Here is a 288358-nt window from a genome sequence, read left to right on the forward strand (position 1 = left end):
ACAGACTAATGGTTCACACAACAGTTTTGTATATACACACAGCCTACTTTCACTTTCACATTTGTCTGCGAACGTCACATGTCGTTCAGTTCATTAAACTTTCGAGCGCCCGATCCTCTACTTATAGAAAAAAAAGAACACTTCATCAAAGCATGTTAGTCACTGGAAATTGGTATTAGTACAATGTCTCCTGCCGTTACGCAACACAAAGGAAAAACTACACACTATTTTTCGTATTCGAGGTGATGACGTACGTTGAAATTGAGCACGCTATTGCTAGGCTATTCAGGCAAAAAAAAGTATTTTTGATACACCGTAGGAACTCTTTTCGTTGTTCGAAAAAACACTCCAACATAATGCATTCTACAGATATTGCCACAGTTACGCCGAGTTTCGAATACAATAAACTGTGGTTTTAACAAGTCATAGACAGTACTTCATTTCGCTACAAAGGTACAGTCTACAGGCAATTTGTTGGGTTCGTCAATACAATAGTGACAACATTCAGAAAATATGTGTGCATTTATGTGTTCGTGATTTATGGCATAGTAATAGAGCCACATTTATTTAGCGTATTAATTTCACTCCAGACTAGATTAAATTTGCCTATGTATATATATTTTATCTTTTTAGAGTGTTCAGTGGTCGTTCACATAACACCATCCTTTATCGGGTTGCAAATGATTGCGTTACCACTTATTCTTGTTTATAAGTAACAGGCTCAGGGTATTCAAGGATGTATCAAGAGCTTTGCAGTCCATCAACGTGAAGAAGATGTACATGTGCTCAATTAAAATTTTTCTACTTCATGAACACGATAAATAATTGTGACTCTAGTAATAAATATTCAGTTCCTCGCTACAGCATACAACATTGATATTTTCTATAATGTGAAGGATATACAAGAATGGTGGGATACAGGATACACGTTAACACTCAAGAAAACAGATAATCTGTTACAAACCAAAAACAAATAAAAAAAACTGTCAGTACGTATGATTTTACAAGCAATTTCCTTAAAAAAAACTGTATCTTTGAAAATTAATCGGGTAAAACAACTGAGTTCATATCTTAATAAGTGTAGGTCACAACAATAATTAATATCAGCTTGATTTTTTGACACAGTAACTCACCTTAATTACTTCATTGGGATTTATTTATTCCTTCATGCTGCCAAGCACTAATTAATTGCATCTGGGTACAAAAATAAAAAAATAAAATATTATTTTTAAATTCTTGTAAATGAGAATATCTGCATTAAAATGCAGTTACAAAATTATTTTTCAGTTTTGATATGAGTTTTTACCTTAATACTCATTGGGTACTAACACAAAAATGAGCACATACATGCGAAATATCCCTTTGTAAATTTACATAAATACAGACGCATGTGTACATAACCAAAACATATACGACAGCTGTACATGCGATTTTTAATTTATCGCACAAACATCACAAGACATGAGAAATTTTAGCAATTTTTCTAGTATTTATTAAAAATAAAACAAGTTTTGATGTTTATACATAAAAATTGATTTAATCATTTGGAATGACATTGGTACGTAACCATTTATTGGTTTGCATTAACTCTTGGTATCGGCATCAGGCAATGTCCGTACAATGTAGACGTAGGAAGTAAGCAAAAGGAGTATACAGTGAACCAAACGCTCTTAAAACAGGCCTGGTATGTTATTTTCTTAGAATATAATCGTGATTACAAAACTTTGTGAGAAATAAGAACGAAATATTATTTAACTCATGGAAGAGATGTCTCATTTGATGTACACACACTGGTTTCACTCATTATTTTGTACTTAATTATCAATATTATCTATTAAATATCAAAAGTAATATATAATTTTAATTCAAACGCTTTATTATGTAAATCATTTTTATTAATACTGTAGACATAAAATACCACAAATGTTATTTTCCGAACGGTCTCTGCGTTGTATAGAAGTACTTATATTGGGACAGTATGTTTAGAGTATGACTGTTTATAGGCGTTGTTAGTTTGTATGCCATCTTCACTTTAGCCGTGCCGAACCAAAATAGCAAAATAATATCTTCTAAAATAAATTATATTTTTTTCTAGGCAACTGTGTTAACTTAAAACAATATTAATTGAGTCTTTCTTGAATATTCTTGGCTCGTCAAAATTAAGCGAAAACCCATAAACAACTTCTACGCAAAAAAATTGCAAGCAAGTTGTCTAAATTGAAACAAGTGACCTTGTATTGTAATAGTGTCGTTTACATGCATTATCATTTGGTATTTCTATGGTTTGATGATAAATGATTTATCCATCATGTAAAAACTTAGGTATCTAATATATTTCTTAAGTACAGGCAGTGCATAGAATCATTGACACTGGTGCGTCTTTTATTACCACTTGGTACGGATATTTATGGTATTTGAATGTTGGTACAAATCTAAAAGTGAAACCATAGGAATTTTCTTCGAGATTAAAAGTTACTGCTTTTTTCATAACAGTTGATTGATTAAAATTGTTTTAAATAAGAGGTTTTTAAAGTGTAAAATTTAATTCTCTAGTTTCAATTTTTAATTTATCATAAAATCGTAGGGTTACATATGCCATAATTGTTGCGTTGTAATGCATTATTTTGTGCACGAAACAGAATGTGTAGTCAGACATTTTGAAAACCAAGAGAAAAATGCAATGGCTCCTTTGCCGCAATGTCTTACCATTTTTGGCCATTATTATGTGCCAAGTGACAACCTATTATTAAAGAGTATATTAGTCACTAATTTATTGTAATATTTTAAGATGTGAATGTCGACATCACTCCTAAGTCCGAGTTAAGATTTGTTTTGGACATATTCAATTGATGGTTAAACTGTTTTGTTATAAGTGGTCTCTTATGGCATACAGTCTAACCAAAAATGATCTATGTCCAAAATATTCTTAAAACGAACTTCACAAGTGCAAGAACCATTCAAAGAACGTATCCCAGTCTGAGCCGAGCGTACGAAAATGATCCAAAAAACTAAATAATCATCCCTACACAGATGAAAAGGAGCCTAATTAAACTTAACAACTTTAATTGTTTGCTTTACAATCAATGCTTGTTTGGAGCCATGTTTTATATACATTTCCAGTTTAGTGAATTTACCCCAGTCGCCTGTCAAAACTAACACCAACTTATCTACCGCCACTATGTTCCCAGAACATGGAAATTGTTTCATAACTTGACATTACTAGGTAGATTCTTAAACTTAATTTCATAAAAATGGAATAAACTATTTCATTTGACATTAAATTTAACTTTTTTCTTTTTATGAGGCTTTTTTAATCAAACTTAAAAAAAAATTATGTAACTGTTTTGTTATCTCAATGAAATGCATTATATGCCTTCAGTTTTTGTACGAATGATAAATTAGCTTTTAAAAGAACAAAGTTTTGTGGGCACAATCAGTACTTAGAAAAATCAATATTTTAGATAAAATAAATTACTTAATAAAAATACCAACATCAAATTGAATACAAGAATTTTCAAAAGAATGCCCCTCTTTAAAAAAATCTAGTTAGTTCTTACATAACAATTTTAAAAATATATATATATCGAAACCAAAATTTTAATTTTGTGCATTTTTCGATCGAGTTTTGTGTATCTGTATGGATTTCTCCCTAGGGTAATTTTTTTTAAATAGTATGTGCAGTTATTATACAAATAAGACTACACGTCTGCGCAATGCAAAATATGTGGTATAAATAAAAAAAAACGTAATTAACATAGGTACAGTAGTGGAGTTTTATGCAAAAATTTACGTAGCTTTCACTGTATATAAGCCGCGAAAATAAAATTAAAATCTGGATGTAAACTAGACTGCGTGTTTATTAGTCATTTAGAATCCACGGTCACTCACTGCCAGCCACCTGCGAGGCTGCCAGCGTCCGAAGAGTTGAGATCAACTGTCACGAGCTGTCCTGACAAGGGTCCCGACCCATCTCTTCCAGGATTAAAAAAAAAAAAAATAAATAAACTAGTGAAGAGAGAATAAGTAAGTCATAGCACTTTAGCTACTTACAGAATATTTCGAAAGAATTCGTGGGATACGAAAATATTATTCCTCCCCATTATAGACCGACGTGCCTCATACACCGAAGCGGCAAGAATCGTATTTCCAAGTAGTTTAAATTAAATTCCGGTTCGCACACGTGTTACTGTAAGCATATCTTTAATACAAACGTGACATGCGTGTTTCATGTATTTGATAGCATAAGTATAAGTATATTTATGAATTGTTTTAAAGATAGATTTTCAAATAATTGACTTAAGAAAAAATTATTAAAAACAATTCAATAAAACCCTAAATACAAACTGTTCTGCTTCTTCGAGCAAAACCATCGCTTTAATTTGTACCTGTAAATAATGGAATTTCTAAAAAAAAAAAAAAAATTAGCTATTCCCTGAGACTTTTATTTAGGCGTGACCGTGAATTTTCTTTTGAAATTCAGCTATAGAGAAAAAATATTTTAAAAAATGTTGCAATGGTTATAGTGGACCCAGTGGCGTAGCCAGGATTTGTGTATGGGGGGTGTTAAGAAGCATGCCGCCCCCCCCCCCCCGTATTAAAGCGGGGGGGGTCCGGGGGTTCTCCCCCGGGAAAATTTGTATTTTAAGGTGTAAAATAGTGCTATTTTAGCAGTTTTCGGTTCTTAAATTTTAATATTGTATTGGTAAAATTTTTATTAATTTTAATATGAAATTTGTTTGAGTGATGAATAAGAAATTAATTAAAGATTTGGTGCTAAGGTGGGGGGGGGGGGGGAGGTTCAAAACCCTAACCCCCCCCCTGGTTACGCCCCTGAGTGGACCCCCTCCTTCACAATATCCTGGCTGCGGCATTGAGCTGGACACATGCCTGTTCTCGCAGTCTGTGCGCTGCCGCGTCGCTCGCTACGGAGACGGTCTGCGAGTCAGCGTCGTACACTTACGAGCATTTTTTAACTTTACCTGCGAGAACTCATGTACTCGCGTTACCAGTTGAGCTTACTTGGCGTGATTCAAAAAAAAGTATCTTTAATTTTGCATGCGAATAATTAATATAAATAAAATAATGAAAGGCCTGAAGTTATACGGTTGGTATTGTATAAATTCAATCAAACTAAAAAGAAATTAAACAGACTGTATTCAATATTAATATAAACACGTGTATAAATTGCCTTTTTTTTAATTTAGTAAAATAATCAAGATGAATATTAATAATAAAAATAAATAAATATGCTCAATGTTTATTCTGACTTATTACTTCCCGCTAAATAAGAATAACTTCAATAATATAAACAACTCATAAAAATGAAACAAGATGTTTGGAGCTCAATGTAATCTCGGAGGTCATAAGCCTTAAGGAGGAGGGATATAAATGGAAAAAATCACTGTTTGTGGTCATCGCAATTTGTTTATTGTTCGCTGTTTGAAAATCTACCTTCGTTGGGCAGAGCACACTTGTAAGAGAGCGAATATAGATAAATTAATTTAAAAGTTGCTGTAATGTTTTATTAAATTGTGAAACCTCAAAGATCTCACGATAAATGGTTGTTACATGAACTACTATATCCAGGATTTCAGCTTTACCACGTAGTATTTTTTACTTTGTGATTCAGAGAATACTTCTAGTGAGTTAACCGTAGCGACTAATTGCTGATTTTTTACAAAATGTATGTACCTAATTTACAATGCTAGAAAATATAACTGCTGATGATCAGATTTCTCTGATATGTAGGTAGGTTTTTTTTTCCTTCACTGAAAGCTTGTGCAGATTTATGTACCTACTAATTGTAATAGTAAATTTGATAAATTTATAATCAAAGAATTGCTTGACGTACACAAACATAACTCGCACGTAAGCTACAAAAATTTTCTTTCTTCTAATATACAAATACATACTGTAAGTAATTTGAAATAAAAATTCATTTGTTTCAATATTCTTAAAGCAATGTAGGTAGTTATCTGGAATGATCTGAAACCGAGAGATTTTTCTGTGCATATTATCACATTGAAGGTAAGTGTGATGTAATCAAGGTGAAGCATATATTCAAATGAATTAAAATGGGAACTATAAAATCAATGTATTTATTATATGTTAAAAATAATTTTCTTGCGCAACAGCACTTTGCAATTTCAACTTTAAACGATTTTGATATAAATGAAATCTTATTTACACATCACATATTTTTGTCCATTTTGAAGAAAAATCGTTTGGAAATATTTACGTACTCTCTCACAATAGTACAATGTAAGCAATATTTTTAACTTGTCATGAGCGAAAGCCATGTGTTATCATCTAGTTGGTAGTATAAAAAGGTAGCATGTCGCAGCTTAAGTATTAAAACAATTTTATACGGGGTTCGAATTCAAAGTGTTAGACATTCAGACATTGAACAAACAGGCGTTATATCACTCGAGTGCTAAATGTTCGCTCCTCGATGTATTGAATCTGTTTGTGAACAAGGATTACAAGACAACTGCGCGGAGGGCGGTTAGCCTGGAGCGTAGCGCGCGACGCGCAGTGCGGCCAGCCGTAGCGCGCACTCGCCCCTGCAGGCAGGCATGGGCGTCGCAACCGGGAGGGGGGGGGGACACGTCCCCCCCCCCCCAATAATAAAAGTCTTCAATTTCGTCCCCTCCAATAATATATTTAGTTTCGTAGTTTCGTAGTTTCTCCTGATGTTTAAATTAATGATTTTGTGTGGATATAGCACAAGCAGATATGTTAACTGTGTTTTTTACAAATTTGTTCTCTGAAAATATTTTTTTATAAAAAATAAATTATATAGTGCAACCAACTATAATTAGAATATTTAGGAAAGAAAAATGCCTAAAACCCGCCCTTTTGCACCTTCAACCCCCAAATTTTCCCGGACCCCCCGCTTTTTTTCTTCTTCCAGGGGATGGATATTCCTCAAACAACTAAATCAATTGAAGTCCACCCCAAAAAATATATCCTTGCGACGCCCATGCAGTCAGGTGCTTACGGGTGCAAGACGGTCTCAGGGTGGCATTCAGATACATACACCAAAAAAAAGCCGTGGAACAAAATAGTGCTGTTTTCTTTAGTACAAATATCATATACATAATGCACTGCCCCGTTAAATCATATAATATCGCGACAAACTAACATTTTATAGTTGAAATTAACTATTTGCTGTCCTGCTATGGCCCGTGCGTAAGATTTTAAAATGCGTCGTTGGCTTGTTTTCGGGTGGTGGGGGAGGGGGATAATGTAAACTTTTAATACTACTGTTCCAGCCTTTTCAGGTGCCTGCATGGGCACACACGTGGTGCGCAGTGGAAACGACGCTATTTCAAAACTGCTCAACATATCCGAGTGGAGCCTGTTTACGACTTAGCTGAGGGCGGAAAAGTACTTCTGATTTCGGATTAGGTTTTTAAACTGTGTTTTTACAAGAGTGAAAATTGCTATTAGGCGTGTTTTCGGAGTAATTTTTAGACTTGAAATAACCGGTTCATAGGTTCTTGAAAGCACTTAATGGACTTGTATTACTCCTTTGCTCCGCAATATAATGTTAAAGTCACCGCTCAAATTCCACAGTTGGCCTGTGCACGACTGGTATACTGCGCGCCAGTTCAGAGCAGACACCGCACTAGAAGCAGCAGTTAGGGTCGCGTTTATCGTCCCGCCTCACCAACACACACACACACATCGACCAGACGGGCCCCTTAAGTTTGAAGTAAAATTATTGTAAATAGTACCTGCAATATAAATATGGCGACTTAAATTTTGTGTTGTGCTTTATTAGTGTAGCCGAGACTTGATTTCAAGGAGAGACATCCTTGATTCTGATGTCGCCACCCTACTGTTTACTTGATACTAGCTGCAACTTGAGCCTGTGGTTCTTCAGAGATGCATATGAATATGGCTTAGCCGAAGTTGTTTTCAAACAGGTAGGGTGTTTAATGTCGGTAAGTTACGGCCAGGGGAAAGAATTTTTGGTTTCCTAATCAGAGTAAATATTTTCTTTTAATATAGGCTATACCTCCTAAATTCAGGTAAATGTGCGTACCCGAGCGGATCATCTCGGGTACCGGATGCATGTACCCGTATCAAGGTACGTCTGGCAACACTGGCGGCGCAGCAGGGACAGCGAGGCGCGAGGCGGCATGAATGGACGGTCGTCGCCGTCGTACGACGACGCGACCTTCGCAGGGAGATCCTGACAGAGAGAGAGGCAATGGGGAGAGACGGAACAGACAGAGGGAGCAACAGTTAAGATTAATAAAAGAAAAAAAATATGGGGGGGGCGTTGTACAGTCGACCCCGCGCGATAACACCCACAGCGACGTCACAGATAGAGCGGCTGGACGCGCTGACCTAGCGGTCCCGTTTATCAGTTGGGGGCTTCTGCTCTGCTCGTCCCTGCCACAGTGTTGCCGCCACTCCGGCACTGCGTTGCCAAACACCACTCTGGACGAACACAGCGACGCCTGCATTACAGTCAGGGCCGCAGCCAGGGTCCCTCCCTTCCGGAATTCAAAAAAATATATATATAATATATATAATGCGAAATAGAATTACAAAATAACAGCACTTTAGCTTCATAAGGTTACAATCAAATACTTTTGGAAATATGATTACAACCCTTAAAGGCTAACATTTGTATATTTCCTCTGTATTACAGTCTTCTCGCACAGAAACGCACGAATTGTGTTTCCAAGTACAGTCCTTATCTCATGCCCGTTTGTCTTTCACATGAACTTGACATGTGTGTTTCATGTATTAAATAACATTAAAGTTTATGTCTAAAAAAATAAAACTATTGACTTAAGAACAAAGTTTTAAAACATTTAAATAAAAATAAAAATTATCAAATATCAAATATTCTTTCAACAAGCAAAATCTTTACTTAAAAATTATACGTGTAAATGTTGGAGATTTTAATGTGACAATTTTATTTTTAAAATTCCAAAATTTCTTTAATAAAAATTCTTACTTCTAAAAACACATGCAATGGTTATAGTGGATCCTGCCTACGGCCCTGATTCCAGCTTATACGGACATTCTATAATAGACCTACAGACGTCAGTCATCCTTGTCAACAACTGCTTGGCCTGTGTTACAACAGTACCGAATGAATTTACATCCGAATACGAAGATTCATTTTTTAACGGCCTCTGATGTGGAAGAAAACACTTAGCAAGCATTCATTACTTAGTGTTCAGATACATGGGATGCTCGCACACATTTATCCTCCCTCTGGAAACAGGCAAGATGTTTACGGACTTATAAAATTTTGCCTAGCGTTTTTGCAAGTGTATTGGGAGCAATTTGGCTTGTTTTGTTTTGAATGGCGTGTGGTGCACCAATGAAGCCATCTTTAACGTATTCCCAGTAGTTCTCTAGAGTTCCGTGCGCCTGCATTTAGTTTGCATGAACGGGCATTTAGTGAACGAGTTACGCTCCTAATAAAAGAATCAGTGGTTTACGCCGGTATTGCTGTACCGTCGTCTGAAGTTCTGGACGGGGGAAGGCCCATACATAAATGTATGTGTAGGTGTGTGTGTGTGTGTGTATATATATATATATATATATAATAGCGTTGGGTAGACCTAGGTGTATACGGGTAAACGGCGAATTCAAATTTGTTTTAGTCATTATTCAGACTTAACCCAACCAACTTGGATAATGAAACCAAGGTAAACCTAGGTTTAGGCTACTTATTATTCTAGCACTACCCTTAACATATACTTATATATATACGCGTGCACATACATATGTTGGCTTGCGAAATGTGTTTGTTGAAGACTGAAGCATCCGCTTGACGAGTGACAGTATAGTGACGTCAGCACGGGATGTCCTTGTCGCTGGACCACTCATTGTCACGCGCACAGCGGCCAAGACGAAGGCACCTGACTTCACTGCAATACTTTCCTGCCGACACAGAGTAGCTTGCAGTCGTCCATGCAGCGACTCTACATTGCGAACATTTCTCGGTAAGTTCGTAATAAAATGCAACATAAATCACTTACCTTGCAACATTATGGCAAATTAACAAAATTAAATTTAAAACTGTCCAACATTAAAAAAATAAAACGAAAAATTACAAAAAAAAAAAAAAACCAATTCGGATTCGTGGAAAACATATTTACAATTGGTAAATAAGTACAATAAGTACAAAGCGCAAGCAGTTTGTTCGTGATCTGGATTTAATTTAGCGCGATGGTGGTCAAGTAGTTTTTTTTTTTTTAATTCACAGCACCGGACCAATATTTTCCGAATCATGATTTGTGCTTTTCTAAAATGGCTGGCTCGAAAGGTATTTTCCAGCGTAGTTTTAGTTCAATTACGTATAATATTTTCACAAGATTATAGCATTTTCGTATCTAAATTTTAGGGGAATTTCTACAGATAGTATTGTATAACCATTGTACTTATGATTTGTTGCAATTATAGTCGCCAGATACATGTCGCTCTTACGGTAAAAAGCCACACGTGTGTTCAAATTTTCGTTTGACTGATTGCGTCATGGTACATTCACAAGACTTGGTAACGTACACAGTTTAAGGGTAGGGCTACATGCCATGTTGGTTATTGCTTTTTCTAGTCATTGCTATAGCTCTTACACGTTAAAACTGTCTCAAATTTACCTAAATGATTTTTACACATACTATCTAACACGTCACGCAAGGGTTTATAATTATGATCTCTTGCGTGACATTTTAGTTTGTAAATAACTTTTAGTAAATATTTGGTGAGTATATTTGTCACCCAATAACAAATGCAAGAGCGCAATCGCAATAAATGTACAAGAAAAAAAAAAAATAAAATTAAACAACTTGCTCGGCGTGGGACCCAGTGCCATTTACTAAATACCTCTTCACGTATAACGAATAGTAAAACAAGCCACACATTTAAGGGGCCCGTCTAGTCAGGGCTGTATCTGTGTTGGTGAGGCGCGGGATAAGCGCGACGCTCGCTGGTGCTTCTAGCGCGGTATACCCTCTGAACTGGCGCGCAGTCTTCTCGTCGTGCTTAGGCCATCTGTGGAATTTTAAGATAAAGGTGTGATGCAAGTCCCTTTAGTGCTTTCAAGAATCTTTACCGGTTGTTTTACGCCTACAAATTACACTGAAAACACTCCATTTTAACTCTTCTAAAAAATGCAGTTTGAAAACTTATTCCGAAAAACACAACTACTTATCGGCCCTCACGGAACTCACAAATGCTTTCCGTAAACAAGGTCCCGCTGGGATATGTTGAGCAGTTTCTAAAGCGCGTTGCTCTCCATGGCCATTGTTCTCGCAGACCACGCGCGTGCCCGGCAGGCGTATCTTGCGGGAGGATGTAGAGTTGGAGGGGGTTGGGGGGGGGGGGGGGGGGGCGAGCGGGAAGCTGCAGGCCCGAGCGACGCCAGGACCAAGGACGATTTCCCTCCCGGCAGGAAGCGCAGGACCCCGCGGCGATATTTTTAGACGCTCGTCAGATCTGGACGCCTCCGGGGGCGAGCAAGGAGCGGCAGGCGGCAGCACAGCTCTTGAGACACGGCAGTCGTAAACACACTGCGCGCGAGATGCACCCAAGTACACTCCAACAGGTTCCGCCATCACGGTTTTTTTTTTTTTGCGTTCTGCACTTCGACCAATGAACGCACAAATTTTAGGGGCCGAAATTATTGCTGCTGGCTTTTTTTTTTTTGTGAAACTTTGTCAGTAGCTACTCTCTAAAACACGTAAATGTTAACAACTGCCACAAATCAGTGTAATTTTACAGAAAAATTGTTAAAATTAACCAAAGTAGAACAGTTTTAACGGAGTTTTCCGTGAAATTTCACTGATTCAAATTTTAGTGCCGTGAAAGTACACTTAAAGAAAACTTGAAGACTTGTTTACGTCTTTTCTTGCCTCTTTTTCCCTCAGTAATGCAATAGCATCGCTACGTTCCTTATATCGTTACTCTAAATGATATAATTGTGATTAATTTAGAAATCATTTGGCCATTTGGAGTACAACGTAGTTGCTAGTTTCACTGGGAGCAGAGAGTATTAGGTATACACACATTGTAAACCTGACAGAATAAAAAAAAGAATCATCAAAATCAGTTCACCCAGTCGAAATTTCTGAGGTAACAAACATAAAAAAAAGACAGTCTAATTGAGAACTTCCTCCTTTTTTGAAATCGGTTAAAAGTACGTTTATCTAACCAATTTGCTGATTAGATATGCAATTAATATTTTTTCTCGGTCTAATATGCATTATACTTTAATCGAAATGTAAAAATAACATTATCCATTCACATATAGTTGCCTATCTGTAAAACCTTTAATGGTATAACGAGCGAGCTACCGACAACGCTGATAAGTAAGTGTAATTTAATGTGTCAGCTGTATATAATATTTATTGTAAAAATTTGTCTGTCATGACATAAGAGCAGAAGCGAATTTGCCTGGTTTTTTTCAAGTTATTATTTGCCCTCTAAACAACATTTTTAATGTCTAAAACAATCAGCAGTGTATACAACGACTAACGAAATGCAAAACGCTACCACCAATATTGAAACAGCTTGTCATTATAGATAAACCCCGCAGAACGGAAACCAACTTGTTGAGAAAATGGTTCGGAATAAAAAATATTGGCAATTTCCGTAGAAATCAGACATTATTTTGTGGAAAATCGCATTTGGCTTGCAAAGGTACAGTTTCCCCATGCAATTAACACAGTGATAGCGAAACTAAATTCGTTAAAAAAACTACTCACTTAGCACTAAAGTTTTGTAAAATACTTGACACCATGTTTTAGACTTCGTGGCTTGAGGTTTAGGTCACTTTGCTATTATATTTATTAATACTTAAATGAGTAAATTGTTTAAGCATATGTTGAGATAAAAAAGGATTTTGTATACCCTATATCCTATACTGGCATCTTCAGACTATCATTCCTAGCTTGTTACCACCCTATTTCAGAAAAAAAAAATAGACGCAACTGTTTAAAGGCTTAAATTGACGCTCGGTTTTACATTACTTTTTGGGAGAAAACGGAAGTAAGCACACAAAAAATTATCCTTCAGGGCTTATATTTGAAAAAAAATATTGCAAGCCCACAGTAGCTATTGGGTAAATTACGCTCATAGTTATCCAGCACTGCAGAAAACAAATAATACACGAATGTTGACGGTAAACGTCGCCGTAGTGCTAATGAACGTATAAACGCCAAACCCTACCACACAAAAAATCAATAACGTTAATATAACATGTTTCATCGCATTTTTGTTGTCACTTACGAAACGATTTTATCCGCAGTTCAAAATATGAAATGGCATAGAGTAAAGTAACGCACAGATAACGCTGTTGCTTTGCGAACCATAAAGTCTTTTAACATGAACCTTTCACTGCACTGAAATTTAAAATGTGTCATTGCAAAAATTAACTCTTTGCTTTGGGAGCTAAGCAGGTCGTGTAACAATGTGTACCCTCGGGGTATTCGATTAAAATATTCACAAAGACATCGGCATTCCATTCTCTCCGTATTTCTTAGAAATAAACAAAAGGATTGAGATTCCTGGTTTTCAATATTTATATTACAAGAGTACGCCAACCAACTGTTTAACCAAACAAAATATGTAACTATATACAGCGAATCTAACGAAAACATTCAACTTTAATAATGATAAAATCAGTTTAACATTTCTGAACACCTTTTTAACACAAATTAATCCTTGATCTCAGTACGTTGACTTGCATCAGAATTTAAAAAAGTGTATATTTGCAGCAGAAGAGATAAACCCATTCCAATCTACACGAGGAAGCGATGCCATATTCAAGAACGTTATGTTCACGAAGAAAATTCCAATCTGGAATAAGTTAAACTTCTTCACTGCCGATGCCAGTAGGGTTAAGTTGAGCGTTGACGTCATTACAGGGAGTGTAGGTAACGGAGTTAACGGATATTTGTCGATGACGAAGAATTTAAGTAGAAGGCTGCTGGAAATGGCGGGTGGGGGTGGAGAAAAACGAATAATGTAAATAGTATGACAAAAGCAGATTTTTGGTTAAAATTGTTAACCTCCATTGTGCCATTATTGTGTAGTTTTAATGTTAAAAGGGTTTTTTTAAATATATTTTGAAGAAATATTGGGTAATGTTTCGCACCCAGTTATTTAACACAGTGAGGGGGCAAAAAATACTGTTTCAAACCAATTAATTTGAAAACTCTTAAGACAAAACTTTTTTTTAACCTTACGAGCGAAAAAGAGTAACTTTTATTATGCACTGCTGTGGAATACATAATACTTTTTTTAAGCAAGAAAGTGCTGTAAAGTGTCTGTGTTTATGATTAATGCGGGGATATGGCAAACATACTGTATGTTACACAGAATATATTTTGTCAAATGTTTCCCAACGTGATCCGTATTTTTTAACTAACAAATGTGTGCCACTGTGCTACGGTGCCTCTAGCAAGTCACCTCAACAGCGAGACTCAATGGCATTCACCTGCCACCAAATGAACGCAATCATTCACGAAAACTTGGAAACTCGGGTTCCGATCAAAGGTGAATATTAGACTGTAAGAACTGGGGGGTTCATTTCGCCACAGGTTTGATTCCTGATATTGACTCACAGTTACCTCAAGGACTTTAAGCCGATGAGACCCTCAGCCAAATAAGTACAGTGTAACATGCGTCCTAGTTGATACTTTTCATTTGTCACCAGCGAACGTACAGCCCACACTGGCAGAGGAAAGTGGAAAATGTCTTAAAAGTCATTAAACTCAAGATTTTTTTACGTGATCTAGTAAAACGTATTTTGTAAAAAGCTTCATTCTAAAAACGTTACAACTGTTCAGTTTCCGTAACCAAACGACTAAAATGTGCCACTTTTTTTAGGCGCCTAAAAGCGAATCATGTTGTAGATTATTTCATAGAGATGGAAAAATAGCCGCTAAATTATGCTAATCACAGATATGGTAAAAAAATTCGCTGGTTCCATGACTTATAGGATAGACTACAGTTTAGCATACTCTGATTAATGTCAATAGTTCATTTCTCGCTGACTTACGAGACGTTCAAAAGTGTATTGCATGTGAGTCGGTACTTTATGTAACTGAGGGTCTTTCATTAGGTCAGAGTCCTCAGATAAACTGTGGGCCAACAGCATGAGTCACGTGTTGCAAATACTACTCATCGCATCTATTCACTAGGGACTGCCACAAAATTCCCATCACTTGCACTGAGCTGCACAGGGATCGGTTAGGCATAAACTTTAGACTTTAGAACCTTCCTATCAAAACGGACAATTGGAATGAACTCTGACAACCTGATGCCTCTCTTCAACTACGCACAATTACACGTACATCCTTACCAGTTGCTGTTGGGACAACCAGGTTACCCTTTAAATGTCTTGAAAACAGAATGGAATTTTAACTATCTGGAATGAACTCTAGTTATCAGGGTGTATCGTTGGCTCAGGGTCGTCTAGAGCGTATGAAATAAACTATAACTTATATAAGCTCCAAGCCTTCCTTGATACGAAGCGATTACGTGGAATCCTTGAAAGATACCGTCATTTCTCGTTACATTCGACTAAGAGACTAGACTTCATAGATTTACACAATTTAGAGAACCAGTCAACTGCCATAGCCGCTTCTGAGGTTTCAGATAATACCCAGGTTTGCCTTGGCCATCTTGTACCCTGTCAGGCAAAACACTTATTTATATGACCGACGGGGAAATTTGCTTTAAGTATATCTTATAAAACACGTTCATTTGAGAGATAAGGGAGATAATCACCACCATCCTAAACGTATAAAATAGTTTAAGATTTAAGTCAATTTTCCGTGTTATTAAAGTGTCTTGCCAGGGAATGGAATTAAGCTTGTACGTGCTTGAGGACTGATGTAAGACACTTGTCTTAAAGTCGCCTGCGTGAAACAATCTGCCGTTTACTTCCGACGGTAGCATTGCCTGTTGCTAACATGATACTAAAGCAACACAAAGAAACTCGGGAAGGTATTTTTATGCCTTACTAAGCAAAAACATTTCAAGAATAATAAAATATTTGTATTATAACTAAAAATTAAAAAAAAAAAAAAACAAATTAGATATTGGGACGTAATTCCCTTGAGAAGAGATATACAGAAACCGAAGGAAACAATATTAGTTTCAAAGGATTTTTTAAAATTAAATAACTTTTTTTTTAGTTTAATACTGGAAATTTGCCTTCGTTTAGGCAGACATCAAACATTCAGATATTTAGAAAGCCCATATTATAGAGTCATAGTTAAAGTTAGAGAACAAAAAATTCGCAGGTTCATTTTGTGATAGGCTAGAATCCAAATACATTTGCCTTTTTGCTGCTTCAGTGATTGGGCCACAGTTTATATGAAGGACACTAGGCCAATGAAAAAACTTTCAACAAAAAATATCGTTTCGCGAGCATTCCAGTTATGATGTCATGAGTCAGTAAGCCAATGGGCAGAGGTAACTAGCCCGAGTGCATAGAGGATCATATAGGTAATTGAAATCACGAATTGTTTCCGGTCTCTAGTTATAGTCGTTCCCAAACAACAATAAATAACAAATTCCAATGACTTCACATGTGAAACCATTTGCTTTAAATATGCTTTAGCGAAGCAAAAATTTGAAAAGTCAAACGATGGGAAACTGCTGTGGCCTAAAAATAACTGTTGAAACCAAGATGGCGTCTTTCGGTTCGTATCTCTCCTAACCATAGATTAGGGAAACATACAGATGGAGCATAATGTCCGATTCCCGATGAGGGGGGTGAAGCCAAAAGTTGAGGGGATTTCCATGTACTACACGTACCAGTATGGCGGTCGTTTGTTTACATTTGTATCAGCTGTAACTGTATTGGAAGTTAAATTGGAGACAAAATTCAACTCATATCAATACACTTGTTAGTAAAAGCAGACTATAACAGCTCATACAATTATGAACGAACGTCCGCCATACAGGTATGTGAAATAAGAAAGACAAGGAGGAATAAACGGCCTCATGTCTGACGGGTGATGCTCCACTTGTATACTTCCCTAATGTGTGCTCCTCACAAGGTACGAGCCACCTACAGGCGTGACGTGGCAGGCGAGGTGCGAGGTCTCTACTAGCAACAACAGAGCCGTGTGTCCGCAGGTCGGGTCCACGCGCTAGACGGGCTCACTGGCCGTACCCGTAGCCCGACACCCACTGTCACAAGCTGTGGTAGTCGTGCAGCAGCGCCGCGTCGTGGTGGTGCGCCGGGTGGTGGTGGTGCGCCGGGTGGTGCGGGTGGTGCGGGTGGTGGTGCTCGCCGCCCGGGGGCCGGGAGGCGGCCGCCCCCAGCTGGTAGGCGGCCAGCGTCGCCGTCGCCTGCAGGCTCGCCACGCTGGGCTTCAGCTCGCCCGCGAACACGGCGTCCGCGGCGGCGTGGCGGGGCTGCTCCTGGGGGCAGGCCACGCGCACTCCAGCTACAGCAGCTTTACTACAGCAGATGCAACAGCTACAACAGCTACAGCAGCTGTAACAGCTGTAATAGCTACAACTGTAGCTGTTGTAGCAGCTACAACAGCTGCAATAGGTAGGTACAACAACTAAAGCAACCACAACAGCTGCTGCAACAGCTACAGCAGTTGCAATAGCTACAGAAGCTGCAACAGCTACAGCAGCTGCAATAGTTCCAACTGCTACAACAGCTGCAACTGCTACAGCAGTTTAATAGCTGCAACAGCTACAACCAGGGCCGTCGAGAGGTGAGGTCATGAGGAGGGGGGGAGAGGGGCTAAATTCCCCCGGACCGAGCCACCAGGAAAAGGGGGGGGGGGGGGGGCTGTTACATTTCAAGACTTTTAAATGCCTCACCGCATACCGTCCATACGTCATCTCACACTTCACCTACGCATGCCAAGTTTAAGTCCATTCGTCTCCCTTCAACCTCCGCACAATCAAGCAATCATACTTCCTTCGCACCAGACTGTTACTAGGACTACCCTACACAACCCTAAGACAAAACGAACCTGGAGAGGACTGGATTACCCCACTCTGTAAAACCATCGGCAAATCCATGCGACGGTGCCGAAAGAGCGCAAAGCCACATATCCGACGGCTCAGTGAACCACTACCTGAAACCACACACCCAAGACGACCGCTCTTCAGCACAGACCACGACAACTACGATGACATGACGACATCCTGGAGGGTGAGGAGGGCGATCACCACTTGTGCCGGTAGCTGCGGGACCATCACAGACTTCGCCGTCAAACAACACCGCCATCGTCGAAACCTCTGTGGAGCCCACATCAGCTGCACAGCGCCGCCATCGCAGCCCCAGAAAACCAACACCACCACAGCAAGCAGCTGATCATCAGGAACCTTTGGCTGGAGATGCTCCGACCATTGTACAAACGTATACTTCGTCGCCTGAGAATTGGAGTGTTCTATGTCCATTGAAGTAGGAACTGAGATATAAGCATTTGAAAGTTCAAATAACTATGAATAGCATGACATAGAACAAAATAATATTGGTCTTAAATTAAGAACAAACATTTATATGTACGTAGACGTGTGTGGATATAGTACAAATGAATACTAATATTAATTTCGTGTCCATAGCATAAAAAACCTAAAAAGTGGACATAGAACTCTCCAATACTCAGGCGGCAACTTGTCACCATGCAGCCCTTGTGGCCTTGTACATAGTGTAGTACATGTTCCATGTAATCCTTATTAATAAAGATAAATTTCTGGATGGGGAACCCGAATGATTACTCCAATTACAATTATATATTTAAAAAAATGCTTAAATCTACCATGATGGAAAGACGAAAAATACATGTCCGGATACCTTAAATTATGTGATATGCTCATATCACGTTTACATTCGAGACAAAGGTAACATTACACGAGCAATAATATGCCTGGAAAAAAGTTATGGATAACAGACAACAAAGATACAAAAAATATATACATACAGGAATTTTTGTTTCATCTTAAATGAGGAAGCATGTTTATAGCTTGGCGGCAGAATGTAAAAAAAAAAAACCCTGATAAGGTAATGAAAAAATATGTTAGCCACGACAGGTGGATGCATACAAGGAAGATGTTATTTCAAGATAAGGAGCAGGACAGCTTATGTTGCACCTAAAAAAAAAAACCTAAAATTAAAAAAACTGACTGATCTAGGAACATTACGCACTGAATCAAGACTTGCACAGCATTAAATTATGATTCTATTATTGAAAGCGTGAAAAACTAACTATAAGTGTTGATTAGTTTTTGAGTTGTTCGATACTAAGTATGTTTTATACATTAAGTTGTTCAGTATTACGTACATTTTTTAGGTTTTAAAAAGAAAGAAAAAAACGTGTTTTATTTTTTAAAAGGTATAAAGGAGAAAAAAAAATTATGTTTCATTGAAAGAAACATTTAAACTCTTTTTCTTAAATTGCTGTTAAAATCACTTAGTTACCTCTTTATACAACATTATAATCTCTTAATGGTCTGCCTTCATTTAATTTTTTTATTAGTGTCTGGTTTGATTAGTTGAGTATTCAGTAACACGGAGTGGGCCCGACGCAATTATTTGCTCCCGGGCCTTAATTTCTCTAGAAGGCCCTGGCTACAACAGCTACAAGAGATGCGTGGCGACAAGGAGGAGGAAGGGATGGGAAAGGAAGGGTAAAGAAGAAGAGGGGATGTGAAGGGGAAGGGACGATTGACAAGGGGGGAAGGGACGGCTGACAAGGGGAGAAGGGGAGGGAGTTCACACCCTGGCTGGCCGCCAGCCGCCCAGAACAACACGAACTCGTCTCTTGAGGTCTGAGCGGCTGCCAAGCAGACATCACTGCACACACTATCGTGCTATCCAGTCAAGCCGAGCACTTGAATTTTCGCCAACTGTTTTCTTTCTACACGAAGCGATCAAATTCGGAACTGACTGTTGGAGCTACGGTCAATTCAGTGTTGTGTCCGTTATAAAGTTAGCACTTATTACGGTTAAGAATTGTTTAGAAAAACAAACCGTAGCAATATAATTGTTTTTAACAGCTAGAAAGGAAATTCTATGGATGATAGTATAAATGTCATCATAAAGCGAAAAAGTTTACACAAAGACGTTAACAACACATCAACAAGTAATTAGCGTTAAATTGCAGTGCAACAAAAAAAAGTTTTTCCTTTCCAAAATGGAGGGTCGTTCTCATTTTGACTTCATTTATTAACATTGAAATTATTCGACACGCCCACTCCCTACTTCTTACCGCCATGGTCAAAACAGGTGTTAGACAAGATAATATGTTAGTTGTATTTGCGGTTCTTGGTGTAACAGTAGTGACTGTCAATAATCCATTCGAAATCATTTAGATTTGGTTCTTTGCAGCTAGATTAGAATGCGTTGACACCAAACTACCAGAGACTTCGTGACGCTGTTGGTTGAAATCCTCGAAATAATTTCATTTATAATCATAGCCCTATATTTGCTGATACTTCCTACTGTGTTAGCGTCGAAAGGACTAGGATATACTTTCACAGCTAGTTTATCACTGTATGCAGTCTTTGGTTATGGCTGCATCAGTAAAAAAAGAAAGCATCTTGACTATATTCAGAATCAGCGGTTGTCTTACTTAAGCGATAGTCAACATATACTAGTTTACCGTTACTTCAGTATGTATTCAGTAGGTTCAGAAAATCACGTTTCATGTTATGAATCTCAAAGTTTCAGGCAGTCGCTTGTTAATTCGTACGAAGGTATTATTATTCGGTGCACGTCTGTTGCGAAAGTTCCTTTGATAAAAGCGCACTGCTTCTGTGCAATTAATCTCGCCTCACCGTACACCATTGGCGTATCACGTAGGGGCTGGAATTTTTCGCGAAAAGCTCTAACGCCTATTAGATTGCAACAAGGTACAACCGCACCTGTGGTTTCTTCCTTATGATTGACGACAGTCTGCGAGAGAAGTCGTTGCCTTGTTTGGCCGAGCCATTCAGGACGAACTTGCTTCCGCTCTGAATTAATGTGATTGGTGTTGTTACAGTGGACATGGAACTGAAATAAACTCACCCAACCACGAAACATAAACGATGTTACAGTGTTTTAACTCTCAGCTAGTCGCGGAATCTTTTAGAGAAAGATAAATGCCCCTACGTATCAGCCATTTCTGCGAATTTTAAGTCTGCATGCACCGCACTCATTAAACCGTCAACACTGACCGCCCAAAAGCCAAACGTTCGAACACTGGTTGTCAATGAGCACGGCACAAACTCCCAAACTCTAACAAACGCCTGCACTCGACTCGTCGCCTGCTTCCCGCGAGGTGTTTCGACGATCGAGTCGTCGTCCTCTTTAAGCCAATGAAATCGCGCCTGCATCGCGCGAAATTCAAAATTACGCGCTAAACTTTTGCAGGGCTGAGTTTCCGCGGCATTTGTGTTTTCCGTTACCCATCAAGTTTACGCCCATAAATATTTTCTTAAACCCCCCATAGCTGAGTCTAGACTGGTAGTGAAATGTGTACAGAATGGTAGGGTCTGTGAAAATGGGCGTAGATCCAGGAGGGGGGGGGGAGGATCCCCCCCCCCACCCGGGATTAAGAAGCCCTGCTTGCGCTTGCAAAATGCGTGGCTGTGAAACTTTTTTTATGTCTTATGGAAAAACTTTGTGTATATTTTAAAGTTGTCAGCTCATGGGATGCACGTAGGCCTAGATGCGCGCAGTGCGGTCGTCCGCAGACGACGTGCCGGTTATCCCCGGGCCGCGGTGGGCGGGTGACGGCGGGAGACGGCGGGAGACGGCGGGAGACGGCGGGAGACGGCGGGAGACGGCGGGCGAGGCACCGACCTGCGCGAGGAGGCCGTGCGAGTCCAGGCTGCCAGGCTTGTGGTCGCCGTCCACCGAGTCGGAGCTGGAGTCCAGGGCCGAGCTGGGCCCCGCCGCCGCCTTGTCCTCCCCCGCGGAGCTGCGCCCCGTCCTGCGACACACCCACTCAGCATCACTCGCTGCTTGCCACTGGCCTCCGGTAAACAAGGCGTCCAGTCTCAATGGTATCTCACAGCTAGAGACCTGTAAAATTCGCGGATTCATTTCGCGATAGGATAGAGTACAAATACGTTTGACATAGTTTTGCTTCAGTGATTGGGCCACAGTTTATCTGAAGGACTCTGGGCCAATGAAAAATCTCTTTAACAGAAGAATTAGCGAATCACGATCATTCCAGTCAACAGGTGTTACGAGTCGGTAACCAATCAGCAGATGTGATTTGGTCGAGTGCATAGAAGATCATGGAGTCTATCTTTTAGGGATTTGAAATCGCGAATTTTACAGGTCTCTACTTATAGCTAGAGACTCGGAAAATTCGCGGGTTCATTTCGTGTTATGCTAAAATTCAAGTAATTACACCTTAGTGCTTGCTTCTGTCATTGGGTTCACTGTTAATCTGGAGGACTGAGGGCCAATTAGAGACCCTCACTCATAGAAGTGTCGAATCACACAGGCCACACAGTCGAGAAACGACGACTCACAAGTCAGCAGCCAATCAACAGTTGGCATTTGCCCGAGTGCGTAGAGGATATTGGAAGTCTATCCTGGAGGTCATTGAACCCGCGAATTTTCCGGGTCTCTACTTATAGCAGTTTAATATAGATATTAACAAGGGTAAACTAACCTAGGTTATTTTACAAGTGTTCGAATTGTGCAGATTTAACTGCACATCCATCCTCAAGTTCAATTCTTACCCACACTTTGGTTAACACGTCCGAAGTTACGGAAGCAACAGCCTCTTCAATTATGTGTCTCAACTCTGTCACATCATTAGGTAACGGCGCAACGTAGACACGATCTTTTTATAAAGCCCTGAAGGAAAAAATCGCATGGCGTCATGTCAGGTAAAAGTAGAGGCCAGCGAAAAAGAGCTATATCGTCTCGACCAAAACGGCCAATCAAACGGTCAGGGACTTCGACTTTCGACCACTCTCATACAAAGAAATTCCAATGGGGAGGGACTCAATCCTGTTGCCAAAAAAAAAGAGTTTTCAGGTTCGCCCTCTAATAATTGGGGAAAGAGCAATTCTTTCCCCCTGCAAGCGAGAAAACAATCAGTAAGCACGAGCTTATCTAAAACTGTTTTGAGTTCTCTTAAATCGTGACCTTGAACCATCACTACAACGCTTACAGTTGATATATACTATTAAATTTTATAACTTGGACATTCTTTTATGGACATAATGTATTTGCTAATTGTGAAATTTAAATTTTTTTACAAGTATAAATTTAACTCACAATAATTTTAATTACATAAAAAAATAAATGTTCAGTGATTACTTCATATTTATGGAAACATAATCTCATCACACATAAAATGTTTTCGTACGACATTCATATTAATATTATTTTAGTAATTTAACTTTTATAAACTTTTTAATCACACCTATGCTCTTCGCCAGTTTAAAGAATCGATGAGACCAAAACGGATGTCATTTCCGTTTTCGCTAGGCACTATTTAGATTGGCCGAATGCACCCAATATCCGACATGTTTTAGAACCTGTCCTAATGAAAAAATATTTGATGGAAACTCAACTAATCCAACTTGTCAAACAAACATGGCTGCGCTAGTGATGTTTCGGTGACGTCATAACCCACCAACTTTATTTAACATAACATACTGGAAGGTGTTGGAAGCGATAATTTGACAGTGCAGTGTGACAGGGCCTTTACTGGCACTGACTCTTGTCGGCGATAGACGCTCGTTCCGCGCTCAACTCAGCCAATTGGGGGGGAGGGGGGAGGGGGACGCAATCTGCAATACAGAATGTTCCTAAAATAAACCAACCACCTTAAGGCCCCCGCACACCCGGGCACACGCGCGGTGCTCAGAGCTTCAGGAAAAATAACACAAATCAAAACTACTCTAGACCTACAAGTAGGGTTTGTTTACGAAAAGCATTTAAGAATTCGTTGAGGGCCGAAAAGTTTTAAGTTTAAGTCAAGGATTAAGTTTTCAAACTGTATTTTTAGAAGAGCTAAAATAGCTGATAGGCGTGTTTTCAGGATAAATTTAGGGGTAAAACAACCGGTACAGATTCTTGAAAGCACTTAAGGGACTTGCATTACACCTTTACCTTCATTTATATGCCCTATAAGGTTAGGTCACCGCTCACATTTCACGGTTGTCCTATGGACGCTATTGTTGAGAGCCTTGCGCTTAGAGGCGGTAACGCACTAGAAGCACCAGCGAGCGACACACGTATTATCCCGCTTCACGAACACACACACACCCCTGAAGAGGCGGGGCACCTTTACAATAATATTAATAATACCTCTTCCATAACCGTAATAGTAAGATTATGTTACACTTGATTGCTGACTATCTTAACGCAAAACACATTTTCCGCGATTTCAGTGGCGTAGCTAGGTGACTGGCGCCCCTCGCCAGACTTGAAAATGGCGCCCCCTCTTGGATTAAAACAGGGGGGGGGGGGAGAGCGTCAGTAACCGCGAAACCGTCGCCCCCCCCCCCCCCCCACCGGCGCCACTGGCGGAGGCCATCCCTGCCACCCGCCTGCTATGCCACTGCCGCGATAAACCATCATTTCTAATAATCAGAGTGTATAACAGTATGCATTTCAGCCTCTCCTTCCAAATGATATCGTGAAATGAACACGTCCCTAATTAAAAGTCGAAAATAATTTTTCAAATGGATTGTGTTGTAATTTCATGCGTAGCTATCGAAGTCAAAACTTGATTTTTTAGTATGGATGTTACTAAAAATAGAAACAAAACTTAAACATTTTAACGTGAACTACGATCATTCGCTGACTATTTTTTTTTAAAACTGTTTTGAATTTATTACGAACTTTTAATAATGTGCATAAATACTTAACTAAGTAGCCTAAGCGTGATTCATATTTACGCCTTGGTACATTTTTTTACCAAACGAATTAAAAGTATCTTTAAATTTATCATAATTAAAACTCGTCACTATTATTGTTTCAAATCAGTGTGAGCTTCGGCTTGAATGTTTGCACAACACAATATTCCAGAAAATAGTGATTTATGTTGGTGACAAAGCATAAATCAAAAAACACGCCTTATCTTATTTTTTTGGTTGTTTTTGTTGCAGTCAAATTGTAAAATGTCCACTAATGTAAGAACGTTAGATGAAAATATAAACGAACAAGAGAAATGGTATCCAACGCCGTATGAAATGTAGTTCATAGTACAAACTTTCGTCAGCATTTCAACTAAATACAAAAATACGTGAGGGATTTTGTAAGAGGGTAGGTAGGTAGGAAATGTTGGATACTGGTTTCTTGAAAATGTTTCATGTACAGTACAAAAAATGGTTGCTAATAAGCAGGACCCAGTAAACAATGAACACGATAATCAATGATTTATATATATATATATATCAATAAAACAAGTTTATATTTTGTATATATTTCTGAAGAAAAAATAGTTAACACAGATCCAACAAGTTACAGGTTTTGCATTGTATTGCACTGTCAACATTTGATTTTGCAGTAGCTTGTGCTAAAGCAACACTCAAATACAAAGCTCCTTGTGCATATCTACACGGGAACAATCCGAAAATGGTGTTGTGAGACAACATTCCGTTTAACCTTTTTGCAAACATTCCGCTTCTAAAGCCTAAATTACATTTTGCGCAAGGCCAGTATCGAACTAATGACTGTTATTAATCAAATAACAATGCATTTTTAATAAATACAGTAGAGTCTCGCTAATCCGGACTTGTCCGGACTGGACCCTGTCCGGATCACCAAAAGTCCGGATTAACCGTAATCAACTTTAAAATGTATCAAAAACAAGTGTTATAGGCTAAAGAAAAAATCTTTATGCTTAAAAATCAACTGTGTTTTATTATAAAGTACTTAAAAAACTAAGTACATATATGTAACTTATGAATAACACAATACATTAAATTTAAAATTAATTTACATTTAATTTTTCGTTGAGTTTGAGCGCGAACGCTTGTAATGTTACGCCCGACAGCGGAACGCCTTGTTCACGTTGTTGGCAAAACCAAATGTACAAAGCCTCGTCTAAAGTTTCATTTTTTTTAACGTGCTTCTTTTACCCAGACTGTCCTTACTCACCATTTTGGCACAAAAATCTTCAATTTCTTCCCGATTTTTTTTCCAATTAGAAACAGTTTGTTTTCCCGCTCCTAAATCTTGCGCGATTCTAGTTAATGATTCACCCGCATCAATACGAAATAAGACTTGGTGTTTTTGCTCCATTGTTACAGTCACTTTCTTACGTTTAGTAGCCATTACGTTGCTCTTAATAAGTGCACACAATACAACACTCGCACTGAATAAAAATAACTGTCACGGGCACCTATCACCAGCACGAGTAACCATCGACTGAAGGGAACAAAATAAAACAACTCGCAGATATAGAGTGAGTCACTTCTTGGAAAACAGACGATGAGCAGAAAACTAGCGGTAAGACTCCCGGCAACTGAGGGCAAGAGGACTTTCTCTTAGAAATGTATTTTCTTATTTTCTTTTGTCACAACATTCTTTTTCTTCATTTTTTTTAGATCCGTCCGGACTAACCGGACGTCCGGACTAGCGGGGTCCGGATTAACGAGACTCTACTAAGTGATTTACAAATTTGTTGGAATTTTTTTTAAGTATTTTAATTCTTAATATTTACACGAGCAGAAAAGTATTCCGGAAAATTGATTTCTAGTTTCACTAAATTATTTAAATTTTTATTTTGTTCCGAATTTTCGATTGATTTATTTTTTATATTTTCAATATGGTGACCAGATAGCCGACAACATGGCGGTCGGTAAGGTGTCCGTTGATCTGGTGACTGACACCAGCGCGCTATAGCGGATAAGTGAACACTAGCGTAATTCACGAGACGAAATATACGGCAGTATGGCCATCATGTCACGACTACGATAGTTAGTACATATGTGTTTACATGTCTTGATAATATGGTGGGAACTTAGTCCGCTCGTGGTCATAGTAAAGGAAGGATGTGTTGTTATTTATTTACAAATGCATTCATTCGATTGTAACAAATTTGGAAGTATTAAATGTAAGTTCTGTTAAAATATTAATTAGATTTTTTGTTATTTTATATTAAATAAGTTATTAATTCGTTGGGTTCGCACAAAGTTCTCCGAAGTCAAAGATGTAAACCAGGTTTTATTTTTTTAATTCTTTATAAATTTAATAATATTAGTAAAGTAATAATAAACATTTAAAAAATCCCAGATTGCATTCAAAACAGCGGCCTATAAAATTTTCAAAATTTAAATGTCAGAATTAAATTTATTTTTATCATTCTAGATGCGGATCCATGATGACTGCCAAGATTTAAGTCACACAAGTCAGCGGCTGTGACATCTTTCAGCATGACGGGTGGCTCCACACAGCCGGACGCAGTTGGCAGTGGTTACAAAACTTCTTAGAAATCTATAAGTTAAAGTTTCATTTCAGTGAGCGTCTTTAATTCACTGTTAAGGCATGTAAATAGGTTCTGTGTCAAAACACTGTTTTACTTTATCTATAAATTTTGAACAATGACTCGCTATTGTGAGTAAGGTACGTAAACGAACGCACGTGGCAATGCTTACATCAGCTCTACTAACCCGTTCTGCTGACAAAACATAAGGGCATGTGTTTAACCCGTGCGCAGAACACAATAATACATGTTTGTAGTTCATTACACTTAATACGGAGACCTCGTAATCCATTTTTAAGTGGTTTTTATAAATGAAAATGAATTTAAATATAAAACCTATTGTCCTAATGAAATATCAGTTAGTGAATATGTAACACAAGCTATACATATAAATTGAATTTTGAAAAGGATGGCCGTCAAAAGACCAATCCAAACACGCTGAGATCAGCTGTGATGCATTGTATGGGCGTAGCTTCCGAGGGGGCAGGGGGCGTCACCCCCTCCAGGTCCGCCCCCCTGGAATTAAGAAGGCTCTCGCTGATAGGACCCGCTTGCGCTTGCAAATCATAACTGTGAAACGGGATTGATAAACTTAAACATCAAAAATATGTTTCATGGGAAACTTTTTGTATGTTTTATTTTGAAGTTTTCGGCTTATCATATGGGCAGTATAAAACATACAAGCACCCTATCCAGAATAACTTGCGTCGTTTAAAACCCACGCGCCAAATCCTCGGACCGCACCCCCCCCCCCCCCCCCCAAATCCTATTCCAAATCAAAGATTAGCGCCACTGCTCTCTGTATCACTACTAATATTATAAATGAGAAAGTGTGTTTGTTTGTTTGGCCTTCTTTTACGCAGCAACTGAGCAACTGATCGACATGATTTTTTTTTGCATATAGATATTTTCTGGTCCGGAGAGTTACTTAGACTACAAGCAATTATGAAATTCCATCCCTAAGGGAGCTTTGTAATAGAAAATCATTAGGAGGTAGGTCACAGCCACACACAACAGTGAGTTTGTATCCTTTCTCTATGTCCGCCACACGGCCATATAGTAAGGACTGGAAACTTCCTATCCTTCTCCTTTGCGAAACCCATTGAAAGCTCGCGGATGCTAGCGAAATAAAAAAAAACCCAAATAACAGTTTAGTTGAAAACTTCTTCATTAGATGGCGTTGCCTTGAATTTGTAACGCGCCATCGTTTGGTGCGTCCGTTACGTCTTGTCTATGGGGTTACCTGCCTTCCCACGAAATGAAGCTGAAGACTAGCGTCCCAATTTTGCTGATGATGCCCTGAGATTGTGCAATCAATAGGACTTTAAAATAGAAATATCCCGTTTTTTTTTTTTTTTTTTCAATAGTTATGTCCTACAGACTTGGAACTCAGCAGTGGTGTTCCTTGGATCATGAAGTGCTCGGCCCGGGTACTTCGGCTAGAGACAGGCTACCGCGGAGGTAGACCACCGCGTGCGAGGACCGGCGGAAGCTGAGGCGGACTGTACACCACCCCTCCTCCCGGGCTGTTGCGGAGTTTGCTCTTGGGTAACCCGACACCGCCTCCCATTACCCCCGCGCGGCCCGGCCCGCCCTGTCTGCCCCCCCACCCTGCTCCGGGCCGCGCTAGGCCCTTTGTTTCCGCGCGAGTCCCGGCCGCATCCGCCCCTGCGCAGCCCTAGCGCGCCCCTGCGCAGCCCTAGCGCGCACCGCGCCGCACCGCGGCACTCGCACGAACAGACGCCATGTTGCTTCCACGACTCCCCGCGCCGTGAACACATTTTTTAAAAGCTTTAATGCTGGAAATTTGACTCGTTACGGCCTCAGATCACTTTAAATTGTATAGAAAATTAACGCAGAATTATTACTGCTGCAGTCATTCAAAAAAATTAATTACCAAATGCCAATGGCTAGGTACATGGGATTAACTGTAGCAGCTAGTCATTATATTATTCAGGCATTCCATTGAATTATATAATCAACTTTACGAAATATACTTTTGAAAAAAAAATAGTCAAGGCCTTAAACCTGTGGCATCCTTCGGTTTTATTTATCCCTCTCCCTTATGCCTGTAGTGCATTCCAGCTTCTCCGGAGACTTTAGGATGCATTGTTTTCTAAGCGGAATTTGAGATAAAATATAAAATTCTTGTTTTAGTTAAATTTCAGTTCTATTTTATGAATTTCGACCAAAATGACTATCAGCGGACCATTCCACAACCCATCCTAATTGGATTATTCACATTTAAGAAGTTTTCCATGCTGAAGCTTTTGTATTTTTTTTTGTTCCAGTTTGTATGAGTAAAATATTTCATAAACGAGATCGTAGAAAATGTTTTGTGTGCGTTACTCAGATGCAGAAATCTAGAAAAAAAAGTATTTTCTAGTGAGTGGCCTCAACGCAATAAGGTAAGGCCAACATTCTAGTAATAAATATGTACTTGACTTTTTGAAAAATACCGTGATACAGTGAAAGGCTTATGATTGTATTATTTGTTCCTGTAAATCGGTCAGAATATCAGAAAATTCAAACAACTGTCACTTCTACAATTTGTTTGTAGTTTTCTTGACACCCCACAAGATACGCTAGCCAATAGAAAATTATCAGACGAATCACATTCAAAGAGTCAAGAGTAGAAATAGACTTTCGAAAGCACAGTTGCCAATAAACAAGGCTGATTAAAAAAAAAACACCTTAAGTCTGACAGTTCGTTGAACCCGCAAAATTTTAAGGCGTGCGTTTAAACCACGCCGCACCAAAACATAAATAATATTTCAAAAATTACTTCAAAAGTTGTCATATTGAGCTGCAGTATAGGTATTTCATAATTTATGTCACTATAGTTTAAAAATCACAAATCCCCACCCTTTTTTATCTTACATGATAAAACAAATATAATTTCCTTCAATCAGTAACAATAGTATGAATGAAACATCTCAGATGGATTTTATTCGTTTTCCTCAAAAATATCTATCAATAATCACTCAAATAAATACAAATCTGGCGATTATCCGTGTACACCTAAGTCTACCAACGCTGGTTGAGCAATGTTAGGAGTTGCGTCATTTTTGAGCACGTTAGGTTAGGTAAGGTAAGTTAGTTAAGGTATCAACGAAACTGAAGAAATAATCATTTGGTATTTTTTTCTAACATTACCCAATAAGCGTTGGATAGACCTAAATTTACACGGGTAATCACCGAATTCAAATTTATTTTAGGTTATTATTCGAAATTTACCCAACAAACTTAGATAACGCTAAGTCAAACTGGGTAAACCTAAGTTTACTTTTTCTTAGAGCATTACCCGTAACAAACAAGTGTTCAGTGATTTAGTATTCAGTGATTATTTTCGTTCAAATAAAATAACGGTAGAAACTATAGCGCGCCATTATGGCTTCATCGTGGCGCATGGCCACATGACCACGAGAATCCCGTCAGGGTGTGCGCGCGGGACCCCGAACAGGCGCGCGGGACCGCGAACAGGCGCGCGGGACCGCGAACAGGCGCGCGGGACCGCGAACAGGCGCGCGGGACCGCGAACAGGCGCGCGGGACCGCGAACAGGCGCGCGGGACCCCGAACAGGCGCGCGGGACCGCGAACAGGCGCGCGGGACCCCGAACAGGCGCGCGGGACCGCGAACAGGCGCGCGGGACCGCGAACAGGCGCGCGGGACCGCGAACAGGCGCGCGGGACCGCGAACAGGCGCGCGGGACCGCGAACAGGCGCGCGGGACCGCGAACAGGCGCGCGGGACCCCGAACAGGCCCGCGGGACTGCGAACAGGCCCGCGGGACGCCGCATAAACCGGTGTGGGTTCTTGTTATGAGGGCGGCCCCAACCACCCCACGCCAACATCTTACACACACCTAAGTTACATGTCCATGTGTAACATCTTAGCTTCCCGCATTTGGTAGGAGTAATTCCGTGAATTAAACGGAAGTCGCATTTAACGGAAATGTGCAACCACGGTGCTGCCATCTGTGACGGATGTCGCGAACCAAAGTTCACAATACCCAAGAAAACTCCGTAGTTTTAGTTAGTTGTAAAGCACTGAGGCGCCCGTTGAAAAATTATGAATACAACAAAAACTTTACTTTAATATACATGAAATATTTATTAAAAATTCAATATATTTTAATATTGTGCACATGTAAATTATTTCTGATATATTTTGCTATATATAATTATGAAAAAAATATATTTAACAAAACATTGTTTTTAATAAAGATCCTCTTGAAAAACCACATTGAGTTTTGTCTCTGGTCATTCAATAATCTTCCTTGCTATGGATTCAATTCAATATACACCAGGATGGCAACCATATTGGCAGTGCAATTCGTATGGAGGTGCTCAATTTAATATAGTTCGCAACAACATTAACATGCTGCAATTAAAATGTGCCTTAGCATCTATTCGCGATCAATTTAATCATATTAGCGCTGGAAAATTGACACAATAGTGGTTGGTAGATTCGGTAGATATATTTGCAAGTGGAGGCCAACAACCTGAATTATATTAAATGGACATAAGCAGCCAAAACGTGGCAAACGTTCCTACGGCTCGCTACTTATCACTGATAAATGCTGAAAATATCGGCCTCGTCAAAATATTGCACTATGCCACCACGCATATTTTCTTTGCTCCACGGACTCGACAAGCAATGCTAGGAGGAACAGGTCAGCAAAGAGCAATGGAAATTTTACACTGTAAGCGCGTGAAAACAGAATTCAATCAGTGTTACAGAGTCAGTCAGTGAATCAGTTATGAGCGAATTTACTTTATATATTAACTATTTAATGAATTTTAACGATATGAGCAGTATTTTAAGAAAATTCATTGCCGAAAATCAGGTCCAAAGTCAGTGTTTAGTATTTTTTTCAAGTCTTTTTCGCTTTTATCGGAGTCGTTTCAAAACACAGTTTAACCTTTCGCTCTGCAAATCGTCTGTTTCTATAGTCGACGCAGCTTCTCCGGCAACGAATTCTAGCGGCGGGTGCGGAAACTACGTGTGATTCTCGTCTTAAAATGTAGTTAAAAACACTATTTGCGTATTTTATCACGCCCGGCATTATTTTAAAGAAATTTACGTTAAATTTCGTGTCCAAGTTTGGTATTATAAGTGTATTTGCAATACGAGAACAAATGAGTTTGCTCATTACCGAGATGAGATGTTACATATCTCTGACGAGTACTGAAAGACAAGCTCATATTCTTATTTTTATTTTAATCCATTAAAGTACAGTTTCTTTGTCGCTGCCAGTAACAACTAAATACACAACACGCATAACACAGCCAGCTAGACACCCTGTCAAGTTGGCAGCAAATAAAGCAAAGTATTTTCCAAGGGCGTTATCAAGCTTAAAATGGAAATTTAGAAGGGGAGGATGCCATACAATAACTAACAATATAAAAGAACATTATTTAATTTTGAAAAGTTAAACAAAGTTTGTGAGGATTAGTTATAAATGTGCTAACTTCAGATCTATTTTATTTCCTTTCCTCACTAGCCCCCCCCCCCCCTTCCTTTTATAAAAAAATTAAAAAAAACACAACCATCGCATGTATTTTTCGCAAAAATATTTCCAAACTAGTTGTGAGTTAAAACACTGTAGCATTGTCTGTGTATTGTTCCTTTCAGACACACAAATCAAAGCAACATTGTTTGGAAGCAAACGTATTCTAAATGGCCCGGCAAATTAACGCTATGGCTTTTCTTGCAGACGCACGCCACTTGCAAGGTAGAAACTGCATGCGTGAGAATACATTATTGCTGTCTAATGAGCGTTTAGATATTTTCTAGAAAAAAAAACCACTGCCCGTAATAGTTGCTTTATTTCAGATATGCGTTAAAAAGAATGATCGTTTTTAGTTTCTGAACATTAGGCATGGGTAGGTGTCAAAGAAACATATTTATACTATGTGTAAAGGTCACACACGCTTTATAACACCTCACTGCACGTGGTTCCTGTAGTATTCACCGTGATGTCCGCAGCCAATTCTGAAATGCTTTTCGTAAACAGACCTCACTCATATATCTTGAGCAGTTTTAGATACGCGTTGTTTTCCCTGAAGCTCTGCAGACCGTGTGTGCGCCCCGGTGGGCAGGGGCCTTAAAAACTTTGCGCATGGCATAGTATGGGTATATTTCTGCCAGTGTCGCCAAAGGTGTTAGTACACAAGTGAACGTGGCAGTTGGGCGCCACTCGTGCTGGTCTTGCGGACTGCTCGGGACGAGTCGCGCAGACACAGCGACACAGCGAGCCCTCGGTGTCCTCCGGCGTGTCCTGCGACACGAGGTCTCGCAGGACCGAGCAGGACGACCGCCGGGCCGGCGAGGGAGTCGAGTGATCGCAGGAAGGACCTCAAGGTCACGCAGCCAAAACAATGTCTCTTCCCTGCCCGGGCGCCTTTCGCAGGGACCGCCAGGGGTGCACAGCTCGCCCGCCCGCACGCAGGGGTTGGAGACCGACCCGGCCGTTTCCCCGGCTTAGCTAACGGGGAATTAGGCCCCGCCATCTTGGATTTTATCTACTGTTCCACTATTATTCTAATTTCTAGCTATTTATCCCAATTTTTGACATGTCAAGTAATAACTCATATCTCCCAGACCTACTATACCTAGTTACAGCCACATATTTGCTACAGGCTATAGCCTGTTACCGCTGCGAGGAAGTAACTTTTTTTTTTTTCACGCGGGTGACTTGACTACAGCTGTCAGGATAATCACACCAGTTCACAAGGGTTGACTTTGATAAGTAGCCAAAGCTAAGTTCTATGCCACGCCGACCTAAAGTTTTTTTTAGCACGAAAGCTTTATTGCAAGTGGTATCAAATATATAAGAAATTGCAAGATAGCGAGGCTTAATCCCACCTTAAAAAATGAAAAAAAAAATTATTGTCTTACTGATTGGGCCACAGTGGTCTAGTTATGAGCCATATGGGGTTTATGTTAGCCTTAGGTGGTTTATTAGCTCTACTTTCGGTGATCTAGTTATCAGACTTACATAGTTTATGTGTTAGCTTTCGGTGACTTAGTTCTATACTCCTGGTGCTATAGATATGAACCCTCTGTGGTTTATGGGTAAGCCAACGGTAGTTTTGTTGTCTATCGGTTTAGATAAAGCCCTCCTGAATTTAGGTGTTAGCCCTCTGTGGTTTAGTTACCTACTTTCTGTGCTCTTGTTGTCTGCCCTCCATAGTTTAAGGGTAAGCCAATGGTGGTTTTGTTTTCTACTATGGGTTAACTAGTTTCCAGCCCTCTGTGGTTTATGGTTTAGCCCTTGTTGGAATAGAAGGGTGCGGTAAGAGACGAAAAGTAGAGAGAGTCAATGTAGTCAAGCTCCCGTGGGAATACTAAACTGTGATTGAAATGACTGATTTATTAATGGACAGACATTTTAAGTATTGTAATTTAATTAACAGTGTAAAGAGTAGCTCAGAAATAAAACTCTAGTTAACTAACTCGGATATCTTTTTTGCCTCGCCGGTTTCGAAATGAGGACATCATGACTTAAGTGCGTTTTTAAAATAAAATTGTATTAAGTAAATTTTGAAATGAATTTTAAAATTTTTCTCAAATTTCTAGAATAAAAAAATACGGATTTCCAAAACGGCGACCATAAGGGATCGTCCATTAATCACGTGAGGCTCGAAAGGGGAGTGGGAGGGTTCGGGAAAAATCACGAAATATCACAAGGGGGAGAGGAGGGGTGTAGAGATATATCACGTGTATTTAATTTTTCGCGCGATTCTACTAAACCGAAAAGCGACGCGTGACCTTGACTCGCCGTAGCCAGGCAACAACATCCCCGCCCGCCGCAACATGAACCACCCGGCTCGGCTTGCCAGTCGCCAGTAAGACTGTGATTTTGGCGCCAAATACATGCTGTGCTTAATTTTCCAGAATTAAATTAGATTATATCTATATTTAAATATATAATTCTGAATTTTTTAAAAGTATTTTGTAACAAAAAAACACACGTGATTTAATGGGGTGGGGGGTAAGTCTAAAACCTCACCACAAATCACTAGGGGGGAGAGGGGTTAAAAATTTGCTAAAAAAACATCACGTGATTAATGGACGACCCCTAATACAAACTACAACGTTCTGGAATCCAAGATGGCGGTCATAACGAAAAGTGCAACGTTGACGTCATACACATACAATATGGCGACAGTAACGTAAAGTGTAACGTTCTAGAATCCAAGATGGCGGGTGTAACGGAAAGTGCAACTGTGACGGCCGAGATTAAGGTCAAGGTCAATGCTCCCCTCCAGAGGCTTATTGGAGACTTGCCCATGGGGAACTAAGCCTCAATTGGGACATTTCAAATATTTGAATTTTTCTGCAATAAAAAAGGGAAATTTAAAAGAAAAAAAAGGGGAAAAAGTGGAATTTCTAGGAATTCTAAGTCATTTTAGAGGAATTTTGAGTCAAGATGACGCCATGACGTCACAATCAGAGATGGCGGACATCGGCACCACGCCCCAGTGCTCGGACAAGCCAATACATACTACTGTAATGCATTTATATTACTAGTCATTACTATGAAATAAATTTTCAGATGTTGTCAATAGAAATATTTATTGCACAAATATGCTCAAAAAATTCAACAAATCCGTAATCTTATAAGATACTAGCTGCAGAAACCGGCGTTGCCCGGACTGAACACAAGGTGATATATTGTCCGCGAGTTAAAGCAAAATGGATAGCGCTATAAGTATGATAGTGTGGTGGACACAGAGAAATGACACACAATTGCTGTTTGTATGCCTATGATATTCTGTTTACCCATGGCGATTGGTTGAACGGTTTAGAAGTTGATGTGCTGCAGCGCCATCTAGAGGCGAGGTACAAAAATGGATAGCATTAAACCTTCTACATGAAAAAAACACTTCTATATGCCAACTTTCATGGCTTTCGGTCAAATGGTGTCGGAGTTTATCGACTTCATACATACCAACATTCATACATACAACCAACATACAGATTAAAATTTAATACAAACTAAGATAGCATAATAAATTTAATTAAAGTGAATATAAATGCGTCCATTAATTATGTCGTGTAACAGCATAAGTCTGCCAACAGTGCGTGTGTTCTATTTTGTACTGCAAACTGAACTTGAGACGCTTTTTAAAATATACATACCTAATTGTTTAAGTGGAAACCAACTTATGCAAGCAGTTTTTTTAATTAACATATTTTATAGATTTGGTGAAATTCTAGCTGCTTCCTAGTTTAAAATATTTCGAAGGGAGTCAATTTATAAATCTATTCCAGATCCAACTATTCTGAGCGAAGTCTAGCGAAAACTCTGTGAAAATACCATGAATTATGCATTGTATCCTAAGGGCGTGTTTCTATTGAATGCCTGATAATTCCAAAATTTATTCCCCTAATTTGCATGTTTTCATAGAATAGCGTTTCGAAAATCATATTTGTAACGAAAAAAGTAAATTTTGAATGAATAAGCTTACAAATACTATTGGTGATGGGGCCATAATTTAGTATGAAGATGAATAAAAATATCGTAAAAATATCTTGTTTCAAAAAAATGGGACACCGCAGAGAGTACAAGCTCGCGGGAATGCAACGGTGAGTGACTAGTATTCCGCCGTGGTTCTTGCGGTTTCAGGCGCACGTCTCGATATGATTGGTCAACGCCTTTACTGAAGAGGAGTTCGCCTTCATCTCCGGAACTACCCTTCCTCCCCCGAGCTTTTATTCCTCCCCTGAAGCTTCTCTGGTTGTTGTCTCAAGAAGTCGGCCCGGCACCCCCTCGCAATACTGCGCCCCGCGGCCAAAGTTGTTTGCGCAGGCGGGTCGCACACTGAGCGACCCCGTGGCCGGTCGCACCTTCGTCACGCGCTCCTGAGACTACCAAGAAATCCTGACACTTACTGCAGACACGATCACTTCGCAACCATGCTACACATATTGATACCACCTTAGTGCACTCATTGTCCGATACCAATGTCAGAGACTTCCCATTTACACACGACTGGTTTAACAGTTCTGCTCCTTGTTTATCTCTGTCCAATGTCGTCCAAGACCTGTCAGTGAACACGAAAATACTTGCACCTATGTATTTGTGACGTCTGCAATCGTAACACAGTTGATTTTTATATATACCTTATGTAGTTAAAACCCATTTCAAAAACCCAGCAACTTTCATATGCTTAGAGTTATCACTTATAGCCAGTTTGTTTACTTTATTTACACTTTGAATTATATTTCTCTAAGCATATGAAAGTTTTTCCCGCTTTTCTTATGTTACGAAATTGGTACCAAGGTTTTGCTAACAATCTCTCGTGTACTTCAAAACAACAGAACTCTAGAGAAGACTTATCATTATACCTCCGTGCTGTTGGTGGCTCGCTTCTTAGCGACGAGAAGCGTTATAAAAATAACGGAAATTGTGGTCCGAAAAATGGCTGCAGAGCTTGACGAGAACGATTTTCGTAATTTCTTTTTTCCGAACGGAAGAGTCGTGTTCGACATGATTATTGACCACGGTGAAACCTCGCATCGAGAGCCACCTAGTAGGTTGAGAAGCTCTCGCACTATCTGTGGTTCGGGAGACAAGCCTACACAAACTAAAATCTCTATAATTGGGTTGTGCACCCAGCCGACGATTGTAATAGACAGAAACTCGGGACAACCCAGATAAGAAATGTTGGGGAAGGGTCTGACCATGGTGTTTAGTCAGTAAGAAACACCCTCAGCAATTGGCATGCAGTGGTTTCGGAACGGGAAACATGACACAGGGATGCCCCTACGGTATCCAGTGAACACTTGTCACAAACGGTTGCCTTCCATTAAAAAAAAAATGTACAAGTGGAAAGTATATACATAGTGGCACGCTCACGTGATACAAGTTGACGGTTTGTATGTCAAAATGTTTGTATGTATGAACGCAAAGATACACTTTAAATTTATATATATATATATATTAGCAGCTTAAGCGATATGCCAGTAATTTGTTCGTAATTAGTTACAATGTTTGAAAACTAGAGCTCAACCATTTTAACAGAATGTTATCGTATCTGAGCAGTTATCACCGAATCACTAATAAAAAAAGCGAATCTTTCAGTACTTGCAAGTGATGCGTAAACTTCTAACCATGGTAACGAGGAGACTAATGTGTTCTCATGTTGAAAATAAACATGTAATACGAAACTCATAGACGAAATTTAACGTAGAATTCTTAACAAATAATGGCGAGTGTGTTAAATACACGAAAAATATCAATTTTAGAGAAAAAAAGGTAAACATATATCACCTTCTTAAAACTTAAAAACCCAACCCATATTAGGTTAGGCTATTTTTCTTATTTCCTACAAGTTTTCTTGAAGTCGATGCATTTGATGCGCTACAGTAGTTTCGGAACAGTTACGATGCAGTTCATGCGATGTTGTAGGCAGGGTGGCATAAATAAATCAAAAATAAAGTTAAATGACTAGACGAAATTCAATTTTTTTCGAGATATTATTTTATTCATACGTTCATAATACTATTGTATTTCTTGATTTCATGGTGACCTAGCGGGTAAAGGTGTATGCATTAGTCTGAACTATTATCAAAGTTAAGCACCATCGAGCGTGGTTGGTACTTTGATGTATGACTATGATTTTTATAAAAGTATAAAAATTATACATATTACATCGAATGAATCTCATGGGTCCGCAATATTTCTGAGACTTCCACGCAGACGCAGCATCGTGGTTACGCATTTCCGTTTCATATTCACGAAATCACTCCTATCAAATGCCGTATACCGAGAGCTATGAATTTTACACATCATAAAGCAGAGCGAGGTGGCGCAGTGGTAAGACACGGAACCAGCATTCCAGGGACCCGCATTATAATTCCGGTCCAGCCATCGCGATCTCGGTTTGCAGCGGTTTCCCGAGATCACTCGAGGCAATTTTGGGATCCTTGGATCCTTGTATTCTTGCAGTCGAAGCCAATTCCTTACCCTGTTTCTTAAACTATGTTGTAGAGTAAATCCGTCTCTATGCGCACCAGAGCCGGCTGGTGCCAGAGCAGCGGTACAAACGACACTGTTTACCAATCATCCACGGATATCCGTAAACATTACATACAGAAACCTGTTGTAACCACAGCAAATACACTCTTCTCTTTCTACGTGCGTTCTCACATTGTTCACAACGGAATACATCATTAAATCATCTGAAACTACGAAATACTCACCGAGTTGCATTATTCTTTAAATTGTCTTTAAATTTACCGTTGCTTTAAACAGTGTACTTATGCTACACTGGGATATAATTACATTTAGTTAATTTAATTTTTAATGCTAGGAAAATTCACACCATTATGAATGTTTTAATAGTTATCTCTTTTTTTGATAGAATATTATATTTTGATTTGTTGATAAATACACGTAATGAGATCACTAGTACAGTGAGTATGGCAGAATAGGCTCTCATAACTGGAGATACGCCTAAAAAACTCGCTAAATTCGTGTTTATATTAATGCATTTCCTTTGCATTTAAAGCGCTAAAAATGAAAGCAGCATAAGCTTAAACACATTAAAATTTTTGTTAAGGTGCATCCTACATTAATTTATGGGTAAACTTTGCCTCTGAACAGGTTCAAAAACTAGTCTCGGCACAGAAAAAAAATTACGTGAAAATTTATTCTAGCCGATGTGAAATAATTTGACGTTTAATTTTAAAACAAATCAAAAGACAACATTCCGGCCAATAAATGAAAGGTACAATTACCATTAGTTATGAACAACACTGTAACTTCCGCGAGAATAATGGCGTTGTTCTGTTCCGCCGGGCATCACAAACAACTGCGTGGCGGGCGATCACATCGGCTGCGACAGCCACCGCGCGGGCTGGTTTCGTAAAGTCGTTATCCCCAGGCGCGCATATTAAAGTTAATGGCATACGAGAGCATCGGAGTCATTACGGTCGTGATATGTCTTCTCCTTTTTGTCGGCACGAAAAAAAAATCATATAAAATTAGCGCAACGCCTAATCAGGTAGGAGCGTAACGAGAGACTGTAAATTTCGATGTAATAAGCGGGAAACACAGGTTCGCGGGACGTGTTAAAAACCCAAAACCCTCTAATAACACGTACGGGCGCCCGGGGCGACTTTGTCACGAGCGAGGCAATTTGTTCGCTAACAGGCGCGTTCAGGCATCCAGGCGGCGATAGTGGACCCGCAGCGCGCTTCACGAGGGTGCGCCTCGGAGCTGCGTTCACACGGGCGACTTTGTCACGAGCAAGGCAATTTGTGCGCTAACAGGCGTGTTCAGGCATCCAGGCGGCGATAGTGGACCCGCAGCGCGCTTCACGAGGGTGCGCCTCGGAGCTGCGTTCACACGGGCGACTTTGTCACGAGCGAGGCAATTTGTGCGCTAACAGGCGTGTTCAGGCATCCAGGCGGCGATAGTGGACCAGCAGCGCGCTTCACGAGGGTGCGCCTCGGAGCTGCGTTCACACGGGCGACTTTGTCACGAGCGAGGCAATTTGTGCGCTAACAGGCGTGTTCAGGCATCCAGGCGGCGATAGTGGACCAGCAGCGCGCTTCACGAGGGTGCGCCTCGGAGCTGCGTTCACACGGGCGACTTTGTCACGAGCGAGGCAATTTGTGCGCTAACAGGCGTGTTCAGGCATCCAGGCGGCGATAGTGGACCAGCAGCGCGCTTCACGAGGGTGCGCCTCGGAGCTGCGTTCACACGGGCGACTTTGTCACGAGCGAGGCAATTTGTGCGCTAACAGGCGTGTTCAGGCATCCAGGCGGCGATAGTGGACCAGCCGCGCGCTTCACGAGGGTGCGCCTCGGAGCTGCGTTCACACGGGCGACTTTGTTACGAGCGAGGCAATTTGTGCGCTAACAGGCGTGTTCAGGCATCCAGGCGGCGATAGTGGACCAGCAGCGCGCTTCACGAGGGTGCGCCTCGGAGCTGCGTTCACACGGGCGACTTTGTCACGAGCGAGGCAATTTGTGCGCTAACAGGCGTGTTCAGGCATCCAGGCGGCGATAGTGGACCAGCCGCGCGCTTCACGAGGGTGCGCCTCGGAGCTGCGTTCACACGGGCGACTTTGTCACGAGCGAGGCAATTTGTGCGCTAACAGGCGTGTTCAGGCATCCAGGCGGCGATAGTGGACCAGCCGCGCGCTTCACGAGGGTGCGCCTCGGAGCTGCGTTCACACGGGCGACTTTGTCACGAGCGAGGCAATTTGTGCGCTAACAGGCGTGTTCAGGCATCCAGGCGGCGATAGTGGACCAGCAGCGCGCTTCACGAGGGTGCGCCTCGGAGCTGCGTTCACACGGGCGACTTTGTTACGAGCGAGGCAATTTGTGCGCTAACAGGCGTGTTCAGGCATCCAGGCGGCGATAGTGGACCCGCAGCGCGCTTCACGAGGGTGCGCCTCGGAGCTGCGTTCACACGGGCGACTTTGTCACGAGCGAGGCAATTTGTGCGCTAACAGGCGTGTTCAGGCATCCAGGCGGCGATAGTGGACCAGCAGCGCGCTTCACGAGGGTGCGCCTCGGAGCTGCGTTCACACGGGCGACTTTGTCACGAGCGAGGCAATTTGTGCGCTAACAGGCGTGTTCAGGCATCCAGGCGGCGATAGTGGACCAGCAGCGCGCTTCACGAGGGTGCGCCTCGGAGCTGCGTTCACACGGGCGACTTTGTCACGAGCGAGGCAATTTGTGCGCTAACAGGCGTGTTCAGGCATCCAGGCGGCGATAGTGGACCAGCCGCGCGCTTCACGAGGGTGCGCCTCGGAGCTGCGTTCACACGGGCGACTTTGTCACGAGCGAGGCAATTTGTGCGCTAACAGGCGTGTTCAGGCATCCAGGCGGCGATAGTGGACCAGCCGCGCGCTTCACGAGGGTGCGCCTCGGAGCTGCGTTCACACGGGCGACTTTGTTACGAGCGAGGCAATTTGTGCGCTAACAGGCGTGTTCAGGCATCCAGGCGGCGATAGTGGACCCGCAGCGCGCTTCACGAGGGTGCGCCTCGGAGCTGCGTTCACACGGGCGACTTTGTTACGAGCGAGGCAATTTGTGCGCTAACAGGCGTGTTCAGGCATCCAGGCGGCGATAGTGGACCAGCCGCGCGCTTCACGAGGGTGCGCCTCGGAGCTGCGTTCACACGGGCGACTTTGTCACGAGCGAGGCAATTTGTGCGCTAACAGGCGTGTTCAGGCATCCAGGCGGCGATAGTGGACCCGCAGCGCGCTTCACGAGGGTGCGCCTCGGAGCTGCGTTCACACGGGCGACTTTGTTACGAGCGAGGCAATTTGTGCGCTAACAGGCGTGTTCAGGCATCCAGGCGGCGATAGTGGACCCGCAGCGCGCTTCACGAGGGTGCGCCTCGGAGCTGCGTTCACACGGGCGACTTTGTCACGAGCGAGGCAATTTGTGCGCTAACAGGCGTGTTCAGGCATCCAGGCGGCGATAGTGGACCAGCCGCGCGCTTCACGAGGGTGCGCCTCGGAGCTGCGTTCACACGGGCGACTTTGTCACGAGCGAGGCAATTTGTGCGCTAACAGGCGTGTTCAGGCATCCAGGCGGCGATAGTGGACCAGCCGCGCGCTTCACGAGGGTGCGCCTCGGAGCTGCGTTCACACGGGCGACTTTGTTACGAGCGAGGCAATTTGTGCGCTAACAGGCGTGTTCAGGCATCCAGGCGGCGATAGTGGACCAGCCGCGCGCTTCACGAGGGTGCGCCTCGGAGCTGCGTTCACACGGGCGACTTTGTCACGAGCGAGGCAATTTGTGCGCTAACAGGCGTGTTCAGGCATCCAGGCGGCGATAGTGGACCCGCAGCGCGCTTCACGAGGGTGCGCCTCGGAGCTGCGTTCACACGGGCGACTTTGTTACGAGCGAGGCAATTTGTGCGCTAACAGGCGTGTTCAGGCATCCAGGCGGCGATAGTGGACCCGCAGCGCGCTTCACGAGGGTGCGCCTCGGAGCTGCGTTCACACGGGCGACTTTGTCACGAGCGAGGCAATTTGTGCGCTAACAGGCGTGTTCAGGCATCCAGGCGGCGATAGTGGACCAGCCGCGCGCTTCACGAGGGTGCGCCTCGGAGCTGCGTTCACACGGGCGACTTTGTCACGAGCGAGGCAATTTGTGCGCTAACAGGCGTGTTCAGGCATCCAGGCGGCGATAGTGGACCAGCCGCGCGCTTCACGAGGGTGCGCCTCGGAGCTGCGTTCACACGGGCGACTTTGTTACGAGCGAGGCAATTTGTGCGCTAACAGGCGTGTTCAGGCATCCAGGCGGCGATAGTGGACCAGCAGCGCGCTTCACGAGGGTGCGCCTCGGAGCTGCGTTCACACGGGCGACTTTGTCACGAGCGAGGCAATTTGTGCGCTAACAGGCGTGTTCAGGCATCCAGGCGGCGATAGTGGACCAGCCGCGCGCTTCACGAGGGTGCGCCTCGGAGCTGCGTTCACACGGGCGACTTTGTCACGAGCGAGGCAATTTGTGCGCTAACAGGCGTGTTCAGGCATCCAGGCGGCGATAGTGGACCAGCCGCGCGCTTCACGAGGGTGCGCCTCGGAGCTGCGTTCACACGGGCGACTTTGTTACGAGCGAGGCAATTTGTGCGCTAACAGGCGTGTTCAGGCATCCAGGCGGCGATAGTGGACCAGCCGCGCGCTTCACGAGGGTGCGCCTCGGCGCTGCGTTCACACGGGCGACTTTGTCACGAGCGAGGCAATTTGTGCCCTAACAGGCGCGTTCAGGCATCCAGGCGGCGATAGTGGACCCGCAGCGCTTCACGAGGGTGCGCCTTGAGCTGCGTTCACACGGGCGACTTTGTCACGAGCGAGGCAATTTGTGCGCTAACAGGCGTGTTCAGGCATCCAGGCGGCGATAGTGGACCAGCCGCGCGCTTCACGAGGGTGCGCCTCGGAGCTGCGTTCACACGGGCGACTTTGTCACGAGCGAGGCAATTTGTGCGCTAACAGGCGTGTTCAGGCATCCAGGCGGCGATAGTGGACCAGCAGCGCGCTTCACGAGGGTGCGCCTCGGAGCTGCGTTCACACGGGCGACTTTGTCACGAGCGAGGCAATTTGTGCGCTAACAGGCGTGTTCAGGCATCCAGGCGGCGATAGTGGACCAGCCGCGCGCTTCACGAGGGTGCGCCTCGGAGCTGCGTTCACACGGGCGACTTTGTCACGAGCGAGGCAATTTGTGCGCTAACAGGCGTGTTCAGGCATCCAGGCGGCGATAGTGGACCAGCCGCGCGCTTCACGAGGGTGCGCCTCGGAGCTGCGTTCACACGGGCGACTTTGTTACGAGCGAGGCAATTTGTGCGCTAACAGGCGTGTTCAGGCATCCAGGCGGCGATAGTGGACCAGCCGCGCGCTTCACGAGGGTGCGCCTCGGAGCTGCGTTCACACGGGCGACTTTGTCACGAGCGAGGCAATTTGTGCGCTAACAGGCGTGTTCAGGCATCCAGGCGGCGATAGTGGACCCGCAGCGCTTCACGAGGGTGCGCCTCGGAGCTGCGTTCACACGGGCGACTTTGTCACGAGCGAGGCAATTTGTGCGCTAACAGGCGTGTTCAGGCATCCAGGCGGCGATAGTGGACCAGCCGCGCGCTTCACGAGGGTGCGCCTCGGAGCTGCGTTCACACGGGCGACTTTGTCACGAGCGAGGCAATTTGTGCGCTAACAGGCGTGTTCAGGCATCCAGGCGGCGATAGTGGACCAGCAGCGCGCTTCACGAGGGTGCGCCTCGGAGCTGCGTTCACACGGGCGACTTTGTTACGAGCGAGGCAATTTGTGCGCTAACAGGCGTGTTCAGGCATCCAGGCGGCGATAGTGGACCAGCCGCGCGCTTCACGAGGGTGCGCCTCGGAGCTGCGTTCACACGGGCGACTTTGTCACGAGCGAGGCAATTTGTGCGCTAACAGGCGTGTTCAGGCATCCAGGCGGCGATAGTGGACCAGCAGCGCGCTTCACGAGGGTGCGCCTCGGAGCTGCGTTCACACGTGTGACTTTGTCACGAGTGAGACAATTTGTGCGCTAACAGGCGTGTTCAGGCATCCAGGCGGCGATAGTGGACCAGCCGCGCGCTTCACGAGGGTGCGCCTCGGAGCTGCGTTCACACGGGCGACTTTGTCACGAGCGAGGCAATTTGTGCGCTAACAGGCGTGTTCAGGCATCCAGGCGGCGATAGTGGACCAGCCGCGCGCTTCACGAGGGTGCGCCTCGGAGCTGCGTTCACACGGGCGACTTTGTCACGAGCGAGGCAATTTGTGCGCTAACAGGCGTGTTCAGGCATCCAGGCGGCGATAGTGGACCAGCCGCGCGCTTCACGAGGGTGCGCCTCGGAGCTGCGTTCACACGGGCGACTTTGTTACGAGCGAGGCAATTTGTGCGCTAACAGGCGTGTTCAGGCATCCAGGCGGCGATAGTGGACCAGCCGCGCGCTTCACGAGGGTGCGCCTCGGAGCTGCGTTCACACGGGCGACTTTGTTACGAGCGAGGCAATTTGTGCGCTAACAGGCGTGTTCAGGCATCCAGGCGGCGATAGTGGACCAGCAGCGCGCTTCACGAGGTTGCGCCTCGGAGCTGCGTTCACACGGGCGACTTTGTTACGAGCGAGGCAATTTGTGCGCTAACAGGCGTGTTCAGGCATCCAGGCGGCGATAGTGGACCAGCAGCGCGCTTCACGAGGGTGCGCCTCGGAGCTGCGTTCACACGGGCGACTTTGTCACGAGCGAGGCAATTTGTGCGCTAACAGGCGTGTTCAGGCATCCAGGCGGCGATAGTGGACCAGCAGCGCGCTTCACGAGGGTGCGCCTCGGAGCTGCGTTCACACGGGCGACTTTGTCACGAGCGAGGCAATTTGTGCGCTAACAGGCGTGTTCAGGCATCCAGGCGGCGATAGTGGACCAGCCGCGCGCTTCACGAGGGTGCGCCTCGGAGCTGCGTTCACACGGGCGACTTTGTCACGAGCGAGGCAATTTGTGCGCTAACAGGCGTGTTCAGGCATCCAGGCGGCGATAGTGGACCAGCCGCGCGCTTCACGAGGGTGCGCCTCGGAGCTGCGTTCACACGGGCGACTTTGTCACGAGCGAGGCAATTTGTGCGCTAACAGGCGTGTTCAGGCATCCAGGCGGCGATAGTGGACCAGCAGCGCGCTTCACGAGGGTGCGCCTCGGAGCTGCGTTCACACGGGCGACTTTGTCACGAGCGAGGCAATTTGTGCGCTAACAGGCGTGTTCAGGCATCCAGGCGGCGATAGTGGACCAGCAGCGCGCTTCACGAGGGTGCGCCTCGGAGCTGCGTTCACACGGGCGACTTTGTCACGAGCGAGGCAATTTGTGCGCTAACAGGCGTGTTCAGGCATCCAGGCGGCGATAGTGGACCAGCCGCGCGCTTCACGAGGGTGCGCCTCGGAGCTGCGTTCACACGGGCGACTTTGTCACGAGCGAGGCAATTTGTGCGCTAACAGGCGTGTTCAGGCATCCAGGCGGCGATAGTGGACCAGCCGCGCGCTTCACGAGGGTGCGCCTCGGAGCTGCGTTCACACGGGCGACTTTGTCACGAGCGAGGCAATTTGTGCGCTAACAGGCGTGTTCAGGCATCCAGGCGGCGATAGTGGACCCGCAGCGCGCTTCACGAGGGTGCGCCTCGGAGCTGCGTTCACACGGGCGACTTTGTTACGAGCGAGGCAATTTGTGCGCTAACAGGCGTGTTCAGGCATCCAGGCGGCGATAGTGGACCAGCCGCGCGCTTCACGAGGGTGCGCCTCGGAGCTGCGTTCACACGGGCGACTTTGTCACGAGCGAGGCAATTTGTGCGCTAACAGGCGTGTTCAGGCATCCAGGCGGCGATAGTGGACCCGCAGCGCGCTTCACGAGGGTGCGCCTCGGAGCTGCGTTCACACGGGCGACTTTGTCACGAGCAAGGCAATTTGTGCGCTAACAGGCGTGTTCAGGCATCCAGGCGGCGATAGTGGACCAGCCGCGCGCTTCACGAGGGTGCGCCTCGGAGCTGCGTTCACACGGGCGACTTTGTTACGAGCGAGGCAATTTGTGCGCTAACAGGCGTGTTCAGGCATCCAGGCGGCGATAGTGGACCAGCCGCGCGCTTCACGAGGGTGCGCCTCGGAGCTGCGTTCACACGGGCGACTTTGTCACGAGCGAGGCAATTTGTGCGCTAACAGGCGTGTTCAGGCATCCAGGCGGCGATAGTGGACCAGCCGCGCGCTTCACGAGGGTGCGCCTCGGAGCTGCGTTCACACGGGCGACTTTGTTACGAGCGAGGCAATTTGTAAGGGACCTTTCCTGCTAATCCATCTTTCTTGAAATTTTCTATCTAGGTATGTCCGTAGCTGCAGACCCAAGTGACGAGATGGGCACCATTTTGTTGCGAATTGAATTTAGGCTGAATGTTCTTAGTTTGTGGTACAGCATATAGTTGCAACATGCCCAGGTAGTTATCCATACTCACTGTCTGCCCTTCAATAAAGAAGGGTCCAATAACCACGTTATGCATAACCCCACACCACACATTCACTTTCCGACTATCTCGTAGTTATGGGCTCCATACGCACATGCGTGCATTATGCCAATGGACTTAACATGGTCTGTGGAAAAAAAAAAATTATTTCAAGAACGCTACACCAAAGTCGACGTGGTCCAGAATTTTTGATGCAAATTTTGTTAACGAGCAATGCGGTCCCCAGGCTTCATTTGTTGCACCTACATTAATTTTTATGCACACGATCTCAAATTCTTAAGCATAAGTCTGTGTACCGTCGCACGTGAAATTGCCAGTTCTTGCGAAGCTCTGCATGTGGATTGAATAGGACGTTGAGTAAATTTCTCACAGATTGTTTCGACACATCACTAACACCCTGTCGGCCGCTTCTTTTGCGATCATGGACAACACTAGTTTCTAGATAACGTCGTTGGCAGTATCTACGCATAGTCACTATTAGATTGCTTATTAACCTGTTTGATTAAGTTTAGTTCCGCATTTCAATACGGACAGCATTTCCGTGTAGTTACAGAACATCTCTGCAAAACATTACCATTAAATACATACCCATGTTTTTAGAGCACTGAAAAAGGAATCAGTGAAACGCACAGTAAAAGTAGGCTCGAAAAAAATAAATTAAAAACCACTATATCTGTGAGAATGAATAGCTTTAATTTAGGCCTACATAAGCATAACAAATGGAGCATAAAATTGATGCTAATCTTCTAAGAATTTTCTAGTATTATCATTTATCCCAAAAGTTTTAATTGCATCGGGAAATATTTTATGTTAAAATCTATGTAAACATATGAAAAATACAAGTGTAATAAAAGATTTGTTAGATATAAGAAAAATTTGCTTTAATTCTTTGGTAACATGCTTTTCTCTAAATCAAATTAATTTAAATCAGAGATTTGATAATATATGTACTAAACACTGTGGAATTCTGAGTTCAAGTGAGTTATGTGAACTTGCCTCATATTTATTAGAACTGAAATGTAGTACCAGTGTTGTACCATTTCCCATACCTATATCAATTGCTAAGCAAAACATTGTTTACAAACAATAGTGACGGAATAAAAGAGGCAGAAGGCTACATTTACCGGTTGTACTAAATCTCACAATATTGTCAAATAAGAAAGGTGACTGTAAACTGGTTTTCGTACTTCAACAAGGAAAATCCTTGGAAACTCATTTCCCAAACACTGTCTTGCAGTTTTATAAGTGATATCGTTTGCAACTTAGTTTCCAAAGAATTTCCTTATACAAGTACAATTATTTTTTAGTGTACGTGACAGGCTATAATAACATAACACTATTTAAAACACAACAATGCACAGGCCAAATGTAGATGAAAAACGATCTGCTCACAGGTTATATATAGGGGAAGATCGTAAAGTACTGACCGTCTTACAGTACCGACCATTTCTAGTTCCCTCTTCTGACACTACGTAGCAGTACTTTGCAGGAGTTCGTTACTTGCATAGTTCATATTTTTTTGGCGACTACCGTCTTTGTTCAGAGTTGTGGGAACCGTGTGAGCCGGTGAAGGTGTTCGTTTACATTTCATGCGTGATAAGTTGTTTTGACGAAGGTGTATATCCTTTCTGGGATAAGTTGTTTCTTTTTTTAGCATCCACTTAATCTCTTGAGTACTATGTCAAATTACATAGTATTAAATTCACGATATTACTCGACAGGGCAGCAACTAGAGTCTCTGGCACCCGGGGCATGAATTGATTCATGCCCCCCCCCCCCCTCTTTTTGGCACATAACACACTAATAAAGCGGGGGGTCTGGGGGCTCTCCCACGGAAAAATAGTGCTATTTAAGCATTTTCCATACCTACATGTAACAGTTTCTGTGCTACTGTAACTTCCATGCATGAACCCACTAGTAGGAATTACAATGCAAGCGATTTCGGCGCCCCCACAGCTTTGCGCCCGGGGCGTATGCCCCGCTTGCCCCCCCCCCCCCCCCCTAGTTGCGGCCCTGTTACTCGAGATAAATGTGCAGCTCACATTAATGTTGCCACGTTGCTGTCATACAGTACCGACCACCCAATTGTTGTACAGTATCAACCAACCAATTCACCCAATTGTCATACAGTAAGTTCACCCAATTGTCGTGCAGTACGACAAAGAAATATATCAATAGAATAAACACATTTAACTTTTTTTTTTCTTTTCAGAGAATGGCTGAATAAGAAAGAAAGGAAATTGGAAAGAGGACGATATGAGATCGGCATTATAAGATGTTTCGCACAAAATGACACGTCAAGCAGCTGAGATGTTTTCTATTTCAAAAACTAAGTTAGGAGACAGCTGAGAGCCATTACATCTGGTGAAACCGTTAATTTAAACCCTCAGATGTGCAGATTTTAAAATGACTTTTGATAGTGTGATGGAAAAACAGCTTTATATATGCACGATCAGGACGACAGATTCATGCCCCTAAGTAGGAGAGAATTTATGAAATTAGCATTCGATTTGGCTGAGCATCTAAAGTTCCCTCACCAGTTTAAAACCTTATAAAGGAGGAAAAAAAATTGACTGAAGTAAAAATGATAAAAGCAGAGAAGAGAATGTCTGAAAGAAATGAAATGAGAGGTGAAATAAATGAAGTTTGGAGCCATTGGAAAAATGGAAAGGAAGAAAGACGAGAAGATCACTAGAAAACATATAAAGAAATTAGGCTTTTGTGAAAATTCTAACAGGAAAAACCTTACAGAAGACAAAAAAAATTGTATCATTTGTCGTGAATAATTTGAAGAAGACTGGGTGCAATGTGTCGAATGTAAAGGTTGGACACGTGTGGAATGCACATATCAAGAAGGTAAATTATATTGTTATGATTTACCGCGGGTTCGTAAAGGATAGCCCAATTAAAGATTTTATTACACTACAAAGTTTTATTTACTGCCACTACTTATGTCACTAACAAAAATCTTCTCAAATGGCAAATAATTAATTACACATAAAGAAAGGTCTATTCCCCAGTCGCTCGTTCCACACACCTCGCTGGGCCGCACCTCTGGCGCAACTCTCGCCGCAGCACCCCTCGTGGGTCTCCGCCGCGGGACTCCGTCGCCACACTCCGCCGCCGCCGACGCACTTCCCCTTCGCCGAGGATCTGCTCGATTCCTCGCTCGAAACTTCGCTCGGGACTCCGCCGCGCCCGCGACTCTATCGCCCGGAAACTCTGCCGCGGGAAAACTCCCGACTCCACTGAACTCACTCACTCCCTGCCCTGGAACCTTCGTCCAAGGACTTCGCCACTGCTGCACCCGCGGCACTATCGCCCCGGCAGCTCCGCCGCGAGAGAACTCCCGACTGAACACTCTGAACTGACTCTCCGGCCGGCGTCCTCGGGCATATATTTAGGCCCCGGCGCAATTCCAGAACTCACAAGAGCGGCCGGGGCCAGTCGCGTCACTCCGAGCCGTCCCGACGGCAGAAATCTCTCGAAAACACGTGTTAGCGCCTCGCGCAACTCCCAGCTGTCCGGTGTCAGATACGTGTCAAAGGCAGGGCGCCGCGCGGGGAGTGGTGGGAAGGAGGGGGGAAAGCGACAATCCTTGTTATCTTACAGGCGCGCGCGGCGCTTATCACGCAGCAGTCGCCAGCCAGCTCTGCACCTGCACGTGTCCCGGCCTTGCTCTAGTTCGTAACAATATTTTTAATGTGACCTTTGTAGAAAGTGAACTTATCCTTGAGCTAGTGTTATGGAATTTTGTCATGTTACGATGTTTTTCTTATGAAAAATATTATGATTACTATACCGATTTCGTTAGAGAGATATTAAACTCAAATAAAGTTTTTTCTTTGTTTCTTTGATTAAAATGTTAGTATAATTAAAATATTAGTCGTTAAGACCATAACACTTCTGAAATAATGGCTGGACGGTACTGGACAACAAATTTTTGCACTCTTCAAAATAAAGCCTTTTTATATTTAGAAATAAAAAGATTTATAATTTAATTCAAGAAACAGTTTTTAATTAAAAAAACTAGTTAAGATAACAGATTAATGTATTAAAAGGCGATATTTAAATACATTATTATAATAACTTTAAAAAACTTAAGGTGGCCGGTACTGTAAGACTCTCTCCTATTTGCCAAATCCGTGCATGGTTCAACTGTTGTGTAATTATAGTCTCACATACACTAATATATATATATATATATATATATATATATGAGAGAGAGAGACTACACACTTACTTCACTTGTATATAGACGAAAACCAACGAAGTATTTTTTTTTCTGGACTACACGTACTATAGACATATAATTTAATATTCGGGGCAAAGGATAGAAATGAATTCTTGTGTATAATTTGAAAAACTAAGATCGAGAACAATTGGGTGATATTTTCAAACCATATTTTATTTTAGAGAGTATTCTAGGTTAGCTGAGGACAGTAAAGTAGATTAAGAAACTTTCACAAGTGCTCCAACACGTAGAAATTTCAATCAATATTAAAGTATAGGTATACTAAAACAAAAATGGTTTAAAATGAATAGAAGTAAAAATGTGATGTATGACCCAATGACAAGGAAAAACTTACCAATTTCATCGTCGCGTCGCGTCGTCAGAAACAGGGGACGGTGGCGGGTTCTTGGAGACCGCCGGGCGAGCCGCAGATAATCCCCACTCCGCCCTCCAGCCGCGGGGAAGAGGGTGGAACTGTTACGCCCCCCAGGGGAGGTAGAAGGGAACATCCCTTCCGGTAGCAGGGTGAGGGGGCAGTCCTATTTAGTCCACTTCACACGAGCAGGGGAGGAAGGGGTGCACAAAGCAGAACCAAACAAGGGGGGTTGAGTGGAGGGGGGAGGCCGGTTCCAATTAATCAGGCCGCTGAGTTACTGCCGAAACATGGCAATTACATCAACGCCTACCTTTTTAATGGCCTCGGGAGGTGAGAGAGGGTGGGAGGTATCCGGGCGATGCACTGTAATTTACGCCCCTTCCCCCCCTCCTCAACACACGCGAGGAACCCCTGTTGTTCCCTACATGCACTCCCTACAACCACAACTCCCCTCCGCTAGATTGCCAGGACATGATAGGCGCGGTAAACAAGGTGTGCGACATGCGCCCCCCGTTCCTTTCCGTTCTCGCGGCCTTATATGACTTACAAGAATACAGAGTGTCTTTTTCACTCCGCGGTACCTACTGTGACTACATATGGCTGCTTCTGATATGAACAACAACAGTTACATTACTAGCCACTCGGCCTCCCTTAAACAAGTCATTTTTCAGGGTTTTTATTAATTGTTTAAAAAATTAATTTCTAATACCAGGTTTTGTATAGGCTGCATATTGCGAGAAATTTGTATTTGCAACTGACTCAGCATCCGCTAGATTGCTGCGAACCTGGAAACTGTGTAGTGTATCACATGAGACCGCACACAATCTTTCCAGCCAGCATCGAGGAAGTATGTTGCTTCTTTCTGCACGTGCAACACCAAATTGGACAGGTCAGGACTAAAGTATATGATTTAAAAGCACAAATCTATTTTTTTTTGTATGTAGCCTTTTTTCATCCCGTTAATTTTTTTCGCACGCTGGGCGCACACCATGAAAATTCATTCTTAGCTTTCTTTTTTTTCATAACGCACCTAAAGAAGTATTACTTAAACTCTCTAATATAAGTACCCTTAAGAAAGTTTATAAACAATGTCCATCACCAATATTCACAATAAACAAATGTTTTTAATGAAATGGACTAGTATTTAATATGTCACTAAAGTATAACATTTAATAGCACATGTATAATATTTATTTGTTTGTAACTTTTTTTATCCTGTGAAAATTGTTGCACGATGCGCGTGCATTGTAAAAACATTAATACATTTTAGGTAGATTTCAAAGAAATACTACCTATTGTAGCCTTTACCGTGGTGCGACTTCCGGAAATATTTTATAGTGTTTTTTTCATGATCCATAGACCCCAAAACAACTGTCAATTCAAAAGATTATATTAACACACACACACACACATATATTTTTATCTTTATATATATATTTCTTGTGTGCGTGTGTATGTCACTAAACTCCTCCTAGACGGCTGGACCGATTTTGATGAAATTTTGTGTGTGAGTTCACGGGGATTCGAGGATGGTTTAGATTCACAATTGGATATTTTATCTCGATTCTGAGTTAAGAAAAACTAAAAAAAAAAACACGCTTTAAAAGCAAAAACGGCAACGCATTATAAGAAGCCATTAAGTTTTGCTATTGTAAGGAACTAAGTAGAGAGTAAGAAAAAAATAAAGATCCTGACAGTTTATAGTGTCGCCATATTTGTTTCAATTTTCAATACCCTTTTTGTATATTACAATTTAAATTGCAGAAAAAAAATCATGTTTCATAGCCACACAAATAGTGAGGATGGTTTAGATTCACAATTGGATATTTTATCTCGATTCTGAGTTAATAAAAACTAAAAAAACACGCTTTAAAAGTAAAAATTGCAAAGCATTATTAGAAGCCATTATGTTTTTTTATTGTAAGGAACTAAGTAGAGAGTAAGAAAAAAATAAAGATCCTGACAGTTTATAGTGTCGCCATATTTGTTTCAATTTTCAATACCCTTTTTGTATATTGCAATTTACATTGCAGAAAAAAATCATGTTTCATAGCCACACAAATAGTGAGTGTGTGTCATTTCTCTATGTCCACGGGGTTTCGCCGCGTCAATTTTCTCCTTGGAGCGAACCCGTCCGCTTAATTAAATAAACAGCTTTTATTGTTGAATGATTTCATGATTTATTTAATGAAAATATGCTTAATAAAAAAATTAGTCAGATAGACATTCAATAGGTGTCTTTCACTCTCTCTCTCTCTCTTGAAATGTATGTAGCTTGCTCGCGGGTCAGTAATGCAGACAATCTTTACATTCTAGCTCAAGACGGAAAAAACAGTAAATGTGGTTTACAAAGACATTTTATGAAGTGTCTTCCCGTCATTACATTTGAAAGTAGAAACATATTTACTCAAAATTTAGGTAGTAACATATTTTTATTGCAAAGACTGAAATAGAGGTGAGAAAAATTATCATTTGTGAACATAAGAAAACTACTACAACTGTATCAACTGTTATGTTATAATGTTTAAATTTCTAAATGGTGCAAGATAATACAAAATTCCATGCGGAAAAAGTCGTGGGCAGCAGATACGTATAGTTATAGGTGTGGGGCTATGCATGCTGATTTTTCAAATACTGCATGGATGCGAACATGTAAGAATAATCTATCTATCTTACTATAATAAAACAGTACTTTTTCTGTCTGTCTGTTTGTACGCGATTTTGATGAAATTTTGTGTGTGAGTTCACGGGGATTCGAGGATGGTTTAGATTCACAATTGGATATTTTATCTCGATTCTGAGTTAAGAAAAACTAAAAAAAAAAAAACACGCTTTAAAAGCAAAAATTGCAACGAATTATTAGAAGCCATTAAGTTTTGCTATTGTAAGGAACTAAGTAGAGAGTAAGAAAAAAATAAAGATCCTGACAGTTTATAGTGTCGCCATATTTGTTTCAATTTTCAATACCCTTTTTGTATATTACAATTTAAATTGCAGAAAAAAATCATGTTTCATAGCCACACAAATAGTGAGTGTGTGTCATTTCTCTATGTCCACGAGGTCTCGCCGCGTCAATTTTCTCCTTGTAGCGAACCCGTCCGCTTAATTAAATAAACAGCTTTTATCGTTGAATGATTTCATGATTTATTTAATGAAAATATGCTCTCATAAAAAAATTAGTTAGATAGACATTCAATAGGTGTCTTTCTCTCTCTCTCTCTCTCTCTCTCTCTCTCTGAAATGTATGTAGCTTGCTCGCGGGTCAGTAATGCAGACAATCTTTACATTCTAGCTCAAGACGGAAAAAACAGTAAATGTGGTTTACAAAGACATTTTATGAAGTGTCTTCCCGTCATTACATTTGAAAGTAGAAACATATTTACTCAAAATTTAGGTAGTAACATATTTTTATTGCTAAGACTGAAATAGAGGTGAGAAAAATTATCATTTGTGAACATAAGAAAACTACTAGAACTGTATCAACTGTTATGTTATAATGTTTAAATTTCTAAATGGTGCAAGATAATACAAAATTCCATGCGGAAAAAGTCGTGGGCAGCAGATACGTATAGTTATAGGTGTGGGGCTATGCATGCTGATTTTTCATATACTGCATGGATGCGAACATGTAAGAATAATCTATCTATCTTACTATAATAAAACAGTACTTTTTCTGTCTGTCTGTACGCGATTTTGATGAAATTTTGTGTGTGACTTCACGGGGATTCGAGGATGGTTTAGATTCACAATTGGATATTTTATCTCGATTCTGAGTTAAGAAAAACTAAAAATACCCGCTTTAAAAGCAAAAAAAACTAAGCATTGTTGATAATTAGCCTCCATGGCAACGGGATTTTGCATTGTTGTTGCCTTCTGCGTAACCATGGGAAAGGTTTTTGGTAACGGCAGTGGCGTGCCCAAGAGGAGGGGTATGTGTAATGAGAAGATACAAAATGTCCAGCGTAGAAATACTTACCGCCATATCCATATCTCACAAAAAGTACATTTGGGCAGGACAATGTCTGTCGGGTCCGCTAGAAAGATATATAGAGAGATAGAGATATAAATAGAAAGATAGAGAGAGTTATAGAGATATACATAGAGAGATAGAGAATTAGAGAGATGAAGAGAGATGCTTAGTATACGTTTAAAAAATTACAAAAAAAAAAAGCTGATTGAGGCATTGCAACGCATGCCGGGCATTATCTAGTGTGTATATATATATATATATATCCCTTCCAAACTGATACTTAAAATAAAGTAATGGAAAATCTCGATCGAGTTCGTTAATGGGCAACATCCGATCACAAGGTAGAAATATGGTATGTTTTTTTTAAAACATAAAAATCGCTCAAACTCCCATAATATGGAAAATATCACATATATTTTAACATATTATAATTTCTAGGAGAAATAACCAAATATTTTGTCTGAATAAATTTTTGATACGAACAACCATAGCTGCGAGGGGTTGAAAAACCAAGGGTTGGATGACAAAAAAAATCTTATCTTCCTTCGTAGGTAAAACATTAAATTCGTTAAAATTTTTTTATTAATCTTATAACTTTTATATAAAACTTTTGAATGAAACCTTATTTGATTAGACGAACTATTGCTGCAAGGGGTTGATAAATAGAGGGGTAACATTAAAAAATATCACAACTCCTTTAATAGGAACACTATAAATCCGTTCGAATTATTTGTAAATTCTATAATTTTTATCTAAAAAATTTGTCTGTAACTATTTTTGATAATACAAACAATTACTGCAGGGGGTTGAAAAACCTTGAAATAAGAAAATAAATAAAACTTTCCTACCATTTATTCTATCGAATTAATGTTAATTTTTGTTTAACTTGTTAAATATTGCTAAAAACTTTTTTAGATAGTAATTTTCATGTTAGAAACCATTATTCCTAGGGGTGGAAATAACAATTGTAGAAATACAAAAAAGTCATTACTTGTTTTAAAAAATATACCATCAAATCCGTTATAATTTATTCTGTAACTACTAAACGTTATCTAAACCCTTTGGCTGAAACAATTTTTGATGAAACGAACTATTACCGTAAAAAAGGTGGATGAAATTAAAAAAAATTCGTTAGTATTAAATTTGTCAGATATTATTTTTAACCATCTTAATAACACCTTAACCCTTGTTTAAAAAAAATTACACAACTACGTATGCAAGGGAATTATTGTATAACTATCTTAGTATGCCTAATATGAAATTCGTTATGAATTGAGTTAAAAAAAAAAATCAAAATTTTTTCGTTGCATGGAATATGAGAAAATGTTTAATCGATATTTTTTTAAAATACTGGATAACATATAGAATCATATGTAGGTACATTAGGTTCTTAAAATGTTCCAGGAGTTTATAAAAGTTTCCAAAACATTTCCAGAAGAAATAGACACTTCGAAATGTTATCTACGCCTATAAGGCTGTGCCGAAAGGTATTTCTTTCATTACGCGCCTAAAGAAATATAACATCAGAAATATTAGTTATCTAATATTGTAAATAATTTGTGAATGATGTATGTTCTACGTGCGCGCCACGTCGCGGGCACAGCTAGTCAGGGAGTCAGGTAGTCAGGGGGTTCAATGGTATAACGCAAGCCGGTGACGACACGGCGCTGGGCCCGGATGTAAGGCGCTTGTTTGCCTCTGAGCGGGCGCGGCTCGCAGGTAGGCCGTGCAGAAAGCGAGTCGAGTAGCCTCGAGTAGCGTGGAGTAGCGTGGAGTAGCGTGGAGTAGCGTGGAGTAGCGCCGGCCCGCGCTGCTGTGCCAACACTCGCCGTGGGGACGCCTTTCAAGTCGCCGCCGTGGCTGTGCTCGCGTGGGAATAAAGTACTCCCCCTCCCTTCATCGCGGTCCAACACCAGGCATACCCCCCCCCCCCCTTCCACAACGACCAAGGCTCGGCGTGTGAGCACCAGCAGTGCACGACTAGTCCTGCTAGTGGTGGCCGGAACGCTTCATTTTACCGAATCGATTCATTTTAATCGTTTCCATGTGATGATTCGTTCAAAAGATTCGTTATTTTCGTTCTTCTCGTTCTTCTAGACTCTAGAGGATTTGGCTCTTATCAAGAACCATAAATCGTTTACCCTTTGGAGTATTAGTTACGTCTTTGCGCCTGGCTGCTTATCGTAATCTACAATTCCAGACGTCTAGCTGTATACAGACTACATATTAGCTGATGACAATTTTATATTATAATTTTGTCTAAAATAAAAAGCACTATTAAATAAACTTTTTTTCATGTGTTTTTTTTGTTCATTTTTACATGATATATATCACAATCTGGTTTTAGGACCGCTCTAATAAGCCAGTGCAAGCAATGTGAAGTAATTAACCCAAAAATGGTTAAGTGTGGTGGGTGCATTATTTTGTTGTTACTTTCTCTGTTATTTTTAGTTCGCATGGTTTGTTAGTTTCTTATTTCCAAAGTTTGTGTTCGTGAATGTGAAAAATGAATTTTAAACTACTACTTAACCATTGACATTGCCAGGTGTAGATCCTTTTCATATTACCCTATTTTATTTTATCAAGTATCGTTTGCTCTTGAGAATACACACGCTCACGCAGCGATTACTGATTACTCTTGACTACCGACGTCATGATTCATTTCACGAACGAATCCAAGGAATGAATCAGAAAGGCCGCGTGGCCGTTTCTCGTCTCATTCTTTCGCCGCGCCGTTTCGTTGTTCTGACTCGTGTTCAGATTTCAAAGGATCGACTCTCGAAGAACCGAATATTTGCATCGCAAACGAATCACATGATTTCGTTCGCTAAAAGATTCGTTCGTTTTGAACGAATCGTTCACGAACGACACGTCACTACTACAGTCCTGTCGGTCTGCGTGATGGCGTCGAGGTGGTGTCGCAGCTTGCTGTTCGAAGACATCCTGTTCCTTGTTCTTTTTAAAGATTTGGACTGTTAGAATAACTGGACATCACGCAGATTTGCTGGGACCCGGTCTGAATCCTTCTTGCAGGCGGGAGAAGGTGACCGTCGTCTGAAGTGTCGCAGCTGTTTCCGGCTCCAGTTATACGAGACACGATCGACCCACGGGAAGGGTGCCTCTGTGCACTCATGTCAGTGTCCTCCGCCTCCTGGTGGCACCGATGGGTGACACCGGACATATCCCTGCCTCGGGCATCCTCAGCTTGTCTGATGGATGGGAACCCGAAATTGTGAAAGCGCTGAATCTTCGGAAACAGCAGATGCGACCGAAAGCTTTCTGGGGAGGTTCGACTCCTGAACCCTGGTGGTGAATCCCTTGGGTCTATCTCACCGCGAAGAGGACCAAGGCCGGTAGAATGGAGTCCAGTGTGCGGTTAGCGGGACCAGGTGCGCCCGGGCCTAAACGGCGGTGAGCTCCCTGGCATTGGCACGAGGTGGCCGGGGAGACACCGAGAGATAGCTTCGAGGTCCTCCAGCGCGTGTGGCGACGGCACTAAATGCTAGCCTAGACACCGTCTAAGTTTGTAGCTTGTATGAGTGCGGGATGATGCTTTTTGGAAAAGAATGCCTGCTGAGGTTTCCTTTGTCGGCCCAGGATCAGCTTGGGCAGGTCTCACACTTGGTGGTGGTTCTCCTATCGCTTGGAGCAAGCTTGGAGGGTTCCTGGCCCTGTGAAGAGCTGACGCGGTGAGCAGCGAATACAGCTTCGGGTACTAGCATGGACAGCTGGGAGAGGTTGGATAGGCATCCACCGGACCACAGTTACTGGGTGACTGAGGGGTCCCAGTGTAGATAGGGGTAGATAGGGGTAGGCACCAGCAGCGCTGATAAGGTCTAAGGTCACATTCAACTGTCTGGTTATATGAGTGAGGCAGGGGGCTGAGGTGGTTGCGATGCTGGGGTGGGTAGTCTCAACCTCTCGTCGTAGCCGGAGCTCTAACGGCTTTCCCGATTGCGTAAACGGCGTATTCCGTATCCACGCCCGTGCGGGCTCCAGGACGGAAAGCCCTTAAGGCTAATCTAGCCGGGCTCAAAAATAAAAACTTGGAAAGGGGAGGAACCCCTATAGAATTTTGTACTGTATTCTTCGAAGTCAGCGACGATGATTCAAATAATATAAGAAAGAAGCCCGAGCAGGAGAGAAACGCGTGGCGATTTTTATTATCCATATCCTCAACTAGGGTATGGATATATGGTATAAAGTCGGGAACAATGAAGACCGGCTCACATAATAGCTATGCGGCTGACATTACATTATGCAGTGATGAGTAACCAACGCTCATGACATAGGTCTTTCACAAGTGATAATGGGCGACAGGAAAGGTCGAAAATGTTGTATGAATAGGACCATACGTCCGGAAACGAAAAACCTGTAACGTTAAAGATACAGGCGCAAAAAGAAGCGCAAATTTAAGTTTGGCTTCATGGGGCTACTCCACTTTTTAAACTTTTCAAATAGTGTTAACAGGTACTTAGAATGAAGAGTTTTTTCTATGGAATTGCCTAGGTTTTTTTAAGGATTTTTAAAAATAATTTTGACATAGTTTGTGAGAGTTAATGTTTCAAGTAAGTAAGCTCAATACCCATAAATGAGCGAATATAACTTAATAGTTTAAAATCATTGATCGTGAATTGAGGATGAAAATAAATAAAAAGATAGGTCAATCGGATATTAATTAGGGCCCAGGTAGAACCTGCATATACAGGGAAAACCCTGTCGCATTCATGCTGGATGCAAGGGCATTAAAGGCCCCGCCACAGGGTGTGTCTGTGTTAGTGAGACGGAGTGATAAGCGCGACGCTCGCTGGTGCTTCTAGAGTGAATGTCCCTTGAGGTGTCGGAGCTGTTGCCGGCTCTAGTATGCGAGACATGATCCAACAGGTTCTCGGAATGGATGCATGGATGCGAATATACTTATAGCCTCTCCGCACCAAGTGGCAATCCTCTGCTTCCACGTAGGCACCGCTGTTGGCGAATCGTGGTGACCATGTTGGGATGGGTAGCCTCAACCTCTGGTCATAGCATCGCCTTAACTGAAGAGGAGAATGCCGAGCGTAACCCTGCCGCAATGCATCCTCAATTGCATGTATGGGACCAGAAATTGTGGATTGGCTGAATCTGCGGGCAAAAGCAGATGCGTTTGAAACCTTTCTGGGGGGTTCGACAGCCAAGCCTCGGCGTTTTGGCCCCAAAGGGCCCCATAGTGAATGGATCAGGCCTATGGTAATGGTAGGACCTTGAAAGACGCCACTGTGTTCGGGTGCACCCGGGCTTAAAAAAGAGCTGTAAACAGCTCGACTAGGTGTGATACATTCCCCTAGTTCAGTGGTCGGGGGAGGTACCGAGGCAACCCCGAGACCCTCCAGCGCACGCACTGTGGTTGTCATTTCTAGCCAGGGCTTCCTGCGATCGCCACCGGATGAGTTCAGGCACTTCCGGGCCTTAATCGGCTGTAAATCTGCCGGGCCGAGGTACGGCAGGTCGGAGGGTCATCCGAGGAGACGAGAACATCCAGTGGAGTAACTCTGAAGAGTGGCAGTCGGTTAGCAGCTGGCGAACAGTCTGCCGAATCAACGCCAAATTGGTAGTAGTACGGGAAGAATCCATGAAAGATTGAACGGTGTCCCGCTGAGGCCCTGGATTCTGATTGGGTAGGACTCGTACTTGGTATGGTGCTCCGATCGCTTGGAGCAGGCTCCAAGGGTTCCCTAGCCCGATGCGGAGTCGACGTAGCGACGACACATCTCCAGTACTAGCCTGGATAGCTACAGAGGTTGGATAGGCCTCCACCGGACCACGGGTTCACTGGGTGTTTTGAGGGGTCCCAGTGTGATGTGGGAGATCGGGGAAGGCGCCAGCAGTGCTGATAACGTCTTAGGGCATAGGACACAGCCAACTTTCTGGTTAGCTGAGTGTGGTGGAGGGGATGAGGAGGCGACTATGTTGGGTTGGTGACCCCGGCCTCTGGTCGGTACCGAAGCTCCAATACCCTCCCAATCAACAACAGGGAGGGATCCCTAACAGTTCTGTGATTTAAAAAGCTCTGGAATGTTTTAAAACAGAACAGGAAGATACTCCCACACTACCCTTCAAGGGCGCATATTGGGAGGGGAACGTTGAGAAATGCCCGCCGCAAGGTCGGAATATATCTGGTGGTTCTAGAGCGGGGTTACAGCCTCTCAACTGGTGCGCTTTCTTCTTGTCGTGCATACAACTATGAAATCTGCGCTGTGACCGCAACATTATATGGCGGATAAATGAAGATAATAATCTGTACCGGTTTTTCTATGCCTAGAAATTACTCTGAAAACACGCCTTTTAGAAATTTTAACTCTTCTAAACTATAAAAACTTAATCCTGAAACCTAACTACTTATTGACCATCATCGAACTCTTAAATGCTTCAAAAAAACAGACCCCACTCGGATATCTAGAGTAGTTTCCAAATCGCGTTGTTTCTCCTGAAGCTCTGAGCACTGTGTGTGTGGCCGGGTGGGCGGGGGCCTCTGAGGCGCGAGGTGGTATCGTTTGAATCCTATCTCATCGCGAATTGAATCCGCGTATTGTTTCTGTTTCACCCCGCGGCGCGGCGCTGCTGCACTGCGAGACGTGTAGCGAGGCTGCGGCAGCGACCCACGTGACCTCAGTGGAGGGCCCGCGGGTTTATTTATACACGAGGACCCTGCTCATCCTCCCCCACCGCCCTCTGCCAACCGGCTTTGATCACGCCTCGCACTACCCTCGCTTTCATAAGAAACTACAACTGCTTCTTACCCTGTTCTCACGTTCACGTACGCTAGCCGTTCCTTTCTAGTGATAAATCAGCGGCACGAGTTAGTTAGCGTTTACTTTTACAAAGGCACTCTACAAATACCTCGTTAATTAATTGAAGATTTTTTTTCTGGACCATTAAATAAAAAAATACGTCTTATTTCATTTCACATGGCTACTTTTTATAAAGAAGAAAAATTTAACTTCATACAAAACAGTAATACACTGTTAGAAATTAAAGTAAATTTACGGACTTTCCAACGAAGAATCTAACTCAAACAAACGAAGAGTTCTTCGTTATTTCAAAAAACGGAATCTTCGTACAAACTACGCCGTATTTCAACTTCCGAGTTTTATGTTTAGTTCTAAACAAAGGTAAACACACACATGGACAGAATAAGAGTATTATTGCCATGGACTTAGCCAGTTTTTTTAAGTTTTGTTATTACACGAAAAAATATTTGTTTGGATTCATGTTAAAAGTAAGTGTTAAATTTACGAAGAAAGCAGTAAAATTACGAAGATCCCTGAATAAATTGTAACAAAGAGTTCTTCGTAAATTAAAGATGAAAATTTGTTAACAGCAGAAACTTATCGAGATTATTTCCACGCGTATTAACTGGACAGTCTCGAAGTATTTAAATCTAATCTTCGACTATGCGCAAAACTGATGTGTATAAAATACAAATTATAAAAAATCTGCGGGAAATAAAAGTTTCTTGACTTCCAGCACCTTTACAGTGTAGTTCGGGGCTTTTACGTGAATTTCATAACCAGTTCTAAAGTTAATTTACTTTTTCTTTACTATAGCGAATTTCGCGACGTTTTCGGTCCGGGTTGCACTGCAGTTTCCTGTACTTACTCGATCCACATGAGTATGCTGGTTGACCCGTAGCGTAGGGCCACGTCTACCTCGGCACACATACGGTGTGCAGCTTCAGGAAAAACATCGCGATTTGAAATTTACTCAAGATATCCCAGTGGGATATGTTTACGAAAAACATTTAAGAATTCGCTGAGGGCCGAAATGTAGTTTTGTTTCCGGATTAAGTTATCCAACTGTGTTTTTAGAAAAGTGAAAATAGTTAAAATGCGTGTTTTCATGCATATAAAAGGTACAGATTCTTGAAAGCACTTAAGGGACTTACATTACGTCTTTATTTTTATTTCTCCGCCATATAATGTTACGGTGACCGCTCATATTTCATATTAGCCCTATCGAAGGCGAGAAGACAGCGCGCCAGTTCAGAGCCTTGTGCTTAGAGGCGATACCGCGCTAGAAGCACCAGCGAGCGTAGCACTTATCATCGCGCCGCACTTACACAGATACAACCCTGAATAGACGGGTCCCTTACAACTGGGATGCACGTCATTCTGTCAGACTGGTTGTCTTTAATTTATTATTGGTTTAGAGTTGTTCGAGGCATGTCAAAAGAAGTGTAGCCAAGCAACCAGTAGTCAATTAAAGCAGAAGCACTTGCTCATTAAGACTTTGCTGCCATCAAATTGATATTGAAATTATCGTGTCTCCAGGTATTAATAAAAGTAACATGTAAATAAAGGCTTGCGTTTCGTTTCAACACATTATTTTTTCAAGTTAAACAATGTTAAACTAGTAATTTTTTTGAGTGACTTAACTTTCACAAAATTACATATATATGTTATATATTGTGTACGTTTTCTCATAATGAACATGTAATATATTTTTTTATTGTTTTGATGACATTCAAATGAATAACAGAACTGAAACTACGAGGTTTTTTTTTTCAACCTCCGATCGGCTGTAATAAAAAAACGGGAATGAATTGGGAAATTATTTTAATGTCAAAAGAAACGTACATCTTTACTCTATTTTTCCACATAATCACCGTGCAGATTGGGGCATTTGTAGTACCGATGCACCAGCTTTCCAATACCCTCTGCATAAAATGATGCCTCCTGCCTATTCAGCCACGTTTTAACAGTGCTCTGCAGTTCATCATTGGTGTTGAAGCGTCGTCCTCCAAGCCACTTTTTCAACGTGGGGAAAAGGTGATAGTCACTCGGTGCCAAATCCGGACTGTAAGGAGGGTGATCAAACACAACTGAGGTGTGAGTTGGCCGCTCCACATGGTTGGTGGAAGGGGGTAAACACTACGAGACGTGTCGATTCGTGTACGAGCGATTAGGGTACCGATTAATGGGCATGCCATGGAGAAATGAAACTGTAATCACACTGCAGGACACTGTTAAAACGTGGCTGAATAGGCAGGAGGCATCATTTTATGCAGAGGGTATTGGAAAGCTGGTGCATCGGTACGACAAATGCCTCAATCTGCACGGTGATTATGTGGAAAAATAGAGTAAAGATGTACGTTTCTTTTGACATTAAAATAATTTCCCAATTCATTCCCGTTTTTTTATTACAGCCGATCGGAGGTTGAAAAAAACACCTCGTTTATAGGTTTATGAGGCTACATAATGATACAGTTTAGAAATCTTTCAGAAAAACTAATTTGATTTTACTTAGCTGTCGAAATTCTCTCACAATATTGTACGAAAATAAGTCGTGAGTTTTGCGGACAATGGTCAGACAGCTAGGTTAGGCAGGTGGAGGAAGAACTGTTCTACCAACCCCACTACAAACAATTGCAAGACCTAATATAGACAATTTCAGGCACTGCTTTGGGGGGGGGGGAAAGCCCAATATACATATAGAAGCCAGCTATACTACAGACAAGTGCAGACCTCAAAATAGACAAGTGCAGGGCGGAAGGATAAAAAAGTACGAGTGCAAATATAGACATGTGCAAACCACACTATAGACAAGTATAGGACAAAATATAGACTAGTGCAGGCCCTGCTATAAACAAGTGAACGCACATCTATAGACAATCGAAATCCCCTGTACAGAGAAGTACGGGTTCCAAGATAGACAATATAAAGTACAGGCCCATTATAGACAAGTATAGGCCGCGCTATAAACAAGTACAGGCCCCAATATAGACAAGTTCAGGTCCTAATATAGTCTAGTACACGTCCCGCTATAGACAATCACAGACCCCGCTATAGAGAAGTACAGGTCCTAATATAGGTAAGTACAGGTCCGGCTACAGACAAATACAGGCCCCAATAAAGACGAGTACAAGCCCTAATATATAGTCAAGTTCAGGTGCTGCGACTATTCTCGAGATTAGATATGTGTGAGCGGTGCGGCAGACTCTCTCTCTCTCTCTCTCTCTCTCTCTCTCTCTCTCTCTCTCTCGGCAGTTTTAAACCGGTTCCAACATCAGCGAGGAGAAAAACGACATTGTTTTAAAGCTCGCTCTCACACGGAAAGTTGATTATTTTGTTTTAAGGTCAGTAGTTTGGTCTAAGCGCAATTTCTGTAAATTTTAACATAATGCACTCTTGGATTAGAGTTTCTGTTACAAATATCTTTACTATGTATTAACTAATGTAATTTTATAAATAGTAAAAAGAGTTGCGCAAGTGCGTAATTATTATAAGGAGCAATAATATCACGACTCATTCTAGTAGGCCGTTATATATGTTATATTTGACTACCAGATATGACTGCACAGACCAAAAATACTTGAGGAATGTTAAACTGTTCATAGGTTTCAATTTTTGTTTGTTTGCTGGTTTATAAACGGCGAATCTAAATATCAGTTGTGCAATCGTTGGTTAAAGAACGCTCATATGCCTGAAGGACAGTATGGTGGTAAAAAAATACCTATTATTCAATATACGATTAAGGCACGCGTAGGTTCATGTTGTTTTTGTTTTCAATAAATAACCATAAAAGCTCCATTCCCGTCCCTCTTCATTAGCAGATCGCAGCTGCTAAATTCTATTTTTAATTTTCGTAGGTAATTATACCTGACTCGGACTTCTACTGGGAAGAAACCTCTGATCGAATCACAAATAAACAACGAGATCATTTCCGCCTCTTCGCATTCGCAGAGGCAAAGAACGGTTTAAGTATTAACTATCTCCTACATGAGCTGCAGAAGATGTTCGGAGCCCATTATGACCAGGGTTAAATGGTTGGGTTTTGGGCATAAAACTACGTGCAAAGAAAATACGGAAATTCGAACAGCCGGCGAGCTATAATATCGCAACGAGCTCTATGGGAAACGACTTTCGCCGAATTGGAAGCGATAACGACGATAATTGTTAAATTACGACGCCCAGACGCCCCTCTGGACGTCACCGAAGCCAGAACCACAGTTAAAAGAATGAAAGAATGATCGCAGGAGGTGGGTAAGGGGAAGGAGGGGGGGGGGGCGGTTAACACGCGACAGGCACGCCAATGCACCATCCGTCTGTGCAGTGTCAATAAACAATTTCCCTCCGCCCCTGCACAACCGCACCCTTCTTACGAGGGACACGCCCACCGCGACACTCTCACTTATCCCCGGACACGACAAAGCTCGGCGCGCGGCTCCGGGTCGCACCATGCGCATGGGAGGAAACACCATGGACTAATTATCACGCAGACGGGTTCTTGTCGTCAGCGCACGACGCCGTCACTGGCTGACGCTTCGCCTGAACAACTGTCGGAACCAGCCGGTTTCGATAGTAATGAAGGAGATGTTGAGTCATCGAGGGATAATTGGACCATTTTGAATGGTTTCTGAACACCCTGTCCACATTTGCGTCCTTCGTTGCTCTGATCAGCGAAATACGTCCTTGCCGATTGTAATAACTCAGCCAGCGAGGAAACACGTACTACTGAAAAATGCTGAAACGATGGGCCTCGTCAGAATATGACGCAATGTACACTATCTTTGCACCACGGAATCGGCAGCAATGCTATGAAAAACAGGTTAGCAAATAGCAATGAAAACAAATACATACAGTGATACAGAGTCAGTCAATGAGTCAGTGATAAGCATATTTATACTATTTATTCTTAATAATTAAGCTACTAATTGGACTATTAAATACGGCTTGACTTAATCAAACTGAACTGTATATCAAACACGTATAACGCCAATAGATCGAAGCTTACTAAAAGCTCTTAATAATTTTGTTCAGACCCTCTTAAAAATATATATAAATAAAAGTTGTGCTTAGAGATTGTACATTAAAAATTACACTGCACACTGCAGTTTGTATTGAAACATGTTTTCAGAGCAAATAACATGAACTACAGGTACATGTCTGTGGTAAATAACTCCACAGTACTTCGAATTTTAAAACAATACGTATATCGTTAGGTTTTCAACGGCACTGAACCTAACCCATTCCCAAAATATAATAAACATGCAACATATTTTTTTCTCTTAGCGGAGATAAGGATATTTAAAAGTCTACAGGTTGATAGTGATTTATATAAATGTTAAATAATGCGCTTAGATAGCACCGAACATTTCTAACGACCGGCTTACGTGGAATAAATATTTGGTAGAGAAGCAAGGCAGTAAGGTTGACAAAGGCACTTTCTTTAGGAATCGGCTAAGATTTCTCCTTTATGTACACTCGAGACACTATCGCATTAAAGGTAACTAGCAGCCTAAACTGAAAAAAAAAGTTAATTCTTTCTAATCTGCGACTGTATTAATCATTTGACGACCCGCGTGAGTTACGTCCATGAAAAATATTTATTTCTCGAGCGACCGTATGCTGCATGGTTGCTTCTAGGTGAAGTCAACGGAAGCGAAAGGCACTATATTGGTTTCAAAATTTTATGAAGTGAAAATTCTTTGGGAGCGATGAGAGTAACATTACAGGGCCAAATTTTAATGAAACGTTTTCGTGAAACATTGTAGTGAAACTTTTCTGACGCGAAAAGGACAGAGAATAGGTACCTGCCCAAAGAGATATAAAGAGCGCAAGCACTATGCCATATACGTTGCTAGGCTTGTTTTCTTTCTCCTCTTTGTGCGATGATTCGTCTCCAGCCCAAAATAAAACAAAATAGAACGAAGAGAGATATTTGAACGAAAGGATAAGACAGAGAGTGTGCGCATGCGCTTGTTTCAGAAAATATATATAGGTATACATACAGTCAGTCGTAAATGCTTTGCATTTTATATTTGCTACCAGTGCGCTCGCGTTTCTCCTTGTTCAAACAACAGCGTAGAGAACATTGTGAAGTCAGTACCTGCATTTTTCCCATATATAGCGCTACCTGATATAAATTTCATGTTTTTTCCCCGCAGATTTAGCTTGTTACAAACGGCTGAATTGTTTTAAGAAACAGTAAAACGCACAGTTTTTCTTTATGCAGTTATTATTTCAACAGTGAGTATTATCTATTGTTTATTAATTATTATTTATTGATATCCCGAGCAGTTATTTTGAAGTGAGAAATAATTTTATTTCATGTTTATGTAGAAAACTGCCTTCTTTATATTTCTCTCTCTCTTTCTGCAGTTTTAGTTCTTACGATATTCTTACGAATCGAGGTTTAAATTACCGAAGAAGTTTCACTTCAATCACGTTGTACTGCGTTACACGCACTCTTTTTATGCCATTGCAATCATTTATCATTTATTAATGGAAATGTTCCTTCATTACGGCAGAAATCACACATAACGACATTTACAAAAACAATAACATGTCATCTATTAGTTTACTTCACTCCCTCTTAACAAGTGACGTATAACAGGAAACGAAGTCGGCAAATACATAAATGCACAGTTAACTGAACTGTGAGGGCTAGCATGCTGGTAAAACATAACCACGAAAAAATGTATATACGTGTAAGCAGCGAGAATAAATCACGCAAATATGAGGAGCAAAAAAAAATATAAAAAAATTGTCAGTGACGTGGACTTTAAAAGATTCGCAAAAAACGGTTGCACTAAATTCCATTTATTGCGTACGTATTACACGTAAAAAAACAGTAGGCGAATCGTGTAAATTGGGCCAGAGAGTCTCGAGAACCACTATGTATTATTAAGAACTGTAGATGAGAAGGCTATCCGGGTCGTATAGATAGAGACCGGCAAAATTCGCACAACATGCTAGAATGTACATGCATTGTTAATAATTTACAATACCAATTTAACTACCGATAATAGATAATATTTTTTAATGATTTATAAAACGGGGAAGGTTGATTTAATACAATTTTTGGGCAAAGGCCATTGCAATTTTGCAATTGTTTGTCATGGAAAAATTCCAAGAATTCAAAATAAGAAATAAAAATTAGAAAAAAAAAATTAAACCCACAGATAACAAGGCTAAATCAGCTGATTTCGAAAATATGAACCCAAAGGTAAAACTATAACAGAGTATTATGTACAATACAATGACAATATCACAGACGAACACATTCAAACTTAAAATAAGTGACAGGCAGCGCAAGAATTCCGTGAAAGGAATTTAGACATGAATTTAGTGTATGTTGTTATTTTCCGTCCAAACGCGCCATCTTGGTTTCAAGAGTTTCCAGGCCATAACAATGTTTATGTTGATTAATATTAACAGTTTGTTTTCGTTATGGCCTAGCTAGGAACTTGCAGAATGGGCGGGTTCGATGACCTTGAAGACATCAACCACAGTCCTCTCTACACAATGACGAAATATATCCAGTTTATTGACTACTCACATCAAAGCTGCTTCGATACTTATTTGGTTGACGGTTTTTTTTGGCTTAGATTCCTCGACGTTTCCGGAAAATATATGGGCCGGAAGAAGCCTATCGCAAAATGAACCTGCTAACTGTTACTAACCAGGCAATACTTAATGAAATACTGGCGAAGACAAATAAATTGTACTGTGAAATAATTGACCTTTAGTATTTAATATTTTCTTGGAATTGTTACAACTAAACTGCCAACAGAGACTAGGTATGTTGCAGTCTCACAGAATCCACAATGGACAGGAGAAGGCGGTGCTACTATCCACACCTACTGCAGGAAGAGTCCTCCGGACAGTACCGGCAGCACAGACCGCGGTCGTGTAACCCGGACCGCGCCTGAGAGGGGTTTCGGGTGTCGGGGTTATTTCTAGCTAGCTGGCGCAGTGTTTTGTCTGTGACGTCACGGCGGCCCTACCACCACCACCCCTCCTCCTCTAGAGCAGCTGACACCGCGCATCCCGGCGGCACATGTGCGCCTCGCAGCATCCCTGCTCCCGGCCTCGGCGGTGTTGCCAGACAGCGACCCGGCGATGCTGATGCCTCTCGTGGTACCCCGGTACCAGGGCACACCCGTCACACGCAGAGTTTACTCGACTCTACTAAATACTTTCCGTAAGGTAAACAGATAATCCACTGGATATTTGACATGTTTGGTGTGCCGCTCCATTATTCTGAAAGATAAAATAAATTTCAGGATTTATATTTATTTACGTTAAGTACTGAAAACAATGTATACCTTTTTGAATGCTTAAATATCCTTGAGAGAAAAAAGGACGGGAAGAGTGAATTTGGTTTTTACTAACCTCATTAGATATACCCAAAGTTGCTAGCTTTTGACAAATATGTTCAAATTCACAAAAAATAGATGCAATTAGATTGGCAATTGGTACAGGGAACTAAGGCATGAGCCTTTTTTTTTTATGTAGAAATCTGTACTGTTTGGCTGTTTTTGACTATCGAAATAATTACCTCGCACATAGAGAATCGTCACGAAAACTAGGTGAAATTCCTGTAACAGACGTGTCCTTTGTTGAACAAAATAGTTTTTATGTCACAAAAGCATTAAGTCGAGCGGCGGTAATGTCTCGGGTTTGACGACCGTAGGCCGGACTTGATAGCGCTGAGTTTATAAGTAGAGCCACGGAATTTTCGCGCATTCATTTAGTCGCAAGCTAGAATGCAAACCTCCACACTGTCACACTGTGTTCATGATTGGCCCGCAGTTGTTTGGACACGCCCCTCTACGACCGTGAGCAAACGATGTCCAGCTAGGAGAGAAGTAAGCGAATCAGGTAGTGCCAAATAACAAGGTTAAAAATGTTCTCACTAAGAAATCAACCAATGGGAAAGTAAACATGGGTCGAGCACACCTATAACTTTGAATTCTATCCTGAGGCCAGAGGAATCCGCGAAATTTCCGGGACTCTATTTATAAGCAGCCATTTATAGTGGTGAATGGGCCGGAAGTGATTCGACCATTAATTTATTTGTTTTGGTTTGTTATTGGCTCAGCGGTATTTAGGGAGTGTAAAAGAATCGGGTATGGGGTAGTGGACATGGTTTCCGAGAAAACCCTCTCGTTGGCCAATCAACAAACACGTGCTGCAGTCTGTCACTGCGACGTGTGTCGCTAGTTGCCATCATGTCCGGCGTAACGCTCACGTTCAAGTTCAGACGAATCAACACACCGTTGAAGACGACAGGAAAACATTTAACGGCATATTCTGGTCACCGGAGGTTACATCGAGACATTGATCTCCATTCCGCGGTGCTACGCTACAATGCTACTAGCAAAGGGCTTCGAAGTCTATCTCATCGAAAGAACCTGCGGATTCCCTTGCGTCCACATATAAGTTACGACAAATGAAAAGGTGTGTGTACTTACGGTCGCGCGTTAGAAATTATAGTTCTTTTTTTATTTGTCACTGAACAATTTGACAAATATATTGTAACAAAAATTAATTAAATATAAACTCTGTATTCAATATTAACATAAAAATGTATATAAAATATTATTGCAATAAGAAAAACAAATAAAATGTATTAATATATATTTGCATAAAGCATAATTTGTATAATCCAGTAATCTGTAATTTAAAAAATTATACTTTTTTTTCATTGCCGAGAAATGAACCATGGTCCTTGAGCTTATTAACTGCGCAATATAAACACTGGGCTACAGAGGCCAATATGTATTATAAATATTTTAACTCCCGTTATCTTGTTTTTTTTTTTAAACTTGAGATTACTGTTTACTATGACTATTTTAGTTTACCAAACATATTCTAAGGTAGTTTCACTATCGTAAAGTTTCACTTAGTACACCAATACGTTTGGAATTTCCCCAAATGTTTTACGAATAATTTATATATATACACATACACACATATATATATAATGTGTGTATATGGGTTTATGATCATAGACATGAGTCCGCCATCTTCCTGTGTAAAATTTCATTGCATTGTGCGCGCGCATCGTAAAAATTCTATTTTTTTCTTCATAACCTCACCTAGAGATTTGTAACTTCAAAAAATTGAAGTGTGCCTAATTTCATTTTCACTCAGTACAAAAATTAAAAGAACCAATAATTTTTAGTGATAACTTTCACCATGAAAGCTAAATTTGAGCGAGACACAATGAAAGGGTATTTTCGCGTATGAAACGATATAAGCGCGGTACGAGGACTGTGCGTGTGGCACGCCTGGCCGCGGCGTGGGGCCGTTTGGCGACCCTCCTCGGCTTCCACGCGCTGTCACTGGCGCTGCCGCAGTTCAGGCCCCGCCCACAGAGCACACACGTACACGGGGATTCCACTCCCCCCCCCCCCCCCCCTTCTCTCTCTCTCTCTCTCAAATCTGTTACTACCAACCACACAGCATAAAAACCAAACAAATTTAATTCTGTCACGAATGACATCAGTATCTAGGTCTCTTTCAGAATATCTCGGGTTCAGGATCTAGGTCTTCTCAAATCCTTTTTTATTTACGTTTTAATATTTATGCATTTCAATAAAATATCGTCTACTTTGTATTTCCGCGTCTTGATATTCATGAAAAAAATTTAAGGATTTTTCATATGATTTTAATATAAAGACTGACGCAGACGATGCTGCAGAGTTTTAATTGACAGTCTCTCAATCGTTTCCCGAAAATTACATGCACTCAACCTTAACTAACAGTGCGCATCACGTTGTACCAGTGAACTTCCCGTCAGTTCCTGGGCCCAGCTTGCACATACTTGATAACTTCATTTTCGCAAGTTCACTGGCTGTTCCCACATTTCACCTCGCGTCAAGATCTAGGGATCGAATATAGCACGACCACGCAATTTCCGCCAAGTATGCTGTTGGCTTCCGAGACTTTCAAGGCGTGTCAAATTACCTTCAAGCCAATGTTAGTGCCCTTGCAAATGTAAATACAAAAGGTTTGCAAGCGTGCATTTTCCCAAACAGCAAGACAAGTTTTTCCGAACCGTAGTGACTATGGTTCGGCTTCTCACGCTATGTTGTCTAGTTGTTTTTTTTTGTCCGGGGAATAACTATAATAAAATATTTCACTTCATAGTAACGGCATGATATTAGCGCCGCGGTTATTTAGTGTATTCATTGGGTAGCAAAGTGGAATTGAAGCCCCTATACATGTGCTTCACATTGATGATTGTTCTAGAGTGTCATTTACGACCCTGAGACAGTTATAACCCAGGAGAAGAAGTCGTTGCCCAATCATCTGTACCCGATAACCCACGTGACCTTGTCATAGACCAATGGGCACTCTAAAGAGACTTGATTACCTACACGTCATTAAGTTAAGTCTATACTGAAATGAAGTGAGTCCACGTTAAGTTTTGTTGCAAATTTTTCGCCAGACGTAGGGAACGTTAATATATATTTATTAAAAAGTTAAGTTAAGCAATAGTTTATGATCAAAACATTTTGCCTTGCGATTGCGTCATAGTCACTTAATGAGATGACCATTATCTGTGTTTATAGAACTGGTGCCTACAACTATGACATCTTAGATCTGGAATCGCGAACAAACCAAAAAAAAAACTGATATGGTGGGTGATGCTGCCTTAAAGGCCCCTACATACGATCAGTCCGAACTAATCAGTTGAAACTGAACAGTCAGAACTGTCGTGTGTGAGCAAGGACGGTGGACTGATCAGTCGGAACTCATGGGCTGAAGAACTGATGGCTTTCCATCAAATCGGACTGTGAGCTCGAGAACCCTCAGTCCGAACTAGTGTGTGTGTGTGTGTGTGAACAGCGTCTCGCCAGTCCAAAGTGCCAGTCAAAACAATCAAACAATCAGTCAATCAGTCCATCAGTCCATCAGCTGAGTGTCGTGGCAGACAGCTTTGATTATACTATTTTGTTGCTTTTCTGTTTCGTTTTCCCTTTTTTTCTGACAAAAAGTGCAACTGCAATTGAAACCAGGCCCGTCGAGAGGGGGGGGGGGGGGGGGAAGCAGGGGTAAAATCCCCGGGGCCCGACTCCCTTCAGGGGGCCCGAGGCCCGAGCATAGTATGTCAACATTTTCGTTTGAAAAGGCGATGGTAGATTTAAATGACTATTAAATGTATGTATACTTTGCACTGCAATCATATGTTATTGTCTGAGACCTTTATAAAAAATGTTATTGGATATTATTACCGTAGTGATGGTTTTAAAAAGCGCTTACTTGCCATAAAAAAACCGGGTAAATTATGTACTGTCTAGCAAGCAGCGAGCCAGCGACACTTGACTGACTGGACTGCTAGTACCTGGTGCTGATAAAATGAAGTTACATTTACATGTAGGCATGTAGCATCGGTCGCTGTGTGAGTGTGTTAGTGCTATACAAAATGTAGTATATTATAACTCATGCAACGTGACTTTTACGATTGTGCGAACAATTCCAAGAATTCAATAGTTGGCCTTGGTAAGTCAATTGCATCTAGTTATCTGCTCTGCAGTTTAAGCACATGTAACGTTGTTCATAACGTCTGTGCATGTGCCTGTTTCCATGTTAAAATTAGTCTCTGCAGTTTACACTATACCACGTCTGCAGTCTACAATCAATCAATTATATATTAAATTAATTTAGGGTTGTGCGAATGGTTGGTAAGTTACTTCGAAATCGAATTTCGCCACTTTAATTTCGATTTCAAATAGAATTTCAGTTATCTTAATTCGTAAATAATTGAAATATTTCAATCCAAACAAATGTTTCATAGTTTAACAAAGTTCGTTTCTTTTTAATTGATTCAGGAAAAAAATATTCTTTGTATTTTAAACACATTCACATATGCAAGTAATGCAAACAATATACTATATATTTGAAAAGATTTATATTAAGATTTATTTACATGCTATTTAAATAGTGTGCGTGTTTATTTTTGCTCTTCAGTCAAATCGCAATAAAGTGTAAACAAACATGGCCAACAATGTGAATAGCCAGGTACTATTCAGTTAGACGCTGACAAAAATAGTATTGTACTCACGTTGTGGCATTGTAACAAAATCATGTAACATTTGAAAAAAAAATACCTGATTCATTTGTGCTATCAAACAGCAGAGTACATATTTACTTCTGAATGTACAATTTTTAAATGTACAGAGTGGTCAACTTTATTCATATTTTACGCACTTTTTCTCTGCGTATTAAAATGTTTATAATATAGGTAGTGTCAATAAATAAAGGCTGGATTCATCTAACAAGAACTTTCGTTTTCGTTTCACTTTCGCGAAACTTCATAAATTTTCCTTCGCTTTCGTTTCGTGGGGGAAAGGTTACAATCACACAATCCTATAAATATATAAGTTTTAAATAGATGCAAAAAAATAACCCTTTACTATAACCAACCTAGTAAAATCTGTTAAAACTGATAATTGTGTTAGCATTAAGTAAACTGTTTTTTAGGTATGATTATTTTTAAGTGGTAACTATCATGTAATACCATCATAAATCTGGGGCACAGAAAAGAAAAGAAAAGGCTGCTCGGGACAAGATTTTTAGTCGTGGCCAGAGATATATTACAGGCTTTGTAGTTACAGTTAAATCGGAGGAAAACAGATCAGACTTGGAAAAAGTTAATGATATAGAAGCAATCAAACTGATGATATTACTCATGGGTTAGATGACAATGTCATGACATGCAGCGTTATCTCCACTGTACACTCTGATAAAACTGAAAATGCTCTTAGCAGTTTCACAGAGAGTTCACGTGACGACCTTGTAACAAGTGCTAACACAAATGGTGGTAACTTGGAGAAAGAAGTACCCTGCAGTTCTCATGATTTGATGCATAGAGCAGGAGGATTTTGCAGATGGCCACATCTTGATAGATTCAATTGGTAACTCATCTTCAAATCAAACAAACAAAGAAGACCCAATCCGTGGGGGAAAACTGCTGGATTTTCTTCAAATGATGTTGAAGATGCTGTTCGGCGAGGGCCGAAAGCAAACCCTAAGACACTGCCTACTGACGCAGGAGACCATGCATTCCCTGTCAATATTCTGTACTGCAAATTGAAAAATGGGGAAGTTTTGCCACATGACTGGCTTGTATGGAGTGGTGCCAAACAAGCTTCATTCTGTTTTCCTTGCAGTTTGTTTAGTAAGTTGCCACCATCAAGTTGTTCTGTTCTGTCGACTTCCATTGGTTGGGGACCCTGTAAAAACTGGAAAAGGCTTTATGGCAAACTTCCAGAGCATGAAAGCAGCATCAATCACAAAAGCTGCTATGTAGAATGGCGCAGTTTGGAAATGAAGCTGGGTAAAGAAGTTACTGTTAACAAATTACTACTGCGCAATATTCAGTCTCAAGTTGAAGTTTGGAAACAATTACTCTGTAGGTTTCTCGATGTTATCATATTCCTTGGAGAACGTGGCTTAGCTTTTCGTGGGGAAAGTAATTTGATTGGCGATCCCAGAAATGGAAACTTTTTGGGAATATTAGAGTTGATAAGCCACTATGATCCATTACTTTCAGAACACTTAAAAAATGTAAAGGAATCCCAAATGGAACATAGACGACTTCAGGTGCATTATTTGTCAGTAGAAATTCAAAATGAATTCATTGAGTGCTGCGCTAACCATGTTATAGGCTGTATTTTAAAACAGAGAGAAGCTGCGAAGTACTATTCTATCATAGTCGATAAACACCTGAATCAGCTCATGTAGAACAAACAGTCTTCATAATACATTATGTCTACTTGTGTGATGAGAGTAACAAGTATGTCATCTTCGAGAGATTTTTAGCTTTCGTCAATTGCAACCAAAAGACTGGTGCCTCCATTGCGGATCTAATAATTCAGACATTAGCTCATCATCGTATACCCATTGGTGATTGTCGTGGTCAAGGATACGATAATGGCAGCAACATGAGTGGCATTTACAAGGGTGCTCAAGCTCACATTAAGAAGGAAAATCCACTTGCCATCTTCTCACCTTGTGCATGCCATAGCTTGAATTTGTGTGGAGTTCATGCAGCCGAGAGTTGTGTTGAAGTTATAAAATTTTTCGGGGTGTTACAGAAGTTGTTCACTGTTTTTTCTGCAAGCCCTCAGAGATGGCAAATACTGAAGGAAAATACTGGCTGCTCTCTGCATAGCATGTCTACTACTCGCTGGTCTGCAAGAGTTGAATGTGTTAAGCCTTTTGCAACATACTTACTAGGAATCAAGAAGGCAATTGATCAGGCTCTTGACTTGAACCTTACTGTGGAAGTTCGAGCTGATTTAAATGGTACCCAGAGCTACCTGGAAAATTTTGAGTGCATTTTAATAGGTTCAATTTGGTTTAAAGTCCTGACTTCTATAAATGATACCAGTTTGGTTTTGCAAGCAAGAGATGTTACACTGGACGTAGAAGTAGAAAATATATAGCATTTGATTGAAAACATTGCGGCCATAAGATATAGCTGGGATTCGATTTGGGCTGAATGTAAATGTGTTGCAGAATGTCTAAATATACTACCAGAGTTATCAAAGGAGCAATCAAAAAGAAAACGGTGCAGGAAACAGTTTGCAGATGAGATTATTTCTGCAGATGCTTTCGAACAAGCAAACCCAGAAGAACATTTTCACTGGCAAGTATTTAATGTACTGTTGGATGCTGTTATTGGAAATTTGACGAAGCGTTTTGAAGCAGCTAAAACTTGTGAATCATTTTCAGAATCTTGTGGAAATGTCCTGAGATAGAACAGGATCAAGTTCGTGAATGTGGAAGGCAAATTTATGAGAAATATAGTGTGGACATAAGTGAGGAAATATGTGAGGAACTGTTACATCTCAAAGCAATTCATCTTCCCAATCTAGGACAGAAAATTCTTCCACCTATTGATTTGCTGAATGAACTGCATGAAATGAAACTGGACAGTTTATTTCCTAACATTATTGTTGCTCTGCGATTATTTTGCACATATCCAGTGACTGTAGCACAAGGTGAACGATCTTTCAGTACTCTGTCTAGGATCAAGAATGTACTGCGATCTACAATGTGCCAGGACCGTCTGACCAACCTAGGAACATTAGCAGTGGAAGGCAGGCTTTGCGAAAAAATTAGACTTTAATCAGGTCATTGAGATATTTGCTAATCGCAAAGCTCGCAAAGCTCGCAAAGCCCCTTAAAAATAATTTTGAATTTGGAACTCTGTGTTCAGGCTGTGATAAGAGTGCTGTTACTTGTACTGTGTACTTTTTTGTAGGTCCTATGTAAAATTGTAATGTTAAATTTTCATCATCTGTTATCTGTGGCCCAGTATAATTTTTACCTCATATTTTTTTAAGTAATTTATTTACATTATGTGGAATTTGCAAGACATGTGATCAGACTGTGGCAGACTACAGGCTATCATTTAAATGATTGTTAAATTTGTAACATCTCTTATCTTACTGTGGCCTAGTTTTCGAGTATAATTTACTGTACTCCAAGTTTTATGTAATTTAATTATGTGGAATTCGTAGTGTTTTTGATGCTTATCTCATTGTGTTCGACTTAATTTGCATGCCATTTTTCATGTAAATTATTAATGTAGAATTAGTGACTTCCTTGACCAGACTTTGACAGAGTTTATTTTGTACCCCATAATTTTATTAAAATTATTAATGTTATCATAAATAATTTTCTGACTTTCAATAACATAAGTACATGCCATTTCTTATTTTAAATGTTGTATTTTAATAAGAGAATAAAAATTTTCCTTTCACTGTTGATAACATTAGGTATTTTTAACAGTGATGGAAGGGGGCCCCACTGTTAGTATCCCCTGGGTCCCGGCCTGCTCTCGACGGCCCTGATTGAAACACCCAAAGTTGTTTTCCATATTCTTCGATGAAACGATACATCCAACAGCAAAAACTAACTACAAGATCGATTGTGTGTGGGGAAGGTTTCAGTTCAGTCCAAACGGTCAGTCCGGACTGTTCGTTAGGAACCGAGCACCTGGATTGATCGTGTGTGCAGAGCACCTCAGTTCAGTCCAAACTGCCAGTCCGAACTGGGAGCTGGACTATTCGTGTGTGGGGGCTTGAAGACGACGGACATTAAGAGGAAGCCGGGAGCACAGTTTGGTGCGGTAACAAAAGAGGAACAAACGAGGGAAGTGGCCCGGGCGGGCGTGGAGGGGGGAAAGAGAGCGAGGGTGGTGTGTTTACGACTGCGTGCTTGTAAACCCAGCAGGCAGTATTTCCCCAGCGCGGCGTGGCACGGTGGCGAGCTCTAGCGGGTTGTTTACAGTAGTTTACCGCGCCGAGCAGCTTGGCTTTGTGACGTCCCGCAGTTTCGAAAAGAACACGAGTTATATAATCAAGCTAATGTATCGTCGGTCTGATAAGCAATCTGTTGAGATGATAAACACACACCATATGACAGCTTGCTGTAACACAATACCCACAGAAAACGTTTGTTTTAACAACACAAACCATTGCCAATTCAAATGTTTTACTTTTACTAAAATTGGAATTGTGTCTCATTCAAACATCTGTTGTTGGGTTTGAATAAGAGAACATGAAAAACGTAAATATGTGGAAGTAAAAACTTACATCGTATTGCACGGTTGAAAGATCGGAGTTTATAAGCCATGTTGATAACTCGGCATGCTAACACGTGAGTGCACGTTGTCGCAATCAATGGCATTTCCAATCCGTCGTGAGTATCGACATGCCACGTCGCGTTGTAACTTTAAGAATCATGTAATGAGTGAATAAACGATGAATGAGTGGATATCCAGCTTGTACGTAACTGTTGTAGCCACGCTTCCAAGCCGCCATGTTTGAAAGCGAATTGCTGATCGTGAAGTCAGGTTCAGACAGTTCAGTAGCAGTCGGGCTCTCCCGATGGCTGCCAGCGAGAACCGAGACGTCACACGTTAACTTAAAATACCAGACACGTGAAATCTTCCGATAATCTTCTTTTTACGATCGGGAACTCATTTCCGAGTGACTTGGAATACACCGCCTTGCACGACTTAAGACTCCACGCACTAGCACGTTAACCAGTCTGTTTGTTTCGTTCATTGTACATTGTCACATTTTACTCTTTTCCCTGGCTATATTTCAGAGTCATATGAACTTTACACTTAGAGAACTGAAAATTTGCGCTATTTTCAGGCTCCTGGTTATCCATATAAATAAAAATGTAAACGTTCGTTCATTCAAAATCTTAAATCCCCGAAACTTCTTCGCCGATTACTTTGAAATTTTGACACAACTTTGCATTCGAATACGCGTGTGTTTTTACATACCTAAGTCACACCTGTGACAGGTAAACATATAGATGGGTAAAAGAAAATTAATGTTTGTGTGTTCGTCTTATGTTTTGATTAGATATAGAAAAATATAGACACAGGAAGATATAGAGATATAGAGAGAGCGTGCGAAATATATAGATGTAGAGAGATATAGATAGGGGGATAGATTGAGATAGATGGAAACATAGATACATAGAGCTAATGATATGGAGAGATACGGATATATATACATAGGGGAGAGTTGGGTAAAACAGGGTAGTTGGGTAGAACGGGGTACCACTGTTATTTTCCGTACACGTGGTGCTATCTGTGTGTACGTTTGGTAAGTTACTCCTCTATACGTCGTCACTAGAGTGAGGTAGTATGAAGTGTCGCACAGTATTCTTTCGTGCGTAATAATGGAAATTACAAATTTATGAAGTTTCACTAAAATGTTTAGCGTGTATTGGCTATACAATATTTAATCAGTGTTTGCAGATATATTTTATGGTAAGTTGTATTCAAGTAAAGTATTATATTTGCTATGTTGTGCCATAGTAACCGATGTAATTGACGGGTGTTAAGATTTTCTGTTGTCTTTTTGCTTGAGAACCTGCATGTAGGGTAAAACAGGGTACACAGGTAATGGGTAAAACGGGGTAGTACCTCGTTCTGTCCAACCAGTTTCCTGTTTTAATCATCTTTTCGATCAATTGTGCAAATGACTTTTAAAATTAAAAACAGTTTTGTTATGCATACTAAATGTTATACAGAGTTACCTACAGTACATTTATACAGTCAACCAAAAGTCTTGTATCGGTGAGGAAAAAAATTGGAAACGTAAAAATGTTGTAGGCCCATGTAATTAAATTGTAATTTGACTTTATCTTTTTTTCTATTTTTAAAAATAAAAACCATGCTCGAAAAAACCATGTCGTCCTATTGTGTTTTCCCCCACACTGCACCCATAGGTTGCAGCCCTTAGATGTTTCCTTCATGTCCCCATTGATGCAGTATTATAGTGATGAAGCAAGGAAATGGGTTCGTTTACATCCTGGACGTCCCATTACAATTAACCAGATCGGGAAACTCTATGGCGCTGCATTTATGAAGGCCGCTTCTATGGAAACTGCGGTAAATGGTTTCAGAAGAACTGGAATATTTCCCCTTGATGCAAGTATCTTCCCAGATTGGATGTTTTAGCCAGCGGCAACAACTGACCGAGCTAACTCCAGGCCTTCAGAACCGAGTGGAAATGACACTGTCGGTGATATTCCACTGACTGCTGCAACAACTGACCGAGCTAACTCCAGGCCTTCAAAACCGAGTGGAAATTACAGTGTAGGTGATATTCCAGTGACTGCTGCAACAACTGATCGAGCTTACACAATGCCTTCAGAGTCCCATGGAAATGTCAGTGTTGGTAATATTCCTGGGACATCTGGTTTGGTATCTTCACCAACTTAATCTCGTTTAGGCCTATCTGATAAAAACAATCGAAATGCTTCATCAAACAGTAGCTTCACAATTCCACCGACTACAGTGATGCCGATTTCCCATGTCAAAAGGAATCCTGCAGAAGGAAGAGGACGACGACGTGGCAAGGCAGCTGTGCTGACCGACTCGCCATATAAGAACGAACTAATTATTATTCAGTCAGCTTCACCAAAATCTTTAAAAAGGAAAAATTCTGGTGTGTCTAAATCTCAAAACAGTTCTAAAACACATAAGAATAAAGAAGACAGCAACAAATCCATACCAACAGTAACTTTGCGTGTGTCTGATGATGATGACGTTCCTTGCATTTATTGCGCTGAACAGTTCTCCACTTCAAAATCAGCCGAAAGTTGGGTGCAATGATTAAAGTGTCATTCTTGGAGCCATGAAGGATGTGCTGGTGTAGACACAGATGACTGTAGGCCATTTGAATGTGATTTCTGCCAGTTTGGAATAAAGACTCTGGCCTTATTTTGTGTTCTGATGGGCCTACTATGCCATATTAGGCTAATTAAACAATCATATGTTTTGTCAGATATTTGGGTTCACCGCATATGCAAGTTTGTATTATACATAGTAAGATTATGCTTTTAGACTAACCACTTCCTCAAAATTAACAGTGTTGTGTTATTGTTGTTCAAACAATGTTTGTGATTTTCCGCAAACCAATGTTTTTGTGAAGTTTTACTGCAAATACAGAGGAAAATGTAAGGTGAAGGCTTATAATTGATTTTTTTTTAAATTCTCATATTTTTACTGACATTTGTATTTATTTGTCATACTACATGTTGTTCAGAATTTTTTATAGTGCACATGTAAAATCATTTTAAAAATCTGCTTTCTGTACCCCGTTTTACCCAACCAGTTGGGTAAAACAGGGTAGTGTGCATACATTCAAATAAATAAATATCTCTGCAAGAATAATATTTCAGAAGACACGGTACTAGTTGCAGAATTAAACTCACATTCTAATCTACGCATGCTGATGTTTTCAGACAGATACAGCAATATTAAAACAATAAATTAAAGCGATTTATACTAAGTACCCCGTTATACCCTACTCTCCCCTATATATGTTTTTATACATAGAGAAATAGAGATTTCTAGAAGGAAAAAAGAGAGAGATGTTTTGTAAATGTGTACCTACTTGAAAGAAATGACAAAAAAAATTGCAAGAGGCATAGGAAAGTTTGCCGGTCATTAGCTAGTAAACAATAAGTCTGTACATACTGTCCATTAGCTGCTGATACATTTTAACCTTTGGTCGGATTGCATGCGATTGTAATTTTGATATTGGTTTCTTGTGTTTCTTGACGTGTCAAAACTCTACGGTCCGACGAGAACGCAGGTCCAAACCGTTATGGCATGCAGTCCATCCTATTCCCGAAATAGAACGCGAATGCTGTAAGGTGCCGAGTCGCGAGACCTATACTTCCCTCGGTGCATGTTGCCAGCGGGTTTGTAATTAACAGTACGGTACAGACTAAGAAAGTATCGTTAAATCTTCTTTTTGACGTTATACTTATTTAAGCGCGCTATATAAAAAAGATGAGTAAATCTTTTTGATGGACGCGCACCGTGCAACGAAATTTTCACAGGATGAAAAAAAAAAGACTACATACCAATAAAAAGAATTTATATGCTTTAAAATCATATAATTTAGTGGTTGATATTGAACACATTTGATTACGTTTATATATTGCGAATACTAATGATGAAAATTTTTTTTAACTTTATTTTTAAGTGAATTTATATAAGTGAGGTTATGTTATAGTATGTATAATTTATTTGTATTATAAATTATAAATTATGTTATTATTACTTAATAAAAAATTACATATGATAAATTAAAATAAACAATAAGAATATTTATTTATTTTCACCTTCAATTGAAATGTACCTTGATTATTTAACAAAATTCAATAATTAATTTTATACATGTGTTTGTATTAATATTGAATACTCAGTATTTATTTATTTAAAATTTTTAATTATATTCAATGTATACTTTACCAACCGTAGTTATAGTATCACTCCAGCCCTGTATTATTTTTTCTAACGCGCGCACATTAAGTACACGCACCAATTTTTTCTTTAAAACTTGGCCACGAGAACTCGCCGAGAAAAAGATGACGCGGTCATCGAAGCGAAACGAAATCGGACGCCAAGAAGCCGAGCAGCTCCCAGCTTGGCAAAGGTCGGGGGGGCCAATTACTTGGTAAAACTGTAGAGGAGAGTACTGTGATGACATAGGTGCCGCTGCCCTCGTGGGGCGCAGCGAAGCCTTCCCGTGTTGACTCAGGTGAGTCGCTGGAGACCATCGCACCCCTTCCCCTCCACAACCCCCCTTGATGAGCTCCTTCCCCCCCGCCCCGCGCCCACACGCCTCGCCCCGCTTGCGCGCGCAGCGACGCCACGAAGCGGCTAACCGACGCTTTGCAAAGTCGCGGCGAGTCCACGCGGACTAGTCTACGAGGCACGCGCCTCGGGTGAAGTGCCGAGAGCGTTCATCACAGCAGACAGTTCTCGGAAACCCACAGACAGGGGCGTAGCCAGGGGGGGGGGGGGTTAGGGGTTCAAACCCCCCCCCCCCCCACCTTAGCACCAAATCTTTAATTAATTTCTTATTCATCACTCAAACAAATTTCATATTAAAATTAATACATTTTTTTACCATTACAATATTTAAATTTAAGTACCGAAAAGTGCTAAAATAGCACTATTTTACACCTTAAAATCCAAATTTTCCCGGGGGAGGACCCCCGGATGGACCCCCCCCCCCTTTTATATGGGGGGGGGGGGCATGCTTCTTAACACACCCCATACACAAATCCTGGTTACGCCACTGCCCACAGAGAACAAGCTTAAATCAGCTGATGTCAAACACAACCACCCAACGATGAACATAAAAAAAGTTATTCTGGTCAACACAACGAAGACAGCACAGATGAACTCATTAGAACTTAATTATCAGACAGCACAAGACATTCGTGGAAGGAAATAATAACAGCACAGACGAACACAGTGGTCTAAAACACGTTAGACATTTTTCAATAAAAAATTTAAATGCAGACAGACAACAAAAAAACTGTACAACGCAGCAAATATACGAATACGATACCGAATAACACAGTAGGTTTCCTATTACTTTTTATTTCTTATTTTGCATTTGTGTGTGTGAGAGAGAAAGATGTATAGAGAGAGAGAGAGACAGCGAAGATAGCAACAGGAGGGGGAAAAAATATGTTGTTTATCGCGCTCGCACGGTCTTCTCCACACTATTCGTGAGATGTTATCTTTCGTTCCTCCACCTTGCCGGCCCCTTGTAAGGCTAAACCTCCCCAAGGCCACGGACTAGTCGATAACCGACTTGTTGATGTGAATCATTATTTCGAACGTACGCTAAGGCTTTGTTTGAAATGCGTGTTAATGCTCAAACAAACAAAAATTCAAGCCAAAATCGGCCAATGTCAAATATTAAATGTAAAAAGAGCCCAGAGAATTCCGTCGAAAGAATTACAGTTTACTGACGACGAGACAATTGCAGCAAAATCAGTAAAAACAGCAAACAACACTGGAAACAGTAGCGAGACAGGTACCCAACGATGAATATAAACGTATCACATGGACAAAATACCGACAATAAAGCGACAAAAATGTGAACCCAGCGATTAAATTATCCGATGTACGAAAAGGTTTATTGACTGTTGAAAAAAAGGCGTAACTATGCATAAAAGTTTAGGTGGGTGTTACATTTAAGGACTAAATCCTTAAAAAACAATTAAGGGTAATTAATTTAAAGCCACAAGCAGTGCCCTGTAGTTCTTTTGCGAGCTGCCAGATAGCTACACCAGTCTCTTCCATAAGCCCCCTTGTTTTAGCAGTGCACTCGTTTGAGCTGCACAAAGTCGATTTGTGTTCTGTTTCTGCCACCACCCAAGAGATGGCGCTCCGCTCGGGCCGCTGACAATATCGATATATCGATGCAGGTGTTTCTTTGCCATCCACTCGGAAATATTCGGAACCTTTCGGCCCGGAAGCCGAACCCCCCTCCCCCCTTTTCTTCAGAAATCAAGCTCGTGTTTTAATTAAGCGTCGTTCCCGCTACGAGGGGACTCCGCGCCGTGGTAGCAGACTGACCACCTCAGATTCTTGGCCAGCACACGGCAAGACTTCAGTCGGTCGTCGTACGAAAATGTAGTCGGTTAGTCAAGGGATGTTTTCCCTAATTTTTATCTTAACCAGTATTTAGTTAGTCTGTGTGCCTAGTAGAAATTGTTATACTTTGCTAAATTCCTAATTATCCTAATTTATGGAAGCGTCCGCGCTTGTCTTCGCCTCGCATCCTGGCGGGCTACCTTCCTGAGCGCTACGAGCTACTCCCTGTTTGGTGAGTTTTTGCCAACCTTTTTATTCCCTGACCATCACCGTTTTTGGTGGACATTTTTGCCCATTTACTGACTGACTGAGAACCAGTTCTGACCATGTTGGATTTTGGGCTTGTTCACAGACAGGGTTCAATATCCTGGAACGGGCATGACGACCGCATCCTCGTTCCCTTCCTCGGGGACGCAGGACGGCTAAGGCGCCCTGGTACCATGCAACACGTCACCTTCGGCCAGCTAATTTCAAATCTCATACCTCCAAATTATCAGTGATGTCTACAGCGTGACAATTAGATAACTTTTTTGAAGAGACTGGAACATCCGAAACTATTACTTACGGGACTTTAATAACTCTAAGCACTAAGAATTAAAACTCTGGGATTGTTTATTTTGTCCTTCTATTGTTTCTTATTCAGTTTAACTATGTCAAAGGAAACCTAATAATAATATTATAATTAAGGCCGGCCCATACATCAAATGTTATAGTTTTAATATACATATTTGCCAACCCATATAGCAAATATATAATTTTACTATATTTGGCAAAACATATATCTAAGTTAGGTTACTTTTTAACCTGTTTACTGATATGATGTTTTTTTGGTTTATGTTCACTTAATTAAAAGTAAAATAAATATAGAGGCACAGATACATAGATTATATCGCTTTTTTTTTGTATTTGAAACTAAAAGATCCACCAGGCTCCCAAAGTTTTGTTTTTAAGGGGACATTTACGTTACACCAGGAGAAGATGACGGAATACAAGATGGCGGCATCTAGCAGAATGTAAAAAACCAAGATGACGACAATGACATCATCCATGATGGCGGCCTCCAGCAGACAACAAAATAGCAGCTGTGTCGTCAGAATCTAAAAAAGTGACTGAGACATCAGATTTAAGATGGCGGACATGTTATTATAAATCAAAGGTTACCATACGATAAATGTAATGTTCGTGGATTGGGTCACTCGATGACAAGGTGGCGAAATAAAAGATGACACTGAGGTCAAAGGTTAAGTTAAGTTCAAGGTTTTTAGGTCAAGTTCAAGGTCAAGTTCAAAGTCAAAGTTCAAGCAAAGTTCCCCTCACAGAGGCTTATTGGAAGCTTGCCCATGAGGAATTTAAGTTACAAATGGGGACAATTCGAATTTTTGAATTTTTCTGAAATATGTGAAATTTTCCCCTAAAAACAGGAATATTTCCCGGAAATTGGGACATTTCTAGGATTTTGAGTCTTTTTTAAGAATTTTGATGACATTTTACACCAAATATGGCCGCCGTGACGTCAGAGTTCGGTCGCTTATTGACCCCACCACACACCTCAACCTATAACCTGTGCCATACCAGCCAATACATACTACTAATCGCGCCTTTATGGCTCCTAAGCTTCGTTTTACATGCTATATTTGAAATAACGAAAACTGCTCAGAATAACTGGAATCTACAGTCGAATATGTCGAAACAGCTTCATCTGACTCATTGAGTTACTACTAATTACTTCAGTGACTGAGAGCATTTATATCACCTAAGTCTTGCGGTGAATTCAACTGATATTGCATTAAAATTTATAGCCCCCGGCAATGATTCTCAGTTAAGTCCCCACTAGGTTTAGTATGTATCCCTCCACTGCTTAGTATTAGTTTTTAAAATTAGAATGTGTCCTCTTATTGTATCAGCGGTTAAAGATCCCGAATGTTGAGCTAAAGGCTGCGCCGAAGATATTGCATTTTTGGAAGAATTTACTTTGAATTTAAGACCTGGTGATGAGTCATCCCTCTAACCTCACAAAGCGGAAGGCATTTAAAAACCTGCCATGACCGCCTCATAAATGATTAAATATCAGAACTCATCATCATCATCAATAATGTACAGTGTACACCTACAGACAGTGAGTATGTTAGGTCCATATAAATTTCCTTTTAGCCTGGAAAATCTTGCAGATTAAAGCCACAGCTAAGAGTATCACATCGATTAAATGCACGCAGATTCAAGAGTGTACGTGGAACAGCTGGCGCTTGGGCGCTTTCTGCCCACGGCCCAAACGCCTCGCTCGGTGTTGAATTCAATTACAGACACCGGCGGCCCCGTCAAATAGAGAACGAGAAAGCGGGCGAAAGAGAGGAGGGAGATCGCCCATTTCGCGGCCGGCGCATCCGACAACAAAATGGAGTCAGCCATTAATCAAGGGGAAAAGGTGGGTAGGGGCGAAGGGGGACGGGAGGGGTTGTCTTCCGGCCCGGAATGCGAACAGGAAGCACAACCCCCTCCCTCGTCTAGAGCCATAGGCGCGGAACCGCCACCCGGAGTTTCGTTTTGTTACGTCGCCGGTGAGCGCTCGGCGCGTAGGAAGCCGTTCTCCTGGGTTTGGGGGAAGGGGGAGCGCTCATAATACAGCCCGGGGTTGGGCTCTCCCTCCACGCCCTTGCGCCTTCTTTATGTTCCCGGACTGGTTGCAGCCCTCGTTCAACATAAAAACAACCACCCTAAATGCACACAAACTACAGTGTGTCCATAAAACAATGTCCCAGTTATAAATTTCAATAGCATCAACTGTAAGCACTGTGGAGTATTGGTCCAAGGCCACAATTGAAGAGTAACTCAAACAGTTTTAGATAAGTGAATGCAAGAGTACTGCTTTGTTGTTTTCTCGCTTGCAGCGCCACCTACGCAAAATGGCGACTCCTGAGCGTACATCAGTTTGTGTTCTGCAAATTTTCTAAGAGTTAAGACTTTAATTTCAGTACAACGTGCGTTTCCCATTGGAATCTCTTTGTACGAGAGTGGTTGAACGTCGAAGTCCCTGACCGTTGGATTGGTTGTAATGGTCGCGACCACAGAGCTCTTTGTTCGCTGGTCTCTACATTCACCTGACATAGTGCCATGCGATTTTTTTTTTCCTTTGGGGCTTTACTAAAGATCTTGTCTACGTTCCACCGCTAACTAATGATTTACCAGAGTTGACACACAGAATTGAAGAGGCTATTGCTTCTATTACTGCGGACGTTTTAATAACCAAAGTGTGGGAAGATTTGGACTTTTGGTTGAATGTGTGCCGTATAAAGAAAGGTGCACATATTGAAAATCCGTAAGAAAGACTAGGTTAGTTTACCTTCAATTTAATGTGTGATTTGTTGTAAACAGTAAAAATTAAACTGTTATTTTATACCATTAGAACTGGTACATTGTTATGAACATGCTGCATAAGATAGCCTAGAAATTTTATGAACTCGTCTATAGATGCTCTTATATTGAATTAACGCCTTTAAATGCCCATATGGCAAACATTTATAGTAATGTTCCTACGCATGTAATATAAAAAAAATAAAAATTTACCATACAAGTGTAATTTATTTCCCATGAATTTAATAGGACATTTTTGTACAAGCATTATTTAAAAAGTGTTCGTTTAAGTGAGAACGCTCTGCATTAAAAAAAATGGTTAAAATTTCTGCAAAATCATTTTAATTTCACTGGAAAACAGTTTAAATTACTACATTTTTTATCTGAAGCATTCAACAGTTTTTCAGTAAAATTAAAATGCATTAGTAGTGCATATCACGTTACAAATGAACACAATATTAATTAATGCGCTCTGAAAAAATTAAAGAAACGCGCGCAATGTTTGTAAAAAATATTTAAAAGTCCCGATTTAAATCTAGCCTATACTGTTTACATTCATTAGAAAGAAAAGTAGATTCGCAATTACAAGGGTATAAAACTAATTTCAAACCAATTACAAAATATATTGATTTATTTTGAAACATAGAAAGTGTTATAATCTTCTCTAATAGCCTTGTGCGTGGAGTATAGGCCTATATGAATAATACACCTCAAATGAATCTCGATTTCATTCGTTCATTCACTTTGCTAAACTTAATTAGAACTCACGCCATATTAAAATTGGGAACATAGAAATTATGTACCACAATAGCATCTAACAAAATGGAGCGAAGTAGCGCAATAGTACTAGGAACAGAGTTGTGATCACTGTCTGGCTATCCTGATTTAGGTTTCCCGAAATCATACCAAATAAATGCTGAAATCGTTCATTACCTTAAACCATGGCCGGTTCTTTGCTTATTAATTTTAGTCTGTGAGACGTGTTTACTGTCCTTAATGAACTTTCGGTCGATTAGCCTATGAACCGCACAGGTTTACGTTCCCGACCTCCGTCAACGAGAGTATGGTGGTACCGAACCACTACGACCCCTCTACTTACAACGGAAACAATGCCACCCGCGTCTTTGCAACGCAACGGCCAAGTAACACGGGGATCTATGTAGTACGCCTGACGTGGGAAGCTCAGAACCACTTGGTACACAACTACCCGTTTATAATTAAATATGAGTCAAAATGGAGGTTTTTACCGCCCGTCGACAACAGCCACATGTGCTCAGCGTTGTAGCGACGATGATAGCCAATAATCTAGCTCAAAGTACAACTAGTACATTTATTAGTGTTAGCTTTAAGAGTGGCTTTACGTAAGGAGCTATTGCCGTTGATGAATTTCACACAAAAGCAAGAGATAGTTTGGTGCGAACAAAAGAGTACGAGTGATGTAATCTATGGTTTTAAATAATGATGATATCAGATATTATCTTTCAATTGAAGTGGCTTACGTAAATATGAAACTACTTTTGAAGTTTGGAGTGGATCAAACAGATACATATGTATGTGCCAGATGCTACGTTACAGTACATAAAATCACTAAATAAATGAATTTAAAAATATATTGTAGAGCTCCTTCTAGGCCCCACTTTGGTACGCCAGTTTTAATATGTGCGGCTATCTATAAGCTAACTGCTATTGCACCACAGTTGTGCGCCAGTTTAATATGTACCCTACCTACTAGGTCTCACTATTGTTAGTCAGTTTATTATGTGCAGCTACTAGCTTAACTGCTATTGCTATTTACTTGTATTGACACATAGATAGATATACACATATATTTATACGTAGGTGAACATTTGATAATAGGTATATTACAATGTTATAAAAACACAATAGTAATTTTAATCATTTATTAATGAAATTCAAAATATCTCAGGGTTATACCAAAGGTAAAAATATTATTGCTTTCAAATTTTAACAATTGTTGACACTGCAGAACAAACACACACACACACACACACACACACACACACACACACACACATATATATATATATATATATATATATATATATATATATATACACATATAGGAAAATTTCTGGAGGGACGATGCGCACATTTACTAAATAATCAAATGTCTCTTTTGTTCGGGTTCGAAATCTTATACACAGGTTCAGAATATAATTAGGATTTAAATATGTCTTTAACTCGGCTAGATAAAAATAATTCAAGTCGGTAGAGCTTTGATGCTCTCTCTCCCAGACCACTGGGTAGTTAAGGCTGTGTGTTAAATTGAGTGTCAAATTAGATTCACGTAATTAATGTTACAATATTTCAGTTTCTCAATGTCTTCTTGAAATTAGACCGCAAAAATAACTAAGTATGGATGTGATACGTGTTTCGTACTAACGAAATGGAGTAACAGACAGAGTCATTTCTTACTCACGTATTTATACACTCCTAGAATCTTTATCCTTTTGGATAACGCCCTGTTAATATTCACTGACACTTAAACAATCCGTTTATTTCATCCTTTTGTGCGGATGCCTATTTCTAATTAGCTATTCTTCAGGATAAATTTCCGACGATGTCATATGCGTGTCCATTCATTAATAGGCCATTACATTCTTTTTTAAAACCTTCTTAATTTAAGTAATTTAACAATGCGTGCAACATTTAAACTACGGCTCCCGATTGGCCGAGAACTAATGATAGTTACATTATTTTAAATAAAACACATCAATTTGGCGCGCAACAATAGCGCGGAACACACAATATCACATTAAATTTGTATTAAATACATGTAGTAATAAAATTTTACATTAATAAACACGGTGTCAAATTAGCAATTTACGGTTTAAATTTCAATTGCTCCAGAGGGGTCCGTGCAATTGCCAGTTCTCAAACGTTCGTTTTAGTCATAGAGTTTCAATTACATAGATATACGTTTAAATTTATTACATAGATATACTTATCAATTCCAAAGAGTTTTCAAATAATAAAATATATACATGGAACGAAAAAAATATAATTTAAAATAAATTATTAGCTTATCTGGGCTGGAAATACACATAGTTGCAGTACAATATATATAATAACACGTCTTCAATTTAAAGACATTATTCTGACTTTCGTTCAAATTAATTTTTATGTACGTGTAAGATTATGTTCATAAATAAGAAGGTAATTTATTTAAGAGTTTGATTAGCGGTTGCGCAGGAATTAAATGTTACGTCTTCTTGCTACTCTAGAAAACTGACTGTAGATATTTCAAAGACATTTTTATGACTATCGGCCAAATTGCGTTTCGCGACGGACCGCGAATTGCACCTGTAATTTTCAGCTACTGTGAATGAACGCTTGCTTCCAGCAACAAGTATGTCATATTGGTTCCAGTTTTTGCTGTTTGACCATGACTAAAACAATACTACACAAACCACGTTGACGAGCGAAGAAAAACGTAATTTTGGTGATCAGTAGGGCGTAAGAATTTTCCGTGAAAACATTTCGAGACATTAACCAAAATATTTTCGCTTCGTCTGTTTTTCGTGACTGGTTCAGTTTCATTGAGTCACATGCCTATTGAAGTGCACGAATCACATCAATTCGGTGCGAAAGGAAAAGCGTCTTAATGGAATCGGCTGAATGAAGGCAATGGCTTCTCTTGCAGACGGCCGCCAATTGCAAGGAAAAACCTTTGGCGCGAGGATACTTTGTCAATAAAACTAAAAATTTATTTGTGTTCTTGTCATAATCTTGAGAGAGCTGTAATATAATATTTTTTCAAACCATTTTAATATATATTTTTAGCTTGATTTTGTTGCAATATCTTTTTTAACTGTCATAATTTAGGAAACGCTGTAAAAATGGGGGAAAAAAGCTGTTATTAACGTTTTACACATCTATGTGTCTGTGTTTTGTTGTTGTGTGTATTGTCTCTTTATGTATATCTTAAATTGTATGTTTTTTGTGCAATTATGTGTGTTACATGTTAATGTATGTTTTACATCTTTGATTTTCGTGTATTTTATAAATGGCGTCCAGCTGTAGGATGTCACATTAAACCAAACCAAATAAAATAAATAAATAATATGTTCTTGAAAAGCATGCCAGCTTTTAGTAATTTTAAAAAAAAATCTTGATTAAAAGACAGCAAGTGAGTTTATTCACTGCCTTGCGCACAGCACACGCTTGATAAAGACCTATACGCCTATCAACTGCCATGAGCTGAGTGATAAACGGAAGTTTCCCCTGCAGCGACAGCTGTTTGCTGCACGCACTACTCGTGTGTCGCGGTTGTCACATAAGCGAGCTCCCAGGGGCCAGCTTAGAGCTACAAGTGAGGCCATCAGAGCGACACGAGTCGTACACGTGTGTTCGCCATCGCAGAACACAGGTGTGGCGCCTCAAACCGTCAGGTCTTCCAACCTAATTTTGACAATTACGCGGTCCATTTAAAATTGTTGACGACAAAATATTTTGACGAGCTTATGTGAAGAAAGGTTTAACTGTTTGTTAAACCTGGCCAATTCCGCGAATTAATTATTACTGGTTGAAAAAAAAGTACTAGTTCCATTCGGTTACTCTTGAAAATGGGTTACTAAATTGTTATTGAAATCCATTTACATATTGTCATCAGCTATGGTTTGGATTGTTTCTTTGTAAACTTTCCAGGATTAGAACTGTTTGAAAAGTATTTTTGAAGTTATACTTATTTAGGTGCGTTATGAAAAAAAATGAGTATGATTTTTTTACGAAGCGCACGCATCATTCAACAAAAATTAGCAGGATGAGAAAAGGCTACATACAAATAAAAATTATACGTGTGTTTATAAACCTGATACTCTAGTGATTTATATTGAACTAGCTGCAGTACCCGGCGTTGCCCGGGCTGAACACAGGGTGAGGGGAACCTTTTTCGAAATCAGATGTAGTTAGTAATTGTCTTCTTAATTTGAATGTCAAGTGTGCAAAATAATTTATATCACTTTCAGATCCCGACAGACGTTGTTCTGCCAGTGTATAGTTATTTACCAGTGTATATATATATATATATATATATATATATATATATATATAAATTGGTGGTCTGTATGTAATCTAGACTATATAAAGTACTACAGAAAAAATCTGAAAAATAAGACATTACTAATATTGAAAAGATTCCATTATCTAGCTAATGCTCGGCATGCGTTGCAATGCCTAATTAAGTTTTGGTTTGTAATGTTTGAAGTAGTTACACATATACAAATCATCTATCCATCTCTCTAAATATATATATTTATCTCTATCTACATCTATATACTGTATATCTATGTATCTCTCTATCTCTATTTATTTTATCTCTCGAAAGAGAACAGATATTCAAAATTTCTGAAATTTTCGAAATTTTGGGGCTTTGTCCCTAGAGGAGGGGGTATGTTGATGACCCTGAACGGCTCGGAAACACTCAAAATCTAAAGAGAATAGATTTTAGAAATTATTGAAACTTCAAAATTTTGGGGCTTTGACTCCTTGTGGGGGGAGGTTAGTTTGAGAACCCCGAATGCCTAGGAAACACTCCAAATGGAAGAAAAGTATACATTAAAAAAAAATTGTAATTTTTCGAAATTTTGGGTTTTTGCATTTTCGTCCCCCCCCCCCCCCCCCCCCCCTTTTCCACCAATTTTGATGGAGAAGATGTCTTTGGGTAAATTTCCCACCATGCCCCAGACACTTTAGTTTATAATGACTTAATTTTAATACAATTTCCTCCAATTTTTCGAAATTTTGGGGCTTTCACTTTTGTGGAAGGGGAAGGGGGGGAGGTTCAGGACCTCCCATGGTTCGGAACACTCCATCTCGAAAGAATAGATATTTGAAATTCCTGAAATTTTTGAAATTTTGGTGCTTTGTCCCGAGAGGGGAAGGGGTGATTTTGAGGACCCTGAATGGCTGGGAAACACTAAAAATCAAAAGAGAATGATTTTTGAAATTGTCTTAATTTTTGGGCTTTGACCCCTAAGGGAGGGGGGGGGGGGTGATGTTGAGGACCCCGAATGGCTCGTAAACACTCCAAATCAAAAGAGAATAGATTTTAGAAATTTTTGAATTATTGGGTCTTTGATACCTTGTGGGGGGAGGGTAGTTTGAGGACCCCGAATGGCTCGGAAACAATCCAAATAATAAAAAAATATACTAAAATTTAAGAAATTTTTGAAATTTTTCGAAATTTTGGGGTTTTTCATCTCCGCCCCAAACCCCCCCTTAAATTTGATGGGGAAGTCGACTTTGGGTAAAAGTTCCACCATGCCCCGGACACTTTAGTTCGTAATGACTTAATTTTAATACAATTTTCTACAATTTTTCGAAATTTTTGGGGCTTTCTGAATTTTTCGAAACTCCAACCCCTTGCAAATAAACTCCTTGCAAATAAGTAGGTACTGTAAAAAAATAACAACATTGACAAATAGAAAAAAAATTATTAGGCTCTACCAACCTATGAATAAATTTCGAAGAAATTTATAAGTTTAAGAATTTATGTACCTACATAATATTAAACTTGAAACTATCCACACAATAAAAACCTAAGAATGTTAGTGAAACGAATTTTTTTATTTGTCATAATACCTAAAAAAAAACGTAGTTTCCAAAATGAAACAGAAAGTATAAATAATGCCCAATTTGACAAAAATAATTGTACTACTCGAATGACGTTGAAAACATACACGTGAAATTTAAAATAATTATGGGTGCCCTAGGTACGGAAAAAATATATATAAGAGAAATTAAATAAAAAAAACATATAAATAAATTTTCCTTGCGATCAACCAAACAAAATGTAACAATAGAAAATTACGTATTTTTAGAGGTATTTACAAAATTCCATTGGAACCGTACATAAAAATGAGCCTATGTCACTCTCCAGCCCATAAATTATCTTTATGCAAAATTTCATGGCGTAGCAAACAAACACTCGCTTTTATAATATTAGTTAGGATGTGCAAACTATAAAACAATTAATAAAAAAATTAACAGTGACATCTACTGGTGTATTGAGGTACTACGATGCAGAGCTTTAATTTTTCTTACTCTCTACTCAATTCCTTAGAATAGCAAAACGTAAGCTATTGCTCGGCAGACATAGAGGAATGACACTTACAGTTTGTATATCTATGACACACATTACATATAATTAATATATATTTTTTTAACCCGTTTAAAGATTATTTGTTTAGACAACTATAGCCTATGTCCTTCTCCAGGATATAATCTATCTCCTTGCCAAATTTCATTAAGATCCGTTCAGCCGTTCAGCCGGGAAAAGGTAACAAACAAACAGACATACAGACAGACAGACAGACAGAGTTACTTTCGCATTTATAATATTAGTATTGATACTGATCCATTTACATAATTAAAAACATTTAGTGGGAATATTTGGATTATAAATTGGGTTTATAAACATTTTCAAGTGTATTTATATAAATGAGGTTTGGTTTCCGAATGTTTAGTTTATTTTAATTATAAATTACAACATTAATTAATAAATAATTGAAATTATTAAATTCCAATAAACACTGTGCTTATTTATTATTTTCATTACTAATTAAAATTTATCTAGATTATTTTAATAAATTAAATAATAAATGTTATACATGTGTTTATATTATGTTTAATACTGAGTATTTATTTCATTTTTAAATTTGATTATTTATATACTTTACCAACAGTATTTATATCATCACTACAGTCATTTCATATTTTATTTCTATTTATTATTTTATTGCAAAATTAAAGTTAGTTTATTTAAACGCCATGTAAATATAACTTCTAACGAGCGTACGTAAGTACAAGCATCCAGTTTTTTATTCTGATAATAAACTTAAAAATATAGTTTAGTTATAACATTCGTCGTCCTCTTTCAACTGACTGGCTACACAAAGAGCAGTGAACGCAGCGGTCACACGCTTCTGACAGCACAATTGTAATCGATACGACTGACTTATCAATCTACTCATCAATCGACTTTACACCGCGGTCCTGAACGTGGGGTACTGTGCTGTTTGATGGTAGGTAATGGAGAGAATAGATTTAAAACTCTCTTTGTTTACGGCAAAACACCACTGCGTAAAGCTTATCAAAAGTGGAGGCCTTAACTGAGAGAAGTTTTAACTCAAAAAAATATATATTTATGTAAAATCAAACAAATATAAAGCCACGATTGGAAGAAATATGTCGTTTAAACGTTGCGTTTACAGCAAAACAACTTTTTTTTAAATGTAACCAACAATTAAGAGGCCATGTCAGTAAATGTTTATTTCCAATATTCTGCTCTAGAAGTTCTCTCTTTGAACAGTGAGATTTAGTGGCTTATTCAACCTAAGTAACTGTAGCCGCAGCGCGTGATAAAGCTACGAAAAATGTATCTGGTTCCTCGACAATCTGAGAGGATGACAATCTGACCGGCGGCTCACTAGGAAATTGCGGATGCAGGGATTCAGAATCAAGAAATCTCACATTTACAACTGTAGTATGAGTCGTATCTAAAAATTTTAATACTTTAAACGTATCGGAATACAATTAATCTTCAAACATGTGGTAATTATTCTTTATCTGGATGTAATATTCCGTGAAAAATAATGTTAATTGACATTAAAAAGTATACGAAATTCATCATGTAACGTTTTAAAAGGATAATAACATAAATTCATATGCTTAGAAATTGCATATGCATTACACACAATCTAAATACAATCTCACTTAAGTCAGTCTACCTAATTTTTTACAATGCACCATCATGCATTTTAACAGAGGTAGGAGAAACTTTTATCGACGTTGTTTCAAAGAATTTAAATTTACAAATATTACTATTTATCTTATTACGATATGTATCTTTATGAATACGAATTTACAAAAAAAAAATATTGAATTGATTACATTACACTTTAACATTACACAAGACTAAAACACTAACAAAACTTAATTTTATATATTGCTGTAGCATATTAGAAGACGAAATAACTCACAAGACTAACATTAAGAGGGCTGCATTACAAATTTACTTTACAGAGGAGAAAATATCCTTTTAAGATATTTCATTACCTCATTGATTACATAATACTGCCGTTGATGTGATCGTAGATATAAAGTATTGAAAAAATATATTCCATTATGATTATGTAAATATTTAGAAAACATTATTGCTTATAGTTGTTCATTATTTAAATAATAAAGAATCTTTTACTTTTATGTACTGAACAAACAAAATACTTATAAGTTAATAAGAATAAGCTTAGTTGAGTAACATCTTCAATTTGTATTGAATTCAATGTACATATCGAAAATCATGTACAATGAACGCAACTGATAGAATTCAATAAATATTTGATCTTGTGAAACGGCCATAATGGTGATGTCGATAATTAGAGATGCTCACATGCATTTTGAGAGTCCGTATAAATCCTATTACAATTCTATAAGTATACAATAAATTCCTTTTAAAATAGACATGTGTAATATAATTAAAATTTGTTTAAGTGAGATCATCACAAAAAAAATGAAAATCCTTCAACAGTAAGTTATGTTTTATAAGATTTTAACAAAACACACATACCATAAGATAAAATTAATCATGCCACATAATTCAACACAAAATACTCATTCCAGTAGGCGCTACGTAAAAATAACTTCTATTTTTATGCTGATAACTTTGCATTGTTATATATTTATATCATTATTTATAACTTTTAATATTCCTACACATTAACTGAAATTAATTATCTACAGAGTCTTAGTAAATGTTGGTCTGTACCACATACAGTTCGTACGATATCTACGTGAAACACATACACTTCATTATTAGTAATTTCAATTATATTTCCATGAACATAATGAAATTAGTATAGGGCCTAGGTTGTTCACTGTTAATTGAGTACTTCTGAAGTATTTTCATTGTGAGTTAACATACATACCAAATGCCATTCTTCCAGTAAAGTTACAAAGAAGACAACAAGATAATATAAGTATGTATGTAGTACCATATTTTAAACCCCTATTAAATGAATAAAAACTCAATCTCTTTTCTGGACTATTAAGTAATAATTTTTTATTATTGTTATTTGTAACTTAAATAAAATGACAACTAACAAATTAGTAAAGTATATAATTACGTGCGATATAGTGTGACATTTTTACTTGGACGGCAAACGAATATAATAAAATGTCTATGACAATGTTAACTTTACTCATTATTATGGAAAGAAACAAAATGGGCAGATAAGCATATTCTACGCTGACATTTAAAAATTCTCAATTCAAAACGAACATTTCTTCCCGATGACAAACAAAAAAGTTGTATGGTCGCGAATAATACATTCGTATGGCGTCACATCAGCGGAATATTCCCTTGGCATAAATGTGTGAAGTCTGTGGCACTTGTGGAGAAGTAAACCTTCGCTCGAACACAAAAACAAATGAACGAACAGCTTTTTTTTTGATGGGATGTGCAATCGGAGACCCCTGGGGTGGTTGAAGAGTGTCAGGTCGGTCGCCAGACCAGATAGTAAAAGCTCAGGGGCTGAGGATAGAAAAGGCCTATCTCCAAATTATTAAGTATAAATGTTGTCATGTAATAGTTAAAGACTTGATTACACCCAGATTTTTAAACCCATCATGATCATAAAGACACTAATCGGAAGGTAATGTGCAATACATTTCAATGGCCTTTTCAGTTTTTGGTAAATAATTATAAATATAAGCAAAATTTCACTGTTTCTGTACAAATCAAAATATTGATAATATTATTTTCATCACAGAAATAATATATGATATGATAACGAAATTTGAAAAAAGCGGTTATGTTAAATGTATTGTGTACTTTCAGTAGGCAAAATTTCCGGCCCCTACCTCTTATAGACTTTGAGAAAAACTGTCTTTTAAAATAACATTGATATAGATAGGAGCGCAAATTTGTGACACGGCCTCTTAAATATTTGTTCCTGCTTGTACAATCACTTATTCAGTATACGCTCATACATTTCATTTTTTGTGTGTATAGAATGCTCTATAATAGATTGCTGTAGGGTACCTGTTCCAGAATTAAGACTAGGTCTTAAGACATCATTGTCATTTTTGTAATTTTGTCATTAGTTATTTAAAGGATATTGCTGTACATTTTAACACGATATCGATCTTGCGCTATTCGGACACACAAACCTTTAAAAGATAATTACTAAATGAAACATAATGGGTGTAAATTGTAGCACACGTAATAATTATTACGAAAATTTGCACGACATTTTACAGCTAGAGAAAATATATTTAAATCAACGATAAAATTACTTAACCAACATGGCGTGTGATACAGAGCCGTAACTTATTTCAACTCCGCCAAGGCTTGCTGGAAACATTGACAGTTAGAAGCTCGCTGATGCGTCTCACGCACAGACCGGACAGATGGCATCAATGTCGCCACGGTACAGGCTCGCTTATTATTGGTACTCAATATCACTTATTATGCTTTATTAAATTTGGAGATATAATTATTAATATTAATCACATCATAAAGATGGAATTTCGCAAAATATAAAACTTGGTGTTAGTAGTTTCCGTATGTTTATTAATGTACCCAAGGTCATTTACTACGCTTAATTAAGTTATGAGATACATAAACATACTTCTTTTTAAAACCTTAGGGGTAAAATTTCGCAAAGTATAGACATTGTGGTTGTGAATATCGTAAGTTCATTATTGGTATTTCTTACACTTAATTAAATTCAAAAATATAATTAATAATCTTTAAACCATACATATCCCTTTTTCACTCCTTGGGGTTTGAAGTTCGAATAATATAAATATTGTTGTGGGTAGTTTTCGAATGTAATTATTAGTACCCATTATCTTTTCTTAAGCTTTATTAGTTTCAGAAATATAATTAATTATTGTTAAACCATTGTTACCCCCTTTTTCACCCCGTTAGGAGTGTAGACATGGCCTAGTTAGCCAAAGAGATTTCTATTTTAAAAAATAAATATCAAAATCCGTCCATTAGTTTTCGATTGATACTTGAACAAACAAATAGACAAAAATTTTAAAAACTCTATTTTTGAGTTCTCAACAATATAAATAGCCATTTGGAATAGAATTTTCATAATTTCATCCAATTTACAGACTTTTCGCTTCAAACAGTTTTATTATTAGGGTAGATTAGGTATAGGAACCAAAATTCTCTTTGGCTGAGGCCGGAGATCAAAAAATATATATATATATGAAAGTATGAGGGCGCTAATTATGCTATTGCGCAAGTATGCAAATGTACAAGTGTCCAAGCATGCGTGTTTGCAAGCATGTCAGTGTGCAAGCATGAAGCGTCATTTTTTCCTCTCCCCTGCCGTCTCCTCCTCTACCGGTTATCCCTCATGCAGTAGGAATTTTCGTAACGCTCGATAATTCTAGCCCCACTCAGCAAAGAAGTTTCAATTCAAAAGTTAAATCTTTCACTGTTACAGTAAACCAATGGGACATTTGAATACCATGCCTCTGACAATGGTACACAGTAGCACGCAGGTACCGTAGTGGTGGCTAGAGACCCCGCTATCTGGGGCAGGCGGATGGCGGATGGCGTGGCGCCACGAGAGGCGGGTAGGGGTGAAGGTGGGGGTGGTGGGGGTGGTGGGATAGTGGGGAGAGGGGGAGGGAAGTCACCACGACGCGGTGTCGGGTGTCGCAGGCAGTGTCTAGTTGCGCGGGTCCCACGCCAGCAGCGAGCAGCACCAGGCACCTGCTGGCTCTCGGGCGGCGCCGCAGTGCTGCCAACACGGCGACCACAGGCCCAGGACAGGACAAGCCGGGCAATCGCCAGAGACTCGGAAAAATTCGCGGGATTCATTGCGCGTTATGCTAGAATCCAAACAAATACTACCTTTAGATTGCTTCTGTGATTAGCTCGCAGTTTGCCTAAAGAAATTTTGAGCCAATCAAAAAACCTTCAATAAAAAAAAAGTATCAAATCGCAAGCATCCCAGTTTACAGGGCTTACGAGTCAATGGCCAATAAGCAGGTGGTATTTGCCTGAGTATATAGAGGATTGTGTAGTCTCTCTTAGAGGTCATTGAATGTGATAATTTTTCCAGTCTAACAATCGTCCAATCGGCGCCCCGCGCCTGTGCTTTTAATGATTTTTTGAAGTCGTGCTTCCTTAGGCGCGTCATAAACAAACAATGAAAGTGAATTTTCACGATGAGCGCGCACCATGCAACGAAATGTTTACATCATGAAAAAATGGCTACATGCAAAAAAATAGCTTCATACAAATGAAAATTATATATGTTCATTTAATCTTATATTAAGAGATTCATGTTGAATAATCATCCATATAATTAAAGACATTTATTTATTGTATCATATTAGTGAGAGAAAATGTTTATAACCTTTTTCAATGTGTTTTTCAAGTGTATTTATATAAGTGAGGTTATATCCCGTATGTATAATGTATTTTATATCATAAAATGTAAATTATTACAATATTACTTGGTAAATAATTAAAATCAATAAGTTAGTATAAACATTCAGAACCTTTGACTCACCAGCTGCGTCAGGCAAATTTCGTTTAATTATTGGCTCTTGATAATTTTTCATTACCAACGAATCAACCATCTCCTAACTAAAGACTTACTAGTAACTTGGTTGACGAATTATTGCCGCATATTCGTGGACGTTTCGACGGATGTTTTGAAATGTTTGCCTTTCACGAAACCAGATCTAGGCAACCATTTCAAACTTCACACCCGGCCTGGATTAATTTTCCATAAAATTTGATTCGTAAATGGCTTTAAATTAAATATGACTTAAGAACTACCAATAATTCTGGGGAAAAAATCGTCTAAACGCGTTAAATCAGAGCTTCAAAGAAAATAAGGACTGGTTATAGGGCATACGAATTCAGAAAAGAATCTGAGAGCAACTAAGTATTTTAACCTAATAAAGAATACACAGCGATTATAATACACGCGATTATAATACACAGCATAGCCTCAACTTGATTTCATTACAACCAACTAAGACCTTAAAAATTACAGTAGTTGACCGTTTGCGTGTAAGACTTGCCAAATGCACAAAGCACGCAATGACGCTAGATGGCTGCAAAACCCGCAGTACTGCCAATGAAGCTGAAAAACTTTGATCGTACTTCAATCTCCAAATTATCGCAAAAATCAACAAAAGCTCCAACATAAAACTGTCGTACCTCATGTCTTAATCGCAAATGTGCTTCCCATGATTAAAACTATTTTACTAAAATAAATGCTAGTCACTTAAAATGTATTACAGCGTTTAATAAAAGTTCGTAACATAATTCAAAAAGGATTAAAATAAATGCCTTTATTAAACTATGCCTGGATGAAACACCATATAAATATTATAAAACATTACTTAAATTAACTATAAACTGCAGTATTAAAAACTCCGATAAAAGTTTTATGTGGCGCAATCGTGGAATGATGTACAGAGCTCAGACTTGGTTACTGGAACACTGCTGAAGATACTATGACCGGTTTAAACACATACGTATTTCTTGCCTTCAGAATCATAAAATTTTCGTAAACTTGTGAAAACCTTTTACGTAATTAAGTAATATGACAGTTACTCTTACATTAACAGGTTCCGTGTACTAACTTGTCAAATAGGGAGCAACACTATCCTGTGTCAGTTCATTTCCCACAAAACAATGTAAACTCTGCATACACAGGCAGTGACTAATCGTGTGTGTGTGTGCGTGTGTGTGTGTGTGTGTATATATATATATATATATATATATATATATACATATTTATAAACTCGGAACTGTAGCAGACGAAAACGTAAATAGCAAAGTCCCAGTTTCCAATAATACAAAATTATTTCCCAGTTCTTGGTTCCTACTTCAAATATAGCTTGACAAAGCCAACTACTGGGCAAAATTAAATCGGAGCTGAGTTGGTCGAAGGGTTGCCTTCGGAGCTGCATTACCAGTGCGAAACACAAACGTATCGTTTTCGTACAACGGTGGTTAGATGCCCCAGTGCGATTCTTCAGCTGCATCGTTAAGGCCCGTGTATGTGTGTTAGTGAGGCGGGATGATAAGCGCGACGCTCGCTGGTGCTTCTAGTGCAGTATAGCCTCTAAGCGGAAGGCTTTTGAACTGGCGCGCAGTCTTCTCGTCGTGCACAGTTCAAATGTGATATTTGAGCGGTGACTGTAACATTATATGGCGGAGAAATGAAGGTAAAGGTGTATTGCAAGTCCCTTAAGTGCTTTTAAGAATCTTTACTCGCTTTTTAGCCATTTAACTCTTCTAAAAATTACATTTTAAAAACTTAATCCGAAATCAAAAGTACTTTTCGGACCAGAGCCAATTCTAAAATGCTTTTCGTAAACAGACCTCACGCGGATATCTTGAGCAGTTTTCAAATCGCGTTGTTTTATTATGAAGCAATGCGCACCATGTGTGTGCCTGGGTGGGCGTACATCTTCACACTCCGGGAAATATTCAGGTCCGAGTTTCACCGCACATGTCAGAAATTGTCCACGCCGCTTCACGAAACACCACCGAGCTCGACATTATTCTTGGACATAGCGCCTCACAGTGGTGTAGTCCGTAACTAGTTCGTTATCGCCAGTAAATAAAAATCGTTGCACCCAGGGAAACTAAAACCTTTAAAAAATATTGGTGAATTCAACTTCAATAAAATGAAAATTAAATTTAAACCAAAACGAAAACTTTACAAAAGAAAAGAGTGCGTGTAACTCAGTACTTTTGATAGAAGTGAATCTACTTTGGCAATTCAAACCTCGACTCGTAAGTGTATCGTAAGGGATAAAACGGCAGATATATAGAGAAAGAAAGAAAGGATGGCAATTTTCTAAATAAAATTGAATTAACCATTTTATTACTCAGTTAAATATCACTGCTCAGAATATCAATAACTAATGATCAATCAATAATTATTAATTAACGATAAATATTACTCACTGTTGAAATACACTATTAGATAAACTGTGCGTGTTACTGTTAGTTTCCTCAAACAATTCTGCCATTTGGAACACGCCAAATATCTGAACGAAATATGAAATTCATATCAGGTGAATGCATAGGATATATATATATATATATATTCTCTGAAACCAGTAAATGTGCACTCTCTCTGACTTATTAGTTCTTACGAGAGATTTTCTTTGGGGGGGGGGGGGGGGGCAGGGGACTAATTTATATACAAAGAGGAGATCTAAAACGAGTCCAGAAACTACGTTATACATCTTTGGCCAAGTTCCTATTCTTTGTCCTTTTCGCGTCAGAAAAGTTTCACAAAAATGTTTCACGAAAACGTTACATTAAAATTCCGCCTTGAAATTTTACTCTCATCATGTCCAAAGAATTTTCACTTTAAAATATTAAAATCTAAAGTTAAAATCACAAGATAAAATCAATAGACAAAAGTTATAGATAAAAAGTTACCAAATTTACCAACGTTACCAAATTTACCAAAGTTACCAAAAGTCACTAAATCTTGTGACTTACAAAAATGCAGTTTTCTTAAAGATTTAAAAACTGGTACAAAGGTAATCAAACTAGAACTAAACTTAAGTACAGGGTGAGATGGTGGAACCCGTCACATCTGACATATGAGGACCAATGCAAATGATCACCCATGCCCTACCTGGGACACGAAACCGCACCAGAAGCTAGCATGCGTCCAACCAGGCCATGCAGGTGGCACTCTGACCAAAACACCAGACTTCCCTCTCCACTCGTACACCATACCGTACTTCCCTCTCAACTCGTACACCATACCGCACTTCCCACTCCACTCGTACACCATACCGTACTCCCCTCTCTACTCGTACACCATACCGGACTTCCCTCTCCACTCGTACACTATACCGGACTTCCCTCTCCACTCGTACACCATACCGTATTTCCCTCTCTATTCGTACACTATACCGGACTTCCCTCTCCACTCGTACACCATACCGTATTTCCCTCTACTTGTACACCGTACCAGTATTTGACCGTACCTACTGGACTTCCCTCTCCTCACGAACACAACCGTGTCTAGCGGCCCGCACGCTCTCTCGCCATCTCCTACAAGACGGTAGCTTATAAGTAGAGACTGGAAAAATTCAAGGTTCATTTCACGTTCTGCTAGAATCCAAACACATGTACATTCATAATGCTTCTGTGATTGGCTCAAATTTTATCTGAAGAGATTCGAGCCTGTGAAAAATCTTTAACCAAAGACGTATCGAATCAGAAGCATCCTGGTAGACAGGTATCACAAGTCAGTAACCAAGGAGCACGTGGCATTTTCCCAAGTACGTAGGGGATTTTTAAGTCTATCCTAGAGGTCATTGCAACCGTAAAATTTTCCAGTCCCTACTTATAAATAGGGAAACGATTTTACGGTTTTATTTTTAGGACAATTTTGTGCCTAAAACAAGTGATTTTGGTGATGTTTTATTATTATACATTTCTCTATTAATTAAAAAAAAAAGTTTATTATCCAACAAATATGAAGAAAAAATCCCATTTACTTATTTCACAAAAAAGAGTCTAGTTTATATTGACACCTGATGCGCACATACAGTAAAATCATTAAATAAACATGACTAGATCAGAACTAATCAGAAAAATAAAAACATATCGGCAAATTTGTGTGTGTTTAAAACGCGTTCCATCATTAACGTAAAAACGCGTTACGTAAGAGATTCTAGATCAAACAATAAAATATTACATTTTTTTCCAATCCATTTAGGTATGGCATTCTGGTACCAAATCATGTTACATAAATTACTTTGTATTTTGAGTTAAGATTTGTGAATTTTCTGATTGGATTCGTGATTTGAATTACATTTCGGTGTTAAATGTTGTATTGGTATGCTTCACGGTGTTATTTCAGTTGTATCGCACTTCGTTATATTATATTATCCCTACTTAATGACAACCAACGAGTACAGACCTGCACACTTCACGGTATTTCCCGGCACAGGATGGATCTCACGTACTGGCACATCGACAAGTCGGTTACTAACGTCCACCAGCTTCTGCCACACCTTGACTTCCCGCCGCATTGCGCGTAATCTGGTCATATGAATTTTAGAACAGTTGTTATTGGTTTACTGTCCGGGTCGCGTAAAAACCGCCTGAAGTCAGATGAGAAAAAAAAACAGTTCGAGTGTATAATGGTATGCATTCCAGCCCAAATATAATAACGCGAATTTTGTATATCTCCATCTTCAAGGAAGCGCAGAAGTCACGCAGATCGTTTACGTATTTGCGAGGAAGAATACTTTTAATTTTGTGGAAAAGGGTTTCTATATTGTTAAACCAATTTTTTTTTTATTATTACTGAAATTTCCTACAATTCCTTTTGGGAAACATTCATTCAATTTTACCATAATCAAGTTATCCCAAGACAATTCAAAATGATGAATAAAAAACTAAAATGTGTCTCCGTGCGGCACAAAATGAACAATGTGCGCTCTGTTCTGAAACCGTATTTTAAAATATTTTTTTCCTGGTTTAATTTAATGCTAGTTTTAGAGGAAAAAAGGTAGTGTAATTTTTGCTTCATCCATCCCTCCCATTTTTCTTTGCCAAGGCGGTTTAATGCTAGGACGCTGTTTCAGCGTCAATGAACGCGTAAAGAACCATCTCCGGCAGTAAAGTGTTGAAAGCGTGCATTCCGTCACGATCGCTCGACCCAAGGCCAACGCACTTCACTCCGACACAATTGCGAGGTGTTGGTTTATCTCGGCGACAGGTGAAAGTTTAGCTCAGATGTGGCAACAGCGTCTGCCACTCGACAGCGGTTAGTCCCCGAGATGCTTCAGGGTAATCAACAAACATCTTCGGGAGCAGATAACTACGCACTTCAGCAAACAAGGCAACTGACGTGATACGAGATAGCAGTTAGTCATCACTTTTATATAGATTTCGAATGAAGACTACGTATTACAGTTGTTACAGGGAGCGACTTGCGTAATAGTTCTAAAAAAAATTTTTAAAATTTTAGTTTCATAGTTCATAGACCCCTAAATCTCAACAAATATTTACAAATTTTTTCCAGACCACTACACAAAATATAGAGATGGAAAATATAGAGATGGGCAAAATCGGAACAATGGGATAGGAATTACTTTAACATTTTAAATCCTTAGTATAAATACATTACACTCTCGCTTAAAATCATTACTTTATCATATAAGAGAACTAAGTGCCAAAACCTTGTAGTTCAAAAGGTAAAAAAAAAAGGGGGGGGGGGGTTGAAGGAAGAAAAAATTGTTTATCTTCCTTAGAATGCACAGATTGAAATTCATTAAGATTTACTGCGTAAAACTTCTAAGTATTATTTAAACCTTTTAAAAGAAACAATTTTCAAAGCGATCGACCTTTACTGCAAGGAAGGACTTTATGTTAAAATGAAATCCTTGTTCTAAGAAACACAAATATGAACTTAAACATCTGTCTGCACTTGTAGTCCGAGCCGATAGCCGATGTGTCCCCTCGCACTCGCGCGAAGAGCCCGGCGTTCTCTGCGTGCGATACTTGTCTGGGGAAGGATGATTTAAAACTTTCATAGACACAGGGCATTGTTGGATTACACTGTACGGCATTGAGAAGTCTCAATACAGGACAACAAAAATCAATACATAAACGAAAGGATAATAAACCAAACACACAGAGAAATTGAACTGTAGAAGAAAACTAAAAAAACACAAAAAAAAACACAAATTAAGCAAAAAATTGCTATTGTCAACAGGATATAAACAGTAGTTTTCTTCTACAGACATCAGGCATGTGCGAAGCTTCGATAGTACAAACGAATTTGAAGTTTTTTTAATATTCGATAATACTTCGAAACAATATGAACTATTCGCATTAAACGAAGCTTCGTATCATTCAAGTATTTACGTCGCACGTACGATTTATTTTCTGTTAACTTTGGAAGATCGACCTCTCGCACAAGTGTGACTTCATAATCGATAAATCTAAAGAGTTACCTAACCTATTGCAGCACTGTGTCGCCTACCGGGCTTATTAATTTCGTCTAACGAAATTATAAATGGATAAAGGCGCAGAGGGATGATCACAATCTAGAGAAATACCGTCAAAAGGAAAAAAAACGTAGTGCAATATGGAATTCTTTTCACATATGTTGGCGATTGTTCCGCACAATTCGATAAATGCAAACAATTGTTCAAATGCCCGCGTGGTAGGTTATGTTACAATGATAATTGTATTGTTTTGATAAATTTGTAGGTTGTATACAGCGATATAAAATATTATATGCGTGGTAATAACTGTTCTCCGATTGTAATGCAATATCCAGCGGTAAAAAAGACAAAGTAAAACGCAATTATGTCACGTTGCAACCACTCTAGAAATGTATTTTTTTTATTATTTTTCTTATGCCTTCAAACTAATAACGTTTCATGTTGACTACTTTTAGACAAGATTTTCGTCGTAACGTTCATAATAACGGTTTTGCGGGGACGTTTGAAGCCATGATGAAGTAATTTGCTATAAAAGAGTGTTAATGTTTGTGTAATAGATTGATATTGTTTAGATAGCGAATTTGGAAATTTTACTATCTTTCTACAATATGAATTTCCCCTAAAACACGTATCACAATTATCGGTAGTTTTTTTTTTTGTGTAGTATTTTGATGTGGATGAAAAAATAGCAAATATTATTAGACTTTAGTGATCTGTGAAATTACTAATTATTCTAATTTTGGTGTTTTTCTAATACGGTTAGAGCTAATCCAAAAAATTAAAAAATACAGAAAATGGTGTTTTTGAGTAGACTACTACTTGTCCTAAAAACCACAAATAAGTATTTTTAATGTTGCTAACCTAATCTAACAATCAATGGATGCCAACTGACAGTATTTTAATTTGTAGTTAAGCTTACCTAACCAATGGTTCAAGCATTTAAACAATAGGGCCTATTTTATATGTAGGTAACACCCTAACCACCCATTCAAATGATTTAGAATAACTTAAATGTATCTAAGCTAGCCTAGCCTAACCTAACCTAATCAACTGTTAAAACTGCAAACGATTGACTAACAACTTGAAATACTGCAATGCAGTTGACCAGAGTCATCAACTGAAATGAGAGAAACTCAAAAATAAAATTTCTATAATGTTGTTTTTCAGAAGAATAACTATTTTAGAGTATTGCACTATTTTTAATTGCCATCTGAGGGCAGTTTCATTATTACAGATAATTGCCATTTAAAACGTGAGAACAGTTGAATGTCCTGTGTTTAAATATTTAAAATATCACTTTATATTTTTAAAACACATCTAGTACATTTTATATGTTATACTGATTGTACAAAATAAATCATTTTCTCAAGAAAATGAGTAAGACATACAAAAAAAATATTTCTTGCAGGCACTACAACGACACTCCAGAACCATTTGGGGACCAAACACACTTTCACAAACTTCTGCAAATAAAAACCACAATTTCTACAGTCTACTTTATCGACTATGTTCAGAAGTACACAGAAGATGTCACCAACCGATCCTAAAGCACAAAGTATTACAAAACAAAATGCCAAAATGTTGGCAACAGAACTTTTGCCTTATGAGTTTGCAGAAGGGCGTGGGTTTCAAGATTTAATGGGACACAAAAATGTTGCACCTACATGTACAGTACCATGCAAAACTACTTTCTCTGAACATTACATCGCAGCACTTTATGAGAGAAAAAAAACCTCAAGGAAATGCTTGTACAAGATTTACATCTGATAGCTGGACTTCATGTTCATCGTACAGTTACATCAGACTTACCTGCAATTATCTCCGACACCCGACTTTACTTCTGTTACATTTACAATGATCAACACTGTTGTAAATGAATCCCATACAAGTGTTCATGTGGCTGCTACCCTACAAAATGTTCTCATTGACTGGGGAATCGACCCAGCAGTGTCCCCTATACCATTAATTTGTATCACTGACGATGCTCATAATTCCAGACAGGCTTCAGCATAATTATTTAAAGATGGTTCAAGATCATGTTTTGCTCATACCCTTCAAATTTCAATTGAAAACAGCAAGAATGATTGCCCAGGTACAAACACACTTCTTAGTAAGGCCAGGAGTATAGTTGGTCATTACCGAAGAAGCACTCGTGCTAGGAAAAGACTACACACACTCCAGGAGCAGTTGAACATGCCTAAACTAGAGGTAATTCAGCATGTTGATACACGTTGGTGCTCAGAGTACCCAATGTTCAAGAGACTGCTGGAAATGAAACCTGCTCTTGATCCCGACCACGTGAACTCTGGTGATACAGACATGCTGATCGCAGTGGAATGGAAACTTGCTGAGAACTTTGTTCAAGTTTTACCACTACTTGCAGAGGCCACAGAAGAAATGAGTGGTAACACTTACCCAGCATTGTCTATGATCATTCCAGTACTTCACTGTCTTCTTTGTAACCTCGAATCGCACATCGCTGCCAAAAAAGATGGAGTGACACTTGCAAGAGCATTGCATAAAAACGCAAGTCGAGGTTTCCAAACTACATGCAAGAGCCCCTACAGCGTGCTGCAATGATGGTAGATCCCAGATTTAAAGGTGTTCTTCTATCAACAATGGAATCACAAGCCATTGTTTTGTCGGAAATTAAAAGTATAAAAACGATTTCCATTCATGCAGTTAAAGAAGTTAAATATAACATTTCAAACTCTGCACCAACGTCTTCTTTATGGGCTATCTTGGACAGTATTCCAGCGCAAGACAATAAAGATTATGATGAAGGAGAAGAAGAGGTACGACAGTACTTAAAAGAACCCCGCATCAGCAGACATTAGAATCCATTGTAATGGTGGCAAAATGAAGGCACAAAGTACCGATATTTATCCTAAGTAGCGCTAAAGTATCCGGAGGTTCCTGCCACACAAGTAAATTCAGAGCGTCTCTTTTCAGCATCTTGGAATGCTGTTTCAGCACGAAGAGAAAACTTTCTTCCTCAGCATGTAGAGCAATTGGTGTTTTTACATGCCAACTTAAAATAAAAGCTAAACTGCTGAGATGCTATAACTAGAAATTGTGTTTAAATATTTTATATACTAAAAGATTTAAATGGGGTTTTGTGTGTATATTTTTAAATAGTTTTAGTTTTTTCTTTTTTGTTCTTGCCCCAAATGGACATGGGAGTTCAATAATTTTTCCCGGTTTAGTAAAAAGTTCATTATACTTAAACAATGGACATTTTTTGAAGGCTCAAAAGAACAGTAGTTCAATTTATGTTGTGTTTATAAAACTATAATTAAATTTTACATATAAGATTTTTTTTTTCAAAATAAACGGTTTCATGTTTTTAAATAAAACAAATTAAAACTGCAATTTTTTTTATGTGGGAAACTTTATTAATGGGTTTGGGAAGTTGAGATAAAAAAAAAAAATGCAACTATTCGCATTCGATTCGACTTCGCACAAATAGTTACTATTCGCTTCGCAATTCGATTCGCAACGAAAATTTAACATTCGCACATGCCTAAGTCAGACATACATGTGCTTTAGCAACGGCGTATGTCCAAAAGCTCACATCAAGCCATGCACTCCCATTGCACAAATCCTTCAAAGATAATTCACAGAGGAAATTAGACACAATATAAAAAATATATTTGACTGACAGCACAGACGAACACAGTGAGCTGAGAGCGACCTTTGAATATATATACTGTATAGAAGTCGCCAGCCCAGGTTAAAATTTCTAATACGGTTTTGAGGTAGTTGGTTAATTCACCGCCGCAATCGCCACCATCTCTAGGGCATCGACTTGTGGTGGTCCCTAGCGGACAAGTCTCGAACTCTTCAAACACCCCTTCCCCCTCCTGTGGAACGACGTTGAGCTGCAGTGAATGATGGATGAGGGGAGCGGGGAATGACAGCGGGCGACAGCGCTGCGCTCTAACGTGTAAATAACAATTAAGACGATACAGGGCGTTACGGCAGCGCACTGCAGCGGTGAAGTTCCCAAGCTGCTCATCATAAGCTTCTGAAAAACGTAGAGTAAATCCTATCCACTCGCGACTTCTATACAGTATATATATTCAAAGGAGCGACTGTACAGTTGCACGACCTGGGGCAACACAGCGACGACCCGACTCCGTGGATACTGGAAGGAGGATGGAGGGGGGGGGGGGGGGTATGCACAAACCAGGCCGAGTCGGGTTGTGTTCGCTGTGTGGTGTACGGCAGCACCGCAGCGTGTTCGAGACGTCCTGAGCTGCGTACGTCAGTACGCCGTCGGGAGTAGTGATCGCGAAACCATCCTTCACTACTGCATCATTAAAAAGTTATCACTCCTGATTCCATCGTTCACTTTTCAAATGAAACGCATGACCAGTAGCAATGACTAGTGATAGATAAACTGACTTATCTAACCAAGACATATATTTTCTTTTTTGTTATTTTTATAAAGGCAACATCCATCTTAGAATTTTCTTTTTAGTTTTATATCATTGTGTTCACTAACACCCTCTCATTTATGCCGTTATCCCAATCGGGGGTGGCTTACAAACTTAACTATTTTATACCTATCATGTTAAAGCCATACACACATCCATCCCTTACCCAGGATTCAAAAACACAACCCCTAGAACCGAAGTTTATGCTTCAATCATATGTGCTAAGGTCAGCCCGTGGGCCGAAAAAAAGCCATATAGTTGGGGTCGCATAGAAGACAAGTAACTATAACTTTGGATTGCAACTAGAGTGTTTTCCCGTCGAAACTGTACAGGTTACACTGGTAGGACGGATTGTTCGTGTCAATCAAATGCAGTTTTAAATTTCAATTGTGTTAAATATATTGTTTAGAGAACCAAATCTAATATGAACATAAAACGGTTTTTTTTTTAATCAAATGCGGTTCAAACGGGTTGTTAATGAAGCAAACACTGATTACCAAAACATTTTAACTGATTGAAACCACTTGCGATAATGAAAGTATTTGAACAAATAAGTCCACACAAACATAAACCGAATAAGATATAGGTATATCACGTTGATAAATACTGCAGGTTTTTTTTTTGTTCTTTTAAAGATTAGCGTAGTTATTTTTAGAGACACTACGGACTTTCCTAAGTATGAATAACCATATCCGCATTGGCCAATACAGTGTCACAGCCTTTTTAAACAAAGTGCGCAAAACATAAATACGGTGTGCGAACTCTTAGAGCCCTCGTAATATAGGAGTGTTTACCAACGAACATACCGACAGCTTAAACTCCCAGACTGCACAACAAGGAAATCATAAATTGCCCGTTGTACAATGTCAAGGGAAGGAGATACATATGTAAGGAAACAGTATCTACAATGACACGCATGCGGCCACGCGTAAGGATTACACGGAACGAAGATGGGCAATGGCCATGTGTTTCGCTTACGTGACTGCGAACGGTCCTGACACACCAAATGTTAGGTGCAGGCATTTTTCGCGAATAGATCGGAATGCTCATTAGACTGAAATGAAGTATGTCCAAGGCAGCGTTTTTTTCCTTGTGACTGGCGTCCGTCTGTAAGAGAAGACATTCAGGAAACGTTTGCTTCGGCACTGAATTGCTGTGATACGTGCGCTGACAGTAGACACTTACCTGAAAGACACACAGCCAATCACAGAACACAGACGATGCTACAGTGTTTTAGCACACGGCTTTTTCGAAGTATTTTCGCGAAAAATATATTCCCCAATACCAATAGGAGCAGAGTATTTGCCCGCGTTGGTAGCCATTTATCAACAATTATTTTACACGCAAGAATATTTGATCACAAGCAGTGCTCTGTCATTACTTTGTGTTTTATTTTCACTATGTTAATTATGATGGGCAGTGATTTCATGTCGCAAAAAAAAATTAGGCTTTTCGATTAAAACCAAGTTTAGTAAACGTGATAAACGAGATATTCTTATAATCTCAGAAAAAAATCCTTGGCTTTTAAATATTTAATTTACCACTTAGCTAACTACGCAAATATACTTTAATTTGTGTAGGTAAAAGAAATTTCCCATTGCCTACCATTTGTTAGGTTTGCGTGAACTTTGAAATCGGCTAACGGATAGCTAACCGTTAATATCGCGTGATTCCGTTATCCGTGTCCATGTTTAACGGAGCGTCATTTTGTACAGGACCTGATACTGAAGCGTAGTTATTTGATCGTGAGTGGCGTGTCCGGCCTGCATTCAAGTTGAACCCGGGCGCCTGCATTGCTCTGGGAAAAGGGGACTGTACCCCGATTAGTTTTTTTACACCATTAAATATTTTCACCTTCAATTTACGAAGAACGCTGGTTACGAATTATTCAGGGAGCTTCGCAAATTTACTGCTATCTTCGTAACTTTTACGTACACTGAGTCCAATTCCTTTGGCCATGAATAGAAAATAATATTCTTTTTTCTGCGCGTGTAGTCTACCCTTGTTTAGGACGAAAATTATAAGAAAATTAAGTTATTTTACATAAGAAAGAACTATTCGTTTATTCAATTAAATACTTCAGTGAAGAGTCCGTATATTTACTGTAATTTCGAACTGTATAACCTCCTTCAGACGATAATGCTGGTGCGGTTCTGTAATATGAACCTCCGCCTTACAAATCAAGTTTCTGGGCAGTGATTGGCATTTAGGTAACCGTTGACCAACAACTTAACAGGAAATCAAAACCATCATACAACAAACTTAACACCCCAATAGTAATTAAACTTTTAAAATCAATATCTATTTTTTATTATTTTTATTATACTATTATTATAGTTAAATGATGAATTACCAATTATTAGATATTGTAATGTATTTTATTATAATAATATTTTATATTACTATACATGTTTTAACTAATAAAAATAACAAACTTATTAATTGACACGTAAGTAATTATATGTGATACTAATGCGATTTCTACAAAACATAATAATAAATGATAGTACGCGATGTTTACAAAACTAATAATAAATTATAGTACGCGATGTTTACAAGAAAAGTAATGTTGAATGATCTACAGAGCGAATTCAAAATGGAAAAGTTTAACAATCGTACATTAAAGTTTCTAGTAAATACAACGCACATATAAAACATATGTTAACTTTTTTACACACCCACCAACCGTAAGTTTTAACCTGTTTTACAGAATCTATTAGGGCATATGTAATTTTTTATGAACTGTCATGTTAATACGATAAAAAAAAAATATGTATGCTACTAAATACGTTTTACAGAATTCTGCAAACTCTGCAGGCATTGCGAATGGTATAGTGACTTTTAAGTAACGGTGTACACGACGATACAACCTCCTTAGTGAAATCTTGTACTGATAAGAAATTCACTGGCACACCTTAGCTAACTATTTGTAATGCAAACTTATGAGTGTAATAATTTTAAGGTATGTTAATTTTATGATCTTACATGTTACTTGTTATTTATATCAAAGTTTTTTATTATTTGTTTATGATTTTTATGCACAATTGTACAGACATTAATACATACACAGGTTGATTCTGAGTACGACCGACAAGCTTCGGCTGCACATACGGATAAGAAGAACATGGCTGAAAGAAATACCATTTTGAAGAGCGATGAGAAAAATGATGAAACCAAAGAGATAAAAACTGCGAACGAAATACTACAACCGAAAGAAAAAAACATTTGAGTCGAACGTGATAAATTCTGAGACGAAAAGTAAGAAGGCAGAGGTCAAAGAGAAAATTGACGTGAAAAGAAATAAGGAAGAGAAAGATATCAGTGACACATTATGAATCGCCCAGTACATCATCTCAGAAGAAGAAAAAACTAGTCTGAAGAATCATGGTACGCCCTTTATGCAAGATTGACAGAGTTGAAGATATTAATTAGACTTTGCTATTACTGTTTGCGGTATGTGCATGAAGCCTGTGAAGGTAAGCTGGTAACGACATAATACCGAATTTTAAATGTTTTGTTGAGATTCAGACGAAATATGGGTTCTTCAGATTCGTATCACTTATTCATAATGCATACCTTCTGTAGACAATAAGTTAAAAAAAAAAAAAATCTTGATTTATCTTTTAAGTAATTATGAATACATATCAATACCTATCGATTATAATTTATAAGAACAAAGAACCATTTATTACGTATTTTGTTGTGGTATTACATTGCTTTTAATATTAAATGTCTGAAACGAGTACGGATTACCTTCGGTAACTCATGGTGGGCCACCTTTCGTATCCGTGTTCAAAAAGTGCCTGACCCATTTACTGGTTCTGAAATTTTGAATACTTACTCAGCTGTATTTTTTGTACAGAATGAACAATAATAAAATATTTTAGAAGTGTTTAATCATTTAAGAAAATAAAATTATTGAAAGCTTAGTTATAGCCATCTTTGGGCCACCTTCCTTTTCTCGGCTTCCGAGACTGTCGAAGTGGTAGATTGTACCGACGTCTTGCTCTGGATAGCAGCTGGCATATTCACAGTTGAGAATCAACCGCCTACTTCCCAACCCTGATGATGCCTGCTGTAACGCGGAGCGAAACGTCGGTACTTCTAAGAGTCTCAACCTCGAAAGCCAAGATAGTTTAGTTCGACAACGGCCGCGGAAGCCTGCGGTAGGTACATGTTATGTTTGATAATGTTGTGTGTTACGGGTGATTGGACGGTGGTGAAAGCCACTGGTGCCTTGCGAACCTGTTGCAGAACTGTTCTGTCGTCGTTTCTCGTCGGTGCACGAAGGTAAGCTCGGCCATTTGTAGTGGCGGCGGGCGCGCAGGGTGGGCTAGGGAGCAGTCGGCGGCAGACTAACTGCTCGTCCTCACGCTCTGCACTCTGCTGCCGTCTGCCAGGGCGCCGTCTGGTCGGGGTGCATCTGTGTTGGTGAGGCGCGACGATAGGCGCGACGCTCGCTGGTGCTTCTAGCGCGGTGTCTGCTCTGGCCTGGCGCGCAGTCTTCTCGTCGTCGTCATAGGATAACTGTGAAATCTGAGCGGTGACCGTGACATTATATGGCGGAGAAATGGATGTAATGCAAGGCCCTTTTGAGTGCTTTCAAGAATCTGTACCCGATGTTTTAAGTCTAAGAATTACTCTGAAAACACGCGTTTTAGTAATTATAACTATTCTAAAAATACAGTTTAAAAACTTAATCCGAAATAAAAAGTAGTTTTCGGCCCTCGGAGAAGTCTTAAATGCTTTTCGTAAGCAGATCCCACTCGGATATGTTGAGTAATTTTGAAATCGCGTTGTTTTTGCTGAAGCTCTGCGCACCGTATGCGTGCCCAGGTAGGCGGGGCCCTTCAAGGCCCGTCTAAAACTGCAATGCACTAAACTGTGTTCGACCTGATTGGCTCGCGTGACCCGCTGACGTCATGCGTGGTGGGCCATGGTCCGAATGCATTGGTCAACTTAAAAGTTTTTGTCCCAATCTGTGTGCTTTTGGTAGCATAGAACATCAGAATACTCAAGATATTTGAATTTTCGGTTCTCGTTTCAAAATAATAATAATAATAATAATAATAATAATAATAATGGACATAATAAATAAATAAATATTATTGAACTCTCGTAAATTTCACAAATGAACTAAGTATTCAAAACTTAGCTGCGTACACATTTAAAAAGCATAAAAATAGTAAACAAAAACAATCTAAAAACAATTATTTCGGTGCTCTACATTTACTGCGCTCTGGTGACTATTTGGAAAATCAGTAGATTCGGACACCGGACATCGTAATTGTAGAATGGGCTGTTTTACGCGCGACAATGTGACGTCATTCACAGTAGGATAAGAACATTGACTGCCCACATGTTTGGACTTTATTCGGACAGAGAACAGGGCGCGCCCAGCAACACCGACGTGCATAAGCGATGCTTATAGAGCAGACACGCCGGGAAGTGAACGACCAGGTTCAATGCATCGGCGATTTAGTAGACATTGAGAGACAAGGTTTGGAGATTCAACAGTGTAAGTGTCCATTTGAAGTGTTTTAAAAGACTCAGGTTCTTTAATCCGGCACGCTTGGCACCTGATCAGCGACTTGCCGGATTATCAAACGAAAATATCGTCTTAACGGGAATCTATATAAATAAAAAAATGTTTGTTTGCACAGAATCTTAAATCTCAGAAAGTTCTCGACCAATTGCTTTCAAATTTTGATACAACGTTGCATTCGTATACGCGCGTGTCACACCTGTGACAGATAAAATATATATGTAAAAATATATATGTAAAAATACATATAAATGAATTTTGTGTGTTCGTAATGTTTTGTAAAGATAAATATATCGATAAAAAAGATATAGACACAGAGAGAAAGATATAGAGAGGTATAGAAGAGATACAATTATATAGAGATCGAGCGAGGGATATATATATAGATGTAGATATGGATAGGGAGATAGATTGAGATGTATACAGAAACATTGATACATAGAGAGATAGAGTAATATAGAGAGATTATATAGAGATTTTATACAGAGAGAAATATTGGGAGATTTATAGAGCACATACTTATATGGAGATAAAGAGACATGATTTGTATAATACGTGTACATACTTCAAACAAATTCCAAAAAAAAAAAAAAATTGAAAGAGGTCTATAGCAACGCATGCCGAAAAATAGCTAGACCAAATAAAAATTAATATGCAGTGTGCACTGATATTTAAAACAAGTTGTAATAGGCTGCTCTCTGGCAATGAACGTGAGCGGTTCGATTAGTACTGGATTACAGACTGTGCCGACCCGAAGAATAACGGATTGCAGAACCACGAACTGAATAAATAATTAACAAACGTTAAACGCCTTGAAAGCCGGCGTCCTGCTCATTTGTTTTCTTTCTGCGAAGGAAACCGGATCATAAATACGGTCTGCAGTTTCTGGTATAAACGTGTTTCAACTTCTCACAGTAGGTGCCACCCCCCCCCCCCCCCCCCAAACATCTTCCGCTTAATGCTGTTCAATAATGCAAAAAAAATTTCTATTCCACGACCGTAGTTTGTCATTCTAAGTGTGGTACTGAGGTTTAACAAGGCAAAGTGAAAAATTACATTACCATTAAAAAAAATTCATTTAAATTTTAGAAAATGAGTGCGTATACTAACTTATGTACGCGCATTAGGATGTTTACATAATTGGCGTAATAAAAAACAAACATTAAATTTGCATGCAAATAATAAAAATAAAATAATAAACAAAACGAATGGAATGGAATGATTTAAATAGGTTGGTAGAGTATAAAAACAATGATCTTAAAAAATTTAACTAAGTAAAATTATTGCAATAAATTTTAATTAATAGTGAAAATCAATAAGTATATTAAATTGTAATTATAGTTTATTAATTTTAATTTATTAAATAATATTAAATGACATAATATAAACAAATTTTACATACGGGACCATAACCTCACAAACACTCATATGAAAACGGCCAGGAGTCAACTAAACCTTATACAGACAGACACTCCCTGCCAGCGACAATGGATGTTTTACAAGTTACGTAACTACACTATACATATTGAAACATAACCTCACTTATATTAATACACATGATAAAGTTTATAAACGCAATTTATATGACAAATATTCCCAATAAATGGACCAGTATTCAATATCAATCACTAAACTAATATATTTAAGAAACATATATACTTTGTATTTGTATGTAGCCTTTTTTTCGTCCTGTGAAAATTTCGTTACATGGTACGCGCACATCGTAAATATTGACTCTCAGAATTTTTTCATAACGCACCTCAAGAAACTTATTTCTACTTAATTACTTGTTCATGAGAATTTTAGTAGTTTTACGCATAATAAGCTCAATTATGGCTTAAAATCATACTTAGTTTTCCCAGAATATACATAGCTAAAAAAATCTATGTCTTGGTTTAGGATAAGTACATGAGCTTCTGTTTTAACATAAAACTTAAATGTTAAACACATAAAAGTCAGGATCTAAATACAGACAAGACAGGTATTTAATTCCAATGAAATTTTTTTCATTCCTATCCTTTTATTTCGAAAGACATTCTCCTTGAAAATGTTTGATATAATTTTTTTTTAAGTTCATGTGATGTAGTATTTTAAGGGAATATAAATGCTAAATGTTTTTCTTGGTAGGCTAAATATTTTTCTTGGTAGGCTAAATATTTTAACAAGAATATTCCAAAGAACTCTATCTCTTGTGGATGTTGGGTTCGTTAATTTTTTCCTATAATGAAAATTTGAAGATATTTTTTACAAATATTTCGCATGACATGACAAAAATTATATTATTTAAAGCTTCCATGACTATTGCTATCCAAAAATTATTAGCAGGCTCCAGTCGGTGGCCGCTGGGAGGATATACCTGATTATAACTATCATATTTTAGACTTCCAACAAATGCCTAAATCTTGGTTCTATGCCCGTCGACCCATACAACGTAGCACCAAAGGTTTAGGTGCAAGTAGTGGTTATACATATGGAAAACCCAAGCTGGCTACTAACAGTGCAACTGCAAGCACTTTAACGCTAACACCTACCAGCCGCGGTACGAGGGGGCGACGCTACGAGATAAGTGCTAATAGCCGCTGTCAGAGAGCATCTCCGTCGCAGACACAGCGCGACATTGTTGCGACAGGCACCCGCGCCAGTCCGCGCTGGCGGCACTTACAGCAGTCTTGTGGAAAACGAATACATGGCGCGGGGCGAACCAGTGAAACGTTCTCCTGCAACTCCGCAGGAGATGTATTATTTTTTTTTTTAAGTTTTATTTCTTTAGGCAAATTATGAAATAAAATTATTAGAGTGAATTTGTACGATGCGCGCACAGCATGCAACAATATTTCACAGGATGAAAAAAGGCCATATACAAAAAAAAAGATATGTATTTATGTGCTTTTAAATCATATACTTTAGTTATTGATATTGAATACAGGTCCATATACTTAAAAACATGTATTTATTGTGAATATTGGTAATAGAAATTGAGTTAATAAACTTCTTCAATTTTATTTTAAAGTGTATTTATAAAAGTGTTGTTATGTTCTCTTATGTATAGTTTATATAAATTATTACATTATTATTTAATAAATAATAAAAAAATTACAAATTAGAATACTCAGCATATTTATTCATTTTCATTATTATTAAAATTTGTCTTTTTTTAGTAAATTAAATAATTAATTTTATACGTGTTTATATTACTATTGAATAATGAGCATTTATTGATTTTTGTTTTTAAATTTACTTGAATTTATACTTTGTCACCGTATTTATAATATTACTACATTCTTTTTATTATTCTATTTGTATTAATTAGTTACATATTAAAATAAAGTTTTTTAACTACGCTAATTAAATATAACTTTCAACGCGCGTACATAAGTACACGCACCTTTTTTTTTAAGTCTCGTCGATGGAAAGGTAATTAGAGCAAAGGAAATTGTGGAAGGAAACGCCCGGCCGAAAGTAAGAAGAAATGTCAGCATTGGCTGGAGTGATGGATGGATTGATGGGTAACTGGATGGATTGATGGGTAACTAACTGATGGGTAGTTGGCGACTGGTGTCTTGGTCCTGCCGGTTGCCAGTCGACGCGCCATCTCACTTACCTCGGTGAGTGTTTTATTTTGATTCTTTATTTTGACTTTAGTTTGGCGCAGTTAAGGCATGTGCGCCTTCTCTTACACTTAACCATGAGACATAAACACAGTATAATAAATTATAACTTAGAATTAATGATAAAATTACATTCTAACAAATTACAGTAATTACTGGATAATCATCTACCAATTTAGTACTAACATAAACCATACAAAATAACGTAATATATAAAATAATCAAAATATATTAAAATAAAAACTTGAAAAATATTACATATGGTTTTAAATACAACTTATTAAAATATAATTAAATACTAACATAACATATTAAATACGATTTCAAAAAGGAAAGAAATAACTTAAACTATAATTAAAACTCTTAGTGTTTATGTCATTCTTACACATTCACATACACACACACATTCATTCATTCATTCATTCAATATTCCCTTGGTTATGTGTCTGTGAATTTAGAGAGCCAAATTTTTTTAATAATAGGTTTTTTAATATATTGGAAGACCGTTGGTGTCAAGGCTGTTCCAGAGGTGAGTTGCAGTAAATGTGAAGGATTTCGACATTGTTTTGGTTTTATGCACGGGCATTAAAAGTTCACGATTTGATTTTGATCGGGTCTCTAGACTGTGAGGCGAGTTTAAAAATTTAATTCTACGGGATAAATACTGAGGAGTATCTGCTTTAAGTATTTAGTGATCGTTTATGGTGAAGTTTAAGCCTCACAGAGAAGGCGAGGTATAGTCACACCCGATAGATGATGTCGCAACTTATTAACTTCTGAGCCCTCGCTACACATCACTCTCACGCTCTCGTGACAGTTCTCTCGGTATATCAAGCACATCTAGATGGTCGATAGTTGGCCTTCTTTTACGGGAATGCTCTGCGCCGGTATTTACAGTACCTACTTAAATGTACGGACTCTTTTCAATAATTCCCCTGAACTGAACGAAAGGTGGTTCCAAATAGCCGGATATGCCGAGGAAACCACGCTGGATTGCAACTTCCCAGTTCTGCGCTCCGTAGTAGCGCGGAAGACCTGTGCGTGGAAGGAAGAAGTGTGTTATGTTGTATGTTTAATATATTTTCAAAAATTATATTAATACTTCACGATAATTCTTATGCGTTAAACTGAGCATACGTAACATATCAGAAAAATCACTAATATCCCTAGATATTTTTCAAAAAGTTTCTTCGTAAAGTTAAGGTCAAAATGTTTGATAGTGTATATTTCATCCCCCTCTGCTCCAGTACCCAAATTGATTGAAACAATTTTCGGATGATTGTACGTATTTCATCTCAACCTATCCTGTTTTTTTATTGTTTTTGCACACATGCAAAAGAATAAACTATCGCAGCAATAACCATCGTAGTCGTAGACACTCACTATTCAGGAAGAGAATTATAATCTTTTCAAACCTGGCTAAAAGACTAGGTCTCTTGCTTGTGATTCAAAATTCCACTGTCATCTTCATATCAAGATCCTTTCTTTTTTTTGAAACATTATGAAACATTTTTTTATGACTTTCGAAAATGTTTACTATTTACTTATAATTTTATGTAAGCAATTATTATTAACTTCTAATAGCCTACGTTTAAGATGTTATTTTCAATTCCAATCCTTACTATTCTATAATACGGTCCTGGGTCTATAATAGATAAAAACACATATTCACGAAGTAAAATTGGGATTTACTGACCACAATCTCTTATTAAATGTTATCGATTTCCAACACGTACCTACTTATGGGTCAAAAAAATCTAAGGCGTTGTTACAAACAAATCAACATCAGATCATTCTACGATCAGATACAAAATACTTATTGGGACGGTACTTTTACACTTAGTAATGTTGACGATAAAATAGAAGCACTAAATCCTGATCTTGTAAAGATATTTAACAAGCAAGATCCACTTAAAATGAGAGGAAATAAGAAATAAAGTAAAAATTGTATTGCACAGGAAGTTATAGAAAAATTTAAAGAGATGGATGATTAAAAGAAATTATACCAAAATAAACAGTTACAAAGATCACTTCAAAAATATAAAACACTGCTAAATCATACAAAACACTTAATACAACGTGCAAAGTTAGAATATTTCACACTATCAACCGAAATACATAAAAGTGATACTAAAAAACTCAGGAAGAATCTTTGCCTCTTCAATGTTCAAACTTCTGAAAACTACACAATCCCATCATTTTTACAGAAACCTAATAAAATTAATGACTTATTTGTAAAAATATACAGCAATCCTTTTTAGACCATCAATAAATACAAAATCTACCTATAACAAAAACTGGCTTTTCTGTTTAAAGTAATATCTGGAAAAGAAGTTTACAAAATAATTAACTTGGTAAGCACACCCTACTGCTATCCATGCCATACCTGACATAACTAATACGTCAATAGGTGAGTTAACATTTCCCGACAAATGGAAATTAGCGAAAGTAAAACAATTGTGAAACTTAAAAAAAAAAAAGAAACAAGTCTACAAACACCTTAGACCGATAATCTCTAGATTTTTAGAAATCGTGATTCACAATCATTTGGTCCAGTACCTAAAAACAAATTATTAACAATCGGGTATTCGACCCTACCATTACACAAGTACTACTCTTTCAAACACATGATATTTACAATGCAATGGATACGTCTCAAATTAACATTAATTATTCTGTTAAGACTTTTACAGAGATTATGACACCAAACAGCACATACAAAACGTTTAGCATATTTTTCCCACCAATTTTAAACTGAAAACCCGGTCTTTTTCCCCTTTAACTATTCTGCAGGAATATTAATAGGAATAGAAAAATTTCTTCAATATAAAATTTAGAAACCTCAGAACGTATGCCTACGATATTTATACAACTTGAATAGAAGACAGCATAACACAAAATATTTTCAACGTTATAAAAGGCTAAGCACTGAAAATAGGCGATTGCTCCATCTAACTAGGGCAAATAGCAATTGACACCTCATCACGGTAATCTCACCAGTCACAAAAACAACTGAGTTCCACAGAAATACTGTTTACAGAAAATCCTTTACATTACCAGGCAGGAAAATATGCAATAACTTATCAAAAATTAAGTCCAAACAAAACTTCCATTCAACGTATTGTTCCAGAAATCCAATGTAAATTAAATTTATTTTAACCATTGTAATGCAATTATAGTTATTGTAAATATTTAGTGTTCGTTTATAAAGGATTTGAATTTCGCAAAATGGTAAAATTGTGGTTGGTAGTTTTCGTATAGGCTATTTATTATTGATGCCCAAACTTTAAACCAATTTAAAAAAAATTGGTTTTCTGTAAAGTCGGTTTACGGACAATAGTTTAACGTGACGTCATAACAAAACATCGATGAAATGATTGCATACTTTTATGAATAAAATTGAATCATTTTTATTTTAATAATAAAAGAATTAATACTTGAAATTATACAAGTAATCAGATTTATAAAATGCAAGAATAATCAACCTTTACTGCCGAAATTCTTGTTGTAATAAACAATGAAAACCACATTTTTTCACTTCACTTTATAAACAGTCGACGAAACAGTTCACGTGTAGATGACTTGTAATTAATTTTAAAAACTGGCGTTTAGCTATAAAGTTTATATATAATTATGAATAAGTTTTCATATAAATAAACTATAATCAAATATCTAACATAACCTATTATTACTGCACTCGCCGACAGATGCTACTTTTTTTAATAATAAAAGAATAAATACTTGAAATTATACTAGTTATCAGATTTTTAAAATGCAAGAATAATTAACCTTTATTGCCGAAATTGTTGCTGTAATAAGCAATGATAACCACATTAACTTTTCACTTCACTTTATAAACAGTCGACGAAACAGTTAACGTGTAGATGACTTGTAATTAATTTTAAAAACTGGTGTTTAGCTATAAAGTTTAAATATAATTATGAACAAGTTTTCATATAAATAAACTGTAATCAAATATCTATCATAAACTATATGAATCACCATAATTCTTTAGTCAATTGTAACATAACCTATTATTACTGCACTCGCGGTGCCTGGTTCCTGCGATAGCGGATATATATCGCATTTCATTCGGTTCGCGTCCGGCACCGTATATTGCAGCACGGTAGGGGAATAATATTATTTCGGTTTTATAACACGATTTAATAACAAATACGCATCCCAAATACACCAAACTTATTTATAATGTGTTACAATATTTTTTAAAACATTGTGCAAAAGATCCCGGGTGTAATTTGAATTATTATGTGTAACTGTAAAACACCATTGTTCGTTAAAAAAATGTTATTCTTTGAGGAAGTATTTTTTTTTAAATTTTTCTATCTTTTGTATGATAAAATCTACCTCTGCATACTTTTATGAATAAAATTGAATAATTTTTTTTTATAGAATTATCACTATTTTGTATGAATACAAAGAAGGAGTGAAATGAAATCTACAATTTAATTGATAAATTTACTTTTATTTGCACTCATTAATTCAAATATGTTTATTACTTTTGTAGTGTCGCATGCGCCGTATTTATTTTTACAAGTACAAAAATGAAAGTATAGCAGCGGCGGGAATTCGATCCGTCAACCTTTGGATTGGTAGTCAGCGATGCTAACAGCATGGACACGAGGCCATATTTCAAATATAAGTTTCAGATGTTATATATAAAAATTTATAAAAAAAAATTCACGGTAGGGGAATAATATTATTTCGTTTTTATAACACGATTTTATAACAAATACGCATCCCAAATACACCAAACTTATTTATGTGTTACAATATTTTTTAAAACATTGTGCAAAATATCCCGCGTGTAATTTGAATTATTATGTGTAACTGTAAAACACCATTGTTCGTTAAAAACTTATTTGAATATTCAACCTTACTTTTAAATAACCGTACCGATTGTGCTGAAAATCGGTGGACGATCGTTAAATTACATAATATTAATAATTCAAACTACGAAAATATGATTGAAAAGTCAAATCGATGGTTGTTCCAATTGAGTGGAAGAGAGATGCCACGCATGCGTACAATGAGCATAACAGGACACATCCGTAGTGGTACATCCCTAGTGGGACAATGTGCGTTACGGGACAATTTTTCCGTGCGTGCAGCCGGCGTTCATCGATTTATTAGACGTCACGTCAAAAAAGAGGAAGATCTCAATTTGTCTGTGTTTGTATGTGCATATATGGGAGTTGACCAAAATAAGGCCACCTTATAAGTTGATTTTTTTTTAAGTTTTAAAATTAACTATAGTAGCTACATGATTTTATCAAAACTTTCTCGATCCATTCTACTCATGTTGAAAATATCTTAACTCCAATACGTTCATAGTTAGCCATATATTAATTTTTTCCCAAATAAGTGTCAAGAGAGAAGTGCTTCAAATAAGGCCACGCAATAATATTTAAATGGACAAGATTTTAAAAATTTCGAAATATGTTAGAATGGAACTAAATTATTAAAATAGAGCATAATATAAGTTCAATTACCTCTGAGGTTTTAAATTGAAAAAGAAATTATAATATCAAGAGAAAAACAAAAAAAAAATGCACATGTGGGCAATACAAAATCTATTTAATTAGACAGTCCATCACACACATCGCATGTGACACATTTATCGAAATATATCACATTAGAAGCTTAATAACCTATTAGTTACTATAAACGTATAAACATAGGAATAGCTTTGTGTCCGTGGCACAAAAACCTTTTCAAGCAATACAAGTACAATATAAGATCTCTTTGTCTGAGTTTGACACCCCAACACACTCCTCGTGCACACACAACTGGCAACTTGCACAGAGTCGCATATAGGCAAGACGACTATCTTGGTCGCAAATGATGTAGTACCAGCTCTCAGATGTCTTGAATTTTCTGCTGTGCAGAGTTCCGCTGGTTCTTGGCCGGCACAGAGTTCCTCTGGTGCTTGGCTGTGAATAATCTCTTCAAGTCAGCCTACCTACCTGGTTGCGTGGATTATTAAACACTAGGAGCTGTAGTCATGTTTCTTGAATTTCTTTCTTGAAATGAAGATTTAACGACTTTTTTAGCCTTCGAATTGATGGAATTATGTCACTAGGTCTTTGGAGTTTTCAACTTTGTTGTGGCCAGGATTTCTCAAAGTGTTCGACCAGAAGTGTTGACAGAATCGACGGTATTCTGGGCGAGAGTGTTTGTTGGAGTAGAAGTAAAAGCTTCAGTCGGTGCACGAACTGCAGAACACACATTTTAAACAGGAAGTTCTGACACAATTTTCGGGGGGGGGGGGGGGGGGGGGTGGGGGGGGGGACATTCTGCAAAAGCACATTTTATGTGGGAATTGAAGGTTCATATTCTGTTTCTGAGTTTGATGATGCAAGAGAAGGTATGTTTTCCAATAAGCTAAATACATCACAACCTACATACGTTCTTTTACGCTACCCAAAAGTTAAAAAATGTAAATAGTTTGGATGTTATTAATAAGAACACACTAACTCTAACAAGGCAACAGAAGTCCCTCATAAGGCCACACGTGACCTAATTTGTGGCTACTAACTGCTAATTTATTATATTTTACAGCATTATGTTATTACATTTATGAAATACTATACAATTTGCTTGGAGAGCCTTAATTATAATGTAAGAACACATAAAAATAAGTATTTTTAAATTATACTTACCGTTAATTTTCACACAGACGACGATACTTACTATTATAACAGACATGCCTAATTATCATCGCATTGAAGATGATGTACAAGGAGAAATAGCAAGAAGTTTAAAATAAAGCCAACAAGTACTGCTCTATTGCAGATCAAGTAAGTGCTGCAATTTCTGCTTTGTCAATTTACATTTCAAGATATCGATAGGTGGCCTTATTAAAAGCATATCCTTATTTGGGTCAATTAGTATATAGTACTATATAATATACTATATATATACACACTAGCTGCAGTACCCAACGTTGCCCGGGCTGAACACAGGCTGAAGGGGATTTTTTTCACAATGTACACAGTAATTGTCTTCTTAATTTGAATGTCAAGTGAGCAAAATAATTTCTATCACTGGCAGAACCCGGCAGACGTTGATCTGCCAGTGTATAGTTATTTACCTCTATATATCCAAAAACGGATGGTCTGTATGTAATCGTAACTATAAAGCACCATAGAAAAAAGTGGAAAAATGAAAGATAAGTGATATTGAAAAGATTCCATTATCTAGCTAATGCTCGGCATGCATTGCAATGCCTCATTCATTTTTGTTTTGTAATTTGTTTCAAGTAGGTACACATATACAAAGCCTCTCTCTATCTCTCTAAATATATATGTATATCGCTCTTTATCTCTATCTACATCTATATTACTTATATCTATTTATCTCGCTAACTCTACATCTATATCACCCACTATCTCATTCTCCTCTACATACTCTATACATTTCTATATATGCCTTTATTTAGCTCTATATATCTATATATCTCTTTATCTAAATCCAATTTATTCTATATACCTCGCTCTATCTCCCTCTATCTCTCTGTCTCACTCTATATCTATCACTCTATCACTCTTTTATAATTAATTCAATTTAATTGTTATGCGTGCACACTCATACAATGAAAACAGACGAAGTGCCGCTATTAAATATGAAATAAAACATTTGTTGTAACTAATCTCGGGATACCTATTGTTTATATCACACACGAGCTGAAATGTCGCTCTTTTTATTTTATTCAATTGAATTGTGTGAATTATCACTGTTTCAATTTAATTTATTTAAATTCTGTAATGTGTGTGCACTCATACACCGAAAAAAAAAACACGAACTGCTGCTAAACTATATGAAATACACACATTTGCTGAAACGATTCGTGCGCCACCTATTGTAAAATAGTTGCACTAACTCAGAAACCTTCGCGGGCATGCGCATTACAACTCACCTAAATTCATCGCAATCGGATGAATAGTAGGTATATGAACGCATACGGGACAAACGAACGAAAATTCAAGACGTGACGAACGCCCCAAACGAGAGCGCGTTTAAATTCAGGGCAACGCCATCTATGGACGAAGTTCAAAACTCAACTGTTATTAGCGCCGTTAGTTCGCTAGACGCTGTGAGCTCCACTAAGCGGACGGGTCTCACCAAAGAGAAGGATAGGAAGTTGCCAGACCTTACTATATGACCGTCTGGAAAACACAGAGAAATGACACACTCACTGTTTGTATGTATACATGACCTGATTTTCTGTTACAAAAATTAATTTACCCCTTTTTCATCCCATTAGGGATGGAAGTTCATAGTAATGTGTGGCTTATGTGTTAATCCAGGTTACGTACGAGCTAGGTGTATGCCAAATCTAATCCAAATCCATTCAGCGGTTCGGGCGTAAAGGAGTAACAAGCATACACACAAACTTTCGCTTTGATAATACTAGTAGGATATATGTATGTGTGTGTGTTCAGGCACAACTTCTTTGTTTATGAACAGATTTTAACGATTCCTTTTGCGATGGGTTCAATATAGCTCCAAAGTGGTCCCATTTTAATTTCGTTGCTATTGGACCTTGTATTTTAAAGATATACCAGGGAACTCCTCAAAATCAAATATAAAACGTACAGCGATTGAAGTATTGTTCGGTTTATGGCAATCCCAAAACAAGGTGGGTACCTAACTATGGCCAAGGACGTGCTAGACTGGACTAGGAAGGTTAACGACAAACAGCACAAATGTCGATAGTTGTTATTATTATTAATATTGTGTTTTCGAATCTCAAAATGAATGCTAACAAAATACTTTTCCTCATACCACTAGGAGTAGCAGAAAAAACCTCGTCACAACTAAATTTGAAAGACTACTTGGCGTAACCGTAATTTTTCATAACTGCAATATCATTTATGTGGTCCTTTTATACTACGTATATTCACACCATTTCAAAGCTTTGATGAACTACTAATTTCAGGCTACCGACGTTTACTTTTTCTACATGTAAACTCTGTAATGTGACTATGTGGCAACTGTCGAAGATTGGCGTGATTTTCTTTTGGAAAACAAGATAGTTTAGGTTTACCCTAGCTGCAATCTGCTTGAAGACAATTGCGTGTTTCGAGTAATAACGTGGCTGTTTCTGGAGACCAAATTTAGCTGATTTATTTAAAAAGTTTAATTCCAAACACATAGGTATATATTTTTGCGACTTCTTCAGTTAAGCCACAGTTGTATTGACATTACCCAAGGTTATCTAAACTAATACAAAAGTCGTTATAAAATTTTTTTTGCACACCATATTGTTGCGCTAAATGAGCAGTAAAAATTAGATATGGCTATAAAAAGTGGTATGTGGTGGCCCAAGATGACTCTCTGAAATGGAATACGTGTTAATAATCATTTGGCAGATGACAATGTGAAAGTGTTTATAGGAACTTACACAAAACACATATCTTAAAAAAAGTAGTTCAATACTTTTTTTTTAATTCACAGGATGGTCAATTTGAATACACGTAAGGGTTTTAACATCCTATAGTTTAGGTTCACAAAAGTTATTTTACGACAGCATTGATTTACATTTAGATTTACTCGCTTGTTGAAAAATAAAATAAACACATTACGATAAATAAAATGCTTACGTTATATACCGCAAACTAAAGTACATTTTTATAAGTTGAGAGACATATCTAACTCTTTCCAAGTATGTTAAATACCTAGTGTAACATGTATTTTTGTTGGTTATACAATTCACTGGTAATACTTATTATTAAACCAGAAAGTCTCAATTAAACATAATACATTCCCCATTTTAAACTTTGATTCAAGATTAAGCTGCAAGCAAAAAAAAAATACGCATTCCAAATGAATTTTATTTGAAAACAATTACCTTTAAATAATATAAGCGTATAGTACGGTGTTTCGTTTCTTTACTGTATTATTAAAACAGTAGGGCCTAAAAGATATGATAAACTATTTATAAAGTTTCTAAATTTGTAAAACGGTAAACGTAAATCAAAATTGTATGTAACTTTGCCGAGCTTTTTAACGGCACCCGCCTACCCGGGCACACACACACGGTGTGCAGAGCTTCAGGAAAAACAACGCGATTTATTAACTATTCTAGATATCCGAGTGGGGTCAGTTTTTAAACGCATTTAAGAGTTCGCTGACCAATAAGTAGTTAGGTTTCAGGATTTAGTTTTTAAAGTGTATTTTTAGAAGAGTTGGAATTGCTAAAAGGCGTGTTTTCAGAGTACTTTTTAGGCAAAAAAAAAACCAGTACAGATACTTGAGAGCACTTAAAGGACTTGCATTATACCTTCCTCCGCCATGCAGTGTTACTGTCACTACTCAAATTTCATAGTTGTCTTATGGACGACTAGATGATTGCGCCACAGTTCAGAGCCTTGCGCTTAGGCGATACCGTGCTAGAAATACCAGCAAGCGTCGCACTTATCACCCCGCGTCACTAACGCAGATACAGCCCTGACAAGGCGGGCCTCTAATGGGCAGCATCGCTGTCAGCAGGTCCACCCTGGTGGAAGGAAGGGGGGGGGGGAGGCCTGCAGGATGTTGTGTAAATATCCTTCCTCGCGCCGCGACACGACAGTAATGCGTCATGGAGGAGACAAGCGCCGAAGTGTTCGTCTGGTGAGTGACGACGCAGTTGAGATTCCTGACGCAGTCACCTTCTTGGCAGCAGGTATCTGCGTGTCTTTTTCAGTGGATATTTGATGGAATAAATCTGGAACACTCGAAATTTGTCACTAGTACATCAATTAGTTTGAGTGTTACATATATCTCACCGATGTGTGATATGTAGCAAACGATTCTGTACTACTTGGTATGTGTATCAGTTGTGTGAGCCGTCAGGTAACACTCACGCCCAGCTTAAAGAGCGACAGTCCAGAACCCTGCACTCGTCGGGAGTGAAAACTGGCAGTAATTCACTCCACATCGTTGAGCATTGCCAGATATCGCAGACACATGTTGGTAATGCAATTATTCCGTGTCATATCATGGTTCAATTATCACGTTTTTTTAATCATCAGTTATTTTTCTAGAAGACTGCACCTTGACGCTAAACAGGGGGTTAGGTTTTAATTATTTTAAATAAAAACTATTGCACTTGTGACAGTAAAACTTTATCTAGATACAATATACGTGTTTATATAAATTAAAAATCAAATACCTCAATTAAATGAAAGGGGGACGTACAATATTTCACACAGGCAACTAAAATGACTTTTGTACAAAATTTCATTAAAATCGGCCATTATTTTAATTGGAGCTCATTCCTAAAGTGATGTTATACCAACATATGGTCGTACCACGAATTTTTTACTTAAAGTCGAAATAATTTAATTCGTTGCACAATTTACAGATGAGGGAAAAGGCCATTTTAGTTATATAACACGTTAAAAACATCATTATCTTAAATGAGCAATTTTTCACAGTTTTCAAGGAAATTACTTTTTGACAGAGTGGCAGCTGCTAATATTACTACACCTGTCATCATGCAAATGCTCTCTCTATATATATCTATATATACATATGTATACATATATATGCTCTTTTAGAGGGAAGGGGAAGGGGGCTGTTTACGAACACATTTTTTTCTCAATTATTGTCTAAGTATGGCATATAGACAGATGAGTTGCTTTCAACAAAATATAGTAAACATAGACAAATGTTTTATCATTGTTTATCGATTCTTTATTTAAAAGCTTATGGCCTCATATAATTTACTGTGAAGAAAAAGTAAATCAAATTTTGTTAGTGCAACAGGCCATGTATAACAAGGAGCTTTTTAAGTAACTTCATTTCCTTCAAAAATTGCACGTACAACCTAGAAAATGTAAACTTTTCTTATTCACACGAATCAAGAAATGTTTAAAAGACGCTTATATAAGTATTTAATGATTTTATATCAACATACTAAAATGCACATATTTTCTGACATTTAACAGCGTGGGCCCGGCCAGCACATTGTAGCTTCACGGAGGTTCGCACGAAACTAAACATTCGAGCTTTTGTTTTGCTCCTACGTGCTGTTATTTTATATTATTTATATGTCGACATCTAGGTCATATGGGACGAAATCGTGTGAAGTGATGGGTGGGGATACGGGAGCCAAACGCTCATGGCAACGTCCGCTACTTTTACTACTAGTGAACATGTTGGGGTTAATTCTTATTATATAAACATGGTACTTTTAAAAACAGGAAGTTGTGAAAAACATGCCATCTGTAGAGACCTGTAAAATTTGCTGATTCATTTCGCGATAGGATAGAATCCAAATACTTTTGACATTATTTTGCTTCAGTGATTGGGCCACAGTTTATCTGAAGGACTCTGGGCTAATGAAAAATCTTTAACAGAAGAATTAGCGAATCACGATCATTCCAGTCAACAGGTGTTACGAGTCGGTAACCAATCAGCAGATGTAATTTGTACGAGTGCATATAGGATCATGGAGTCTATCCTTTAGGGATTTGAAATCGCGAATTTTACAGGTCTCTAGCCATCTGTTGTATAGTCGAATAGACTATCTCTGATACCAGTTTAAGCTAGTAAAGAAGAAACTAACTTTCTACGTGCCAAATTTATGAGGAACAAAAAAAATCCTAAATAGACTAAACGGCAACTAATCCCAACTATTAGAGCTCGAGCAAGAAAGTAAAATTTTTACTCCGTTCTGACTAAAATTGCGTAGTATAGTACCCACCCATTACTAAATAATTAACTCAGTCCATAACTAAATAATTACCTGAAAGTATTCAAACAATACATTTCCATTATATTTATATAAACTGTTGTACTAATTTAATTATGTGTAATTTGTCATGTGTTATAAACACAGGCATGCAAGTCCACTGAAGCTGATTCTCTGTACTTGGAAGGCCTACTACATTTGCTGTGTGATTATTTACAGTTTTGTTTATTTCAGTGGTTTTTATTGGAGAAAGGGTTAAATATTTGGGTTTCTTATTAGTATGCTTATTTTAGTTGCGTAGTTTCAATGTTATTTTTTTGTACTTTTTACAAGGAAAATCCTTGGAAACCCTGTTGCCAAAGATATAACTTGTAAAACTATAATGCAGAGCTTTGTAAAATTGCATATAGTACAAAGCCTTGCAATTTGACAAGTTATGTCGTTTGCAACAGGACTATCCTTGTAAAATTACGAATAATAGTTTAGAGTGTGTACATTATCATCAACCTAAATATAAAGTAAATATTAATAAAACAATAAAATAACTCTGTTTATCATAATATTTTGCAACAATGTGTAAAATAACACTTGTGGTAAGTAAGACATTTAGTAGCCTACTTAGCAAAACATGAAACTGAAAGCGGTTAAGTGGCTGTGATATCTGAGACTTCACGCATAAGCGAAGAGGGTCGTGGGTTCGGAACTACCTCTCTGCATGACTGCTTAGGCCAGGAAAACACAGAATTTGACACGACACGACAAAACGCGACATTTTGTCTGATAGCAGTGGGCTTCACAAGCAATGCACACGGAATCAGACGCGGCACGACGCCCCCAACTATCAGGGACAGACACGAGGCGACAACATCGAATGACTGCTTCGACTTCATCGCCGAACTGTCTGACGACTGCAGTGTTCTGCGCATGCGCGACCATAAAAAAATATTTGTAAACAAAGTTTTTTTTGCCTTAGTGTGTTTACAACTGACTAGTTACATACGGTTATTAATTGTTAATTTAATTGACCAAATATTAAATTGTTAAGTATTTTAATTGAATTTTCCTCAATGTTGAGCTGGAAGCAGATTGATCAGTTTGTTTAGTACAGGACATACCTATTTTATATAATCCATCTGTGACGGATCATTAAAATGTATGTGGGAAGGAAAAACAAAACGTAACGAAAATACGTCGCGAAAAGACGATGTTAAGCTGGCGCGGGGCATCGTGTGGTGTCGTGTCGCGTCTCATTCTGTCGTTTATCACACGAGGTTGGCAGGCCTCCATGATCACGAAAGTACCTTTTGTGCGCTAACTGTGGGAAGTGGTTGTTCCTACTATTGCCGTCAGAGCTTTGCGGGTGACGTCATTGGTACTAAAAAACATCGTCCGAGAGAGAGAGAGAGAGAGAGAGAGAGAGAGAGAGAGAGAGAGAGAGAGAGAGAAGGTAGTGGCGTAGCGTTGGCTGGCAAAAAGAAGGCAGATCATCAACTCGCTCAGACCACCAGTGACTCGCTTTTCAGAAAATCATGTGTACATCTGCGTACATTACGATAACGGAACACACGTTTCAATAAGGCGATAGCACATGAAGAGCGTTTAGCAGTTTGTGCTTGAGTAGGTGCATGCACACCTACTTGAGTAGCCAGATTTAGGTGAGGTGTATCTGAAAATTTTATAATAGAGATACTAATCATTTTCAATAGGCACTAATTTACTTATTTTAAAATAATTAAAATCAGAGCACAGCCTACTTTGACAATATTAAACTTTCGGTGGAAGTCACACGCACTGGACTCATAACAATTGCCAGCCGCATTTCACTTTTGTAAAGTAAAATGTTGCAAAAAATATGACAAATTGCAACTGCAACACGCGACCTATAACAACCGTATGACTGACAGCTGACAGTTGTTAAGAGTTGCAGAAAGTTCTAAGCCATGAAATTTAGTACGATTCAATCCCACGGTGAAACAATTCGTCCATAAGTAGGTACTTAACAACACTGACTGTCACGTCATCAACAACATTGTAAAAAAAAGTGTGTAAATTTACACACAGTATGTAGCAGACCTACTGTCAGAGTATGTTTACGTCTACGTGTTCATGTTTTTGTGAACTGCTTTTAAGCAAAAATACTACAAAAGTGAAAGTGCCTAAAATTGTTATCAGGTAATTTTGCATTAATCTTATTTTTACAGTGTACACATACATACGGATTACCGCTTTGGATTTCAAATTTCGAGACCGCTTTGGCTTTGAAAACACTCCCATTACATTGGCTGCTTCCGAGAATATTCTATAGCTTGGAATTAGCAAAGGGAAAATAACGAGAGATCAATCCTAGAAAAAATTATAATCTTACAGTAAAAACTGACCACTTTTACGAGACTAATTAAACGCCCAATAATTTCGTAACACATTTTGATGCTTCAGTTGACAGAACTTTGTTTGACAGATAAGTATTTCTAATCACGGGAGTTCAATATTGCGCCATTATAATAAACGGAATTTTCCTTCACGATATCTCGACCTAATTTTAAATCTACGCTAAGTAGGAGCACGATTGTTTCGGAGATTCATTTTTTTCTGTGCTAAACTCAAATGGCTCACATATATTCAAGCTTATTTGGAGCGCTCATTGGTAGAGACCGGAAAAATTCGTGGATTCCTTTCGAGACAGGCTGGAATCCAAACTCGTTTAGCTTAATGCTGCGTCAGTGATTGGACCGCAATTTACCTGAAGGACTCTGAGCCAATGGCAAACATTCAACAAAAGAAGTATCGAATCATAAGAATCGCAGTAAACAGGTGTCCCGAGTCGGTAGCCAATGACCAGGTGATAGTTGCCCGAGTACATAGAGAATCGTGGAGTCTATCCTAGTTGTCATTGAAACCGCGAATGTTTCCAGTCCCTACTCATTGGTCAATAAATAACACGGTCACATACTTTGTCGGGTTACAAGTGTTGAGAAGCCACTTTTTCTCTTTGTTTATAACTGGCTCAGGGTCGTCAAGTGTTTTGTCAAGAGCACTATAGTCCGGTCATCAACACGAAGTTGATGTGTGTGCTCCACGTTTACTTTCGCAAAATATCTAGCTATCACCTATCAGCAATATACATTTAAACCTCTAATACGTTACTCGTGTTAACAGCAGAGCTAAGTTTCCACGTGAACGCGTTAATGATTTCATACTGATTTGTAACATTTGCTAAAAAAAAAAAAATAGTATCTATCACAGCATGCATATTGATTTTTCATCAAACTAAAAACGTACTGTCTCGTATTCGAGTGGATATAGTCTAAGTGATTTATCTGCTTACAAATAAATTTAATTTTTATCTATAAATATTTAGCATCTTTTAAAGCTTCTAAGATAAAATATGATTAACAAATTCCATAACTTTAAAAATATTAGGTTTAAGTAATTTATACATATGAATCAGCATTTACAAAATTACAAAAAAAAAAAAACGTGGTTCCAATAAAATGCTCGTCTCTTCATCATAATACATTTTGCCGTTAGCAATGCTTTGCTCATCCTACCAATATTATAAATGCTTAATAAGTTTGTTTGTTCTTCTTTCATGCAAAAATGGACCAACGGAACGGACATGATTTTTTGCATATAGATAGTTTATGGGCCAGAGTATGACACAGACAACATACATACATATATAAAATTCCGTTTTTAAGTGAGTGGAAGAGAGGTAAATTCAGTTTTATAGCATAAAAATCATAGGACGTTGGTACGTAGTGAGTTCGTGTCATTTCTCTATGTCCGCCACACGGTCATATAGTCAGGTCTGGCAAACTTCCTATCTTTCTCCTTGGCGAAACCCATCCGTTTCGTAAAGCTCGCTGCTGCTAGTGAACTAAAGGTGCTAATAAGTGTTTAGTTTTGAACTTCATCAATAGATGGCGTTGCCTTGAATTTGTAACGCGCTATCGTTTGGTGCGTCCGTCACGTATTGCTTAGGGGTTACCTTTCTTCCCACAAAATGAAGCTGAAGATTGGCGTCCCGTCCCAGTTTTGCTGATGCGTAGTCTTGATGCACCGAGATTGTGCAATCAATGGGACTTTAAAATCAAAATTTCCCGTTTTTAAAGTCTATGTCATACAGACTTTGCAGCAGTAGCTGCGCTCAGTCGCCGTCAGTCGCGATGCAGCGCCACCTCCTTTCATTTCCCCTACTCCCACTCTAGGTGTCTTGTTCCCCCTCCACCGCCTCTCATCCTTCCCCTTTTTTCCCTCTAGATTCAACACTAGCGACATCTGTGATTTTAGTTCTTTTTAGAGTATTTAAGCGGGCTCTCAGCTCGCTATAGTTGCTGTCTGCCCAGTAGGTCTAAGGGGACAGTCCGCCGGTTAGCGCTAACGAGTTACGTCTACACTCAGCGTCGTCATGCTGCCCGAATACGTTCTGACCGTCCTGAACCTAGATTCGTGTTACGTAGATCCTGAAACCGTAAATCCGCGGCATAACATTTTGCAAAGTAAATGCTGGTAATAGTGACGGCGATCGCTGAGTGTTGGGCCCGCCATTATTTGTATGCAATTTATATTGTTAGTTCGGCTCTCTACAACTGCGTGTTGTGCGCCAGCACTATTTAATTTAGCTTGCGATTTCGTTATTACTCAGACGTTAGCGCATAGCCGGTGTAGGTAAAATATACGCTTACATATTTACGAGAACACTGTAACCAATCCCTATGTACGTTAGGAACGTTTCCGCAACATGTTACGTAAAATCATAAGGCAATATGCATATAGCATTGGTTCTACACATAGGCGGACATAGTTTTGCTTATGCTTGTTGTAAAGGAAGACATTAAAGAGCAGTTACTATTACCTTGTGCCGTAAAAGTAAATCAAATATGTACAACATTCGTACTTAGTAAATGCACAGCATATAAAGAGATATATATATATAGGTTATACCCAAATTGTAAAGATTCGTATGTAAAGAAATGATGCTGATAATGGTTGTAAATATAAATAAACTTATATTGATAATAGACGCATGTATTATTGAAGCACCATATAAACAAGATTTAATTATACACACAACAATTGGCCCATGCTAAGGGATTTTAATATCTCATTATTGTTCTTTGTAATCGAGGCACTAGTAGTCAAACTGCAGTTTTCTGGCGTTTGGCTGCAACTCGGTAGTGATGTTCCATAAATTGTTACTATGTGTTTAGCATAGGCAACACCGGGTACTTAAGCTATTATTGATATAAATTAGCACCGAAAATCACTCAATACTATCGATGTTACAGTTTATAAAATTAAAATGGGTTTTTCAGCGATCATGTTCCATATGCAAGTAAAGGGCCTACAAGAGAAATACTTTGTGCATGTCTGCATGAATACACAGGCTAACTTTATATGTGTAAAAATGACTCGTATACAATAACTAACAGTTAGGATGTTACAAAAAATTACGTTCCAGTTTTTCAAACTTAGCCTATATTTACCATTACTTCGTGAGAGAGTAATCACAAAAACTATTTTCAAAAATATAACTAAAAAAAAAATCACACCACGGAAGTCCGCCCTAATAGGAGTAAAAACGTACAAATTTAAACGTAGTAAAAGTTCGATTGTTCATGAATATACAAATTACAAATGTAGGTACTTATTAATCCCACACTCATTCATTACCTAACTAATAATGGCTTAATGTCTGTCTCATCGACATCGGAATCATTGAAGACGTCGAGCATTGACGGAATAAATGAAGGTGTAAAGAGAGTACCCACAGAAACCCCACAGGATCCCGGCAAAGTCCGCCACGTTTCACACTCGTCTTGGCGGAGACCCTGGTAGACCCCGGGTATCGAGCCCGGGTCGTCTTGGCGGAGACGGGCGACCAATCACCGCGCGTAGCCGGACCTCTCTGGTGCGGCTTGCTGCTCGCTTCTTAACCCTGGCCGACCCTTGGTTTATGTATCTTTCTTATCGCCCACAGTTCCGATAATGTTCCTCGCTACCCCAGTACGTACTTACAATGTAGTATAGTCGGGTGCACAATCCGATACGACCTTATACATTGAAGGCTCTTACAGTCAGTTGTGCGCAATAATTGGTTTCGCTGTTTATCTGCATATTTTAACTCAATGAATATGTTGTGTAAGTCAAATGAGATTATACTAGAGGCCACTACAGTGTAGCCAAACGACATAACAGTGAACTTGGAACAGTAGGTCTACATTAATGAATTGGGACGCTAACAAAGCAATCAATTTCTACAGGCTACTGAGAGAAAAAATTTGGAAATAGCTTAGAAAATTATTCCGTACATCTACAAGTACAGCACGGTAAGTTATTATATATTCATAAAATTAGGCTACTGATAATTACACTGATTATTTTTTTATTGTATATAAAAAATTAGAAATTAGTTAGCAAATTATTTTCTAGAAACTAAATAAATACTTACACTGCAGAGTAGAATTGTAAACTACTATCTATACTAATATTATAAAGCTGAAGAGTTTGTTTGTTTGTTTGTTTGAACGCGCTAATCTCAGGAACTACTGGTCCGATTTGAAAAATTCTTTCAGTGTTGGATAGTACATTTATCTAGGAAGGCTATAGGCTATATTATATTATCAACAACATTAGGGATCCTTACTAAAAGTCCAATTTAGAATAAAATGCGTTGGAGGGGGTTGATACAACATGCAGTACACGTACGAAGTGTGTGTTGACCACGCCGCAGGCGCTAGAAGTTTATTTCCTATTGCCTATTAACATTGTTGCCACGCACTAGATGCCTTATCATTCTTAATTTTCCCATACAAGTAGAAAACACCCGTGTAATATTAACAACGAAGCAATCAGTACCCTCATAAGAGTTCAATTAGTATTTAAATACTTTTTATCACTTTAAATCGCAAACCTAAACTATTGTTTTTTTTCCCTCTCTGTGTTTAATTTGTTTTTTTTTCTTTTACTAGACTTATTTTTTATTAATTTTCATTTTCCGGACCATCAATAATTTTCCTCTCCCGTTACAATTCTGACAAGGACTTGTTTATGATAAAAATGAACAGCATATATTTAGAACTGTATGTATGACCCACAGCAACGTGTTCGAAATTGTACAATAAACGTTTTACAGCTAGTTCCAAAGGCATTGTTTTTTTTTAAACGTAAGAAATATTTTACTGCAATTTATCTTAAAATACAAATGTATTATTTAATATTTAATTTTTTGGTAGAATTGAATATTTAACACAAATGATTTTTCGTAAGTGCTTAAAGAAGTACGATCATTTATTTGCTGAGTAAATCAACTGTCACTTAAATTTGTTTGTTGTTTTATGTTCAGTGGAACAGCTGGCTTTGTTGTGGAAAACCTAGTTTAATCTATCACTGTTATTACAAGTTGTTGGAGCATAGGAACGTGTCTCTAGTCAACAGAAGAGCTTATACTAAATATATACACTTACCCGAGTTTAGTGAAAACTGCTTGTGTCGCGATGTTTCTTAAGACACCGTACTTTATATGTGACTGTTGTGGGTTGAAGGATATGTTTAACACGGTGTGCTAGTTTTAAGAAAATCACCGACGTTAAATGGTGCCAATTACAGCACTCGTTGGCTTAGGAGTCTGTCTGTAAAAGCACCTCTTGCCGTTCATGAATAACCAATGATAAAAAATGTTGTACAAAACACTAACAAGGACTCACAGTGAAATTTCCCCGGGGAGTACAAGTATCCCAAATTATGACGTGTAGCCATGTGCAAAGATATCCTACCTTAAACAAGGATCTTGGTTTGTCAGACTTTTCGAATACCACGCATTGCTGACGAAATCACACGTTCTTCTCTGAATGCGCAACAACTATAAACTTAATATTTTTATATATACAACCCTCATGAGGCACACGAATCCACTAAAAAAAAAAATTTCATAGTTTTTCAAAATATAAAATCACAATTTTTACTTATTTCCGATTCAAATCTCACCTAGTTACGTCGTAAAAACCTAAATGTAAAAAAAAAACACGTAGTATACAGTATATAGTTTTAATTATTTAAATGATATATCATGAAATTTGATGAAAAGGAATAAAATAATAAAAATGAGTAATGTGGTATCACGATATTTACATTAAAATACTAGTTACAAAAATAAAACATTGAAATATCATATTGGCTAAACGAGGCAGAGTGGTCCAAGGTATTATTTATTTATTTTCAGGCATTATTTCGCAGATTTATTTTGGTTGAAAATGAATCGAAGTAAAGATATAAATTTGCTCAAGATTGATGATCTGCAAGACGTAGGTATATAGTTTACTAACACGGACCACAAGATAGCCAAAATGTCGCATGTTTCTTAACCACCATCCTGTAGGCGTGTCGTTTTATCTTTCAGATAACTTAGGTAATAACTTGCACTGAAACATATTACAATACGCTCCAAGTTAAAGATAAAAATTTTGCTGATAGATCTGCAACATATTTCGAGAAAATTAGAACAATTACAAACTGAATTCCCGTTGTACCTAAACTGTAAAGACGTGAAAGGAATTTGATTGGTTTTGCCTGAAATTAGTTTATGAATCCAGTTTCCTTAGTGATATTCCGAAACCATCTAAAATTTTCCACTCCTCGCATACACAAATTTACAACTTCTTATTCACATTTTGGGTTCGATAACCCATCATCCAAACAAGATTTACAAGTCTGTGACGGCCTTTCAAACACATCTTTCGCAGCAGTTGATAAGGGACAAACATACCGTCATCCGGTGTTTATCTATGAAAACGTTGCGTGAAAGTTATCTGCTGATAAAAAAGACCACACTGTGCTTCCGTTGTGTAAATAAGCAGGGAGACTCAGTTTCCATCCATCTTGACTGTACTAGGTACTACCCATCGTGACCGCGCTAGAACTCACACTAGCAGAATGTGCACGGATAGTTCTTGTACTTGGAGCGCTGAATGAGGCTGACCAATGGTCCTTAGTAGCGAAGAGCCGTGCTATGAATATTCCGAGCAGTTTGTCTTTCGCAAGCCAAGAAACTCGATCGTATGTGATTCCTTGACATTCCAAAGCACTATCGGTCAGCAGCGTTAGTACCAAACTCTTATTTAATCGTAAAGAACAAAATATCCATCTAGCAAATAAACACAGTAACAGTAAAAACGTGATAATATGGCCACATTCAGCGTTAGAGCATTTCTACATTTTTGTAGTGTTCTTTGGAAAAATGAAAACAGTAAGTGTTTTATACACTTATCTTATGCAAAATTACAACTACATCGTGTAACTTCACACTTAATGTACGTTACCAAATGTACGTTGATATTCTAAACATTCAAGATTGGGATGAAACTAGAGATAGTTTCCATGCAAATTAACGATTATTTAATGAAAGTTTATTTACAATGAACAAGAAACATCAAAAATACTATTTGTTTTACTATTCATCCTGACATATACCATTTAAATCACATTAGGTTACATAAGTCATATTCCCACTTCTTCATCATTGTAATGAGGTAAGTGAGGTTAAGATGCTTTGAAGTCACCTGAAGGTTGTAGGTTCGGTTCTCCGCTAGGTTACTGAGAACTTGGGCATAATAAAGGAGATAAAATCAATATTAAATCAAAAATACACTTTGTTCAATAACAAGACATGAGCTACAAAAGTTGAAATACTTTTGAAAGTAGTGCAAATTTACGTGTTCAGTGGGAGAATAATTTTTAGTAAATTATGCCGAAAAATTAATTAACGTTTGTAATAAATTTACATATGTACGTATTTGTGTGTCAAAATATTCCAACAGCTATGCCTTTTTTTTTTACCAACCCAAAACAATTGTAATTTTACACTAAATGTATGTGTTTAAGTAAAACTACAACACGTGTTCTGTACATGACACATTTTTTTACAGTGTAGGATGTAATTACAATTTCTTAACGGTCGTGAATACCTGTTACGTCTAAATTTGATTCGTAGAAGTAACTTACATAGCTATGAAATGTTTTATTGAACGTATCCTACAAGTTATTCTTAAAAAAAGTTTAATGTACATTACTGACGACATCCTCTTCGTGAAACGAAGTTCATCACTGCCTACGAGCATGAAGCATTGCATCAGTGTCGGGCTGGGGGCCAGGGGAATGCTACTGATATGGTCTAACATAAATTCCTTTTCAAAATTATTACTTTGCGAATACACTGTGACGTAACCACGTCACGAAAATAAAACCTTTTCTTTGAAAACGGTATATTTCCGGAAGTAATAAAATTTTGAAACTTTTCTTCAGGTGAACATACAGATTATCTGTAACTTATGAAAAGTATGTTGATGAGAAAACTAAAGATCTGATATTATACTAATGAACACTTCTGACTGCACCTTCTTGACACGGGGTAATTTTTTTTATATTGGAATACATGTCTACTAAGGACACAGCTAATAAGATACATTTAAGAGAGAAAAAGTGACTCAACACTACTGGAGTTTCATAATGTTTCTGCAACATTGCAGAAGGCCTATATATACGAGTACATATATTTAACCTTCCCTGCCAAGTGGGAGCGGAATAATTCTGACGTTGGACACGGCCAGGAACCAGGAAGGTGTTCGTAATTAGGCTACTGGAAAAGTTATTTCAACAAAACAGACATTCGGCCAGATTTAAAATACCAATTAACAATATCATATTCATCCCAAATTAGTTTGTAAAAATCAAATATTAAAACGTGTTAGTGTTACTTCCTTAGGTAGTGCCTATTGGAATAATTTCCTATTTGTGGAGCCCCAATGAATTATTCATTATTAAACTGTAATAATACACAATAACTAGCTGAGGCCCCTATAAAATTGTTAAAAAAAGTCAATAAAATTAATTTAATTTAATATTATTGTGTGTATAGTAGGTATGTAAGAAGTTGCTTTTTCACTAAAAACCTTGATGTAACTTACTTTACATATAATTTTGAAATGTTTAATCAGGGCTGCTACAAGCTTTAAATTCTAAAGTTCATTGACGTTTTAAGTTTTTCCAGATGTGAATCGACAAGTTTCCCTGAACTTCCAGACATAAACTATCCCGCGGATCACTCGGCATTGCCTTTTAACTAAAAAACGCATGTGCTTTCAAATGTGTCACCATAGCAAATTTAACGCCATTTTAGATAGATACACGGGATTGTATATGTTTACAATAAAAAGACCAGGGTTTTAGGAAAAGGAAATTCACCTAAATTTCGTGATTAGTAAACGTTTGAGCAATTTTTGATGTTCCTGAACTATGGCGGAAAGAGTATTTTCGTTAAAAATGTTGCTGTTATAAGAAATATTTACAGAAATATTTGGTAATTTCCCTGACTTTTACATTTATTTCCTGACCATTTTAATTTCCCAGAATTTTCCCAATTTTCTATTCCTGTAGCAACCCTGTTAATGATTACCAAAACTGAGTATTAAAGAGTACGAAATAAATGACAAATGCGTGTACAAGTGGACATGGGTAAAGGGTATTGAGCTGTTTATTTGCGGTAACACCAGTTTAAGAGGTTGAACTTATTTATTGATTTTTGGTTTGCTTTAATACGTAATTGAACTTAAAATTGACGTCATTTGTTTTATTTTCAATGTAATAGTGACGTCATCTCTAGGGGCAAGATAATATGGTGAATTGCGATAAAACCTAAATAACACTGAAAAGCATGTCAAACCCGCTTAAAATCGAAAAGTTAACACATCATACAGCACCGAAATGCAAGTTAAATAATGTAAATAAGTATCATTCAACCAAAACTTAATCCACATAATAAAAAAAGGGCATCTTTTAACTATTAAAACTCAAGGAATGTAATTTCCGGACAAAAAAAATTAAACCATAGTGCATTAATCAGACAAATTAAATTTTTGTTTTAGTGTGCATATTGTTTAATCAAATGTATAATATAGAAGCTTGATAATTTATTTTGCTTGTTCTGAATGTTGTTTATTTTAGACCAATTTATTAAAAATTAATTTACCATAAAAATGCAGTGATTAAGTAGGTAATGAGTAAGTTCGGTGGAGCAAGTTACAAAAATGAAAACAATAACGCCGGAACCCTCTGTTTTAATAACTGAATTGAGCTAAAGTTAAGCCACGCAGTGACGAACTCACCCGTCCTTCTGCTCGGCGGCGCGGTCCCGCTGGCGCCGGTTCTTGAACCAGTTGGACACCTGCGTGGTCGTCAGCCCCGTCGCCTCGGCCAGCTCGCGCTTCTCGCGCGGGCTCGGGTACGGGTTGTGCGCGTACCAGTCGCGCAGCACGGAGCGCGACTTCTCCTTGAAGCAGTAGCTGGTCTCCTCGCCGTCCCAGATGGTGCGCGGCAGCGGGAACTTGCGCCGCACGCGGTACTTGCCCACGGCGCCCAGGGGCCGCCCGCGCAGCTTCTCCGCCTCCACGTAGTGCGCCTTCAGCCACAGCGCCTGAAGCTTGGAGTGGTTGTGCGGCGAGAACTGGTGCGACTCCAGCAGGCGGTACAGCTCCTTGAAGTTCCCCCGGTGGAACGCCACGATGGCCTTGGCCTTCAGCACGCTCTCGTTCTTGTGCAGCTTGTCGCAGGCGGGCAGCGACCACAGGAAGCGGCCCAGGCGCTCGATGTTGCCCGACTGCTGCAGCACCTCGCACACGCACGCCACCTGCTCCTGCGTGAAGCCGAAGCTCGGCAGCAGCGGCGACATGGCGGCCGGGTGCGCGACGGGCGGCGGCGCCTGGTGCGGCGGCGGCGGCTGCGGCGCGAAGTGCGCGTGCGACAGCATCGGGAGCTCTGGCTGGCCCGCCAGCATCCTGCCTTGCCCTGGCCTCGCCGCGGTATTCTTAGCGCATCCCCCCCTGCCCTGCCCTGCCCGCACACGCACGTCCACTCTCCGCGGGCGCCCGCACACGTCTGAGCTCCGGGTCCGAGCCGCGCCGCTCCCCTCCGCGCGCCGAGCCGCGCGCCATTGGCCCGCGCCGTTGCCATGGCAGCGCGCGCCCCGCCCCCTCGAGGCGGGCCGCGGGGCGGGGCTTCCCCGCGCGAGCACGTGGCGCGCGCGCCTGCTTGCCAACTTTGTACATTATTACCATCATTTTTGCATAATTAGGCATCGAATATTAATGTTCCCATGTAGTAAAAATGCAGAAACAAACATTCTCACGATACAGAGGACACAATTTTCCACGTTCTTACTCACTAAAACCATGTAATATTATTAACGTTGTCGGAAACATTTGAGTTGTATGGGATTATAGTCCAATTTATTGAAGTTTGCTATAGCAAGACATAGTGTTTCTCACGAAGAACTTAAATAAGTTTCTTAGGTTGAGGATCGTAACTGTCTAGGAATTATAAACTATGACTTAACTTCAAAATTTGGCTAAACGTTCTTATTTTTTTCATAATAACATTCTGTATTAATTTAATTTCCACAAGTGCTAATGTGGGTTTTTTCTCCTATTACTAAGCTTTACAGTTACTATAAAATCGCGAATTTGATTTGAACCAAGCAGAAACTACATGAAACGTTAGGTTGAGGTACATCGTCGTATACGGTTGTTCAGCAATTCCTATAGTTTCCTCACGCTACATGTTCAATTTTAAAAAAAAATTATCGCAAAATTATTAACTACTAGTCTTCTGCTATCTGATAAGGGTCCATAATGTGTTTCTACTTAGTTAAAATTTCATATCAACAGCATCACCCATTATCTGTGCTAGCACATAATGATTGTTATATTCACAGAGATAATTATTTGTGTTCTCAGTTTCGCAATACTTCTTCATAAAAATATCAAATATCAGGTACACCTGTATGGAGGTCGAGAATAAGTAATAATTCATCTTAATGGACGAAAATGTCTTAGGCCCTACATTTAGGCCTATATATAAATTTAACAATTTATTTCACTTTAGATCATGTTCCATTTACCCATTCTGCAGTTATAAATTACAGTGGAATTACGGACTTTTCAACAAAGAATTTTATTCAAATAAGCGAAGAGTTCTTCATAATTTCGAATAACCGAATCTTCGTAGAAACTACGGCGTATTTAAATTTCTCCGTTGTATATTTCATTCTAAACAACGGTAAACACACAAGTGGGCAAAGGAAGAGTGATCTTGCTGTAGACTTAGGTAATCATTCTCTTATTAATTTGCTGACATACCAAGAATATACCTTTGGATTCATGTTCAAAATAAATGAACTCATTATCCATAAATTTACTAAGATAGCTGTAAATTTACGAAGATCCCCGGGTAATTTGTAACCAGCGTTCGTAAATTGAAGGTGAAAATTTAAACAGTGTAGTAGTTTTCAGAAAAATAAACCTTTTTAGGCAAAATGCGAGCATCTCTAACAGGTAGGCCTATCAATATTTAAAATCCGCTTAGCATAAGGAAATACTTATGTTCATGGGCTTAGATCCCAGGGGAAAAGGAAGGGGGTTGTCAGCCCATGGACGTATATCCCATGGGTCGGAGGGGGGGGAAGCCCCCCTGGCTATAAAAAAACCCTCTCTAAGGAGGCCTAATTGCGCTTGCAAAATCCTAACTGTGAAACGCGTTTCAACGCCGCCACCTACCCCCCCCCCCCCCCCCCCCCGGGGAATAGGCTACCTACTACTTATTTTCACCCATGCTTATGTTAACGTTATTTCATTCATGATGTTTAACGTTTGTTTGACAAGTGATGTCAGCTCACATTTCCCGGCCAGTGCTGTAGATAGGCCCATAAGGAATAAAAGCTTGTTAAAATACACAATTTCCTATAGAAAGCAACATTCGACTTTTATTACAAAAATACTACCAACTTGTTCGTTATTTAAATGTATCAATCGTATTAATTAAACGTGGGCTAATTTCCTTTTGGCTGCACCTAACACATATGTATCTTTTATCTACATACCTATATTCCATTTTTTTTTCAATGTCGATTTTGATTTTTGAGAATACGTTTAGGTAAATAGATAACTTTGTTGTCGTTGTTACAAAATTTTCCCTTGGAATAGATATTTTACTAGCGTAAAATCAGAATGTTGTGTGTATTTAGTTTCCTCTTTACAAGGCAAGGTCGGATAGTTAACTCATTAAAGGAAGAAAAATAGTTAGGCCCTATGTTGTTTGCTCCACCGCAGAAACGCGGCTGGCTACCGAGGTGTTTTGATAAGAAACTATAAACTATGTCGTTCGGTAAGCTAACATTACAATCAAATTAATTTTTACTTCAGTTCGATGTTTTCTTTTCGTTTGTCGACCTCCTACGGCTGTTTCTCCTGCCTCTCCCTGTCTGCCTGCCATTTAATAACTTTCCCTTTCTCTGTAACAGCAGAGCTTCCACGTGGCCGCGATATTTAGCTCTTTATATTTCACATAACCTTTAAAAAACGTCCAAGTTAAATTTACCCTAGCACATTATTTTATTTTATTCAATTACAATTTTTTAATGCTATTAATATTATAAAAATGTTAGTATCTATTCTTAAAATGTAGGCCTAACTGAACATTTTATAATATACAGAATGTCCATAAATGACAGTCCCAGTTTTAGTAGTAAATCAAAACAGTTTAATTTAGACTATTTACAACAAATCATACATTGCAGGTAAACTAACATATTTAATTCTTACAAATGTCCGAATTTGTACCTTTAGTTATATGGCACACATCCAACTTAAAGTCCAATCCTTCCCACACTTTGGTTAACACGTCCGGATTAATGGAAGCAATAGCCAATTCAATTCTGTGTCTCACTCTGGAAAATTAATGAGTAGCGGCGGAACGTAGACACAATTTTTTATAAAGCCTCAAAGGAAAATATCGCATGGCGTTATGTCAGGGAAACGTGGAGGCCAGCGAAAAAGAGCTCTGTCGTCTCGACCATTGCTACCAATCCAACAGTCAGGGACTTCGACGTTCAACCACCCTCGTGCAAAGAGAATCCAATGGGAAGGGGCTCCAACCTGTTGCCAAATAAATTTAACAGGTTCACCCTCTACTAATCGTCATTTTGCGTAGGTGGCGCTGCAGGCGAGAAAACAACAAAGCAGTACTCGCGCATGAGTTTATCTAAAACTGTTTGAGTTACACTTTAATTGTGACCTTGAACCAACACTCTACAACGCTTTAAATTGATACTATGGACATATTGTATAATGTTTTGCCACCTCGAATGTTCCCTTGCACTGTCAATTTCGTGACAGAAGGTCGGGACATAGGCTATTCCAGTCAACGTAGATAAAATAATTAAAAATGTATTAGGCTACGTTTAGGCTACACAGAAAGAAACAATTACTTAAAATATAATTCGAATAAGTACAAATATTTGAAAATTTACAAAATTATATTTTGCAAACCTGTGTCTTCATTACTATTACCTACACGAAAAGTAACAGTAGTAGGTACTACAAAAACATTTGTTGTATCTATACAGAACTTCTGTAAGCACTCGTAGCATGGTCAATAGACACGGGAAGTTGCGCCCACTGTCAAAATATAATGTTAAATACGATCCATACAATCTTATTGTAAGTTGTTGTGCTGGTAACCATTCAAACTCAGTAGGTAACTGTATCTCAGCTCCTGGACTAAGTAAGTATCTAATGTGTATGCACCGAATAACTGTAAGGTGTGGAATGTGCCAATATACCCATGGCAAACTTAGAAATCGTTTTCCCTGTGAACACTATGAAAAAAACATAATTGAAATAAAATGTAGCCTAAGTACACAACAGCAATATACCAAATGTTTCATATAAGTACTGACAAATTTTAAGTAAGTATATAAAAAATCTTTGTTTTCATTTACTAATTTTATTAAATACAGAGTTGCATTATTGAATCCCTATCTACAATAAAGCCACATAACAAGATACATTTCAGTATTAAATTAAAACGAATTACATTTAATCAAAGTACTGGTCAGTTATTTAAATATGCATATAAGTTGACGGAGACGAAGAAGCAGTCTTTATTCACTGTCATAGTCAGTACAGATATCACAAATAGGCCTACAAGTGTTGGATGCCAACACTGTACAACATTTTTTGTGGAAAAAATGATTGCATTTTGTGCACTGAACCCAGCTTTCTTTTTTCCGTGCATCATTAAAGTAGTATCCCCCATAATATCCACAATTATTGTTGAAATCTGTACTGGTAACTAAGTTGCTGATTTCCTGTGGACTTGCGAAGTTTGATGTTGATGGAATTGGCTTAGGCATGCCAGGAAATGAAAGTTTTCGTGGCACTGTTGCATAAACAGTCTTAGACCTTCTTGTACTGTGTTACATTATTTAGATTTTTGGTGACTCTATTAATGATCTGAATTATGGCGTTTTGCGAAGAGAAGAAGCAGTCCGGCCTACTTCGGCTTCAGACAACGAAAATTATTGTAAAGTTCCAGTAGCGGCACTTGAGGTGGGGTTGAGTTCACTCGAATGTCGTGATTTTTCTGATAGTTGCTAGAAGCGAAGGCAGCGAGTGAAATAATGTTATAATTAAATGGGTGTATTCCGGTTGTGCGGAATGAAGAAACAGAATTTTTAGGAGTGGCTGATCTCAATCATGCACCACAAAAGATTTTACTAAATTGACCATAATTCGCTCTTCTTTGTGTAGGTACCGCTTCTGGCCAGTAATCTTTTACAGCTCTAAAAATTCATTTTGTCCAGCGAATGAAGCTCATGGCTGCAATGAGCGATCAAAATAAAAAAAAAAGGAGGGTTGTCTGTAAAGTCGGTTTACGGACGATAATTTTACGTGATAACGTCATAATAAAACATTGATGAATAATTGCATACTTTTCAATTTTCAAATATTATTTGCAGTTTTTACAAATTTAATTTAAATAATTTGTTTAAATATAATCACGAACAATTAGTTATAGAAATAAACTGATATAAAATAAATGTCAATAAATTTTCAATTTGAAATGACGAAATTGGACAAATAAATCAAAATTTTAATTGCTGTTTTTAAAAAGCCCGCCTTAACCTGTTTGATATTATAGAAGATTTTCTCGCACGGTGGTTGGCCGGTTCAACTTGTTATTTTACATTGTTATGACATGTGTGAGGTTAAGCATTAATTATTAATCCTACATTAATAGTAGGTACGCACGATCAACAATATCATACTAAATAAAAGCAGTTGACTTTTTATACGATCGTTTATATGAGATAATAATTTTTTTTGTCAAAATTGTAACATAACCTATTACTACTGCACTTGCCGAACGATGCTACTTTTTTTTAAATAATCAAAGTACATATATATGAGATTATATCTCTAATCTAATTCTTAAAATGCAAGAATTAATTACCTTTTTCCCGCAATTGTTGTTGTAATAAACAATGGAAACCACCTTAACTTTTCACTTCACTTTATAAACAGTTGACAAAACAGTTCACGTGTAGGTTGTGTGCTGCAGCTGTCTCTCTTCTACTCGGACGCATCGGTCGATGGAGTGGAAGAGAGATTAGATGCGTCACAAGCCGAACGCTTAGGCCGATCGTGCCTCTATATCGCTTGTTCCGCGCTCTCGCTTGCACGCTCGGCTCAGGCAGAACGTGACAATGAATCATGCTTTCTCGTGCGTGCAGCTGCCGTTCATCGATTTTTTTAGACGTTAACACGTCAAAAAAAATGGATTCTAAGTGATTCAGCTGTATCAAAGACTTGCATGAAATCTAAGATAAAAATAACATTTCCTTGAAGACGATGGTTGTTAAAGTTAAATTAAAACAAAAAAAAATATTTTCTTTGCAGTACTTGTTTTAAATGGCATGTCAAAGAGAATATATGCGTAGGCAGGAGATGCTTAGGAATATAATTCTTAACATAGAGCTCATACTTTAAAAGCAACGTAAATTTTTACTTACTCGACTACCTGCAAGCAGCAAGGTTGCATTTCTGAAGCGCTGTTTAAATTCATGTGCGACCAACTTTCACAACTGTTGTCACTCGACTAAAGCCTTTGTCTGTGTGAATTACAACTACCCAGAGCAGGTAGTCGGGGCAGGGTACAAGCTCGGGGAATACCACTGAAAAAAAAATAATTGGCCCAACTGTAGCAACAGCGTTATTGCATACGTTTAGGTACCCTATTTACTTTCAATCTTACTAGGTAAATAATAAGTAATGCGGGGTTTATATACTCTTCCAGCCAGACCACCCAGAATATTCTATCTTCTGGTAGCAGCAATGGCCGCCTTAAGGAATGACGTCATAACCGGGAACAGTTGACAGCAACAATTTGTTGTTTTTCTTATTTTCCCTCGCATGCCGCCTCGCAGGTAGCCTGGACAGTAGGCTTCCTCGCCAACACGCTAGTATTGCAGAGTGCCTGCTCCTCAGGCTGAAATAACTATAGACAAGACAGCTCCCACGGGGATGTGGACTCAAGGTACATCACTTGGACGAATAGTTGCTTAAGTAGTTTGGATCCCACTGATGCAATCTATCGAGTGCACCAGGTTATTCTGTAGGTGTGTTGGATATTTAAGTAAATTAATTTGATTTTAAATATCGAAAAAGTAATGTACACCAGTAAGTAAATATTGTTCATATGGGGACAATGGCAGTTCGCTGGGGACTCGGGGATTAAGGCGGCCATCTTGGATAACGTACTTTTCGGCGGCTACTTTTTATGACCTTGACCTTGACCTTTGACCCCAGCAGGTATCTTGGATTCTATTATTTTGAACCTTATGACGTCAGGGCTGCCATTTTTTCTGTGTCTGCCATCTTGAATTCTAAAACTTTCCGCCATTTGGAATTATGTTGGAACATCCACCATTTTGTTTTCTAGAATTTCCCGCCATATTTGTAGTCAAACGCCCCACTCCAGTACGTTGAACTTTTCGTTACGATGACATCATTGAGCACCCCACTCCTGTATGTTACATTTTTTGTTAAAGTTGTTACCTTAACCCGACAACTGGGTGAATTTAAAGTCAAAACCCTAGAGGGGTTATGTTGAGCCATGAATACGTATTTATTCACAATAATAAATTCAAGTCATAGGTATCAAACCCCCAATATTACAACACAAATGTGGCGGAACCTCGTTACTACCCGACACTGCAATAAATTAAGGCTGTGTATAATTATTTCTGGTATCTACATGACATTACAGGGCATTGACACAATAATGATTCATAATAATAATCAAGACAAAATAAAAACTTACGTTTGAGGCAATCTCAAAATATAAGCTACTGAATTTAATATTGTCTTTTTTATCATTAACACATGACTGTAAACAACTGTTATATTAATACTGTAATAAATTTATTACAATTAAATGGTTACGTAACAGTTTGATTATTATTCTGCTACAAGAATAATCTTATTTTCAATAAAGGATCACTGCAATCATGCCAGATATTTCCGTCTATAATATACGTAATATGAGCTTGAAATATTAAAAACAATTAGAGAAATAGTGTACAGTAAAATATCTAGAACCTATAAAAGGGTCATACAAGATTTTTTATAAACTTTTGGTTAGTAAAATCACCTAGCATACGGTGATATAATGTACTTGTCGTCACTCGCATGGTATTTCGCAACACCAGCTGCGAGCGGCTACTCGCTATCGGGGTCTCACGAGTCGTCGAGAGCGACTACACTCGTCCAAGACCTCGACTCTGCGGCTAGCGAGTAACTTAGTCCTGTGATGCTGACGATCCGGAATACCGCTGAACTCCAGCTCCGTCTTCACGTATTTCACCGAGGGCCTCTCTCGACACGACGTAGTGAATTACTTGTCGCGTAGCCTTATCAACACATTCAATAACCATACGCAATACACTTGGAGAATCGTTGCACATCACCAGCAAAAAAAACTGTTTAATGACGTCTCTTAACGTAACACGTATGTAGGCAACGTCTTAGATCATACTCTAACCATCAGTCTGTGCTATGCCGCTGGGTACTGAACTCAATTTCATGTAGCGACTGTTCAGTTAACGTAAGCGTAAGGTTTCTTACATTTATTACGTTTGCCAACGTAAGACTACCGTAGTTATTGTTGTTAGGTGTAGTTTAAATATTCGTGTTAACACCGCCGGTTTAAATATTCGTGTTACACCGACAGGCTCAAAGACTCCAGCCACTGTGTCCGTCAGTTACGCCAAACATGTCCATATGTCCATTAGTTTATGTTACGTTAACACATCAGTAAATGTCCTACTTATAAACGTCAAAGTTGCTACTGGACTGAGAAATATTTCAATCACTTCTTGGAACTCCGCAGAAAATATTTCTATCACCTGATGCACCTCTCAGGTAATATTTGTATCACCAAACTGAAGTTTACATATGGAAGTGGTACGATAGCGCAGATTGGGCAGCGTGGCGGCAGGCGTGGTGTCGGCTCCCGGGTCTGCGCTGTCGAAGGTCGAGCGCGGGGTTCTCACACCCGCCATCACGGCCGGTACAGAAGCCTAGTCGTCAACCTACTGGAACAATAGCTACCTGCCTACTACGTCACACTGGGAAACTTCTTTTCACGGAGTATCGCGGGTGGCCTAGTTCACAGGCTTCTCGAAGGAAGGTGAGCACGCCAGTACAATACAAGAAAGAGAATATTGACAGACATGAAGGACACGGATTTCGGATTTGTACTCAAGGCACAACACAGTGACATCGCCATATTGATCTCGTATGCTGGAGGCAGCCATATTTTTTTTTTATCTGCTGGAGACTGCCATGTTGATTTCATTTGAGGAATGTAACCATATTTTTTACTGGAGTTGATTTTTAAAATACTTTGGTTTGGTTGGTTTCTAAAATACTCACTCTTCCTTATTATTGTAATTTTGATTTTCTACTTCCTACCAGTGTTGTTATGAACCTTATTGACCAAAAAATATATATATTTAAAAAATCCTCAAATTTTTGGAAATCCTCAGACTTGTCATAAATATAACGGTTATGGCAGATATTTATCTCTTAATGACAACCATTTTTCATAAAGACAATATATTTTAAATACATAACATAGGCGTCTGCGTAGATGCATTGCAGGTCGTAACTGATTGCAACAAGTCTTGAACTGTACAGTTTGGTGTTGCACCTGCAGACGAAGCGACTACTTCTTCGATGCTGGCCAGAAGAAAACATGATATGCAGTCTCATGCGATAGACGGTACAGTTTCCAGATTCGCAGAAATCTATCAGCTGCTGAGGTGGTTCATAGGACACAAGAAAGTGCGAAAACCGCCAGTTCTGAGCGCCTCCATAGCAGGTTTCCGTATACGTGCGTAGATATACGGTAGCTGTACTCGAAACTGCTGAGGCTAGGTATTACGCTCACATACACGTTGGCAGGATGGAATGAAAAAAATTTCTTGCAGGTTGGACAGCAACTGAAGGCCCGAACCGTGGCACGCCTTTTATCTGCGCAAGCTTAGACAAGTCTATTCGCACTCGGAGAACCATTTCCGCATTAGTTGCGAGTTTTACCAGGCACATACTCGTTCAATTTGTTGCAAATGTGTGACTGCTCGTCATACATCGTTCAAAGCTTTCTCAAGGAAGGACAGCCGCAGTCAGTCTGCAGATCTACAATTTCGGTGTCTCCGTCGCAAAACTTGCTCAGCCATTTCTTCTGCTCAGGTCCAGAGATTCTGCAGTAACAAATAACCTGGAGTGTTTTTGATTTGGTAGTACGGAATTTTACCTCCGTACCACTCCAGACCATGGTAATTTTTGCATATCTATTCTTTGGCCTCTTGCTTTTTTCGTCCAGTAGTTTACAAGGACACGGAGGCAGGAAGGTGGGAGTCGAGACCTGCTTCCGTCTTCGTAGGTGACGATTTTCTCCTTAAGCACGAACCCGTTTTTCCTCTGGAACCCTTGCTGGTTTCAGTACATCTTGACGCTAGCATTGCTCGGCCATAACAAAAATAACCTCGCAATAAATTTGAATTTATTCGGTTGTCCTGTTTGGAAATATCAAACACCATTAACGAAGCCTTGTTCTTGAAACTGTCGGGACTCAGTATCGGCGACTGCTTGCGACCATGGCATGCTTGCTGAAACTTGGCATACATTCGATATGCGAAAAAAGTCTTCCATTTTTAAACTCCGTGTTCATGTACAAGTACGGATAGATTTAATGGTTTGAAAATATTTTTACTTTATGTATTTGATAGTTATCGAACAAGGATCGGCTCAATCCTGCATTGAGCTGTCTTTCAGTCTAAAGCCTAATCATGATGTATCTTGGTTTTTCTGTAGTGAAGCTGGTATTCACTATACAATTGATATGCTGATTTTGGGGCAAGCCAGGATATGTTTCCTGATTCCAGGATCGAGATGTTACAAAAATGAATATGCCATTTTCTATGTTCTTCAGCATACGTTCGACCGTGCTGATTTGTTCACGAGGTAGCATATTCTGGATAGGCTCTAGTGTTAGCGAGACATTCTGTAAATTTTTTGCAGCAGATATTGCGTTACTGTGAGTGTTGACTAGAAGCAGTACGAGCTCTTGTTTCGAATTAATTTTTACATGCTTGTAGGCATTAGCGAATCTGAGAAGCAAGGAAAGAGGAACACAAACTTAAACTTTCCTTCGGCATAAACAGGTCTTGCATAAACAGGTAACTTTTAATCACCCTCAAGGTCCAGTCAGCTGGCTTTCTTTGCAGCAGACAGTTATTTCGGCACGAGCAAAATTTAATTTTTCATAGAGGATGTTATGCCCACATCTCTTGTCTGGTCTACCTCTATTCCATTAAGTATATATATATGTAATGCGCTCGATTAGGTGAAGAATACCATTGCAGGATATATTCGTCGTGGTCGGATGCATGCCATCTGCCTTTGTCAGTGTGCTTCTCATACGTATAAATGACTACAAAGGCTAAGTACAGATATCTTGGTGCTGTACAGCGATGAATACTTCAGATGGTAGCACATAATGGTCCGAGCGGGAAAGGCTGGTACTAGTACAGCTCCGTTTTCGTAATGCTGTCATCAAAAATACAGTGTCTTCCACGTTGAGAATTTCTTCTTCCATATTTATTTGGCTCTTCTTGTATTGTACTGAGAAGATACCTTACTTTGTCAGGTGTTAATGCACCAACGTAGGATAGAGATCTGGTCGTTTTCACCCCAGTGCGTTTCGTTTATATATTTTCTGTGTCACAAACTTAATGCTCATCGCTTCAATTCCAGACGAAGTGAAATTTCTTCGTTTCGAAAATTCACGAAGCATCCTCGGGTGCAGTCTTCACGACTGGAACGTAAATGATACTTTGCGGTACTTCAACAAGTTTATTTCCTAGAGAAACTACTGGCGAAAACAACTTGTAGCATGTTGTTCAGTCTTCCACTGAGATGTGTTTCACTGAGATGTGTTTCACTTGCGAAATTGCAAATTATTCGTGTAACATTCACGGACAATATGTTTATGGCTTGCATAGATTTGTACGTTATTTCTGCAGCGTACATCTTTGGTTAGAAATTTAATCGTACCTATGGTCCCTGGTTTAGTAAAGTCGACATTTTTACTGCATGTTTAAAATACTGTTTTTGGGTGTTTGGATTTACATGCAGTTGAAAATCTACATTCAGCGATATTTTTTACGAGATGTAATTTGGATTGTCAATTTCGTAAGAGCACACAGGTAACTGTATCACTTAATCGGCCCCATCACTTTTCAGGAAGCAGATCTTGCAGATATCTTCATCGTTATTTGGTATGGTACTATTTGTTTTAAAAATCTACGAGTGCAATACACCATTCTTCATTTAACTCCAGAGGAGAGAAATTAATCGCCCGCAGCTCCTAAGTATGGCCTGTTAATGTAAGGTTATAGACATAACTATTTCTTAGTACTGTATATGTCTTTCATAACTTTTTAATAAAAAAGCGAAGATACTAGTAACCACAGTTTATTTGGTCAGGCAAAAGTTCGGTTTTGTAGTATAGCCTATACCCACGTAGGTATCGACATAGTTCTGGCGGAGATCTCAAATCACAGAAACTGTCGTAGTACTCTGCCTTTTTTCCAGACTTTATGTATGCCACCCAGTGCGTGTCGCAACCTGTTGATGCGTCTAAATTAGTTTTTGGCTTTGCAGATAAATTGTCTCTCATTACCTTGTCTCAGAAATGAAGGTATTTTCAAATAGCGCACTTACATAATTAAATCTACATTGGCTATCGGACATTTCGTCAGAGAACTTACGATCTTTACACTCATTTATTTATCATACCTAGATATGCTTTGTAAAGCCATAAATATAGTCCTGTGCCCTTTTTTTACCCATTGCAATGGCTTCCATGTTGGTATTCCGTCTTTGTACTTCCTTTAACTGCTTGCACTCGTTCTTCGAAGTGTTGACTGCCCGCACTCTACGGCTTGAAGCACCGATATTCCACAAAGAAAACTCAATTCAGGCAAAAGAAAAAGTAGTAACCCTTAAGTAATCTTCATATTGAGTGTTTGTCTCTGTCTTTTTCACAGACCTGCACCAGTCTTGTGTGAATGAGCCTTGGTCTTGCATGTCCCGGCTTGGCCAGTAGCCTATCCATTCCTAATCCATTGCCGCGACGATTTTTTCTCCTAATCCTTCATACAGAGATTTACTTATAGCTTCGACTTCCTGTGCCAATATCTCGTAAGCTCGGTGCCTTGATTCCATTTCATTGCTGAGGATAGAGACAATAACATGCTGCTTGCACTTCTCGTAAAGAGAATGTACACCCATGTTGTCGCCTTGAGCTAGTCTTTAGGCCAGTTCTGTTCCTGGGCCACACAATCTGTAGCCGGGAATGTGTAAAATGAAAGGCGGATTATTTATCAGCGAGTTTACGAGTCCAGCACCGATGTGTTTTTTTGATCTTACTTCTTCGAGACATTGTGCTCAACTGAGCTAAAAAAATATAAATACGCTTATTTTATATAATTTCGCCAGTACCATACAAGTCGACAAGCAAGAAGTGAGTTTTATGGTGCGTATAAGGCAAGACGACGAAGAAAATGCGCGTGAATCGCGACAAGGCTCGTTATTGCCTTATACCGTACGATACATTATGTCAGGCCCGTCCAATTGTGCGAAAAAGTTCTTATACTGAGTTTACTAGGAGAACCAAACTATCCTCAGTTCGAAAATGTGTACCTCTATTTCAAGTTACTGCAACAGCAAAAGTATCAGCGTCTGGCTACGATTTTACGATCGGTAGAAGGTCTGGAATATTTTTAATTTAATTATAATGCAAATGGGGTGCCTCTTAGAGAAACAAGACAATTCCATGTTTGTTTTGGACGACGTCATGTGTGAATAGCAAGGAATAATACAAGAGTACTTTTCCATGGGTAGACATGCCAAAGTAGACTGCGTTTACCTGTGTCATCATAAAGTTGCATGACAAAGCGAATTTTATAGTGTTGTCAGGGGCGTATCCTGACAAATTTGGTAACGCATGCAATATAGAATACATCCAAACCCCCCTCCCCCCTGGAAGAAGGGGGGTCCGGGGGCCCTCTCCCGGAAAATTTTGGTTTTCAGGGAGCAAAATGGGGCTGTTTAGGCAGTTTTTTAAAAAAAATAATTAAACATAAAACTGGTAACAACATTACATTTTTTGTGATAAACTTAGAGAGAAGAATTAACAAAGATATCAAATTGTCACTCACCATGTATTTACTTATAATGGAACTCGGCTCTGCGGTTTTTCCTGCAGAACTGCTCCGTGACTTCGTCGAAAAACGAGTTGCGGGCTTTCAGCTGCACCAACAGATCTTTTTCTATGGACATGATGGAGAGTGCAGACAAACGACTTTGTCCTTGCGCATTTCTTGTGAATGATTTTATTCGTCTTAGTGCAGAAAACGAACGTTCTACGAATGACGATGTAGCAGGAATAGTTGAAACCATTACACACAGTTTATAGAGTTCTGGAAGTCCACTTTGGAGTTCATTTTGATACAGGAAATGGTGCATTTCTTGCACTGTCTTTCCCTCAAAATGTTTAGATGTAAACATAGCACTCAATTCAGATTTCAGCCTAACAATATCAAAAAAATTTCCATAGAGTGTCCTTAATTATTGAAATGCCTCCTCGGGGAAAACATCTGAAAATGTTGAGAATTTTTTTGAATCAAACATTTCAATGAACTTCAAATCATGCAACGATTGAAACCGAATATTCAGCTGCATGATTACTGTGTCCAAAATCTCAAGGTACATCCTCCTAAAATCGTCCTTTACAGTGGCTTCTGAGCAGTTTCCTTTTCTTTTCTTCCTTGCAGGCTCACAGTCAGATACGGTTTCAGTTTTCAACCATATTTTATCAAAACCGCAATTTCTCTTTGTGTTTAGCTTATCCTTCAGAGCTTCAACTTCTTTGCTGCAAAATGTAATGTCCAAGTATTTTGACTGCACAATGTTAAATGTAACATCTGTCAACGAAAATAACTCTCCAAATACACACAACAAGAAGTTGAACTGAAAATTCCTTAACATCATAAGAAATCCACGAGCTTCGTTAATAGCAGTTGTGTCCCAGTTTTCCGGATTTTCTAAAATGTGCTCGTACAGTTCTTCAAGTTCTACTTTATGATCAGCGACAGTCTGAACTAAGCGACTTGAATAACTCCATCTTGTCGGTGCAAGTTTAGGAAATCTCTTCTGCACTATAGTGTCTAATAAATTGGTTCTTTTTGAGGAATGGACAAAAAAACTGACAAAGCCGCTAAGGTTAGCAAAAAACACCCTACATGCACTTATACATGAAACTGCTTGCGATAACACCAAATTCAACTTGTGGGCGTAACAATGTACAAATACAGCATGAGGAATCACTTCTCTAACTTTTGCCTGCACACCATTCAAATGTACGGCCATGACCGCCGCACCATCATACGTCTGCGCGACCAGTTTGTCCTTACATTGAAATACTTCAATAGGGTCTATTGCAAGTTTTGCTAGTGCCTCTGCTGACCTGTCTCCACTGACACCATGAAAGCCTACGAACCTTTCGTATACTTGCCCCTTGTACACATATCTTAACACTGTTGATAGCTGTGAAAAATTTGTTACATCACATGTTTCGTCAAGCAAAATAGCAACAAACGTTGCTTCTTTAATCTCATTTTTTATTTCCGAAATCATTACATCATTGATACTTTGAATTAAATCATTTTGAATTATTGGTGATAATCCAGTGAACACAGCGCTTGTAGACAAGTGGACTCTCAATTTGTCGTCAAACTCAGCCAACAAATGAACTAGCTCTACATAATTGCCTCGATTGTTAAAATCACTGTTTTCCCTGTGTCCTCGAAATGACAGTTCCTGTTGCCCTAAAAAGCATGTAGCTGCAGTCAGTCTCTTCAGTATTTCCCGATTCTGTTTTACAGTTTCATTGTGTTTTAAAATGCTTGCACGTTTCTGTGAATCCAGTTGCAAGTCAACCCTACTTTTGCCGAATGTACCTAGCGATATCCACGCATGTATATGAGAGACTGACTTTTCATGCCTTGAAATTGCAGTGTGCAAATTATTAAGATCTGAATAACCCCGGTCTTTACTGTTCCAGGGTGATTTTTCATTTGCAAACAACAAACATGGCCAACAGAAGAGTTTTTTTGTTAATGTTTCACTGCCACATAACCACACAATTTTGTTATAAAGCTCAGGATTAAATGTCCGTACAAAAATTTTAGTTTTGTTATCTGTTTTAAAATTGCTAAGCGCTGGCGTCGGGCGCCCGTTTTTAACGTTTTCTAACTTTTCATCAAATGAACATGATTGAAAAGGTTTATTAAAAATAGTCTCTACGACGTCATTTTTACAGTTATTCATCTTGCAAAACTACAATTTTACAACAAACTTAATTGTAAACTTATCACTAAATCACTAACCATCATACAATCTACTCCTGTTCATACTGAATAAAATGTCACCTTCAAGCACCTGCAACCTCCCACGTGACACATAAGCTTAACACAAGCTACGACAAGCACCCACGCCGCACGCGTTAAGATTGCAGTGAAAAGGAAAAATAGTAAAATTAAGAGTTGAATTACAACTAAATGTGTCTACGAATGTTATATAATTCTAACCCAAACTTTCAATTAAAAAAAAAAACCGACTGAACAGACACTAAATGGACTCGTTCGCGGCCGCGCTGTGTTACTGATCAGTGAATGCAGAAGCAACTAGTGCATGCATGCGACCCCGTCTTCGCGAGAGTTGGTAGTGACGTCACATCTGGAGAGTGGCTGTTGAGAACACCACAGCGTCGTACCGCGACAATCTGAGGAACTATTACAAGTATCATTCACACTGTAGTCAATAGGTAGCGCTAATGCATTTGTTTGCCACACGTCGCACAAATCGTGAACGGAACGAGATTAGCTATAAAGAAAAGGGAATAAATTAAGCAGAAAACAATTACAGAACTAAACAGCGAGATAGTGATCAATGCCACAATGCCCATAAAATATTAGTTTCATTTAGAGCATGCACTGCATGCATTGCATTCATGGAGAATACGCCCCTGAGTGTTGTTTACTATGGACTAACTTAATTTACACCATGCTTATGACGATCATGTAAACACCAACGTGACGTTTCAGGAATTTAGAGATATGTGCCTTTTGTGCAGGAAAAACCAGCACAGATTCTTTGTTATATTCAAGGACTGGCCTCTGTATAAAGACAGTGCAGAAAAGTTTTCTATTTGTTTATCGTCAATCGTCGAAGCAGTTGCACTACTAAAACGAACTGCACAGTGTTATTTTTTTTTAATTCTCACAACGCTGATATATATAAATCCATTTCGCTACTAGGTAAAGAAGTAGAAAGTACGAAAAACGAATTACTAGAGTACCTGGTTGCCATCGACCAGTGCGTAGAGACCTGGGATTCTCAAATGCGCGACACGATAGAATTATTGAATGGACTAAGGCGCGACGATTTTAGGGCTTATCAAAGTAGCCTGTATGCATCGCTAACTTACTTGGCAACAAAACAAGACCTGCTAAACACAAAAAAAAGTGATTGATTCGTCTATGGATAAAGTTCCCGCAGACGAATAAAAAGTATGAAAGGAAGTCATTCGACACATTTTTAGCCAGTCCAATGTCGGACTTCTCCAGTGATCTTCATCGTGCTATCGAGTCTGGCCGTGCAAATTATATACATGCTATAAAGCCCAGATTTTCACGTGAAATGTAATACGAAGATACATTTAAACCAAAAATTAATAGTTTCCACGAATTTAAAATAAGGAAGAACCACCCATCACGGTGAAGACATAAGTTGATAAGATGGCAACTGCAAAGAAGATGAAATATGAACCAGCTCACGAAGAAGAGGACTCTACGAATACCGTGTTTATTTACAAGAATAAAATTACGGAAATGGTGACACCAAGTTAAGGCAATTATTCGGCCATACCTGATATTTACACTAAATTAATAAATATTATTACCAGGAAATATTATATATGTACAGGATTACAAAACACGTGTAACTCCAGGTCTGTACGAATTTCTGTTTCGCAGGGAACCGAATGGCGATTCCTACAAAGATTTGCTAGAGTACAAAAACTTCTATAGCTTTCTAATGCGGATTTTCGAAATGACGATCCGGAAAGTGACTTATCAAGGAAGAAGATCACGAAAAAAATTTAATCCTCGCTAATCTCTTCAATAAACTAGCAGTACATGGTTAAGGTTTAAAAAAGCTAGAAAATGCTCAGAACTTTGACTGTGTGTATTGGGACAACAACGATTAAGTATTGTCATAGACTGCTGCTGGTTTCACTTAGAACAGGAAACTATTCGAACATCAATGAATAAGTCTCCTTACTCGAACTGAGGAAATCAGGCTACATACTTTGAGTCAAACCGGAATCGTTCATGAGCTTAACGCTTTTGCAAGACCGAAATAACTTCTTCGCAAAGTCGCAGTCCATAGATTTGATAGTTTATTCCAGGAAGATCTTGTTGAGATTATACCATATTCCCGAATGAACAAGGGCTTTCAGTACATATTGACAGTTATCGAAGTGTATAGCAAGTTCGCTTGGGCCAGACCTGTGAAATCGAAGAAGGCGACCGATGTAACCAAGTCCATGGTAAGCATTTAGCACCTGAAAACGGATCTCGGCAAAGAATTCTACAATGTGACCTTTAAGGATTTGATGAAGAAGTATGGAATAAAATCTTATCTAAATTTAGTATTGTCAAAGCCTACGTAGTCGAAATGTTAAACAGAATTTGCGTACCAAGATGTGGCGTCATTTCTCGGCTAATGGAAATTACAAGTGGCTGGATATCGTGCCATATCTAGTAAGGGAACACAATTCCACTGTGCATTCTACCACGAAAATAAAACCTAAAAATGTAAAGGATAATCAATTCATTCAAACAGTGTTCTCCTACAATTTGAGAAAGGTTCCACAATGGCGTAAAACTAACGTTGGCGACATTGTTCGTATCTCCAAGCAGAAAGGTGCCTTCGAGAAAGTTTTCAATGTGAATTGGAGTTCCGAACTTTTCCATGTGACCCATGTTCGCGAATCAGAGCCTAAAACCTACTACCTCGAAGATTTGGACCACGTATCTATTTGGGGTGGCTTCTATGCCGAAGAGATTTAACCTACATTGTATCCCTAAACATACTTGGTGGAAGGTTCTTAAACGAATAAATGGATGATACTGTGTCAAGTGGGCCCCACCTCGCTCAAATCGTGGATAACAGATACAGAAACAGAGAAATTCTAGTTATTATCTTGTTTTTACTTGCAGTAGTGTATAATTTGCATTATTAATTTTTATTTCTAGTAAAATTTGCTTTATTTATTTCTTAAACCAGTTACTTTTAAGATAAATAGGAGTGATATTTAATTAAATACATATTTTCAACCATAAATAACTTTTTTTTGATCAACAAAATTTTAACCAAGCACTGAAATCGATTGAACCAATCACTATATTAGTAAGTGAAATTTTTATCACCTTTGAGATTTTTTTATAAATTTCTGGGTTAATAATTACAGAATTTTAATATGGCGACATAGTTGGGCGACAAAATGACAACTACCATGTCAGTCTGGAAAAAATAACTAGTGGGTAGCAAATAAACCACTATGGCAGCAGTGAACTCCAGCAAATAAAAACAAGATGGCGGCCAAGATGCCTGACAATATGGTGGATGTGACAATAGTTGACTATTTGGTAATAAATACTAATGCACTGTAGTGGATAAAATTAAATCCAAAATGGCAGCATTGTCCGCTATCAGTCAATGTGTGCACTAAATGTCACTAGCGCTCCTAGTATCTAGCATTGCAAATAAAGACGGCAGCCGCGCTCTCTAGCAGATGATTTGTGCACGATGTGACACTAGCTCTTCTAGTATCGATTATTGAAAATTAGATGGCTGCAGGCCCCCTTGTCGGTTATGCTATTATTCCTTCAAATTAAAAAAAATACAAGTTGGAATATGTGTGTTATTTATACATATAAATAATATAATTTTAATTCTCAGCCTGGTAAATGTCTTGATGGCCGAGTGGTCGAAGGCGTATGTTTTCCAATCCAGAGGTTTGAGCAATCATGGTTCGATTCATCTCACTTCCAATGTATTTTGTATAAAAATATAAAATTTAATTTATCGATAAGGGTCATAACAGCATTAAAAGGTAATAAAACATCAACCTCATGTGCATGAGACAAGGTGTTGCTGGCACACTCTAGGAACAAAGAGCAGAAACAAAGTTGGCTATTTCCAGCAGGAAAAAAACAAACCAGACGGTGGTTGTGACCTTATCCAAGATGGCGGCCCCCAGCATAAAAAAACAAGCTGGTGGTTGTGTTGTCAGAATCCAATGAAGTGGCGGCAATGTCAGATCCAAGATGGCGAACTCCAGTAGACGAAAATAAGATGGCAGCTGTTACATCATAACCCAAGATAGTGGCGGTGATGTCATAATACAAGGTGGCGGAAAGTTATACCAAAATAAAAAGTTTAACTTTTGGGAGTGGGGCACTCGATTCCAAGTTGACGGAATTCAATATGGTGGATGTGAAGTCATCCACCAAGCCGGGGTAATGGTCAAGGTGAAGGTCATCGAAGATTGCCGCCTTGATGTTACATTCTAAGATGGCGGAAACCGCTACCACACCACGCTCCTGCGCCAGGTGCACGAAATACTTTATATACTACTGTTTTGTCTCTACAGTATGATGAACACTCTGCTATCTCTACATTTAAATGTTAACTACAAGTTGATATATTGTAATGACAGAATTGTAGTGTATTTTTTAAAATTTTCATTATTTCTTTTATGACTATGTAAGAGCATGAAGAATTTTATAATAGTTATACTATTATAAAGTTCTCTTTTTTAATACCTATGCGTGGTGTAAATCCAGCGATGTTCATGAAAGCCGTAAATACGGATGAATCACGCGCGTCATTCATATTTTCGATATTTCTGAGACTTCCACAGATAGCAACAACGTGTTCACCCATTTCCGCTCCAAATGACTTCTCTTTCATTCATGAAATTACTCTTTTTAAATGCCATATGTCTAGAGCTCAGATGTTACACAAAAACAACCAAATACTGACACACTGCTCGCTCGCCAGTCGCGCTCAGCACAGTTACATAAGTCTCCCCCCAGGAGACATGCCAAAGCTACCTCCTCAGGAAGACTCTCCTGTATGTTAGGTAACTCCACAGCTAATAGTTACTATTTAACAGACATGGGCAGTTCCCCGAGCAAGATCTTCTACTGATCCTCTTAAGCCGGCTATTAAAAAACCTAACACATTCGGTTGATTAACTGTGTCACATGACGAAATTTACACGGTCAATCGGGTCAACCACTTAGTTCCCATACAATTATACAATATATAATATCTAGAAATATCATAATATATATTCATAAAATTTTAAATGTGAAAGTTTTGATGTTGAAATTTTTGATACTTAATCCCATATTTTTACTGCATAACTGCTATAGATTTAATTCGGAATGGAGAATGCCAAATTCATTCAAGCAATGGTTAAAAACTGAGGATAAAAAAACTTAGAGAAAATGATTGATGCAATATTTATCTATAATTTTACCTTTAAGAAAATGAAAAAAGGGCAAAAATGGCTTTGTGATACTAAATAATATAACCAAACATAATTCATAACATAATAAAATATTAAATTTTAATAATAAATAAAAAAACAACCTTAGATTTTTTTACCACTTTTCAACATAAAATATTATTTTATATAAAAAAAATCAAGCTGGCAGTAAAAAAACCGAGGAAAAGTTAAAAATATAAATAATTATGTAAAATTTAATTTTTAGAAAATTTTTCACGAAATGAATAATGTTACTTTTATAAAAAAAAAGGTATGACATTTCCAAATATAGGAGATTAATTATTAAAAAAATTTTATATCACAATGTAATAAAGAGGAAGATAAGGATGTGAGCATGAATTTCATGTCATAGTGTCGTTTTCATTTTCCTAAGTTCAACCACTTAAATGAAATTATTTTAAGATTGGTTTTATAAAAATAAATCAGAATTATGAAGTTTATCAAGCAGTATTCATAACTGATACTGGTTTTAAATAATAAAAAATCAAAGCTTCTAACTTATTTTTATCAAATTTTCTCTTTCAATTTGCGCTGCCTAAGGGATTAGGAATCAAAGTTAACTAAATGCAAGATCAAAAATAGCAAAAAGAGAAATCCACAGCCTTGAGTTCCAATGCTTCTGCGACAGACATTTAAGTTTCGTGTTACAGTAAGAAGAAAAAAGACCAAACTTATGGGTTTAAAAATGTAGGTAAGCTGTCTTAATGCAAAAATAGGTCATTCTACAAAGTTTTAAAATCAATTCAAAGCATAACGAATTCTTTATTACTGCACCACGTTTGTTATGTCACATTGTGTTCAAGATGTTAACATCAGTTACTAATGCGATAAGCATAAAGCAATACATTTCTAATCGGAAAAAAAACTAAATCTTAAAATTTATTATCTGTACAATCGTCCCACTTGAAAACGTCAAAACTTACCATTCCATTGATACTACTACCGATGCAAAGAAACCTAAAGCCAGAGATACACAGTATAAGTTATTTTTTAACATATAGTTATACGTCAGAAAATCATATGATCCTAATTCACAAATAGCACATCACTAGAGCCGACAATGATCGTTACTAATGTGGCTCACTGTACATTCTCGTACTAAATTATACTCCAAAACTCGAGATATCCATGCAAAATATAAGCACTTGAATGGGCAAAACGAAATTTCACATAAGTTTTCCTTCAGTGCCAGATTAACACAGTATAAGTTATTTTTGAACATATAGTTATACGTCGGAAAATCATATGATCCTAATCCACAAATAGCACATAACTAGAGCCGACAATGATCGTTACTAATATGGCTGACTGTACATTCTCGTACTAAAAGTATACTCCAAAACTCGAGAGATCCATAAAAAATATAAGCACTTGAATGGGCAAGACGAAATATCACATAAGTTTTCCTTCAGTGCCAGAAAGCAGGCACGGAAAATTGCAATTTTTATGAATGCCACATTTAAGACATTAGAGAACCAACTTGTGGAGCGAAATGCCCTGGCCACAGGCGTTTCACAACACAAGTAAGTCACTGAGCCATGTTAAAAAAAAAACATCAAGTGAGTGCTGAGACAAAAACAAACAGCTGTCATACAACAAACAGAAAATAACGTAGTAACGACTAAACGAATGAAGTGAAATCCAAACTGCAACTTCCTAAGAGCTGTAGTTACACAACTCTATATGCCTACACGTTGTTCGACAAACATAATTTGTTTTTAACTATGGTATTTATTTGTGTATTTCAAACATAATATACTAAACTAAAGCGTGTGCTTCTAAGAAAATGATCAAATCAATTTTCACAATAAGCTATGAAGACTATCACACTAAGTTTCAATGTAATCGGAATGGGTGCAATATTAAAAAATCATTTCAATTAATTCTAATGCGATTTTACTCATTAGATTAAGTATTATTGGTGTTAGTTTGTGAACAACGTAATTTCTATTCAATAGTTAACAAAGGGATTTCCAACAGAAAATACAACGTATTAAGTTGTAAATAGATACAGCTCATGTGAGAATGACTAAAGATTCCAAGCATTGCACGAATTCTGTCAGTATCCAAAAATTCAATCGCAAACAGATAATTCTTCAATTGTTAATCTCAAAATATGTTTACATATTCTGAAACTTGTATACTAAAATAAATATCATTTGTCCTCTGGCTGAGCTCAATGCTTGAAGTGCTGGACTTATGAGTCTAAATTACTCAAATTCATGTGTACAAGTAAATTTTAAACAAAGTGTGATTAAACCTGTAAGATAAACTAATCTCGTCAGGTTAATTAGTTAATTGAATCAGTTTGCAACGATTAGTATCAAATTGATTTGATTCAACCAAGAATTTAACAAATTACAAATTCATTAGAATTAAAAGACATGAAATGTAATTTAACTTGGACGTCAGGGCAGTGGTGCAATATTACCTTTAAGAAACTGACAGTACCTTTAGCGTTGTGACATCGAACAGAACTATTCAACGCTCCTAAAGAATCGATGTATCGTTCAGCTTCCAATGGCAATTAGTAGTCGTCACGAACCACGGTCTTATTCCGGTTCCTCGACCTCACGGGGTCCGATGTTGGACTCGGCTGTAGTTGGCTCTCGGGATGGTCGCACGATGGCTCTTCCTTCCCTCGGTCGACGTAGTGGACTCGTCCTTAACTAATGTGCTCAACGTTATTCTTCTAAACAGCACCACTAATCTTAATGTTTTAGTTGTACTATTGCATTTAGTTCACTTGTAGGATAGTAGTTATATCGTCTCTTGCTGTGAAATGTACTATTGAAGCTATATTCAGGTCTTCTTACAGATTCATGAAACATTATATTAAAATTCTCCACCAGTTATCATGAAATCCTAAAGTATAGTCTTGTAAAAACATGCATTTAATAGTGAACTGATACTTAATACGTTTATCAGAATTAATTACAATCGTCGAACAATACTTGTGAACTACAGGATGGTTAGTTCTGGAACCTTTATTGTTGATTACACATCAAACATAAGCTATATAAAAATTATTTCACTGTACAAACTGTTTTATTTACAATAAAAGATAAATAAGTATAATTTTTGCAACACTTTCTATTCAACCATATATTTAGATAACCCATATCTTTAATTATCCAAAAAAAAAAAAACCAACTAAACACTTTAAAGTTATTACCAGTACAGTTGTTATGGAAATTTAGGAATTAAAATATTTAACAGAACAGATCATAAATGGTAATTTAACCAAAATTACGAAGAGATAATTAATTAGGTTCAGTTTACAAATGTCGCACGTGCCGCACTCGCACAACTAACAAAATGGGCTCAGCCAAAACGGAATAGGTTGTCGACCTCTAGAAGCATGCATGATGTCTGAGGACGAGTGAACACTCACAATGCCGCTCTAACACAGTACGAGTTCACGGCGCATGCGCAGAGGAGAAGCCATCAAAGGAGGGGAAAGGAGGGAGACAGACACTCAGGAGGGGGTACAGTCACGTGAACCGGAGCGCGCTGCTGAGGCCTGCGGGCTCTTCGAATTGCTGTCTTGAGTGTCGACGAGTTGATTCAAATTTTAAAAAAATGCAGCTCCAATTAAGAGTAACATTTTCAATGAAATTAAGTAAGTCAGAATGGTGAACAATGAAAGTAGTGAGGATATATTTGAGGACTCCTTGTTTCCCATGATCAACTATGTTATCTCCTCGCGAGTATCGAGTACTCGAAATTTACATGTTTTAGCAGAGCATAACAAGTCGTTTAATATAAAGGATAAAGTATAAAAATTATATAAAGTATTGCAGTATGATAATCAACTCTGGGCAAAGATTTGGGGCTAAGCTATGGACTGTAGTTATGTAACTACTTATGCCAAGCGACCGAAGTTGCTGTCAAAAGCTAGTCAATTAGTATGTTACACATTTCTTAAGAGACACCGGTCGTTGAATTCTCAGATTGTTTTCAGGTAGACAAAATATATTGTGAAAAGAAAATCATAATCGATAAATTTTAATTTCCATAAATAAAACAAGTTTATCTAAGTTTCACACAAACGTTAATACGAAGCTTTTAGTTTTTGTAAATTTACTCATTACTAGGCCAATATTATACATCGTCTTGTCGAGGAAATACATTGCTTCTACTTTAGGTATTTTCATATTCGTTTAAGCTTTCTATTGCAATTTTTATCCTACGTTTTAACGTATGGTGATCGAGAAAAGAATATAATTAACCCGATTCACATTCAGAATAAGAGTTATGTCTCGGGGTTAAGTTTCTCAACGGGTAGAATATATATTTTACTCTGATCGAGTTAACCTGGTAAGTATTCTAAACAGACTGAGGTGGCTAGACGTGTATTGTCTAGAAAAGCAGGAACAGAAAGAACCATTCTGTGGTTGTCTTGTTGCAACTAAGTGTGAGGAAACAATCTGACGCACATTCGCTTTTCCACTGGTACTACTCCTGTATGAAACTTTGAGTGATGCCAAATAATAACTACGAATTTTTTCTGCGTCCACTTATATAATACTTTTGTTATTGTCTACTACACATATATAAAAATACAAAAGGTGATAAAACATCTATAGCCATTTACCACCATACAGAAAATATTCATAAAAATTCTGACACTAAATATAAGCTATGTTATTCTTAATATATTGACATGGTTGGCTAACAGAGCACAAACTGCCACCACTAGTGATTTTGCTTTAGAATTTAATAAAATTTAATGTTAATAATGCCCATTATACATAAAAATAAGCTTTCCACACAGTATTTGGATTTAAAATGAAGAATAATTAATCTTTTTTTCGTGGTTTTCGAGTATAAGTTGGCATTTATTCAAATCGAAGGCAATAAAAAAACTTGAATTAAATTTACAATTTTTGTGTAGCTTTCATAATATATATTATAATAAACAGTGAAATAGCGTCCTAGTGCATTTTTTTTAAAGATAGCATTTCCAAAAGAAATATTATTTGCTTCCCATTTAATCAGTTTTTTTTGTAGTTTTTTTTTTGGCGATGGCCAGCAGCTTGGCGTAGATAAGTAAACCATTAAAAATAAACAAAGAACCATAAAGACTAAAGAAATTCATGACATATTAAATTAAAACACCAAAATTTACCGTTTCTAGAGGTTTTCCATGTAAATGAACTCGTTTACATTATGAGGCAATCAAAATCCAGATAATTATAGCTTAGAAAAAAATAGAAAAAATATTGTTACATCAAAAATATTATAATAAAACCTTAAACGAACTAGTATTATGGAAAAATCGGTTGTATTACAAAAAAATATATATATTTTAAGACACTCGAAAAAAATTGCTTGGCATAACCATCAACAATAAATTATGGTCATTACGAACATAAATATTTATTTCAAGAATAAGGTGTGCAGCATGGGGATTTCACTATAAAAACCAAATATACATATATAGTCCAGTCATTACGACGGAAAAAAACGGGTTAGAAATGCAAATGAACCGAGAAAGCTAAATTTTGGATATTACCAGGGGGGTGGGGGGGTCCAGAAAGTCTTAGCTTCAAATTGTCAACCAAAATCACCTTGTGCCTTTTCCGCCATGTTGAAAAGAAGGTTAAATTCAGTTTTTTCATCATAACTCGGTTCTCCGTTGAGATACGAAAATTTTTATGCAACATGTTTTTTTTTTCTTTTCTTACGATCTTCAATTAAGGTCCTATACACTTTTCACGTATCGTTCATCGTTATTGTGATATCGATCGAAAAACCCATAAATTTGGGGAGTGAAATTAGTTTTTTTGCTATTTTCTTTATTCTCGTGGAAGATATTGAAAACATGTCTAGTATCAAACTTGTAGAGCGTGTTCAAACCTACAATTTCGTTTTTTATTTTTTATTTTTGACAAAAAATTACGACCCTTGGGCAAGCAGCCATGAGCCACTGACCAATCAATTATCAATTAAGATGTAATTGCAGCCATTTTGAAATTATAACGTCACGTTCGCCATCTTGTAAATTCGTAATTATTTAGCCTAATAAACGCACTTACATCATGGAGTCCTCGGTTCGAACCCAGTGAGGCCAAAAAACAATGGCATCGGCTCCTTCCTCACGGAGGAAACCGGCAGACTGACCTCCCACTACAAGAAATTAAAATGAATATACTTTTCAGATTCAGACAGTATGACGTCACGTAGGACATTTTGATTTCGTCTAATGGAGACTGCCATCTTTGATCCGACATATTATTTCCTTCTGCTGGAGGGTGCCACCGCCATATTATTTCAATTTTTACCCGCTAGTGTTCAGTAATTATTTATTTCCAGGGCGCCCGCCATCTTGTCAGCTGTCTAGGCCGCCATCTTGGAAATCTGTTTATATTAAGCTAGAAATAAGGGAAAATAAAAAATTCCTCATAAAATTCCTCAAGTAATTAATTGATTTATTATATCGATTACAGTGCTTGGTTAGATTCTTGCTAGATAAAAAAAATATATAATTTTAGGTAAAAAAATATTTAATAAAATATGACGAAAAATACTAAAAAAGCAGCTTAGGTTCCTAGTCTACCAGTCTTCAGTAAGCTGATGATGACATATTGACTGCCATATTAGAAATTCGTAATAATTAACCTAGCAATTCTGAAAAAATTCTAAAAATTATTAAAAAAATCGAATATTTATGTAAGATTAACTCGACAGATTTCCGTCCTTGGATTGATTCTCGGTCAGGGATAAGAGTAAATTAAAGCTTAAAATTAATTTTAATTTTTTTTCCCATTAACTTTTGTGGAATATATTAATCATTCTCTCTAGGAAAAAACGAATCCATAAAATATAACTGTCCGACGAAATAAATACTTGTCACTGTGCCTAATTTTTCGAAACTTTGAATACCTTCCAACCATGTCTTGTATTATATTAGGCGTATATGCCAAGTGTCTTCGGACCATGAGGCTAGGACATGTACAATGACAGACTATAGACCTCTCGTTTCCAAATCACGAGGCCAGTCATTTCCTGAATACTGATTTATCGATGCTCATTCTAAAAAGAAAGAACATTTGTCAAAAAGAAAACTAGGTCGTCAAAAAGTAATAACATTAAAAAAAATGAAGCACATTTAACGAAAAGGACACACATTTGTACGAAAATTTAACTTGGTAGGATACGATCTCATCAGAGGGATACGATCTCATCGCAGGTATTCGATCTCATTCCAGGGATACGATCTCATTCAGAGGTAGGGGAGACCGGGGTAAGTTGGCGAACGGGGTAAGATGACGAATCGTATGTAACTAATCCAGAAACACAGATAGACGGTTGGCGCACCTGTGACCTTGTGTGTCACCATCTGCACCTACTAGGCAGGTGCAGCGGAATTTTCCAGTCAGTTTGAATGTGGCAGTTTTGAGAAGCAGTCTGTTTCGTGAGCCATTGTTGTAATATTGAAGGTACGTATGTTAAGCTATTACGAGAAAAGAGTCCATTTGTTTTAAATGTTTATATATGTAAAATGAAATGCTGACTTTTGGGAGTATTTTAGTGTATAGATTGTTGAAGACAATTTGTTAATGTTGTTCGTGATTTTGGTAAAGAAAAAATACGGCTGCTGGGGCAAGTTGACGGGGGCAAGATGACGAATTCGTCATCTTGCCCCTGCAATCGTCAACTTGCCATAGGTAATGACAGTGTGAGCATTATTTTGTATTATATGTGTTATTTAAACCAATGATGTACAGATATGACGAACATTTAAGTAAAATAAAAATAATAATGAAATTATAAAATATTATAAATATTTCCTGTGTTAATAGTCGTAACAATTTTGTTTGATTTTTTTGTAGATGCCTAGGCATATTATAAGCGGAAAACGGAAAGGAGGCGTTGGAGTGACGAAGAGATAGATAGAAGAAGCAGAATGAAGAGAAGAAAAATGAAAGAAAAACTAATAAAACTGAAAAACAAAGCTCTGATCATTCTGTAGCAAAACCACCTAACGCCTAAATAGCGTTTCTTGCCCTGCATGTGAAGAAGTTTACGTGGAACCTCCAAATGAAGACTAGATTCAGTGTTCCACATGTTCTGAGTGGTGGCACGAAAACTTTTCCAATTATGAAGTCAAGGAATTATATCAAAGTCGTTCAAATATGTTACAATATATCTTCTTTACATCCTGCACGTTGTTTAGTGTAGGATATCTATAAAACTATTGTTTACTTTGTCCATAAATATATATATTTTGGTTTCGTCATCTTACCCCAATAGGTTCGTCAACTTACCCCACTCCTGGGGCAAGATGACGAATGTGCTAACTAATTGGTTTCTTGTCAATAACTTCGGAACTACGCAAAGTAATACAACCTTTTTACATATTTAGGTAGAAATTAGTATGTACTTCGTATTGGTACCAAATTAGATATTATATATGCTTATTTATCTGTTAAAGGCCATTTCAAAGCTTAACATCGTCAACTTGCCCCGGTCTCCCCTATACTATATCAACTCAGGGATACAATCTCATCAGAGGGATACGGTAACATCGCAGGTATACGATCTCATTGCAAGAATACGATTTCATCAGAGTGATACGATCTCATTGCAGAGAACCATTTCATCGCGGATACAATCTCATCGCAGGGATAAGCTTTCATCAGAGGGATACGATCTCATCACAGGGATACGATCACTTCGCATGGATACAATATCATCGCAGGGATTCGATATCATTACGAGGGATATGATTTCTTCGCAGGGATACGATCTCATCGCGGATACATTCTCATCGCAGGGGTACGATCTCATCGCAGGGATGCCAACTAATCGCAGGGATACGATATTATCAGAGGATACGATCTCATCAGAGGGATACAGTGGGATACAATCGGCGGATTCGATTGGTATGATAATATAAGATACTACGAGAACTCTGTCATAGTTAGAAATCATATATCAAGAAATAAAACAATAAATTATGAAAGCTAAATAATTGATTTTGTTTTTCAATATTATACACGTGAAAGTTAAACATGTTCCCTTAGTTCTTTAAGTTATAAAGGATATTTCATCGATGTGCAAATAGTTTTCCCAACGAACCGATGTCACCAACAGTCTCAGAAGATCGATAACTATGTTATTATCTTCCCATGACTTGTATCAATTTCTTCCGCTGCTGCTTCCAGCTCCCACGTTTATTATTTTTAAGATCTCTTAAGTCTTCCGTTTAGTCACCAGCCTCAAAGTACCATAATCATCGTCCCAGTGACCATTATAAGTTTGATCAGGATAATTTAGTTTAAAGTGTCGTTTCCATCGTATTTAGCCTCAGTGTATCATCACAATCTTCTGTCTTGGGAGCTTCAAAGTCTTCTATATCGTTCTTATTTTCTGAAAAGCTGTTGATGCTCTCATGGTTTCTAGTAATATTATTTAATCCTTCAACACGATTAACAGAAATCCATAAGAGAATTCTGTAGGAGATCAAATCCTTCATGATTAATTTTAGGAAACTTGTCATCATTTTTATTCTGTAGTGCTATAGCATGTTTCCATTTCTTCGATGCTGGAATCTCATTTAATTTTAATTCAGACGATGCAGATGCCTAAGTGTGATGATTTATGCCAACTCCACACACATTTGGTACAAACACTAACGTATTCTCAGTATACGAAATAAAGATTACCTCCACATGTTTTGATGTGTATTTTTGTTTAAATTTATCACTTTGTCCAAAATGAAAGCCACAATTGTTGTGACGTAACATTTTCAGCAAAGTAGTCTTTGCACAATTGCCTTTCTCATGATGTCAAACATATATAGTATTAATGAACAAAATTCCACAGAACCAACACATGTATGTTACTGGAGACTGGTATACTAGGCACCTAAGGTGCTTTTAGGATTTTTCGTCAAATTTTATTGAATAAAAATTTTTACCTAAAATTATTATTTTTTGGATCGAGCAAAGATCGAACCAAGCACTGTATTCGATTAAAACAATAAATTAATTAATGATTTTTAAACGAATTTAGGATTTTTTCGATGATAAATCTGAATATATAGTTAAACCTGATGGCGGTTAAGGGGCCCGCCTCGTCAGGGGTGTATGTGTGTTAGTAAGGCGGGATGATAAGCGCGACGCTCGATGGTATTTCTAGCGCGGTATCGCCTCTAAGCTCAAGGCTCTGAACTGGCGCGCAGTCTTCTCGTCGTCAATTGATAACTGTGAAATTTGTGCGGTGACCGTATTTTTATATTACGGGGAAATGAAGATAAAGGTGTAATGCAAGCCCCTTAAGTGCTTTCAAAAATCTGTACCACTTGTTTTACACCTAAAAATTACTCTGAAAACATGCGTTTCAGCCATTTTAACGCTTATAGAAATACAGTTTAAAAACATGATCCAAAATTAAAAGTACTTTTCGGGCCTCAGCGAACTCTTAAATGCTTTTCGTAAACATACCCCACTCGGATATCTTGAGTAGTTATGAAATCGCATTGTTTTTCCTGAAGCTCTGCGCACCGTCTGTGTGACCAGCGGGCTGATTACGAACACCATCGACGACTAGCGTTATTCTTCACGCGGTAACGAAACACGTATCGCATTTGGTGATTACGACCCACCTTGCGATATGCGTTTCGTTATTTTCCACGGTAACGCTAACCTGCGATACGAATCCATGACGTCAGAGGACAAGCAACAATTGAACAATTAATATGTTCGTCGAACAGACTATTTTGTAAGTGAATCATGAATACTTAGTGTTACTGAGAACAAAATAATCGTTTTTAATGCACTAATTTCTTAAATAAAGTATTTAAAGCTTTTTTGCTGCCTTTTTCGTAGAAGTTTAAATTAAAAATGCAGTTAAAGATTTCGCATCGTCATTGTGGCTAACTGCGTCTTGCCATGTAAACATAAACATCGAACGAGAAGCATGTTTAAACTTCAATAGAATGAAAATGAGGCCACTCTACAGGTTACAAAATTAAAGGAACAACTAATTACCACGAACCCGTGTCTGTTTTTATTTTACCTATTATTGATATGATATGAAGAATGGAATTTAACAAATATTTAGTCAAGTTTGGTGTGCTTGTGTAAAATCATAACCTTATACTTCAAAGTTATACATATATGTGGTTATTAGCATACCTAATAAAAACAACACTTTTTAACATATTTCCAGCGGTGAGCTTTCTAGTTTATGTAATCTAATCAGTTAAAATTTTATAAATATATTTTAATACTCATGTGCTTTCGTGGATTTTATATACAAGTGTTTTGAAACAATGTTTCCAAGATATTAGTACCATTCGTAAATAAAAATAATTTTGCTAATATTTATATCATAGGTCACTCAAACATTTTTTACTCCCTTCGTACACTTGGTATAGTTTAATTACAGTAAATTATTTAAATTTGTGGTTTTCTTGATTAGAGTGCACATGCCGCTATTAAAGAGGACACTGTGTTGAATATTTGTGTTCTCAGTTAAAATAAGCCTTAGAGTGGCACTGGTAAAGTTACTGCTGCCCAACAGAAATCATGGTGTGGTTTATTAAGAGCCACAGAGAGTTTGCAGCCAATATTTCTTCAAATAATGAATGTGAAGCTTGCATGTATCTGTGGATTTAACTGGCAAAGAGGCTTAACAAACGTTTAGGGACATTAAAAACCATTACCATTGGCAAAATATTAGTTTTCTTATTATTTTTTTCTTTAGTGAATATAGCATTACAATTTGTATTTAAGCAGCAGCCTTCAATTACAATGGAGAAGATATGGGCTACTTTTTGTATTTTCATTTTTTGAAGTCTGTTTTAAACTCTTCAGTGTGTTAGGTTGCATATTCTAAGGATAAAATTAGGCCCATAATGTTTCAATTTAAAAAGATTGACATTTTAAACAGTTATTATGGAACAGTTCTTGAACATTTTCAGTGTAAGAACAGTATTTTTTTTATAATCTGAGGATATGAAAGTTCATTGCTATGTTTTTTTAATTATTGCTGTTTAATTTAATCTCACCAATGACTTAAACAAGTGAAACTAAGTACTGAGTAATTAGAGTAAGTACTGAGTAAGTACTGAGTAAACAACTTTGTTTTCAAGATGGCATTCAAGTTGGTTAATGATCCAACATGTATGTAAATTATTAATATGCTGCAATTATTTTAAAAACTGTCTTGAAATATTCAATAATTTTAATTCTCCGCCCCCCCTTTTTCCCATTAAGATAAATTAATAGATTACTTTTTCTCAGCAAGTTTAGAAATTGATGGTTTAATATGTAAAATAATATTCAGTTTGAACAATTTCTGATGTACATGCATACCAATTATTTAATCCATTTTTTCTTAAATTCAGTAATGGATCAACATGATATATGCTGTAATAAAAAGAGCAGCTTAAGCAATAGCTGCTAAGAAAGATAACAGCTGGCAATATTATCCAAGTTATATTTCTGAGCAGCCTTGACCAGAGAATTATCCAAATCTTCGGTACAGCATCATCATTGGGAATGATGTAGATTCTAGAAGGTGGTTTTGTCCCTCAACCTCTGGTAGACATTATATTGTGGTAGTCATGCATTTTGTTTATCCTATACTTTTCCAAATATTTATTTGAAAATTAAATATATATTTTTTTCAATACTGGTATGCTTCCAATTTGGTTTGAGATTGGTGTAGTGGGTTTAAAATAAGAGTGGTGAAAATTAAGTAGTTAAGATACCTGAAAGTTGACAGAGAGAAATTGGAGGTGTGCTACATTTAAAATGAAACACAAAAAAATGACTTGCATGAACATGGAAGTGTTAATAGTTCATATTAAAAAAAATTAAAATTGAAGTTGTTCTACTCAGAAGTGTATGCAGAATTTTGTTATGAGGGAGGAAGGGTGATGGGGAGGAGGAAAGTGGTATAGAAGCACTTAGCCTGCTGTTGGCTTTATTTTTTTTTTTTGGGGGGGGGGGGGGGGGGGAATATAGATTTTTCTTTCAGGATTTTGGGGGAGGCATATATTCCTCTTGCCCCTACATATACCCCTGGTAGGTTCATTATTAAAACAAGACCTCTTACAATCCTTGTGTTTTCATAAGATAGCCAAGAAACCTAAGAGTTTTTTTATGCATATTTGTTATAATAGCCATCAGTCACAATCAGTTACATATTAATTTACTGTATTAGTCTTTTATTTAAGTTAAATTTTACTTAATATAGTTAAATAAGCTGTTCAAAGGCATCATCACATATTTTAAGAAACATTTGATTTGATCTCTAAATACTAGCTCAAAAATTGCTTATTTTAATATTCACACACATCTAAGCACAGATTTAATGGTTATTGGTTATTCTGATGATAAATAGAAAGATAAGAACAGTGAGTAATGATAACAATTCATAAGATGCAGAGTGTTGACTGGGGAGGTGCAAGGAATGGAGCTGTACCAAACTTTATCGCAAGATGAATCATACTAAGTCAATATTTGTTCCTGAATTATCTAGCTAAATGCAATGTGTGTCATTTAATTTGTTTGTACTTGTCTCGGTCTCAATAAACATACCTACATTGATTCTAAACTTACAATAATAAAAATTAGTTCAAAATATTTTTTTTATATTCATCCACATGAAACAATGTCTATACTGTATACAAATGGGCTCACTGGCAACAACTAGCAGTTGTACCTGCTGGAACTTGCATTGATAGTCAGCTAGCCTAATGAAATTCTTCCATGTTATATCTTGTTTACACAAAAAAAAAGAGTAAAGAATGGTTATATACAAGCATTGTGAAATCTTTGACTGGAAAAACCTTGATAATACTTTTAGTCAGCATACTTTATAGAATGTGTGCTTTGTTATTAGCACCTCCTTTATTATAACTCTGCCTCTATAATACCTAGTGTAACCTATACAATTCATACTGGTAATGATTAATAGTACAATTTTAAAATAATAAAAAAAAAGAGCAGCATTCAAAAAAGATAGCTGGCAGCTGATAAACAACATTCAAGAAAGACAGCTGGCAGCTGATGAGAAACATTGGGAATATGTGCTTCTGAAATGGTAACAAGCAATTTGATTAAAAATGCATCAAAGAACTTAAAGAAAAGTTAAAAGGCATGCTGGAAGCATGTGCTAAAATTGCCAATTATGAGAAAATATTGTGTTAAGAAATCATTTTTTGTATCCTTACAGACATGTGCATTGATTTGTTTTTATTGAACAGGCTATTAAAAGTTAATATTAATAATTGTTTAATTATAACCATCCATGGAAATAATTGAGCTATTAAATAATACACTCTTTGTAAATATTTTTCGTTTAAAACCAAAACAATGTCTGAAATTGCAAAATTTTTAAATAAAAAACCTGTAAACATGAAGCAGCACATGTATGTATGAGATTTACTTTAAATAACAACCTATCATTAAATGATTCATAGTATCTATTTTTTACACACAAAAAAAACAATGGTTCAAAAAAGCCACTGCCAACTCTCTCAGGACAATGAGATCATCTGCTGAAACCAGAAAACAAAAAGTTAACATGTGTTTAATATAATATCCAAGTTATACTCAAAAGTAACATGTAAATGAGTGAACACTATTTTCATTTCACAATTTCTTTAATAAATGCAACAAACTTGATAACAAAGTATTTATTAAATTGCATAGCTTGTTTCTTCATGTTTCTTCATTTTCTAAGGTTTTCCAACTGCTATGAGGGTGCAATCTGGCAATTCGAAGGGATTTTGATGGTTTCTTAACAATCTTCTCTGCCTTCTCCTCCAGTTCGATATTTAGCAGAAAGGCAGCAAAGGCCATTGTGTAGAACCTGAAATATTTTCAAACATTAACTAAATTAGTGTAATATAGTTTGGTAGGCTACTAATTGTTAACAAGAGGGCCTGATTAATAGAAATAATTTTTAATATGGTATTATTGAGCTAATATTCCTCGATGTAATGCATAACTGCATTCATTTTTCTTTAATTTCTAAAAACAATTTTAACTTTTTGACTTCTTTTCCAACAATTCTCCATGAGTGTGTTGTAATTCTTCAAGCAGTTAAACTAGAAATATGCCATTTTAATAGCTTGTTAGGTTAGGTAAATCAAAAAATTTAATACATGAGAATGATTGGTTGGCTTAAGTAAGCTACATTAAAAATACCGTGTGATTTTGTGAACTGTTTCTTAAGTTATGTTACCAACCAAAATAATAGGTATAAACTGTAGTGTGGTTGGTTAGGTTAGAGTTAGCTGTGTTACAATATATAATTCTTAAAAACTGTTAAAATGAGTTCACAGTATATTTAATATAACTACCATAACCTAATAAACTGTCTACACTACTTTCAAGTATTTGTAGTTAACCTAATCAAACCATCCATTCCCACCATTAAGTTTGTTAGATGAATTAAAAATAACAAAAAAATAGTGTGGATCTGTGTGAATGGTTAGTTAAGATAGGTTAGTTACATTAATTGTACTACAAAATATGTGTGGATGGTTGGTTAGGTGAGGTAAGCTTAATTTTCTATTAGTAAAACAATGTTACAGTATTGATAGCCTATGTTAATTATTGGAATCAATGTCTGAAAACTAATAAATAAATTTTAAAAAAACATATGGAAAAGTAGCTTTTCACCAGATTTACCTCATTATACAATATTTAAAATGCAGCTAACCTAACCTAATGTAGACATGAATAGATTTGCAGTATTTGAAGTGTAGCTAACCACACATAACCAACAATTTAAACAGTAAACAACTTGAAATATCTCAACAGAAATAAGTATCAAGGTTAATAATAGGAACTCAAAATTACCGTTTTCATAAACTTATTTTTATAATAAAGCCTCGCCTCCCCTACATAAAAGCTCGAAATGTTATTTAATATAATCATCCTGCTTAAGGAGGGAAATTCCTAAATAAATTATTCATCAAGTTATTTGTTTTATGATCAGCCCCACTTGTTAACAATTACCAATGTTAGGTAATAGAGCCAATATGTAAATGAATGAGCACAAATTAAAAATTTCTTGCACAATTGAACACACAAGGAGGCCGGAAATAGCTTTCTGAAACTAAATAGAGAAATATACCATTTACTGTCTGAAGTCTACAAGCGCACAGATTAAACAAAAATGCATGTTGAGCCGTTCGTAGGCAACTGTTGAGCAAATACCCAAACACAAAATATGCATAAGCAGCCTATTTGAACTATTTATAGCTATGTTATGTTCATAATGTGCGTGTATATAATATCGCTCTTTAGGTTAGGATTAATTTGATAAGCTATGGCACGGCATTTATTTATTCTTCTTACCTACTTTGATCGTATTTAAACCACTTCATAATTATTCCACACAAACTATGCATTGAAAACAATGATTTCATGGTACAATTAATAAACAGAAATAGCATGTTAAAAATAATGTTCGCATGTTAAATATACATACGCTAACCTAAAACAATTGTTTTCGTTTAACTTCATCGCTTTACATCGTACTCGACTATATTTAAAACAATAATGTGCGATTATAATGCCGTTTTTAGGACGGGAGGACATTATTTTTAAGAGTAATTATATCACTTACCTCACAATCGCTTCGTATCACCACTTGAAATGCCCGTGATATATAACGTAGCTCCGGTGCGATAAATATCACTTGAAAAGTGTGCTCGTAATCAAAGTTTGCGATATATACCGCCACAACGTCATCAATATTCGAAGTTTAACGAAACACGATGTGTTCGTAATCACGTTGCTGGTTCCTGCGATATTCTTCGCAAACCTTCGTTATTTATCGCAACTTATAACGCAAAGTGTGTGCTCGTAATCAGCCCGCAGGTAGGCGGGCCCCTTAAGATGGCTGACAAGATAGCGGGCGCCCTGGCAATAAATAATTACTGCACTCTATCGGGTGAAAATTAAACTAACATGACGGTAGCGACTTCCAGTAGACGAAAACAATATGTCGGATCAAAGATGGCAGTCTCCAGTAGACGAAAACAAGATGGCTGAAGTGACATCACACTGGCTAACGCAAAATGTCCCTTGGCATTCCTTGTGGTGGGAGGTCAGTCTGCCGGTTGCCTCCATAGAGGAAGGATCAGTTGCCATTTTTTTGGCCCTCACCGGGTTCGAACTGAGGACTCCATGATGTAAGTGCGTTTATTAATTAATCTTTTGTTTAAAACTAATTAATTTTTTATTAATTTAAATTTTTTTTCTGAATTTCTAGCTAAATAACTACGAATTTCCAAGATTGTGAATGTGAATTAATAATTTTAAAATGGCGGTTATGACATCCTAATTGTCAACGTCATGACCTCATCGGATTATGGCGGCTTGCCCAAGGGGAATTTTCAAGCCTCTGGCATTTTTGAGGACTAAAACGGTAAATTTTCCCTCAAAACGGGACTTTTCTCCTCGAAATAGAGAAATATTTTTCAGATTTTTTTAGTTTTTTGACGGAATTTTTTCCCCCTAAAAACAGGAAATTTTGGGGGATTTTGGTTAAGTTTTGGCAAGTTTTGACAAATATTAAGTAATTTTTAGCAATTTTGGTCAGTTTTGAAATTAAAGGTCAAATGTCAAAGTCATTCAATATGGCCGCATTGACATCACAATAAAATATGGCAACCAACATTACCGATACCGCACTTCAAACCTTGTGCCCGGAATTAATTTCATGTACTATTCACGTGTTTTTTATATACCTATGTCACATCTGTGATAGGTAAAAAGATAGATAAAAATATATATAAAGTGAAAAAAGATATTTTTAATATTTACAATACTATAGAGTGACATGCAGAGATATATACACACATAGGTGTATAGAGCAGAGATATGTGTATATAGAGGTAGATATAGAGATTTACATAGAGAGTTAGACAGAGAGATAGGAAATTAGAAATAGAGATAAGAGAGATGCTTTGTATATGTGTGTGCCTATACTTCAAACAAATTACAGAAAAATGAAATAATACTGGAGGCACTGCACCGCATGCTAGGAGATGTTGTCTGGAGATGTATTGGGGGTTGCGGCTGGTGTGTGTCCCGCCCCGCCGGCCCTCGCGTGGGCTGGCGGCTCGCAGGCGCGGCGGGCCATGTGCCGCGTCATTGTTTGGGGCGGCGGCCGCACGTGGAGCCCGAGGCCATGCGGGCTTCCAAACCACGTCCCTATTCATACCTACTAATATTATACTTTCCTCCTTTCACGCAGCAACGGATCGACACGAACTTTTGCATATAGATAGCTGAGAGCTGAGATTTGCGTAGTGTGAAGGCACGGTACCCTTTGTTCGCGAGTCCGACTCGCACTCGAACTTTGATTTTTTTTAAGTTAAATTTAACTGCCAAACCGATGGTGAAACCTTGTGGCGCCACTCGTATTTAAATATATATGTTTTCACTATACTGTAATTAGATTCGATTGTTTCTGCCTGCGGATCGGTAACAGCTTGTCCTTCGTACACTCTTGATCGCCCAGGCTCGCCGATGTCGCCTCGTGTCCTCCACTTCGCCCACGAAGTCGTCGCTCGGTCGCGCTGCGCTGCGAACACTCGTCTGCCCGCTGTCATTGCCGACACCGCCACCAGCCAGCCCCGGGGGCGGGAGAGCGGAGACCTCGGAACCGGAGCGAGTTGGTTAGCCGACTCGTCCCGCCCTGGCCCCGCCGGAGAGCGAGTAACACCCGCTCGGGTAAAAAAAATGAATAAATGAGGCAAGTACCAACTGTACTGGTGTCTCGTGAAGATTTAATGGTTTTAAACAGTCGCCCATCAGGCTTGACCAGCCGCAGCGTTTGCCATGATCTACAATTCAGGAAACTAATAACTATTTTAAATGATCCTTGGAACTACAGAAAAATTTGGCGCAACGAAGCCCTTAACCTTTAAGGATTCTAAGATTTATTGAAATAGATTTGGAGCGGGTTTCATGAACTCGGCTCACACGGTTATAAGGACTCATATTTATTTTTAAAGTCACAGTTATTTCTTGTTAAATGTATAATTCCCAAAGGATATTTAAGGTGGCGTATAGTTTGCATAAGTTCGCTGTCGGCTACTTCAATTTGCAACTGAACTGCAACATAGTATTTTATTTTATGATTTCAAAATAATATTTTGGTATGAATAAAAGTAGTATATAATGGTCGATGTTGGCTTGCCAATCGTAAGGATTCGTCTATGTTCGGGCGTGTCCGCCACTCCATGCCTATGATAGGGACCTCGGCGGCCATTTCAGATTAAGCCACGTCCACTCCGTAATTATTAAGCTAGAATTTCAGAAAAAAATCCAAAAATCATCACAAAAATTACTTATTAATTTACTGATTGATTAAATTGATTTCCGTTCTTGGTTCGATACTTGATCGATGCAAAAATTTCTATTTTAGACAAAAAAATACTTGTTGAACTAAATATGGAGAAAAACCTAAAATAGACATAAATTCTTTATCTATTAGCCTCCAGTAAGCGAATGATGACATATTGACCACCGCCTGGTAAATTCGTAATTATTCACCTAGAAATTCTAAAAAAAAATGTTCCAAAAATCATAAAAATATCATCTAATATTTTACTGATTATTTGAAAAATTCCCGTCCTCAGTTTCATACCAGGCAGTACAGAGTTAATTAAAGTCATTAATAATATATAATGAACGGGCTAAAGTTCGGGATACAATAACTAAAAAACTTCCATATCGCAAGGGGAGTTAGCACGTACCAAGTGCCAGGCACTCATGTGGTAAGGACCATGTGATAGATACCGCCAACCTTTTTTTTTTTGCCTAGTGTATAAAATAACTTCCAAGACATGTGAAGTTAAGAGTATTCATATACGACTAGTCAAAGTACCTAAATTCAAGCATGTTAACCACAAAGTTTAAAAAAATTATCAAGGCTAGGGGCAGGTGCCTGCCAAAACTGAGCGAGGTGCTGGTGCGTGCAGAAAGACTTTGACCTCGCGAGCGGGGAGAGATTTGCAAGCTTGCAGAAGCATCAGGTGGTCATCCAGCTGATCGATCGAGACACGTGACGCACTGGCCATCACGCCAATATTTAAATACATGGTTGAAATCATAACCCCCATAGAGGAAAATTTCTTGTCGGAATCGCTTCTACGAAAAACGGAACAAAAGTTAAACGCAAACATACCAAATTAACATTTGCACCCCGAATTTTTTTTTTGCGCATATACCAGAGTCAAACCAAAAACCATATGCCACAAAAAAATCGCCACGAATAATAAGAATCAGCAAACCTTCATATAGGCCAAGCGTCTCCGAACCAAGAGGTATTTATCATCAATACTCAGCGAACATTTTTAACAGGTCATGTTCAATCTCAGGCATATAGGCCAAGTGTCTTGGAACCAAGAGGCCAGTTCATGTACAATGTCAGGGGTATATGCCAGGTTGATACGAAAAAAGAGGACTTATTTTTTCCATACTTGGCATTCCTTTCAAACAAATAATGACATATTACAAGTAGACAAAAGTCTTCGAACTGTCAGACCAATTTGTATGCATATAATCTAATACAAGACCAAGTGGTTCTGATTCATTAAATATTTCGTCCTGACGATAAATTGACTACGTACATTAAACGAAAAGGACGTATATGTGCACGAACTTTCAACTCAGTAGGAAACGAGCTGTAGGATACGATATCATCAGAGGAATATGATATCATCAGAGTGGTACAATCTTATCTGAGGGATACGATCTCATCACAGCGATATTCTCTCATCATAGAAATATGTTCTAATCATAGGGATATGATCTCATCATAGGGATACAACTTCAACACACAGATACGGCACAATACGATCTCATCAGAGGGATACAATCTCACCACAGGGATACACTCCCTATACGATCGATCGTAGGATACAATAGGATTCGAATGGTAGAAGTGTTTGGTGGGATACGCATGATAGGATACTTCGAGAACTTAGTTTTAGTTAGAAATGAGATTACGAGAAATAAAACATTTTTTTTTGAAGTCCAAGTAATTGATTTATTTTTCAATTAAATACACATGCAGGTAAAACAGGTCATTATTGTACTGTATGTAGCCTGCATTTATTAGTTCACAAAGTATGGTGGCTACTTCTTTGAGGTGCAAATAGTTTTCTCCATTAAGCAAAGCAAGTAGAAGTCTCAACCTGTCAACTAATATATTAAGATCTTCCCATGTCGTGTTATCAATCTCTTCTGCTGCTTCCATCTTACTTGCAAGGTTATTATAATTATGTTTAAGGGGGTCTGAAGTCTTCCGTTTTAACACCGGCCTCAAAGTCACTATCGTCATCGTCCCAGTGACCATGATAAGCTTGATCAGAATAATGTAGTTAACCATCGTTTTCATTGTTTTGGCCTCAGTGCATCATCATTGGTAGCTTCAAATCCTTCTAAATTCTTCTTATTTTCTGAAAAGCCGTTGTTGCGGTCATGGTTTCCAGTAACATTGGTTGATAATTCAGCTCGAGTAACAGAAAATCCATTAGAGAATTCTGTAGGAATATCAAATCCTATATGTCTCAACTTAGGAAACTTGTCATAATATCTTGCAGTAGTAGGATTTCTTGGAGTCATTTCTTCGATGATGTAATCTCATTGCATTTCATTACAGGCGATGCAGATGTCCAGTTTTTATGATTTATGCCAATTCCACATACATTCTTTCCAATACCTGACAATTTCTCAGCAGACGAACATAGTTTACCTTTGCAGGTTTTGATCTTATTTTTTTTAAATTTATCACTTCGCCCAAACTGAAAGCCGCAATTATCGCAACGTAGAATTTTCCGCAAAGGGTTTCCTTATAAAATTGCCTATCCAATGTCGTCGAGCATTGTTGTTTTTAGGGAACGAAATGCCAGAGTACTGACAAATATTGACCGTCGATGACACTACTGCATTTGGAACCACGCTGACTGTTCTTGATAATCATTAAATTCGTCTTCCACATTTCAAACAGAAAATGAATTAACCAGGGCCGAACACTCTCACTTTCGAAATAGCTTCTGCGACTATACCAGATAAAAACTGAGAGGTTAAATTATAGAAACAGATACTTAAATTCGAATCTGATAATCCATCAGCGAGATTAATTTTCAATTTTCAAAGACTTATGGTCGAGCAGTTCTTTTACTTACCAACAGATGTCGCCACGTGATTTGTTTAGTTAAATTTAAATAATTTTTCATGTGTGATGCTGTATGCTTACATACGATCGCAAGAGTAGGAGAGGGCTTCGTTAGATCTCAAGAGGAAGGGAAATATTTTTGTATGATAGTAGGTAGGTAGTAAGTAATCGATTGAGTAATGAATTTATTTTGTATGATTTCTACATGATAGAAAATATTGTAAGTGCTGATTTGGTAACAGAAATTCACTAATTAAACGACACTATGAATAGAAAAAAAATACATTCAGGGATTGTTTTCTCAACTGCAGTTCAGTTGTCTATCAGTCAGTCGCGTATTGCACGTCAAATACGAAGTGCGTATTTGTGTGTTCGTATTCTGTTTTGTAATGATAAAGATATAGATAGGAAGATATAGACATAGAGAGATAGAGATATAGAGACAGGTATAGAGCGAGGGATGTATATGATGTAGAGCGATATATAGAGATAGGGAGATAGATTGAGATATAGATATAAACATAGATGCATAGAGAGATAGAGTAATATGGAGAGATGTGATATATATATGAAGATATAAATAGAGACTTAGAGATATTGAGTGATTTTATACATGAGAAATATCGAGAGTGTTATAGAGGGACATATATATGGAGAACTAGAGATGCTTTGTATAGGTGTAACCACTTCAAACAAATTACAAATATAATATGTGTTTTCTTTTTTTCTTCCATTTAACCAGACTGACCCAGAGCAGTGCGGTGCAAGGTACAGCTGGTACCCAATATTTTAACTCCCTATTGATTAGCTTCGGAGGTAAATTTCGTAAAATGTAAAAGAGACACTGAAAAAATGTATTTACTTAATGCATACTCAGTTATTAATTTTTCCCTTATTAGATTCTGTATGACTATTTTAATTTTTTCGGTATTATAAACTTACACCATTTTAAAACCTTTAGAAATGGAAATTTAGGAAACGATTAAGTAAATTTGAAGTTTTATTGCGTTTATTATTATAATCCAATATATTAACATCAGCGTGATTACCTTCGGAGATTTTCCCTCTTAAATACATGAAATGACAGTGCTTTACTTTATATGTTGTTTTTTTTCAGTTTAGTAGCCTACATACATTTGGATTTTTTTTCGAAGCGGGGAATTTAAGAAAGAAAACAAAATAAACCAGTCTTATTCTCGACCCCTTGGCGGTTGATTTTCGAAGGAAAAACTATGTTACTATGAATGTAAATATAGCTACAAATTTTGCTGCGTATATTGTCGCTATCATTATTTGTACCGGAGATTTAATTTTTTTTATAATGAAACCAAATTTACCTTGTTTTCACCCCCATGGTAAACGAATTTCGAATTATGAAAAAATTGCAATTTGTTTCTAGGTTATTTTTTTTTTTGTGGAATTTCTTACTGCTCAAATATTTCTCATCGGATATACAAGTCTGGTGTAGAGTCTCTAAAAAAAAGCCGTAAGACATGTCATATATTCAACTGTAGGCTGTGAGTCTCGGAGACTTATGGTGAATTAGAATGTTATTGTTCCTAAGTAGGTCCTGCGTTTTGGAGATATTTGGTCAAAAGGCTGGTAATTGGTTTCATGATTTAATTTATGAATACTGAGTATGGAGACATAGCAGACGTAAAGCGTACCGAGTATACTATGTTCAGTTGTTGCAAAGCATGCTTGGAAGGTCAGTGACGGTCGAAATTTTAAAGAAATGATATTCCCAAAGGCATTGTTTCTACTAAACAACATAAATGGATGACCGAGGCGCGGTAGTTGAGTGGTTGGAACACTCTCCTCCCAACAAGGCGACCGGGGTTAGATTCCCGGCGGGGACAAACCCGGAAATTTTTTTTCCCCTGTGGGTTTTTTTTTCCCGGGGTACTCCCCCCGTTTTCCCTCACCAATTCCTTCCGTCGCTGATCCATATCATCTCACCTCACTCATTCTTCAGGGCAGATGGCTCCTGGAAGTGTCAGCCCCGTTCCATCCATGTGGACCCTGCCCCAAGTACATGTTGGTTTTCAATGAAGGACGATTTGAAGGTGTCTCGGGCGAGTTAATAGAGAGTGTGCTCTCGATCGGGCCGGGAAGGCAGGGCGAGCGCCGCGCGACACTGCAGTGGTTAGGGGGGGGGAGGGGGGAGAGGGTAGGAGGATGGAGGTGGCGACCCGCAACAGGCCCGGGGCAAGATGGATGCCCTCCGCCCAGTCGATGGTATCTGCGGCCCGAGCCGTCTGGGGCCGCGCTCCGACTGGCCCGCCATCAATCATGCCGCTCCGCGCGGGAGGCGTGAAGCCATTACCATGCCAACAACCGCTCCGAGGTCCCGCCGCGTCACTCCACCGCCACGTAACCACGTTCAATTCTAAAGATTAAAATAGAAAATGCATAAAATTATTAAATATGTGTTATTTTTCAATCAGGCATGGCAATAAAAAGCCCTACATATATATTATATAAGGCATTTTGTAGGAGTAATTTCGTAAAAATAGATCAAAAGTCAATGAACGGAAACGTGACACCCACGTGCACCAACTTTCTTAAAAATTAGGGTACATACCTACGTATACCTATGTGTGCTAAATGTAACTTTATGATAGTAAAACTACCCTGGAATATATTCGTTAAACTAAAAAAAAATCATAGAAAAAGTAATCTTAAGTTTAAAAAAAAAGTAAGGAAGCTAGCATTACAATGATACGAACATATATTCACCCTACCAACTCGCGGTAGACCTGATGGCTCAGTGGAGTCGGCCTCCGTGGCGCAGTCGATAACGCACCGAGCCACGGTGCGGGGGCTCTGGGTTAGAATCCCGGGTAAAACATGGATGTAATTTGTGTTGTCTTAATACACCAACAATCACAACTACAATTTAACAATGACTCGGGGTGACATAACAATACAACATTAAGCGAAGGGAGGGGGGGGGGAGATGATTGGCACACTGGTGACTGTCAAGACTTGCCTGTGTGCCACCCATCTTTTTTTAAAAAAAAAAAAAAGTCGTATTAGGCGCGCTTGCTAACCTCAAGAAAAATAGTTCATGGAACGTTACTGGAAAAATTATATTTTATTTTACCTTTTAATTACTCTTGTAATATAAATAATATAATTATATTATTTAAAAATAATGTCGAGTCACCTCATTAAGTTTTAGGTTTGTTTGTGGAAAGTGTTAACAGATTGGTTTCAGTAGTTTAAGTACAAACATATTTACAAAAATATACTTAGTGATATGTCATATGTTTTAAAAGGTTTCAGGTTAGAATTTTAGTACTGCCATAGAAGTATAACTTCTAACATGTGCGGAAACTTAATAGTATAAATATACTTAGTGATATGTCATGCGTTTTAAAAGGTTTCAGGTTAGAATTTTAGTACTGCCATAGAAGTATAACTTCTAACATGTGCAGAAACTTAATAGTAGCCTATAAATTGTTTAATGAATTTCAACAATATGTCAGTATTCTAATAAAATTCCTTTCCGATAATAAGTCCCAAGCCGGGATCTATTTGGAATGCAACTTTAATTTTGAATAATACCAAAAAGATAGCGCCCCGTTCGTAATGCTTTAGAAAACCAAACAAAATTTGAAATAATTTTGACATGTTCATCCCAACACAATTTTTCTAGTTGATAAATGATAGTATTATTTAAGGTGCTATCAATTTTGTTATGACTATTTAAGTTTGCAAAATGTATTCCAGGATAGTTTCACTTCAATAAAGTTTACTTAGGCGCACCAATTCGCGAAACATGCACGGGTGCGTATTGGGTCGGCCATCTTGACAACTTAGGCTCGTGGCTATAGCAGTTTCTGCACGCGTGTGCATTGGACTTTCAACCTGTCGAATTTCCGTTCTGTAATGCGCGCTTATTTCATTGAATTTTAGCGCGTTACTAAAAATTTACCCTCAAAGCGCCTAAATAAGTGTAACCTCAAAAACGCAGGCAATTATAATTCCGGTCTAGGGGGATGTCACTTGTTCAGCGTCGAGTCATTTACATGCAATAGCTGTTGTTCGGCTAGCCCTGAGAAATCAATAGTACCGTCTTCTTAAACACAATAATTAAAGTTAAGTTTTAAAAGGGAGGAAATTTTAAAACTTTTTTCCCTGAAATTAATTCTTCTCGTATAGTTATCATGCTTGCAATTATTTTAAAGAAATCTGCTTTAAATTTCGTGCCCGAATTTCACATTATAATTTCATTTGCAACATGTAACACATGAAATTGTTCGTTACCGAGGTAAGATGTTTACATATCACAGGCGAGTACTGAAAGATATGCTCACTTTATTATTTGCATATTCCTAAAGCTTTAAGACGGCACTTTCATGAAGAGACTAGCGTCATTGGTTGGATCAAAGGTTAATGTCAAAATCAAGGTCAAGGTCAGCCAACATTGCCACTGTGACGTCACAATCAAAGATGACAAAAACCACAATTACAATTCTCACTGCTAATCCTGTCGCCGGTAAAACTATTACCTATATACAGCTTTGGACATTATTTTACGTGTTAAAAACTTTATTTCCTGCGCTTATTTTCCGTGTGTTTTCAGACGTTAAAACAGTAACATTACAACCACTGAGCGTTTGCAAAAGTTACCGAAATTTGTTGTGTTATTTGTTCAATTAACTTGCGGTGAAAATTACAAATACTGAGTTGTTTTGCGTAATGCAAATTTCGCGTTATTATTTGGTAACAGTCTATAATGCAAGGGTTTCTACACTTTAATAACGCGTCTTCTCTTTGAGCCAAATGTTATTTGACTCGCCTTGAAGGAACACTAGACAATGAAAATTACAAAATAATTTTCTTCCGAATTATGCGCGAGCCGGAGAAAATAATAAATGTAACAGCAGCTGAACAAGCACAGTTGACGCAGTGTAGCCTAGCGCTACATAAAACGTGTGTGTAGCAGAAATGCAGGTGGGCGGTGCATAGCCAAAGAACAGAGCGGTGAATAATGCGTCGGATTTTTTCGGCAATGTTCGGCCTTGATTATCAAAGATACAATGCTACACGGCATTCAATACAAACATACGTATCCGACGAAAATTTTAACTCACAAAATTAAATATCAATGGTAGGATACCAGATAATCGATATCAGAAAAAAAAATATCAAAACATTGAGTCAAGAACATCGAGATTAGAACATCTATACCAGAATACAGAGTCAAGAACTTTGAAATCATAATTTCCAGATCAGAAGAACGAATTTAAAACATCCATATCAGGCCAACGAAAACCGAACATTGCAATCAAAATTAAAAGAAAAGAAAAAAAAATGCTGGCGTAACCTTAATCACGAACACGTTTTAATGCGTGCTATCTTTTCCAAAGGAGTTCCGTTATGGTTTGTACATGACACACATTTGCACTGACGACCGCACTGCGCTTATTGACTCAACAGCGCGGTTAGGATAATTAGCTCAACGAAAACGAGCGTGGATTAATATTAGTGTATCATTAAATGTTGGGCAACGACGGGTTCGCCGGCTGACGGTAAGTGGCGAGCTCTTGTCGCAGTCACAGTTTAAACAGGTAAACTTTAGTTATGCAAATGGTCACCGCTACTTGACATCATGCCCGCAGGAAGGAAGTGTGGCAAGGAGGGGGGGAGGGTAGAAGGCGAGACAAATAATTAGGCAATGAATCACGGCCTAACGATACGCCCGGCGCGACCCGCATTAGCATAATTGCCGGTTACAAATTAGCGCTGATGACGGACAAACGAGCCTTATCGGCAAGCGCGGCCCCTTGCAGACACCCCATACATCTCCGCCGACGGGGAAGCGTTTCAGAGCTTGGAAGCGGCTCTTGAGTAACGAGACCCGCACTGGAAAAATATCGCTGTCAAATTACACGTTCGGTGTTAAAAGTATTTTTTACGTTTTTGTTGTGGTATTCGGAAAACACACACCTTTTGTGAAATTTCACACTTTTACTATGCAAAATTAATACTAAATCATGTAATTATACACCAAATGTAGGTTTATAATCTAAAAACACGAGATTTGTGAAATAAAATTATATTTTAAAAAAGTAAAAAAAAAAACACGTTATAATTGTATGAACTAAAAAGTAAAACATAATTTTTATAAGTAATTTGTTCAACAGATACAGAAATAACTACAAACTCTGTATAAAAAAATCTTTTTGATACATAAGATTAAAATAAAAATCAAATAATAAACAAAACCATTAATTTTAATGACAAAAAGCGTGGCGTGCTTGACATCAAATGTCTTAAATTTCCTATCACTAATAAATGTCCATTCGTTAGGAGAGGGTCATTATTAAAATGAAAGAAGAGAGCAACATAATGATTTTTTCTTTAAAATTAATTGTTTTGTTCATTACTTGATTCATATTTTTAAGCTTATGTACCATAAAATTTTGTTATACAGGCTGTAGTTAATTCTGTCGCGTTAAAAAAATTACTAATTTTTAAAGTTTTTTACTATTTAATTCATACAATTAAAGTGTATTTTTTGGTTTGTTAAAATATAATAATTTGAATTTTTACTTTTTAATTCATATTTAATTAAATTTTTATAAATGAATCGAAATGCAATGCAAAATCAATTTTAAAGTCCCGGAAATGTTGGGGGGCAATTACCCCCTCGTTCCACGGAAGTCCGATGGTGCCCGAAGATCCCGGAAGAACGTCACGACTTTCAAAAAATCGAGGGCAAAAGACCTCTCCCCTGGGGGGGGGGGGGGAGGTTGAGTAACCCGAATTGATAGGAAATACTTCAAATCGAAAGAGAATCAATTTCGAAATTTTCGAAATTTTGTGGTTTCGACTCCCCTTCCCTCCTTCCTTAAGGGGAGCAGTCGACTTCGGGCAAATTTTTCACCCCATGTCCTGGAATCATGGATATACAAAAAGCATGGTTATTGCCCAGAGCACGAAAGTAGATTTTTTCCCTATGCCCCTCCACCCTTCTCTCTTAGGTTAAAATGGCATGAAATTATTGTATTGTCGTCAGGATTACATATACTTGCAAAGTTTCATATCGATAAGAAAATTAGAAGTAGGTTAAAATCGACTTAAAAGATCTGATTACATAGTTACAAGTGAAGCTAACAGAAGTGTGTTAAAAATACACATTTGCTGGGTAAATAAACTAATCGGTGGAAAATTTTAACGCATTTACTTAAAAAAAATGTTTCGTAATATTACATATAAAAAATTTAGTCATTTAATTTTTTTTAGTTTACCTTTGAAAACAAATATAGTTGGTGTAATTTTACACAAATGTTTTCAGATTATAAAATTGTGTTACAGGCTTCGGTAAAAATACATAAATGTAATTTTTTTCCAAAAACTTGTGTGTTAAATAATAAATTTGCATGTATATGTAATACTACAAATACAACAAGTATTAAATTAATCAACGTCCCAATTTTTTGGTCAGTACACTCAAGTTGTGTCATTGTTAAAGTGCATACAATTTGTCACAGAAAATTTATAAGTACTAAGGAACTACAAACATACAATTTATTTTACTAATAATACTGACGTAAATCCATTTAATTTACATTAGATAAAAAAGTAGTGTTCCCATTCTTTATGAGTGTTATAGTGCACTCTGTTTGTGAAGTTATAATGCTTGAATGAAATCAGAAGGTCGAGGATTCGATCCTCCGCTAGGGTACTGACGCTTTAGGAAGTAGTAACTTGATCACTAAAATATGATTATATTAAGTCTTAATTATTCATGGATAAGTAACAGCTTTAATCTACAAAAAGTAAAGTATTTTTGGAAGTAGTGCAAATTCACATGTTCAGTGTTATTTTTAATTTAGTACATAATGCAGTAAAATTAACTGGCATTTGTGGCAAACACACAGTAAAAATACAACAATGGCACTGTATATGGCAATGATAAGGTGAAATTTGCAGAATTACAAAATCAGTTTAGAAAAATGCTCGTTCAAATATAATATATCCATTATATAAAATGAAATTAAAAAATAATTTATTATAATCCATCCTATATTTGATATTTTCTAAAAAAAAAATTTTATTGTTTGAGTATTTCAACAGTGAGTAATATTTATTGTTAATTAGTCAATATTGATTTATCAATTATTATAGATATCCTGGCCTGTTATTTTGAAGTACAGTAGAGTCTCGCTAATTCGGACCCCGCTAGTCCGGACATCCGGTTAATCCGGACGGATATAAAAAATACGTAAATGATGAATAAGAATATTGTGACAAAGGAAAATAAGAAAATATATTTGTAAGAGAGGGTCCTCTTGCCCTCAGTAGCCGGGAGTATTACCACTAGTTTTCCGCTCATCGTCTTTTCCAAGAAGTGACTCACTCTATCTATACCTGCGAGTTGTTTTGTTTTGTTCCCTTCAGTCGATGGTTACTCGTGCTGGTGACAAGTGTTTGTGACAGTTTAATTTTATTCAGTGCGAGCATTGTATTGTGTACACATATTAAGAGCAACGTAATGGCTACTAAACGTAAGAAAGTGACTGTAACTATGGAGCAAAAACTCCAAGCCTTATTTCGTATTGATGCGGGTGAATCATTAACTAGAATCGCGCAAGATCTAGGAGTGGGAAAACAAACTGTTTCTGATTGGAAAAAAAATCGGAAAGAAATTGAAGATTTTTGTGCTAAAATGGTGAGTAAGGACAGTCTGGGTAACAGAAGCACGTTAAAAAAACCAAAAATGAAACTTTAGACGAGGCTTTGTACATTTGGTTTTGCCAACAACGTGAACAAGGCGTTCCGCTGTCGGGCGTAACATTACAAGCGTTCGCGCTCAAACTCAATGAAAAATTAAAAGGTGACCCTGCTTTTACTGCCAGTGTGGGATGGTTATCTCGTTGGAAAGATCGACACGGTATTCGTGAACTTAGTGTAAGTGGTGAACTGTTGTCAGGTGACAATAGTGCAAGTGAAGACTTTAAAGTAAAATTTGAAAAGTTTGTTAAAGATGAAAACTTAGAGCCTTGCCAAGTGTTTAACGCTGATGAAACGGGATTAAATTACAAAATGCTTCCAAAAAAAACATTAGCATCAAAATTGGATTCTGTAGCCAAAGGTCATAAGGTAAAAAAAGAAAGAGTAACTTTGCTTCCTTGTAGTAATGCTTCTGGTAACTTGAAAATTCCACTATTGGTTATAGGCAAATCGGCTAAGCCTAGGGCCCTTAAAAATCTTAATAGAAATGCTCTTCCAGCCCAGTACACTTCACAAAAATCAGCATGGATGGACATCAAAATTTTTAAAGCTTGGTTTTTTGAAACATTTGTTCCTAAAACAAAAACGTTTTTGAGAGACGAAAACCGCTCAGAAAAAGCTGTGTTGTTAATTGATAATGCACCATGCCACTCGAGTGAAGAATAATTGCGAGACGGTGAAATTTTCGTAAAATTTCTGCCACCAAACGTGACTGCTTTGATACAACCAATGGATCAAGGGGTGATTGAAGCAATAAAACGGCGATATAGGAAAAAATGATCATGTTTCTTTTAGAGCAACAAGAAGCAGACCCGTCAGCTAACTTAATGGATCATATTAAGAAAGTGACAATGAAGACTGTCATTTACTTGGTCGCAGAAGCATGGGAAGAAATTAAGCCGTCAACTCTTCAAAAAAGCTGGAAAAATTTGTGGCCAAGCATTTCACAGGAAAAACAGGGACAAGACGAAACTCAACCAACTTCAACTAGCTTTGATTTTGTACATGTTTTTCAACAGTTGGAGGGTTGTGCCAACATAGAGGAGAATGACATATCAGAATCGATTAACGATGACAACGGTATTGGTCATCAAATGTTAAGTGAAGATGAAATCGTGGAGACATGCATTGCAAACACAGCAACTGAAATAGACAGTTCGGAAGATGACGATGGAGGTACGGAGGAATCAGCTGGCCCAACTCATGGCGAAGCGACTACAATGCTGGAGGGGTTGCCGAGTTACTTTGAGAAGCAAAGCGACACAACGTCTGCTGAGCTACTGACGTTGAGGCGCCTACGAGATCGCACGGCAAAACGACGGCAAGCTTCTTTAAAACAAAAGAATATTACAGACTTTTTCGAGTAAATTAATTGTTTTTAAACTTTAATTGTTTTATACTTTTTAATTACATGTAGGTATGTACAATACATATTATTGTTTTATATATGTTACATACATATGTATATAGTTTCTTAAGTACCTTATAATAAAACGAAGTTGATTTTTAAGCATAAAGATTTTTTATTTAGCCTATAAAACTTGTTTTTGATACATTTTAAAGTTGATTACGGATGATCCGGACTTTCGGTGATCCGGACAGGGTCCGGTCCGGACAAGTCCGGATTAGTAAGACTCTACAATAATTTTGTTAATTCATGATTATTTATTTCTATTTGAAACAAATGAATAATAATTACAAACAAGTTAGGATTCTTAAATACTTTAAAAAGAAATGAAAGCCAAAATTCCCGCACTGTTTTATCTTGTTAAATTGTATAATGGTTTGGCTGAGTAATACTAAGTAATATTATAAATGTGGTTAGGAATAAAATTGATCGAAATTAAGTTTCTTTTTAAAATGTGTATAAATTATAGTTAGAATTGTTTTCGTGCTATAGTCCTGAAAATCATAATATAACATTTTATGGTGTGATTATTTCAACAGTTTGTAATATTTATTGTTGATTAATCATTATTGATTGATCAATAATTATTGATATCCTGGGAAGTTATTTTGAAATGAGTAATACTTTTCTTAATTCATGTTTGGTTAGAAAAAAAGGTCTTCTTTCTCTCTTTTTCTCTTGTCTCTCGTGGCCGTTTTATCCCTCACGATATACTTACGAGTCGAGGTTTGAATCGCCAAAGAAGTTTCACTTCTATCACGTGTACTGAGTTACACGAGCTCTTTTTTATTCATCGCCGCGATAAAAAAAGAGGCAACTGGTTCCATTTCTGTTGCGAGTCACCGTGTTCAAATAGTCGCCGAGCGAAGGCAATGGACAATGAAACACGCGTGTAGAAGCCTGTCCCTTCGCACGGGCGACACAACTGTGGCAGCGACTGCCCCGTCAGTACAACCGACACGCGTTGTGCCTCGCAGTGCATCGACACGCCTTCAGCAATGAATATAGAATCGGTTCTGTTAATCTCAGAGGTAGAAAAACGACCTGAGGTCTATAATAGTGGATTAAGAAATTATAGTGATATTAATTTGAAAATGAAGTTGGGGCGGACTGTACGTTAGAGTGTTATCACAAACTGGGATGACATGGACATATATGAGAAAAAAGAAAGAAAAAATTAAAAAAATATATTGTTACTAACGCGAGAGACCAGACCGCGATTCCAGGTTCGGAGCTGAATGGCGACCCCGTACGTTCACTGACGTCATGCGCCATACATTGATGTAAGACATACCACGCGTGCCTGCCCGGATTACAAGGGCCATCGCTACCCCCCTCCTCCACTCCTCTCCCCAAGCGGCGCCCTGCCGCCGATGCCCTTCTCAACGCTTCGGGCGTCGGGTCGGCGCGGGATGACGCGACTGGCCCCAGCCGTGCTCGTCACTTCTAGAAGGGCGTCAGGGTCTATATAAGCCTGGACGCCGGCCTCCGCGGTGCTAGCTCGGCGAAGGGGAGTGCGACGGCGGCGACGGAGTGCGACGAGAGTTCGGCGACGGAGGTCCACGAGGAGTGCTGCGGCGAGAGTTGCGCGAGGTGTGCGGCCCAGCGAGGTGTGCGGTGAGTAAGGACTTGTAATACTGAGTGTGAGTAATTGATTAGTAGGCATTTTAAATAAGATTATGTATTAGTGTTGTAAATATTAGAGTCAATAAAACTGTGCAAAAAAACAATTGGGCCATCCCTATACGAACCTAGTTCTTCCCACTCAACGATTATTAAAATCGTAACAGTATATTTAAGTTTTAATAAGTCGCTGACATACTAGCCGATGCATCCATTGCTGTCTTCGATATTTTTTTCCCCCTTTCTTTTAGCACATGCGTTCCGAACAAGGAGTAGGTACAGGAAGGCATGCTATCTCTACGAACTCAATCTTGGTACTGCGACAGAAGGGATCGTCCATTAATCACGTGAGGCTCGAAAGGGGGGGGGGGGGGGTGTCGGGAAAAATCACGAAATATCACAAGGGGAGGGGGGGTGTAGAGAGATATCACGTGTATTTATTTTTTCGCGCGATTTCTACTAAACCGAAAAGGGACGCGTGACCTTGACTCGCCGTAGCCAGGCAACAATATCCCCGCCCGCCGCAACATAAACCACCCGGCTCGGCTTGCCAGTCGCCAGTAAGACTGTGACTTTGGCGCCGAATACATGCGTAAATCACATATAAGTCTTTACTTTATTATTTTTGTGCCAGTGAGAATAAAACTGCAACCTTAATGTGTGTCTGGACATTTTTATCACTGTGCTTAATTTTCCAGAATTAAATTAGATTATACCTATATTTAAAGATAATATTCTGAAATTTTTAAAAATATTTTGTACCAAAAAAATACACGTGATTTATTGGAAGGGGGGGGGGGGGTAGTCTGAAACCTCACCACAAATCACTAGGGGGGAGGGGGGGTTAAAAATTAGCTAAAAAAACATCACGTGATTAATGGACGACCCCGCAAGTGGCGCTCGTGTGCGAGGTCAAGCGACTGTGGCCTGAAAGCCGCGACTCTCTTTCGCTCAGTCGCGGTGACAGAAATCCGCCCGTGCGCAAGTGCCCTCGGGCTTAACCAGAGGCGCGCGTCCCTGAACCCTAATCGTTCTTCGACTCGCAGCTCTCCAAATTCACGAGAAAGGTTCCCGGTCGGCGTCGAGGGGAATAACGAGCTGGGTGCGAACCCCCTCGAAGGCCTCGGTAAGTACCGCAATTTGCATGATCCAGCGCGTGTTATTCGGACCTCTTTCCCCAGAAAGTGATAATGTTTTGTGTAAACGTTCTTCTCCTCCCCCCCATCCGCCCCGCCCCGCGAAGACGACCGCTGCTCGCGAGGTTATCAGTCGAGTGGACTGGGAGAGAGGTGGTTGTGACTGCGCCTGGAAGCCGTGAGGAGGGGGGGGGGGAGGTGATGGCGATTAAGTTAATTGACTTTTAAGTGAATTGTTTCTGCGGCGAGGAGTTGAAAGGGTTTCCGTTAGTGTGTGTTTGGTTCGGCGTCTCTCGCGCAGCCCTCCCCCCTGAGCTGCTCGATACTTTTTCAATTTCCTGGCCCGGCTGGGAGCTTATTCCGGAGGAAATTGCACGAATTACACAACCCCTCCCCCCCCCCTCAGGCCCGACTTCTTCCACCCTAGGGGAGGGCGGGTGACGACGCCCTCGTGATACAGCGCAGGAAACAATTACCAAGCGGTTTCAGCGGTGCGTTGCAGCGGGCCCGTGCCTCCGACCCGCAGCCAGCTCCGGCCTCGCAGTGTTCTCAACGTGACACAGTTCACTTGCCTCACAACAAGTGCCACTGTAACCTTCACGAAAAGTGATCACGGAATTGTCTAGCATCCTCGTGAACTTACTGGTGCACCGAGTTTACTTTCTTCGAACACGAACTCGCAAAGATCATGTTGGTACGTTAAAAAAAACAAGCTTCAAAAACTTGTAAATCCACAGAAATCTCACTCTTATTCGTTTCACGTACCTGTTATCCATTTAACGTGAAATTTTTTTAACTCATAATCTCCCTATTTTACGCGAATATTCCGAATTTGAACTTGTAGCTATTACTTGTTGAAAAGTTTGTAAATTAATTGTATTTAAACACAATTGAGGTTTGTTTTATGCATGGTTTGAAAATACGAATAATGAAAAAGATTTTGCGTTTTTATTTCGCTACCGCTTATAACTGAAACATGTTTTAACGTCGGGAAACTTCTGTGGGGAAAACTCGGAGCCAATGAGACAGGCCCGTAGCCAGAATTTTGTGACTGATTTGGGGGGGGGGGGGGGGGGGGGGGCAGTATAAAAATTATATAATTTTTTATGAGCAAGTCTTCTTTTTGAGTTTTAAAAAAAATGCCACACTAAAAATCTCAGGAAATAGTAGACTTTTAGATGTCCAAAGTTTACACACATAAATTAAATTTTTAAGTAATGATTTTGCTTGAGAAAATAATACTGAACAATTACAAGTTTGGTTTTTATTTAATTAGTAGGTATATTGTTTGATACTTTCGTTAAAAATAAGTCATAAATATGAATAAATATTTTTATAAATATATCAGTTATTTAATTCATAAAACACACATGTCAAGTTTGTTTGAAATACATGCTTACATTAACACGAGTGTAAAACGGCATCAAATATAGACTTCTTGCAAATACATTTCCTGCTTCTTCTTCTGTGTATGAGGAATGTTGAGCTAGATGTGGGGGAAGGAAATGGATGTATAACAGTCCACCGTATGGATTGCAATAATCCTTCCAAATAAAATATCTGTAACCTTATGTAGCTACGTTGCTGTAATTTTCTTAACCCATCTTCACTAGGTTATTTTTTTAATTTAAATATTTGAAGGGACGGGTCCGCACCCTCTGAACTCCCCCCTGGCTACGTCATTGAATGAGAAAACCTGAACCAAGACGTATCGAGACTCGCAGGCAACCGAGTTGAGACCTCTCGCTGTCACAAGTCAGCAGCCAATGAACAGACTGGATATGACTGTGGAACTTGCCATAGAGGTCACTGACCCAGCTAGGTTTTCCAGTCCCATCGAGGTCATGGGTTAAACGGTAAAGACTGAGCTGTGAAGGAATGCACTGGCTGGGGAAAAGGGAGTTTCCCGAAAAAGCCCGCCAGTTCAAGGCTACATCTGGCACGGTAGCAAAAATGTTCAGAAGGGCCTCCTTATCATGGGATGTATTTGGGTTAGTAAGGCAAATTGATAGTGGCGAATCTTAATGGCGAATATAAAAAAAATTTTCTGAGCTAGAGTGTAATATGTTCGTCGTTCAATGTACAACTATGGGACCTAGCATTTTATAGTCTGAACGCTCGTGACAAGGTTCGATGTACTTATGTTTCAGTTATTTTGTAAGCTCCCGGTCAACATGATTTTTAAGATAAAGAGTTGTTACCATGTAAAATGTCTAATGTATCAATTTTTTTCAACTGTGAAAAGTCTTAAAAATATTTTTTTCCTGTGTCGATTGAAGTAGGCTATGTTTACTTAATATATGCACAATTCGATGATTATGGAAAACGTTTGCATCGTAGTTTAAGAACCAGCTAGCTATAGTTGAGCCACTTAAAATTATAGTATAATACACAATAGACTCAGTTTATAATTTAATGTAAATATTTTATGCGGTAATTTACTTTTTCCATACAAAGTAACTAATCTTTGTTGGCCACCAAAAAGGCTTCTGCAATCGGTTTTCATCGATTTTCGGACGTTTTTTTTATACTTACGTAATTCAAGTGTTAGTTGAAGCCCCCCGCCAACTAAAGAGACGTTACTCAGCGGATGTTCTCAGAGGCTGGGTTCCCACGGCGGTCTTATCAGACACTATCTCCATGTCTATCCACGTCTGGATTACAAGTGTGATTACAAACAAAGCACAAGTCCTGTGGGAATGCAGTGAGTGTCAAGGCATACTTCCCGTATCACGAGGGTTTACATGCATGGGACGTGATATAACAGGGGATTGTGCTTCATTACGCCTAGTCTATCGTAATCGTGACTTCGACAGTCAAGTTGTGAGTTCGAATACTTAGTTATGCGCAGGTGCGTACCGTTAAGTAAATAATGAATATACACGGATTCATTTTAACGACTAGCTAGTCTTAAAATAATACGATTTACACTGTAAAAATTGTTTAATTTTAGGCAAAATATATGTAGTTGCAGAGTATCTTCTGTTGTTAGTGTAATATTACACCTCCAGAACAACTTTAATTTTCCAAGTATACACTTCTTACAATCTGAGTGAACTAAGGAAGTATCGAACTTACGACCTTTCAATTGAAAATCTAGCGTCATAACATTTTGACCCTCGTGCATAAGATCTGTTAGGTAATGGGAGTACCGTTTTCGTAATGCTATATATATATATATATATATATATATATATATATATATATATATATATATATATATATATATATATAAATTAAATAGAGTTTTGCAGTTCTTTGGTAGTAGAAACATTACTGTAACAAATACTTTGCACTTTTACAGTGAAATATGTGTCTACGCAGAAAAGAATGGACACTGATTAATTTAACACTTCTTGTATGTGTAAATTCGTCTATACATCCTAATGTGTAATTTAACACTCGGTTATTGTAATAGAAGATGAACTATCGTGTATTTTTTCCCGAAACCTGTGGCACATTTTGGTTTTCTAGAACAAATTTGTTTAAATTTACACAAACTACACTAGTATTTCCAAATAACATGATACAGATGTAAAATTACTAAATTTTAGTTTATAATTAATTTATGAATATTTAAACGTCTTAATTTTCGTGAATTTAGCTTCCCTTAAACACTGATAACAGACTCTACACCAATAAAAATTGAGGGTGGATGAATCATGTTAGACATTTGTGAGAAGTAAAGTGACTCCATATAAAGCCTACAAACTCAGGCCAAATAGTGAAAAAAAATTTTGTAACTTTATGTAGCATTTTCAAGTATGTTGAAACACTGAAAACAGACAGACTTATTTGGAGAATTTAAAAGAGTTTTCCAGTGAAATTTCATTGATTTGCAGTAGTTTCAACAGTTTCTAATTTAGAGTGAATATACAAAAGAAGGATTTTTCAGCTTCGTTTTCAAAGATTATTTTCTTGACAATTATATATATATATATATATATATATATATATATATATATATATATCCTGTCTTTTAACGAAAGTTAATACGTTTAAAACATTTTAAGTGGTGTATGCAAGTTTAGGGAAACTTTGTTTTTTTAAATTTTAATATAAAATAACATTGTCACCTTTTGTAAGAAATCTAAATTATTTACTTAAGACACATATGGCCAACTGGTGACCTGCGTCATCGTTTATTACAACCTGCGTAATGTATCGAGCAAACACAGGTAAATGAGTATTTTGAGACCCACTACCGTGTAGCTATTAGTTGTCATTGTAAAAATTATTATTTTTTTGCTTTGAACTGTTATTTTTTTATTTACTGCCACTAGCCATATGTCACAGCAAAAAATTAATTAATAAAATGAATATTATTAAAATAAGTTTTGCATACAGACACCGAGGAACATAGACAGGAAACAATCATGAAGCCAGACACAGTTATCGGTACCACACAATAATATATGGTCTTCGCCAGAGAGTATAATTACCTACATCTGCTTGAAAGGCGCGCATACACAAAGCATACATGTCTGGGTAAGAATCCGAAAGCAGAATTACTGCGAACACTATGTTGTAGACACGTTTGTTTTCATGTAAATGTAAAACTTTACAAATATCTGTAATATTTTACATGAATATTTCTGTTACATTTACCAATATATATATATATATATATATATATATATATATTCCTCGAGTTGTAGCATCGCTTAGTAACGCAGCCAAGGCAGATATTGTGAACAGATTCAAATTGACTTTTGGCAGTAATTTACATCAACAAATGCACAAAATTCAATGTCACACACAGCTTGTAATACACTTTTTACTACCGAAAATATACTGGTAAAGTTAGTTTTACAGTAGTAATTTTACTTGTACCCCAGTGAAGGGGTCGGCAGACAGCGGCTCTTTTCATAGGATTACACGGCTCTTCAACTCTGCGCTGCCACAGCACACAAAAAAAGCCTTCAAAAATGGGGTGTGGCTGTGTCATGGACACGGCCGTGTGTTGTACGTGAATTTGTGTACGTAACAGGTAATATTTTCTATACAAAATATAAAATACGCTGTTTTATGTATGTTATAATCATGTTTGAACACTAAAAGTCCTTCGGATTTCTATGTTTATGATAGCAACTATTTACGTTCGTTATGTTCAGGAAAGAAATCAAGTAAACAAATAATTACCGTGGAAACCCTTTCCAACCGTATACGATTTCTGTATTTAGATTTGGCTTTTTGACGCGTGTAGGCCGACATTATATATTTTTTATTATATATTTTTATTTTAACAATACATATATTCACTGTAACTATTTTACACTAATTTTCATTTATGCAATTGATAGATTTTTACAAAAGCTGACGATTGGAACTCAAACTAACGTCGTAGCTTCTCCGAGTCAAAAGTTATATTACATGGAAATCTCAAAACACAGCAAAATGACCTCAAAATGACGGCGCTTCCCCCTCCACCGCGCGCGACGCGTCACAGTCCTCACTTAGCGTAACGAATTCTTTGATCCTTTATATATCCAATGGTGTAATTAAATTTTGAATGGAGATGATAGATATGTAGCTGCAACACCAAACTGTATCCCCCGATTTTGTTATCATTCGTTTTTTTGAATTACCTCCCACTATGGAAGCAGTTTTAAAGACGTATTCACGTCAAAAATCAAGCGGCACAGTCACAAGGCATGACCTCAACCTGCGCTCGCCTACCATCGCTCCGCCTGCCACCGTACTCGCCCAGGGGCTTTTTACTTTAATAATTAATTAATTAATTAAAGTAATTTAGGTTTTTTTGCTTTTTTAGTACAATTCTCCTAATGACCAACATATTTGTTTTACATTTACGTGTTTTTTTCTTAAGTAAATTTTATTTTTAAGATTTTATGCTGAATTTGCGAATAAAACATTTTGATTTTATCTCGTTTTTTTTATCGTCTTAAATGGCCATGTAGATACAGATAAAATACATGTTGCGGCTCTCTAAACGAGGAACAAATCGGAGGATCTGTTTACATAATAATTGGCTGATCTCAATGGAAAGTGTGCCGACCCCTGGCCTAGTAGGCAGAGCTTCTGGCCACTGGACCAAGGTTCCTCTGGACCCGCCCCGGCAACGCCGTGGTCGTCTCTCCACGACTGCGAGCTCGTCAGCCCGTCCCTAGCACTGAGCCCGCTGCCACGATGGAGAGTTCGAGGAACCTCCGATGAAAGTATACCACTTGGATACAAACGCCTGTGGTCGTTAATGTGGGAGAGACTGTTAGCGACGTGAAATATTCGCGTTATGATACGGTAATGGTCTAGGATGCAAATGTTTCTACATTTGTCACTGGAACACGAGTCATTTGTAGGGACCGGACCTCTAGGATTAACTTTATAGTTCTACGTACACTCGATCTAATGTCACCCTCTCATTGGATGCTGTCTTGTGGAGGTGTCCCAACGTAGCGGCCTGTGATTCAATACAGCTTCGGTTGAGTGTTTCTCACTGGCCCAGAATCGTCCAGGTGAGTTGTGAGCCAATAGCAGAGGCAGCACTGAGGTATAACTATTTGAATTTCAGGCTGTCGTGAAATGAATCCGCGAATTTTTCCGGTCTCTAGTTAAAATCTATTGACAAATACTTAAATATAATCCTTAGGGGAATGTATTTTTCTAGAAAAAGATTTAGAGACTAGCTGAGAGTTAAAACACTGTAGATTCGTTTGTGTTTGTGATTGGTTGATTTCCTTTTAGGTACACGTCTGCTGTCGGCATATCCAATCACTATAATTATTTGCGGAAGCAGACGAGTGGACGAGTCCTGGGTGGCTCTGTCAAGTAAGGAAATGGTTTCTCTTGTAGACGATTGCCAATTTCAAGAAAGAATCAGCTGTTGCAGGCATACCACATTGCAGTCTAGCGGGCATTCAGATTTTTTTTAACACAAATTGCCTGCCCCTAATCATTAGAGAACGGAAATATTCGTGGATTCATTACGCAAAACCTTCAATCAGAAAAGTATCAAATCGCAAGCATTCCAGTTGACTGGACTCACGAATCAATAGCCAATAAGCAGGCGGTATTTTCCTGAGTATATAGGGGATTGTGGAACCCATCCTAGAGGTCATTGAATGTGCGAATTTTTCCAGTCTCTACTAATCATCATCTTTTAGCTCACATCCTCCTTTTCCCAGCTCACCAAAATCATGTGAGACCTGAAGGAAAAGTTAAATGCGACAACAACCAATGAAAATACGGCATCGACTTGCGCATGTACACGTTCGTGGAGTCTAACCTGGAACTAGAAAATAACGCATTTTTCGCAGGAATCTCTATCACTAGTTGATGTGTGTTTCACCACCAGGCTGCTCAATAAATATATGTGCGTTCTTCTTCTTCTGGCGTAATTGCACCGTCGTTATTTTGACAAGCCCAAGGAAACCTCGAGCAAATTATAAATAATTAGCCCTTGGGTGTGAATATTCCGTATTGTTTTTGCCCAGAGGAGAGGCGGCTATCTTCTTACGAGTGGCAGCCGGCGAACAGCTGACCATTCCTCGAGTATGTGTGTGGTCGGTGGGGGGGGGGGGTGGGGGGGGGGGGGGCTATCCCGCTGATTAAATGATCCGCGGAATCATAGGCTCACTCTAGAAATAGCAATATCCTTAGTCCAAATTACAGATATTTCAATTTTAGTTTATGCTACTTGTCAACTGTGAAAATTGGTACTTTTATTCAAACAATGAATTATAAATATTTTGATTATTTTTTAATAAGGGTGGTTCTATTTTAACAGCTCCCATTTTTAGGTATTTCAAAACACTCTTACCACACCTAGGAACATACTTTTTAACTCTAGTAGCATCGCTAAATTTTCATCTAATCGGCTGATTTTTACATTTTGTTGGAAACCTTTCACATAAAATGACGAATGACCAAAAACAAAAGATTCCATGAGAAATTTCAGCGTCGAAGTTTCAGTGGGATGAAAAAATAATAGTTTCCAGGGTTGTGGTTTATACCCTTTTTTACGGTTCTTTTGCAACTGTCGCGTCGTTATTAGCCAAATGTGTTCGTGTGTGTCATTTTTCTTTTTTTTTTGACCAAATTATTTTCAAGGAATTATTGGTACTATCTAATAATGTGAAATTTGGCATCGGTTAATATTATATATTTCTTCGTGCGTTTTTTTATTCATTGGCAAAATATAAAGTTTCTTTTTAATGAATACCAGTGTAAAATAGCACTGGCGTATGTCTATGAAATTTTTTTGAATCAATCATCCCATCCTCATTCTTAGAATCATTCAAAGACAGAATAAATTGTTTTTGTTAGTATAGAGCCAAGGAAATATTTTGTACTGACAACAAAAAGTTATGCAGTTTAGCAAAACCATTTATTAGTTATGTATGGCAAAATGTAGCTTCTACTAATGAGCAATTTTTTGGAAAGAATACAATTATTATTTTTTTTTGCCAAAAAATATTTCGTGGGGACTTAATTGGAAAGAATACTTTCGTGGTGGTCGCAAAACTACTCTCCCCCCCCCCCCCCCCCCCCCGAGCAAAGAAGAATCTGTATCGGAAAATTCCATCTTAGCATATCAAAATAAGTGTTCAGCAAGAATTCAAACATGTTCTGATTGGCAGTACACTTTTAGAAATTAAAAAAAATCAAGAACTTTTCGACGGAGGATAAGATTCAATAAACGAAGTGTTCTGGATCTTCGTCGAAAGTACCTACACCTAAATCTGTCTTCCCAGTTTTATGTTCTATAGTAAACAGTGTCAATGTTAACATGTATCTGGACGAAAGCAAGGGTCACCAAGATTTATTTTTGGGTAGGCCCGGACTGTACCGCAGGGGCGTATGCACAGTTTTGGTAGACCGGGCTCTACCGGGGGGTCTGGCCCCATATCATAAGGGGGTCCGGGTAATTTATAAAATTCAGATGCAAAATTATAAGTTATGTGGCTTTCTGAGGGTAGTTTATTTCACTCTGAAGTCCAATGTGTATAATATATATTACCATAAGAATTATTATAAACCTATAATTGTATGCTAACAAAATACATTTTAATGCCTATAGAGGTCACAAAATGAATTGTACGAATTATCTTGAATATTACAACACAACTCGTATGTTAGTGTTAAATGTTACAAATCTTCAGGCAAATGTATAGTTTCCTTTCATTGCAAACTGCTTATTTAGAAGGGCAGACAATTACAGGTTGTAATGAAAATAATAATAATTTTTCTTATATTTTTTTCTAAATAAACCTAACGTTTAATATGAATTGTGTATTTTTATAAAAAAAATTAAATTTTGGAAATGTTGTGCAGACCTGGGCCCACCCGGCCTACCCGCTGGAGCCGCCCCTGAGCGAAATACGACTGCTCTTGTGAGTTAAGAGTTCAAAGTAGTAAAACTTATGAATATTCAAATATTCCTGGGTAATTTGTAACTAGTGTTCCTCGTGAATTTCAAGAGAACATTGCTCGCAGCGCAGTGCGCTGGTTGCCCGCACGGCCTGAAAGGACGCGTGAGGCCGCGGGTATTTGCGCGCCTGCCTGCGGTGTGGCGGGCAAGAGACAGCTCGGGGCAGAGAGAGAGAGAGAGAGCATGGCAAGGACGGTGTCGGGTTACATTCCTGTCACAGCCTCCCCACCACGGGAAACAGGACACCGCGCCGCGGCTCGCTCAGAGAGAGAGAGAGAGAGAGAGATAGAGACCGCGCAGCGCCCGCGACGTTGCCGCACTTCTCAGTCCTCAGCTGCGAGGTTGCCAGTCATGACCTGCGTGGGCGGTAGCTGTTCGAGGCCGCGTCCCAATTCTTTGAGAATGGGGGGGGGGGGGGGGGAGACAGCTCGTCACTCTTCAGTTATCTGAGATAAGTTGTAACAAAGTACATGACCAAGGATGTAGTCATATATAAGTATATATATATACACACACACACAGAGAGTTTTGAGTAAAATTTAAAAACTTTTAAACATTTTAATATGTTTTGTTTTACTATGCACTATATATTATATTTATAAAATATTTAGTTCATTGTCAATTCTGTTCTTTTTTATATCATGCAGAACAGATTACAAATGCAATATTCCAAGCAATATTCAGTGCATGAACTCGAGGACAACATAAAAGCCAACAGAACAATCCCCAACATTAATGCCAACGTTTGTCTGGAACGATCTCGGGAACCTCATGAAAAACTGAAATCAAATTTAATGGACTGCGATTCGAACCCAGGTCCTTTCGAATGATGGTTTAATGTTTTGCAATATGATCCCTATAAAAGAAACCTCTAGTTAGGTGCCCGCAAGTGATTTAAAGGTCTGTGTAAAATCTCTTCAAGTAGTCCGACAAAATTCTCACAGAGCGCATTGTCGTAGCTGTCAGTCACATAGGACTTTCTCTCGCCACTGTACCTGAGACAGCCACCCACCACCTCGCGTGACCCGCAGAAGATGATACTGTGCGCATATCGTCTACCTGAACTTCCCCTTTTATTGCGAGCTTCATTTTCCCTTCCAAGCTTTGCCAGTCGTACTTCACCGACATATTTTCATTCGACCAGTAACTTTGTGCAGATAAGACTGCAGTTTATTATATATTTAAAAAATGCAATAACTTAGTTATGCTTGTTTCATTGAAACATTCGTATTGTGCTTCCACAATATAAATTCATACTGAAGAGAAGTTTTGAAAAATATATAGAAGTTGCCATCAATATGAAATTTAAGCAAAATGAGGGATATTTCAATGTTTGGTTTACTATGTAGTACCATTTCTTACATAAGGTGTTATCTTTCGTAATTTTATATTTTTAATTGAATTAATTAATAAACACACATTCACATAAACAAGCATTTAAAAATAATAAAGTGAACAGTTTTACTTTTTAAGCACACACTAGCCTATAAGTTCTGAAATGTAGAACCTAATAAGACTTCAAAGAAAAATTTAACGTTTTTGTATAAAAATATAATAATGCTATTTAATGTTCCCGATGAGAAATGTACTGATAGGAAATAATAAATAGTGGTATTAATACACCAAGTAAAATGATGATCTATTCGGCGTTGCAGCTACTCGTGTAGTGAGTAGCCACTCGTGGCTCTTGGGCTCGAAGTAGATTTCCTGGGTGGTCGTGTAGCTCAAACAAAATTATAACAATAAAAACCAAATATAAACAATACCTACAAGCGCTCACTGAATTTACCGACTGCCTGAGAACGCAGTTTTCGTTTCTAGGGAGTTAGATATAAGGCGCCTGAGGCGCTCGTTTAAAAATGACGAATATAAAAAGTACTTTAATTTAATATACAGTACACGAAATTTTTATTAAAAACTAAAATTTTTAAAATTGTGTGAATTAAGATTATTTCTGATATATATGAAATGATAAAAAGATCAGACAAAAAATATTAAAAGTATCTGTGCTATTTATTGATAGTTTCAGCAGCAGGAAATTAAGTGACAACAAAAGAAGAATATAATACAAAAATTCAAAAGGGCGTAACTTCAAAAAAGCAAATCAGCTAAACATATTTTCGGGCATTCAAACATATTATATACATAAAATATAAAAATATCAATTTTATTATTAATACAATTATAAACCTCAAAAATATAACCATATTAAAAATTAAAAAGGGCATAAGTTGATAATTTAAAATATCATTAAAATATTCCCAGTGACACAAATTTTGTTTCCAATGAGGGAAATTTTTCACAGTTTTTCGTTTAGAGTTAAACTTTATGAGATATACGCCTTTTTAGTAATTATAAGCATAGTTATTCATAAATTGCCTAAGACGCCTATTGAAAAATAATGACTACAACCAACACTTTAATTTAATAACTAAGGCGTGTTCCACTTATGTAGCTGTACTTAAAATGTTAATCTATTGTTACAATTCCATTTCCTATTTTATACACATATCTATAGAGTAGGCTAATATTTGTATATATATATAATTATATATAATTATATACTTATTGACGCTCATCACTGACTCACTGACTGACTCTGTAGCGATGTAAGACCGCGCCTGTCTGCAGAATGCCAGCGTGCGACGGAATGTCACCAACCAGGAGTCTGAGACCGCCATTCTGCAGGTAGCCGCACTTGCTGTTTTACACACATTTACACTTTAATAGTTTTCTGTACCTGTTAAGGAGTGCATTTCAATTATTTACCAAAAGATGACGCTAAAAGTTAAAGAAATGTTTTTTTTTAATTTGTGGGTTATTAATCATTATTTAACTTTTAGAATTTGATTAACAAACTTCGTAAAGTAAGTAAACATTAAATGTATTGATGAAAATAAATTTTGATTACGTGAGTATGTCGTTAAAATTCATTGAAGATTATTGAATTAGACAATTCACACTCAGTGTAGCTTTCCGAGAGGTTCTTGATTAAAAACGTATTTTTATAAAATATTTTTCTCATATTATATATATGAAATTATATTCATTTACACAATATTAAAATAAACTGAATTTAAAACAAATATTTATTTCGAGTATATTAAATTAAAGTGTTTGATATATTTACTATATTTCAACGGGTGCCTTAGATGACTTACAACTAATTAGTGTTTTAATAATCCGTGAAAAATTCCTTCAAGTTAAGCCTAATCAATAGTTTTTCGCCCTTTTATCGCAGCTTTGCGTGTCGGATAAAATTTCTGTACCGTCCGCACCAGATTTCCTACGAATTTTAACAAAACCACTTAGTTCCTCAGGTTCGCTGCCGTGTCTGCCATGACGTGCAAATCGCGTCAAGGATCTGTGATTGCTCTGACTAGGGTTTATAGATCTGGCATTGGTATTGTGTGGGCTGCAAGCACAGTCTAAAATAAAATAAAATAAACTGGAAAAAGGCTCTAGTCCACTTTACCAGTATACGTAATTTTGATGTCAAATAACTTTGAGATATGTGCCGTTTCATGTTTCGGCACTCGTAAAATAGTAAAATTATTTTTGTTTTCTGTACCTAATAATTATTTTATATTGAGTCTTATAATGTTTACTTGTGTTTAATTACATTTTAAACCTAATTTAGTTTTTTTAATTTAATTTTATTAATGATATTAACTTTAAATTTTTGTATTATATTCCATTAAGCACACTATTCTATTTTTTTTTGTTTGGCTTCAGTCAAAACCTTCCATTTGTTCGCCGGATGTTCTGTGCTAGCCTAAGAGTTTTTAGTAACGCCCGCCTGTCCGCCGTGTCGCGGCATGCTGCCCACGTGATTGTCAGCAGTTGCTTGCAGTTTCTCCTCGCTTCTTCACGTGATTTCATATAAAAAATCTGTACTCTAGACCATTTTTTTTCCTAGAGCATTTTTTTTAGTACCGTCCACGCAACCTGGTGGCAGTTCGGTAAGCTTCCGATGCTCCATTGTTTTAGAATTACTTACCCGCTTCGTCCGTTGTTCTCGGCATTCGACAATATGGCTCCAGTCAGTGATGGTGGTTGATTAATGTACTTTTTCGCACCATAGTTTTTTTTTTTTGGTAGACATCTCACGTAGAAGTGGTGTTTTTATTTGGTTCTACAAGATGACGTAAAGTTCAGTGTAAATTTCTTCAGCCTCCGATTTCGGTAAGTCACGAGAAAGCATGAGAGAGAGTGAGAGTATATTTTTTTTGTTGTTGCCTTTTTTTATTTAATTTTTGTTTCTCTGCAACCTTATGTTGCAGGAGGTTAACGTTTTGGATCCTCTTCAAGTTCTTTACGTTTTGGGTTATTCTTTAACCTACCTTCAAACATTATGTATTGAATCTACGTCCTGTTGGCCCGGGAAGCACGGTTCTGCGCCGGCTGCTGTACAAGTTTTCGTCTTGAACATGTCACGGATATTTTTCATCTTCAGCTAAGTCCGTTCTTTTTTTTAATGAAGTTTTTTTATTGCTTGTCGTCCAAACGTTTCGTCACCTAACGCTTACAAAAGAAAAAGACTTTCGTCGCCTAATGTTGAGCAAAAGATTTTAATTACCTAATGTTTCCAAAAAAAGGACTTTAATTACTTAAATGAAGTATTTTTGTAATATGTTTTGTTTTGTTCCTGAAGAAGTTTTTAATCTACATGTAAAGTTATAGACTCAATTAGTAAAATCCTAATTATGGATATAACATGATATTTAAATTTATTATAAAAACTAAATAACTAATATAAAGTAATTTTAACATTATTAGCCTGTAATTTGGGTGCACCCTAGGTTTACTATTGATAACAAATATTCCATTTTAATGATAATTTTATGACTTTTGTTTACCTCTTCAGATGAGTCATTGTTTTTTTGTTTAGCTTTAAATGTATTTTCTAGCTAAATATATCACCACTAATAGATGAAGATACGTATGTTGTTGTCATTTACTAAACTAAGTTCCTCTGGACTTACGTAATTATTATTGATGAGGTGTATTCCGTTGTGAAGCTGGTTTACCCTGACACGTTTTCAGTCAAGCATTTTACTTACATAAACAAATAATTTTATAATAGCAATATTTATTTCATTATAATTTGGTAGCAGTAACAAGTCAAAATCAAAATCAAATAAAATAATAATAATAATAAAACAACCAGTTGTCACAAGATGGTAGCAGAGCATGGTTACTTTCTACGAGTCTATAGATAATATTATTATTGTGAAAGAAATAAGTTTTATGATGTGAGTTAATTGTTTTTTTTTTTTAATGTTTGATATGTTCTATTAGCCTACAAGCAAAAATTCATTATAATATATATTGACTTATTTTTTTTGATAATTGAAGGTTAAATGAGTTTTTTTTAAGTTATTGTTTTCTATATATATTCGTGTAAAGGTGACGAAACGACTCGTTAATTATGTCTTTATTAATTCAGTAGTATGTGGTACGAGTGCTTTGTCTTGCATGTTGAAGTGCTTTGGTGCAGGTGTTTATCTTGAGGCGTCGCCAAGGTCGCGTCACGTCTTCGCACACGTTTTTTTTTATTCTTGTCAGTCTATGTTGCGTTTCAGTCGCTAATGTAATGAGTTAATCGAGTACGTTTATTATTTAAATTATGAGTTTTAGAACGATTGTTTGTATCTTGCGTTTAACACAGTAATATAACAGATTTTTCCTAGTGCTTCTCTCGTGACTTATTCTATCGGTGTTATTCCCAACTATTATGTGGATTATAATATTGTCTCTTAAAAGAATTACAAGGTATGGTAGAGCCTCTTATTTTTCTCTCTAGTGGATATTTTGGGAGTTGTCATTTTTTTTATCTGACTTGATACGTCGTTTTGTTTACAGTAAGCCATTTAATTAGTAGGGGAACTATAATTATTTAATAGCTAATATTAAGTTAATGTGTGATTTTGTCTTCGTTCAATATGAATTTTACTTTCGTTGTTTGAACTCCTGGAGTTTGTTTAAATTCATAGTAAAAAAATTCCATGCCAAGATGGAGTCTTTCGCAGCACAGTGCTGCCAACTTTGAATGTAGTACTTTCATACTGACCCAATGTTGTGGTGTGTTTACTTCTGACATTAGTAGTTCTCGACTCTTATTTGTCATTTTCATTTTTTTTTTTGGCTTGACTTTGATGTCCAGGTTAGGCATTTTTTCGTGTTTTAGTAAATCATGAGTAAATGTATTTTTTTTGGAGGGTTTAATATTTGTAGTTAGCCTACCTAGTATGTTATTTAGGAGTTACGGTGTGGAGAGTTATTTTTTTTTAACACTTATTCCTGCTTTCAGTTGAAGGTCCACCATTCGGGTCCACTGTTAGCGAATTAGTGTCTTTAGGGTCTTTGACTCAGTCGATCGTGGCTTGATCACCCACTGATCCTAGTCTTGGAGTCCCTGGATTCTGTATGTCTGTATTTTCATAGGCCTATAACCTAAACACAAACTTCATCTATACAAAAAACCATGGTACCTAGTTTTAAGTTGTCGCGACAAGTCTTAATTGTTTGTATGTTAGTTTTGGGGAATAAGTTTGGTTGTAGGGTTTTCCTAGTTTGAATTTTCATGTGGTTAGTAGTTTGCATTTGGGGTATGTATTTTCGTATATTTTTTTTTGGAGTCATTTGTTATCTTCATGTTTTATTTTCATGAGTTCTCATGTTCTTCATTTCACGTAATTTAGGGTTGGTGTATCAACTAGATTAATTTCAACACTGATATTTTTTTTTAATCATGTAAGATTGAGGTTATGTTTGGTAATTATCCTTTATTTGTCGCAAGTTATTTTAGAGTTTTAAAAATTTTTTATTCCTTTTAACCTATAAATTGTGGTTATAATTTCATAATTTGCATATTCTTTATTAATATAATTCTAAATGAAATTTCAATGTTATAAGATTGTAGGTTTTGTCCGTGAGAGAACTGTTTAAGCATTATTTCTCGTTTTCATAATAATTCAATGTTTCTGATTTTTTTTTTGCAGATTGCCATATGTTGAAAAGTCTGTGGTTTCTTCAGTAATATTTAATTGATATGATGTTTGTTTACTTTTCGTGTATCACCAGTTGGGGCACGTTTTTCATAATCTAACCATGATAGGTATATTTTCTTGTTTTGTTGCCATCGTTTAATTTCTTTTTTTTTTTGGCAGATGGTTTTAATAATTTTAATGTTGTTTCCTTGCCCATGTTTTGTTGTAGGTCATCTTGGGTATGTATTTTATCTAATTTCTTACAAGAGACATTTTCTCGTTTTCTTCATATGTTCATTTAATGTGTGTTCTAGTGCTTTTATTGCACGATTTAATAATTGATGTTATGAAGTTGTTTTATAAGTATTTTATCTCAGTATCTTTGAATCAAGTATTTGGGTAATATATTCTTTTTGTCTTAAGTTGTGTTGGATCATCATTTAAATTTTTTTTCTTGAGCCTATTAATGTTTTTTCATTTAAATGTCATTATTTTGCATTTGTTTTGTTTTAATTATTTTGTTTCAGTGAGATGCAGTTAAAGGTTAGTGGTTTTCTTGTTAGAATTTTGTCGTTTCTCTTTTCAATTTTTTTTAAGCACTTATAAAGTTTTATAGTTTTGATATATTGTATGTATGTAATTTTCTATTCGGGGAGTAAGTGACTTCCAGACGATATTTGGGTTGTGTTTTTAATTGTGTTGTCGACTTTGGTCAAGTTTAGCCAGAGAGCAAACTTTTTATTTTAGGCAGGTCCTCTGAGCCAGAGCCATGAGCCAGTGCCAGGTCCTGTTGAGAAGTGTTTAGGCTTCACCAGCACTTTTCATTTTTGCAGGCCTCAGTCATTTTTTTTTATCAAACCATATATCTGCCATGGAAGATCCAATCACTCATTTTTAATAATAGTTTCATTTTAGATTAATATATTTTGTAATTTTATTTTTTGTTTTTAAATAATAATTAATTTTTTTGAGTGCTAGCTTTGATTCATTGCTTTTCTATTTTGTTTGTCTTGCTAGTGTCATCTTTTAAAATAACATTTTAGTATTTGGGTTTTGTTTCTTGTCTGGTCATCCAAAACATATAACTTTTTGAAATTTCTGTTTTGTAGGTTATATGTGTGTTAGTTCATGTGGGGATGTGGATGTGGTGTGTTGGGTTGGTGTTGTGTGTCTGCTACATCTGTCCACACGATACAGCTATTTCACATGTGTTCCACACATTACACCGTGTAGTGTCATCAATTTAATCATTTTTCAAATTTTTGTTTTGCAAGTTTTTTGGTTTTGAATTTAGATGTTCCTTCTTGTTTTGCTTTGTGTACTAGGGTTGTTGCTGTATGACATCTCTCCGGTGGGGTGTCTGCTGCATGGAGTTTGCTAGGGAGTTTGCAGCTTCGGCTCGGTGTTGCTGCGACTCACCGTTTCAGCCATCTCTGGTGAATTTCGTGTAGTGGAGTTCTGCTTGGTGGGATTGTCTTATAGTGACACATTCTTCATTGTAAGGTATGGTTTCTACTTTGATTTCTTCTCAAAAATTTTTCCTCTTAATAAATTGCAGGCAGTTTTTTTTTTATTATTTACTTCACCTTTGCTGAATCGTAACTTTATTCATGTTATATTTTGTGTTGGTGGTCAAGCTTGCTTTTGCAGGTGCTAAATTATTTTTGAGTGTCTAAGTTATGGGACTTAGTCATTCACCTTTGGACGACCGTTTTCTCTTTTTTTTATTTTCAATTTTGTGTTGTCGCTGAATAAGCATTTTGAAGATTTTTGTTTTCCTTTTGTTTGGGCTCATGTTTATCTTCATGTGTTGTTTGAGCTGCAGTCTTCAGAGCGGTATCATAAGATCAGGATTTTTGTGACCAGGAATAAGAAGGGGTAAAGAATCCCCAAGTTTTTTTTTATAATAAGAAGGGGTAGAGAATCCCCAAATTATGTTAATATGGAGGAGGTAGGAGAACCCCCCATTAAGCTGAATAAGTAGGAGGTAAAGAGTCCCCACTATTCTGAATAAGCCGACGGGCGTTTTATTTGAGGTATGGTTCTCTTTTAAATATATAGTATGTAACTGGTTGTCCTGGGTACTTGTACCACCATTCTGTCCTGTTTGTTCTACAATCACACATTAAAAAAGTTTCGGTATTTTGGTAGTCTGATCTTCGATTAATTTACACTTTAGCTTTGAGATTTTCTCTCGCAGGTATGTGAGCATCCTACGTTCAGCTAATTGATGTTGATGTCGAGACCAAGTTTTCTATAATTTTCTTGAGCGAGCATTTAAGTAATTTTTTTATGATGCAGGGGTGAGTAGTCCCCATTTTTGTTTTAATTATTGTATGAAGAGGTGTATATTCCTCATTGAGTATTGAGTTTATAAGGATAATATTCTATTGTTTCTCAGTAAATATTTAGGTTTTATGCTCGTGTCTGTGCTGTTTTTTTTTTTTTTTTAGCAGTATAATGATTTAATTTTTGATTTCTATATTTAATACAGTCTTTGTCGTTTTGACATCATTAATTCCTGTGTCTCTTTTATGTTTTGATGGCAACATTAAAAAATTTTTTTATTAAGACGGTAACGTCTGTTTTGAGGGGAGGAGTGTGTGCCGTTTCATGTTATGGCACTCGTAAAATAGTAAAATTATTTTTGTTTTCTGTACATAATAATTATTTTATATTGAGTCTTATAAATTTTACTTGTGTTTAATTACATTTGAAACCTAATTTAGTTTTTTTAAATTTAATTTTATTAATGATATTAACTTTAAATTTTTGTATTATATTCCATTAAGCACACTATTCTATTTTTTTTGTTTGGCTTCAGTCAAAACCTTCCATTTGTTCGCCGGATGTTCTGTGCTAGCCTAAGAGTTTTTAGTAACGCCCGCCTGTCCGCCGTGTCGCGGCATGCTGCCCACGTGATTGTCAGCAGTTGCTTGCAGTTTCTCCTCGCTTCTTCACGTGATTTCATATAAAAAATCTGTACTCTAGACCATTTTTTTTCCTAGAGCATTTTTTTTAGTACCGTCCACGCAACCTGGTGGCAGTTCGGTAAGCTTCCGATGCTCCATTGTTTTAGAATTACTTACCCGCTTCGTCCGTTGTTCTCGGCATTCGCCAAGATGGCTCCAGTCAGTGATGGTGGTTGATTAATGTACTTTTTCGCACCATAGTTTTTTTTTTTTGGTAGACATCTCACGTAGAAGTGGTGTTTTTATTTGGTTCTACAAGATGACGTAAAGTTCAGTGTAAATTTCTTCAGCCTCCGATTTCGGTAAGTCACGAGAAAGCATGAGAGAGAGTGAGAGTATATTTTTTTTGTTGTTGCCTTTTTTTATTTAATTTTTGTTTCTCTGCAACCTTATGTTGCAGGAGGTTAACGTTTTGGATCCTCTTCAAGTTCTTTACGTTTTGGGTTATTCTTTAACCTACCTTCAAACATTATGTATTGAATCTACGTCCTGTCGGCCCGGGAAGCACGGTTCTGCGCCGGCTGCTGTACAAGTTTTCGTCTTGAACATGTCACGGATATTTTTCATCTTCAGCTAAGTCCGTTCTTTTTTTTAATGAAGTTTTTTTATTGCTTGTCGTCCAAACGTTTCGTCACCTAACGCTTACAAAAGAAAAAGACTTTCGTCGCCTAATGTTGAGCAAAAGATTTTAATTACCTAATGTTTCCAAAAAAAGGACTTTAATTACTTAAATGAAGTATTTTTGTAATATGTTTTGTTTTGTTCCTGAAGAAGTTTTTAATCTACATGTAAAGTTATAGACTCAATTAGTAAAATCCTAATTATGGATATAACATGATATTTAAATTTATTATAAAAACTAAATAACTAATATAAAGTAATTTTAACATTATTAGCCTGTAATTTGGGTGCACCCTAGGTTTACTATTGATAACAAATATTCCATTTTAATGATAATTTTATGACTTTTGTTTACCTCTTCAGATGAGTCATTGTTTTTTTGTTTAGCTTTAAATGTATTTTCTAGCTAAATATATCACCACTAATAGATGAAGATACGTATGTTGTTGTCATTTACTAAACTAAGTTCCTCTGGACTTACGTAATTATTATTGATGAGGTGTATTCTGTTGTGAAGCTGGTTTACCCTGACACGTTTCCAGTCAAGCATTTTACTTACATAAACAAATAATTTTATAATAGCAATATTTATTTCATTATAATTTGGTAGCAGTAACAAGTCAAAATCAAAATCAAATAAAATAATAATAATAATAAAACAACCAGTTGTCACAAGATGGTAGCAGAGCGTGGTTACTTTCTACGAGTCTATAGATAATATTATTATTGTGAAAGAAATAAGTTTTATGATGTGAGTTAATTTTTTTTTTTTTAATGTTTGATATGTTCTATTAGCCTACAAGCAAAAATTCATTATAATATATATTGACTTATTTTTATTGATAATTGAAGGTTAAATGAGTTTTTTTTAAGTTATTGTTTTCTATATATATTCGTGTAAAGGTGACGAAACGACTCGTTAATTATGTCTTTATTAATTCAGTAGTATGTGGTACGAGTGCTTTGTCTTGCATGTTGAAGTGCTTTGGTGCAGGTGTTTATCTTGAGGCGTCGCCAAGGTCGCGTCACGTCTTCGCACACGTTTTTTTTTATTCTTGTCAGTCTATGTTGCGTTTCAGTCGCTAATGTAATGAGTTAATCGAGTACGTTTATTATTTAAATTATGAGTTTTAGAACGATTGTTTGTATCTTGCGTTTAACACAGTAATATAACAGATTTTTCCTAGTGCTTCTCTCGTGACTTATTCTATCGGTGTTATTCCCAACTATTATGTGGATTATAATATTGTCTCTTAAAAGAATTACAAGGTATGGTAGAGCCTCTTATTTTTCTCTCTAGTGGATATTTTGGGAGTTGTCATTTTTTTTATCTGACTTGATACGTCGTTTTGTTTACAGTAAGCCATTTAATTAGTAGGGGAACTATAATTATTTAATAGCTAATATTAAGTTAATGTGTGATTTTGTCTTCGTTCAATATGAATTTTACTTTCGTTGTTTGAACTCCTGGAGTTTGTTTAAATTCATAGTAAAAAAATTCCATGCCAAGATGGAGTCTTTCGCAGCACAGTGCTGCCAACTTTGAATGTAGTACTTTCATACTGACCCAATGTTGTGGTGTGTTTACTTCTGACATTAGTAGTTCTCGACTCTTATTTGTCATTTTCATTTTTTTTTTTTGGCTTGACTTTGATGTCCAGGTTAGGCATTTTTTCGTGTTTTAGTAAATCATGAGTAAATGTATTTTTTTTGGAGGGTTTAATATTTGTAGTTAGCCTACCTAGTATGTTATTTAGGAGTTACGGTGTGGAGAGTTATTTTTTTTTAACACTTATTCCTGCTTTCAGTTGAAGGTCCACCATTCGGGTCCACTGTTAGCGAATTAGTGTCTTTAGGGTCTTTGACTCAGTCGATCGTGGCTTGATCACCCACTGATCCTAGTCTTGGAGTCCCTGGATTCTGTATGTCTGTATTTTCATAGGCCTATAACCTAAACACAAACTTCATCTATACAAAAAACCATGGTACCTAGTTTTAAGTTGTCGCGACAAGTCTTAATTGTTTGTATGTTAGTTTTGGGGAATAAGTTTGGTTGTAGGGTTTTCCTAGTTTGAATTTTCATGTGGTTAGTAGTTTGCATTTGGGGTATGTATTTTCGTATATTTTTTTTTTGGAGTCATTTGTTATCTTCATGTTTTATTTTCATGAGTTCTCATGTTCTTCATTTCACGTAATTTAGGGTTGGTGTAACAACTAGATTAATTTCAACACTGATATTTTTTTTTAATCATGTAAGATTGAGGTTATGTTTGGTAATTATCGTTTAATTTGTCGCAAGTTATTTTAGAGTTTTAAAAATTTTTTATTCCTTTTAACCTATTAATTGTGGTTATAATTTCATAATTTGCATATTATTTATTAATAGAATTCTAAATGAAATTTCCATTTTATAAGATTGTAGGTTTTGTCCGTGAGAGAACTGTTTAAGCATTATTTCTCGTTTTCATAATAATTCAATGTTTCTGATTTTTTTTTTGCAGATTGCCATATGTTGAAAAGTCTGTGGTTTCTTCAGTAATATTTAATTGATATGATGTTTGTTTACTTTTCGTGTATCACCAGTTGGGGCACGTTTTTCATAATCTAACCATGATAGGTATATTTTCTTGTTTTGTTGCCATCGTTTAATTTCTTTTTTTTTTTTTGGCAGATGGTTTTAATAATTTTAATGTTGTTTCCTTGCCCATGTTTTGTTGTAGGTCATCTTGGGTATGTATTTTATCTAATTTCTTACAAGAGACATTTTCTCGTTTTCTTCATATGTTCATTTAATGTGTGTTCTAGTGCTTTTATTGCACGATTTAATAATTGATGTTATGAAGTTGTTTTATAAGTATTTTATCTCAGTATCTTTGAATCAAGTATTTGGGTAATATATTCTTTTTGTCTTAAGTTGTGTTGGATCATCATTTAAATTTTTTTTCTTGAGCCTATTAATGTTTTTTCATTTAAATGTCATTATTTTGCATTTGTTTTGTTTTAATTATTTTGTTTCAGTGAGATGCAGTTAAAGGTTAGTGGTTTTCTTGTTAGAATTTTGTCGTTTCTCTTTTCAATTTTTTTTAAGCACTTATAAAGTTTTATAGTTTTGATATATTGTATGTATGTAATTTTCTATTCGGGGAGTAAGTGACTTCCAGACGATATTTGGGTTGTGTTTTTAATTGTGTTGTCGACTTTGGTCAAGTTTAGCCAGAGAGCAAACTTTTTATTTTAGGCAGGTCCTCTGAGCCAGAGCCATGAGCCAGTGCCAGGTCCTGTTGAGAAGTGTTTAGGCTTCACCAGCACTTTTCATTTTTGCAGGCCTCAGTCATTTTTTTTTATCAAACCATATATCTGCCATGGAAGATCCAATCACTCATTTTTAATAATAGTTTCATTTTAGATTAATATATTTTGTAATTTTATTTTTTGTTTTTAAATAATAATTAATTTTTTTGAGTGCTAGCTTTGATTCATTGCTTTTCTATTTTGTTTGTCTTGCTAGTGTCATCTTTTAAAATAACATTTTAGTATTTGGGTTTTGTTTCTTGTCTGGTCATCCAAAACATATAACTTTTTGAAATTTCTGTTTTGTAGGTTATATGTGTGTTAGTTCATGTGGGGATGTGGATGTGGTGTGTTGGGTTGGTGTTGTGTGTCTGCTACATCTGTCCACACGATACAGCTATTTCACATGTGTTCCACACATTACACCGTGTAGTGTCATCAATTTAATCATTTTTCAAATTTTTGTTTTGCAAGTTTTTTGGTTTTGAATTTAGATGTTCCTTCTTGTTTTGCTTTGTGTACTAGGGTTGTTGCTGTATGACATCTCTCCGGTGGGGTGTCTGCTGCATGGAGTTTGCTAGAGTGGTTGCAGCTTCGGCTCGGTGTTGCTGCGACTCACCGTTTCAGCCATCTCTGGTGAATTTCGTGTAGTGGAGTTCTGCTTGGTGGGATTGTCTTATAGTGACACATTCTTCATTGTAAGGTATGGTTTCTACTTTGATTTCTTCTCAAAAATTTTTCCTCTTAATAAATTGCAGGCAGTTTTTTTTTTATTATTTACTTCACCTTTGCTGAATCGTAACTTTATTCATGTTATATTTTGTGTTGGTGGTCAAGCTTGCTTTTGCAGGTGCTAAATTATTTTTGAGTGTCTAAGTTATGGGACTTAGTCATTCACCTTTGGACGACCGTTTTCTCTTTTTTTTTATTTTCAATTTTGTGTTGTCGCTGAATAAGCATTTTGAAGATTTTTGTTTTCCTTTTGTTTGGGCTCATGTTTATCTTCATGTGTTGTTTGAGCTGCAGTCTTCAGAGCGGTATCATAAGATCAGGATTTTTGTGACCAGGAATAAGAAGGGGTAAAGAATCCCCAAGTTTTTTTTTATAATAAGAAGGGGTAGAGAATCCCCAAATTATGTTAATATGGAGGAGGTAGGAGAACCCCCCATTAAGCTGAATAAGTAGGAGGTAAAGAGTCCCCACTATTCTGAATAAGCCGACGGGCGTTTTATTTGAGGTATGGTTCTCTTTTAAATATATAGTATGTAACTGGTTGTCCTGGGTACTTGTACCACCATTCTGTCCTGTTTGTTCTACAATCACACATTAAAAAAGTTTCGGTATTTTGGTAGTCTGATCTTCGATTAATTTACACTTTAGCTTTGAGATTTTCTCTCGCAGGTATGTGAGCATCCTACGTTCAGCTAATTGATGTTGATGTCGAGACCAAGTTTTCTATAATTTTCTTGAGCGAGCATTTAAGTAATTTTTTTATGATGCAGGGGTGAGTAGTCCCCATTTTTGTTTTAATTATTGTATGAAGAGGTGTATATTCCTCATTGAGTATTGAGTTTATAAGGATAATATTCTATTGTTTCTCAGTAAATATTTAGGTTTTATGCTCGTGTCTGTGCTGTTTTTTTTTTTTTTTAGCAGTATAATGATTTAATTTTTGATTTCTATATTTAATACAGTCTTTGTCGTTTTGACATCATTAATTCCTGTGTCTCTTTTATGTTTTGATGGCAACATTAAAAAAAAAATTTTTTAAGACGGTAGCGTCTGTTTCGAGGGGAGGAGTGTGTGCCGTTTCATGTTTCGGCACTCGTAAAATAGTAAAATTATTTTTGTTTTCTGTACCTAATAATTATTTTATATTGAGTCTTATAATGTTTACTTGTGTTTAATTACATTTGAAACCTAATTTAGTTTTTTTAAATTTAATTTTATTAATGATATTAACTTTAAATTTTTGTATTATATTCCATTAAGCACACTATTCTATTTTTTTTGTTTGGCTTCAGTCAAAACCTTCCATTTGTTCGCCGGATGTTCTGTGCTAGCCTAAGAGTTTTTAGTAACGCCCGCCTGTCCGCCGTGTCGCGGCATGCTGCCCACGTGATTGTCAGCAGTTGCTTGCAGTTTCTCCTCGCTTCTTCACGTGATTTCATATAAAAAATCTGTACTCTAGACCATTTTTTTTCCTAGAGCATTTTTTTTAGTACCGTCCACGCAACCTGGTGGCAGTTCGGTAAGCTTCCGATGCTCCATTGTTTTAGAATTACTTACCCGCTTCGTCCGTTGTTCTCGGCATTCGCCAAGATGACTCCAGTCAGTGATGGTGGTTGATTAATGTACTTTTTCGCACCATAGTTTTTTTTTTTGGTAGACATCTCACGTAGAAGTGGTGTTTTTATTTGGTTCTACAAGATGACGTAAAGTTCAGTGTAAATTTCTTCAGCCTCCGATTTCGGTAAGTCACGAGAAAGCATGAGAGAGAGTGAGAGTATATTTTTTTTGTTGTTGCCTTTTTTTATTTAATTTTTGTTTCTCTGCAACCTTATGTTGCAGGAGGTTAACGTTTTGGATCCTCTTCAAGTTCTTTACGTTTTGGGTTATTCTTTAACCTACCTTCAAACATTATGTATTGAATCTACGTCCTGTCGGCCCGGGAAGCACGGTTCTGCGCCGGCTGCTGTACAAGTTTTCGTCTTGAACATGTCACGGATATTTTTCATCTTCAGCTAAGTCCGTTCTTTTTTTTAATGAAGTTTTTTTATTGCTTGTCGTCCAAACGTTTCGTCACCTAACGCTTACAAAAGAAAAAGACTTTCGTCGCCTAATGTTGAGCAAAAGATTTTAATTACCTAATGTTTCCAAAAAAAGGACTTTAATTACTTAAATGAAGTATTTTTGTAATATGTTTTGTTTTGTTCCTGAAGAAGTTTTTAATCTACATGTAAAGTTATAGACTCAATTAGTAAAATCCTAATTATGGATATAACATGATATTTAAATTTATTATAAAAACTAAATAACTAATATAAAGTAATTTTAACATTATTAGCCTGTAATTTGGGTGCACCCTAGGTTTACTATTGATAACAAATATTTCATTTTAATGATAATTTTATGACTTTTGTTTACCTCTTCAGATGAGTCATTGTTTTTTTGTTTAGCTTTAAATGTATTTTCTAGCTAAATATATCACCACTAATAGATGAAGATACGTATGTTGTTGTCATTTACTAAACTAAGTTCCTCTGGACTTACGTAATTATTATTGATGAGGTGTATTCTGTTGTGAAGCTGGTTTACCCTGACACGTTTCCAGTCAAGCATTTTACTTACATAAACAAATAATTTTATAATAGCAATATTTATTTCATTGTAATTTGGTAGCAGTAACAAGTCAAAATCAAAATAAAATAAAATAATAATAATAAAACAACCAGTTGTCACAGATAACTGCAGCTGCCAGCCATAATTGCACGGACATAGGCCGTTGCTTGCTTAAACTGGCTGTCAACAGGAAAACTTCGTAGAAAGTTTAATGTGTTCATGCGTGCTGTAGTCATTGATTTTTTTTTCCTTCAGATTTTCTGATTAGTTTCGTAGCTGGGCTCTATTGTGCGTCGGTGCAGTCCAAGGTTGTTGTTTATGAATGCTTACTGTTCTTATTGCAATTGCATTCGTCAGAACTGAATTTTTTTTTTTTTTTTTCAGAATAAATCTCTACCACGGATACTAAATTGTTAATACATTATTCCCAGGTTCCCTGCTAGTTTCCTCCTGGGGGGAAACCTCTAATAACGATGCTAACCCATGTATATTTCTTTAAAACAACACGACAACACGATAACACGCTTGCCCGAATGTCGGCACGGTTCTTATATGGGCTGAACGGTTTCGTTGGCGCGGTTACACTACACGCCTCACCCCAGTTTAATGACACTTGAAATTTCAGCACACTTCACTAAAACACGCATCACCAGATGTGCACAATGACGTGATTAAAATAGCATTACACAAAAAATTACTCTTTAAGGTACACTTTAGACCCGTTAACACGCACCCCGTCCGTTGATACAGTGATTCTAAAAAAAAGTGTGGGGTGCATCTTGAAATAAAGTTCACGGAGGGGGTTATAGAAACTAAATATCTTGCCTCGTACACACTCAGTGCCCTCTCAGGCAATATGATGGATCGGTAGCGTAAACCGACAGCAGCGAGACTGTAGCCGGACACAAGCTTCTCACATGACCAATGAGTCAGACATCAGCGAGTAACCCAATAATCGTCCTTCCATCAGCACAGCCAGCAAGCGAGTACGAAACTCGCCAGGCGAGTTGACAAGATGCAGCGACATAGAATAAAATCGCCCTGGTCGTTCGATCTCACTGTGCTGGCGAGCGAGTCGAATGAGAACTCGCCCATGCTGCTGGAGAAACTTCATCGGACAGGCGGCGAGGGCTGAAGCCACAAAAATGGGGCCTACTGCCATGGCCTAGTTACCCTACCGTGCAGACCCCACAAAGACAACTAGTGTTGACTGCTGAAAGTCATATTGTGGAATATACTATGTATTATATGCTATTGTTATTTTATATATATGGTGGTGTAATACATGGAGAGTTAAACTCCTCTGACGATGACCGCAATGCCCCAGGAAACCATCTATTTTAAGTAAGTTAAAGGGACGATACTGAGAAGAATGAAAAATAAATGAAAAGAAATCTCCAAAAATGTTGATTGCCTCTTGGAGAATGGAAAGAATTAGAATATGTATTATTATTTAATACTTTGGATAAGTTGTTGAAAGTCGCTGCAGCTGCGAACCCGTGGATGGACTTATGGCCGGGATCCCAGAGGCGAGTGTGTGATGGGGCGGCCTGCCCAGAGCACAGGCAGTGACCTGCCGCCCTGAACGAGAGCCCGGGCGATGCAGTCAATTCGGGAGACGCCCCAGCGCGCCGTGAGGCGTGTTGCCGTATTGACTCGCCGACGCGCGCCTGAACTGCGCTCTCATTGGCCGCACCTCTGGCGGGAGAGGGGAGGCAAGAAGGGGATCGAGTAGAAGCAATCTGACATGGCAGCGAGAATATAACAACAAATATGTGTTCGTGCGTATGTGTGTTCTTTTTTTTTTACCTAGACTTATTTACACGACTTATTTTAGTCATCTCTGTAACTTTAAGGCAACAGTAAAGATTGTCTGGTTAGGTGTGGAATTCAAACATTTGTGCCAAAACTGACACACAGATAGAGTTCAAACTGTTTGTTTACTAAAGTGTTGATATGTAGTGCCTGAAAACGTAAGGTGACTTTGTGGACTCTATGCCTCCCATTCTAACGCAATAGAGGAGACCCCTCTAAACTGCGCCACGTTTTTAATCATGAACATTTTATAAGAGACAGAAAAATTCTCAAAGATTAAAACAAAATACTGTTTTACTGATTTTTGTTTTAAAATTTTATATTTGTTACCTGTGTCTGCAGCGTTTGGCAACGTGGAGTCAGCGCTGCAGAGTACCAATTAACACATTTAAAATTTTAAGTAAATTTGAAAGGTTTTAAGTATGTTATTTTTATATGTCCAGCAACTAATACTACAAGATGAGACTGAAGAATCAGCGTTGATATCAGTGGTTTTAGCTAGTACGTTTTGGCATCCGTCAGTTTATTGATCCCTAGGTAAACATGCTAAGTCTAGTTAGATTAGGTAAATAGAATAATACTATACGGAACTGTTATTAGGTGTTAAATAAAATAAATAAATGCCCGCAGGAAGTCCGTACCATTACACAAACACTATCCAGTATAGGGCCTATACCAAAGTGATGCCAAGAGCGTAAGTCAAAAACTATTTAAGATACTAAAACAAAATGAAAATATTTTTTAACCTGACAGTTTTTGCGACGTAGCACATTAATTTATTTTATATTGAGTGAAATATTTTTGACATTAGCTGAACATAAGTAAACCGTCAAACACTTGCACATCAGTGGTCTTGACGATTCAGACCTTTTGCTTGCTTTACGATGAACTAACTAGCCGGACAAATAACCAACGTCAAATTTAAAGCATTTATGTATTTAATTATGTCGTGCAGTGATCTAACGCTGAGTTTTGTACTGGAAAATATTGTATCTAAGATACTGTTAAGTACTGTTGTATTTGAACTCGCCAAAAGTAAAATCCACCTACTTATCTTTGTTGATGTTTGTACAGTCTAGATTACCTTATTATGAACATAGAGTACTGTTGAATACTATAAGAAATATTTTATGTGTTTTGTTAACAAACATTTTTTATTGTGTTTGAGTACATATTTGTAGAGAGTTATGCAAAGTCCATAGCTATTTTTAATTACAGCCTGCAAATAAATTATAAAATATCTTGCTTGTTAATCCCAAACCCACTATTTTTTATGTCTATCTGAAACCTCAGTACCATACAACCAGTACGCAGTAACTAAGATTATCACCTATGCTCTTATGCATAAATAGTTACATATGATCTGTAGTTATGTTTCTGCATATATCTGATACACATTAATAGCATACGCATAGTAGTAACTGCTACCACACACCTAATTTATGTGCAAGTAACAGCACTAGAACCACAGAACAAACATATGTCTGCATACAGCATAACATATAGCAGAATTTGTCATCAGTAGCGTGGGGCATAATGAAGTCAAATAGTGTTTTATATTGTTTATTATTGACGTTTTTGTGTGTTGTTGTGTGATCTTGTTATACTCATCAGCACAACATATCACGACGGGCGGCCTCTTTATACTGTCTGAGAAACAGGGCGGAGGTAAACACAGATGAGCTCAGCGAGGTTACGGCTGAGCTCTCAGCGAGCGATACGCTTACATACATCTCGCCTGAAGCGAAGTCGAACGTTGACAATGTGCTGCCGTCACAGCCGATGGAAGCAGAGGGGCTAGAGCGGCCGCTGTTAGCCGTCCAGGCCACCTCATACACAAACAACCAGATACCTGAAGAATCACACACTGTCTGCATGGCTGGCACGTCCAATCCAGTAGGCTACACGTCATGTCACCGCAAAGTGAAGATGAGATAGACAGAGGAGTATGTCAACCTACCAGCTCTTACAGTGTGTGTATGCCACCCTTGCCAGCGACAGGCACACTGAGTGTCAAGTGGCTGTAGCAAATATTTGCAAGTCTTAATGTAAACATCCGCAATGTACAGGCAGAAATTGGAAATGTCAGAACTGATACTCATTCTTAATTCGGGAATGTGCAATCTGAAATCAGCAACTTAACAATCAACCCGAATGGATTAGAGGGAAGGCTGGAGGCTCATCTCCCCGATGACAACACCAACTCCTAACAGCAGTTTAGAGAAATATTCAAACAGCAATATTGGAGCCTCTGTATTCAGGGTAATCTATGAACTCAACTCCACACTGAGCTATATAACCCGAACAAAGTTATGTCATTGGAAGGTCATATTTACAACATGTATTAGCGTACTCGGTACCTTGATTTGAGCATGACTGATAAAGAATTCATCGCGACTGTGCTGACACAACCGACACTTAAATACCAGTAACAGTTGTCAGGGCGAACCTATAGGGAGATTAATGTGTTCAAAGAACTGTTACTCACTTTCAACAAGCTGGAAAAACTGAACCGCAGTCAGATTTCATGAGAGGAAGTGAACCGAAAGGGGCAAAAACATGAAATCAGACCTAAAGATGACCGGCTAGCAGCTGTCAACTTCATCAGTTGGCAACACCAGTAAGAGGCACCATGGTATAAAAATACCTATCAGTACCAGAATCCAGGGAAGAATCAGTAATCTAACTTTCAGCAAAATATTGGCGCCTTGCAAACAAAAGACGCGGTGGTCTAATTGCAGGTGCTACCATAGCAACCACGAAAATGGACACCAAAAGATCAAGGACAACAGGTGGGTACAAAGTATGATGTCACTGTCTCCAGAGAGAAGACTCCCCAGGGATTCTGCAGACAGTAGAAGGCAAAACACATTCAGATGATGAGTACGAGGATTCATGAAAGTTTCGAAAAACCAACGACCATCAACAAGCACAGCAGCATGCGGAGGACCAACAGCCTCCCACGAAGATCCCCAATGTATAAGAGATCAGGTGCAGCTACAGCCTAGCAGACACCATCGCTGTTAGCTCATTATTACTGCCAACATTTACCTCACCACTACAACAGCAGCAGCTTAGCTACTTCGCGAAAAATGAGACAAAAATCCAGCATTAAACTAGAAATGGTTACAGTTATATCGCCTCAAAACATAAACCGCTATTCAGGCATCCCATTATGAGATAGCGCATAATGGAGTGACTGATTTAAGTTTTTCTTTTGTGTGGCTGTGTAGGTTATTGGAAGATTTTATGCACAGTGATTTTAAAGGATGGCGAACGAGTCTTCATCTTCGATGAAATTGCGAGCGATGAATTACCACAAGTCAGGTCCGTTTTTCCCAAAGTGATATTATATGTAAATGGTCACGAGACTTTGTTTCTACTTAACAGTGAATCAGAACTAACATGCATTAGTGAAGATTTGGTCAAATACCTGAAATAACTAGGATCTACTTTATCCAAAATATGTCGATGACATTATCTCAACCAACATTGAAGATTAACTAGCATACACATACACACTGTGCTCGGCGAGTTTTAGCAAGCTGGAATAACAGTGAAGATACAAAAATCGATCTTCTATAGAAAGGAGCTACCATTCGTATGCCACGTCTTAACGCTACACTGGACTAAGAACAAGAAGCTAAAATTTACCCAAGACTTCCCTACACCCAGGCAGCTACGAGCTTTCCTTGGTGTAGTGGTTTTTTTAATCTAAATTATTCCGATAATAATGTAAATATTGAAGTGTCTCTATTCGACCTACTAAAGAAGAATAAAGTGTGAATATTGTTAGAAGACTACAAGAAAGCCCCTTTTTGGTACTCAAGTACCTGTTCCTGACTGGACATGTCATATACCTCCCCGTTCAAGAACGGAAATTCCAAATGTAAACAAATGTATTGGAGTCAGCCTTGGGATGAAAGTTAGCTCAATGTGATGAATCAGGAGAGGATAAAAATGTCACTACACAGTTACAGAATGAGAAGCTATCGCACTCATTTAGTCGCTACAGAAATTCTGCGATTTTAAACTCGGAAAAAAGATCAAGCTCCAAACAAACCATCAAGCACTGGCATGCTTTAAGGTGGGTGAGCAGATTGGCAGCAGACGCACACGATGGTGCCTGTTGTTTCAAGATTATAATCTTAAAAACAAGCATATGAAAGGTATTGACAATACACCTGAGGACTACATAAGCAGGACGAATAAGCTAGAAACAATCTTTGTATACCTAGTTAACAAGTCAAGGGAGTTCCTGGTTGCACTACCAACAGCCGATTTAATACAGAAAAAAACATAAACTGTAAGAGTTTTTCAGAGATTTCAAAGAGAAGCAGAAGCAAAACGGGTACTGCAAGAGCATTATGATGCAGTTAGAAGCAAAACCAGCTGAACAAAAGATACAGCAACACTTATGTATTTCACCAGAAGGTATCCAGTTTGCGCATACTTGCAAGAGAACCCTATACAATGAAAACTTTAAAGCTGTTGTACCAGTTTAAATGCAAGATACAGTGATTTGGGAACTACATGTCACTCTAGGTCATGTAGGAGAAAGAAAACTCTACGATGAAATAAGTAGGCAACTGTATTGTCCTAACATGCTATGAAGTATTACACAAGTGACAGGGTCATGTGATCCTTGCCTAAAGGCAAAACAGAAACCAGAACATTTGAATGGGGAGCTGCAAGCCATCTATCTGATAGGCCTCTACAGTTAACATCGCTAGGTTTGTTTGGAACATTGCCCCAGTTTTAGGGAGGAGTCAAGTATATTTTTCTCTTACTCGATATTTTCTCAAAACATACGAGACTATATACAATTGTAAGTGCAACAGCTAAAACTGTGTTGCACATGTTAAAGTCTTTCATTGAAGGGGATGGTAGACATAAGTTTGTGTTGTCTGACAAGGAAACGCTATTCATGGCAACAGGATGTGCTGAAGCTTGGAGCCACACCCCACTATTTCAGTCGACACTCCCAAAGTAATCCTGTCCAGAGGCAGATGAAGACCCTAAGAAACCTGTTACGAACATACTGACACCATGCCCAGCAGTCATGACATGACAGATACCTTATGTCGAATGTATAATGAATTCAGTGCAGCAGTGCACCAGTTAGCTAATTGATTTTGAATTTTGAGTAACTTTTAAATGCTTTAAGGCGATTGGTGCACGGTAAAAAACGGTCACAGGCCCGAAAACAATGAATTTTGTATCATATGATCATTAAAGAGTCTAGATGCCTATGTGGGTGACCGTTACTATGTAGGGAGGTCAGGAGCTTAGTTCCAGCTCGTCAGTGGCGAGATGGCCTTCAGACGGAAAGGGTGTCGCTAGCGGTCGCTGTGCGGCCTGCCATCTAGCGGTAACTAACAAAACCTCGAAGATTGTATCTCGCTCTCCCTCTAACACACAGCCGATACGGTTCTATCATGCCCGGAGGAGGGGAAGGTTTAGCAGGTTTCTCTTTCATTCATCCTTCGCCATGGGGAGGCAGAATGGATTATTTTTTTGTTCGCAACTGCGCACGTCATGTGGCTGTGAGCTAACCTCTGCAACTCCCGCACATCTTCTCACTCAACTCGCTCGTTATCTCACACTATTTCAATAAATCTTTTCAAATCTTCAACATCAATACTTTAAACCATTGTGCTTCCTACGGATTAATTATATTTCATGCACGTGCCCGAATTCAGCTGCAAATAAATAAAACGGGTAGTCAATTTTTTTCTTCAAAAACCTTGCGAAATACTGTGTGTTAAAAAACATTCTGAAAGCCCATTTTTCTAGATAAATGGAAATTTTAAATCACCTACGCCACAAGGAAACATTGTGCTTTAATATTATGTAAAGAAAACACCTCTTAGTTTTATAGTTATGTAAAGGTGGTGTGATATGTTTTAGATGTCGCACCATCTTATCATCCATGTAGAAGAGTTACCCGAAAGGCTAACAAGACTATTGCCATGGAAATGGAAATATGGTTAAGGAAATATTTTTCAAATGTTTGTAAACAGTAAACAACATATAAAAAAATCTTATAACTGTAAAATTAAAATACAAACAACCCTATAGCAAATTTAATTTCAATATGAAAAAGTCTACAATAATGTTTACAAGAAACGAAATTGCAATAGCAATACAAAAATATCGCAATTTTGTTACATTGTTAAAACAAATATTATTTTTAATAAAGGCAATAAAAATGACATACTCAATATTTGGAATACAATAAATACCTTAAGCCCTACATAATAGCTGCGATATTCACAATAAATGCTTTTCTTAAATATATTAATTAAAAAACATCGTAAATAAATTATGAACATACATATTATGGTGAAGGAAAGTGGACACTATCACACCGAAAAATCTTAGAGGGTAGTTTTCCTCATCTTATTTCTTTCTTTGCGTTTTTGGTCTTGTTCGTTAAAATATTTCATGTTCAAATACTTGATACGCATATACGTTCTTGTCCTGACAAAACAGTATATAACTTCTTCTGGATATTTATTTTCAGTATTTCCGCAAATAATTTTAGTCAGTGATTCAAAAATCCGCTCTTTTTTGCACAAATTGTTGCCATGAACATTATCAAAACACATTTCAGCGATCTTTATTAATTCAAAAAATTCATTAGTGGGACATTTTAAGTTACCCTTTGATTGTACATGTATCCAGCTATCGTCCTCCGAATTGAAATACGTAGTGCCAAGGTCGGGATATTTATTTCTGAAACGGTGAGCTATATAGCCAGAAACATATTTCAGCCCTTCAAGAGAAATTTCGTCACTTGAAAGGGGCCTGGCCGCTAAATCTAAGTATATTTCTTCCATGTCAGCAAGAGCTAATTCATTTAAAGGTGATTTCTCTTGAAATGTCTTTGTAAAATGCATTTCCTTGCACAAAAGAAGTTCTGTACTTTCATTCTGATAAGCACTGCCCTGTTCCATTTCATTTGACGAAAAATTACTTACCAAACACATTTCGTCTGTCTTCTCTTCCGTTCAGCAAAAACTGTTGCAGAATGTTTTCACAATATGTAGTTTATAATTCTGTATTTAAAGTCAATGGGCGACAGATGCGTATTTTGATGTCCCATACCTCTAATATACGGAAGAAGAAAAAACACTAACACATCTTGGTTCAGTTTAACTGTTAACAAATATTTAGGTTAACAGGTCTTATACATATTTTCGAGTGTTTTACTCACTGAGTTATACAGGACATTAATTAAATTGATCGCTGATATTTATACTTTTAAACGAAATTTTGGATTTATCATATTATGTGAACTCTAATGCGTTAAAAAGTGTAACGCAATACTACACACAGGTAGTGATGTCTAGTGCACTGCCCTATGCACATTAGTTAACAAAAAAATAAAATAAAATATTAATTACTGATAAACAATACCTAGATGTCGTGATACAAGTAACACATGCTTATCTGATATTTATCTCAATTCGAATACGAAAGAGGAAGACAAAATAATTAACTGATTTTAAGACTGATTTATTACTTACACACGAATAAACAAATACCACATATCCCTCAATACAGTAATTCCTTTTGACAAAAATATCACTCCGATTTTTTTTAACTATCGTTGCCAGGTACATGGGCACGACTTCGCAAATGTCAATGTTTCACGTAGAGTTCAAAAATGGATTTACGGTTCGAAAAATTCACTAACTCATAAATTAAATCAATTGTCCGATAAAACATAAGACCTATAGACTCAAGACCACTAAGATAGTTGTGCATTGTATGTTCATATGATCGTGCCATTAATGATACTGAGAGGCTAATTAATTTAGCAAATATAATATTTAATAGCGGCTGGTTTTAGTTTATCCCAGCAACATCAACAAAGTCAAAATATCAATCGGCAATGTTAAAAAGTTGCAGGGCGTCAGTACAGCGTTAGTGATAGAGTAATAACAAAGTGGCCATACCTAGACTAATGATATCTTCTGACGTTAATAACTTTAAAATCGCGTATTCCCGTTCGCAACTTAACATACCATCAGCAGTCTGATGATAACCTTTTTATACATACTATTATTACCGCACACGTAACATAACTTATGGTAGGCCCGCGTCAGGAACGTCCTGACGCGGAGCTGCACGCACCAAAACGGCCAAAACCAAGCTTCTTTTTAGTAGCAACTTTTACAACAATAGGCTCGAGGCACTTTTTGAAAGTTCCGCCGAAACCTCGGGCAATTTCTGGCCGTGAAAAACGTAATTCCAAAAGCCGCAATTACTTAATAATTACATAGAGAAAAGCCCAAACGTCTGTAACAATGTCAGAAATATAGTTCAAAACCCAAAATAAATTAAACATATAAATTTAAATAACGTAGCACAGAATAATAAAACTGTAAACAAACATTTGAAGTATTAAGGTTTCAGTGTTCTGTGCAATGTAATATTACAAAAGGACATTTGTAATTAGTGTGCCCGGCATTCTGGCATCGCTAGCTAACATTTTCAATTTTTTTTATTTCATATAACTGAGAATAGCCTAGTGTTGATTTGATGTTCTAAATAAATTTTAATAAATATAAAATTAATTTTTTTGGTTAAATTTAGATCTGTCATTCTAGTGTGCATATAGCATACCCTAACTAACCGGAATACATAACTGATGTTCTATGCTGTCAAAACATATTAATCTGGAGGGTAAAAATTTATTCATATGTGTAAACAACCACCAAAAAGTATAATCACCCTGTCAGTATTCAACTTCAAGTCAAAACATAACCGCTAAAAAAAATTTCGCTGTACGAATTTTTTTGTACAGAGACAATTTCCTTGCTTGAGCGAAGATACTCCACTATGAAGCGCGACCTTGACAGACCCTTCGTTTCTTCAGCCTCCTCTCTCGTCCTCCCTCTACACCTCATTCTTCCCCCTCCCCTCCCGCAGGCAGGGCCAGCCGGCCGGAGCTCCGCCGAACTACCTGGTTCCGACAAGCGCCGCCCTCAGCGCCACGTCGCGGGGACATTCTTCCCGGCGGCGAGAGTTTTCCACGCAGCACTAGAACTGTCACTCCAGAGGGCGTGTTTTGAGTCGGATCGTATCAAAAAAAAAGGATATGAAAATATATACATAACTCAATAGTGTTCTGCCAATTATGTTTTCATTTTCATTTAAATTTATTCTTTAAATCGCTCCTGCAGTAGTCCAGCAATGATCAATGGAAATTTTCAATATTAAAATGTAATTTTCATGATGAAAATTTTTTCTTACTTTTATAGGTGCAGAAACCTATTCGTACACTCGTTTCTTGAACTATACTTAAGTTTAACATAATTATGTGTTTTCTAAATAATTCTGGCTTGGAATAAAAATAAATGCATTTAAAATGACATAACTCAGTAAAAAAAGTTTAATAAAAAAGATCCTAGGTATATTATGTCTTAAAAAGAAGCATCAAAAATAAATATGTACAGTTAAATTAGTTTTGTCGTAATATTTTCCATGCACCAATCGCCTTCAGTACGAAACATTCTTCTACGTCTAGCAACCATTACTACAATATGTGACTGAAGAATCAGCATTAATATCAGTGTTGGGGTAGTACCCTACGGAACTATTATTAAGTGTGAAATCTTACAAAAAGAAATGCCCGCAGTAAGTCACTACCATTACCCATACACTATCCAGTATAGCGTCTATACCAAAGTGCACCTAGGGCTGTAGTAAAAAGCTATTTTAGAAACTGAAACAAAATGAATATATTTTGAAACATGGCAGTTTTTGCGAAGTAAAGCAGTTTTTTTTTCCTTGAGTGAAATATATAAACTGAATATAAGCCAATCTTCGAACACTCGCACATTAGTTTTCTTGACAATTAAGACTTTTTTGCTTGCTTTACGATACATATGCCTGTATATAACATACTAGCTGTGCCCGCGACTTCGTCCGCGTGGAATAGTGTCTTTGGGTAGCATTTTTAATTATTTAGTCTAATTATTTTACAGATAAGACACATACGTATAAATACTTTAATGAGCTTTTTGCAGTGTTTCACTGCAAAAAGCTTATTAAATTATTTAAGTATATAAATACATAAGGTATAAAGTATTAATATGAGTTTATTTCATGAAGAACATTAATTAAATAAACAAAAAATCGTGTAAGCAAATTTAATTGTAATCAATTTGCAGTGAATAATAATGAATTTGCAGCGGAAAAATATCAGTATTCGCATGCGTGTGGCACAGTCGTCTGCCCTCACGTGTTATGCCCGTTCGGGTAAGCACACAGGCATATTTCCCCACCTACATCTCTCCGTACCACGCCGCCCCCCCCCCCCCCCCCCCCCCCCAGTGCTGCACAGCGCTCATTGTGTACGGCGCGGAGGTTGGCAAGTTTCTTACTCGCGTTAACTTCAGTTTCACATTTTGTAATGACTCCGTAAATGATACATCAGAATAGCTCTAATATTTTGTCTCTTGTCGCAAACTTATAAAACATTCACATAAACCTTACATATTTCCATACAAACTTTCATCCCCTATTCCCTATTGTTATTTTACACCCTTGAGGGTAAAACATTTACCAAATTTGAATGTCATATTTATTTATATCGAATCAACAGCCTAAAAAATAAGTTTCAAGCTTCTAGCTCTAAAAATGACGATACTTCCATACAACTTTTCATCGCCCTCTTTAAACCTCTTACAGCCCTTTTTTCGCATTAAAAAGTAGCCTATGTCCTTTCTCAGGCTCTAGAATATCTGTGTACCAAATTTCATTTAAATCGGTTCAGTAGTTTTAGCGTGAAAGCGCGACAGACAGAGTTACTTTCGCATATATAATATTAGTAAGGATAGTACCGCATTTCACACCTTGACCAATATTATAAGCAACGTAAAATAATTTTCAAGAGCTTTATTCCTACATGACGTAGCATTTATTTAGCAATTAGGCATTCAACTAAATTTAGTACTTTGATGCGCAATAATTAACAATTTTAAAATCAAATGGTCAACTCACGCTCACCGATGGCCGTGGTTGCTGAGGTGGCTTGCCTCTGTCATGATTCCATTTGTGTACAGGGAGCGTTCAAGTATTACGTAACGAATTTGGGGGGGAGGGGGGGTCTTGTAAAACGTTACGATGCGTTACAGGGGAGGGAGGGGGGTTTGACCTACGCGTTACGACACATTGTTTTTTTTATTGTTTTTTTTTACTCTTCAGAACGGTCACGTAGAGACAGATTCTTTCACGCATTTTTTAAAACTTTTTTTTTTTCAAAATTTCAAATGGCATAATAACTTAATTTTTTTTTACCTTCACAAAATTTTCTTCTGCTTGCTTTACAGAATTAATGATTATTGTTTTTTTAACTCCAAATGTGTATATATATATATCAACAGCTGTGATAGTTTTTCTCGTCACTCCAGTAAAGTAGTTAAAACAAAAAAATACAGCTATTCGGATGGCTTCGTTATACTTCGGTTGTCAACGTAGACTCCAATCGCCATATTAGAAATTATATAGGTATTGATATTCAAAATACACTGTTTTCTATGTGTGAGATTTTCTCTCATCACAACAGTAATGTTGTGGTACGAAATAGGATTGGTCTGAAAGGTTAATAAAAAAACTAGTGAATTAAAATCTCCCAAGTTGGCAACCCTTTTCGTTTATTTTTTACGGGGGATTCCCGATTGAATTGTTCGTATTTTGTTCTCCCAAGATGGCAACCCTTTTCGTTTATGTGATCCAAGCACTCGACCGACTGTATGAAAATTGACAACTAGGATGTTTCGGCGGAATATAGAAACCCTGAAGATAGCTTGCAGGATTCAGCAGAACCTAATATGGCGTGGTATAGCGCTGACGTCCGTGAATCACAATATTTCTTGCAAATTATTAAATGCGCGGATGAATCCTGCTGTTCCCACTTGAAGAGTGCATTAAAATCTGTCTTTCCAGAAATTTTCCTGCCGCCACCCTGCCCAATCCTTCAAACCGCTAACAAGCTCGTGGTACCTGGTCAGATAGACAAAGGATCATGCAAGTTTTCGCCACTTCTTGTGAGGTTGTCTGTTGATCTGTCGCCTGCTCTAGAAGGGTTCAAGCAGATGCCTTACGATTTATTTTGCCCATCAGTACAATATGACCTAAAGAACCGAGTATGTTCAACCTGTGGGGTTTATTTTACATCCCACAAGAGTGTGCAAATGCACAATCGTTACATGCATGGCAAGACTGCCCAAGACCTTCGTGAAAGTTGAGTACGGCCACAGCGACTTGCTGCAAGAAGGGAAAATGAGCTTCTCTGCATTGTGCGTCGCTGTGAAACATCGTCTGAGGATGCCGATTGGCTCGACGAAGACGAAGTTGATGCAAGTGGGTTAACAATTCCGGAACCCTCTTCGTCTGCTCTCCGGATGCCAGTAATGAAAGAATCTGAGTGGCTGGCAAACCCATGGACAGAGGAGCAGTAAAACTCCAATTGAATTGTTTTTTTACAATCTACTTATTTTAATTATGACTAATTTTATTTTAAATGTTTTTTCATTTTCGTTTTCGTTCAATCGTATTCTTAAATACGATTATATTTTGACAAATATATTTTATTGCAGTTAGTTTTATGTTTGTAATTGCATTGCCAAAGGTAAAAATAATTATTATAAATAAAATTTGTTATTTGATTTTAATAGCTTTATTAGTAAAACGCTAAAATAGGAGAATGCATGAGAAGAACAATGGCGGATAAAGCAAAAAATGTGTAATGACAGAGCCAAGTCAGGAAAACGACGTAATTAAATTTATGATTGCTAAATGTATGATTGAGTAGTAAAAATTTATTAGGACAAAAAAAAACATTAGAAAGCTCATGCTTTTAAAAACAAGACATTTCAAATGTTAGTAAATAACATTAACGCGATTAAAACAATAACAAAGGTATTTTAGTGACTTAATCCGGTACGTTACGTTACATAATTGTGACTTTTAGGTAAAAATGGTCACTTGGGGTTACGTAACGTTTTACTAGGGGGGAGGGGGGTACAGAAAAACGTTACGGCGCGTTACATGGGGGGGAGGGGGTGTCAAAATATCAAAAAATTGCATTACGTAATACTTGAACGCTCCCGTACAGATGTAGTAGGACTCAGTGCTTTTAAACCCGATATAACCATAAAGGTCGAGCCATTTCAAGTCTGGGTGCGTAAGAGAGCGACTCGAAACATTAAAACAACGCAGCATTGTTTGTTTATCTCAATGCTGCCAGAATATTTTTTGGAGCTTAAGAGAGTGGTGTGGAACTATTAAACATTTTAAGACTTTAATATAACCCATTTAAATACTACTAACAAAAAAAATTAATTCTGTATAAAACGTCTCAATACCATGGTTGTTGAAAGTTTATGCCTATAACCAAAAATATTACAGTTTTAACTCAGATGGCATCGAATACGGTGTCCTGGAGTAGGAAAGCTGTCTACTTCATATAATTTAATTGTATATTTATAACGAATATGTTCAACAACTAACCCGATATTTTCTTAAGAAATTATTTATTTCATATTGTAAGCTGTTCGCAGTTCATAAAAAAATTAAGAATTTTATTTTTAGTGATACGAGATTGGTTTGATGATTATCCGTATAATTAATATTGGTTAAAATGCATTTAATTGATTTCATACACAAATTTTGATTACCACACTCCCTTTAGATGATTGATTGCCTAAATTTGATGAATGATAAGGTATGATTAGTAATTACATATTAGGTTTTGTGTGCATTGTATATGTATACACATTCTAATTTCATTAATATTGGTGGCTACCTAAAATCTTTACATCACAAAATTTTCTTTCTGACATGGCAACAAAAATATTATTAGTTAAATTAAGTAATTTTTTATTGATGAATACTGCTAAGTAACAGGTAATTCAAGGGTAATATTTAAGATTCTGACAATAAACTCCCCAAAATAAACTGAAAAATATTACACAAATATAGGATTAGGGTATTATTGTCAATATTGTTACTATGCAGATTTAATGTGAAAAGTGTTTTTCCATAAGTTGTACATCAAAACACAGATAAAACATGAATTAATATTATGAATTAATAATATGTAAATACGGTACGAATGGATGCTCGTCGCACCACTTTTCAAGTGTAAGCATCGTTACCTGAAAATTAAAAAAAACCAAAATTTAACTACTACACGACACAATAACCAGAACATTATAGGCGAACTAAAAATATATGTATTCCTGCTTGTCAAAGAGTGTGCCTGTAACTACAGACAGTTACCATTGCGATTCAAGGAATGTTGTGTTATACTGAACGGAAAATGAAATGTCACAATGTGCAGTACATTATTCTGTCCATCCGGAAAACTAGTGAAAACTGTTTAGAAAATTCTGCAGTGTTCAAAATAATGAGGTATGAGCGTTTAACGTTCAAAATATTATATACATTGTCTGGGAGCATATCAACCGAAAGTTACCAAAATGAGCACACTTCAATACTTAGAACATAATCGTTTTTGACATAACCAGCCATATATCTACCTATTTTCAAGGGTTATTTACCTACTAATTAAATCTGTATCATACACAAATTTAAAATGTATTGGTGAATTGTTTTTAAATTTTTATGACGACTGTAATTGAAAATATCTTTCAAAAAAGTCTTTTTTACCTTTTTCTTCCGACTTTCCCACCTCTGTTAGGTTTAACGAAGATGGAAAAGTCCAACAGTGAAAGCTATCGATGACCTTACGCTCAATGTAATTCCATATTGAATGCACAATGAGAATCAAGAGTACAAAAGGCCGACTGGTTCGCCACATCAAAAAGGGAAGAAGTTAATATTATTAACATACAAATTGTTTGTATATTAACAAAATACACAGAAGTTTAAAAGTGAAAAAAAACAACGAAGGGTTTAAGTCCTGAAAGAAAACATTAACCACTACATAATTTCAGGGGTCAGATGTATAGTATTTATTACATAAACATTAGCTAACAAAACATTTGTAGTTTTATCACAAAAATGAGTAATTACTTTGTTTGATTACATTATTACTTTATCAAATATGTGTTTTGTTAAAATTATTTGTTAGTGGGGGCTCATCACAGTAAACAAAAGAGCAATAGAATTACTCTAAAATATCAAAATATGAAAATGATTATTTACACAAATTTAAGGTTTCGATGATTGGTTTCATTTATAAATTTTTAATGTGTTAACCGAGACGTGCACATGCTTTAATCATGCTTCTCGTCAAAAGATTAAATAAACTTTCCTGGATTAGTTGTTAGTAACAGGGGAGAATCACTCGCCCTCACTCCAGGAATCAGTTGAGAAACATTTGGGGCGCATGGCAGATGTAGAAACCTCATCAGGACTGCCAGTAAAATAATAAAAAAATTAAAGAACAATAAGATTTATAAATTAAAATAATAACATGATTCCAGGGAGAATGCGCCACAAAACTTTCCCAATAGGCGGTGCGGAAATACTTTACACCACATAGATTACGGTGGATTACTTTGCACAAAGACAAGCGTGACTTCACACCATGTCTGCCCAAAGAAGATCAGAGTGACCTTCGCCAAACGACGGTGATTATAGATGACCGTAGCAAGAAGTGCATACTAGTAGAAAATTTATTTCACACCTCAGTGCGAACATAACTTAGATTTGGTTATTTCCCAAAACAAACATGACTGATTAAGTGAATAACTTAATAATTTCGTTGCTATAGTCTTTGTAATTTTAGAAAAAACCTCGAGTCTCTTCATTTTCGTCCCAAATCGTTGCACACTTGTAGCTTTTACAAACAAAATTTAGAAAAAATATTAAAAATAAGTCCTTAACATTACACAATCACAACAAAATTAAACAATTTAAAATAAATACCTATTCTGTCACAATATATAACAATAGAACTATCCATCAAAACATGAATCACCCTGAAAAAAAAAGACATCCAGTTTGCCAAAAAAAAATTAAAACAAATACTAACAAAAATTGAGCATATGCCCAGCAACAGCTGAGCAATAGCATATTGTGCAAAATAAATTTTTTCGTCGCCATACGCACAATAAAAAAATAGTGTTTTTCACTATATAAGAGTTTAATGCGTGCACCCCCCGGAAATACCGATCAATTAGAATCGTCTGTCCATGCTGTGAAGTCGCGGCGCACGCGCAATAAGAGCACAGCCTGCCGAACGAAGTCCCACACGCACTCGTGTTTCTCCCAGGAGCGGTCAGCACGGGACACTGTAGCCTGCCGTGAAAAGGGGCAGGATGCAGTCCCGCAACGCACCGGAGATGCGCGGAGTCACTCACCTTCCAGGGGTAAGCAGCAAGACGCGCGTTCGCAGAACAGAGTGTATTTTGTAGCGAGAGTGCAGTAGCAGTAGTAGATTTTCTCTACAAGGTTCATCTTGTTCAGCGATGGGGCAGAATTCAGTCCCGCTACGCATTATGGTTGGACAGGTCGTGCACAACCCGTTTGCGAGAGGGAAGAGGCGCCTTCGCAGAACCGAGCGTACTCGCAGCGAGAACACAGCGTGCGAGCAGTAACCCACGCCGCGGTTCACAGCACAGCTTGCCGAGCGAAGGGGCAAGATGAAGTTCCGCAATTCACTGGCAGGCTTACTGGAGGCTGGTGGATGAGGAATGTAAGCCGCTTTAATAATGTTACACCATATTTAATTGAATATTTTTTTTACCTAAAATAAACATTTTTTCATTTACCAAGGATCTACCTGAAGTCAGGAAGGGATCAAATCAATCACTATTTTTATACTTGATTTTTTTATTAATTTTAAAAGTTTTACCGATTATCAAGGATGATAAATACAAATTTTCAAAATAACGGAAAAACAAAATGGCGGACGTGACATCATACAAGATGACCGCCGGAGTTATGAATATAGGCATCTAGAAGTGAACAAGCCCGAATATGGACGAATACTTTGGGCTAGATGCTGGGAAGGAAATGCATTTATTGTAGCCCACTATAACGATAACAATTATCCGTCCTAATAAAGCTCACTAGAACCTAATGTGGTTAAAGTTGCTGTAATTTTCTTACTCTTTCTTCACTAGTATTTTTTTTATCATTTAAATCCTGGAAGAGAGTGTTCCACTCACGGACCTCCCCTGGCCACGTCCCTGTGGACAGAGGTATCGCGTACAGGGGGTCCCTTGTGAAGTCCCACGGCGGGCCCCGGAGAGACTCACAAAGCAACGCGACGTCCTCGCCTTTGAGTTGTAGCCTCTGTGGGGGTGGAGGGGTAGGTGGGGGGTGGTAGTCCACCGCGAGTCGAACGAAGCTAATCGCGGTGTCTTCTTCATTACCCGCGCCACGCGGGACGACGCGCGCAAGAGCCGGGCATGTCCACAGTCCGCACACTTGCAGCGCGGCATTCCTCCAGAAAGCGAGGTTCGAGCGCCCGAGTGCTCGTCGTCACGAACAAAACACCTGAAACTGGGTAAATACAAACTTATTTCCTTATTCTTTACACACCGAGAGCGCGCTAACAACTCCTCACCCCCTGCGGGCTGATGATGAACTCTCGTTCTGCGATGCAAGACGCGGTAAGCATCGAAGGTCGTGGTGATTACCGCAGGAAGAAGCTGCGTGATTACGAGCAATACATTGTTTCGTTAAACTCCGACTATTGCTGACGTTGTGACGTCATGTGCCGTAACCTTTGAGTATGAACACACACATTTCGGACGGTATTTATCGCACCGATGCTACGTTATATACCACGTGTGTATCGGTTCGTGATATGAAACAAATAATATGTTGCGATGTAGTTTTAACTATAATAAGTATTAAATAATGTGAAATTTTAGTGGCACGATTTTCTTTTAACATATCTGGGTGTGTTAGTGACCAAAACTATTTACAATTAAGTTATAGACAATATTTGATATTAGGAACTGTTACCGTAGCATATGTATCTCTGCGGTTTTATGTTTGCTATGGAAAAACACAAGTATTGCAACATTGACGTTACAACTTTATTTTACTCCATGTTTAAATGAAATAACTATTGAACAAATCCTAGATAGTTTTTAATGCTTGAAACCAAAAATAAATATTTATGTATGACAGAAACTAAAAAAAAAGTTTATTTAACGCACACATTAAATGTTAAGTGGTACATTGTCTTTGACGCCACTGAATGTTACCGTGGCCCACCAGTCCCGCGGATTACAACGAAACACACATCGTATGCTGGCACCAAGCACGGTACACGTGTGTTTCGGCAGAGCGTGGAGAATGCCGCATATCTGCGCGAATGTTCGTAACCAACCCGTTGGCCGAACTTATGACATAGTCCATTGGCGTGCAAAGGATGCCCAAGCTCGGACCTCTTTTCGCGACGCAGGAAATACAATTATTCAAGGAAAACCGACGTCAATTTTGAATAAATGACCATCTCTCCCATGTTACGTAGAATAAAGAACAACTTCGACTAGCATGCCTACTGGCTGTTACTGTCATGTGGCGGTGCCGCAAGTTTGATGACATCTGTGTAGTCTATCACATAGTTCCATGTTTATGAAACACTCTACCAGCGTGCCTACTTGCCATTACTGTAATTTATCGAGGGTTGCAGCTTCGGTTACATCTGTGAGGAGGCGCTGAAAGCTCCGTGCAAGCAACGCTGTCACAAACGTGTTTTACTAGTCGTTACTCTCGTGTGTCGAGGTGACTAGACAAGTCCATGAATAAGTCACCTTCTAATAGCTTTTAAGCTGTACATTACTGTAATGTAGCGAGGTTTTCGGGTTCGGTAATATCTGTGTTATGGCCCAGATAGCTATACTCAGACATCACGTCCGACTGGCGTCCCTACTGGCTGTTACTCTCATGGAGCGAGGGTTGAAGGTTCAGTGACATATTTGGAGTGACCCTGACAGCTCAATGCAGACGACACCCTCAAATAGCATGGCTAGTGGCCATTACTTTCTTGTAGAGAAGTCGCTGTTTTCGTGACATCTGTGTGGTGACCCAGAAATCGCCCTGCAGGCTACACCCTCACTAGCGAACTTACTGCAATTTTTTTCCTGATGTGATGAGTGCCACGGTTTGGTGATATCTGTGGGGTTGCCCAGGCAGCTTCATGCAGAAGACAGTCTTGACTTGTGTATCTGCTGACCGTTACTCTGATGAGGCAAGTGTCTCGGGTTTTGTGGCTTCTCTGTGATGTCCCTCCATATTGTAAGTTTTATTTGTAACAATAAACGCATGAATTTGTTCGTTACAAAGGTTAGATGTTGGTACATCACTGGCGAGAACTGAAACACTAGCTCAAATTTATCACCAATGGCTAGGTTTTACACTTTTTACTCTTAACATGCTTAAGTCCCTTGTTTCGGTCACCATCCACCGCAAGTATTTTGTACAAATAAAAACCACTGATGCTGCCTTCTTCAAGCTTCGTCACCAAGATGGCTGCCGCCAGCAGACGATGCCACCATCATCATTCCATCCACTGTACGACTTAATTGCATACCCAAATGACATATGTTTGGCAACAATCTGTTGACTGGGGTGACTGCACCTCACTTAGAGGCTATAGGGTAGCGCCAGAACACCCCCGTACACATACACTTCTTTCCACTATAAAATAAATGATTTTACACAATGCAAAAATAATATAGCTGATGATAAGTGTAGCAGCAATAGGCACTTCCCGCAGGAGACATGGAGCAAATATCGTGAGCGACTGAAGCACCACCGGCCGTGGGTTTGTAGTTGCTGGTTTCCTTGCCTCGTAATTCCTCGTAGTGCTTCCTCGCGACCGCTGCTTCGTGCATTTATGGAAACCTCACCTCGTTATTCTCCATAGTGCTTCCTCACGACCGCTGCTTCGTGCATTTGTGGCAACCTCACCTCGTTATTCTCCATAGTGCTTCCTCACGACCGCTGCTTCGTGCATTTGTGGCAACCTCACCTCGTTATTCTCCATAGTGCTTCCTCACGACCGCTGCTTCGTGCATTTGTGGCAACCTCACCTCGTTATTCTCCATAGTGCTTCCTCACGACCGCTGCTTCGTGCATTTGTGGCAACCTCACCTCGTTATTCTCCATAGTGCTTCCTCACGACCGCTGCTTCGTGCATTTATGGCAACCTCACCTCGTTATTCTCCATAGTGCTTCCTCACGACCGCTGCTTCGTGCATTTGTGGCAACCTCACCTCGTTATTCTCCATAGTGCTTCCTCACGACCGCTGCTTCGTGCATTTGTGGCAACCTCACCTCGTTATTCTCCATAGTGCTTCCTCACGACCGCTGCTTCGTGCATTTGTGGCAACCTCACCTCGTTATTCTCCATAGTGCTTCCTCACGACCGCTGCTTCGTGCATTTGTGGCAACCTCACCTCGTTATTCTCCATAGTGCTTCCTCACGACCGCTGCTTCGTGCATTTGTGGCAACCTCACCTCGTTATTCTCCATAGTGCTTCCTCACGACCGCTGCTTCGTGCATTTGTGGCAACCTCACCTCGTTATTCTCCATAGTGCTTCCTCACGACCGCTGCTTCGTGCATTTGTGGCAACCTCACCTCGTTATTCTCCATAGTGCTTCCTCACGACCGCTGCTTCGAACAGTTATGGTAGTCTTACCTCGTTATTCTTCGGACGTTGTGCTTTGTTGCGACCATGACTTCGGGCAGTTTATGGCAGACTTGTGTCGTTATTACTCGTAATGGTTCCTCGCGGTTGTGGCTTCGTGCAGTTGTGACAGACTTGTTTCGTTATTCTTCGGACGAAGTGAAACTTCGCGACCACGGCTTCGTGCAGTTGATGGCAGACTTGCCTCGTTATTCCTTGGACGTAGTGCTTCCTCGAGACGAGGGTGAAAGTTTCATCGAAGAAAAGTTTTTATAAATGAGGTAAGGGAAGCTGAAGTTTGAAGCGGAAGCAATAAAACTTTACCTTTCTTTATCGAAATAAAGAGGGGAGGCTCTTCGTTAGAACACAGATTAATTTTTTTACAATTTGTCTCATTACTTCATTTCTGCAGGAGAACAAATTGCTGTGAGACGTTCTGGAGGCGGTGTTTGCTGCGAGGGGAGTACAGTTTGAGAGTTTCGTTTGGAGTAGGTTGTTATGAAGTAGACGTGGAAGTGACGCTAGACCTAAACGTGGTTTTTACTCTTTAATGACATTCGCTTTTTGTGACCGCTAGAGGAGTGGTTGGCGTGGACGACATGACGTACCTTGCGTGAGGCAACATTTGCTTTGTCGAAAAATTATATATTTTCCCTTCCATAAACAAGCTAGAACACAAAATTAAATATACATACTATGTTTTACAGAATGTAGCTGAGCTCATGTTTAAGAATCATACATTATATATAGATATGCACGCCGAGTCTCAATTCGATCAACAACTTCTGCTGCAGATTCATCACGAAAATGTGACTTGAAACCCCACATTCATATACACAAATAGAAATATACATATACACACCTGCACACACATGCACACTCACACACACACACACATATAGAACATATAGAACTAGTATTCAACATAGAACCGTATGCATTTGAAAAATAGTCATTTCAACAAAGTTATACAATAACTGAAAACATTTTCTCGATAATAAAAAAATAATAGAAATAAACCACTAGGGGACAACTAGTAATAAAAATGTATGGGATAGTAGTATTACCCCCAATGATTTCAATGAACTCATCAAAAATAGCGATACAAATTGCGGTAGTTCTACAACTCAGCTTATTTAAACATTATCCAAACGCTCAAGGTTCCATCTTAAACACAATTCGTTATTTTAAATAAAAATTTTGTCCCGTTCAAACTTTATAATCGTATTAAAACCTTGGAAAACGCTTCAGAACAAAATCTAATTATATAATTTTAAGAATTTTTTCGTGTGAACTTACAGTTGCTTGAATTCAAGAAAATATTGTATTTATGAGCTACCAATATATTTTGTGAATTTTTGCAGGACTATTTTTGCATTGAATTCCCGCTATATATTCGTATAATTGATTCTAGATTACGACTTCCAGTAACGAGTTACCCGTTCCTTTATTAACAGGCTGAACATAAATTGAGCATTAGTAAGATGTTTATTTGCTAAAGACTTAAAATGTTTTTATTGTAAAATATTAAAAAAAACACATGAATATTGTAAGAATATTAGTGTGAGTTCTGGTTGAAAAAAAACTGATTTCAATATTCGTAGATTTACGATAGATCCATAGACAATTTGTAAACAAACTCGTTCGTAAAACTTATGAATATTTTTAACAATGTAAGAAAATTTCTCAATGTAAGTCCTCCAAAATCTATTCAGTTGTAGCATAGTCAAAACATTAACTGCCGCACTATTTATAAAAAGCATACGTGTATTGTGAATAGTGCTGCAGTCTGCATTGAGAATAATATCTGCATATCAGGTGTCGGATGACGAGTTATGTAGATACCAGTCGTGTTTTCACGCATTTTTACCATCAGCGCGCTTTCCCAGTTTTAGAATATTAGTTCTGATTTTAATTATTTTTCACGGATCCACGAAAACAATTCCGTGCAAATGCTAGGATGGTTATTCAACATGCGGGCCATGACCGATTCCTTCAAATGTGGCCTCAAAACAGTTATTAGATCCATGACGCTCTTCTATGACCAAGACACTATATGGAGTCGGTATTAATGCCCACCACTTTTGGTCATGTGAGATACGGCCTGAGCAGCCGTACGCAGCGTCAAAATAAACTCGTCATTGTGAAGAAACTAACCAAACCACACTGCATTATGTATTTTAAGGTTCTCTTCCTAAAGTACTTAGCCTCCAATGGTTAAGTTTTTTATGTATAAACATCTTAGTTCTAGGTATACGGAACATGGTAGGAGTAATTAGTTGAAAACACAATTTTCGTATATTTATCACGCTCGGCATTATTTTAAAGAATTCTATGTTAAATTTAATGTCCAAGTTTTGTACTATAATTTTATTTGCAACATGAAAACACATGAATTTTCACGTTGTCGAGGTTAAATGTTTGCATTATCACTGGCAAAGTACTGAAAAACTGGTTCAGATTAAAAAAAAAATTCATTCACTTTGATACAGTATAAAAATAATAATACATAGCTATGCGATTCTCATACTTGGCAGATGGCTTAGTACATTTTTTGTCGTTAACGAATGATAAAAAATATTTATTTCCTAATGAAACTAGGTAGGTAATGTAAGCGTATAAAATGTGAATTAGGAGTAAAATAGCATTTATAAATTTACTAATCGGTGGGGGATGTGGCCGATTACTACGAATTGTCTAGTATGTTTTATGGTTCCTCACGCGCTCACACATGCACTTTGGAATTGACTTTCGGAACTACTGTCTCGAAAATGATCCTTAGTTGTTCCAATTGTAATATTACTATGACACCTTAAGGTATTTATATGAGTTGTTGGGCCCAAAACATGTTTATTTTCAAGAAAATAATTTTTTTTAGTGTTGTCACATACATTTATTATATATGTTTTGACATAGTAAGACAAGTGGGCAAGTTTCAATGAAAGAAAACGTTTTTTTTTCATCGCTCTAAAATTCTCTATTATAAGATAGAAATAACTTATTGTATGTTTGTAAATAAAACATTGCACTTAAAACACAAAATGATGTAAAAATATTAGTTTTAAACTTTTTAAATACGGCCTCTGCTCTCGAGAGTGGCAAAACATTTATGATTATAACGTTTTAATTTCTCTCTGATGTTTAAGTATATGTTTTGACAAAACACGAATTTATATTCTTATTTACCATATGAGGCTAGTGAAAACGAATTAAATGTACATACAGAAAGGGTTATCTGTTAAAATTACTTAAATTTACTTTAACAAATTTGGTGAAGTGTTTTAGAGAGTTGGCTTATTTAAATGCATTCATTACTCTTGATTGAATTGCAAATGATAAAAAACCCATGGCTTGGGTATGAATTATTTTATGCCAATTCTTTTACGATCATGTGAGCGCGTCATATTCGGACAAAAATTATATGGCTTCGTGTTTCCGCTGGCTTATAATTCTTACTGACAAGTTACGAACTCGGTTTGGTTATAAATTTATATAAGTTTGAATATTTGTTTATTTATAGTTTAAGTTTACAGATGTATTTAAAAATGCTTTAGATGTGTTTCAACAATACAACATTTAAAATTTATTTCTGTATTGAAGTCACTATTGGTTAAATGGTTCATTTGGTAAAGCATCCCAGACTTAACAATAAGATACTATAAGTTCAAATCCTCACATTGGTAGTTTTACTGCTGTACAATAAATTAATTTTTGCAAATTAATTTAAAGAAATTAAAAAAAAATAAACCGTTTTCTTTCTTCGTGAACGGCAATTTACGACTTATTTCTAACCGTTCTTATCATAAATAATATGTTAAAACTTATAAATGCACATAACTGCAGCGACGGTGTTTTATATTTAAAAATAATTTTATAAGTTTGCAGATAAGCTTATAAAATTTCGTTATTTTATATCACTTTTAAAAATAACAGACTTTTGCTATAACATAGATAATTTATTCCTCGTATGGTTTAGTTTTATTTATTTTTTATATTTAGTAGTACGTTTTTCAGTCTTAAACCATTTAAAAAGTGTTGGAAAAATTATCCACTGTTGCTTAATTGATATTGTGACGTCCACAAGTGAGAGTTTAATAAAAAAAAACTATTTCAACGATGTATGAAAAGAATCTGAAATTCTGTTATTTCTGAATATAATTTAAATATTGTTATTAAAACTTAATATATTAATTTCAATGTAAATCGTTGATTAGATGTTTTCCAATAAAGTTTCAATCAACCAAAATTAGGCCATTTATGTCTTACCCAGGATTATAACCCAGACCTACTCGCATAGACGTTGCCGTTTAAATCAATTGCACTATGAATTTCGACTGCTGATTATGTAATATATGACACAAGAAAAATTATAACATCTGTCAATTACGTTAGGATATATTCTTTTTTCTTGAAAACATTTTTTAAATCACGAGATATAAAATTAATTTATATAAGCAAGGGTGCTTTACTATTATACAATTATATTTTGAAACTGAGTAAAAAGTGTTAAAATTTTTGACAATTTTTTAAAATTATTGTTAATAAAGTTTAGAATTTTATATTTATAAAGATATTTTGATTTTATAAAAGCGTATTTCTTACATTAGCCCTGATTATGTAGTTTATGTCCATATTAAAGTGTTGCTCACCAATATTCAGCAAAATATTTTTTCAATGAGTATGGATTAAACAATTTATAGATTTCGGATTTTACTAAAATCTATTAACTATACGAGTTAATAGATATTTCATAAAACATAAAAATCCGTGATAAACGTTACATTTTATTTTGAAGCTTAATCGATATCATTTAAATAACGGAAGCACTGAATATTTGGCCAGTATTTGCTGTATTTTTTAAATTTAGAGCCTAGTTAAAATGATGGTGTTACTAACTTAATATTAACCAATTAAACAAAAAAAAAATATAGAAAAATTAAAACACCCTAATATCAAATACAACCTAAATCAGTAAGAACCTGACAAAATTAATAATGACACGCATATACATAGTGTATATACATACATGTACATGAACATACGCTTACATATTTACATAAAAGAATATGCATAGACCTTTATACAAACAAGTAAATGATGTCCTAAGCATGTATTCCTTAGGAAAATACGCCAAAAACAAAGAGTGTTTTTCGAGACAGCAGTTCCGAAAGCCACGCATAATGTACGTGCGAGCGCGCGCTGAACCCGATTCTCAGCAAACGACTATTTACACCAACGATTAGTAAACGTCTATTTTATATTTGACCCTTAATGCATAGTGCCCATTTCGTGCGCTTACATTAACTACCTAGTTTCATTAAGAAAAAAATATATATCCTTCAATACCATATGGAACTCAATAATTATTACAACCGAGAATATACAACTTGAAAATATACAAAAGAAAATGTTTCAATATATGGATATGAATATGAATATATTTGAATAATATTTAACAAATATTAAGTAAATTATAATCCTATCCCTAGAAATCTTGAGCAGCATACATTGCAGTTCAGGAGAAAAGTGGCAGATACTGTTTTTGTAATAAATTGCTTCACTAATGTTTATCACAGCAGTGATATACTGAATAAAATTGGACGTAAGAGTTCCTACTTTCAGACATAGAACATAACTTTTTTTTCGAACATTTCACATAAAAAATAAGCTGTCCAAACTTTACACTAAAAATAGCAATGATTGTTTAAAAGATTTGGGCACGTTTCTAAATTCAAAAATCTCAGTGAAAGACATTTTGAGCTCTCAGTTTTTATGCAGCAAAGTAACTATTTCATGGAAATATTTTATTGCTTCTTTATAACCTAGAATTAATTTAAAATTAATAATATTAAAATTTTACTTATAATTAATTGTAATATAATTTTACTTTACATATATAATTTATGATGGTTTTAATCAATCATTGTTGCATTTATGAAGACTATAATCTCAATGAAATACATTTGAGCTCCATTTGTTATGCGTTTAATATAAATATTTTATATAAATATTGTTATTTCATTTGTTAGAATTAATTTAAAATTGATGATAATCTTTTTGTTTCCTTTGTTTAGGACTCTTTTTTTTTTGTCTTTTCATGTGCTTGTTGTATCATGTTTTATTTTGTGATGTCTTTTTTTTGTGACTGTATCTGTGATCTACTATGTGTGTATTATTGTGTGTAATATTTGTTAAGTGCCTGCCTATTAAAGGTCATGACTGTTGGTAGGCACTTAAAAAATAATATAATAAATACATAACGACCATTATTATAATAAATCACCTGCTAAACATGAAAAACGCCTTGCAATGTTTTTTTTTTTTTTTTTTTGCTGCGTGTTATAGCGAATGAAGTATAAAACTAATAATTGGTGGCTAAGTATACTTAGGAAACAGCACCTGAAAAAATTATGCAGTTTAGTCAGTTATTCCCTTCAAAATAAGGAGTTTATCTTTCCGTTACGTACGGCTGCGCTGATAAGTTCAAAAGAAACAGTTGAAAACCATTATCTGAACACATTGCAAATAATAAAAAGCATATTTTTGCCATGTCACGCACAAATTCTATTATTTTCACGACATTTACTTCCTGCGTCTATAAGCTGATACGAATATTTGAACTGCTTATATAGAAAATGTAATAAAAAAAATGTGAGTCTTCCAGTGTTAGCCAGTGATGTTATTTGTATGGTAAACTTCCGAACAACAGCAGTGAGTATAGGTGGGGGAAGAACTTGTCTCCCATCGGCCAATGGAAAATCAAATGCTGGTAGAATGTACCGAGGATTCTTTTTTCTCAGGTAATTGAGTAAAGTTCAATTCTGGACCATTGTGATCTGCGATCCTTGCGGCAGTTATTTGCTTGCTCGTTTGTTTGGCCATTTATATACGTATTGAAACGGTTTGAAAAATTTTATAAAGAGAAAGTAGCACTGTTTTGCTAGAGATGTTTACGCAATGTGACGGGAAACCAATAATGCTTGTCTTGTTAAGTTTTTATTCCAAAAGTACCTTTAGATATACCTTATTGAGTCACATATAATCATAAAATTGTTGGTTTAAAACTTGACTCTAAATGTTGATTATAGTATTTTAATGTCATTATTTTGGTTTTATTTGTAATTACATTATATTTCAGTTTTGTTGTTGGGTTTTGCTTCTGTTATATTCTAAACGTTATATGTTACTCAAGAGTAGTCGGAGAAATTTTCTTAATGAAACTTTTATTCCTGACTTTACCGTCGTGGCCACTTAATGGAAGTTCATTACCCGTTATCACAGCAGCGATACGCCACGGAGGTAGGAGTTAGAGAGTGTGCACTCCATGTTTGCCATGTTAATATATCACTTTCCTTTTGGATATCAAAATATTGTTTCTGGATTAAATTAATTTTAACGCTAATTCCCTGCTGATGTGTTGCTAACATCTTTGTCTAACAATAAATCACTTCATGATGGCCTTTTCTTACGATTCTGGCGAGTTCATTTCAAGCCCCCTGGCATTAACATTTATACAGATATGGTTTGGTTTTTGCTAACCAATTACGAACCAGGAAGACTAATTGTTTAGGACATCGAATCCATACCTCCGTGAGTAAGGGTTACATAATTACTTCAAAAAACACAACCTTATTTCGCAATATTTCTTCATAAACATATGGAATTAGAAAAAAAAACTATCAGTACAACCTATAAGCGTAGGTATATTTCGAAGTAACTATTTATTCTGGAAATATTTTGGAAACTTCTATAAACTTCTGTATCATTTTAAGAACTTAATGTACATAACATATTTATGACAAAATGACTGATTTAATATTTGTGCCTTTTCCATGCAATGAAAGTATTACGAATATTTTTAACTCAATGTATCCAACATCCAATAGTTTACAACGCATTGGATAGCTTAGAACAAATTTCAAATTATATGTCAAATAAAGTAATTATTTAATTTTTTTAACCTTCAAACACTATTTTTCATCCCTTGCACTAATAAAGTGGTCTTGTATATTTTTTTTCACCAAGGTTTAAGATAATATTAAGATGGCTTGAAATAAATTCAAACGAAATTGATACTAAGAAAGTTTTGAATTTTTTTTAAATCTCAAGTCAATTTTTTTACAACAAGAATGCATTTCATCAAAAACTATTTCAGCCAAAGTTTTAGATGAAGTTTAGGATTCACTCAATAAATTATAACAAATATAAAAGTATAGGCCTATCTATTTAAGAAAATTAACGATTATTTTGTACTTTCAAACCTTGTTATTTCCACCCCTTGCAGTAATGGTTGAGTAAACAAATATTCCTTTAAGAATAGTTTTATTCAATATATAGACAGTTAAAAAAATAAGAATAGATTCGATAGTGTACTCGTTAGAGAAGTTTTATTTGTTATCTCATTAAAACTACAGGTTTTTTCCACCCCTTGCAATATTGGTTTGTGTTATCAAAAATAGTTTCAGAAAAAAAGTTTTAGATAAAGATGATAAGATTTTCAAACAATTTGAACAGATTCGATTGTATCCTTGCTAAAGGAGTTATTTTTTTTTTACTTCAAACCTTTTTATTTTCCACCCCTTTCAGTTATGGTTGGTCGTATGGAAAATTAATTCAGCAGAAAGTTTTACATTACATTGTTACGATTTACAAACGATTTAAACGGATTTAATAGTGTGCATATTACCAGGGATTGAAGATTTTTTTTTCCTTCAACCCCTGTTATTTTCCACCCATAGCAGTAATGGTTAGTCATATAAAAATAATTTCGGGCTAAAGTTGTAGATAATATTTTTAAGTTTTACAGTAAAAATGAATGGATTTAATAGTGTAAAAGGAAAGGAATTTATGTTGTTTTTTTTTAATTTCAACCCCTTTTAAAAACCCTTGCATCAATGGTTTGTCTTAACAAAAATTGTTTGAGACAATTTTTTTTTTTAGATTAAAATGATAAGATTTATAAACATTTTTAACGGATTTTATAGTGAATATAATAAGCAATTAGTTATTTTTTTAATTCTCTAATTTTTTCAACCCCTTGCAGCAATGATTCGTCTAATAAAAAATTGTTTTAGACAAAAGTTTTAGATAAAAATCTTAAGATTAATACAAAATTCTTACGAATTCTATGGAATTTCTATGAAGGGAGTTATGATTAATTATGTCCTCCAATCCTTGTTTTGTTCAACCCCTTACAATTATGGTTGGTCGTATCAAAAACTTATTAAGACAAAAAACTTTGGTTTTATTCCAACGAGTTATAAAAAGTTCAACTGATGTGATATTTTCCATATTATGGGAGTTAACAGCGATTTTTCTGGTTTTCAAAAAACCTTTCCCATTTATATCCATTGGTCGGATATTGCGCATTAACGAACTCGGTCGTGATTTTGCACCACTAGAATTCATGTATCATTTTAGAAGTTATTTGTGGAAAATTGAAACAATTATCGTGTCCACAAAAAAAGTTACACATAAGTATATATAAACTTTTGTGTTGACAATGATTTCGAGGTCTGTGGACCATGGAACGAAAACTATATAACAATTTTCCGAAATGTCACTATGATATCGGCTACAATAGGTAGTATTTCTTTGAAATCTACCTAAAAGAGTGCGTTTAACTCAGCACGTGATAGAAGTGAAACTTCTGTGGCAATTCACACCTTGAATCGTAAGTATATCATAAATGGTAAAAATACAGAGAAAGAGAGACTACTTTCTAAAAATAACACGGCGCTGGCTTTTTTTCTGGCTTTCATTCCATTTTAAAGTATTTAAGGAGTCTTACCTTTTTTGTATTTATTTGATATTTTATTAATATAAAAAATTAATTTATAAACATGAATAAATAAAATTATTTCTCACTTCAAAATCACTGTTCAGAGTATCAATAATTATTAGGCAATACTTTATGATTAATTAACAATAAATATTATTCACTCTTGAAATTCTTACACCATCAAGAAAAACTGTGAGTGTTACTGTTTCTTCAAACAATTCTGCCAAATCTTTGAACAAAACATGAAATTCACAACTGGTAGCGCTATCTATGCGGGAAATGCAAGGACTGTCTCAACAGCGCTCTCTACGCTGCTGGTTGAACAAGGAGGAACGCGAGCGCGCTGGTAGCAAATATAAAATTCAAGGCACTTAGAGCTGAATATATAGGATACCTATATCTATTTTCTGAAACCAGTACATGCGCACACTCTCTGTCTTATTCATTCGTTCATCTATTTCTCTCGAAAGTTCTATTTTTTTGGGGGGGGGGGGGGGGGGAGGTGGACGAATCATCACACTAAGAGGAGATCGAAAACGAGCTAAAACTCGTTCTCTTTATATCTCTTTGGCCAAGTTCCTATTATTTGTCCTTTTCGCGTCAAAAAAAAAGTTTCACAACAATGTTTCACGAAAAGATTACATTGAAATTCAGCCTTGAAATTTTACTCTCATCGCGTCCAAAGTAGTTTCACTTCAAAATAAAAATAAAAAAATTCCAAAAAGGTCAGTGAAACCAAAGCGTTCGTTACGTGTTCCCATATATATTTTTTCCTGCAGTTTTCGGTAGCTGAGAAATGCAGGTTTCTCCGGCCGCAATGCTTGAGCGCGGACCCGCCGGGCTCCTGACAGCTCTATGCTCGCTCCAAGAGGGGGGGGGGGGGGGAGCAAGGTGCGAGAAGGCCGGAGAGGCGGTGGAGGGTGGTTTTGAAAAGCGGAACGAGCGCGGGTACATTTGTGAGAGTCACGGAGGAGGAGGCGGCAGGCCGGTCGGAAGCAGATGCTACCCACTCGGCAGCGCACTTCCGCGCGGACACTCGCTCGTCCCCTGCGCCATTCAGCCTCGCCGCATAATGCCGGGCAATGACATGCGGTTCGGGGCGTGAATCGATCCCTGATTGGCTCTTTCTCCTCTCCCGCCCTCTCTCCCTTCCTCTCCCCACACCCCCTTGCCACGCACATCCGTCACTCGGGCAGGTGCGCGCGCTGGGGGAATTGGGGCTCACGGCGGTTATCCGGTAAGCGAGCAAATAATATATATACATATATGTATTTGAACACCTTTACTCGGAAACCGGCTTGTTAACCACGCCTATTATCCAACACGCGCCCTGTGCAGACCCGGGAGAAAACAATTTGTTACGGGATGATGAAACTCGTTGGTGCTTCCATTTTTTAAAACAAAATTTCATTTCTTTCTTTTTTTCTAAACAAAATATCCACTCCCTTTCCCCATAACGGTAGCAGCTGTAAAATGGGTGAAATTTATTCCGATCAATTTATTAGTTTACGTACAGAGCCGACCTCCATCGTGGCTTGTTGGAGTGTGCGCGTGTTAGAACACCGGCTACCGCAAGTGGCTAGGATCTGATTCGGGGCCCATGTGAGTTGATGGTTCAAAGCAATGTCTGTCAAGGAATTCATCATGAAGTAATGATTAAAGCACACCATTTCAACACGAAAGCACCATACTGTGGGGGGGGGGGGAGGAGGGTCAAGTAGGTAAGTCAGTGACCGTGATCGCTAAGGCGTCCCTCGCACGTGGTGGCGCAGTGGTCGGTAGTTGCTACTAAGCCTCCGGGGTGACTCATGTTGCTGAAGACCAGATAAGTGTTGAGTTAGTATGGATGGTGCAAGTGGAGGTGGCAAGTGATGAAGGCAAGTACCGGCTGCCGGAAAGTGTCGGTCTACTTACCCCCGTCTACAAGGTTATTTTCCACTACACCGCCAAATTTCTGGTGGCAGCATGTAAAAGCAAAGACGTGACCTACTGGCGGCCAGTTCTTTCCTGTCTGAACATGCACTTGACACCGAAGAACAGTGATTTTTTAACAGTTGGTCGTTCGTCACCGGTGTGGAAGGTAGGTAGTTACTTGAAACTCCACATCTGTTATTACGTGAAAATTATGATCTAAGTAGTACATTTAATATTTGGTAGTTCTGACTCACTTAATAAATTACTATGAATTGCAAATGATTATATAAAATTGAAAAAAATATATAAATATCAAACATCAAACTATTTTCAGCTTCTTTTATACTTATTTTATCATGTATTTTTAAGTTTTGGAATCATAGTTCTAAAAAATTTCATGAATTTTCAATAAAATTGCAAACATTCAATACAATAAATTCTTTCATCAAATTTCAAGCTTATTTTGTCTGAAAATAGTTAACAAAAAAGGCAAACACATAAAACATGCTTTAAAATATACAAATAGAAATAAAACAAGAAAATTAATTATAAAAATAATGTGATATAACATCATATACTGATTTTCAATTTTTTACATTGTTTTTATCTTACTCAAAAAAAGTATAACACCAATAAGAATTTTTAAAATTTAAAAATAAAAAAAACTGAAGAATAACCACTGCAGAATTATCAGTATTATCATGTGATCATTCGTTGGTTATCTTAACAAATATATACACTTAACTAAATGGATAAATTCTTAAGCCAAGAATCATTTCAAATGAATCCCAGCTCCAGTAATACAGAAAACCTTGGTTGCTTTTCTATAGAAGATTTAAGAGTTTTTCAAGTGCTTGCAAATTAAAGGATAGTAAAAAAATTATATTTAGTGATATATAATACATATTTATCCTGCAGTGTATGAGTATGTGGCAGATTTTGATTCATAAGACGAATATACAATATATTTATGTATAACCGAAGGGTTATATTATTGCAAGACACTTACTAGTAACGAGGCGACAATAAATTGGCAAAACTTTATATCAATTTCTTCAGTCACTTAAACACCTAAGCAAAGACTTCAATTTTCAAGCTAAGTCAGCATAAAAATTCTTCAATGATAGTATCAGGGATGCTTTTATTAGTGGATTGCATTTATTTTTTGCATACGGCAGCATCGTCAGAAAATACCGATCATGCTAGATCACTGTAGATGGCACAACAACACTCTGAATGTTATTCGAAACCAATTATCCTTGTAAGTAGTATATATTGGTTTCTCCTGCTACTGGTTCCTGGTTGTGGATTGTGGATTGTCAACCGTCATCTTGGATATTGAAGCTACAGCGGCCATTTTGGTGTCAAATTTCCTAAAAATTACTCACAACACACTCAAAATTCCTAGAAATTTCCCTATTTCGAGAGAAAAATTCCCGTTTTAAGGAAAATTCCCCATTTTATTTCTGAAAAATGTCAACGGCTTGAAAATTCCTAAAAGCAGCATAAGACTCCCAAAAGCAAGCCGCCTTAAGTCGCTGTGACCAGGCCCCTTGACCTCGGCCGCCATCGTTGCATTTTTCTTTACAGTCGCCAACTTGTAAATTCGTAATTATTATCAGTTTTAATTGAAAAAATTTAAATTAAAAAATTAATTAATAAAAAACATAAGAGACCTTGGTTCAAACTCGACGATGTCATTTAATTAAAAATGGCAACGATCCTTTCTCCACGGAAGCTACAGGCAGACTGACCTCCCACCACTAATTCCAAGCAATATAACGTCAGCCAGTATGACGTCATGGTGGCCATCTTATTTTCGTCTGCTAGAGGGCACTGACGTCACGTTAGTTTAATTTTTCCCCACTAGAGTGCAGTAATAATTTATTAATATACAGTAAAATGTCGCGATATACGCCATATTGTTGGCCATCGTGTCAGCCATCTTGTAAGTCTGTAATTTTTAAGCTAGAAATTCGGAAAAAATTCCCAAAAATCATTAGAAAAAATCGTGTGTTAAAATAATGATTGATTCGATCACCTCGGTTTGGTCCTTGATTGATTCAAAAAAGATAATTTAATTAAAATTAACAAACGAGAGTGACAGATTCGAGAAATAAACACCACAAAATTACAAAGAAAAAACTATTAAGTAAATTCTACTCTACTACAGGAAAACTTGCGAAAGTAAGCAATCTAATAAAGATTTAGTTCTGCATTGGCTTGAACTGACTAATTCATTACTCCAATCGGTTGACTGAAGACAGAGACCAGCCAGATCCTTTACTGACCTAATAGTCTTCCTCTTCCCGACAGAGTTTCTCGATACTGTTTTTAACAGACTCTTCCACGTCGTGTGATAGGTAAAGAGCAGTATTCATAGTCTTGAAAGCGCATTTTTCTTATTGATCCTCGAACGAATACGGTTTACCATACACGCAGTCCAACCACAGTTTATATTTTCAAGAACCGTACGTTGCTACTTCATCAGTAAGCTGACTGATAATAAACTGCTTACTATCGTCCAGAAAAGTACAAATGTCTATCGACTCACCAAGTCTGTTTAAATAATAGTAACCTTTCAACATTCCACGAAACGCAGATTTCGCCAAGTGGAATCCACTATCATTTACCTGTAAAGCACCAAGTACAGTCTTGTGTTTAGTTTCATGTCCAGGAGTCATCACAATCTTTTGCTGTCCATCTACTTGTGTGCTAGTACGCATACGAGTCTCCAATATAAACCGAGGAGTTGAAATGTCTGCAGGTAGTTCCACAATGGGCACATGGACTTTACCTTTACAGTTTTTCGCGTGTTGTCTCAAAATGTCAATACGTGTGAACCAAACATGACACTTATCGCAGCGAAACTTCATAGGAGAATGATTCTACGTACATTTACTTCTATAATGTCTTCGTGCATCATGGGAAATATGGACGACATATCGCAGTAGCCGCAAGGATGTCTAGTCGATGAAGACAAACCTTTCAGACCCAAACCATATGCTTATGTTACTGCAGTTGTACCAATTCCCGGTGTACCCTTATACACATCGGTGCATCTTTGTTGCATAGAAACCTTTACTTCATGCCGTACAATACGATTTCATCAGTCTTCTAATGCATTTTCATATTATATTTTCTGGAAAACTGCTAGTGTCATTTCTCACCGCTGAATATAGCGAGGAGGATTCTTAGCACATTCTCTCTTCTCGTATCGACGAGCATTTTTGTTGTTCGAGAATATCTCGTCACAGTAACGGCATCGATGCTCGTTAGTTGTTGACGAATCACACACAATTTAAATCTTCTTCGCTGCAGTCAGCACTGCAGATGTTAGACTCTCTTCTGCTGATGGAACCACACCTGTTGAAGTCTCCTCTAATGTTGCCGGTGGCGATGTGATACATTTTCCATCGAGTACCGCGTCGCCATCGGCGTCGCTACCAAGGAGGTCTCCGTGGCCGTCGGGGACTCCGCTGCCGCCAGGTTACGCACTGCTGGTAGTCAACCGTACTTCAAGGAATTCGTGGTTCGACCTCAAAATTCTGTTGTCCCCACTTTGTTTTGCCAATTTCATTTTTCTCCTGGTGGTAAGTTTCCGGAACACAGTGTTTTTTTTTTATGCACAGTGTGTAGATTTTTAATGGCATCTACTTAAAATATTTTATATGAAAATAAAACATATAGGGTGCATTGTGTCGCAGCCAAGGGCCGAACAGCCTCTGATGTGGCCGTGTTGCGCCGCTTGCTACGCGCCTTGCTCTCTCGCCCTCCAGACTACTCGCGCCTCTTCTCCTCTTCTCGCCACGCAGTGGGCGTACACGCATCTGACAACATGGAACTAATCCCCTCGGAATACATCGCGCCTCTTCTCTTCACCTCGCTTCGCGCCAGTGAGCGCGCACCTTAAATGGTTATGAACCGAAAGACGCAATCTTGGTTTTAGCAGTTTTTAAGTAATAACAATTTGATATCATTTGATTTTCAGAATATGCCTTCGTTAAAGAGCAGAAGGCTATATAATTTAGTCGAATTCCTAAAGTTAATAGTGACTGTCTGCTAAAAAGATTTTACTCTATGTAGTAGTCATTAACAATGAAAATTGAATAAATTTTTGAGACCGAATAAAACTGTGTTAATATATACCGTATAATTTCTCCATATGTTATATCTAACTAAATAAAAGAAAAAAATTAATACTAAATTATAAAGAGTTATATGGCATATAGTAAATTGTTAAAACTATTATGACGTCTTTCGGATTATTAACACTGCCTTCAAGAGTGCTGTGCAATCCCTCAAGCTATTCCACAAATGGTCGTGAGACACACAAGCAATCAATAAGTTGACAATGAAACAGCATATTTTTTTTCTTTTCTCTTTCACTTAGCACCGTGACAAGCGAAAAGTACAGAAATAAAACTATTTGCCTGGTCTGTTTATTTACTTTTATTTTGGTAATGGCATGTCCGTACAAGCGGAAAATTGTCTTTTTTTTTTTTGGCCAGCGAGCATTGTCTCCAGTAACTCCCCTGGTTTCCGGTCATGGCGCCCGCGGACAGGACGCAGCTGAACGCGAACCGCGCTTGATGCGGCAGCGTCACTAGACGCCTCGACAGCGAGGTCACTAGAGACAGCCAGGCCACCGCACGCAAGCAGACGTAAACCGCAAGCGCCGCCGGACGCCTCGAAAGTGAGGTCACTAAAGACGGCCAGGCCAGCGGATGCAAGATGACAAAAACTGCGCACAAATTGGCATCAAGGCATCAAGGCCAGATGCCTCGACAGCGAAGCGACTAGAGAGTTAGGCAGCCGCACGCTAGCCGTAATGAACCGCGCTCGACAAACAGCGCCGCCAGACGCTTTGACAAGCAGTGCCGGCAAATGTCTCTAATGCTAGGTCACTAGAGACGGCCATGCCGCATTTGATGCGGCAGCGATGCTGGACACATGTACAGCTAGGTCACTAGTGACGACCGGACTGCCGCACGCAAGTTGACATGTACCAGATCATCAGCTATTGTTGCTTACGCCTTCTTGTCGGCCAACTTGAGGTCAACTTAAAAATCCACAAGTATTAACCAAAAATTATGCAAACATTTACAAAAATTATTTAAAACATATGTAATTATATATTGATTAATTTTTCAGTATCTTGCCCTTGTTTCATTTCTTGGTTGACACACAAAAAAAGAATTTTTAGCTTTAAAATATTTATACATATTTCATTAAAATTAATATTTTGAAATTTTTTAAAAGCAGCTTTAAAGTCCTCCTACTAAGAACTACTAAGTCGCAGTTGGTATACTGCCTGCTGTCTTTAAAATACATAATAAACAATAAAAAATTGGGAACATTTTCTAAAAATCATTAAAACTTTAACTTAATAACATGTTGTTTGATCGAGAGATTCCTGTCCTTGGTTGATGATTGCTCGGTGCAGATATGTAAAATAAAATAAAATTAAAATTATAGGCAATCAAAATTAATTTTTCCCAGAACCCTTCAACGAACCTACTTATCATCCTTACGATGCCCAATGACTCTATACAAGACAATTTTCCAGCCTAATAAATATGTTACTCGATGTCACCATGGAAATCATATTCGATGCATACTAGAGTGCCAACTACAAGGATATAGGCCAAGCATACCCGAACCATGAGATTTTCTTCGCTGATACTTGGTATGCCTCTCAGTAAAATAATGACCAATCTCCAGTACATTGGTATATAGTCTCCAAACGGCAAGACTCACTAGACATGCATAATCTGATGTTCTTAACGAATACGAAAAGGTGTATTGGAAGCATATAAACCAAAAAATCTTTAAATAACAAAAGTAACAATGCTGAAAAAATTATGACTATTCAACAATCATACTCTAAAATTGATACTGAAAATGATCCAACTATTCATTTGAATCCCGTTACACAAATTATACAACTACTCCAATTGCTTTAACAGGTCCAAAGCTCCAACAGTACTAACTGATAAAAACTTCTCAAATTGCTCAATTACTTAGTTTATTCAACTGCTTCAACTGGTTCCCATCTAATTATAGTTCCAATGAGTTTCAACTAATCCAACTGCTCCAATGACTTCACCTGGATCCAATCGCATTTTGGTTCGAACTAGAATCAATTGCTTCTATCGCTTTCATTGCATTTAACTCCAACTAGTTTCAATTGCTCGAATTGCCAAAAATGGCATTTGACTCCAATTGGCTCCAATTGCTTCAACTGGTTCCAATCACATTTGTTTTTACCTAGTGTCAATTGGAACAGTTGTTTTCTCGTGATATTACCCCTTGGACGGCTTGATACATCGATCCAAACCTCTCAGACTGATTACCTGTTGCAGATGATTTCTTTTACAACTAAGCATGATCCATTCGTGTTTGTTGTGAAGACTGAGATTGAAACTCAATTTTAACTGGCCTGAATGATTGAAACGACATTTTAGACATTTTCCTTTTTTAATGTGGGACAACGTATGACAACGATCTGTTGGCAATAATTAGCCAGTTTGGTGCTTGCTCTAGCTGAAAGCTGGATGAAATTGCTATAATTTCCAACGTTGGAAAATATAACATAGGCACCTATCTTGGGTAGAGATCTGACAAGCAATATACCCGATATTGAGCTCCTTTGTCAATGACTCATCATACGAAGAAGTCACGAGATGAAGAATTGGTACGATGAACGTATCGACGCTTTTAGAACTTCCTTCACATGGGACTGCTCTGAGTGGTGAAGTGTCCTACTTGACTTAATATCTGACGAAAACCTGGACGTGAAATGAATAACAGTCTTAGCAGAGAAGTCTATTGACCCAAAAACTAATTGTTTCACAATTGCTACTTCTAACAGTCAAGATAAAGATGAATACTGGCTGATATGCCTGTTGACTATGGGCAGGACACCACAGTCGTAAAGGCAATGATAAATGATGTTCTAAGAAAACAGTTACAAATAAAGACAACTGATAATGAACCCCGTGTTTCTGAAATAATTGATCCCAGAGAAGTGACAGTGCAACAAGCAATGGCAAATGCAGAAAAAATTGGCGAAGTACTTGACCCCTTATACAACAAATCTGCGACGAAATAAATTTTGCCAAAAATAGTTTAATCAAAAGGATTTTTGATATTGTCATTTTAGTTAATGCTGAGATAAAATGGAATATTGAAACAAACAAGATGCAACCCATGCAAGCAATGCATGCTGTTGCATTGAAAGGGAATACAGGAACTGATAAAACTTTTAGAGAATGGTCACAACCCAGGCCTAAACTGAAAATAATTCTTGCATTGCCAAAGAAAGAAGAATACCAGTCCAGTGAGACCACTAAGATAAAACCCATTCGAGGAGAACATACTACTACAAGACATCAGGAAGATCTTTCATGGTGTGGATATTTATAAAGACTGATGAACCTACTTTTCTAATGAAACTAAGTAATGATGAAAAAATCAAGGCTCTTGGTTTATGGTTTGAAAAACCTAAAGAATGAGGGACAAAAGTTATTATTTTGGATATACATAATTCACTATAGCTATATAAACAATGGCATTTCACATGTGTAAGCGAAAATAAATTCCTCATTACCTGACTTATGAAATATGTAATCTGAAAAATTTATGTAAACTTGAATTCAACAAGGCCAAATTAAGGTTGACCAAATTAATGTTGTTTAAAATAAATTAAAGCTTAGCACCAATGTGTGCAACCTCCAGACTTTATTTCCCATTGTTTTTTTTTCCTTCACAGCAATAAGAGCAATAAGCTGTAGATGAACTAGAAAGGAATATTTGAAAAGGCTGTGGTTTAAAATGAACTGGTTAGGAATAATTTCGTATGCCGACATTCAGGTTACAGAGCTGTCTCTCATCGAACATGCTGAATAATAGTCTCCCTCGATGCACATGACTACTCAATGGTCAGAGATAATAATACTAGTTTAATTAAAAAAATCGTGTAACTAATTTTCACTATCTCCAAGACAACCCATGAAAAATATAACCACGAAAATTATAAAAAATGAAAATTATAAACTATAATTTGTATTGAAAACGTCACTGATAGGAAATTATAGCGTTTTTAGAAACCATTTATTTTGTGTAATATCCGAGGGATAGCAAAAATTTAATTGCTAATTATTAGTGATGGAATGTTGATCTTTTTCCACTCAACGCATGGTAGTGGTGAAAAGATTGAAGAAAAATAATTGGTATAGCACAGGTACTTTAAGGAACGCATTATATAAGAAAATAGCACCGTTTCAAACAACTTGTTTATTATTTGTGCATATAATAGAATGTTACAGAGTCTGTACAGAGATCTTTAAGTGCGCTTTCTTTCTGCGGTGCTGTGATGTAAAATCTGGCAGAATGAAGTGGTTAGAGCTAAGTTTACTCATCATTGTCACTGTCTGCTATGCTTGAATTAGGCCATTGAAAACGATTAATAAAGTTGCTTGTATTCTTCAGGCACACACCAAGTTTGACTCGGAGATATCTTGAAGTATTTTTTTAGAGTCGATTGGAAATTTCCCAGTGTATGCTCTAACATTTGGCAGCAGCGCCTTGTGCAGTTTCTTCAGTCTGAACTAGTCCATCCAATTACTATGAAACAAAACATTTTATTTTTTTCCAAATAAGTAGTTTGTTGTACTACACAACTATTTTCATAGTTTACATTAACTTTTACATTTTTGGTGGAATTTCGTGACCTTTTTTTCAAGAAATACAGAATTTTAAAGACGAGTTAAATGTTATTCCAAATCCTATGTAGGCTTATGTTTTGCACCCTCCCCAACAATCGTTTTTAACTGTTTATTTTCGCGCATGATGCAGCAGTGGTTAGTGTAAGTAACCGCATCCGTAGAGAGTAGATGTTCTCGACGCATCCTGTTGAAGACCTCTGGGTCGCAGTTACACGCTGTCCGCCCCTTGTTTACACTCGCCCATTCTCTCCATCTCAGATACACACACACACTGTTCGCTGGCTGGGCCGCATGGGGGAAGCGTTCACCTGTGATTGGTGTTTGTTCGTTATGACAAGCGGTCCGCATTCACAAGGAACAATGGCTGGGAAATGGAGGGCGAGAAGTGAGCAGGCGCGTTCCGAAACATGGTAATACTACCCCGATAGGATGGAAGCAGGGAAGGAGGTAAAATTAAAAAGGGTTCAAAATTATGCAAACAATTTTTTTTACAGTATCTCTTTTTACAGCGGTACAGCGGTACACGACGGTAACAATTCAGTCACAAAGCCGGGAACAAAGTACGTATTTAATTTAAACATGTGCCTTGTTTTTTAATCTTCCAGCACTCTTTTACTATCCAAACTATAAATAGAAATATCCGCCTGTGCGGGGATATCTTTGTTCGTGGTAAACAAAGTTTATTCCTTATACAGTAGAGAAGCGTAATAGGGACTCGGAGAAGAGTGGAAATGGAGTGTAGAGCAAATCTGGTATTTTTTTTTAATTTATGAACTATTAATAGTTTTTTGTCCTTATGGAACACTAACTATGCGAACAAAATCTTCACTGGTGCTGCCGATTGCAAACAAACTCGTGACTTCTCTTCATTGCCGATAGGCTATTCCGAGACCAACTACTAAATACACCTGTTTATTAACAGAAATAAAGTTTTGTTTAAGAGGGAGTGGCAGTCCCTATTTCCAATTAATAAATTGGTCTTCGCTTGAAGAAAGTTTAAAAATGAATAGATCATCTGAGACTCATACAAAGTGATACTCTCATACAGAGAGATTCACTATGACAGATACTGTTTCCTGCAATGATTGACACACGCAGGTCAATGAATGTGATCAATTTTAAATATGCCCAGCAGTGTAACCACCACGTCACCACTGTATCTAGTGTGCTTTCAACTTTTATAACTTATAAGGAAACTGTCAGGATTAAAATGTGTGATAAAATAAACTGACAAAAATGTTTTAAATTGCCTTTGGTACAGATGTCAGAATCTGTCTAGTCTTAAAATAACATAATAAATGCATCTGATATCTACTGACAAATACAATTCTGATATTTCTGAGTAATTTAAAATTGATATTCTAATGCCAGTAATAAGAAACACTTTTATTTGGCTCTAAACATTTCATGTATTCCTTCAAAATGTTATATGAACACATAACATATGCACTTGAACAACTAGTAAATCATAGTTTTTCAATGGTAAAACATTAAATTTTAAGTTAATCGTGCAAAAATATATATGACTTTAACGTTAATTTGTGAGCCAACCCTTCATTAATATTACGAGCCAATATTGATGACGTGATATGCCTCGATATATAATTGATGTCAATCAGGACAGAACACACACAAATCCCAAGCGAGTAGCTGCTATACGACGGTAGAGAAGATTCTCTGCTTGCTTTGGACCTCTGGGTGGTCCCTCCGATGGCAGGAACTCATACTGATAGTTACAAATAACAACTACTGCTATGGATGCTGGAACTGGAAGGACGTCAGAAATCATCGATTTCTGTGGCTCCTGGAAAGTCTAAGATTTGGAATAATCTTACCATCGATGATATAGTAGGAACCAAGCTCAGAAACACAGTCAACTAGTCGCACTCATAAACTCAGACTTAGACTTATTGGGACGTCAAATCTTCCGTATTCTGATACTAGAAAAATCAGAAATTCCTATGACTAGCACTTTGCCGTTGACTGTTAGCTAAATGGTGGTAGTCGCGTGTCTTCAAACTTCCCGCGTGGGCCCCGAGTATTCGTCTAGCCGCACACGCGACGAGACGACTTTTCTCGCGATGGCGTCCTTCAACTCTCTTACTATTCTAATTTCGAAGCCCCCCTAGCTTTGTTTGTTGCAGTAACCAAGGCACAAGGAAACTATGAGAAATATTTCCATCAGAAGTTAATGGAATTCGTGAAAAGAGAAAATAACTAAGAAATGTATGTCTGGTGCATAGATAAGTTTAAAAACGAAATAATAGCTTCAAAGAATATATAGTTAAAAAAATCAGAAATTACTTTCTATCAACGCCTAACCCAAGGTGAAATGTAATGGCTTACATTAAGTTGACTATATATAGTTATGCTTAAATCTATACATTTAAATCAGTTAATAACATAAAAAATATAGATTTATTTAGAATAATAATGCTGACAATAAAATAAAACTGTAAACAGCTGTACTGTTTACAACTTATAATAGTTTTTGCAGTTTTACATTTAAATTCACTACGCAAAAAATAATGTTAAAAGAAGTATATTGTTTCATAACTAAGAAAACACACAATGAAGGTTACATAAATAAAATTAATTATCAAAATTGAATCTTATTTCAATATTGGAAATTTCTGTTCATTAAGGTTATATTAAAATGTTAAACAAAAATTTAATTACCAAACACAGGATGAGAGAAAGTTAAATCATAAACATTTTACACGAAAAATTAGGTTATAGTGGCTAATATTATGGTGAATTGTATGCCATAAATAATAAAAAATAAAGTTGACAAGACAAAGATTGACATGTGTCATATAAACAACAGCTATGGCAAAGATATAGATTAAAACGTTGTAGAAAATATTTACAAACAATTTTCCATATAGTTTATTGAGAATTTATTTGAAATAAGTCAAAATATATTAACATCTTTGCTTAGGCATTGAGGATGGGAACAAACGGTTAATGTAATTGTTCTGTTTCACTTCAAAAATGAGGCAGTGGGTTTATATTTACTAATAATGCGTTTCAAAAATACCATTTAAAATATCTATCTATATAAAAGAAAGTTGTGTTAGTTACACCATTTATAACTCAAGAACGGCTGAACCGATTTGGCTGAAAATTGGTAGGGAGGTAGCTTAGAACCAGGAGACGGACATAGGATACCTTTTATCCTGTTCCCGGGGAAAAAAGAAAAATAGTTTAAAAAACTAAAAAAAAACACGCTTTATATAGAAAACCAAACTAAAAAATATAAAATCAAGAAAGTTTGTATATTGTTGACAATAATCATAACCCACTCTCACTTTTCATTTAATTAAATGTCACAATATTTAGTAGACTTTGATTATATAGCGCCAAACACAAACTGAAAGGAAAGAGTTCGCACATGAGCAAAATGGTTTTCTTTACAATGTGCGAACTCTTTTCTTTCAGTTTGTCTTGGGCGCGATATAAAAAAAGCCTACTAAATATTGTGAAATTATATGGATTGACGAAAATATTATTTTGCAAATTTAATACTGGAATAATTTTATCAAATCAAATCTACAAAGTTTGAATGAAATCTGGCCGTTTAAAGTGGGTCAAAATCGCACCCAGAAGAATTGGTTACAAACGTACAAACATACAAACAAACAAACATACAGGTGAAGCTAATATAAAGCGTGTAAAAAAAGTGGTATAACAAAACGCAACTGAAAGCAAAACGAAAAATTTATCAGTCAAAACATCAGTCTAGCCGTTCATTTGTTAAAAATGGTATAGCAAAACGCAACTGACAGCTAAACGTAATGTTGTCTAAGTATGGTTGAAAATTTGACAATTAACAAAACACAACACAACTGACAGCTCAACGTAATGTTGCCTATGGTTAAGTATGGTTGAAAATTTGACAATGTAAAATTTTAAAGTTGACCGGTTGATGTGTTTTTTTTTTCGAGTTTCTATTGGCTTATCGTGCCGATATTATCATTAACAATACCATGCCACGACCAAGACGATCAAATATTTCCTGACAAGGCCGTAATGCAACTGGGATTCGAAACATTGCGAATGAAAGGACTGAGGAAGAACAAGAAATTGCACGTGGAGAGCGCCGCGTTAGTATGGCTTGTGCCGGAAATTTGGTATTTCGACACGTTTTTTTTTAATTTTATTATAATTTTAAATTATTTTTGGAAATTTTATTTGCTCTATAATTTGGTTACTAAAGGGCGATTTACACTTTTTTAGGCTGGTGTACTCCCCTAAGTTAAACATTGTGCCAGTAGACTGAAGCACCTTTCCCAGAGACCTATAGGATATTTTGCAGATCTAAGACTTTGTTGGCAGAGCGTTTAACATTTCCCTCGCTTACAGGCACGTCCCAGGCCTGTAACGTTACTTCACTTCATGACTAAACTGCATACAGCATCTCTGGACGAGTTGTTACCATTTCTCAGAGGCGAGCTGACCATAGCCTTTACCATCACGAATATGTATTAGGTTCACTACCCTGGAGTCACGTAATGGACGCTAGTTCCCAGCGTCGTTGCGTTTTCTGCCCCCCCCCCTTACTCCACCCCCCCTTAATCCACCCCCCCCTCCTTCAGTTCTAAGAATTCGCCTAAGACCAATGACCGGTCATAAACCCCAGCAGACAGCGACCGTCTCCAAGGACGCCTCGCATAAAAAATGTGTGTGCCAAGATGGACCACCCCACGACATCTCGCGGCAGAAACAGTAACTTATTATCTTGGCCGCCAGAGTGTAGCACCTGACTGCCCCTTTAACCCTTGGTTTAAGCAGACGCCTTGGGCGAGTCGATTCTTTTTTATTTCAGACACCCCTCAACAGGTAGCGCTAAGGTCCGCCAGCGCTACCAACTTCGAGACATCAGTCAGAGTTTTTTTATTACGCCCACTCGGGGAACTTCGGAACATTTTGGTCCGGACTCCCAGTCCCTCCCCCCCACTTTTGATAGAACAGTTACTTTTAATTACGAGACGCGGTTCTTCGCGAGACACTTCGCGCCGCGACTGCAGACGTACCATTTTGCGATTATCGGCGAGTCGACGAGACACTGCAAGACTTCCATCCGGCCGCAACCGACTATTTAGTCGCCTAAATAAGGGATGCTATCCTTATAATCTTTTTCAAGTAGTTTAGTCCGTCTGCGTAGTACAGAGTGTAATAGTTATTTTTCTTTTAAATTATTTCTTTTGAAATGATGAAAACGACCGCGCCAGCTGCGTATTCGCGGGATCCAGTTTCTGGCTGGCGACGCATCGGTAAATAGAAGCCAACTTCCCTGTCTGGTGAGTGACAATCCGCGACTTTCCTCAACCTCCCCTTAACTTTTCCGGGCATTTTCTGCCCCGTATACTGTCTGTGTACAAGTTGTGATCAGTTTTGATTCGGACTGTTCGCAGACAGGGTCCGAGAGCCGGACGCCGAATTGGCATTTTCATCAACCACACAGGCGCCCTGGCATCATGTTCCCGCGTGATCTCCGGGAAACGAAGCCCCGACCTCCGGTGCTTCTGTATCTTTTGACCCTTTTCTGAACGAAAATCTTTAAATTACGTCGTCAGATGCAGTTCATTATATAAACATAATTTCTGGACTTTAAGTATATATACTGGGATAGTTTAAACATATTTGTAATTTTTTATTGGTTTATGTATTAATAAATGAAAATTTTTATAATTGAATTTAGGGTCGACCCACACATTTTTTTCTTTCTTTCTGAATATACCTGAGAGCTGTTTAAGAATGTAATTAATATTGTACGTTAATATTTTCTTGTATCTGTTATAAGTTTCCTCAGTATGGAGTAATTATATGTCAGACGGAATTACACCTTGTTTTTGTTCATTTCTAATTACATTGTGAAACCTAAAAGATCCACCCAGTACAAAAATGGTAATCAGACCGTGGTTAGCTGCTACAGGCTCGACTTCGTGCTTCTCAATCACGAGAGCAAAGCGAGGCAGCCCGTGAAACGGCTCGGTTGGCAATGCGAAATCGTCGAGCAAATCTCATACGATTGCAGCACTGATTACTGCTTGCATACTAGCGTTCTCATTGGGCCAATGGACGTTGTTTGCGAGTTTTGTGGTACATTGAAGTTTTCCGGAGAAACGCCAGGATTGTGCTGCCTTAGTGGGAAAGTGAAATTACCATTTTTGACTCCGCCACCTGAGCCATTGCATTCATTGCTTCGTGGCGAAACACCCGAATCACGACATTTTCTAGCAAACACTCAAAAATACAATAGTTGTTTCCAAATGACCTCATTTGGGGCAGACATTATTGAAGAACGAGGATTTAATCCGACATTCAAGGTATTTATTTATTTTTGTACTTACATACAATACAGTAGAAGAACAATATAGGTACTATACTTATTCTTATGTATTACTATATTTCATCCGCGGCTTCGCTCGCGTTATGTCCTTAAAGTATCAAAGATCATTTCAAAGATGATAATAATAATGGTAATTGTTCTTTTTTTATTTCGTCACTGGAATCATCAGTATTTAAAAATTCTATCATCCGATTTACCTGAAAAAACAAATAAAAATCATGCTTTATTGAAATATGTTTCACTATTACAAAAAAAAAATCATTTTTAATCCTAACATTTTAAAAAGTTCAGAAAAGGTGAGTAATTATTATGTCTACACCATTTTCACTAAATTACAAAATTCTCATGAAAGTAAAATATAACCTTCAGCATCAATGTCCAAACAACAATCACAGAAGAAAATAGACATCTAACCTCAAAAAATTAAAAAGTTTAAGTATTGCTTGGCGTTGACAGAAAAATAAAATTGAATAGTAAATTGACCGCCGGTATTATATTATTAAATTAGCGAATTATTTAATTTACTTATTAAAACACCAGATGGCGTTAAATGTCATTCAAATTACTAACATCATTACTAACCACAAAAATAATGAATGGTTGAGTGAGCGAGCTATTTTGGCGGCTAAGAATAAAGATGTAGATGACTTAAACTACATAATTCAGAATGAGATCATTGGTACACTGCATTCATTCAAATCTATTGACTGTGTAACAAATGAATATTAAGCCAACAACTATCCAATTGAATTTTTAAACTCATTGGATGTGCCTGGCTTACCACCGCACAATTTACGACTAAAGGTTGGCTCCGTAGTAATCATGCTTCGAAACATAAACCAACCAAAACTGTGCAACGGAACGCGTTTGATGGTAAGTAAATTGATGAACAATGTGATTTACGCGACGATACTCAAAGGAAAATTCGAAGGTGAGGAAGTTCTCATTCCGAGGATTCCGATGATCCCAACCGATATGCCGTTTGAGTTTAAACGACTTCAATTTCCGATCCGTCTTGCATTCGCCATGACCATTAACAAATCACAAGGCCAATCCTTGAAAGTTTGTGGTCTGAGTCTAGAAAATCCATGTTTTTCCCATGGTCAATTATATGTGGCATGTTCACGGGTCGGAAGACCATCTGCGTTATTTGTTCTTGCGCCTGATAATAAAACAAAAAATGTCGTCTATCACAAGGTGCTTCAATGAAGAGTGCAACCCATGCACCAAAATACATGGCCAATAAAGAATCATTAAAATACTTGATTTTTAAAATTTATATTTATTATCTCAATAAAAAATTGAATTTAATAAAATTCAAAATCTTCTCATTTATTGTCTCTAAGCCGGAATAAAGTTCGCCGGGTCAGCTAGTTTGATATAAACGAGTTATATCGAACAATTTATTTCTAAAATCATACTAATTATTGTGCTTTAAATAAGGAAATCTATTTCAAACGCCCGTCTTTGTTTTCCAAAAGGAATAAGTATGATTGGAGATCTAAATTTATCTTAAAACTAATAATAAATACAAATTAATGAGTCAAAGATTTCTTGGAGCGTAATGGCCAATTGGTGGCTCGTGGGAAGTGTCTGGCTCGCGACATCTTTTCTCATGGCCTTCCTGAAGACTCCTTCAACAAATAAATATTATTATGTGTACGGCCTTGAATTAGTCGTCTTTGTTGGTTTATATGTAGTATAATTATATCAGTACACTATATTCAAAAGCCAAAATATTCTCGCAAAACATTTTTGAGAATATATATATATTTTTGTACACTATATTGTGTTTTCATGGTATTTTTTTTTAAAGTGAAACACTATTTAAATAACATTTTGTAAATTGGCTACGAGGTATTGGGTATAATTATTGGCAGTATGACAATTATTCCGCAGTTAGTGCACATATTTGTAAATAATAAGGGTAATTTTGTTCTTTGAGCTAATGTTGTTATAGGAAATTATGACCTATAATGTTGGATTCAATGTTGTGTGTATGATTTCCCTTCATTTTGCATTAATCGTTTAGTCAATGTATTACAATTCTGTGGTTTTTTCCTAAAGAAAAATATTATACTGGTTTGTGGCATGATCGGTAAATTCATGCATATAAAGTATAATATTTATTTTATTTTTATTTGTATAAGTCAGTGTGGCAAATAACATAAGTTTATTTGAGTTCAGTTAATATGTCAACTTTTGTTCCTTTTTTATGATTTTTTAAAAATGTTGGCACCCTCTTCCAATAATTGTAATATAACATTTTTAATGTTTACATATAACATCGGAATCGCCTTATTACGTACTTCAGATACGAACCTTTTAGCCATGTCTTACCCAAAGATACATATTTGGCATGGGTTGCCAATAAATTATAACTTTATTGGAAGGGGTTGCCAGTAAACTGTAAATTGTAAAGGAACGTGTGTGTGAATTATTGGTAGTATTGTAAGATTACAGACAACTTATCTTTACTTTGCAGAAAACTAAAAATGTCATAACAAAGTATTACACATCTGCTTATTTAAAAATTCAATTGATTATGTGACACGTGGTTTATCAAAGAATGCATCGGCCAAGAAATATAACATTCTTTGTGCAACAATTAATTTCCACATTAAGCAAGATTTTGTAAAGAAGCACTCTGGAAGAAGAAGAAAATACCCTTAAAAAATAAATCATTAACTGCAGCAATAAAGGATATCCCGGACGTGATATAGACATGTTTATCAGTGTGAAAGAATTTATAAAATTAAAAAATTGCCTAAATCCTTACACCAGGTCCCGGTTGGTATATGGCCTTTCTCAAACGACATACAGCTATAGCATCCCGGACTAGTTAATCAGTCACCACAGCAAGCAGTTGTGTCAGTGAAAGAGATATTAGAAACTGGTTTCAGAATTATCCGACTGTCTAAAAGACGAATAGAAGTTCAATATTCTTAAACAGCCTGAAATGCTATTCAATGCTGATGAAACATGTTTCATGTTGAACCCCACCAATTGTAAATTGTTAACTCCTAAAGGACATGGAAACATTTATGAGGTGGAACAAGGAATTTACAAAGCATATAAAACGGTAGGCCTAATGTTATTTTTTTCAGATAGTGGCTCAATGCTTCTGCCGATGGTAGTTTTTCCTTACCAAAGATTACCAATTGAAGTTGTTCAATCAGTTCCAGATTCATGGGGAATTGGTCGCAGAGATGCAGACTGGATGAAAGCTGAAGTTATTTATGAATAAATTATAAATATTTTTGTGCCATTTTCAAAGGAGAAAAACATAGATACACCTGTTATATGTTTGTAGATGGGCCTAAAATATATATTTTATTTCATATAAGTGAACTTTGCAATAAAATTGGTGGTGTATGAATTGCGATGTACCCCATTGCAACACGGATTCTTCAGCCAGCAGATGTCGCAGCTTTTAGGCCCATTAAAGAAGGCTGGAGATATGGTGTATTTGATTGGCGCTGTGGACACCCTAAAGAAGACAGGAAGAAGTAAAAATTCTGTCCAATCTTGGAAACAGTTATTAACAAACATATTAAAGTAGAAAAACTTAGAGATAGATTCCGTGCCTGTGGTTTATTTTCATGGAATCCTGATGCTTAACTACTCAAAATGTCTTTGACAGCACAAACAAAAATAAGGATTCATCTCAACTAGGCCTATGCAGTAAACTGCTGCCAAAATTCGATTATGAAACTTTCAAAACAAACGTGGGTGATGAATTAATGGAAAAATAAACAAAATTGGATCTGAATCATCAGTGGAAATTCACTGGTAAACTGTTGAAATTTAGAATTTGCTAGAAACAGTTTTAACAGATCTTCAAGTTAAATTCTACTGAAATGCAGTATTTTTTAACGGTTTCATATTTAGAGAGTTATTTTACAATATTTTAACCATTCAGAAATCAGCGCAAGCGTACTGTAGCTACGAAACAAAATATTCTGCAAATAAATATTTCGAGGAAACTCCTGAATAACCAGTTTTCAGGAAAGCTACGTAGAAATTAGCGATAGCGTATTTCATACTAAATTATTCAAAAAAAAATCTTTTGTATACGTGAGATAAGTAAATAAAAAAAAGTTGGCTACTTCCTAACACTTAGTTAGCCTCAATGAAATATCTTGCATATTGTATATAGTAGCATATAAATGAGTTTTTTAAATAAACTGTCTCATTTATAAATGTTAGTCTAGTTTTTAAAATTTATATTAGTAAAATATTAATAATTTATTTTTCGACGTCTAGACTTAGTAGTTAGAGCTGCTAACTGCGGAGTTTACTGTATTAGGTTCCATTCCCACCCGAGTTTGAGATTTTTGAATACATTATTTTTTGTCTGAGGACCGAGTGCTTGGCACTTCACCATTGTCTCACGGTATGGTGTCTAAGTCCTCATAATAAGAGACACTCGTCATTCGCGGGAAAAACTGACCGGTTGACTTTGACACACCGTGTTGATGTTGAGCGCCAGTAATTAAAAAAACCAAGTGCCAAATACTTAATTGTTTTAACTGTCTTTGTTTTCCTACAAATTACTGCCAATGTTATATGCGTATTTGCTGTCATGAATAGTAATACTTATAAATGCCTACATTAAATGTTTAAAAATACGTCAAGACAACAATTTTTTTTTTAATAGGTGAATTATAGTTGTGTAGTTATTGGCAGTACTATGAAATTACGGGTAAATGGTTTAGACGTGATATCTCACTCTTCCAGCGAGTTTGTGGATGATTTTGTTCTTAAATGACTGTAAACAATACAAATTTTACCAAAATATTTTATTTTGTAAGTTTGTAAATAATAATCAACCGTTAGTAACTTGGGAAAATAATTATACTATGTAGAGTGAGCTCGAAATATCAAACATCTCTCTATTCAATAAATGTGAGATTGAAGTTATCGTTCATCGCACGTAGACAGATGTCACCTCCAAAACAGTCGCGGTATCTCGTTTTTTTATCTATAATGTTTTATTCGCGTATTCTTACTCCATAAACAGAACTTCGAAGTCGAAATACGGGGTAAATTTACGAATATCCAGTCATTTGAAATTACGAAGAACTCTTCGTTTATTTGAGGAGAATTCTCCGTTGAAAAGTCCGTAAATCCATTGTAATTTCTAAGAGCGCAGGAAGCCATTTTTGTTGACTTTTCGAATAGTTGCTGTTATTTGTAAGGACTTGATGATGCAGCCTATCATGAAAAGACTAGTCTCTCGTGTCCTTCCATGCGCCCTTTGTGGCTTATGAGGTTTTCATGGCGCCATCTTTTAGCAAGAATTTGACGATCGTCTGTTGCTTTGCCAAACTAATGATTATGTTTTACTGTTAAAGTATTAACTTCATCGTATAAAAATTGAAAATTGCCAGAAAATAGAGTGGGAAAATTTTGAAAACTCAATTAAATTAATGACGGAAAGTGGAAACACCAGGTTGTGCTGGAGTGGAAAGAATCTGGCTGCCCTGCTCACTGAACGCAACTCTGAAAGTGAGTGATCCTCGGGTCGGTAAAAGGGCACATCCTTGTTGGGGAACAGCTACGCACTGGCGCCGGTGTTGCGCTCGCCGCGACCTCACTCGGAGAGAAGCGCTGTCGCCGCGAAACGGATCAGTCAATTATTCGGTGCTTGTCGACTACAAGGGGCCGGTCGTCACACCCCTGCGGCCACGAGGGGTGCAGCCCCCCCCCCCCCTACCTGGGGCTGTTGCCCGCCTCGTCCACCACGAGGGGAGAGAGGCGAAGTCTCTTTCTCACTGCTCCTGCTGCTCCTGTTCTGCGGCGGCGTCAGCCTCGAGCTATCACTCATGACTCTGTCTGATACCAATGGCAAGACTTCTGCTTCTTTGCCTGCTCCTCCTTCGCCAAGGTCTACACATGAGTGAATCTCTTCTACTTGTCCGTTCAAACATGCCAACTTAGTTTTGTCATGTTCGTACTTCCCTTAGCAGGAGTCCCATAACCATTTACAGGATTTCATGCTGTTTTTAAAGCTCAGTGGAAAATGCTATTTCCAATAGTAAATCTGGAGAAGCATCATATTTTATTTATAAATGTGGACATATTCATCTATCGCATTGCCACATATCAAGTTACGATACACTTGACAAATCAGTAGTTTAAACAGTTTCATTTTAAGAGTGAATTTATAACGTCTTTTTGAAAACGAAATAATTAGAGAACTATATGCACGATAACAATGACAAGAAATACTGAGAAACCGAGAGGTTGTGGTACATAGAAAGACATAATTTCAGCGTTTGTCTGGAGCAATTTCGGGAAACTGTGGCGTAATGAAATTAGAATTACTGAACCGGTGTCCAAACCGATTTCTATAGAATGCGAGTCCAGTGTATTACCAATGCACGGTATTTTTCCTCAAATGTTTGTTTCTTTGGTGATCGTTCATTTTTACATCCAAGCCTTAATCG

General features: G+C 37.7%; 1 protein-coding gene across 2 annotated transcripts; it reads right to left on the minus strand.

Moving 5' to 3' along the window:
* Nucleotides 1-12503: 12503 nt before the first annotated feature.
* Nucleotides 12504-149689, minus strand: LOC134531002 (homeobox protein six1-like). Of its 2 annotated transcripts, none has more exons than XM_063366423.1 (3): nt 148982-149689; nt 21803-21932; nt 12504-17409 (listed from the first exon to the last, which is right to left on the minus strand). In XM_063366423.1, the coding sequence occupies exons 1-3, from the start codon at nt 149647-149649 to the stop codon at nt 17182-17184; spliced, it is 1026 nt and encodes a 341-aa protein (XP_063222493.1). In that variant the 5' UTR covers nt 149650-149689; the 3' UTR covers nt 12504-17181. The 2 variants fall into 2 exon arrangements, with proteins under 2 accessions (XP_063222493.1, XP_063222492.1); XM_063366422.1 differs by having other exon boundaries at nt 12504-17412.
* Between the last annotated feature and the right edge of the window lie 138669 nt (nt 149690-288358).

The sequence above is a fragment of the Bacillus rossius genome, chromosome 3 (genome assembly GCF_032445375.1).
Source record: "Bacillus rossius redtenbacheri isolate Brsri chromosome 3, Brsri_v3, whole genome shotgun sequence".
NCBI classification, from domain to species: Eukaryota; Metazoa; Arthropoda; class Insecta; order Phasmatodea; family Bacillidae; genus Bacillus; species Bacillus rossius.

Excerpts from the sequence above, each read along its gene's own strand:
- LOC134531002 (XM_063366422.1), bottom strand. The coding sequence starts at position 149,649 with ATGCTGGCGGGCCAGCCAGAGCTCCCGATGCTGTCGCACGCGCACTTC. Across the intron at positions 21,933-148,981 it reads GCCGCCGAGCAGAAGGACGG|GACGGGGCGCAGCTCCGCGG; the intron begins GTGAGTTCGTCA and ends GGTGTGTCGCAG. Across the intron at positions 17,413-21,802 it reads CGCACGGCCTCCTCGCGCAG|GAGCAGCCCCGCCACGCCGC; the intron begins GTCGGTGCCTCG and ends GCCTGCCCCCAG.